General features: G+C 39.0%; 18 protein-coding genes across 34 annotated transcripts; 8 read left to right on the forward strand and 10 right to left on the reverse strand.

Annotated features, from left to right (window-relative positions):
• Positions 1-20514: 20514 nt before the first annotated feature.
• On the forward strand, positions 20515-23684 carry hmox2a (heme oxygenase 2a). Of its 3 annotated transcripts, none has more exons than XM_039694941.2 (6): positions 20515-20614; positions 20904-20985; positions 21814-21931; positions 22025-22516; positions 22609-22732; positions 22818-23684. In XM_039694941.2, exons 2-6 carry the CDS (start codon positions 20927-20929, stop codon positions 22943-22945), a joined length of 921 nt encoding a protein of 306 aa, XP_039550875.1. In that variant the 5' UTR covers positions 20515-20614; positions 20904-20926; the 3' UTR covers positions 22946-23684. The 3 variants fall into 3 exon arrangements, with proteins under 3 accessions (XP_039550875.1, XP_039550876.1, XP_039550874.1); XM_039694942.2 differs by having other exon boundaries at positions 20525-20614; positions 20901-20985; XM_039694940.2 differs by having other exon boundaries at positions 20534-20614; positions 20879-20985.
• A 704-nt stretch (positions 23685-24388) lies between these two features.
• On the reverse strand, positions 24389-30050 carry tmem186 (transmembrane protein 186). Of its 2 annotated transcripts, none has more exons than XM_039694944.2 (2): positions 29919-30050; positions 24389-25125 (listed from the first exon to the last, which is right to left on the reverse strand). In XM_039694944.2, the coding sequence occupies exon 2, from the start codon at positions 25123-25125 to the stop codon at positions 24478-24480; it is 648 nt and encodes a 215-aa protein (XP_039550878.2). In that variant the 5' UTR covers positions 29919-30050; the 3' UTR covers positions 24389-24477. The 2 variants fall into 2 exon arrangements, with proteins under 2 accessions (XP_039550878.2, XP_039550877.2); XM_039694943.2 differs by lacking the exon at positions 29919-30050 and adding an exon at positions 25387-25524.
• Positions 26057-31672, forward strand: gde1 (glycerophosphodiester phosphodiesterase 1). Its single transcript, XM_039694939.2, has 6 exons — positions 26057-26323; positions 27649-27824; positions 27919-28024; positions 28148-28240; positions 29930-30141; positions 31209-31672. Exons 1-6 carry the CDS (start codon positions 26057-26059, stop codon positions 31354-31356), a joined length of 1002 nt encoding a protein of 333 aa, XP_039550873.2. The 3' UTR covers positions 31357-31672.
• Positions 31673-32524: 852 nt separating this feature from the next.
• On the forward strand, positions 32525-36423 carry mcrip2 (MAPK regulated corepressor interacting protein 2). The gene is made up of 5 exons (XM_039694945.2): positions 32525-32997; positions 33120-33189; positions 34082-34215; positions 35583-35705; positions 36050-36423. Exons 1-5 carry the CDS (start codon positions 32943-32945, stop codon positions 36118-36120), a joined length of 453 nt encoding a protein of 150 aa, XP_039550879.1. The 5' UTR covers positions 32525-32942; the 3' UTR covers positions 36121-36423.
• slx4 (SLX4 structure-specific endonuclease subunit homolog (S. cerevisiae)) lies at positions 36222-47565 on the reverse strand. Of its 5 annotated transcripts, none has more exons than XM_089117092.1 (15): positions 47318-47564; positions 46750-47187; positions 45527-45692; positions 45186-45413; positions 43938-44170; positions 43567-43859; positions 42714-42948; positions 42554-42636; positions 42313-42459; positions 42059-42228; positions 39540-41953; positions 39292-39391; positions 38537-38812; positions 37299-37505; positions 36222-36350 (listed from the first exon to the last, which is right to left on the reverse strand). In XM_089117092.1, exons 2-15 carry the CDS (start codon positions 47162-47164, stop codon positions 36317-36319), a joined length of 5001 nt encoding a protein of 1666 aa, XP_088973218.1. In that variant the 5' UTR covers positions 47165-47187; positions 47318-47564; the 3' UTR covers positions 36222-36316. The 5 variants fall into 5 exon arrangements, with proteins under 5 accessions (XP_088973218.1, XP_088973207.1, XP_039550871.2 ...); XM_089117081.1 differs by lacking the exon at positions 36222-36350 and adding an exon at positions 36718-36776 and having other exon boundaries at positions 37100-37505; XM_039694937.2 differs by lacking the exon at positions 36222-36350 and having other exon boundaries at positions 36845-37505; positions 45527-45689; positions 47318-47565.
• Positions 47566-47800: 235 nt separating this feature from the next.
• Positions 47801-100525, reverse strand: crebbpa (CREB binding lysine acetyltransferase a). 3 transcript variants are annotated; one of them, XM_039694666.2, is made up of 31 exons: positions 99701-100525; positions 87027-87646; positions 81445-81609; positions 81119-81362; positions 76004-76117; positions 73829-74083; positions 73261-73354; positions 73012-73149; positions 72567-72684; positions 72316-72475; positions 72073-72135; positions 71860-71972; positions 70926-71105; positions 70578-70817; positions 69142-69288; positions 61048-61228; positions 60411-60529; positions 57096-57335; positions 55855-55943; positions 55114-55194; positions 54921-54977; positions 53963-54040; positions 53798-53865; positions 53207-53357; positions 52791-52937; positions 52565-52678; positions 52315-52480; positions 52037-52204; positions 51754-51915; positions 51305-51586; positions 47801-51063 (listed from the first exon to the last, which is right to left on the reverse strand). In XM_039694666.2, the coding sequence occupies exons 1-31, from the start codon at positions 99777-99779 to the stop codon at positions 48889-48891; spliced, it is 7008 nt and encodes a 2335-aa protein (XP_039550600.2). In that variant the 5' UTR covers positions 99780-100525; the 3' UTR covers positions 47801-48888. The 3 variants fall into 3 exon arrangements, with proteins under 3 accessions (XP_039550600.2, XP_039550601.2, XP_088973257.1); XM_039694667.2 differs by having other exon boundaries at positions 70578-70814; positions 99701-100524; XM_089117131.1 differs by lacking the exon at positions 70578-70817 and having other exon boundaries at positions 99701-100524.
• A 2845-nt stretch (positions 100526-103370) lies between these two features.
• Positions 103371-140019, reverse strand: adcy9a (adenylate cyclase 9a). The gene is made up of 10 exons (XM_039694695.2): positions 136504-140019; positions 116469-116617; positions 116193-116291; positions 114965-115206; positions 114768-114870; positions 111925-112133; positions 110833-110998; positions 109476-109624; positions 107999-108025; positions 103371-106563 (listed from the first exon to the last, which is right to left on the reverse strand). The coding sequence occupies exons 1-10, from the start codon at positions 138239-138241 to the stop codon at positions 105279-105281; spliced, it is 4167 nt and encodes a 1388-aa protein (XP_039550629.2). The 5' UTR covers positions 138242-140019; the 3' UTR covers positions 103371-105278.
• Positions 140020-140966: 947 nt separating this feature from the next.
• On the reverse strand, positions 140967-155522 carry srla (sarcalumenin a). Of its 2 annotated transcripts, XM_089117137.1 has the most exons (8): positions 155102-155522; positions 145532-146062; positions 144947-145462; positions 144368-144466; positions 143836-143931; positions 143625-143741; positions 143277-143510; positions 140967-142574 (listed from the first exon to the last, which is right to left on the reverse strand). In XM_089117137.1, exons 1-8 carry the CDS (start codon positions 155157-155159, stop codon positions 141769-141771), a joined length of 2457 nt encoding a protein of 818 aa, XP_088973263.1. In that variant the 5' UTR covers positions 155160-155522; the 3' UTR covers positions 140967-141768. The 2 variants fall into 2 exon arrangements, with proteins under 2 accessions (XP_088973263.1, XP_039550630.2); XM_039694696.2 differs by having other exon boundaries at positions 140975-142574; positions 144947-146065; positions 155102-155518.
• An 813-nt stretch (positions 155523-156335) lies between these two features.
• Positions 156336-175264, forward strand: glis2a (GLIS family zinc finger 2a). Its single transcript, XM_039694699.2, has 7 exons — positions 156336-156724; positions 168054-168199; positions 169511-169650; positions 170728-170898; positions 171934-172067; positions 172589-172707; positions 173674-175264. The coding sequence occupies exons 2-7, from the start codon at positions 168064-168066 to the stop codon at positions 174309-174311; spliced, it is 1338 nt and encodes a 445-aa protein (XP_039550633.2). The 5' UTR covers positions 156336-156724; positions 168054-168063; the 3' UTR covers positions 174312-175264.
• A 138-nt stretch (positions 175265-175402) lies between these two features.
• Positions 175403-183432, forward strand: b3galt10.1 (beta-1,3-galactosyltransferase 10, tandem duplicate 1). The gene is made up of 2 exons (XM_039694700.2): positions 175403-178254; positions 182150-183432. The coding sequence occupies exons 1-2, from the start codon at positions 178199-178201 to the stop codon at positions 183288-183290; spliced, it is 1197 nt and encodes a 398-aa protein (XP_039550634.2). The 5' UTR covers positions 175403-178198; the 3' UTR covers positions 183291-183432.
• Positions 183433-187292: 3860 nt separating this feature from the next.
• LOC120495192 (beta-1,3-galactosyltransferase 2) lies at positions 187293-188240 on the forward strand. Its single transcript, XM_039694624.2, has one exon. It carries the CDS (start codon positions 187293-187295, stop codon positions 188238-188240), a length of 948 nt encoding a protein of 315 aa, XP_039550558.1.
• A 2395-nt stretch (positions 188241-190635) lies between these two features.
• Positions 190636-193451, forward strand: LOC120495212 (beta-1,3-galactosyltransferase 1). 5 transcript variants are annotated; one of them, XM_089117144.1, is made up of 3 exons: positions 190770-190997; positions 191929-191996; positions 192188-193451. In XM_089117144.1, the coding sequence occupies exon 3, from the start codon at positions 192196-192198 to the stop codon at positions 193180-193182; it is 987 nt and encodes a 328-aa protein (XP_088973270.1). In that variant the 5' UTR covers positions 190770-190997; positions 191929-191996; positions 192188-192195; the 3' UTR covers positions 193183-193451. The 5 variants fall into 5 exon arrangements, with proteins under 5 accessions (XP_039550587.2, XP_088973270.1, XP_039550590.2 ...); XM_039694656.2 differs by having other exon boundaries at positions 190770-190977; XM_039694653.2 differs by lacking the exons at positions 190770-190997; positions 191929-191996 and adding an exon at positions 190636-190731.
• Positions 193452-202255: 8804 nt separating this feature from the next.
• capn2l (calpain 2, (m/II) large subunit, like) lies at positions 202256-214832 on the reverse strand. The gene is made up of 21 exons (XM_039695028.2): positions 214514-214832; positions 211506-211575; positions 210652-210770; positions 209572-209705; positions 209066-209234; positions 208851-208934; positions 208687-208772; positions 208050-208124; positions 207777-207937; positions 205531-205700; positions 205376-205387; positions 205040-205251; positions 204916-204952; positions 204768-204833; positions 204621-204678; positions 204202-204266; positions 204010-204078; positions 203834-203912; positions 203637-203750; positions 203497-203555; positions 202256-202475 (listed from the first exon to the last, which is right to left on the reverse strand). The coding sequence occupies exons 1-21, from the start codon at positions 214748-214750 to the stop codon at positions 202452-202454; spliced, it is 2100 nt and encodes a 699-aa protein (XP_039550962.2). The 5' UTR covers positions 214751-214832; the 3' UTR covers positions 202256-202451.
• Positions 214833-217292: 2460 nt separating this feature from the next.
• Positions 217293-219975, forward strand: LOC120495251 (uncharacterized). The gene is made up of 3 exons (XM_039694716.2): positions 217293-217438; positions 217562-217658; positions 218681-219975. Exons 1-3 carry the CDS (start codon positions 217354-217356, stop codon positions 218976-218978), a joined length of 480 nt encoding a protein of 159 aa, XP_039550650.2. The 5' UTR covers positions 217293-217353; the 3' UTR covers positions 218979-219975.
• Positions 219350-232700, reverse strand: xpnpep1 (X-prolyl aminopeptidase (aminopeptidase P) 1, soluble). Of its 3 annotated transcripts, none has more exons than XM_039694715.2 (20): positions 232543-232700; positions 230921-231042; positions 228716-228779; positions 227297-227401; positions 226938-227030; positions 225742-225885; positions 225532-225627; positions 225229-225310; positions 224928-225132; positions 224482-224571; positions 224344-224394; positions 224159-224217; positions 223826-223903; positions 223657-223728; positions 222657-222717; positions 222501-222570; positions 222236-222409; positions 222022-222098; positions 220994-221092; positions 219350-219652 (listed from the first exon to the last, which is right to left on the reverse strand). In XM_039694715.2, the coding sequence occupies exons 2-20, from the start codon at positions 231035-231037 to the stop codon at positions 219533-219535; spliced, it is 1857 nt and encodes a 618-aa protein (XP_039550649.2). In that variant the 5' UTR covers positions 231038-231042; positions 232543-232700; the 3' UTR covers positions 219350-219532. The 3 variants fall into 3 exon arrangements, with proteins under 3 accessions (XP_039550649.2, XP_088973284.1, XP_039550648.2); XM_089117158.1 differs by having other exon boundaries at positions 232536-232650; XM_039694714.2 differs by lacking the exon at positions 232543-232700 and adding an exon at positions 231483-231591.
• An 803-nt stretch (positions 232701-233503) lies between these two features.
• Positions 233504-245369, reverse strand: cusr (Copper-only SOD repeat protein). Its single transcript, XM_039694713.2, has 10 exons — positions 245147-245369; positions 241978-244045; positions 241339-241438; positions 238177-238254; positions 237981-238079; positions 237772-237904; positions 237565-237679; positions 236640-236764; positions 234511-234594; positions 233504-234422 (listed from the first exon to the last, which is right to left on the reverse strand). Exons 1-10 carry the CDS (start codon positions 245184-245186, stop codon positions 234331-234333), a joined length of 2934 nt encoding a protein of 977 aa, XP_039550647.2. The 5' UTR covers positions 245187-245369; the 3' UTR covers positions 233504-234330.
• Positions 245370-248047: 2678 nt separating this feature from the next.
• LOC148995823 (uncharacterized) lies at positions 248048-250285 on the reverse strand. Its single transcript, XM_089117169.1, has 5 exons — positions 250004-250285; positions 249580-249906; positions 249214-249306; positions 248904-249010; positions 248048-248733 (listed from the first exon to the last, which is right to left on the reverse strand). The coding sequence occupies exons 1-5, from the start codon at positions 250026-250028 to the stop codon at positions 248641-248643; spliced, it is 645 nt and encodes a 214-aa protein (XP_088973295.1). The 5' UTR covers positions 250029-250285; the 3' UTR covers positions 248048-248640.
• Positions 250286-252801: 2516 nt separating this feature from the next.
• On the reverse strand, positions 252802-255387 carry LOC120495322 (uncharacterized). The gene is made up of 5 exons (XM_089117165.1): positions 254926-255387; positions 254505-254828; positions 253533-253625; positions 253172-253275; positions 252802-253000 (listed from the first exon to the last, which is right to left on the reverse strand). The coding sequence occupies exons 1-5, from the start codon at positions 254948-254950 to the stop codon at positions 252962-252964; spliced, it is 585 nt and encodes a 194-aa protein (XP_088973291.1). The 5' UTR covers positions 254951-255387; the 3' UTR covers positions 252802-252961.
• Positions 255388-265117: the final 9730 nt, after the last annotated feature.

A 265117-nucleotide genomic window follows, 5' to 3' on the forward strand; every position in this document is an offset into this window, starting at 1 on the left:
ACACTGTAAAAATGAACGCGCTTTATCTAATCAAAAAAATTGGGGCAACAGATTACAAGAAATATTATTAATTCAATTTAACTAATTAGAATTGAGTAATAATTATTCATATTAATTCCTTAGTAAACCATTTTTTGATTACATTTGATTACAACTAAAATATACTTAGTACAAAATTGCACCAGGGTGAGTATAACCATATCAGATCTATACTTTGGCAAAATGGCATTCATTTGGCGTGAATGTTGATGAAAGTTGTATTTATTGTGAAAGAATTATTCAGCTGTTTCTCAACGGCATCTTATCAAGAAATGGCTCAATTTCACCCCGAATTTTGTTGGCTTGATCTGCAAATTCAAGAGAAGCTTTATGGAGCTCAATTTTTCTTTTTAATGATGCTCTGTGGGATTCATTTTGGTCGCTTGGAATGCTTTTTGTTTATTAGTACATCCTGTCATGTTCGGCCAGAAGAAGTACTCTAAAAGTTCTCTAAAGTTTACACTATTTGCATTGACTTAAATTATCTCTCAACACGCGTTTAACCTTTAACACAGAATAAAGCCATCCTTTTATGACTGCATGATTGTTCGCACCACTCTAAAAAGTAGAAATGTGTTTAAATCATCTGTTCAATAGTGTAAATGTGAGTCTTCCTAGAGCAGTTATGAGTATTCCAGATGTGAGCCGCGCTTTAAGTATTCACAAAGGACGTGTCACATTAAATTAACTGCTGGTGGTAAGTCCAGGGGCTTATTTTAATTGAGATGAAATGTCCTTTTATTATGAACAGAAAGACTTGTTTATTTTAGAGGCGAGGCGGTACTGAAAAGCCTGTTTCAGCTGAATAAATTTAACAGGGGTGCATGCAAGTTCATAGGAAATGAAAGAAATCGAACAGGGTATTTACACTCAAAATAAAATGAATATGTATATAAAATTGTGTTTTCAGCAGGATATATTGCATGGCTTACATTAAACAATAGAACAGCAATAAAACAGATGTGTTAAGGTTCACCTGTCACATATTTTTCCAGAACAATCGCCAAAACAAGCTTCAGTTCTCAATAGTGCAAAGAAACTGGTGATGACATGATGTGAAAAATAAGTTGTGCAGATATGCCAAAAAAAAAAATCAGTGCTCAAATGTGAGCATCAGTCATTTTTTACTACACTTCCAAAATCTGGCGAGCTGCCTACCTAGTACCTACTAGACAGCATTTTTCCTTTTAAGATATCATATTTCGGCCAAATTCAAATTCGAAATTTGACCAAATTCAAATTCTTCGACCAAGACAGAATTGCATGTATCCTACTCATCCAAGGCAATCCCAAAATTGCGACAAGCTTAGTGAAACAAAATCATCCAAAATGGCCGACAAGCTAAGCAAACTGTTTACTACAAATACTTGTATTCAATATACTGAAGTCTTAGTAAAAAAAAGTTACATTTACTATTTTAAAATTCTCAATATTTGTGTTTATTTATATTTTATGCATGTGAAGTGTTAGCTTAGCAACATGCTAACATCAAACTCTGCTGGAATCAATAGAGTGCATCCCATCCACTTTTTTAGCGGTGTTGGTTTATGATAGTATTTTTTCCATTCATTTCTCACTTAAGGATTTCAAAAAAAGTTTTTGGCTGTGTTCGAAATCGCCCCCTATACCCTCATTCACCATCCCCTTCATTAGTCCATTAACATAGTCCACTTGAAGGAGTGAATGAAAACGAGTGAGTGAATTCAGACACTGAATGCTGCATAGTTTGTGCTTGGTATATAATAATAATCATTTGAAACTTAGCAAACTGGCAGCTACAGTAGTAATGAAAAGAGTTATATTGTGATCTGTCATGGAAAATGTCCAAAAGTTTTAATTAAACAATTTAGCAATCAAGTAAAAATGAAAATTGGACAAAAATACAATTGTACAAACCAAAATATAACCTAAAAAAATGCATAACTTTCAAAGATTTAAGAGCGTTGGGAGACCGACTTGATTATGTCTCTGTAGTGATTCATGGGAGTGGGCGGAGCTAAAGAACTCTTGGCTCATTTGCGACTCTCTGACTGGTGGAATTCTCTGTACAGCATCATGGGTAATGTAGTTTTCCACCACAAATTCCACTGTTAAACTATTTTAAAACTAAGTTGAACTAATGAGGACTGATGGCCTCAACAGAAGCAAATACAGAAAATAACAACTTAGTAGCGCACAGTAGGGATGACTTTAAAGGTTTATAAGTTAAAAATCAATTTCCTTCATGCATGTAGATTTGCTTCCTAAATTCCTAATTAGTCACTTATTTTCCATGTTGTCTTAGAAGGTGCTGCATGTAGGCAGCAAACTTAGTTTTGTAATAATGCCGACTCAAATACAGGACTGTGGCATCCGGCTGATTCGTTTTGAAATAATGTTACACACCAATGATTGTTACATGCAAATCTTCAGCCCGCAGGGATTTGAAACGGACACCGGGAAGAGATGTACTTGAATTTCATTACAGCTCCATATGTTTTATATAAAAACCGTTCAGCCCACTACCACAACAGTGAGCTAACAAAGCACCCTTTATCTATCGAGCTCTGTTGAATGAAAATCCGTAATCATATTCAGAATAAAGGTTTGCGTAAACATTATTGATGGTTTATATTACACAGAAAAAAAAAGCAATGCTACTCCAGGTTTATAAATGTGTCCTTAAAATGAACCGGCTATAGCCGTACAGTTGAGTACGTTAGGACAGTGTGCAGAGTTATTGGGAGGATTGTTTTGCTTGCGTTGTGTTGTGGGTTAAAAGGGAGGTTCTGATTCCTGTTTGACTTGTCGAACGCCAGGCAAAATGTTTATTAGTCTAACAGTTGGAAGTCAGTCTCTCAGGGTGGGGCGCACTTGTTCAATACAGTTTATATAAATTTTGACACATATTCATTGCCACCAGCACAATGGTAGCAAACTTTCTCAAAACTTTCTTCAAACTTTTCACAAAACTTGCCACCATCATTCTTATCCCCGCCATTTTTAAATAGTTTGGCCAGAGATAGTTACTACTAATTAAATTAAATTACTACTATTATTATGGCAACTCGGAAGAATACGCCGTGGTCAAACGAGGAGGTGCAGAATTTCCTTTGTTTAGTTGCCGAAGAGAGGATCCAGCGAGAGCTTGATGGGTCAACGAGGAACGAAATGCGTCGCTATGACGACCGGGTACTATTTGTATTGGAAAACGGAGCGAAAAGCGAGCCGAGTCGAGCTGGTACTGGCAATGGAAAGTGGCATTAGGATACGCTTACGTGAAAACAACGTACTTAAAACAGAAACGTTTTTTCTTTGCATGATGACAACGTTGTCAAAACTATTCTGGATCCACGAAAACGATTAAAAACATTGTTCATGCCAGGCCAGTAGATGGCGATCACTTTGCAAAGAAACTGCACACATTTAGGCCGTGTGTCCACCAAAGCGTTTTTAGCCTGCTAAAAACGCCAGACGCTCTGCTGAAGTTTCGTTGCTATGATACAGAATATCCACAGCACAGTTTACTTGTAACTGATTTCGCAGATAATTTGTTTCATACTAAAAATGTATTTTTCATCCATTTTGTTCGGTTAGCTCTGCTGGTTGATGTCGTTGTACAGAAAGAATGTTGTGACAGTTGGTCAGTGTGGTTTAGTCCCGCCCCTTCTCCACTGTGATTGGACGGCTGGGTAAAAAGTGACAGTGATGTGCGCTGCGTTTTATCCAAAGTTGAACATTTTTCAACTCTTGGCGACCAGTAAAAACGCTGGGCGCTCGACGCTTCAGCGTGAAAAAGTGCTCAGCGCCTCGTTACGCTAATGGTGTTTAAAAAACGCGGCGCTCCCATTGAAAACAATTGAAAACATACGGCAGGCGCATGGAAAAACAAAACAAAGGCATTTGGTGGACACACGGCCAAAGACTGAATGCGTAATACACGTGCGCATGATGACACCATTCTCACAAATTCACGTTTTTGTAGTTTACGGTTTAATTTTCATATAAATCGTTTTCGAAATTATGTGTTTTCAGGCCCCCAAAACGCTTTTGTCGTGTAAATCAAGATAATCTTACTGAATTTTTTTTTTATCATTTTAAAATTGAATTGATTTTTTTATTTTATTTTTTTTTATTATTTGAAGTATTTTTCGCAGTATAAAAGATATATTAACAAAATAATTCCAGTATGTGCAGCATGTAAATCAGGTCTTAGGGCTGTAGAACACCTCTTTAAAATAATCCAGGCTTTCCTGAAGTTTAGTCTAGAGCTTACCTTTCCACTTCTTCAAATCAGAGACACCCCTGGGGCAGCCATTATGCAAACTGAAGAAAGCGACCCAAGATCCTCAACGGTCTCCCAGAAGAGCTGGTAAAGACGCCCTAGAGCACCCGAGCCGAACATCATCCGCACATGTGCGTAGAACAGATCCAGCTGGAGGAGAGTGAGAGGGTTTGGTTAAAAACACTTAGGTAGGTGTTAACATAATAAACCAGGACTTATTCTGAGAATGAATGGATAGTGATGTTGTTTAACAGACTTGCTGAAGGCCCGTGGGCTTCAAAGTCTCTACACGGCAGCTGAGTAAATATAACGTAGGAAACCAGGGGTCAAAAAAGGGGGGGGAACATGATGAAGGCATGATGAGAAAGATAGCAAATGCAAATTTGAAGTTATCTATATAAATTACTGGGAATAAAAGCATTTAGTGAGATCAAAAGAGTCTGAAAGTATAATTTATCATAACTGCAGGTAATGGGACACCAAGTTAGTGCTCTTGCTAGATCAGAAGGTGAAAATATCCAGATATGAAGTACGTCGATATTTGGATCATGATGGTTTTAAGTGCCATGCGAGACAAAAAACAGCCGTGGCACTTAAAACACAATCAGCAGTTAAAACAGAGATGATTACTGAAATAATATTTCTACATATGACCCATCACATTCCTTAAAGAACATCTGTATTTCAGTGAGAAACTCCATTTAGTCTTTTTAGCACTGCTTGAGTGAGCCAGAACAAGATCCAGAACAAATACTTTAGAGTTTTACTACGCTTCGCTAGTCACTGACTGTCAACGCTGTCAATGATGTAAATGTTGCGCTAATTTGCCAAATCCAACATAAAAGGACGCCCTGGGGTCTAAATCAAATAAACCCTCTGCAGAGAGACCCCACAGCAGATAATCTGGGCAGTCCATCCCATGATGTAAAGGATCCAAGCTAAATTATGTGCGGTTCTGGGCTATTTGATTTTATACAAATGGGAAAATAACTGAAGTGCAATCTTGCTGCAGCCCGATTAATAAAACCTCACTCGTGCTCACAAATCTTGGCCAAATTATAACAAAGTAATTTTGTAAAGTAAAGAAAACCAACATGATTACAAAGCCTTGCATCCCTGGATTGGGGTGTGGATTGGCTGTGGCTGACTGTAGCAGATTTTCCATTACAGATTTGCGAAAAACTTTTTTCGATATTTTCTAAATGTCGATAAAAAACTATTGAGAAAGGAAGGCGTTTCCATTAACCGATGTTATGCGACTAAAACGCCATTTTGTCCTCCCGCAACTCGAGCAACGGATGTTGGTTGGTAAGTTAACGTACTGTATATCGCAGTCACCGCACATGCCATTATTTTTTAATCGAATGAGACATAGGCCTGTTATCCAAGCATTAATGGCAAGGAAAGCCCCTCATGTTTGTGAGCGACAGCGTATGAGGTGTTTCTGGGTTTTTCTCCCTCATATCTGCTTCAAGTTCTTGATAAATTGGCATTTCTTTGTTGTTTACAATCACAACATGACATCATGACTTTTGCGTAAACATAGACGCCACTTTCAAGTCAAGTGACGTGTTATTTATATACATTTTGAGCTATCCGCATGTATCCGTGTGTGTCTACGCCATTAATGTCCGAGTGACTCCGCGTGTATGTACACGCCGTTAAATGTCCGAGCGAAACGAAGCAAAATGTAGATCTACATCTGGGGAGCGATATTTTTTTTCTTAGGATGGTAGCGGAAGACTCATAAATGCTATTAGCCACAGTGACGGGGTTGAAGTAGGTCATATAATTATATATACAGTAATAACGCGATTATGCGTGTTGATAACACGCCAAAAAATGGGAATACGAATTGGCGTGTCATACACATGCAATTTCGTCTGTGAATCCAGTATTCCCGTAATACTTTTGTCTTTCATGAGTTTAATGAAGAACTCATCTTCTGAGACGTCTCGTCTTCCGTCCAAACATACTGCGTCAACTTTAACCCTCAGGTGCTCTTCGGTCATAATTCTGACCGAAAAAATTAATGTTTTGAAATGTTAAAAATCACAGCTTCATCGGAATGTTACGAAACTTGGTGACTTTTGTTCCATTGGGTATGTGAACACACAAAAAAATTGAGGTCATGATTCGAGCACTTTAAGTGGTCGTAAAAAAAAGAGATACACTTCTGCTCTTCTGTCAAACATGACCGACCATAGGAAATTAATGGGAAATTGACAAAAACAACAATCTACAACTTCAAACTACAATTTGCAATCTACAAATTGGCCATGATGCAGAAAAAAAGTGCTCAACAATGAAGGGGTGACACTCTAAAACATCAAGATTGTGATATTGACACTCACCCACACTCACAAACAGACGCACACACGCACAAATAAACACACACCTATATATTTGTTACAGTTCAGTGACACAAATAGACATGCTCATTAAATATTATTTTACATAAAGTGTTATAATTGAATGAATTGCATTGTTTTTTTTGTTTGTTTTTTTGTACAAATTCAGAATAAAAAAAATGTGTATAAAATTTGCTTCCTAGCATTCTCTTTCTAACACAATGTTTAGGTTTGACTGTAATCATAATGCAAAAACTAACACTTTAAATCACTATTAAATCTAAAACTTTAAATCACTAAAAATCTAAAACTTGATAAGAAATAGTCTTTGAGATTGTTTAAATACATGTTGAAATCCACCTATAACAAAAAAAAAATAAGTAAACGTGTCCATGAACAGCTGGGGAATTCACATGCCTCTCCATAGAGAACTGCACATTTCATCTAGTGGTTACAACATGGTTCTACGCTTTCTCTCCATACTCTTACCAGATGGCGCTAATCTGCCTTCAAAAATTTTTTTTGGAAGGCCTAGTCTCTATTTTAACCTAAAATACTGCTAAAAAAAATAAAATAAAAAATGTATATATAAAAAAAGTTTGTTTTATTTTCAATGGCAAAAATGGACCATAAATATTGCATAAATATTAATAAGTAACATCAAATTGGCTCAAAATACAAAATTAAAAAGAAAAAATATAACTGAACAAAAATAAATTGCATTGGTTTTACTGGGATGGAGAAAGTTTCATTTTTAGGTGTCCGGTCACTTTTGACCGGGAAGATAACAAGTGTGACTCCGAAACGAAGGCTAGTGATTACACCGTGATTCTACGCTTTTTCTCTATACTGTAACTAGATGGTGCTAATTTTCTTCAAAAAACATTTTTTTTCTGAAGGCCAAGACTCTATATACTAAAATACTGCATTCATAATTTTTTTTTAATTATATATATTTAGAAAAATATATATACTTTTCCATGGCAAAAATAAACCATACATATTGCATAAATATTAATAAATTCAATCAAAATGTCTCAAAATACTAAATTAAAAAGAATAAATATTATAGAACAAAAATAAATTGCATTGGTTTTACTGGGATGGAGAAAGTTTCATTTTTAGGTGTCCGGTCACTTTTGACCGGGAAGATAACAAGTGTGACTCCGAAACGAAGAGCACCTGAGGGTTAAAGAATAATAATCGACATTTACATTCGCCAGGTGACCTGTAAATGAGGTGGGAAAAGATGTCCATTGCAGTTTTGCAAAATATTCATTTTCAGCGTTGAAAACCACCTCATGCGAGCTTAAAAAAGTTTTTACAACATATGCGAGTTTTTGTGAAACTTTACGGGTTTCCATTGGGCAATTTTTCAATTTGCACAATTTGAAGGGTAATGGAAACGTGGCTTGTATTCGTCGTCTGACTGTATGCATGCACGAACCGTGACCTCCATATATTGGAAAATGCAACCTTTGAGCAGCAAAATGTTTTTAGGTTCAGTCTTCACAGTCTTGAAGGCACGTTTACCAGGCCTTTAAAAGCGACTCATGCAAGCCCGTATTTGATGGCTATGACTAAAAGAATCAAGAGATGTTTACCTGCATCAGTGTTTACCGGGGAAAGTCCTCTCTCTCTCCCCAGAGACACACGGATCAGTGAGAATGGGAAAGAGGTATTCACATGGGTTTTGAGCACAATGAGGTATTGGGTGTGTGGTGTGCTAGGAGTTTGTGTGTGTACCCCCTAACGAGGCCAATGCCGCCCTCTACGGAAGCATTGGCGACTGCAGAGCAGTGACAGCAGGAGACAGGAAGAGCCACAAATACAGGAACACAGTGTACCAGAGACAGAGAGCAGACACAGGGAGTAATGAGAGAAGAATCACACAGCCACTAATAAGAGAGCGAGGGAAAGAGAGAGTGAGAGAGGGGACGGATGGACGGAGGGAGGGAGAGAGGGATGCTGTCAGATTTCTGGTAGGAACAGTATAGAGTCATGGTTTCAATTTGGCCTATACATCACATAACCCAATCCTCTCTCCCACAATCCCCTTCCTTGGATTATTGGTGAAAATAATTATTTTGAGATTTTGAGGAGGTATCTAAATTGTACGGAGCCCCCCTAGTCCCACTTTGGCAAAAAAAAATTAATTATAACTATCTTGTGGCGTCAAGATAGTAACTCGTGGCCTCAAGATACTAACTCGTGGCCTCAAGATAGTAACTCGTGGCCTCAAGATAGTAACTCGTGGCCTCAAGATAGTAACTCGTGTCCTCAAGATACTAACTCGTGTCCTCAAGATACTAACTCGTGGCCTCAAGATAGTAACTCGTGGCCTCAAGATACTAACTCGTGGCCTCAAGATACTAACTCGTGGCCTCAAGATACTAACTCGTGGCCAATCTTGAGGCCACGAGTTAGTATCTTGAGGCCACGAGTTAGTATCTTGAGGCCACGAGTTACTATCTTGAGGCCACGAGTTACTATCTTGAGGCCACGAGTTACTATCTTGAGGACACGAGTTAGTATCTTGAGGCCACGAGTTAGTATCTTGAGGCCACGAGTTACTATCTTGAGGCCACGAGTTAGTATCTTGTGGCCACAAGTTACTATCTTGAGGCCACGAGTTAGTATCTTGAGGCCACAAGATAGTGATAGTTCTTTTTTTTTTTTTTGCCAAAGTGGGACTAGGGGGGCTCCATAGTGTTGTATATAGGTACTAGAATATCAAAATCAAAATTAAAAAAAAAAAAAATTAAATTCACCCTTAAAAACATTAACTCCCTTGAATTGACCTTGAATAATATACATATAATATAACATTATAAATAATTAATTATAGTATATATAATTAAGAATTAGAACAAGACCTGTGGCTCTACTCACCAGGGTGACCCTTATTATCATTAACTAAAACTATTAAAAACATTTTCTATAATTTAAGTAAAGCTGAAATAAAATACTAATATCAAATGAAAAAAAATTTAACTGAACTAAACAAAAATGAGAAATTTGCCAAATAAAAACTAAAACGAAATACAAATAAATTCCATAATCTAAATAGTCATATTTAAATAATAATAATAATACAAATGACAAAAGCACATATTAAACTGACAAAAAAGTTTAACTAAAATGAATACTGAAAGATACAATTAAAAGCTAATTCAAAAAGTTAATACAAATAATTAGTTACATAAATAATAATAAAATACCCCACACGCCAATAAATACCAGTACGTACACAAATGCCAACATATAGCAGCGCACACCCTCGCACATGACGGCGAAATATGCGGAAATATCAGTCAGCACACAAATATGTGCATTCAAACCTGAACACACATTCGCTGCTCTTTTGAGAACCTTATTTAGCAGCAGTTGTGCATTACTGGCAACACAATCAGCGGACCACACAATGGATCTGTGTCATAATTTATGTTTGAGTCTGCAGACAGACCATCTATGAATAAACAATTGTTTCCACGGCTGTATATTGTACTAGCGGTATTTGTAGCAGGAATCCCCCAAGGTTTTGTCCTCAGTCCCATACAGTTCTTGTAATGGTCTATAACTGGACCTCTGTGGGCCGTTCCTGCATAGGGAACCCGGTTCACCTACTCCCAGAGACCTGCTATCTGAAATCAGCCGCCAAACATAACACAACAAATCAACTTATCAGCCATAAATCATGTTCACTTCAGATTACAGACTTTGAGAAACAGATTGAGGGAGTCAGGGAAAGGGGTAACAGGAACCATGTAAATTGGAAGAGAGGGATTGTCGTGTGTGTGTGTGTGTGTACATGTACAGAACAATCTGAGCCAGGCTGGGTGTATTCACTATGAACCCCCTGCCGAGACAGAGGCCTGGGATAGAGCAATACAGACATACAGCTCAAACCCTTTGTCCAGCCTTGAGAACAGAGTTGTGGTCACCATATATGTGATGATCTGCAGGCTTAAATGAATATACAAATAAACAAGATGTCAGTTATCATAAACCCACAATAATGAATTTCTAACATTATTTTTTCTGTTCTATAAAAAGTAGAAATTACAACCAGGATTGACATCAAGATTACTGCATAAATTCAGCATATACTAATATCTGTTTATAACATTAATTAAAAGTTGACATTAACAATATTTAATGCAAAAAAAACAACAGCTATTAAATATTTTTACATTAATGTATTGATTTTTTTATTAAAAATATGTGCATTTAATGCATTACTAAATATAATTAATTATTTTTTTAATTATTAAAAAAAAGGTTCATTATTTGGTAATAATACCATTATGGGATGTTTTACCCTTATATGCATAGTAGAAGTGATTTCCATGTTAGAAGACAACACACAGTATATTGCATCTCAAGCTTTAGTGGAAAATTATAGTTCTCTGTACATTAAGACTGGCATTCACATAACATCTCTGTGAGTCTTCTGAATATTCCTGTATAAATCAAACCAATGTAAGGCAGTTAATTGCCCATATAAGGGTGAATTAAGTTGAGTATATGAAATATATTTAAACCAGACCAAATAGGGCAATGTTTCTATCTTTAAGATCATTCTTCCATGAAAAAGATTGAGAGAGAAACATGCAAAAATGTACAAAATAGAAAATCATATATGGGGGGAGTTCTGCTGAGGGTTCTCAAAAATAGCCGTGTTGGATTCTTAAAGGATTATTCCCAAGTGAAAAATGGAAGGGGAAAAATGTTAACGGTTCAAAAAGGAGACTATATGAAACCCAAAAAATCAATTTAACAGACATTTGGCATGCTAAACAATAACTCCCCAAATGAAAACTGTCTATTGTCTATTGTATGGGGATTTCATAGCTTTGCTCATGTAGTGAAAATATCAGCGAACAGAACACTATTACTGGAAAAAAAACTAACTCAGAGGAAGGACTCTCAGCTTGTTATCTTCTAACATGTGTGTTATGTCTTATGTCTAACACAATATGTGTAAGACACTTAGAAAATATCAGAACTAAATAGAGCTTCGATAGAATCTCGTAAAAACATGTAAGAAAACAATCTAATTTATATATCCTTATAGATAGATGGATAGACAGATATATGAAGAAAGGGATGGATGGAAGGAAGAATGGATGGGTGGATGAAGCAAGGATGGATATGATGAAATGATAAATGGATGGATGGATAGATGGATGGAAGGATCATCCATGGAAGTAAGGATGGAAGGATAGATGGATGAAAGGGTGGATGGAAGGAAGTAAGGAAGGAATGAAGTAAGTAAGTAAGGAAGGAAGGAAGGAAGAAAGGATGGAAGGATGGATGGATGAAAGTATGGATGGAAGGAAGGATGGATGAAAGTAAGGATGGATGGATGGAAGAAAGAAAGGATGGATGGAAAGAAGGATGGAAGGATGGATGAAAGTATGAATGGATGGAAGTGAGGATGGAAGGAAGGATGGATGGAAGTAAGGATGGATGGATGGAAGAAAGAAAGGATGGATGGAAAGAAGGATGGAAGGATGGATGAAAGTATGAATGGATGGAAGTGAGGATGGAAGGATGGATGGATGGAAGTAAGGAAGGATGGAAGAAAGGATGGATGGATGATGGAAGGATGGATGGAAATAAGTATGGATGGATGGAAGTAAGGATGGAAGGAAGGAAGGATAGAAATAAGGATGGATGGAAGAAAGGATGGATGGATGGAAGAAAGGATGGATGGAAGTAAGGATGGATGGATGGATGGAAGAAAGTATGGATGGAAGAAAGAAACGATGGATGGAAGGAAGTATGGATGGATGGAAGAAACGATGGAAGGATGGAAGGAAGGAAGGAAGAAAGTATGGATGGATGAAACGATGGATGGATGGAAGTAAGGATGGAAGGAAGGATGGATTGAAGAAAGTATGGATGGAAGAAACGATGGATGGATGGAAGTAAGGATGGAAGGAAGGAAGGATGGAAATAAGGATGGATGGAAGTAAGGATGGATGGATGGAAGAAAGTATGGATGGAAGAAAGAAACGATGGATGGATGGAAGGAAGTATGGATGGATGGAAGAAACGATGGAAGGATGGAAGGAAGAAAGTAGGGATGGATTGAAGAAAGTATGGATGGATAGAAAAAACGATGGATGGATGGAAAAAATGATGGATGGATGGAAGGATGGAAGGAAGGAAGGATGGAAGGATGGATTGAAGAAAGTATGGATGGAAGAAACGATGGATGGATGGAAGTAAGGATGGAAGGAAGGAAGGATGGAAATAAGGATGGATGGGAGAAAGTATGGATGGATGGAAGAAAGGATGGATGGATGGATGGAAGTAAGGATGGATGGATGGAAGAAAGTATGGATGGAAGGATGGAAGGAAGGAAGGATGGAAATAAGGATGGGAGAAAGTATGGATGGATGGAAGAAAGGATGGAAGTAAGGATGGATGGATGGATGGATGGAAGAAAGTATGGATGGAAGGAAGGATGGATGGAAATAAGGATGGATGGATGGGAGAAAGTATGGATGGATGGATGGAAGGAAGGATGGATGGATGGATGGATGGAAGAAAGTATGGATGGAAGGAAGGATGGATGGAAATAAGGATGGATGGATGGGAGAAAGTATGGATGGATGGATGGAAGGAAGGATGGAAGTAAGGATGGATGGATGGATTAGATTACTATAATTGCAGCATATGAAACAGGTAAACACATTACGGTACAAGACAAAGCATGAATGTATAATCTCTATCCATTGTTACTATGACACCTGAAGGCCAGAGCAGATCTTCTCCGGGATGACTGTGGACAGAAACATCAGCGTGCGCAGGTGTCCTTGACAGTCCGGAGATGTTTATTTTCTTTCGCCTCATATTCTATTACTCATGGCTGATATATGTCGGCACAGCGCATCTGGTGTTCAGCAGGGCTCAGGGAAAGGCTTGTACATGAAGCCTGTCAGCAGGAGCTGTTTCTTACAGTTCATAACCCCATCCACCCTTGAGACTCATTCGTTGGCTTGCATGCGTGTCACAATGCAATCTCAGTATCTGAGGGGAAACTCTAAAAATCCTATCTAAGACCCATTTCCATGTCCCACCTGTGATTATTGGTCTTGTATATTTAAGTAAAGCAGGCAGTCAAGCCAACATAAATGTTTAGAAGCCCTTCAAATGTCCAGTACACATTATTAATGGCTTCTCAGTCGTCTGCTACACAATACATGAATGGTGTCTTGGTGTGTAAGTCTTGTAGTCACGTATTATTCATCGTTAGTCATCTATGAGCAGGAGTTTGTGTGCCCCTGGAGGCCTCCACTCCTTGCCCCGCAACCTGTGTGTGGTAATGAGGGAACGGGAGAAGTCAGAGAAAAATGCCAAGCTACAATCCCGGTACATGCCTGCCTGATGCAAACACTTTCCTTTCTTTGTTATCCAAACTGTTTTGTGCGAGCTAGAAGCGCGAGGCATGTTTCTAATTATAGTCCCGCGGGGAGACTCAGCAGGCTCCCGCCAACATGTGATTCATGGAGCAGGTGATCATCCACACACTCTTCCCTGAACGACTCGCTGGATTTACACTCAGACTCCTGCTGTGCTGAATCAATGCTGCACTACTGTAAATGATATATTACGCCCTATCACATATTTGATTTATCACATATAATCACAGATTTTTGTAAAGTCACTATTGCTAATACTCAAGCCATTTGGTAACTCATCCTGCACTATACAGACATGAATGACTGAAATCATGCGACTTGTTTGGACAGTCTCACAGACTCCTATTGAAGAAGGGACAAAAATATCTCCTATTTATAATCTTTATATTCTGCACAGTACAAGGCTCCTAAAAACAGAACGCTGGATGGAAAGATACATAGACAGACAGACAGACAGATGAAACGATAAATAGACAGACTGATAAGATGGATGGATGGAACAATAGATGGATAGAACGATAGATGATTGATTGATAAGATGGATGGATTGAACAATAGATGGATAGAAAGATAGATGATAGATTGATAAGATGGATGGATGGATGGAACAATAGATGGATAGAACGATAGATGATTGATTGATAAGATGGATGGATGGATTAAACAATAGATGAATAGAACGATAGATGATAGATTGATAAGATGGATGGATGGATTAAACAATAGATGGATAGAACGATAGATGATTGATTGATAAGATGGATGGATTGAACAATAGATGGATAGAATGATAGATGATAGATTGATAAGATGGATGGATGGAACAATAGATGGATAGAACGATAGATGATTGATTGATAAGATGGATGGATGGATTAAACAATAGATGGATAGAATGATAGATGATAGATTGATAAGATGGATGGATGGATTGAACAATAGATGGATAGAACGATAGATGATAGATTGATAAGATGGATGGATTGAACAATAGATGGATAGAAAGATAGATGATAGATTGATAAGATGGATGGGTGTGATTGAACAATAGATGGATAGAAAGATAGATGATAGATTGATAAGATGGATGGATGGATTAAACAATAGATGGATAGAACGATAGATGATTGATTGATAAGATGGATGGATGGATTAAACAATAGATGGATAGAATGATAGATGATAGATTGATAAGATGGATGGATGGATGGAACAATAGATGGATAGAACGATAGATGATAGATTGATAAGATGGATGGATTGAACAATAGATGGATAGAAAGATAGATGATAGATTAATAAGATGGATGGATGGATTGAACAATAGATGGATAGAAAGATAGATGATAGATTGATAAGATGGATGGGTGTGATTGAACAATAGATGGATAGAACGATAGATGATAGATTGGTAAGATGGATGGATGGATTGAACAATAGATGGATAGAACGATAGATGATAGATTGGTAAGATGGATGGATGGATGGATGGATTGAACAATAGATGATAGATTGGTAAGATGGATGGATGGATTGAACAATAGATGGATAGAACGATAGATGATAGATTGATAAGATGGATGGATGGATTGAACAATAGATGGATAGAACGATAGATTGATAAGATGGATGGATGGATTGAACAATAGATAGACAGGCAAGATGGATGGATGGGTGGATAGACAGGTAAGATGGATGGATGGGTGGATAGACAGGTAAGATGGATGGATGGATGGATAGGTAAGATGGATGGATGGATGGATGGATGGATAGATAGACAGGTAAGATGGATGGATGGATAGACAGGATGAATAGGTTGGATGGATGGATGGATGATAGAATGATAAGATAGATGGATGGATGGATGGATGAATAGAACAATAGATGATAGAATGATAAGATGGATGGATGGAACGATAAATGATAGAATCAAAAGATGGATGGATGGAATGATAGACAGGTAAGATGGATGGATGGAACAATAGATGGATAGAACAATAGATGATAGAATGATAAGATAGATAAATGGATGGATGGCCATGAGATCATTTCCTTATTCAGCGGACACATTAAAACTCATTAAAACTAAAACTGCAAGATAAACTAGCACACTCTAATTAATTACAGTTATGATGTATAGAGCTTACTAAAATTCTCACATTCACCCCTTGTTGAAAAAGCAGCTTGAACCATCTTAAGCTAGTTAGCAGGTCTAGTTAGCAGGTTGTAAAGTGTAAAGCTAAATAAACTGAACACCAGCTTGACCAGCAGCAGACAATCAAAACCAGCTTAAAACACCTCAAACCGTCAAAACTAGCTGAAACCACCTCAACCCCATCAAAACCAGCTCAACCCCATCAAAACCATCTTAAACCACCTCAACGCCATCAAAACCATCTTAAACCACCTCAAACCGGCATAAACCACCTAAACCCCATCAAAACCAGTTTAAACCACCTCAACCCCATCAAAACCAGCTTAAACCACCTCAAACCAGCTTAAACCACCTCAACCCCATCAAAACCAGCTTAAACCACCTCAAACAGTCAAAACCAGCTTAAACCACCTCAAACCAGTTTAAACCACCTCAACCCCATCAAAACCAGTTTAAATCACATCAGCCCCATCAAAACCAGTTTAAACCACCTCAACCCCATCCAAACCAGCTTAAACCACCTAAAACAGTCAAAACCAGCTTAAACCACCTCAAACCAGCTTAAACCACCTCAATCACCTCAGGGTGGTGATGGTGCAGTGGATAAGACCAGCCCATTCTCACTCCCAAGGCGTCACCTAACTGACGCCTTGGGAAGCATTTGGACATGCTTCAATATCTCTGACGCTTTAGGCGCCCTTTAGCGTCAGTTAGATGACGCCCTAGGATCGCGTGTACCCTACCCCCACCCCACACCTAAACCTAACCGCGTCCTCTAACAGACGCTTTCCTTTAGCGTCAGTTAGATGACGCCGTAGGATCGCGTCATGTAAGTGACGCTAAAGGGCGCCTAAAACGTCAAATATTGAAGCATGGTCAAAGGTGACGCCTTGGGGTGAGAATGCGTTGATAAGACACATGCCTCGGGTTCGAATCCACTGTGAGTCACCAATGTGTCCCTGAGCAAGACACTCAACCCCTAGCTGCTCCAGAGGCACGCAACCTCTGACATAATATGAGTGGGATTTTTGGATAAAAGCGTCAGCTAAATTAATAAATGCAATGTAAATGTAACCCCATCAAAAGCATCTTAAACCACCTCAAACGTGCTTGTTTTCCAACAATCAGCCCTTAAAATACATTCAGCCTGTTTTTCCGAGAGCAAATGCTCCACAGATTTGTCACACCCTTGTTGATCAGTTTACTTAAACTGTTCATTGGAGAAAACAAGGGGAAATCCTAACAGACAGGAAGGTTCTCCTTTTATTAAACGAGACTCAAAACTTGCAGTGCCAAAAATATTCAGGCAACAAAACAATGCGAGAGCAAAATATCTGCATGACAAATTTGAGCCTCGACGACTAACAATTGATCAGAGTGATGTCACCGCCATTATCACCGACTCAAAGGCTACTCCTGATCCGTGTACAGGATTCCAGCCCACGTGATAATCACTCTCGACTCACAAATATGCACATAAACAAAGGATCTCGCATAGTGAATATGAAATAGCACAGCGGTGAGGTCAAGGCCAAAGCAATATTGTTGATCTTGGGAAGTTCGTCCCTAATAAACACAGAGGTGGGCGGTCATCATGCGGAGAAAAAAAATAGAGAAGCACTTGAAGACATAAAAGAGCTATGAAAGTGCCAAAGGGCTTTTCAATACTCGGACGTGGGTTTGCAGAGAGGGAAAACGTTTTTGTTCCTTTGTTTACGTGGAGCGGCTTGTCTGGTGGTCCGATCTAAGGTGCGTTGTATCCTTACAGTATGTGCGGGTCATATGCCCTGTCAAACTAATGGCAGGCTGCTCCCATATTCATAAGAACACTCTGACTTTCTCCATAAATAGCGGGAAGTACTACTTCAGATCACTATAGGCTTTTGGAAAACACGACTTCCTGATTGTGTGGTGGTATAGGCCTTTGTGCTGATTAAAGATGATAAATGTGTGACACATGTGCTTCCAACATCTTATCGAATTTTAAGCATGACTGAAATTTTTATTGTTATAGAAATAATATACGGGGCTCATGCAAGAACAATCAGATCACATCCCCAAAGTGGATGCCAGGACAACTTTTAACAGCCTAAAATTACTATCCTACAATATAATAACTTTTTATAGAATATATTTATATATAACATCAATATGGGCATGTCCAAATGAATATAAATATGATACATCTCAAATATAGCCTATTTAAGGTTTAAATCGCTCGCTCAGCTCCACCTCTGTAGCCTAGCTAGTGCACGCTCAATGTGATATTTCAGGATAGGGCAGAGATAGAGATAGCATTCTCATCCCTGGCATATGTTAAATCAAAAAAGGCTTCATTTGTTGTGTGCTTATCTATATTTAATTTTATATAAGGGTCAAAATCACTATAAAGTGCCTCAGTCATCATGAACATAAAGCAAATGAAATTCGGAGGTTTTAAATCAACAAACATTTACACACATACAATGATAAATCTCTTGAATGTGTATACCATTTTCTTTGATTGGATGCATGTGATTTTGGTATGTCCCACACATTGCTCAGCTAACTAGTGAGTGTAAAAAAAAAATGTATAATACTCACCTGATTATTAGGAACACACTAGTGTGTTTGACCTTCGCCTTCAGAACTGCCTTAATTCGTGGCATTGTTTCGACAAGGTGCTGAAAGCATTCTTTAGAAATGTTGGCCCATATTGATAGGATAGCATCTTGCAGTTGATGGAAATTTGTGGGATGCACATCCAGGTCACGAAGCTCCCGTTCCACCACATCCCAAAGACGCATATTGATAATTGCGTTAATGAGAAATTGAACAGGTGTTTCTAATAATCCTTTAGGCGAGTGTATCACCTGTGCAACCTGTTCTATTCAAGTTGTTTGATAAAATAAGTCAATTTGATCATGCTATTTTCATATTAATATTAAACATATGTGCAAATATGTGTACATGATGATATTCAAGCAATGATTCTCAGGTACTTTTTTTCCTTACAGTGCTACTAATAAAAATGAAAAAAACACATCAAATTGACCTTGTCTGAATGTACTTGTGTTGACGGTGCATCACATTTCTCCTTGTTGATTTTTTTTTTTTTTTACACCCAAAGAAATAAATAGGCTAGTCGGCCTTCTTTTGACAAAAATACTGACACTCATCATGAAAGCTTTCATATTGGCTTTGTCCAAACTTGACAGGCTTGTTTAAATATCAAACATGATTGTGTTATTATGCGTGTTTGCATACATTAAAGTATACTGCATAGTAGACTTTATAAGTTATCAAGATAACTGGCTGGCACCGCAACCCAGTACGTTTACCGGGTAGGGGTGCCATTGGGGAAAAACGCTACAAAGGGGTGTCATACTTTCAAACAGTTTGGGAACCACCTACGCCATGGGCCTTTGTGAGATCTGATACGGTCAATATTGCTGACTCAAATCCAATAGTGCTTTTCCTGAACATGTCACCGCTGCTTGCTAGGACAAAACTCACCGTCATGACCAGAATATGCTTGGGCAGTTGCTTACTTACCACCCTGAATCAAAAATAACCCCACTTCCAAGTTTCAATTGGGTTTTAAAGCCAAAATATGTGTGTGGCCCTAAAGTCTACGAGGGGATCATCAACAGGCGATTGTTTTTTCACCCGTTTTTTACCGTCCGCCGCGTGATTTAGAGAGATGTAGGCTAGTTTTTACTGACATCTACTGGTGAAGGGTGAATGGCCTGGAATTTAATCTTAGGTCAAAATACAACTTTTATATATTATATTATATTATCATTGTCTGATTCCTGGTATAGACAACAATATTATAATTTATTTGATTGATCAAAATGATCATAGGTCAAAATACATGTATTATATTATATTATATTGACATTGTCAGATTTCTGATACAGACAACAATATCATTTATTTAATTTATCATTTAGCCGAAGTTTGATCCAAAAATGACATGTTGCATTCAAGCTATAGAATTTCTTCTCAGTTAATTTTTCTAAAAATAATTTTGTCTGTTCAGGCTTATATTGTAGCCTACTGAAATGTTTTTGATATCAACAAAATCTCACAATTTACAGGTTAATTTTCACTCACAACAACCTTTTGTCAAAAGCGTTCAATAAAAAAAAAAGACAAAGTGAAACAAATAGATCGAAGAGACTTATATGAACAAAGCTGTGTCATATTGCTCACTCGTTCACTCATGCACTCTTTCCGATGACACTTGTCCACTATTAAGGTAATAAGTGAACGAAAACGAGTGAGCGAATTCAGACGTCATTCTGCTTCCTGTTTGAGGCGGGATTAGTTTTGTAAACACGCATTCGATATGATGTGAACTGCAGCAGACTGTAAACAGCATTATCAGGTAAAATAACAGCTCTCCTATTGTACTTAGCTGAGAAAAAGCGTAATCCGATTTCAACGGCATCCAAATTAATGTAATAACAACAGTAATTTAGATGGATAAACTTACTTGCCGACTGTCTTACACAATTCAATGTCACGCGCATGACTAATAATGTCACAATACCAGTTGCGCAATGAAGACAAACGATAGACAGTGTTGATTATGTGCTTTATCACTATTGACAGAAGAGTATCTAAACATGTTTGCTTTTAAACGCCACAGCACATCTTCTTTGTTTATCAAGCAGACATAAATAACTGGCGCAAGTTCATGATGGCTGCAGATTCAGCAGAGAACATCCTCACTGAAAGCAATGATGATATTCTCAGGTACTCTGTTCCCTTACATTGCTATTAATAAAAAAAGCACATCAAAATTGAGCTTGAATGTACTTGTTTTGAGGTTGCATTACATTTCTCCTTGTTAAAAAAAATTGTTTTACACGTAAAGAAAATAAATAGTTGGCCATCTTTTGACAAAAATGCTGACACTAATGAAAGCTTTCATATTGGCTTTGTCCAAACTTGACAGGCTTGTTTAAAGATCAAACATGAATGTGTTATACTGCATGTTTGTATATACTAAAGTAAGTTATCAAGATTGAACTCATTTAAATCAGTTTAATGTAATTTAAGTTAAAGTGACTTAAACATCCAAGTTGTTTGTGCTTATTTTTTTTTACAGTGTACATACTGCCTACTTTAAAAAAATAACTGTAACTTTTTATATATAACGCATTAAGAAACCTATGCTAGAAATAAAGTCTTGCAATTGCGACTTTGCTGTATATCTCACAATTCTGAAAAAATAAAAAGTCAAAAGTGCGTGTTTATATCTCACAAATCTAACAAAAGTCAGAAATGTGAGATTTAAAAAAATTCTAATTCATTGTAGTCTATGGCAGAAACAAGCTTCCACATTGTTGCCCCTTGAGGTGGCAACGACATTGGTGTCACATGACCTACTAAAACTAAACAATTCATCTCCTTTAATTGGATCGATTAATTGGTATCGCAAGTTATTCATAAGTAGGCCTAGATTATTTCTACAATGCCATTCAAAACTCAAACTGGCTATTGCATGATTTTACATCCAAGCCAATAGGTGGCGGTACAGAGCATAACAGATTTTTATCTTTATAAACCTGTTTTTTTCAGCCCTGATGACCTGTCAGAAGTGTTGGCGGCCGGAACCAAGGAATCTCACGACAAAGCCGAGAACTCGCCATTTGTCAAGGACTTTCTGAGGGGCCGAATCAAACGGGAACTTTTTAAGGTGAGTCTATAGACTCTTGTAAGGTTTGATAAAAACGGCTTATCATGTTCTGACCTTCACGCTTGTGCTATTTTGTCATCTTATCAACCCCAGCTTGGCACAACCGGCCTGTACTATGTCTATTCTGCCATTGAGGAAGAGATCGAGAAGAATAAGGAGCATCCCATGTTTGCCCCACTATATTTACCTTCTGAGCTTCATCGGCGAGACGCCTTGGCCAAAGACCTGGAGTATTTCTACGGTGAAGACTGGGAGAGCAAGATCTCCTGCTCGGCGGCCACCAGGCCCTACGTAGATCGCATTCACGAGGTGGGTCGCAACGACCCGGTTCTTTTGGTTGCGCACGCTTGGACCCGCTACATGGGCGACCTATCAGGAGGGCAGATTCTTAAGAAAGTGGCTCAGCGGGCCCTCAAACTGCCCCCTACTGGTGAGGGGTTGAACTTCTACCATTTCGAGGGCATCAACAACGCCACGGCCTTCAAGAGGCTGTACCGCAGTCGGATGAACGAGCTGGAAGTGGATGCTGAGACCGAACAGAGGCTGTTAGACGAAGCCAACCTTGCTTTTAAATTTAATTTGGACGTAAGAGGATTATCAAAGACCAAGTCTGTTAGGTTATGTGATGTGCGAATACATACATGTACCTCAATCCATGTTCTTTGCTTTTCCGTCAGGTGTTCTCAGAGCTGCAGGAGATTGGGAAAGACATTAAGGAGGAAGTGCAGGACGTCGGCTTCCCTGCACATGGGGATATGGGTGGAGACATCAGTAAATGTCCCTACTATGCCGCCAAAATGGGTGAGGAAGTTGTTAATGACAACATTTTTAATTGTTAAATAAAAATGATATTTTTACTGTACTGCTTTCCTTCTTGTCTGTCTAGCGGTGAGTGGAAACACGACCTACGCATGCCAGTTTGCTAGGATGCTGCTTCGACAATCCACAGTACAGGTGATTCTGGCCACATGGGTCGCCGCTGTTGCCGGATTGGCTGCCTGGTACCTCATGTGATCACTTTTACCCGAGTCAACCAATCAGAGATGAAAATAGGAAACGGCTGGGCTTCAAAGTGAAAATGTTAATGCTGCTGATCATATAAATGTTAACCCTCAATCTATACAACATGTGTATTAAATACAATGTTTTAGTCATACTGAGAGAGGGGAAATAATGTTCTTGATCCTGTTTTCACTCTCAGTCAATAGTGTAAGCACACTTTAAAGGGCATGAGAGAAGTAAAGACATTGGAGTTGCTTAAAATGAAACAATTTATGTCAGAACTTTATCTTTTCTGTTGCACATTGTAATACACGTTCCTTGAAAATATATTCAGGTACATCCCTGTGCAGTGAATGAGTCCTAAGGACACTGTCTGGCCTGATTTCTAAGTCCATGTTTTCACAAAGAGGAGATTAGGGAGTGTTTGTCTTTACTGTGTCTCAAAACTTGACTGTGTCAAGTACAAAAAAAAAAAAAAAACTCCTACATGAACATTCTTGTACTTTAATGTATTGTCTCACCAATATAGATTTGTACACAGATACTAGAACCTCTACTGTCTTCTTAGATAGTGATGATGTATTATTGTTATTTGTGGCTGGATGGTATTATAACACTTCCCAATGTCCTCCTCAGAAAAACCCATACATGAATGTCAGTTTCCTACAATGTTAATGACAGTAACTACATCAACAAACGAGAAGTGAGATACAAATAGAAAGTGGAATTAAATGCAATTTCATTCAACTGTCTTGTTGATTTACTCTGTGTCTTTCGCTCTCGAACACAATAAACATCTGTATGGGTTATGTATTAAGCTATGAATCATAGGAACATGCATCATATATTTATTACAATCTCACCAGTCTCCAAATGTATCTAGTAGCTAGTCATGAGTTTCAAAAGTTATTTCACTCAACAGTATCCTTTATTTTAAGTATGCCTATTTATATTTAAGTATATTCAACTCTATATATAACAATTTATTTAGCAGCACCTTAAAGGAGTAGTTAACTTTAGAAAAAAAAAAAAAACTTTTGCTGATGATTTACTCACCCCCATGTCATCCAAGATGTCCATGTCTTTCTTTCTTCGGTCAAAAAGAAATTAAGGTTTTTGATGAAAACATTCCAGGATTTTTCTCCATATAATGGACTTCAATGGGAACCAAACGGTTCAAGGCCCAAAGGAGAGTTTCAGTGCAAACTGTTCAAAGGGCTTTAAACAGCCATGTATTCTTCCTACATGGCTGTTTAAGAAATGAAAAGCTACACACTCCCATCAGTTAGGGTTAGAAGAACTGCTGCCAAATATATAACCTGCTAGAAACATCATAATCACTGCAATAAAGATCCAATGACAGACTCTTCCAAAGCCAAACAGCTACTTTTAAGGCTGTGTATGTCCTCACTGCGGCACTATACTACATTTTTACATCAATTATGTAAAATAAAATCAATTTAACACACAACATCTTTATTTGTCAACTTTTCAATTGGAAAACAATATCCAGTGGTCTATGACATTAAACTAAAAAAGTAAATTCATGACAAACTCCCGAAAACCTTCTTGAATGCATTCCTGTCCACCACTCGCCCCAGTCTGGTGGAAAAGTACATAGTGTCAGAAGTGCTGTAGCGCTTTAAACAAAGGATCGGCTCTCCTGTGGTGTCCCCTGAATCTCCCAGCGTCATGACATCAGACACGGGCACGTACACGTCCCGCCTGTGACCCCAGAAGGTCAGGTGCGACACCTTTAGTATGGTCTGCGTTGAATCCAGATACATCATGCCCACCACTCTTCTGACATAATGGCTTATGGAGTACAGCATGAAGCCAGCAAACACTGATATGCCTGTGGTGTAACTCACCAGCATCCATGAGGCCTGTCCCTGCAGGTACAGGTAATACACAGCGGGCAGCAAGACCACAGTGATGCCCGTCTGCATCAGTTTGAGTCTCGAAAGAGCTCGCAGGCCTTTGATAGCCGGGAAAGCATACATTAGATTGAATTCTCTTGATGCAAGGTCAGAGCAGAATGACACAGGTTGAATCTGCAGGGTGAAGCGCATCCGTCGACCGGTGTGTGTCGGGTCCCTGCTGTAGAGCACCTGAGCTTGTGAAATGAGTTTGGCATGATGACACCGGCACCCATATAGAGGAAGACGGGAAATTAAGCGTGATGACATCATCTGAGGAAACAGTAACCATGGCAACAATTGTTTTAATTAGTAAAAAGGCTAAAATTTACTTTGGTGATTTAGCTCACTTGCTTAAAAATACTCTTAACCCGTTTATTCTGTTGATGAAATTAAAGACAATGTCATTGACAATCCTAATGCCATTAGGCTGCTAATATATGATAAAGACAAAGGAAATAAAGCGAAAAAGGCCACAATAATTCAATAAAATGTACTAATAGTGACAATTTGTGCTGTTTTGAAAGTACTTACCATGCCTTTAGCAATGCCTTTGTGAAGCTGGACATAATAGAAGCTCAGTGAAACTTCAAAATAAAGGTCGTTGAGTCAAATGCTAAACGGTTTTCAATTGTAAAATACAAAATAAAGCAACTTAAAATATTGTCTAATAGTTTTGATACGTTCACATTTTTGCGACGGTTTATGTTTCTGCCTTTAACTTATCCTTATCAACCAAAAATCATTTACGCATAGGGACTTTTATGTCTTCGTCAAGTTATTCTGTTCTATTATAGGACGTTTCGACCACGACATCGCATAGATAGTATTTTCAGGCATTCTCTGGTATTTTAAAGATCTTGCGGTCTTCATTCGTAAAGCAGGTTACCAGGTTATCGACACGCAGTGTAAAGGCATCGATTTAGGATGCCTTTGACATCAGATAACGCTCTTTATCGTGATGAGGTCAGGAGTCAGTTGGGTCACGGGAGTAATTTCAAACGTTTTTCGTGATGTCATCAATACATCATGACAGTTCTTGAACAGGTTTCTGACAGACTCAAACTGAACACTCCTTTGTCAACATTTTGATGACACTCGCAATGTGGATTTCATCTGAAAGTAACGATCGAGCAGTGTCCTATATGTATTGATTTAGTTGCAGAAACAGCGCTTGGTTTGGGTTTAGGTTCGTTTCCTCATCATGCTTCAGTTAGGAGACGGGCTCACACTCTTCTCTGTGGTCTTCGTCGTGGTTCTGCTGGGAACCAGAAGCGCCGTCTGGTCCACGGTGCTCACGGCCTCCCTCTACCTGTTTCTGGTGATGTTTCAGTTCCCGCAGGTGCCCTCCAGCCGGGCCAGACAGGTGCTGCGGCCCGGGACTAGAGCGTCGCCGAGCGGCGTGTCGGCAGTGGCGCACCGAGGCGGAGGACACGACGCTCCCGAGAACACCATCGCTGCCATACGGACGGTGGGAACAACATACGGATTGATTTCGGTTTAATGCGAATATAATTATTTTTTCTCGCGTGTCTGTATTTATTTAAATCCACCGTATGCTTATTTTTAAAGACCATTCATAAATGATATTTTACAGGTAGCGTTAGGTAAGAAAACACACCGCGAATTATTCTTTTGATTCGGATCTTGTATTGAATCGATTCAAATCGATCAAAGAGGTTCATTCATTGACAGAACACAGAAACGCTGACCATGTCCGATTCGTGATAAACCGATGAGTATTTGCAGTGCAAAAATAAAGATTTAGATACACAGTAGATTTACATTTAGCAGAGCAAGCAAACAGTAGACAGTCACATTGTTAGAAAGCTATATGAGGAAACAGAAATGCAGAGAAGATACAAAAAATAAATAAATGTATACATTATATGGGTCATTCCTTGTATTCTGTGCCTTTTGGCCATCAAAAAATGTAGAAAATCAAACTTGGTCATTGATACAGGCAGGATGTTGTAAAACATTTGAAAACGGTTTTTGGTCAAGCTCGGGTAAATAAATGTAACCATTTATTAAACAAAATAAATAAAATGGAAGACCAAAAATGTCCGCCCTATTAAGTACAAATGAACATCAGTATACATTCAAATACTTCAGTTTATGTTCACTGTATACATTATCTTAGACAGCTCGTGGTACCTTTGTCCCTTTAAAAGAATTTCATTTAATAAATTATCTGAAAATAATATAAGCAATTCATATGAATTGTACTGACTTTCATGCAAATGCATAATTTGACATTTTCCGTTTTTTTATCCATACAAATGCCTAAAACGTGCTTTTGTTTATATTTTAAAGTACCGCATTATTGATTATTCAGAAAATGTTAAATTTCACTAAATTATTAGTATGTTTTTTTGTTGATTTTACGAAATTATTGTAAACAAAAGAAGAAAACTGGTTGGACAATGGGATAACAGGGTGGACAAAATAATAACAGGGTGTCTGCACTGGATTTAGATGGGAAACAATGTGTAAAACATTGCCGAAGAGCTTTAAATACGCTCCTTCTTTTATTGGTTAACCAACTGTTAGTATTTGTTGTATATTCATTTACTGCGTTTTGACTATTATATAACTGTCTGCTTTAATGTGATTGTTTAGAGTACATAATGCATACTATGCACATGTGATAAGCATCACATGCTCCTCAACTTCAAAATCACATTTCTCGTATTAAGACGTTGTGAAAGCGTTGTGTTAACTGTGGTTTTCTCAATCTACAGATCTAAGCAGTGGCTTATTCCTCTTTCAATGACTCTGATTTCTAACTGAAAGGCAAGTGAGAATGGAGCCACGGGTGTAGAGCTGGACCTGGAGTTCACGGCGGATGGGGTTCCCATACTGATGCACGACGACACTGTGGACCGGACCACCAACGGGTCGGGACCGCTGAACAAGCTGCTCTTCTCTGAACTGCGCAAACTAGATGCAGCCGCCAAACACAGATTCAGGTTAGATGGGAAGTACGACAGACTTGTTTTTAAAGTATGAATAAGCCAGTGCAAGTTGAAGACAGCAGGTGGTATGTTTGTGTTGATTGGGCAGTGAGCGTTTCCGAGGTGAGAAGGTCCCGACGCTGCAGGAGGCTGTAGAGGAATGCATCAAGCACCAGTTGACCATTTACTTCGATGTCAAAGGTCACCCAGATGAGGTACTGTCGCAACTTGCATTGCTCTGTGAGTCCGTTATTGGTGGGACCACTCTTAGCTATCTCTTATTGATTTAATGATTCCTGAATGGTAGTGCTTTCATGTTTGTTATCTGTTGTCCATAGGCTGCTGCAGCACTAAAAGAATTATTTCGGAAGTATCCAGTGCTCTACAACACTAGTATCGTCTGCTCATTTGAGCCCAAAGTCATCTATAGGGTAATATCATTCAGTTTATTTGCATCTGATGGGACTTTTTTTTTGAAAAATTGTGGATCAGTGAGATTTTGTATGTTTTTAAAAAAAGTCTCTTCTGATCACCAAGGCTGCATTTATTTGATTTAAAAAACAAACAAACAAACAAAAAAAACAGTAATATTGTTAAATATTATTAAAATTTAAATAGCTGTTTTCTATTTGAATATAGTGAAGTGTAATTTATTCTTGTGATCAAAGCTGAATTTACAGCATCATTACTCCAGTCTTCAGTGTCACAAGATCCTTCAGAAATTATTATAATATGATTTAATTTCTCATTACTATCATTGTTGAAAACAGTTATTTACATTTTTATTTCAGGATTCTTCGATGAATAGAAAGTTCAAAAGGACAGCATTTATCTGAAATAGAAAGCTTTTGTAAATTTAAACACTACCGTTCAGAAGTTTGGGGTCAGTAAGAATTTATTTGATTTTTTTTGGGTGAAATAAATAAAATAAATCAATACTTTTATTCATCCAGGATTAATTAAATTGATCAATAGTTACAGTAAATATATATACACACACAAATATATATATATATATATATTTGGGCTGTCAAACGATTAATCACGATTATATATGTGGTTATCGCGATTATATATATATATACATAATATATGTAGGTGCACTGTGTATAATTATTTTCTATATATATATATATATATATATATAAATACACACACATGCATGTATATTTAAGAAAAAAATATTATTTATGTATAAAATATTTACATTTATATATATAATATAAATGATATATAAATCTATACACAGTATATACATGAAAATATTTTTTAAATATATACAAGCATCTGTGTGTTTATATATATATATATATATATATACTGTATATATGAAGAGTTCAGATGCAAAAGCCTCTAAATGCCATTTGAAATTTTCTTCTTTAATGATGATTTTTATCAAGCTTGTATATTTAAGTTCAGTAATTTCACTTAAATAACAATTAATAGGTAATTATCATTGCCATTTAAGTGAAATCACTGAACTTTAATATACAAGCTTGATAAAAATGATCATTCTAGAAGAAAATTTCAAATGGCACTTAGAGGCTTTTGCATCTGAACTCTTCATATATAAAATAATTATACACAGTGCACCCACATATATTATGTAAACACAAACTTTTATTTTGGATGCGATTAATCGCGATTAATCGTTTGACAGCCCTATTAAATATATATAAAAAAGAATATATATATATATATATATATATATATATATTTAAAAGAACATCATTTATTTGCTTTTTCAAATAAATGATGTTCTTTTAAACTTTCTATTCATCAAAGAATCCTGAAAAGAATTGTACACAACTGTTTTCCACATTGATAATAATCAGAACTGTTTCTTGAGCATCAAATCATCACACTAGACTGATTTCTGAAGGATCATGCGACACTGAAGACGGAAGTAATGATGCTGAAAATTCAGCTTTGATCACAGGAATAAATTACACTTTAATATAAATTCACATCACGTAATAATATTTAACAATATTAATATTTAACAACAAGAGACTTCTTTCAAAAACATTAAAAATCTCACGATCCAAAACTTTTGATCGGCAGAGTAAACTGGACAGTAACTAATACTGATTTGTATCGGCTGCTCACCTCCTTTCCAGATGCGGCAGGCGGATCCCAATGTGGTGACCGCACTGACCCATCGGCCGTGGAGTCTGAGTCGTTTGGGCGACGGGACGCCGCGGTTCTCGTCCGCGTGGAAACAGCACTGGATGTATGTGTTGGACGTGCTCCTGGACTGGGCCCATCATCACGTCCTGTGGAAACTGTGCGGAGTCTCTGCCTTCCTGGTGCAGAAGAACTTCATCTCGCCGTGAGTCATCGTCTCACTTCCAAATCTGCTCTTTAACACACCTACCACAGGTCCTAAAATAAATTGTGCATATCAGTCACAGTAAAGCAACCATGTGACCACTGAAATGACCACAGTGTGGTTGTGTTTTAATACAGACTAAAGCACTGACCATTATTCTTGACCACCGCTAAACAACCCTGACACTTTTATTCTTTTAGTCGTCTCTTAAAAGCTTCTGCTGGGACCTTCAGTGGTTGTTGGTGCTGTCAGGGATCATCTTATTGCTTATATCTATGGTTAGGGAGACATATGGCATGCTTGGTTATTAAAAAATAAAATACAAATTCCATACTTTGACCTAAGCCATGGATAGTCATTGAAATATCAAAGAGACATGTGACATCCCCTAGAAACACACTAAAGGCCCGTTCACACCAAGGATGATAACTATAAAGATATAGTTCTAAAAATCATTCTCAATATTAAAAAATAGCAAGGTAAGGTTAACGGCGCAGAGAAACGATATCGTTGGAATCACTTTCAGAATGATTTTATCCAGCTGATGATGAACAATAAAAACATTGACAGCCAATCAGAACGCGTCCTGCTGTAACGTGTCCTAAACAGAACGCTGGTGCGGACGCTAATATGTTTATCTTTAGCTATCGTTCTTGGTGTGAAGGGGTCTTAAAGGAGTAGTTCACTTTTAAAAAAAACTTTTGCTGATAATTTACTCACCCCCATGTCATCCAAGATGTCCATGTCATTCTTTCTTCAGTCGAAAAGAAATTAAGGTTTTTGATAGAAACATTCCAGGATTTTTCTCCATTTAATGCACTTCAAGGTCCAAAAGACAGTTTCAGTGCAAACTGCAAACTGTTCAAAGTACTTTAAACGATTCCAGACAACGAATAAGGGTCTTATCTAGCGAAACGAACCCCCCCAAAACAGTCAAGGACATGGGAGTAAATCTGAAAAAAAAAACTGTTTAGGAACATTCAAAGTGTATTTATTAAACAGCAGCGCCATCTACAGTATGGGAGTGTGTGTTGCGCTTCAAGACGCTCACTGTGTTGTTTCATCAGGGACTATGTGCAATACTGGGCGGCCCGAGGTGTAGAAGTGGTGAGCTGGACGGTGAACACGGCCGTGGAGCAGCAGTACCACCAGCAACTACTGAGGATCAACTACATCACCGACAGTCTCATAGAAGACTGTGATCCGCACTACTGAAACGCCACTTGTAATCATCAGGCCTTTTATAATTAACTAACCTCTGTGGTTCTTTACTCAAAATACAAAGATATGTGTCTGTATTGAATTGCGTTGATTTGGGCAGCATGCTATAGAGACTTACATTTACAGGGTAACAAAGTTTCATTGAGTGAAATTTTTAATATGGGAGATGTAAGTATTAGTGCTCGATTGTACTGTACACACCACTCAGGTGAGCCAAGTTATGACTATAGATATTAATACATCATTAATTTGATACAGTTCCCTTTTTAATGCCATTATTTATCGAAAAAGGCTTTTATTTGTGTGGAAACAGCATTTTAAAAAAATAGCTGAGTTTAATGTATGGCTTCGCTCTTAGTCATGACATTAGTTATGTGTGTGCCTTGCTATTTAGGTTTGTTCAGTATTAATAGCTAATGAACAGGTTACATTTAATCAACATTCTTCCATATGGGGGTCAATACATTTATTATAAGCAATAACAATGGTCTTAAATCTGAGGTCAGTTCTCTGGCAGCTACCAAATGTCAATCTAAAGTTGGAAACATAAATGCTAAATCAGGATAACTTGAAAGTGGCACGTTTCTCGATTTTGTCTGGTGATTATAATACAAATAAAATGAATACATTCTTAAATAAGAGTCATTTTGTCACAGACGTTGCTTTTCAAGGACTGTTGTGTAACAGTTGCATCCTCTCTTCTATTCAATCAGGTTAATGAGTGAATGGGATAACTTCATTGAGATTAACGTTATGGTTTAGGTTCGGGGCTGTTAATGTGTGTCAAGTTAAAGCCCGGCTCCCGCATGGTGCGTTAAGCGCCTCAAAGCTGCGCACATTTGCGCAAACCGCTCTCTTTATAATTACGCGCTTGTTATATTGCACATTATTCAATGTTTGAAAGCATAAAGAAACTAATGTTTAGATTTTACACAAGAAGAGTCAGTAGCTTGCATGTTTCGCACGTGGTGTGTGAAGCCCCTCGTAGCGGCGCGCATGTGCGCAGCCTTATCAAGCAGTCTTTTATCAGTTAAACGTTTGTCGGCATGATGAAACCCGTGTTTAGACTGAACACAGAGTGGCTTGATGTCCACAAGGTGAGTAGGTGAAAGGTGGTGGTGGTGGTGGTGGTGGTGGTGGGGTGGTGGGGGGGGGGGGGCGTGCCATGACGTCACGGGGGAAGGTTGCGTCCGAATTTTACAGCCGAGTCCAGACTGAACCAGAACTCAGAAAGTTTCTCCGCAGCGACACATCACACGCAGGACACTCCGCGAATTAACCAGACGCGTAATTAGGCTGATAAACGCGCTTAACCTTCATTGACCTTACGCCTGCTGCTGTGAGTGTGAGTAAATACACGGCGCTTAAATCCCGGTGCCTGCAAGCGACTGAACGACAGATTTGCGAACCGGATCGACGCTGCTTATTTCCAAGGTGGCTGCGTCAAGAGAGCTCCGTCCTGAAGGGGGATCGCGTGACGTTTCCTGGCGTGCATATAATCGTGACATTCGTGCTGACCGATCCGTAGACCTCGCGTGGATCTATCGTGCTGCAGGGGTCCTTCAGAAACCGTCTCTCACATGATGTACACAATAACCAGAGGTCCCAGCAAACTTGTTACACAACGGAGAACAGGTACAGAGCGGCATGCACAGTCTATTATATAAGCGAAATCGCCGTCAATTTAGCGCTAATATAGTAAGAATTAATCTTTGACATTACTTTAGAGACGTATTAACAGATATTATTCCTTGCAGGCCCTACGCAACAGATTGAGAGCAAAGCGAACGACCTGAAACAGAAGCAAAGCCCCTGGCTTGCATCGGAGTGAGTAATTAACTTACATTAAACGTTATATACATTAACGTCACCTGAGCTCGCGATGCTCTTCACGTGAGTTAAGTCGCTGAGAGGAAACTTAAAAATGATTTAACTGCACCTTTAGAAATGGCCTCAGCGTCCCAGTCTCGTTTATAAGGTTAACACACTTAAACTTATCCGTACGAACAACAAGCTGGCCTCAATTATAGATGAGGACGTCCTTTTTACGCCTCTGCCAAAGTCCCTTTTTTTTCTTGCGCCGTGTGACCTTGCAAGTGTAGCGCGTGCGCGCGTGGAATGACGGCGTGTTCGAAGATTGTGTCGCGATTCTATTCGTCATCATTTCTGTTGATTGTTTAATAACTAACCTTTTGTAGTTATTGTAATGCGAACACATGCTTGCCACACACCCCCTTATATTCCCACAAGGACGTTGTGCTGCCTTTTGAGGCTAAAGAGAGTCACGGCGTGTTTTACGACACACATTCGCGTTTGTCTGTCATTTGTGCGTTTGATATTTCAATATAAACGATCAATTTATTTCTGGGGTTATGCTGATATAACCAGCAACTGGGTTTCATAACGTGTAGCTAGCTGTCACTATAGAAACGACTTTGTGTAAGGAAGGAAGTATTTGGCCTTAAAGAAACAGTTCACCCCAAAATATTTTTTTGTTTTCTCACCATTATTGAAGAATGTACACGCTCTTTTCCACATAATGAAAAACATTGGGTTGGCTTTCTAAATTAATAACCTGTTCTTTTATTTAAATGTAAAGCATGAGAAATGAATCGACAGATCAATTAAATATTATGTATGATGAATGGGGTCCAAATGTAAATATTCAAGGTTATCAAAGACCCATATTAATCAATGTAATTTCCCTTTGTTTGTGTAGTTCACCAGCACCGAAAATTGTATTTCACCGGCTGAACGGAAAGCGGTACCACAGATCCACCTCTCCAAAAGCTGCCAACACTACTGAAGGATTCACCCCAGCACACGAGGACAATGTTCGATTCGTTTATGAGGGTGAGTTAATTTTCCAGAACACCAGTATTTTGGTTACCTTGATGTTTAAGACCTTGAGGAGGGCCAAGGTTGGGTAGTATTTGCCAAGACCTTAATACACTGACCAACTGGATTCAAAGCTCTACAATAAGCTGCATTTTTTTTTTTTTTTTTTGCAAATTTGTGGCTGCAAATGGCATCGAGCCTTAAAAACAATTGTGAATCACTATAATTGTTCTTTGCGAGGTAAGTTCAGCAGAGTTTGTGTGAAGAAAGAGAGTTGTTATCTTCAGGAGGAGGTTTTTTGTCTGTAGGCCAGACTCCACCTCCACAGGCTGATGCAACGGACCCTCAAGGGCAGGTTTATGCTCTTTTGTGCTGTGACAGGCTAGTCAGCTGACACTTTATACTTTCTAAAAAAACTGCTTTACAGTCAATAGAAAAGACAACCTGTTTTGGGGAGTGTAAAGGAAGTGTTTAGAGTGAATTAGTCAGTTAAACCACCTATTTTTCTACCAAGATCCCAATGAGAAAAGCACGTTTTTCTAGCTGTTGTTCTTTTGGTGGAATTCAGGGCACTGTTTTCAGAACTACCGTGAAACATGTATTCCTAAATACTATGCCCTGTAGTGAAAAGGATTTCAAAAGCCATTCAGACTGAGCGATTAATAAATCATTTAGTTTATTTTGTTAATCTTTATTTTTGTGACTTCTAAATTAGACATCACTATGGCCTGCTGGCAAGTTTTAAACTACAAAAGACCAATATAAAGATGATTAAAGATGAATTTAAATATTTTAGCATTCTATGACTGGAAAAATGTGTGCTATATATATTGATATGTGATAATATACAAATAACTTGCTGGCAAACCATGTAAATTATTTTCAAAAGAATTATTTAAATCAAATTCAAATTGGATTTTAAAATCCTTTTAGCAAACAGAAACAAATAGTATTTGTTAGGGCTGTCAAACGATTAATCGCGATTAATTGCATCCAAAATAAAAGTTTGTGTTTACATAATATAGGTGGGTGCACTGTTTAGAATTATTTTGTATATATATATATATATATATATAAATGCACACACATGCATGTATATTTAAGAAAACAATATTACTTGTATATAAAATATTTCTATTTTTATATATTATAAACCTATATACAGTATACACATGAAAATATTTCTTAAATATATACATATATATAAAATTACACAGTGCACCTACATATATTATGTAAACACAAACTTTTATTTTGGATGCAATTAATCGTTTGACAGCCCTAGTATTTGTGTATATATTTATAACTCTCCCTCTCCCTCATATTCATGATATAATATACATTATACCTGTATATAACTTCCAATATTTGTTTGATTGCAGCTTGGCAGGAGGTGGAGCAGAAGCTTGGAGAGGGATCCCAGCCGGAGAACGGGAACGGGCTGCCGGAGGATGGGAAAGGGCCAGTACAGTACGCGGAGAGAAGCCCCAATCCCGGCATGAAGAGTCAGTCAATGACTTCTGTCCTACTTACTTTCTTTAAATAGTCTCTTATTTGCTGACTTGTTCTCTCTACTCAGCCCCTTGTAGAGGCCTTCACCATCATTAGGATATATACATTCACATTATTCAAGTAAAAATAAAAAATCTGCCATTTACTCACCTTCATGTCATTCCAAACTTGCATGACTTCCTGTCAGGCACTCAAAAGGATATATTTTGAAGAATGTTCATGTTGCTTCCACACTATGAAAAGAAAAAAGTGTAAAAAGTGAATATTTTGTGTGGTGTTTTATTCATATATGGTGAAATCTCAAAGAACTTACTCTTTTTTTTTTTTTTTTTGACAGATTTTGTGCCTATTGATCTTGAGGAGTGGTGGGCCCAGCGCTTCCTGGCCAACATTGTCAACCTGTCATGACAGGTGCATGATGGGGCATGAGGAGATGGTCCTGAGGCGGAGCCTGCCTCCTGAGGAGCTCATGTGATAATGTGAGAAATTCATACGCTGTATGATTTCAGCCCTTCCTGTGGAACTGTTTGCCCAGCCGGACCCAGATTCTCTCTCGTGCACACGGAAGATGATCAGACACTTTTCTTCTGCTTGTCTTTCTTTGTTAGAATGTGAGATGTCTGTTTTTCTCCGCAGATCTTTGCAAAAAAAGTGATGTTATAAAACTAAACAAAACAAAAAAAAAAAAAGTAAAGTAACATTTTTTTTCAAGATGGTTTGGTTCTGTGTTTTTTTTTTTCTCACTGTTGGTTACAATCTGAAATCATGGGGTGAATTTTCCAAAGATATTTATGGTCCAATTTTAAATATAATTTTTTTTTTCTAATTTGTATTGTTTGCGGTTTTTATGATTTAGTACATGTGGGAATTATTTATTTTAACAATAATGAAAATGATAATTTTTGCACAAATTACATATGTAGTTTAAAAATATTTACATACTGCGAATTGAGTGCAATTAAATGTTCTTGTGTGTCATGAAAATTAGTTAAATTATGACTCACATATGCAATCTTGACCCGTTTGTTTGAAGCACATTTTGGTTAAAGGAATCTGTAAAACTGCTGAGTGAAAATTAATTATAACAGTTGAAATAAATGAAAATAAGCAATTATTGTATTAAAACATGAGACACATTAAGAAATGTATTTTAATTACATTATCCAGACATTAAATTAAATTCATTTAAAAATAATATATTCAATTCAAACATTGTAAAAAACAAAAACATCAATATGAAGCTGATAAAAAAGGCATTATTTAAATCCTTTCACTGGAAGACCATGAGTGTGTGTTAGATGTGTTTATCAGCTACTTTTTTCTTCTTTTTTTTTTGGAAAATAACATTTTACTTTAACAGTTTCCTCTGAAAATGATGTAGTTTTACCACATAATTTTAATTCAGCCCTCATGCAACTTCTCCATTGGGCTTAGCTGTTTTTTTCCTCCCTCTTCCAGCTGCACAGCCATTAGGTTTTATTTTCCCACCTCGCTTCCTGCGGGAAGAAGCATTCTGGCCTTGTTTGGCCGTACTGAAAGTGATGCACTGGGAGTCCAGGAAGTCTAGTAGCTTAGCAGCACCTAACCTGATTCCTGCTGCTTTCAAGCTGGACCGCAGCTCCGCCAGGGAGAGAGGCTGGTACTGCAGCACTCGCCCGTACAGTTTTGGGTCAGACAAGATGAACTGACGAACTGCGAGGAGTTTATCCTTCTCGCGCACAACAGCCTGAGACGCTGTGATGCCCTCGCTGTCCGAGTCATCGTCTGCGGACACACACAGCTCTGGGTTTGACCTGGATGGAAGAAAAGGGTTGAACAATATTTCTTTAGGCACTTTTCCAATGCATGGTACGGCTCAGATCGGTTTGCTTTTCCACTAAAGTTTAGTAGGTGGGTGGAATTATAGACTGATCATTATAGTTGTTCCGCCTCTACAACCGTGACATCATCGTAAATGTGACAACCAAACGCACAACACAGGAACATAGGAGCATATCGACGGAATGGTGTTCTTGATTCTTGGCATGTGGATGTTTTTTACAGTAAGACGAAGAAGTTTGGTGTCTCGTGTCGCAAATCCAGTGACGATTCGCTCTGACCAATCAGTGATCTGCAGTGTTTATACGTCACATGTGAGGTGGTACTATTTAAAGCTACACTGTTTACCTCTTTTAGTTTATTCTTAGCTAAAAACACTTAGTTCTTTCATAAATATGTGTGCTCATTAATGTACATTTACTTCGTTCAAGTAATAAACTATTCTCGTGAGTGAATAATATGCCATTGAAAATACATACGGGTAAGGGGTTCTAATGTTGGTCGCCATGTTGCCCCTCCATCTTGAAAGTACATTAGCCAAAGAGGGACATACCCGTTAATTAAAGCTTCGCCTTTCATGTTTACGTTTGAGTTAACACTCATGGACGAGGTCGAACTGGAAGCCACGTTAATCTTGGACTACATTGGCCACCGTAGGAGTTGAAACGAAATCGGAATTGAGAGGAACAGAAACTAATATGCACTGGATGGTCATATACCTTTTCACCAATAGATGGGGGTAAAAATCACACAGTGTAGCTTTAAGTGAGACGTACCATGCAGAGGAAAATCGCCATTTGTATTAATATTAATTTTGTTTATAGCAGGGACGGATTATCACACAAGATACCGAGCATGTGCCCAGGGCACTAGACCAGAGGGGAGCCAAATTCAAGCTGCGGAGGGCTTTGTCCACCCTCCCCACCTTTAGACAGGCCTGTGCCCAGGACACAACCGCGTCGTAATCCGTCTCTGGTATATAGCCGTATAGGTATAGCAGCTGTACCTCTCGGACTCCGCAGTGGAGGACGTGTTAGAGTTTTGAGAGGCTGATAAAAGCTCATCATCTTCACTTGGCGGTAGTTTCATAGGGGAGACAGCAGGGGGCGCTGTAGGTTGCTTAAAGGAGAGCGGCACAGACTGGGCGTTGCAGGCCTTCGGAGGACGTTGGGGTCCAGAGGTCTCCTCCTCAGAGTCGGAGCTCAGCAGCTGGTGGGTGTACTGATGGATCTCTTTCAGCTTCAGAACCATCTGTTTCTTGGGCAGCGGACGCACACCAAATCTAACCAAAAAACATTATGCATCTGTGTTTTTGAGCATTTTGCTTTGGCTGTGTGAGGGTAAAGTTGCACAACATCTGCATTTGATTCTCATTTGAAAGTTGAAAACCTAACGTTGATTTGTTTTCATAACGTGGCTAGCACAGTCAATCAAGAAATGGCACGTAAGAAAGGGTGTTTGTTTATACATTACAAAACAATAATCACCCTAAATAAGACCAAGTACGTGAATAAAAAAATAATGTCCATAGCTTCTGTGATGAACTCTGATGAATTAAAACACCCTGAGGGGAACTGACTAAAAACGATCCTGGGACCAGCTAGTTGAAAAGTCAATCCTAAAAGTTGATAATGTTAGTTCTAAAAATAAAAAAGTTGCATTATAATGTATTCTACTTGGTTTGATATTTTGCCAACTATTGGAATGACATGAATAATTTTTTTAAGTGTGACCGTGTCTAAATATTCTTTTTATGCTCACCTATTGAGTTTGTTTTTGAGCTCAGGTGTGTCCATATCGGAGTAGCCCGGCATGGGAGTAATGGGTACCAGCGGTCCTTTATTCCTCTCTCTGCAAGCAACTGTGCAGAAAGTTAAATTTTATTTTAAAAAGATGAATTACTTACAAGAAAAAAAATCTTACAGGGCTTTCTGAATGCAGAATTAACAGATCTGTACAGCCATGTCAGAAAACATAAGAGCCCCGGTAAAAAAAGAAAAGTGTTTTACCTGGAGTCTTAAGTTCAGCAACTCTCTTGGCAGAGGGAGCTGCCAGTCTCTGAGAAAGAGGAAGGGGAGCATTCTCTTCCTCCTCCCAATCATCCCACATGTCAGGGTCAGGTAGGCTGTGATTGAACGGACCTGGACTTGGATCAGGAGTTTTGTTATAAGCTCCAGATGCAAGAGGAGAAGTGGCGTGTAGACCTGTCTTCTGTCCCTTACCCTCGAGACTTGGTGGACTAACTGTACCTTCACTGCTATCAAGTCTTAGACTAAAGTGGGGCTTCTGGCTTGCAACCCCTCCATCCAAGCCCCATGAGTCATCAAACGCTATAGGAGGCTCACCCATGTCACAGAATGAGTTTCCTGCTATCTCCACCACTTCAACACTTTGATTGGGATGCTCTTCTCCTACTCTTCTTCCAAACTCATCCTTGTCACAGAATGATTTTCCAGCAATGTCCACCACTTCTTCAACACTTTGATTGGGATGCTCTTCACCCACTTCCATTTGCTCAATCCCTTCATCCTCTCTCAATCCTTCAGGATGATTGTCACTCAGAGAGTTTGGGGATGGACTGGAGCATCCATGCCGAAGAGAGCTACTCAGCTTCTTCTCAGGTGTTTTACTAGGGGAAGGAGAACTCAGTTGTAGAGACACTAGGCCAACTTTCCCCTCACAGTCACCAACCATAGGGGAGCCGAACGGGATCTGACGTCGTATCGAGTCTGAATGGAGAGGAGTGCTACTTGAGGGCTGCGGGACACCCTCGGTTTGTCGTCCCATGATGGTGCCAGTGTGGGAGCCATCAGAAGCCCTTGTAGAAGGGATCTGAGACAGTCCAAGAAGTCGAAGTGGTCTCTGGTCACCTGGTGAGCGATCAGTATCAGTGCTAAGACTTTCTTTAGAGCGAGTCTGATCTGATTTGAACAGTTTGGACAAGGGAACCGGCACCTCTTTAACGCAGTTGCTGCTTAAAGAAACAAAGCCAGTAGGTTTCAAACTGTCCAAGACAGAGGAAGAGGAAGAAGAGGACGATGCAGAGCAAGATTTGGGGAAGAGTTGGGTTCGGCGCATGCTAACGCAGGTCTGGGTAGAGCTACAACGTGTGGATGCTACCGGAGTGGCTGGAATCAGCCAGGAAACCTCAGCAGAGCCATCAAACACACTTTCATTTGCATCCCCAGGACTACAGTCCTCAGGTCGGTCTGACTTGGCTTCTGCATCAGTCGTCACCTGCTTGGAAGCATTTACTGGTTTTCCGGCATGGCCTTGGGATCCAGATTCTTTGAAACTATTTTCTGTGAGTTTAACTTTGCAAGCATAGCTTGTGGACGGTTCTGAGGGAGATTTGAACGGAGACAGAGGGGACAAACCACATTTATTAGAAGCTGCATTGTCACCATCCACATCCTCACCGGAATCATCTGAGAGTACAATGAGCTCAACCTCTTTGCTGTGTGACTTTGGAGGGGAAGGTGGGTGTTCTTTTCTCTGGCAGCTTGAGTTGTCTTTACTTAAAGGAGACTTGCCTTTATCTACTTTATCTTCACCCTTATGTGGATCAGGAGAAACTCCAGGCATTGGAAAGGAAGTTTCACCTGACACACCTGAGCTTAGTGGAGGGCTTATGGACAGGTCAATCACCTCACGGACACTCGAAGGGCGAAATGGGGCAGGTGTGTTTTTCTGTAGTATGCTTGATGACTTATAATGTTTTTGCTGAGAGCATGCGGCTGGCGTCAAAGACGGTTCCATGTATTCGCCTATAGACTGGGAGAATAAACGGTCGTAACTCTTGTCTAGACTGGCGTCTGGGTCTCCGTTTTCATTTGTGCCGTTATCAAATTCTGGAATCAAACCAACTCTCTCAGTCTCTGGGCTGGGCTTTTTAAGGGTTTCTGTTGGACTTGTTACCATGGCAGCCTCTGTCCCATCCACGCCTTGTTTGTCACTATGGCAACTGCCAGCAGACTTCTCTAAGAGGGATTCTGTCTCATTTTTATCAATCCCTTCGTCTTTCTTTTCATTTTCGAGGGATGCATTTGCATCCACCTCCTCTTCCTCGGTGTCTGTCGCAGTTTCCATCTTCCTTTGCGTCGCTGCAAACTCATAGATCTCGTCAAGCTCTTCCTCGTCCACCTGGTCCTCTTTCTCTCCATCTCCTCTCTCTCTCTCCTCTCCCATGTCTCCTTCCTCTCCTCCAGTCTCTTTAAAATCATCCTCTTCTTCGCTGTCCTCATGTTGCCACATTGATTGGAGGAGCTCCAAGAAGTTGCTTTCTGCCAAGTTCTGGTCTTCTTGGTCCCTGCGATGAGACTCAAGCTCATGCGCTGGAAACATTTTGGATTCTCCTCTTGGGTTTGTCTCAACGCTTCCGGAATATTCCTCACACTGTTTTTGCAGTTCAACCAAACCAAACCTAAAACACAACACAATTTGTTATCCACAATATACGTCATCTATAATCTATTTATATTCAGAAATAATTGTAATTGAACCACACCATACAGATTGTAATACTGACCTAACAGCAAGTTCCTGTACGTGAGGTAATAGTGTATGTGTCAGAGGACAGTGGGCTGTGTAAAGATACTGCAAGAGGGCCAGTACTGCCTCCCCAAACACATCGCCCAACAACACTCTCTGAGCAACAGGCATACCTTCCTCCTGAACACCAAACCCTGAGTCATGTACCTACAAACACATGGTAACAGCTCGGTTATTCATCTGCACTTCTTAATGTTAACGTTTGTGGCGTCAGTGTAGAGATGCACTAACCATGTTGGCCAGCAGGGGGCATCGCGTGTACAGCATAAACGAGTGCGTAAAGAAGACGTCTCCACTGTCCACCTGTAACTGCACATCACTGAGTTGAGGGTTGTTGACCATACTGCTCAGATCTGATGATAGCTTTGAAACGTACATCTGAAAAACACAACAACGGGCACAGAACATTTAATATTGTTCCAATCATGATAGAGCACAGTAAAAGGAAGATAAAATTGAAGGAAGTTCTTACTGAGGCTGTTTTGGGTGTCTTATTGTCATTTGTCTCTTGAACAAATCCACTTGAGGCAAGTTCATTCGTGGCGTCGTCTTTATCTAAAGAACGGGACAGTCTGAGCCGAGTGTAATAAAAAAAAAAAAGATTATTTTTGTTTCACAAATACCAGTATTACCTGGCTTATCCCCTGTGGCTGTGTACTGGGTGAGGGTCATGCCTTCCTCTGCAAGCTCCATCAGGTCCTGCAAAGCCTGGGTGTCTGGTGTACCCAAACAGGCAGTGAGAGGACAGGTAGTCCTGTGCTGTGCCGGGCTTTGATCCGAAGACTTTTCCTGGAACAAATCGGCCTCTGTGGTGACAGCTGGAGGTTTCTTGACTGGAGTTACTTCAAGAGACTTGACTTTTTCCCTCTGAAGTAGTAATATAAAGAAACTTTAAGAAACAGTATCCACAAATTCTTTAACACACAAAATATTCAGTAAGAAATAATGTAGAACATGATTTTTTTATCTATTGGGGTTTGAATGTAAAATGATAATGATGGCAAGGAATTTAACAATCACGACTGTCCCCATTTTAAATTCCTAACAAATGATATGTACTACATTTTATAATGTAGTAATGTTGGTTCATGTTTTTAATACATTATTTAAATAAATAATTTGTACAGTTAACATGTTTAAGAAATGCATTTATATACTTTTTTCATGAAACTTTTTTTTCGTTGACACTGCAAAGGGAATTTAAAGTAAATTTTCTAGTAAAAAATATTAATTAATACTCTAGCTGTCATGGAGTTATACTTTTAAAGTTTTAAACTTTTACTATTATTGTAAATTATAATTATATATATGTGTTGTACTAAAACAAATTCGAACATTTACATGTTTATAACCCAGTTTATACAGGTATATTCATGTTTCTAAAAATATGCATGTTTCAAAACATCATTTTGCTGAAAATTGTTTTTTTAATAACAAACATTTTAAAAAATAATCGAGCACAATAAAAGGGGAATCTCGTCTCACCTCTGGTGCAACCCATGGCTGTATGAAGTTGCTTAGTTCAGATGTGTAAAACTCTGAAACCGAGTCTGGTCCTCCTCCGTGAAGTGCGCTTTTGTCCCAGAGGGGCGCGTGAGGATGGAGAGGGAGTGTGGAGGGGGATAGGGTGGGTGTTGGCGGAGAGGGAGGTCTGGGACGGAGCAGGAGAGATGAAACCCGCTCCTGTCGACGATTCAGTGCTGTCTGAGGGTCCTGGATGAGGAGTAGTGGTGGGTGTACAGGAGATGCTCCCTTCCTTCTCTTTCCACGGCCCTTACCTGAAAGTGAACATGAATGATATGCAATGTTTAATAATCTACAATTTTACTGCTTTAACTGAAAAAATGTGAGTTTACCTGCACCAGGTCTCCACTGTAAGACAGGAGCCGCCGTTGCAGGAGGGTTGGAGAGCTGAGCCAGTATTTCTCTTTCCTTCAACATCTCTTGCTCCTTTTCCATTTCCTGCTGAAGTAGAGAACGGGACAGAGCCAGCGCCATGATGGTGTCCTCGTCCAACTTCTGGGCTTTCTTCCTGATTCTTTTTTTCACAGGCACACCATCCCTTCTTGTTGTGCTACCTACTTGTTGTCTGAAGAACATAGAACATGTAATTCAATATGAATTTTTACAAGATCTCCCGAGGACAATTTTTATTATTGTGGTGTGAAGGCCGGGTGGGGCCAAGAGCCGTGGGAGCGGAGCGAGGCCAGCGCAACACATCGCTCTCGGGTCCCATGGAGGAGCTCTGGATAGATAAAGGAGGAGCGACAACAACGAAGGACGAGAGAGGACCAGGCCTGGGACTAGTTTTATTATGTTATAGGCAGCAGTCGGCAGAAAGCTCACTGCCGTTCTTTTGTTTGGTTTATATTTTGTCCTTAAACTTTATGTTGATTGTTTGCCAGTTCCCACTTCCTTCCTCCCTGAGCCTGAACTTTACTACAATTATATTTATTTTGAAAAATGGTAACCCTTTTTGAAGGATGGAATATTTGTTAACATTAATTAATTTAATTAAAGCTTTTATTAATCTAAACTTAGTTATAAAGTAAAATTAATAATGAACAGTTGTTTTTTATTAACTAACATTAACAAACATTAATAAACACTATAACAAATGTAGCTTTTGCTTATTTTTAGATAATGCATTAACTAATGAGACCTTATTGTATTATTTATTGTAAAAAAAATTTTTTTGTTTTTTTTTGTTTTTTTGTATTATTGAAAAAGATAATTTAGTTTATTAATTGAATTTACTGTTTTGGTCATAAGTTTTATTTTTAAATCTAATGCGATTTTAAAATATACCATTATTTTGTCAAATTACTGCGATGTACTGTGACATATTGTGCACAATGTCATGAAAAAAAAGAAAAATTATATATATATATATACATATATACACACATACATACATATATATACATATATATAAACACGTACATAAATATTACATATATATTTACACACACACACACACACACACACACACACACACACACACATAAGAACATAATTTTTAAATAAAATCCCACATAAAGATGTGTAAAGGTAATGTAAAGGTGATTATTAAGTAAGGTTATTAAGTAAAAAAGCTGACTTACGATTGGTCGGAGGAGTTGTGGCTCACTGTCTCAGCAGCTTGTCTCCTCAGAGCCTGGAGAAGATCATTGGGCTTCACACCCATATCAGTCGAGCAACGCTTTAGGTGAACAGACCGGCTTTTTTCTGATTTAAAACTCTTTCCGCAAATGGGACATTCGGGGACCCGCGGTCTAGGGTGTGAGTGATGGGATGCAGAGGAAGTGCTGCTTTCACTGGCATCCAGACATCTGCAGAGCAGGAGATAGAGGCAGAAGACAAAGGTTAAACTCACATGCCTTTGTTTGTGAAACAGATAAGAATGATGCCACATAATCTAGTGTGTGTTGAGGTTATAATGCACCTGTTGATGTGCTGAGTGCGTAGCGGGGGACTCATGCTCGACAGATCTTTCTGACAGAGCTGGCAGAAGAACAATCCTGCCTCTTCCACATTCCCAGCAGCCCGAGCCTCGCGATCCATCTCCAGCTGAAGCTGAAGTGCCAGGGCTTCATCTCCGCTCACATCTTCTGTGGGAAACCATGCACATACACTTTTAGCAAAAATTACTTTCATTGATCATGTTAAAAAAAATGTCAAGCCATTAAAATTGTTCTGTTTTACAATTTAATTTTTTTTTTTCAGAATTATGTCAATTTTGGTATAAAATCATAAAGCGATTAGTCATGTTTTGCACCATATGCCACAATGTTTACAGTAGAAGTATGAATTTCTAGATGTTGTGGATGATTTCATTGTAAAATGTTATGAGTCTATGACTGGATCATTATTGCAGTGATTATGATGTTTCTGGCATGTTATATACTTACCTAAAGGATTATTGGGAACACCAAACTAATACTGTTTTTGACCCCCTTTCACCTTCAGAACTGCCCTATGTGGTATTCATTGATTCAACAAGGTGCTGAAAGCATGCTTTAGAAATGTTAGTCCATATTGGTAGGATATTCTCTATTGGGTTGAGATCTGGTGACTGTGGGGGCCATTTTAGTTCAGTGAACTCATTGACATGTTCAAGAAACCAATTTGAAATGGTTCGAGCTTTGTGACATGGTGCATTATCCTGCTGGAAGTAGCCATCAGAGGATGGGGACATGGTGGCCATAAAGGGATGGACATAGTCAGAAACAATGCTCAGGTAGGCCGTGGCATTTAAACGATGCCCAATTGGCACTAAGGGGGTCAAGATCTTGTATTACCAATAAAAGAGTCCATCACTCTGTAAAGTCTCCTCCAGCACATCCTAAAGACTTTTAAATAATTTAAGGTCTGGACTCAGACGTGCTCGCCTCTTTCATAATTTGAACCTGATGAATCTTGACACTGTCCTCCTGGAAAATGGCCATACATGGCCGTTTAAGAAATGAAAAGCTACACACTCCATCAGTTAGGGTTAGAACTGTTGCCAAATATTTAACATGCTAGAAACATCATAAACACTGTAATACAGATACAATTACAGACTCTTAAGAATTTGCATATTTAATTATATTAATGATGTGTCAAAATGAGTTAATGTGTTTATGAAAATTGAGAGGCTGACTCTGTAAAGATTCGACACCATACCCGTGTGCTGGATCCCGGCAGTGGTGGGACAGTTTCCCTCAGACTCTGTGGCTGTTGGTTGGTTGGCCTCAGCATGTAGGAGTCTCTCTGGATTGGCTCGCTTAAACTGTTGCATTCTGCGGATCACAGCATCTTTGACCTTCCCTGTGCCAGATACATCAGGGACAGGCTGGGAAGCATCGGCAGATACTACAGCCTGTTGAGTCTTGTTGATGTTACTCTTTATTTCAGTCTTAGCAGCATCCTTGGTCTTTTTTCTCCTCTTAGGAGGGTTTCTTCTAGAAGAGGGGGAAGATGGCTCCTCATCCTTGGCTGCTGATCTTTTCTCATCTCCAGATTCTCCTGCTCCTTTCCTCCTCACTCTTTTAAGGAGACGAGAACAGAGGTCGGTGAAGTCCTGATCCGAGTCGTCCATGATGAGCCAATCACACACATGATCTGTCACATCAGTATGCAATATTAAACATTTTAATCTATATATTGTGGATGTAATGCATGAAGCTACATCAATATTGTCCGTTTGTTTTTAAAAAAGTACAAGGAAGAGATGTGTGCAAGTCGTATTTACCTTTTTTACATTTTACTTTACCACTAACGTTAGTTCATATTGTTGAACGTACTTTTACCACGATTCATATCATAACAACTTACAGACCGTTGACAAGACGCACTCTTAATTTTATGTCTTTAATACAGATGATTGTATGTCGTCAAACGACGAATTTCTTGTAAAATGTGCTGCAGAAGTTTGTTGTTCAAAATACTGTCTAGCAAACCGCCGCATTCTACTTCCGGTGACGTGCAGTGCGCGGTGACGTAGAGGCTGCGTCGATTGCAAAACAATCATGTGATAACCATACTTACTTACGAAAAGGTGAAACTGTTAAAAAGACGGTTAAACACACTAAATATGGCAAATAACTGATTTAATTTATCACATTACAGAAAATATTCATGTATTATAGACTTATAAATCTGACAGGAATTAAATAAGGGCACGGACACAACAATCTAACGTTATATACATACAAATAACATTAAAGACACGTGGTTTTGATCTGTTGCACACAGTTTATTTAACAATATGGTATATAAGTAAGAAATAAGTTTTTCAACCAGTTTATACAATGATTCCATTCTCTCTTCCTTATATTTATAGTACTTTGCTTAATAACTTGCATGATTTACATTAATGGAAAGAGTAGAACCCCTGTTCAAGTTTGTGCGAGAGGAATGATCCATAACTGCTCCGACAAGCGCTTGATCGCCCATTCCCTCTCGCTCAGCTTAGGGGTCCCTCTCTCTCCCTCTCTTTCTAGCTCTCTTTACATTTATATATCTGTATAACAAAATCAGGACAAAAAGCAACAATTTTCTACATCTGCAAGACAGAACCTCTGGATCCAGGCCAGTGAGATGTTGTAAATGTGTACATGTCCTCGTGGATTCTGTGTTGTATTGTCTGAGCGATGCATATGTGTGTCTCTGCGTGTCTGCATACATGCGTATGCACAGTTCCTATCAATACAAACAAATAGTTCTCCTCATACAAACTTCACAATGAGGAGAGGAGGAAATGCCTCCGAATGCATGTCTGAAAAAAAATGGTACAACACTAGAATACAATCGCCAGGAAGAATGACAGACAGAGCAGAGAAACCCTGACCTAAACTCCCAAACAAATTTTACAGTCTTCCAACACAAAAAATGCTGTAAAGTTAGATAAGGTACAAAACAAAAGGTATGAATATTATAATGTTTTGTAATTTTCTTAAAATAAGAAAAGGCATGAAACCAGACCCCCCACGCACCCCCGAAACAAAACAAAAATTAATCTGGACAAACAAAGTGTTGACCACACATGGGTCTAAACTGAACAAAAAATATATTCTTTGTGATTTATATTTCTTTTAAACAATTTTCAAATCCCTCTTGAAAGGAAGAAATCAGTCTTGTTTTTAGGAAACAATAACATTCCCTTTACTTATCAACATAAATTTCTTTCTTTTTTTCCTACATTTCTTCTAACTTTTTACATGTCAGTACAAAAATTTGAGAATATTAGAGAAAAACCAACAGAGCCACAAAAAAAAAAAGAGGAACGGGGAGACTGTGGTGGGTGAAGTCTCCCATTAAACGCTACAATCCCTCCACAAATTTCTCCAGCGTGTCTCCCGTTGTGTCTCCCACCATACCTAAGTCACTGGGCAGCCCTCCGCGGTTGGGCGTGTTAAGCTGCGGGAGCATTGCACTCTGCTCAGGTGCGCCCAGGTGTACCTGCTCCATGGAGCCAGACATGGGTGTCGTCAGACCAGGGTGTGGGGACCCCGTGTGAGACGGCACATGCTGCGGTGACGGCTGTGGCTGAACATGTGGGGAAGGACTGGAATGTGGAGGAAGTTGCCGCGACGGAGGTCTGGGCGACTGTACGGGAGCCGGTGAGCACACCTGGTTACTGAGTGCATTAGCCATGGGCTGGCCGGGTAGGTGCGCACCTTGCGGCTGACCGGAAAGCAGGTGAGCTTGTGGGCTCATGGGACTTGGGTGCGCCGGTGAGCCCATTGGAGGCTTGAGGACGACCTGCTGTTGCGAAAGCTGCTGCTGTTGGAGCATGCGTTGGTGCAGGAGGTTAGGTGTGCCGTCCATTCCCATCTGGGCCATAGGTCCACCTGCTCCCTGCATGACCAACTGCTGCTGCTGCTGCATTCGGAGTTGCGTGTAGTTGGTAGCAGTCCCCTGTGCCTGCGGGAACTGGCCATGTGCCTGCGGCATCACTCCCTGCTGTTGCTGCTGCTGCTGCTGCTGTTGTTGCTGCTGCTGCTGCTGCTGTCGCAAAAGCTGACGCCGGTACATCTCCTGCAGCTGCGGGTTGTTGTTCATGAGCTGACTCTGCTGTCCAAGAGCTGCCAGGCCTTGTGGTGTGGGCTGCTGCTGCTGAGGTGCCATGCCAGGCCGAGGCACTCCCTGCATGGCAGCCATGTTGGGCATCGCTGGCTGTGCTGCATGCATGCCCTGTGGCGTTTGTTGCTGCTGCGGCTGGTTGGCGTGGTACTTCAAAGTCCTCTGTTTGATGAAGGCGGCCATGAGTTGGGGGTTCGATTTGAGGATGTTCAACACCTGCTGCTGTTGTTGGGGAGAGCTGGGTGACTTCAGGGTTGCTAGCAGCTCCTGCAAGGCATTGGAGGCGATGGCTCCGGGTCTCTGTGGGGCTTGCAGTCGCGGACCCTGTGTGGGCACCATCATGCGTGGCTGTTGCGTTTGCTGGGGCATTGTGGGTCTCTGCATTGACATGGTCTGCTGAGGGCCCTGTGCAGTCTGTTGCGGAGCAACCTGCTGCTGAGCCGCTTGCATGCCTGCTTGAGGGCCTCCAGTCCACTGTCCTTGCGACATGGGCTGCATCACCTGCTGTCCGCGTGGTCCGACCAGCTGCATGGGCTGCTGCATCAGGCCTGGCATGCGCGGCTGCTGGTGGTTCATGGGAAGGCCATTCATGGTCATGCGATAGTTCTGGTTGTGTTGAGCCTGTGCGACCATCTCTATGTGCCGTGCCATTTTGACCGCCATAGGCGGAGGCTGCTGCTGAGGAGGCTGTTGGGGCGCCGGCTGCTGTTGGGGAGGCTGCGGGAGCGGAGACGGCTGCTGGTGTAGCGGGGAGGCCTGTGGCTTGCCTTGTGAAGCCTGAGGAGGGGGATGTCCATTTCGGGGTGCATTGGGATAGGCAGGAGACATGACGCCTGCATTGGGTGTAGCTGGCTGGTTGGACAGCGGTTGCGGTGTTTGAGGGGTGTTGGGTTGCTGATGCGAGGTGGGTGTGCTGGGGGCTGTTGACGCAGGTGGTGACGGCAGGCTCTGAGGCACGGCTCGGCCCTGCATAGTGGCCATGCGTCTCCGCATCATCTGCGCCTGCTGCACTCTGTGTTGCAGCTGCTGCTGACGCAGTTTGTGCTTGATATTGAGGCAGAAGGGCACAGGGCACTTGTTCTCCTGGCAGTGCTTGGCATGATAGCAGCAGAGCGCAATGAGCTGCTTGCACACCGGACAGCCACCGTTTGTCTTGCGCTTGCAGCCCTTAGTGTGTTGCACCACACGCTTCATCTTCTGACAAGATGGCAGGGAGCAGTTGGCATTGCGACACTGGCAGGCATGCACCAGAGACTGGATGCAACGCTGGATACTCAGACGCCGACTCTCCTGAGGACTCTTGGAGGCTTCGCCACTTTGGCTGTTGCTGTCATCGTCCAGACCCAGACCCCACTTAACCATCTGGTGCTCATGGCCCTTAGTGTTGTAGCAACTAATGCACAGGTCAAAGTCCTGAGGAAAGATGAGGACACCGTGATCAAGCAAGGGATGACCGGAACATAAAAAGTCATCTCATTATAAGAAGTTAAGTAAAAGTTAAGATGTTAAGTAATGCATTAGGATTTGTTTGTACTACTAGTAGAATAGTAGCTACCCCCAAGTTTCAAATCAAAATAAAACCAATGAACGTTACCCATCCACTACTGATCATTAAGGACAGCTGTAGCATATTACAGAAGCCTATGGATCTTACCTCACAGAGAGTACAGTGCCAACGTGTCTCGACATGGTGTTTACATTCATTGCAGGTGTAGACAAAGCGGTCCTGGCCCTGGTTGTGCAATTCCACCAGCATGCACATGGTGCTCCACTTACAGCGCCGCAAAGAGCTGAACTCCCAGTGCTTATCCCGTGCTAAGGTCAAGAAGGCATCCCTTCCGTCCATCAGGTCGCAGGTCAGTGGGGGATCAGGGTCAATGATGGGTAGTAGTGAGTTGACTATGGGCCCAGAGTGCAGATGGATTACAAAAAACACCTGGGAGAACAAGTAGGAACAGGTAAGAGGTTTCTTCAAGATATTCCCAAGAAAACCACTTGGCTTCCATGCATATCAAAAGCTGACATTCAAAACAAACAATGCAAATGAATCATGCAATGCCTCAGAGAGCAGCTTAAAAGTCAGATGAAGAACATATAGTAGACCTCTTTGTGTTTCTCCAATGCGGCGTAGAGTTTCTGAGAAAGGTCATTGGCTACATTCGGCATCCCAGGTTTCTTTTTATTAGCTCTGCTCACGCTGCTTTTATTCTTATTTGTTTTCTTATTGTTCTTCTTCTTCGCATTCTTACTGTCCCCTGGCGTGCCCTGTTAGAAAGGAGGAAAATGTCAGGATGTCTAAATAGGAGTTTTAAAAACAGGAATTACTTCACATAGGCCAGAGATGTACATACTGTATATATTAAAAAAAAAGGTTTCGCTCATTCACCTCTGGAGTTTCACAAGCAGCCGTGTTTTCTTCTTTTTTCCTCTCCTCTTCCTCTTGTTCCAACTCCTTGATGCTCTCCTCCAGTACATTGGGCCAAAAATCACCCTCAAAATATGGAAGTTCGTTTGCACTCGTCAAACGGTCCTCTGTGGCTTGCTTAAAGATATCCTATCAAATACAAACACCTTTCATTTATACCATATATTGAGGTGCTCATTGGCAAATACACAATGAATTGGTTTCTATTTTACAAAAAGATCATATGGTCTCTGCTATACCTTGTAGTCGTGTAGTATCCGCTCAGCATAGGCCTTGTCCAGCATTTTGCGGTACCAGTCTTGTAGGCGCTTGGGTTTGGGGATTTTCTGGTCGGCAGGGTGACAGTGGAAGATATAGTCATCACCTTCACTAGGCGGACATGCCCAGATGTGCGCCGTAACGTATCTACAGTGGAAATGTTCAAAGTTCAGGGCATGAATGGCAACCGTAATGGTTGGACTTGAGTAAAAAGTAAATGGTGAAACCTACCCAAGCTTCTTGACATATTCCAAATAGCCAATGAGAATTTCATGATAGACTGCTGTTCTCAACATGCGAGGTCTGAAGAAGTGAATACTATCGAGGTACGATACGTATACCCGTCTAGGTAGGTGAAAAAAGACAAAGAGGGACTTTTAACTTCATTGCATGCCGAGCACTATAAGCGTTGCTTTATGCATCTGTTTTTCACTAAAGAACTTAGGTAAGAGTTTACCTGGTGTTCGGGAAAGGGCAATCAGAGCCGTACTCTTGAACATGCATGCCGAAGAAACACACGTCCACTCCGTCAATCTCCTCAAAGGCGAAAAGTGCTTTGGTTTTGTAGGGGAAGGTCTCAGACATCTCTCCTGTGTCTACAAACCTGAAGTGAAACGGAGGATTACTTTTTCAAAGAACAAATATGAACACGCCACTACAGCATCAACATTTTGATTATTGAAACGGGGGAAACTTTGATCAGGCAAATAAGTCAAACACAATATTTTTTTATTTACACAACACAGCATATACAGAGCAACCAAACCAGTTAACTGATTGGTTTTGCCATCCATACTTGCCCTCTGAAGGTTAAAACATCATATTGTGAGATTGGCTTATAGGAAAATAAAAGGTAAGCAAGATTAAATTTACCTGGCCTTCATGCCAGGTTTGATTTCTACCATCTTGTCCGAACTGGCTACTACTCGCACAAACACCTCTCCAGCTTCCGGATGGTTCTGTCGCTTCAAATACTTGTTCACACGATCCTCTATGTACGTGCCTAACCGCGTTGTCTGCAACCCTGGATCGAAAACGACATTTAGCACAAAAACAATTTAGTTTATAATGAAACCTGAAAGATTTCACCATCAAATATGTTAAATGAAAGCTTAAACATGCAAATTTGAGCTTCCATTTACCATATTTGATGTGCTTTGTGTGTGAGATGATCAATGTTTAAGGCTAAATTAAATATGTCCATCATTTAAACCAATCAGAAGACTTGAGATTAAACCACTGTCTTTATGAACTTTTTCAATCGTCCAAGTTTTGGTTGCACAGACTTTCAAAGAAGGGACCGAAATCGCTCAGGTTTCGTTAAAAATATCTTCATTTGTGCTTTAAAGATGAACGAAAGTCTTAAGGGTTTGGAACGACGTGATGGATGACAGAATATTCAGTTTTCAGGGTTGAACTATTAATTTAATTTTAATGCATCACATGAACAGACCTATTACTTACTTTTTGCTGAAAACTTGTTCTCTTTTCTCGACTTTCCGCTCTTTTTCAAACAGTTAGCACAAATGAAACTGCAGAGAGAAACGCTCATTAGTACCGATTTCCCGCATCGCGTCCAGAATCGATATTAAAGCAACACTGTTCGCTCTGAGGTGCTTTCAAACTCACCCAGAAGACCAGATGACATCATAATGCAGGACACATATCTGATGCATCTTCCGCCCACAATCTTTACATTCAACAAACCTGAGAAGAGGAAAATTGATTAATGGGGGATATAAGCTCTGTATTCTGACAGGTATCACTTTGGCAAGAAGTGTCTGAATGTGTAATCACTAACTGCAAGTGCAGTTAGTTAAGATGTAAACATCATTCGGATTCTTTTCCTCCAGTTCTTACGCATTTGCAAGCAGGCCAATGCAATTGCGCCTTTGTAGGAGGTGTGGATTTGGACAACTTTAGGATAATACTGATACTTGGAGAATGTTAGTGTTACGTTTGTGTGGTGGGAGTGTATGCCCTAAGTTGGTTACAACAGGGGGCGCCACTGAGCAGAAACAATGTGGTGTAATGAGTAGGGATGCACCGATATGAACATTTTGGCCGATACCGATAACTCTTTATATTTGAAAGCTGATAACCGATATATCGGCCGATAAATCTAAATCCAATTTTTATATAATTTTTGAGAGCCTGATAGCAAAAACAAAAGTCTCACAATTAAAATCCATCCCCTAACACAATTGTAATGTTCTCATTATAATTTAATGTAGCCGATATGACAGCTTAACTATATTTTCCTTTTTGATTCCAATCATATTTCAAGCAATTAAGATCAATCATGTTGAACAGTGCGCATCTTAAGTGTCTCAGGTGTCAAGTGTTGAAGGAAATAATTCATTATTTATCAGCTTTAATATATCAGCCAAATTTGATTATCAGGCCGATAACGATAACATAAAAATGAGCAAATATCGGTGGCCGATATATCGTGCACCCCTAGTAATGAGTCCAGTGCGGACCCATGTATGAGGCAATACAGACCATACGGCCATTCTATTAGAGCATGCGCTACTTGATTGCTGCCTCATGGAATTCTGGGAAACAAAGTTTAGCTTTTACTCACGGCTCAGGATCTAACGTGTCATTCTTCTTCCTTTCAAACTGGTGTTTAGAGATCATGCTGCATTCAAAGAAGATCAGATACAAATTGAACATTTAAAACATTCAAATATTTATTCTGAATGATTTAGATCCGTAAAATCTCTTGAATCACGCTTGAATATAAATATTAAATGAGCAGGGGAACAATCACTTACGTCTGTGGCTGAGCAGGATCATCTCCTAGCGTCACACTGTCACCCTGAATCTCGTTGAAACACTTTTCGCAGAAATGATACCTATAGTCACAATAAACATAAGTTGAGTCGTGAAGCACTTCAGGAATTACATGGAGGTGCACAAGCAATTCACACAAGAGCGAGTTTGTATGATGATTATTCCCTGAATGTCATGATATGCCTGTCGAATATAACAGTGCAAATGTAATGTGAATGCTTCCAAGCGTTAACTGGGAAACATTAATGCCAGGATGTATATAACTACGACTAAGGGATGCTAATATGAAAAAGACCAAATTCAGTGGATGCGAGTGTATAAGCTGTGTCTGTTTGGCAGTAACATGCTCTCTGCTACAGGGGGCGCAAGGGAGCCTGTTCTGATGTAGCAGGCAATTTGCAGCAAAAAGAAAAACTCATAAATGTGCCAGTGCAAATATTACAACTGCCAATAAATTAGGACTGGCTGGAGATTTCAAACTGAGTAACTGTGAAGAAAGAGAAATGGGGGAGGGGGTTGAGAGCGAGTATGCCGTCAAAAGCTTAGCCAGTGTCGTGTCAGTGTCTGACAATGCCAGTGTCTGATCTGACGAACAAAAACTAAAAACCACACTACATGACAGGGAGCACGTCTGCTTCAATTGCAACTGTCCTCTTAAATGTCTCCTAAGGCTGTTGACAACATGGATGTTCCCTCAAGGAATGGCAAGTGCATCATCTCACCTGTTCTGATAACTGTAATAAGTGCCATCTCTGGGTATCGTACACAGTTGCTTCCCATAACAGCAAAGTGTCTGAGGAGAAAACTCGTACTGTTGGAGGAAAGGAGAAAAGAGTTTAGAAAGATGGCTGGAAAATCCTGTTTTATGTCAGTTTGTGTACAGATGACCAGTAGGAGTCAGTTGAACAGCTAATACCAAAATACTGGAACAGTAGCACTGAAAATATGACAATAATTGAACCACTGTTGTATTACTATTACATGTACCACAAAACCTGAACCATAAGTATGTTGGCAAAAATAACAAATTTATACTTAGACAAAACTGCTTAATTTGTGATGTGGATAACATGCTTAACACATACATAACAAAAGTATGGCATGTCAAAAATTAAATGTGTTCGATATTCACCTAATGTTTACGTTTCCATAAATCCAAATATTTTGATATAATGATATAATGTATACTACTATACATTGTATATTTATTTCCCCATTATTACTGTGGAGAGATTGTTGAACACTCATTTTACTATATAATAACATATTTAATATAAATATATTAATACTTTTGCGGAGAGATATTGTATAACCATTTACTATGCTATTTATACACTATTTAATACACATTTCTTGCACAATTATTATTATCAATATTGTCATGCACAATTATTTTATAACCATTTATTATACAATTGTATATTTAATACACATTTATTTCCACATTAGTATTGTTATTATTATTGTGGAAAAATATTATTGAATGACAATTTATTAAATAATTCCATATTTAATATTTTATTTATTTGTGCATTCTTATTATTATTACTGCACATTATTGATATTTTATAAAAATTATTTTTGTGAAGATATTATAAAGCAACAATTTGTTAAACAATAATATATATATATATATATATATATACACACACACACAACACACTACATATTTATTAGCACATTTATAATAATTATTAATAATAGCAGAGCAATTTAACGGTACCATTTATTAAAAACATCAAGTCACCTTTTTTTATATAGCATTTTATACAATACAGATTGTTTCAAAGCAGCTTTAAAGTGATAACAGGACAATAACAGACTTGGATATGCAAACCTTCAATTCTGCTGTAAAGCAGCTCTCACAAGACAATAGTGTCATTGTTCAGTTCCTTATTCAAAAATACATTTATTTGCATATTATTATTACAGTTGTTATTATCTGTGGAATTGGTCATCTCACCTTCCTCCCGCAGCAGTAACCGAGGCCCTGCATGACCGGGTCGATCTCCTGCTCGAACACCTCAGCCAGTTTAGAGCAGTACTTGTACACGCGCGACGTCTTCCTGTTGTACAGCCACGCGTTGTTGAACATCAGCCACACGTCGTCTACGTACTGCCAGGGCTCCTGATACTGACCCGTGTCTAGTTTGCGTTTGATAGTTGACAGGTCAATGGGATTCTTCACGATATCGAAGTAGTCCTTAAGGCAGGAAACGAAACACCTTCATAATTCAGTTTTCACACTTGGGTAATTAGATATATTTTCCAGTCATTTCACAGAGATGTAAGCACGTATGCGTTTAACCCTTATGTGCTGTTGTGGCTTTTTTCAGCCACTAAGGGGTATTTTTTAGTCTTAATTTGGCCGTAACTTTTTCCTTGTTTCAGCAAATGGAATGATTTTTGGTGACAAATCTTATTTTGACACATATTTTGGGAAAATGCTTTGAAATTTTTCAAAAACTCAACAGTACACTCTGGGCAAATTCACTACCCTTTCGTTATGTTCGTGGCTGAAAAAAGCCACTACTTTAAACTGCTGTAAAAATGTATCAGATAAATATTTTTTTTCAATTTTTTTTGCATAAATCTATTAACCGACCTCAGTCCTGATCAAAACTACTAAATGTTTAAAAAAATTTCAGGATTTTAACTCTTTAATTGCCAAATTCATAAATGATGTCACTGATTTGGGAAAAAAAACACAGAAAATGACTTATTTTCAATATAAAATATGATTGTGGACTGGATTTTTTTTCACCTTTTATCACAGTCTTGGACATGTCAAAGATTAGAAACAACATTGGTTTTGATGCATTGTTAATTTTTGTGTAGCATCAGATTTTAACTTTTTCTCCCTCATTTACTGTTCGTGGCTGTTTTTGCCCCATTGACTTCCATTATAACCACATTTTTTGATTGCAAAGCCATGACACCATAAAATCATGCATTTTTGATTGTTGATGGTTTTCCCTGTTGGGAAGAGGTAAAATTTGTAATTTTTACTGTTGATAACCAGGTGGAACCATTTAACCCTTTAGACAGGCCTGTGCAAAAAAAAGCTTAGTTTCTGGCTTTTACATGCAGTTATATGGAGTATAATAGCATATTACAGTGTGTATATGTGTGTGTGTGGGTGTGCGTGAGTGTGTGAGAGAGTGTGAGAGCTCACCTTGATGCGTCTGAGAAAATAAAAATATACACTTCAGCTCTCAAAACTACATGGAGTAAACAAAAACAAAGTAAGTGTATTTATGCATCTGCTGCCTTTTGATGGTGAGAAATGCAGACTAAACAAAAACAAAGCAAGTGGATATAAACGCTTGTCATTTGATGGTGAGAAGAGCAGCAAGCAACATGAGAGAGGGCTTGACTTGTAGTGAAGTTTTAGAGATGATTATGCAGTCTGACCCCTCCAGCGAGCTGCAGGAGGTATTGTCTTCTCACTCTGACCGCAGACTCAGGACAGTCAGATCCTGGTGTGGATGTGGCACCCTCATCATCATCTCAAGCTTCCACTGAAGGCGAGGAGGATTCAGATGATCCTGGATCTGGATGGACTGGGAGAATCTTGAGAGGGACATGGTGGTTCTGAAAATCGCACGACCACTGCGATCATCCCACAGGCAACGTGTGGACTCCCCTCTGGATCTGTAGACGCTGGCCAAAATCAGTAGCCCCATGTAGGCACAGAGATCTGTGGAGTCCAGCCCAGTCCAGTTTCTCATTGTGCGGTGCCCATGGAGGTTGGTCATGCTGACAATGAGGTCAGTCGTCTCCTCCGTAAAAAACAGATTGAACACAGAATCCATGTTCTGAACCATTGCGATAGCATTGCGTGTCGGCCCTCGACTCACGCCTTTTGCAGGCTGAAGAAAGGGAATTGTCTCCGCATTGGTGGAAAACCATACTTCACCATTTCTCCCAATCCATCCAGATCCAGGATCCACAGAATACTCCTGCTTTCAGTGGAAGCTAGAGCTCCACTGAAGGCGAGGAGGATTCAGAGGATCCTGGATCTGTGGACTCCACAGATCTCTGTGCCTACATGGGGCTACTGATTTTGGCCAGCGTCTACAGATCCAGAGGGGAGTCCACACGTTGCCTGTGGGATGATCGCAGTGGTCGTGCGATTTTCAGAACCACCATGTCCCTCTCAAGATTCTCCCAGTCCATCCAGATCCAGGATCATCTGAATCCTCCTCGCCTTCAGTGGAAGCTTGAGATGATGGTGAGGGTGCCACATCCAAACCAGGATCTGACTGTCCTGAGTCTGCGGTCAGAGTGAGAAGACAATACCTCCTGCAGCTCGCTGGAGGGGTCAGACTGCATAATCATCTCTAAAACTTCACTACAAGTCAAGCCCTCTCTCATGTTGCTTGCTGCTCTTCTCACCATCAAATGACAAGCGTTTATATCCACTTGCTTTGTTTTTGTTTAGTCTGCATTTCTCACCATCAAAAGGCAGCAGATGCATAAATACACTTACTTTGTTTTTGTTTACTCCATGTAGTTTTGAGAGCTGAAGTGTATATTTTTATTTTCTCAGACGCATCAAGGTGAGCTCTCACACTCTCTCACACACTCACGCACACCCACACACACACATATACACACTGTAATATGCTATTATACTCCATATAACTGCATGTAAAAGCCAGAAACTAAGCTTTTTTTTGCACAGGCCTGTCTAAAGGGTTAAATGGTTCCACCTGGTTATCAACAGTAAAAATTACAAATTTTACCTCTTCCCAACAGGGAAAACCATCAACAATCAAAAATGCATGATTTTATGGTGTCATGGCTTTGCAATCAAAAAATGTGGTTATAATGGAAGTCAATGGGGCAAAAACAGCCACGAACAGTAAATGAGGGAGAAAAAGTTAAAATCTGATGCTACACAAAAACTAACAATGCATCAAAACCAATGTTGTTTCTAATCTTTGACATGTCCAAGACTGTGATAAAAGGTGAAAAAAAATCCAGTCCACAATCATATTTTATATTGAAAATAAGTCATTTTGTGTTTTTTTTTCCCCCAAATCAGTGGCATCATTTATGAATTTGGCAATTAAAGAGTTAAAATCCTGAATTTTTAAAAAAAATTTATTAGTTTTGATCAGGACGGAGGTCGGTTAATAGATTTATGCAAAAAAATTTGAAAAAAATATTTATCTGATACATTTTTACAGCAGTTTAAAGTAGTGGCTTTTTTCAGCCACGAACATAACGAAAGGGTAGTGAATTTGAACAATGCACAAGGGTTAAGACTCACAGGGATGCCCAGAAGTGTCGGGTCCACAGGCTGTCGGAAGGGTAGAGACTCTGGATCCTGCCTGTACAGAGACTCCAGCGTCGGCATCAATGCCTGCCGCAACTCTTCTGGCTTAAAGACTGAGAAGAAAGAGAGAGCGGGAAACACAAAAGACAGGGAAAGACAAAAGATGAATGAGGACCTATTGTACTTCTTCACATTTTCAACTTTTTTAAGTGCATAATGTAGCAGAAAGTCACTCCAGAGAGAGTTATTCTCTATATCAGTGCTCATTGTTTCCCTGAAATGCCTCCATTGTAGTCTAGAGTTTTCTTCAGGGAACGAACATGTCACAATATTATTCATTTAAATAAGTTCTGTCTAAGGCATATGCAAAATAAAGAGGCAAGGCCTGGTTGAGTTAGTTAGTGTGTTGAAACTCATTTCCCAAACACGGCCAAAGAGGCCAACCAATTAGAGAACATTGTGCTTTTCAGAAGGACATTTAAGCATGAAAACCTCTTCTAGTGGACCCCAAAAACTAAATAAAGACTTTGAAAAGGGGCATAATGTGGTATCTTTAATTAAACTAACAACAAAAAACTACAAGGACAGAGAATTGTAGAGCTCACAGAAGAGAAAAATCGAGAGTTCATACTTTTCCTGCGAGACTGGGGCGGTGAAGAGGACGTCGTGCCGTTTGTCCTGCTTTCATCCTCCTCTTTGGTCTCGGTCTTCAAGTCCATCTTCTTGTCTTCCGCCTCCATTGGCTCCTGCTTAGCCTCCAACCCCTCTTGCTCCTCCTTTTTGACCAATTGGGAGCCTGTGTCGTTCTCCGTCTAACAGAGATCAGAACAATCATCAGTGTCTGAAAGCCTATTTGTTCAGCGCTGATATTTCCTAAGTGCGCTCGCGCTCCATCACGTGAACTGCGCCTGGAAAGGAATGCGCGCGCCTAAGTTATTCGCGCCTCAGATATTTGCGCCTAAGTTATTCGCGCTCAGAGATGATGAGAGGATTCTCAGAGACCCCTTCCTTTACTTTTGTGTGCGTTTTATGAAAAACAAGTAAGTTCTGACTACTGTTGTATGTTTATACTATGCTTTGAACTTTATTTATGTTCATTCAAACTCGTTTATTCTGTGTGATTTGTGTAGTCATGAAACAGAGCGTGCTGTAATAGTTAATATGTTTTCTGTGGGTAAATAATTAGCCCATCTATACGTCGATATAGACCTCTTTGTGTTGTATATTTAGACATATAATTCCGTGTTCGGATGCAGCATTTACTGTTTATTTGATGCTACAGCGTTATAGCGATATAATGTTATATTTTGCATAGTCACTTAAAGGTGCAGTAGTACACCATAAAAGGGCATATAGTGACGTATTCTGTATTGGATTAATGTTAACTATTACTTTCATTACTATACTGTTGTGAATGATGACAATAAGCATATTATAGTATTCTTTATTTGTTTATTATTATTTCATTATTTATTTTTTCTTTCTTTCTGTTTAGACCACACACACATACAGCATACACTTGCAAACTTGTATATTGGCATCCTGGTCTGTGAAATAAAAGGATGATAAAGGATTCTCTGGCCGGAATCTTTCTGTAGTGTTCCCATCCTACAAAGAACCACTAGTCCATACTTTACATTGGTCCTTCGAGCCGGATCTAGGGTTTTCCTCGACACTATGGAGTCATCAACTGAAGTTCAGCAGCTGGAGTCATTGGATCGACCCAAGAGAGAAACCCGTCCACCTGCACATTTGGCCCAGTACGAAGTCACTCTTCTGCCCTCTCAACAGCCTGTGGTCCAAACCTCCTCTACGCCTGTAGGACAACCAGACCAGGCTCAGTCAACCAGGGCTAGGAGTTTGACAAGTTATCGGTCAGCTACACAGTCACGACGGTCCTCTCGGTTATCTTACGGACTCCATCTGTTTCGAAGTACGTCTGATATACAAGAAGCGGCTTTAGAGGAGGAGATCAAAGGATTGGAGCTAGCTGATCTGCAACAGGAAATAGAAGAAGAAAGGAAAGCTGACTTAGAAGCAGCAGCATTGGATGCACAAGCCAGAGAAGGACAGCGACTACAGGAGGAAGCACATTTGGCTAAAGAGAGAATAGCTAGAGAAATGGGGAGACGCAGGCGCTTGAAGAAACTCGAGAAGGAGGTACACATTGCCAGTCTTGTAAAGACCTACCTGACAGGGACGAACAATGAATCATTGTCTACGTCAGCTCCTGCTGTATTCTCCAAGTTACCTCTGTCATCACCATTGACTCAACAGCCACCTCTGGTGCCATCGGTTCCCATGCAGTACCCACCTGTACAGCAACCAAATCTAGCGCCAGTTCAGGTAGCATCTTCCTCCACTGTTCCTTATCAGGTATTGGCACCATCTGCTAGTCCCGTCACAAGTGCCCAAATCAGTGTTCCTGTTAGCACAGCACCGATTGCAGTACCAGTCTCTGTACTTCCATCTGCGCCCGTCTCATTTGCTCCCATTCCCTCCATGGTAACTACTCAGGAAGGTGGAGTGTTGCCGATGACAAGATCTTCTGTCACAACTAGTCTCCCGTCTCAGTACCAAGGGGCTCCAACTACCAGTACAAGTTTCATGATGGCACCACCACCTCCTACAGCTGCATCACCAGTTCAGATGGCATCACCATGGACTTACCCGGGTATGGAGACCTTGATTGCTACATCTTATGGCATTCCCAAACCGACACTTCCTTTTTTCGAGAGTGGCAAAGAAAGTGATTTTGCACTTTTGAAGATGGCGCTTGACAACTTGATGAATAGTCACCCTCATCTCAGCGAGCACTATAAATACCAAGTTCTCCTGGGCCAGCTCAAACTTCAGAGTGCTCTGCAGTTGGCCAAATCATACATGTATGACCCTGCACCGTATACAGCAGCATTGGGGGCTCTGCAAGATAAATATGGCCAGCCAAGACAATTGGTGCAAAGTGAACTTGGGGCAATCCTCAACTCCCCAGCCATTAAGTCAGGAGACGCAGATGCATTTGACTCCTTTGCCCTCTCGGTGCAGTCGCTTGTCGGTATGCTACGCACTTTAGAGGGACCGGTTGGATACGAGCTCAAGTGTGGTTCCCATGTTGACCGTCTTTTAAGCAAAATGTCTCCTTCCTACAGAGATGGATTTGTGGAATATTGTCTCGTTCGCGGCATACTGCAGCCAGGTTCAGAGCTCACCTACTCCTTGCCCGACCTCGCTGCATGGCTCCAGATGAAGGCTCAAGCCAAGCGTCTCGCCAGTCGTGCTACTTTTCTCTATAACTCTACAGGGCCTACCTTACCAAAGCGAGATCAACGTAGCCCAAAGTCCAAAGATAGAACAGCGTCAGTCTTCCTCTGCTCTGGAGAGGCAGCTGACAAGGAGACTTTTCATTCGAAATCCCAAGCTTTCAAACTCAGTCCTTATTGTCCGTTTTGCAATAATAAGGAGCACTACCTTAACTCGTGCTCGGACTTCAAGAAACTGAGTACAGCTGAGATCAAGAGGTGGATCCATGAAGGTGATAGATGTTGGAAATGCGGCCGCGGCCATAAAGCTACAGCCTGCACCCTTAAACGCCCATGTAAGCTTTGCAAAGAGAAACACCTTACAGTCCTGCATGATGTTATCCAAGAGTCATCCCATAAAGTGCTGATGGTTAGTAATCCGAAACCCATTGTCTACATTGAGCAGCCTAGAAGCCCTCAGAGAGTGTTGCTGAAGATTGTCAAAGTACTTCTGCATCATGGAGACCGCATTCTTGAGACATTTGCAGTGCTCGATGATGGATCGGAGAGAACTATTATCCTTCCACAGGCTGTAAAGCAACTACAACTCTCTCAGCATCCAGAGACACTTCATCTGAGGACAGTACAGCAAGAGGTGAAAGAGCTGAAAGGTTCTTCAGTTAGCTTTCATGTATCCCCCATCTTCAAGCCAAACAAGAAGTTTTGGATTCCACATGCTTTCACAGCAAGCAGTCTGAGCTTATCTGAACACACGTATCCAGTAGAAGCTCTCCAGAAGCGCTATGAGTATCTCAAAGGACTTCCTTTGACACTTATCCACAGAGCCCAACCTCTGCTCCTCATCGGTTCTGATATGCCTCAGCTTCTCACTCCTACCCAGCCAGTCAGAGCAGGCCCATCTGGTGGTCCTATAGCCATCTGCACGAGGCTAGGTTGGTCCTTGCAAGGTCCTTCTGACATTATGCCAGTCTCTTCTCACCAGTCTTCCTGTCTGCACATCGCCACTGAGTCTTCGCATTCTGAACTCCTCAGAAATGTGGAACGTCTTTGGCACATTGACACAGTCCCCTATGTCAGTGAGAAGACTGCAATGCGTTCCAAGCAAGACCAGCAGGCACTCATCCTCTTACAGACAGCCTCCAAACGTGTATCTGTCGATGGTACCCAGCGCTACGCTACTCCACTGTTGCGTCGTCAGCCATTTATCAAACTCTGTGCTCAGCAAGATGCCGTGATGCCAAACCTACGCAGCACTGAGCGCCGGTTGGCTAAGGACCCTGTGCGAGCAGCCTCATACTGCAAGGAGATGGATAAACTTGTTCAGTCTGGCTATGTTGCAGAAATCTTAACAGAAGAAGCAGCAAAGTCCACAGAGTCGTGGTATGTACCTCATCATATGGTGCACCACAATGGAAAGGACAGAGTGGTCTTTAACTGCTCATTTTCCTTTAATGGCCTGTCCCTGAATGACCAACTCCTGCCGGGACCAACGCTCGGTCCGACCATGATTGGAGTCCTGATGCGGTTCAGATGTCATGCTGTGGCCATCAGCGGAGATATTAAGTCGATGTTCCATCAGATCCGCTTGTTACCCAGTGACAAACCACTTCTACGATTCCTGTGGCGTGACATGCAGAGGACATCGGAACCACGCATATTCCAATGGGAGGTGTTACCATTCGGAACGACGTGTAGCCCCTGTTGTGCAGTCTTTGCTCTGCAGCAGCACGTCAGAGATCACGAGCCACCAGATTCTCCTCTCATGCACGTGATCGAGCACTCGTTCTATGTTGACAATTGCCTCCACAGTGTTAGTAAACCTGAGGATGCCAAGGTTCTAGTTGATGATCTACGAGCGCTTCTGAACAAGGGAGGTTTCGAGATCCGGCAATGGGCTAGTAACATGCCTGAAGTTGTAGCAAATCTACCTCCTGAAGCACAGTCAGCTAGTAGTGAGCTATGGCTATCCAAGGCCAGCGACAACCTCCAAGAACCCACGCTTGGACTCTGCTGGGATTGTTTGAATGATACCCTGGGTTACAAACAGCGTCAAGCTGAATGTTCAGACGCTACTCTGCGTAACGTCTACAGTGTTCTTGCCAAGCTTTACGATCCGTTGGGATACATTGTGCCATTTACGACAAGATGTAAAGTGCTTGTTCAGGACATGTGGAAGGCCAATATTGGTTGGGACGACAAGATCCAACCCGCTGACCTTCTGGAGAAATGGTCAAGTTGGGTGCAAGAAATTCCCACTTTGCAACATCTAAAGCTGCCTCGTCCATATGCACCAGCCATTGCCGATACTGCCAACGCAACCCGTCACATTCACATTTTCTGTGATGCTTCGCAGCGCGCCTATGGATCAGTAGCTTACATGCAGACGACAGATTATGATCAGCAAGTCTATGTCTCCTTCGTGTTTGCTAGATCGAGAGTTGCACCCCGTAAGCTGCTGTCTATTCCACGGCTTGAGCTCAGTGCCGCGCTTACAGGCGCACAGTTGGCTAGATTGATCGAGACAGAGCTTGCAGTACCATCTGAGCATATCACTCTTTGGTCAGACTCCACAACTGTACTGCACTGGATCAAATCAGAATCTTGCCGTTATAAAGTGTTTGTGGGAACACGCATCGCAGAAATCCAGAACCTGACCAACCCTGTTCAATGGCGGTATGTTGACACTCTAAGTAATCCAGCTGATGATATAACCCGCGGACTCACTCTGCAAGAGATGGTACAGGATCATCGCTGGAACAAAGGTCCACATTTTCTCCGTTTGTCTGAAAGGGAATGGCCCAAAATGCCCTTTTTTGAGCCAGAACTAGACACCACCGAGTTTAGAAAGTCTGCCTTCGTTGGAACTGTGTCCAGCATCTTGCCCACACCACTTCCGGATCCCAGTAAGTTCTCCAGCTGGAAAGAGCTTCTTAAGGAAACTGCTAGCTCCTTTCACGGGGCGGCTGAGGATAAAACTACAGTACCCCTTTCCGCTGCCGATTTTCTGCAAGCAGAGAAGCTAATGTTACAGAAGGTTCAAGAGGACTGCTTTGCTGAAGAATTGAGGGCTCTCAAAGCTGGACGTACTCTTCCGTCAGACAGTCGTCTTGCATCTCTGTCACCAGAATATGAAGGAGCCACGGAGCTACTCAAAGTTGGTGGCAGGTTAAGTCATGCTGAAGGACTAGACCCTGATACTATCCACCCAGTTATCCTGGACCCAAGCCATCCGGTGACAAAGCTTATCATCAAGGATTTTGATGAGTCACTACTGCACCCTGGGCCAGAACGGGTTCTTGCCGAGATCAGACGCAGGTTTTGGATTATCCGTGGTAGAGAGGCCATTCGAAAGCATCAGCATTCATGTCTGGAGTGCCGACGATGGAGAGCAAAACCTGATGTACCGAAGATGGCAGATTATCCACCAGCTCGGTTACGACTCCATAAGCCACCGTTCTATTCAACTGGAGTTGATTGCTTCGGGCCTTTCCAAGTACGGATCGGGCGCCGCACTGAAAAGAGGTGGGGCATTGTCTACAAATGCATGACAACTCGCTCGGTGCATCTGGATCTATTGGAAAGCCTCGATACAGATGCTTTCCTGCTGTCACTAAGGAGATTCATCTCTCGGCGTGGCAGACCGTTCGAACTCCTCATGGACAATGGTACCAACTTTGTCGGTGGAGAGAGAGAGTTACGTGAGGCCGTTGCTGCTATGGCACCTGAGTGGAGAGAACAACTCGCTGAACAGCAGATATCCTTCCGATTCAATCCTCCAAGTGCGCCGCACTTTGGTGGCACATGGGAGAGGGAAGTGAAGTCTATCAAGACTGCTCTTCGTGTTGTCCTCAAAGATCAGACTGTTCCTGAACCTGTCCTAATGACAATTCTAGTAGAAGTCGAGGGCATAATGAATGCGAAACCCTTAGGCTACTTGTCATCAGATGCCTCTGATCCAGATCCGGTCACGCCTAACCTCCTCTTAATGGGCCGACACGACTCATCGCTTCCTCAAGCAGTTTATGACCCCAGTGACCTCGGGAGAAGACGCTGGAGGCACAGTCAAGTCATTGCTGACCGCTTTTGGTCATCCTTCATCAGCCACTACCTACCAGGGCTACAAGAACGCAGTAAGTGGAGGAAAGACGTTAAGCCACTCTCCATCGGTGATGTTGTTTTAATTGTGGATCCCCAACTCCCTCGAGCGTCATGGCCCGTAGGACGGATTACCCAGACTCATCCAGGAGCAGATGGACGCGTACGAACGATCAGTGTTCAAGTGAAGGACCGTACTTACATTCGTCCAGTCGCCCGGATCATCCTGCTCCCAGCTTTGGAGGACGAGGATGAAGAAGAGATTAACAAATAGACTTTCTCCTATTCTTTCAACTGCCATACGGACAGTTGGGGGCGGCTTTGTCTGAAAGCCTATTTGTTCAGCGCTGATATTTCCTAAGTGCGCTCGCGCTCCATCACGTGAACTGCGCCTGGAAAGGAATGCGCGCGCCTAAGTTATTCGCGCCTCAGATATTTGCGCCTAAGTTATTCGCGCTCAGAGATGATGAGAGGATTCTCAGAGACCCCTTCCTTTACTTTTGTGTGCGTTTTATGAAAAACAAGTAAGTTCTGACTACTGTTGTATGTTTATACTATGCTTTGAACTTTATTTATGTTCATTCAAACTCGTTTATTCTGTGTGATTTGTGTAGTCATGAAACAGAGCGTGCTGTAATAGTTAATATGTTTTCTGTGGGTAAATAATTAGCCCATCTATACGTCGATATAGACCTCTTTGTGTTGTATATTTAGACATATAATTCCGTGTTCGGATGCAGCATTTACTGTTTATTTGATGCTACAGCGTTATAGCGATATAATGTTATATTTTGCATAGTCACTTAAAGGTGCAGTAGTACACCATAAAAGGGCATATAGTGACGTATTCTGTATTGGATTAATGTTAACTATTACTTTCATTACTATACTGTTGTGAATGATGACAATAAGCATATTATAGTATTCTTTATTTGTTTATTATTATTTCATTATTTATTTTTTCTTTCTTTCTGTTTAGACCACACACACATACAGCATACACTTGCAAACTTGTATATTGGCATCCTGGTCTGTGAAATAAAAGGATGATAAAGGATTCTCTGGCCGGAATCTTTCTGTAGTGTTCCCATCCTACAAAGAACCACTAGTCCATACTTTACAATCAGAATCTGACAAATCTTTCAAAAGTCTCTTATGCTCATTAAGGCTGCCTTTATTTGATTAGAAATACAGTCAAAACAGTAATATTGGGAAAAATGATAATATTACGTTTTCTATTTGAATACATATTTTAAAGTGCAACTTATTCCTGTGATTCAAAGCTGAATTTTAAGCATCATTACTCAATTATTCAGAAATCTGAATATAAAATACAATACATATTTACACTATAAAAATATAATACATACCTCCATCTTAGGCTCTGTTTTGATGCTTTTGTCACAGTCCTGATCTTCTGTTTTAGTGTCACTGGGCGGTACGTCAGGCACGGCATGCTGGGAGTGCAGCTCGGTGCTGGCTGCTGATGCTGGAGTGGGTACACGGTTTTCACCACTCTGAAAGAGAGAGTCTGATTTACTGCCTTTACAATTTTTGTTTTAAAACTGAAAAATGACCATCTCATTTTTGACAGATGACAGTTTTACTCGATAACAATAACATAACATTGTTCCAAAACCTAGTGAGCGGCCTACTGAGGTCAAAGTTTAGCCATCCCTAAAGATGGCAAAATATCACGGGCAAAAAGATCCATGTTCTATTTTGTAGTCAACACAGGCGGATGTGTGAATGACTTGAACCCGTTGCGAAATTTGCATGGGGAAATCGTTTACCATCTCGATTTCATGCTATTAAAGTGACTGGATTTCGGCCACAAAAATGTACAGAATAACTGCAAAAGTTACCGAACATTAAAGGCCGTTACACACCAAGCCGTTGGCCAATGTCAGGCCGCTGTTGAGTGTTTGTCAGTATTGCTTTTTATAATGTGTTCTGCATCGTCAGCACTAGTTAGACCACTGTCGGCAGCTTTTTGGTCAACTGAGCATGTCGAATCGGTAGCGAAGCATGTTGGTGACAGTACAGAAAGAGACAAACGGAAGTTACGAAACAAGCAAACGATGGTAGCGAGGTAAACCAGCACTGCTTTATGTCCAAGCTCTCCGATTTCTCTTCTTGAATGAGGAATGAAACGGATAACAACTACTGCCACCTGCTGGTATGGAGTTATTTCCTCTCACGCAGGCGCAGGACATATTTGGAAGTTTAGACCCCAGTCGCTTTTCCAAAACAATGCAGCAGTTGAGCTTACTGAAAAAATGTAACCAAATAGCGGTAGCAAAGCTTGATGGTTTACCGTATTGAAGATAATAAAGATAATTCACCTAAAAGTGAAAATTCTGTCATCATTTACTCTCCCTCAAGTTGCTCCAAACTGGAGCTTTTTTGTTTTGTTCTGCTGAACCCAAAAGAAGATATTTTGAAGAACGTGAGTAACCAGCCAGTTGATACAAAAAAAAAAAAACGATGCAAGTCAATGGCTACCTTAACCCTAAACCCTGGTGTAGGGTTATTATTTTAAAGTCATATTGATATATAAATTACAAATATTTGGGCCAAATCTAGCCCCCCAACAAACAAACATAGCAAACCTGGCTTCTCCAAAACATTTTAAATATCAATTTAAACTTTAAAAAACTAAAGAAAAATCACAATTAATTCATGTAACCCTAGTTTCATATGAAGTGCAATTTGTGTGGTGCCTAAACAAATTCGATGCTGCCTATGCGGGGCAGCTCACTTGGTTCCGTAACGGTCATTTGAGGACGGCTCTGGAGGGTCTCACCGGTGTTCCAGGGAGGGGCAGCTCCGCCTGGGGCTGCATGTGGGGCGGGGTGCCCTGAGCAGGGGCGGGGTTGGGTGTGGAGGCCCGACTGGGCTGCAGTGCCGCTGGCAGGTTAGTGGTGCTGGCGGTGGCGTTGGGGGGTGGTGTGGAGCGGAGTGGAGCCTGAGGGGGCGCGGGGCAGCCTAGTGACGGGCCCAAGGGCCCAAGTGCATTCAGGGGGAGGTTAGCGTTCGGCTGCTGCTGGGGAAGGAGAGATTGCACGCACACAAGCAGGGACACAACTTGTTAAGAGGGGAAAATCGCCATGCGGAAATAGATTACTTTAGGAGCGCGAGTGCATGTGCGCACCTGTGAAACGGCCGCCTGCGAGTTGGGCTGGCCCATGTTGACGTTCATGGCATTGGTGTTGGCAGGGAACTGCGGTTGAGCCATGAACGGCGTCTGGTTGGCTGTCTGCGCCACCATGTTCCCAGCGTGAGCTCCCAGCATGCCTTGCGTTGGGGGCATTCGCGTGGGAGACATATTTACCTGAAAAAAGCAAGAAATATATAAGAAATATATATATATATATATATATATATATAAAGTGGCTTTAAGTACTATGTACTTACATCGAAAAATAAGTACAATGTACTTATTTTGTTCAGGTTCTATTGTAAAGCACTTTTGCAGCTATTGAGGTGCGATACAGGTAAGGTTAGGGTCAGGTGTGGTTGTATGGGTCGGTTTAAGGGTGGGTTAAGGTGTAAGGGAAGGGTCAACTGTGTAATTACAAACGTAATTACATTTATTAATTACAGCTGTAATTACATGCAGGTACTTTCAAAATATAAGTACAATGTAAAAGCATGTATGTACACAATAAGTCCATTGTATCAAATTATTAATTTCAATGTAAGTACATAGTACTTAAAGCCACTTAATATAAAACGGGACCTATTTATATATATATATATATATATATATATATATATATATAAGATGCGTGTTCAGAAAATATAGCATATATACTATATAAATAAATATAAGAAGTATAGAATAAAGTATAAAGTTTTAAACCTAAATGAAAATTGTTAGTGTGGCTTTCTTGTAATAGCGCATTAATTTTAATACATGTCTTTTAATGTTAGTGTTATAACCTATTATTGGGTCTTATTTTACTCCTAGAGTCAATTTCTTGTTCTTGCCTCCTGTAAAACACTTGGATCTGCATTGATTTGTTTGGAAAAGTGATATATAAATAACATTTTATTGATTGATTAAACCAGAAATGAAGACCGACCGTAGGGACTTGGTTCATGTTGATCTGTTGATGGTTTATCGGAGAGGCAGCACGTGTTGCCATGGGAGCCTGAGACATCGGCACATTGGGCAATGCACTGAATGGATTCATCCCTATTGGAAAACACATCACACAAGATTGATAACGCAAAAAGTTGAGAAAACAAATGTGTTTCCCAGACATGATTTGCGGCGAGTGGAACTGGCGAAGTACCTTGAGACACCTGCATGCGATTGATGATCTGATTTGGCACATTAGGCATAGGCACGGGTCCATCTGAAGAGAGGGATGAGACAAAATGAGATCAGAAGGCTGGCAAAGTTTGTGCATTTTTAACCTCTAATTAATGTCATAAAATTTGACTAAAACAACTCCTCCCCCAAATGACAAAACAATTGAATCCAATATTTGCTGATAATACAGCATAAATGAGAGATTTCGGGTTGTATGACTCACTCTGCCGAGGGCCCATGACATTAGGCTGGTTGGACTGTTGTCCCGCTGCAGTCATAGGTGCCTGGTTAATAATCTGCTTCTGTAATCGAGACCTTCTCTTCTCCTCCAGTTCTTTCTGGATCTTATAGATCTTCTCCGCCAGAAAGTGATAGTACTCGTCCTGTGCAACACACACAGACTGCATTGTTAAAATCAACAGTCCTAAAGAATTTCACTTTACACACTTTTAGGATGAGGTTGGTTTCGCTCACCCTGCTGTTGGCAGACTCGTACATATCCCCTTCCACTTTTCGTGCGTACGCCACCAGGTTCTCCATACGGCGGTCCTTCAGGGCGGCGGGGTCTGGCGTAGGGAAGATGGCCTGCACACTAAAACACACAGAGCACTATGTTTTTTCTAAGTTTAAGTGACAAAGAACAATCCCACTGGATCAACAGGACATTGATTACATTTTAAAATATACCATAGCTGAAGTTTTCATTTTATTTTAACTTTAAGACGTCTTAAATCTGGTCACAGGAACCACAATATGGCTCAATGGGAATATTAAACTTAATCCTTCCTGAAACCTAAACTTAACAACTACCTTACTAACTATTAATAAGCAGTATTTATGAGTTTATTGAGACAAAAGTTGTAGTTAATAGTGAGAATTGACTAAATCTATATATAGTGCAAGAGCAGCTTTTACTAACAGTTTGTGTACGAGGTGGTTACGGAGGTCCTGAGTGACATGCTCGTGCCAGGCTTTCCTCACACCGGTGGCTGACAGAGGGGCCGCTGTGGGCAGGTTACCCATGCTGCCTACCGTAGTGCCGTCCGGCATCAGCTGACTGCACCAGGGGAATCAGGAGACTTAGTTAGCAAACAGATTTGAGGAAACATACATTTTTAGCAATTAAGAGCTGGAGATGTGTGTTTTGGTTGGTGTGTCCGTGTCGTACTTGTTAGAGTTAAGTGTTGACGACATGGTGCCATCTGGGAGCAGCTTAGTCTGTTCTGATGTCGGGACGCCGATTTGGTTCAACTGACCACCCCCTGGACAAACAATAAACATTTAGAAATACGAATAAATACAATTATAAAAGTAAATAAATATACATAAATTAAATTAAAATCATTTAAACAAATTTCATATATTTCAACAATATATATAAGTACTCGTTTTAATTTATTATATTCATTTATGATTTAACACAATATATGTACGCATAAATACAAGTTTATTTTTACAAGTAAAAATAACATTAAATAATATTCAATATAAATTTCTTTATATTTTTTTAACTATATATATATATATAAATACAAGTTTAATTTTATTATTTAACATATATAATAAAAACAAAATTAAATAATATTCAATATAAATTTCTTTATATTTTTTTTTACTACATAACTATATATATATATATATATATACACACACACACACACACACACACATATTAATATATATATATATGTAAAAAAATATTTATTTTCTTGACAATAAAGTAATTAAGTGTTTACCGAGCGCATTGATGGGTCTCATTTGCTGCTGGTGTGGTGTCTGTGCGGTCGGCTGCCCGGGGCCCTGCGTCTGTGCAGGGGATTGGGTCTGTGTGGGGCTCTGGTTGCTGTAGGGGAGGCCGAGGGCAGCGTATGCCCGCTTCATGGAGCTGGGGTCGATGGGCGTGGAGCTGGGTAGAGCGGGTGCCGTCTGCTGCCCCGTGCCGACTGACCCGATGGGGGATTGTAGACCAGCGTTGGGGGGACTCAGCATTGCTATAATGCAGGAAATAGAGGTTAGAAGCCTTTTGGGAAGACGACATCTGCATATTTCAAACTAGATATGCGTGAAATTTTGTGTCTGATTCTGCTTAAACATTTAGCAGTATTAGTCCATCAAAACAAAAAGCTAAAAAAAAAAAAAAACAGCCAGCCAAACAGCCATCTGGAAGAACACATTATTTGTGGGGGGAGGTAGAAAGGAAGGGGAGTGGGTCCGAGACGCCATTTGCATGAGGAAGAAATATCACTAAGCAGACTCTCCAACATGTAAATCCCGCAGCGCAAAAACAAACACTTTAGCTGCCTCGCACTCTCCGAGTCATGATGAGAGACGCTTGGAAGAGGGAGAGGCCGTTTGCTGGAGCTGTAACAGCGTGAGATTTTAATGAGTCACCGCTCAGCCAGCGGGGCGGCACGAATCTCCTCATCTTTCGAGCCCCTCCTCCTCAGCAAACACACGCGGGCACGTAAAACATGCACGCACTCACAGCTGCTGAACTACAATGATGCTTCAGAAAACATCATGAAACTGAATTTTGATCTAAACGTTTAAATGCTTGATGGACAAATATAAACAGTGATTACAACTATTTTAATGGATACTGTTTAAAGCATGACTTTTTGGATACTGTTGGAATATTGTTTAAACTAAAAAGTAGTGCACTTAATTGTAGAAGAACAGAGGTTGCGGTGAGCACAGAAAAATTCAGGAGCAGAGAATCGCTGTCCCGTGACTTTTAGTAATAAAATAGTGGCTATCCTTAAGTAATTAAACTCACAGCTTTGTTGTTAACAGAAAGAGAGAAACTCTGAACAGATGCAGGTAATTCACACACGCATCTCTCATCTCTCTCAAGAACTAATTCAAATAAATACTATAATTCATTCATTCAAATAAATGTAATCTTAAATCTCAACAGAAGTAATTATGAAATTAAATAGATATCAAGTCCTACTTGAGTGGATAAAAACAATTGCATTTATTTTAAATTTAAACTATAAAACTTTCTCATTTGATGGCAAATAACGTGTAATTAAGTGCCTAAAAAACAAGTAATTAATTTTCCACTAATTAAGTGTATTCTTTAAAGTTCACAGTGTAAAAGTACTATTTTAAAACTTTGCTAAAGAGTACTTTTCACGTGGGCATCACGGCAAGTTTATTGAGAAAACATCCAAACAGTGCAAAGCTGGAATCTACTAACTAAGAAACTCAAATATAAGGCAGTTTTGAATCTGTCATCATTGTATATTTCATCATTTATAATTCTCAATTGTCCATTTGTTATTTCTTAGACATTTATTTTTTTATAAATTAAATACAACTATAATACATAATTAGTATTATCATTTCAGATGTAACATAAATATATAAATTGGAGCCCGACCGATAAAGGATTTTGAAGGCCGATATCGATACAAATATTTTTGGGTTTTAAAATCCGATATATCGGCCGGTATTTTATTTATTTATTTATTTTAAATTGGACATGATAGTCACAAATTTTGTCATGCTTATTTGCGTTTAGAGAACTGATGGGGATGTTCTTTTAATTGTTATTCAAGCAATGTATGTATCGTGACCATCTCAACGAGTGTTGCCAACAGGAACGGTGTAGAGTGCCCTCTGGTGGACAAACTATACAACTCCAACACTCGTGACATGGTTCAAGCATGTTTCGTCCGTTTTTATTTTATTTTTGAAATATTCATTTATCGGCCATTATAACTGCCGATACCGATCATTTGAAAACTGCCTAATATCGGCCGATAATATCGGCCAGCCGATATATCGGTCTGGCTCTAATATAAATAATTATTAACATAAAAATACAGAATTATTAACTGTACATAATTATTCTATATTGTAGTGAAGTAAAGAAGAGGCGGATGTTTAACGCAGGAAAGACTCACGTTGCTGGTTGCGCTTGTCACTGGCGTTCTTCAGCGGGAGGCAGACGGGACAGTCGTGCCTCGTGCAGTTCTTCCAGTGCGAGATGATCTGCCTCGATGAAGCACAGTGAGCCACTGCAGAGACAGAGAGAGGAGAAAGCCTGAGCCAAAGTACAAATTCTGCAAAACTGAGAGCAAAAAAGGTCCTGTGGGAAAGCAGGTCTTCAAGGATCACACAGACATGATTTTAAAGCATTCAGTAGTATTTGACTGCACACACACAGAGCCGCCTCTCAAACAGCTCACGAGTAACAAACTGTGCTTTTTCATGGATTGTTGCACTTAAATGGGCATTTAGAAAAGATTGTGCATTTCTGACCATCTTGGCAAGTACTCACATAAACACAGTCGGTGATGTCTTGATGTAAACGTAAACCGTAAAAAAAAATAAAAAATGCATGTGCATCATTATATTGGATCCGTGCATTTGCTTTTAAAGTGACGCCAGCCTAATGAACCTGATGATGTGAGCCATTAATGTTATTAAAACAACAAAAGAAAGCGAGAAAAATTCATCTGTATTTAATTTACACAATTTATTTAATTTCTGTAGCATTCCTGTACCTGAATTAGGGCTGTTGGTACGAATTCCGAAATTCGAATATAATTCGAATATTATAAAAATCAATACTATTCGAATGCTAAAGTTACTATTCGAATATTGCTTTTATATATATTTAAAACCAGGTGACCAGGTGTAAACGGCCCCTTAGATCATTTTATTATTAACAATAGGAGAGCGCGGGACTAGCTTTCGCGTGGCACATTCACAAGGTCTCGTTCACTCCCTCTCTGCCATACATGCGCCGCGCGCTATGTATGTTATGCGCGGATTCCGGAAGATTTTAACTAATTTGCTGCCATCAGGGAGACGCCATCAATATGCGGGAGACTCCCGGAACTTCCGACGCAATATGGCGATCACATCACCTCAGATCTGAGCCCCTATTCATCAAGTCAACGCGCCGCAATCTATCGCAAAACAAAGTGAAAGTAAGTCGCAGACGCTTAACACTACTATCTTCATTAAAAGTAAAGAAATGTAATTATCTTACCAGGTCTGCTGCCTCTCTCCCTTGTTGCCGTCTTTGCTGATTTTGAAATTAGCCGATGATCATTAAAATGCAGCTCATATCTGTTGCTTTCGGTGACGTGCACTTCATTAAATCTGTATATAGCGAGGGAATTGAAGATCGGATTTAAATCTGTTTTGTAAAACACAATTATGTGACCAGGTGTAAATGAAATTGTTTTGATAAATCAGATACCTATCCGATCTGAGAAAACGCATGAAGTGGCCAGGTGTAAACAGCCCCTAAATGTTTATTGTAGTAATGTTAGATGTCCCTCTAGTGGGCCGAACGTGTAACAACAACCACAGGCTATAGTGGCATTGATGATCCATAGGAATGTGTAATGTCGTAAATATTAATAATAGGATAAATTAGAGCATTTAATATTCGAATATTATTCGAATAATACATAAAATAAAGAATGGAAATCGAATAGTATTATAGAGGATGATTGACAGCCCTAACCTGAATACTGTTAGCCCAGAGCCGGCTCGGCACCAGCTGACAGATGATGGCGCGTTTAAAATAGTGCGACAGCAATGAAGTAATCAACGGCACCAAGAGACGATCGAGTAGTGTCTGAAAGTGGTGTTTCTATTATGCTGGTGAACTTACTATATAGTGCTCGAGTAGTGGTTCGAGTGGAAATTTCAGACACAGTGAGAATTTCCTGTGTACTTTTATTTTATTGTATTTATTTGTGCTTCTGCTTTTTCATTTCTTCTTGTTTACTTGTCTTTTTTGTAAATTCAATTCAATTGAATTTCAAATCAAGCTTCCTTGTGCTGTGTGCAACAAAATTACCCCATTTTAAAAACACAAACACAGTCACCTAAGGGGGGAATTCCCCACGATAATCCAAAAATGAAATTCAGGCCGTTATTCTTTACGTATTTTTAAAGCAGTGCTGTAAAGTATTTAAGTAAATATAACTAGTTACTGAACTCAAGTTTCATTTCTTTTTTTAAATCATACACACAAGTTCCCAGTATAGAGACAATTATGATTTATTGCTGCTGTGATTATTTCATAACAGTGCCGATGCATCTAAAAGGAAGCGAGTTCTGCCAAGAGCCTTCAGGATGCTTTAAACACTGTCTGCAAGAACATGACGCTTTAAGAATGATCTCTATAGATGTTCATGCCTTTCGCCAGGAGTCCAAGTGAGAGAGATACGGGTGTCACCGCGGGCAGGAAACAACAGGAAATGAGCTGGCAGCGTGGAGGGTACGTTTGGCACAACGCTTGCATTTGAGTTGAAATAAAGCCCTGTGCTCCGGGTCCAACAACAACTACAGCACTAAGAGCAAAGCAGCCGGGCAGCATCGGGCTGCCGCAAGCCCTCTCCTGCTGTTTGCCAACTCCTTAATACTGCATTATACCATACAGGCATGAGTTTCTCTCTAAATGGACTGTTATATTTGAGACGGAGCAAAGCATTTGCTCTGGAAATTCCCTGGGTTTGTGAATGAAACATTACTAGTTGTGAAGCGAAAAGTGTTAGGCCAGAAATAAACGTATGCAAGCGCACAAACGTGATATTTGACGTCCTTTATTGTGGTGGTTACAAACCACAATGGGGATACTTTCGAATGTGCTATAAAATCGGATGTTATTCAAAGAGCGAGGTGTAGTGCTGCAGCTTTGTCTGACGCACACAATGCTCTAAACCCCACATCAGGACAAAAAACGTCTCATTACCGCTCTCGCTGAGACTAAACAGAGCACAGACAGCAGATTTAAAGCGCACCTCAACCCACGAAATACAGCAGACACACCTCAATTGATTCGCTCTTTCACACACACAAACTTTCTGCACGAAATCACTCTTCACTCAACACTTGTTCCAAAAACAACCCAAATTTGTTACATGTTTTAATAAATGTGTCATGTTGTATGTAAATAAATATTGTGTTACATACATGCACGAAAATAAGAAACTTATTTCAAACTCATTTTTAAATAATGAATATTGTTTCCATGCATGCAATTCTTTACATTATTAATTCTTCATTAATTTGTATAAAATACCACAGATAAAAATGTGCAACACAAGTATATTACATATAAAAATATAAATGTTTATCAAATTTATAAGTTAACCTATCAATTCCTGTTAATGAATACATTTATTACTAAAATTGATATCAATTAGCAAAATATTAACAAAATTAATAAAAAATTAATTATATTAATAAAAAAAGTAGTTAAAAGTTTGTGCACCTTTTGCAATAATTGTTATATTTTTTTTAATCTCTACATTTACCAATGGAATTGCATTTTTATTATTTATTTATTTTTCTAATTATAACTCATAATACTATAAGTACTAAATATAAATCTAAATGGACTTATTAAGGAACCAGAAGTGTTAGGAATTAGAATCTGAAAGAAATACAGTGGGTACGGAAAGTATTCAGACCCCCTTAAATTTTTCACTCTTTGTTATTTTGCAGCCATTTGCTAAAATCATTTAAGTTCGTTTTTTTCCCTCATTATTGTACACACAGCATCCCATATTGACAGAAAAACACAGAATTGTTGACATTTTTGCACATTTATTAAAAAAGAAAAACTGAAATATCACATGGTCCTAAGTCAGTCCCTCCAGAAAACCGCGATTATGCAATCGCTGAATTCAACGCAAAATCAGCCAAAGTCCGCATATTTATGCGAGGGCCGCATTTTTTCAAATATGCCGCACTTTCGCCCCATAATTTGTCGATTTCCGTGCAAAATATGCGGGGTTTGCATGATTTTATAATCCTCGCAATTTCGTTGCAAAAAAGCCACATATATCTTAGCAGAAAGTTGAAAAATGTTGCGTTTGCTTCACACAAAAGCAGCCATTTCCCCCTGTTTCCATGGGAACGTTATGAAGTGACGCAATTACGCGACGGGATAGCTCACAGCTGAAGTTATTGCAGAGGCCAGACAGACTCACGTAGGGGATTGACATCTCACAAATCGAACTCGTATAACTGTCTGTCACACGTTCTACCGTCACATCGCTACTTAATAAACAAAATAAGATGAAGGAAGTAGCATCAAACAGAAATTACCCGCACACATGGGGTGTTTGAGGCGCACACAGTTCAACAGGGAGCGCGCAGCTCTTAAAGGGGCCACACCTTATTTACACTCGTTACAGTCTGAAATAAAACAAGATGAGAAATTAAATATTCCCAGCACTTTCTATGATGTAGTATGCTTGCTTATCAAAGGAAGTAAAAAGAAATGACTCTTTACATTCAGGTAGTAGCCTGGTGAGAACAGGGTGTTGGGGGAATCACTTTTTTTCTTTTTTTCATCAAACCGCAGTTTTTGCAAGTTCCCGCAATTTTTGCAAATTCCCCGCAATTTTTGCAAGTTCCCGCAATTTTATCGCATAAAATTGCATAAATATCCCGCATATTCCATCGCATTTTTAAAGAAAACGGGCCGCGTAATCAAGGATTTTTGCCCGCAACAATCACAAAAAAACTCCGCGTTTTTCTGGAAGGACTGTTAAGTATTCAGACCCTTTGCTGACACTCATATATTTAACTTTCTTCTGATCATCCTTGAGATGGTTCGACACCTTCTTTTGAGTCCAGCTATGATTGATTATACTGATTGGACTTGATCAGGAAAGCCACACACCTGTCTACATAAGACATTACAGCTCACAGTGCATGTCAGGGTAAATGAGAATCATGAGGTCAAAGGAACTGCCTGAAGAGCTCAGAGACAGAATTGGGGCAAGGCACAGATCTGGCCAAGGTTACAAAAAAATTTCTGCCGCACTTAAAGTTCCTAAGAGCACAGTGGCCTCCATAATCCTAAAATGAAAGACGTTTGGGACGACCAGAACCCTTCCTAGAGCTGGCCGTTACCTGTCTGCTGTCTATTCTTGCCAACTTCTGTTTAGCAACTTTATAATATCGCCCTTCTGTAACACTATCAGCACAACTTTTCATGTTGAGGTCAAAAGCAGAGTGACACTCATTCAATGTGGACTCACCTTGGCAGGATTTGCCGGCCTGGCAGTGCGTCATGTGGTTGAGGACGTTCTTCATGGTCCTGCAGTGGGGCAGGGCGCAGGCTCGCACCTCTCCGTTGGCCTGCTCGCGGCGCTGGCACTTGTGGGCGTGGAGCAGCAGAACCAGCTGCTGCTGGATCAGCTTACGCTTCTCCGGGTCGGCCGTGGGGCCTGCGGACACGCTCTGACCTGCCACCATCCCCACCGACACCTGCTGCTGCTGAGGCTGCAGGCAAGAGAACCAGCATCACAGAATGAACTCTGGCCTGCAAGCTCCATCTAGTTTGGGTGCATGATGGGAAACTCACCATGTTTGGCACGCTGGTGACCGTCGCTCCTTTTAGGTCAGTTGGAAATGGGGGCAGGCTGTTGGGAAGGCCGCCTTTATTCTGAGCGTTCACGCCAGTCGTGCCCATTTGTTGCCCTCCACCCTGGTACTGACCAAACGGACTGTTGCCACCTGCCATGCCCATCTACAAACGAAAGAAAAATGGAAATATCATTCCAGATGAGTCGTCATAAGTTCCAGACACAGAGTCTCATGTCGAAAATGACCTGACCTGGTAAACAACACAAAATTTGATTTCTCTAAAGTGCGCAACTTGCAGTGCGCATCTGATCTACGGCTGTCCCACAATCACAACATTTGTGAGTAGGGTAAAATACGTACCACATACACACTGCAAACGGAGTATGTGTGTATGTATATATTTAAGAAAAATGTGTTCTTAATATATCAAATATTTATATTTATACATAATATTAATTATATATATATACATGCAAATATTTCTTAAATATATACATGCATGTGTGTGTATTTATGTATACAAAATAATTATACACACCACACACACATATATTACGTAAACACAAACTTTTATTTTGGATGCGATTAATCATTGCCCATCCCTAGTCTCCAGCATGCAGGGCTTCCCCCGTCCTCCCTCTCCCTGTGCTGATCTCCGGCAGTGTGCCGGCCGTCCACTCTCTCCTCTGTTGACATCGCTCCAGCAAACCAGATAAAAGAGGCCAGCGGAGTGGCACATGCACCAACAGCCCCTCCTCCTCTCTGCTCACTCATTCATGCACACCAACACACTTCTCACACTACTCGCTCTGCTTACTCATCCACACACTCTCTCTCTCTCTCTCTCTCCCGGAGCAGCCAGGATTCCCTTTCCCAGCAGATCTAAAGGCCCATTCACACCAAGCCTAACTATATAAATAATATCTCTAAAGATTTAATAATCATTCTATTTCTATGAGAATAGTAGAGTCCAAACCACAAATACGAAGATAACAATGAATAATATTGATGAAATCACTTTTAGAACTTTTTTTCCAGCTGATAAATGGTAAAACATTAACAGCCAATCAGAATCCATCCTGCTTGAAAGAGCTCGAGCACGTAAACTGGCAGAAAGATATACATGTAAAACAAACAAAGATATTATGCATTGGTGTGGATCCTAATATAGGCTAGTTACCGTTATATCGTTATCGGTGTGACTGTTCTTAATATGTGAAATATTTTATTGTAACTGGACACTATCATACACAAATGTTACATGCCGAGCTCGAGATTCATGTACTGGCACAGACTTCCTTAAAATGGCCCATCGTTTTCAAAATGACACTGATGTGGCCAATAACAAAAGCTGAAGTATGTTGAACTTCGTTTAAAACCATGAAAAACTACACCAGGATGAAAAAAGACGTACAACAATGCAACTGCCCTGGCTGCATGGTACACGGGAAGCACAGATGCTTCAGTAAGACGAGCAGATACGCTTGAGGTTGAGTTTGGCTTGAATCCTTATCAATCAACTGGAAACATGGTTGAAAGCAATGATACATGGTTTCACTTACAAACACTAATGGCAGAGCTCCGGTTGTTGCTTTACCATTTACACAAAATAAAATGTGTCGGAAAAGAGCCCAAAGCCACTCCAGATGAGCCTCTTGTGTGGCAAGAGCATTCAACCGTCTGTGTGACACCGAGAGGTTACAAGAGTTTCCTGATGGTACCCTGTTAAACCTCAGGCCAGAAAACACTCCCATCTGACACCACCAGCAATCAACTACGAGTTCGACAGCTTATTTTTAATTGGTTACTGCTTTTGTTTGCTCCCTGCTGTACGTGTTAATGTGTTTTGAAGGAGGCGTGGCTTTGGAGACACTCGGGGGGGGGGGGGGGGGGGCATCTATCATGGAGAGACACGTTCTATTAATCAAATTAGCATAGCATTAGCATAGAGCACGTAATGTATATGCATGACTTCCCATCAAGCACAATTCTGCCACTGCCTGTATCGCAGGCCTTAAAAGAAAATGGCAGAGTGTGGCGGATGTTGTTCAATGGAATTTGTTTACAGTAAAGAATGCACAAGAAAAATTATTTTGGTTTAATAAACTTTGTTTAAAATTTAGTTGGAGTTTATCCCTCATGAAAAGTCCTCTACCCCTCTGGAGTGATGATATTACTGCGCCGAGTCTATAGATACATATGCGCCGAGTCGAAGTGCTCCCAATCACTTGCTGTGGTATTCCACCTTACAATATAGTTATCCAGTTTACACGCTTAGAAAAGCGCAACATTTAATTTTGTCACCATTCTTGGTCAAGTTACACTACTCGTGTAACTGTATTTAAAAACGGAAAACGTGGAGGTGTTTGGTCGCTTCTCTGCTTGGATCCTAATGAATGAACTGGGCTAGTTAAGTGCTATCAAAGTGTCTCGCGATTGAGTGCACGCACTGAGACGAGAGAGGTACGTTTCAACTCGTCTCAGTTAAGGGAATAACATAGTTTAATATGAAAAACAGTGGAGTATCCCTTTAAGTGCACACACTCTTTAACGTTTAGTTTGCTGAGCTTTTCTTAAGGCCAATTTATACTTCTGCGTCGAGGGTACGCCGTAGTGTACGGCGTTGGCTTCGCACGTAGGTGACGCCGTCGTGAGCATTTATACTTCTGCGTTCAGGTATTGGTTGCTCTGCAGTACTGCTCCGAAACGCTAGGAGGCGGCGGAGGGTTTTAATGTTCCACTGTGTTTAGATTCCTCGCGGCTAGGTTACTGCAAGCAATAGCGACTGAAAGAGAGCTGATCATGTTGGAGTTGGAGCTTATTGGGGTGGAAAAACAGTTAATTTTAGTGAAATTACTAAAACTGAAAGGCAGAAATGAGAGAAGACGTCGGAGGAGATGGTACGTGTGGAAATGCGTGAGAAGGTACGTGCGGAAATGCGTAGGAGGAAATGCGATGCTACCAAGCCGACCAATCACCGATCTTGCGGTCCGCGTCGTCGCGACGTGTAGTTACATTTTTGAAGAGGTGCGCGTCAGGCAACGCGGAAGGGTACGCGCTATGGGACGCGTCTGTGCGTATGCTACGCCGTACCTACTGCGCGCACCCTACGCAGAAGTATAAATTGGCCTTTAGGCCATGTGTCCACCAAAGCATTTTTAGCCAGCTAAAAACGCTAGACGCTCTGCTGAAGACGCCGTGCATTGGGCGCTTGAGAGCGTTTTGGCAGCGCAGCGTTTTTTCCGTTGAGACGTTTCGTTGCTATGATACAGAATATCCGCAGAAGTTTGAATGTTGACAGTTGGTCGTGTGGTATTAGTCCCGCCCCTCCTCCACTGTGATTGGACAGCTGGGTAAAAAGTGACAGTGATGAGCGCTGCATTTTATCCAAAGTTGAACATTTTTCAACTCCAGCAACCAGTAAAAACGCTGGAGCATGAAAAAAAAAAAAACGCTCAGCGCCTCGGTACGCTCATAGCATTTAAAAAACGCGGCGCTCCCATTGAAAACAATTGAAAACAAACGCAAGGCGCGTGGAAAAACGCTTTGGTGGACACACGGCCTTAACGTTCTTTTTTGTTTGCTTGTTTGTTACATCAGAGTCCCGTGAGCTGGTGCACCGTCAACATATATTATATATACGGTTCCAGCCATTGATTGGGCCACAACCATTCCGGTTTCTGCTCTGGGGGACTCCAAGGACTATTTCGCTTTTTCTTTTATTTATGTATAGGAAGTACAGGGGTTGGACAATGAAAATGAAACACTGGCCAATGTTTGTTTATTTTGTGTAATGGGCATTATGTGTCTGCATATCCCCCTTTTTGTGTTAATTGATGCTGGCCACATCTGTTAACCGTTTCTGTGCGAGTTAGTGGTGTTCTGTGAGAGATCCTGTAGTCCCAAGACCTCTGTAATAGTTTGAAGCAAATACAGTGACTCATGTTTATTGTAAGTTTTTTTTTTTGTTTGTTTGTTATTTCTTTTTTCTCTCTCTTTATAAATACTTTGGTTTACCTCTGTTGGGTTAACATTTGCTTTACTTTTGTAACCTCATTCTGTGGACCCCTAAGCGTTTGCAGTAGCCTGCTGCCTCTGTTCTTTTTTCCTTTACTGGTCACATCTATCACAATGAGTTTAACAGCGTTCTGGCACGTACGCTCTCGCAACACAAGCATTTAAGCCTAGTAAAAAAAAGTGCAGGAATGAGTCATACAATGACACAGCAAAGATCAGCTTCAGATAAAGATTGATCAAGTGAACATGCTGCTGACTGGCAGACGAAACTGGACGTACAGCCTGATTTACACACTGATCAGATTCCACCAGCATACTAGAGCTCTAAAAACAGACATGAAACACATTTCACCAAACATAACTGTCATAACTTATCGCACAGTGAAACAGGGACTTGTTGGCCCCCTTTGGGATTTAAATGATTTAAACGCAGGATCCAACAATTTGCGAAAATACTTAAAATGAAAAATCAATTGTTCAAAATGCTACAAGTAAATATAGGCATCCTAACATGATAATGCACAGTATGAAAAATGCATACTGATTTTGAAATTTGCTAAAGATTATATTTAATGATTTATTAAATTACTACTGATGTTACTGTTCGAGTGTTATGCGATCTAAAAATAGGAAATGAGCAGCACAATTCAGTGTTATTATAGTAATTGACTAATTGTATGTATTATTATAGTATTTAAAAAAAATAGTTTAAGCTTTAGCAATTGTATTATGTTGTTATATTAAGTTTTTAATGCTGTATTTTAGTTATAGTAATTTCAGTACTTTAAATTTATTTCAGCAAGTTGCAAAGACAACATTTCTGATTTTCAGTTTTTATATTTTATTTCAGCATTTTTAATTAACAATACCAATTTTAGTAGTTTTAGAACTAAACAAATCAAATAAAAAGTAAATAAATAAATAAATATATCAGTCAATAACTTGAAATGGTAAAAAGCAGAATATCCATAAGAATATATATATATATATATATATATATATATATATATATATATATATATATATATAAAAAGCAGCATTTCCATCCCGAAGAGAACAAAATCATTAGTTATGGATAAACCAGAAAAAAAATAGAAATGGAAGTTGGAGTCATCACTGGGCAAACCACCACAGCTATTTTATTAAATGTACCAAATTGTGTGTGGTTTATAGTGCGTAAAAAAAACACACACACACACACACACACACACACAGTCAGACATCATGTTCTCTAGCAATTGGTAGCAGATGCTTATTTGTGTGTCAGAATGTCCTGGAATAAATTATTTAGAGACATAACCTGAGGTAAAGTTACATGATTTTTGTGGTGAACATCTAGGAAATTGTTTGAGAACTACCTCAATTTTTTATTTGCACCTTTGAAATTGTATCACATTCTTGCCAATCAGTGAGCTTATTTACCCCAAAACTTGCATAAAAATATCTGAATGGAAACCTGGCTAAGGAGATTTAAAAAAAAAAAATGTACGTGCCATCTTAACACGACTATGAACTCCAAATGAGTGAAAGTGAAACCACAGCAAAGGAAACCGGTCATCTCACCTTGTTGATGTTGCCAGCTTGCTGGGCGTTGATGCCCATCTGCTGTGCCCCCTGTGCGAGAGCCTCTGCCAGGACACTTGCCGCTCCTCCTGGTGCTGCCGCCCCCACTGCTCCTCCCGCCCCTGCAGAAGTTGGCACCTGGTACTGCATCCCTGGCGCGCCCCGACCGCGGCCCACAGACCCATTGATCACCTGACCCTGCTGAGTGCCCGCATTCTGTCCCATCATGCCGCTGTTCAGCATGGCCTGGTTAAATCCCGTGCCGAGTCCCATGCCAGCTGAGCCAGCATTATTGCCCTGCGTTCCTGGGGTACCACCTGGTTTCTGAGTTTGAGACGGGTGAGAAGGGGAGCCCTGGCCCAGGGGACTTTTTCCAAGCCCACCCAGCTGAGGTCCGATGCCCCCAGGCTGCGGACTGGATGAGTTCCTCCCAGCGCTGCTTCCCGGCCGGAGGAGCTCGGAGAGCTGCTTGTGTTTGGCAGCAGCATCGACCATGGGGCCGTGACCGCCTGTACCTGCACCACCGTTAGAGGGCATGGACATCAGCCCCAGGTCTCCGTTAGGAATCAGCTCATCTGGAAGATCGTTCTCCAGGTCATCCCAGGAAAGTGAACCCAACTCTGAAGGAAGAAAGAGAGGGAGGATGGTTGTTTATTCACTTCTTGTATCTCAATATGAAATGAATCAAGATGACGCGGCACAGACAAATACGCCCCTGTCTACGTTCTGCTGTATTTTAAAGTCGTAGACGGATTCTTCCATCATAGTTTGCGTCCCATGTGTTGTTGATTGAAATGTAGAAATGAATAATCAAATATTGTATAAATAAATATAAACTGAAATAATCGAATTAAAATACTTAATAAAGTAAATAAATAAAAGATTGTCGATTTCTACAGCTTAACGTTAGTGACTCTCCAAGATTCGTTCATTTTGATGAACGAGTTTGAACAGGAGAGTCACGAACGCGCATCAAGCCGACCATTTGAGCTTATAAAACTTAAACTTTGTTATTTATTAAATGAGCGATCGTTTCGCTAGATAAGACACTTACTCATCGTCTGAAATCGTTTAAAGCCCTTTGAACAGTTTGCAGTTTGCACTGAAAGTGACTTTTGGACCTTGAACCGTTGAAGTCCATTATATGGAGAAAAATGCTGAAATGTTTTCATCAAAAACCTTAATTTCTTTTCAACTGAAGAAAGAATGACATGGACATCTTGGATGACATGCCAAATAAATATCCCGTCTAAGCTCTATTAAATTTCATTCTAATCTAAGCTATGGTTCTGACGCCATGAAAATATTGTTTTAGAAGCTTCATATTGTGAAGGAAAACAGCAGGGGGTATCAGCCTAAATCAATACGCCTGCATGAGGCCTGATCTGCTAATAGCCCTAATAAATCCACCTCATCTGTTAAAATCTGCTAATGAACGCCTGACACCTTATACACATGGGTGTGTGTGTGATATAGCGGAACAGCTGGGAGGAAGGAGACGTTCTCCATCACCTCCGTGACTGTGCGAGACTAACACCGGCTGTTAGCATGTTTAGCAGAGTAAATGGCACCAACACATCAGGAGGGACGCTATGCCAAGAGATGATGTCACCACACTGACTCAGGTGCGAGAGCAATAAACTACTAATGATTCTCTATTTATCCCAATGAGAATAAGCCCACTTAAATAAAGTAAAATAAATGGGAGAAAATAAAATGTACATTTACTATTTGAATAAAATTGCAGGTGGTAAGCTATGGTACATACTACATCCAATGGCGTACATGACTAGTGATGTCAAATGACAATGTGCTGACTAATGCTGGGCGGTTTGACCAAAAATTGATATCACGATTTTTTTTCAGAATTAATAAGGTTTTCCGGTTTATGACGTTTGTTCAAAGCCTTTTCTACTGGTTGAGAGAGGAATTACTGCAATAAATTGACTTAGGATGGTCTATTTTATTGTCATTATTTAATATTGTAGAATAGAATAGCGCTCGGTACAACCTAAAATTGTTATTCCTTAACATTGTAATAACATTCTTATAACCAAGCAAGAAAGTTAATACAACGTCAGAAATAACGTTTTTATAATTTAATGGGAACGTTATGAAAACGATTCTTATAACCTAAAATTGTTAGCTGGGGAAGAGGAGAGATTCGCGATTGCACTGAACACGTTTTAAGTGCAGGATTCTCTGAGCGAGCCCAGAGAAAATAGACCTATTCTTACAAGAGCAGCGTGTAACGCGATATTCCACGCGTGGGCAGAGATTCGCACTCGCGCATTATATTAATTTCCTTTCGCGCTACAATAGTGCGCTCTCGACATTTGAGAGGAAAATAACGCCATAGTTCTGTAAGATCCACCTTCCCTGTAACGTTACACCAGAGCACTGCTGTTTGATTTACCCTCGCCTCATGGTCGCTGCTTAGAAGGGTCCGTCTGAAACAGTGTCGGCGGCGCAGTGTAACATTCGTTCCGAACGTTGTGTAATTAAATACATCGCTATGGCGGTATATTAAAAACACATCGTAACAAAAATATACACAGGTTTTTGGTATGAAACAGTATACCACCCAGCACTAGTTTCATAAGCCGCGTTTCCACCGCAGGAACTTTCCCCAGGGACTAGGAACTTTGGGGTGGTACTCGGTGTGTTTACACCGCAGGAACCAGGGACTAAATAAAGTTCCGGGTAAAAAATTTCCCCCCCAGAAAGTCCCTGCTGGCGAAGTGGTACTTTTTCAGAGTTCAGGAACTTTCGGGGTGGGACTTGTGCGCTGAACATGCTGATTGGTTCTTACCACGCTATTCTTTCTACCCGATGGCGCACGTTCGTCCCATCGATGTCCGCTGATAAAAAACGTCTACTTTTATATCTAGCATTACGAGCGTTCTGAATACGCTTTGGATACTCTTCTCTTTTCTTCCGTTTTGTTAATTACCTCGTTAGTAAACCAATCGCACACAAAAGCAGCAAAGCTTGAATCTCGTCCATACAAAACTCAAAACAAACGCGCAGGCTAGGAAGAGCAGTCGCACAAAGTTTAACATAATCTTCCCGCCTCGGAACGATACATTAGTACGCGGTGTAAACGCAGCAAGCAAGCGGTCTGGGGGGAAAAAAAAGTTCCTGTGAAAAAAGTTCCTGGGACAAATAGTTCCTGGTAATTGCGGTGGAAACGCGGCTATATACTATTTTTATAAAATCGTAAGCAGTATACAGTACATGCAGCATGGGGCGCTGCAAGCTAGTGAGGTCAAATGACAATGTAGCGCACTACATTTGTAATCTTCTCCGTGGCATATCGTTTCTTTTTATATAAAATTATAAGCACAATAAAGTAGATACTACACAATATGGCATACACTTGTAACCTATTCAGATAGTAGCCTATGTTTTGGCAGCCCAAAAAAAACTTGGTCAGCGTGCGAGAGGTTTTTTCCCAGAGCAACATTGTGCAGTCTATCCCCGGCTCTGATTGAGATGCAGCATGGGTAGCGCTGAGTATGCACCGGTCCAGGAGTAAACACAGACACGCACGCTGCCAGACACAGCAGGTGCTAAACACGAGGGAGGCAGGAGTAGGGATCATCCCTTTTCTTTTGCTCCCTGACGGGCAGCTGGCTGCTTAATGACCCACATCACAGAGCCTTACTCGTGCACGTGCTCACTTACACACTCGGCTGCGTAGTGCCAACGTCCCGCCCCCTACAACATTGAAGCCGTGCCAAAATGCAAAGTAACGTGTGGGTTTGAAAGCACCTTGGAGTCTAGAGTCCCAACGGGGATCTAGATTTCTCCCTCCATCATCGTGCTGAAGCCCGTTATAGTGGCTCCGGCGGTGGGCTAATAATAGCTCTCAGCACGGCAGTAGACCACAGCTGTCGTTCACAGAGTCTAAAAGATAGCGGGCTGTCTGAGCTGGGACAGGTGCGCCTCGCCTGGGGAGGATGGCAGCGGATCCACATGAACGGAGACTTTCAGCTTGGCTATCCATCTTTGGCAAACTAAATAGTCCTGATGTGAATGGTTGCGTCATGTGAAAAAATGTGTCCACAAAAATATAAAAGTAGCAAGTCTTTCAAAATTGTTCAAGCATTTTTTCTTTCAATATAGATAATGATAACAAATGGGCAACAAATCATAGTATTACAATTAAAGGGTTAGTTCATGAACATCCTGTCAATAGTATTTACTCACCCTCATATTGTTCCAACCCCGTAAGACCTTCGTTCATCTTCGGAACACGAATTAAGATATTTTTGATGAAATCTGAGAGCATACTAGTCCATAGGTTTCTTGAGAGATTGAAACTTGCCGCCCTCGAAAAGTTATTAAAGACATCGTTAAAATAGTCCAAGTGACTACAGTGGCTCAATCTTAACTTTATCAAACGACGAGAACACTTTTGTGTGCAAAAACAAGAAAAATAACGACTTTATTTCAACTATTCATTTACTTCTTTCTCTGCCTCGAGTCAGGTTACTAGTTTAATAGCGTAAGCTTCTGTTATTGTACGTCACACGCATCACACACACATGACCAGCGTGTGAGCCTACTTGTGACGTATACTGAGAAGTGAATAGTTCAAATAAAATCGTTATTTTTGTTTGTTTTTGCAAACAAAAAGTATTCTCGTCGCTTGATAAACTTAAGATTGAGCCACTGTAGTCACTTGGACTATTTTAACGATGTCTTTAATAACTTTTTGAGGCCGGCAAGTTTCAATCCCTCAAGAAGCCTATGGACTAGTATGGAGGATTGATCCAGCTCTCAGATTTCATCAAAAATATCTTTGTGTTCCGAAGATGAACGAAGGTCTTACGGGTTTGGAACATCATGAGGGTGAGTAAATACTGACAGAATTTTCATTTTTGGGTGAACTAACCCTTTAAGGGTGCTCAGATCGATCGATCGTTTTTGGACAATAATCATTTTATATAGTTTGATCTGTTGACTTCATAAAGGCTGATTGGAAGAGCAGATCAAATGACGCAAAACTCGCAAGACAATTTTTGAACCGGTCTAGGTTTCTCAAAAAGTAGGGATGCACGATATTTCGGCCACCATATCGATGTATGTTAATTTTTAATGTTATTATCAACCTGATAAGAATAATTTGGCCAATATGTTAAAGCCGATAAATAATGGATTATTTCCTTCAGCCTGTCTGTCATTCAAGCTACATAAAAATGAGAACATAACTGTGAGCAAGTGACATGGCTTTTAATGGTGAGAATTTAGTTTTTTTTTCCCCTTCATAACAATGCGCTTTCTTTTCTCCCTAAAAGCCCAAACTTAACCACCAAATCAGCCAAATAATTGACTGTTGTAAAATAAAGTGCTGCTAAACTGCAGGTCGTGCTCTATAATGAAGTTATTAAAACAGCAGTAAGCCGCAAGACCACAGGAGACTTCTTTCAAAAACATAAAACATTTTACCGACCCCAAACTTTTGAACAATAGTGTACACATGAAGTAATTCTCTCAAAGCTAAAAATAGTAAAACATACAGGGAACCTTATTATGTGGTATATTAAAAAAATGACTTAAAAAAAAAGAATGAAAAAGAAATAAGAAAAAGCGCAAGGATGACAATCAATAACCAAATGCTCTGTGGATACCAACTGAAGTAAACTTTGAATTATATCATCATAGTATAATAACCGTATTATTATAGAAATGTGTAAAATCATTATAAACTAAAGAGTAAACTCTTAAGTTGTGGTAAAAGGTGGTGCAGTAAACACTGGCACAGAGTAAAAGATTAGAGTTTTACAGAATCGATATGATGTTCAAAGGAGGATTGACTATTTTTTTTTTTAATCAATATTTTTCCCCTGCCCTATTTTATGGCCTAAGAAGAGCAGAAGAACAAAGTGTGAATCAGGATTTGAAGATCTAAGGAATATATCCCTATAATTCCTTTTCAGGTTCAGGAGTGTTTGCACACAAGAGACTGCGAGCATGTGCCGGATCTGAGCCGCAGACGGGTTCAAGTTTCACAAGGCTGTTTGGACCAGACCTGCTGCTGATAGACAGCAGTGGAGCTGAAGGAGACACGCAAGGAGATGGTGGAAGGTTAACACAGGGCTGGTTTGGTCACATGGCGTACCACTAAACATTTTTATTGGGCTGAAACGCATCTTGTAAAAAGTGTCACGTTTCCTCCGTTCATCCCAGTTCACAAACACTGCATTCTGTCTAAATCACTGCTTTGGTCTGAACCATTGCTTTTCACTAACAAAGTTTACTTCTACATTTGAATGTGAATTTTGTCATTGTTATGCATCACAAAGCTTATAGATAACTAATTTATAGTTAGGCTAGCTAGGATATTCATACACTAAAAGCCAAAAAACTTGTTCGAAACTTGAAAGTTGTGTAGTGTATTCAAGCCTTCAGGGCCATGCAGAAAATGTGAATGGAATTGAGGAACCCAGTTATAAAAAGAGAATTTACTGATGGGAAATCCAATTTGATATAAATAAATCTAAAATAGGTCTGTACAGTTAAATTCAAACTGCGATATGGATTAGTGTAATAAAATTGTAATATGGATTGTTTTAATATAGCCTAAAGTTGCAACAAAAAAAAATCCCCATCTAACTCACCCTTTTCTAAGAACACGTATTATATTAAAAAATATTATAGCTAAAAAAAAGCCACCGTGACATATACCTAATAAGACAGCTAATAATTACCAAGTTGTGCACACTGAACCGTACAGTAGAGAAACTCTATTTGTGATGAATTACAGATCAGTTCTCTTGCTAAATTAAGCTCTATAGCAGTTAAATGACTTGAACCAATAAAACGATTAACTAGCGCTGCACCACTAATCACTGAATAATCAGGATTATGATGAAGTAATGTATTCTGCTCCTTTACCACCATTTGTCTTCTATTTACAATGTATATTTTGCAGCTGTTGATCATACCCAAACACAGCAATCAAAACAACCATTAACCCAGGTACATCAAGAACTCTGGCCACATTCTTTGGCCTGCACAGTGTCTTAAAGCATGTTACGGCACTCATTGGACACCTCTGGTGTGCATTACCCAAGCGCTCTAATACCCCTTTTCCACCAAAGAAGTTGGTTCAGAGTTTGGTTCAGAGTTTGGTTCAGAGTTTGGTTCAGAGTTTGGTTCAGAGTTTGGTTCAGAGCTTGGTTCAGAGCTTGGTTCAGAGCTTGGTTCAGAGCTGGGTTCAGAGCTGGGTTCAGAGCTGGGTTCAGTGCTGGGTTCAGCGCTGGGTTCAGAGTTTGGTTCAGAGCTGGGTTCAGAGCTGGGTTCAGAGCTGGGTTCAGAGCTGGGTTCAGAGCTGGGTTCAGAGCTGGGTTCAGAGCTGGGTTCAGAGCTGGGTTCAGAGCTGGGTTCAGAGTTTGGTTCAGAGCTGGGTTCAGAGCTGGGTTCAGAGCTGGGTTCAACTTGTAACCCCTTCTCAGAACTTGTTTGTTTTCCACTGGCTAGAGAGCCCAGCGAATGACGTTGTTACGTCACTGTGCACGTCACCATACGTCTTAGCTTTCCCTGAAACGCTTGTGACAAATTTAGGCACAACAATTACATTGGTACTACATCGTCTTTCTGCAAATGTTTCTCCTGGCTTTGCGATCCAATATTTGGGTCAGACTGTCTTTCTACTAGCACTGTGTTTCAGCAATGGTGGTTACAACCTTTCCCGTCGTGTTGTTGGTCACCCCGCCCCAGCCCCCAACGTAAGGGTGACGTGGTAAAAGAACTGTTCTCTGGTTCTAGTCCAGCAAAGAGTTGGTGCTGCTTAGGAACCAATTTTCCTAGCCGAGAACCGGTTTAGGCTGTTGAAATGCAAAGAACTGGTTCGTGAGTAGGCACCAGCTCCTAAACTGGCTCTCAAAATGCTTAGGTGGAAAAGGGCAAGGGGTATAATACCCCATTCGAAGCCAGAGCCAAAGTTTCAAATCGGTTCTTTGTTTTTCCACCACCAAAGCACCAGCTCCGAACCAGTAGAAGTGGTTCTTAAGCAGCACCAAATCATTGCTGGTCTAGAAGTAAGAACCACTTACGTCAGTGTTACCGTGACCAACAAGAGGAACAGTAACTTGTGACCGCCATTTTTTAAATAATGATGGCTCTCTAGCCTGTGGAAAGGCAAACCGGTTCTTTGAAAGCTAATCAGTTGAACCAACTCTGAACCAGCACTAGCTCTAGCTCTGAACCAGCACCTGTTTCTTGTTGGTGGAAAAGAGAAGGCGTGTGTGCAAGGGAGGGAGCTTATAATCTGACGACTAACTAACTAACCAACAATGTGCAGAAGTCTAAGTCCAAGCTGACTGTTGTGTGTCCTGTTGGGAGTTGTTAGGGCTGTTGCTCTTTAAGCTGATTTCTCTCTAAGCCTAGTTGACTAACCAAATCTTAAGGAAACCCTTTAGAATAAGGCTGGTTTCAGGTTCACCATACCAAGACAGGTCATGTTTCTTAGGAGGACATTTACATAAGACAAGCTTTTGCATTAAACAAAAAAAGCTAGACAGAGTGCAACAAAATGCCGGGACTTCGAGATGAAAACGGCACAAGACATGACATAACCCTAATATATTCACAGCTTAGTTGTCTGCATATTAAAATGTAATAAGAAATGTTCAATCCCTCCATGATTTTAAATGACATTTCAGTTTTGCAGCCAAAAATGATTGAATTTTGTGGCATTTCTAAAAAAATGTGATGAAGTAAAAATCCACTAAAAAAAATTAGCCAATATACAAGTTTAGCATGTGACGGTAAGAGTAGTAACCTAGTGTTGTCAAAAGTACTGACTTCGGTACCAAGGCTGAATCCCAATTCACCCCTTGGCCCTACCCCTTGTTTTCGAGTGTACCCCTTGGCCCTTAAAACGGAGTTACAAGGGCCAAGGGGTTGAAATATTCCCCTACGAAATGGAACAACCCTTCATGAACCCAATACGTCATCAGTCGTCAGCGATAGCTCTGCCGTTACAGAGTTTGTACAGGATTTCTCCATGACAACTGACAATCAGCGCAGCTGCTCTTAACTTTGAATAAACATGATGATTATAACATTCCTTCCTCGAAATGTATGTCTTTTCTGATCGGAACGGTAATTTATTATACCATTTCTTAATTTAAACGACTATAGTGTTATTATACAAGAGTAGATAAAGTGCGTGGTGGAATCATCTGGCGTCTAAATTTAAATGTTTAACCGTTTGCGATCCATCTCGCCGGTGATTTCCGATGCATTGCGTGAACTTTTCTCTTAGCCCTCCGTTTGGAGTGAGCCTCTGAAAAATCTCGTTTCGAGGGCTATGTAGCCCTACCCCTTCACCCTACCCCTCGATCTCAAGAAGAATTGGGTCACCCTACCCCTAGACGTGCAAGCGCAAAACAGAGGGGTAGGGCTAAGGGGTAGGGCCAAGGGGTGAATTGGGATTGAGCCCAAGTCTGAACTTAAATAAAAAAATGTGACGCTTTGAGCGCTGTTGAGTTGAAATTGTAAATGATTGGCCATTATGTTCATGCGCACATCGGATATATCTGTGATTGGCTACAATGATTAATGCAAAGGAGCATTTGAGAGCACGCGGAAGTGTTTGAAAGTGTATGCGCTCGTCATTGATGTATATATACAACATGTTTTTGAAGCACTGATCATTGTAGCCCAATCACAGACAATCAGAGGTGTTTACGATTCCGCTAAAAGAGTCACATTTTTTAAATTTCAGTACAGACTTGATACCAAAGTCGGTACTTTTTGACAACACTATAGTACCTGTAAATAATTTTTGCAGAAACAAGAAAAATGTAAGGTGCCGCAAACAATGTGCCTGTTGTATGAATTTACATTCATTCTTGCGATCACAAAATTGCTAAATTCAGGAGGCACTGACTGTTTTTTAACATTCGAGCCATTCCACCTTTGGGCAAAAAAAAAAAAAAGTTTATTTCAAATCCGTGTGCCTCAGTAGCAACATTTACACGCGCTTAAATAATTAGTCGGTAATCAGATTTGAAATGGCCACATGTGAACATCTCAATCTATCCAATCCAATTGAAACTTCGATTTGAGTGTGGTGGTATAGACTTGACATAATCCGATCAATAAGAAAAAACGAAGCATATATGCTTGAATCTTCTCAATCGAATTCAAAAATACCTCACAGAAGTTATGCACATCAACAGAGCCCTTTTGGTTGCACATATCTGTTAACATACGTTTGACTTCTTGCGAACATGTATTCATGTCTGAAATTTACACAAAACATTTTTAGCTTTCCTTCTAGGTATGTCATCAAAGCAAAAATAGCAAATTTACTCTCAGTAGCTTCGATGGCTTTCAGAATATGAAATCAGATTGGGTTCATTTTTTAGACTAATGAAAACGAGTGCATGTAAACAGGAGTACCGGCACGGTTAGCACTGCTAAATAGCAAATGCAACAGGACCATCTTGGACTGCTGGTGGAAAAAACACTTATTGAAAAAAAAAAGGCAAACTCCAACCTTCAAAATCATCAGCTCATTAAATATAGTCTGAATGCAAGTAGGCAAAATGGATGCTGAAGCGTGTAATGGTCCAACAGAAGCCAGAGAAACAAGTCACTACAGGTGGAACAAGACTCCTCGGTTATTAAACCGAGAGCTCAAGTTCACATACAAATACCCTAGCTCCCTGCAGACAGATCATCAGACACATTACATGCTGATTAGGATAAATTACGGGATGTTGAACTTTATGCAACCTGTATGCGCTAACCGACACAGCCTTTAACACATTTGAGCGCTAGTCATTGCACGGCACGCATGATGCAAATCTATTGCATGCATCCATTTGTGGTTAATGACAGCTGAGGTAATGCGTCATAAAACACTTGGGTTTGTACAAAAGTAACGGAGAAACAGAACATGATGTAGAACATGATGTTCTAACTGGGCAATAACACAAACCCAAAACTGGTTAATTAATCTATCAATACAAGTATATCAACTATTAAGACCAATAGTGTGATCCCATGTGTCTGAACATGACAACTTGAGAATTAGTAATCATCACATTCAACAAAGCAGCCGAACCTGGCTGCTGAACTTCAGACAATTTTACTTTCTTACAAGAGTGCTAGTTTGGCTTTTCGCCAGTTTATTTTTGCTTGGTTATGTGATCTCAACATAGCGCCACTCATCATATACAGATTACAGAACAAAAATTAAGTTACCTGATTGCCTTAAAATTGAGTTCTTTGAAATTAAAAATGAGTTAATACAATGAAAGAGATTGGTTTGATAAATAGAAACACAAAATGTGTTGTCTGAACTGCATTATCTAAATTTATTTGACAAAAGAAAAATAATTTTTCACAGCGTAGTTTTGAAAACGTGCCAAATGTGTAAAGCACAAATGTATTGGGTGCACCTATGACCACATAATAAAACTTTCACTTTCAGAAACTGTCCCGGGACAGTCTCATGGCATTATCCCTTTTCTTCATTCAGAACCAACAGGAACTCTTTCCATGTGCCGATCTGAAAGAAGACTTTCATAAGAATGAAAGTCAGAAGAATGGATGTGATGATTTTCACAGCCAGACTGATGCAATACATAACAAAAGTGACAAGATGGACAACTTGATGATAAGTTGGACTTTCCTATGCACAGAAATTTGATTGGAAACTACTACTTTACCTCATGTCGACCAAGTTTAAACTTCAGTCCCTAAACATTATTAGCAAAGCAACTATATTCACGCTATGCTAGTTGTATTAGTTACTAGAATTCAAGCACTACAATGGTGAAAACTAAAATGGTCATTATTTATTCACCCTCTTGAATCTCAAAACTCAGGGGATTAACCTCCATTGTATGGAATTGTATTCTCCTTTAGTGTCATACGAGTTTTGAAGTGTTCCCAGCTAACATGAACATTTCTCAAGAGATTAGCAAAAGGTCTGGCCATGTTCTCTCAAAATTACGAGCAAACAACCTTCCAGTAACACTAACGTTCAAAGTTATCTGGTCTTTAATAAGGTTTTCCTGAAATGTTTTAGTTGGACGTTACCTTACTTCTTGCAACTAAATGTTCAGGGAACATTCAAAAGTAGCCTTCCCATGTTGGCAAAATTATAAAATGTAAAGTTCGGATAACCAAGTAAAAAGCTCGTAAAACGTTAAATAAACGCTTCCCAAAAGCAATCATGAGCTTAAGTTTGTTTGTGGAGACCATTGCCACGAGTGTTCAATGTGGTTTTGGGAAACGCAGACCTGGATTGTTTTAACTTCAGAGAACATAAGGTTTTTAAAGCGTAACGAGAACTTCACAAAAACGTTCTTGGAGCATATTTTGGTTACACTTTATTTTAAGGTGTCACTGTTTCGTTGTAATTATATATTTAACGTTACAGAGTACATGGACTGATTGTTAGCTGCATGTAATTATGCATAATTTACTGTTAGCACTATGGTAACGTGTAACGAGTAAGTGTTGGCCGTATGTTTGTTAGCTGAGCGAGTAACGTTGTACGAAGATGATGACAGAAACTTGTGCCTGGTTCAGTGAAGTGTTGACAGCTGCGTTACACACATGGCGCGTGAAAAGGTGTATGGTAGTGCTTCATAAGTGTGTGTGAGAAGAGTTTGGGATCAGGCCTGCTGCTGCTGGACTGTTACCTGGTGCGTCTGGAGCAGGTGCTGTCAGCTTCGCTCGCTTTGCGCTTGAAGGACCAACATCGAGCACATTTTCAGCCATCGCGATTAAGAAATGCTTCTGGCCGAATGTTGTGGGGGGGAAATGCAAAGTGAAATGCCCCTTCGTCGGAATAACAGATGTTACCTTACTTTTGCAAGACGTGGGGAGTGTGGAGCGGCTCGGCGGAGGATTTTCTCAAAAAAGCAGCAACAGCGCCCCGCGTCGCCACCACCATTCACCCCATGATAATCCAACACCCAACACCCACATTATCATCGTTATATTGCCGAGAGAAAACGCCTCCTTTCCGCCAATTCAACGTAAAATCCCAAATAAAATATCCACAGGAATCCTCGCACACGAGCGTCGTTAGTTTTGCAACGGAATGCGATCCATTTTCTGACATCAATTTTTTTCGTGCAAAAACATTCTGGCTCCGTGTAGAAATGCACGGTTGCATGAAAATGAGATATTTGTGCAAAATAGTCCCCTCGGCGCTGTCTGTCCTCCAAAAGCGTCCGGTAAACAATCCCCGCTCCGAGAGAAATACAGACGCAAGCGTCGCTCTGAAGGGGAAATCAGATATGCGAGGGTTTCGTGGCCGACGAACGCCGATTAAATCCAGGATTTTTCGCCAAAAATTCCTTCGCGGCGATATAAAGGTGTCATTTTCCACTGAACGGTGTCGTCAAACCTCGGTTTGGATCCTCCGTGTTCAAAAATAAAAATTAGTGCTCTATCGAAATCCTGATTCCGAGCCGCGACAAGATGGCGGCTGTTGATTCCTTCGATACAAAAAGTTTTTTTTTTCTTTTTCCAGATAGACGGAGCCGAGGGGGAGGGGGAGCGAGCGCAATCACGCCCTACGTCAAACCTGCTGTGAGCGCGCAAAGCGGCCGCTGGAGGCAGCAGACGACAACAAATGAGTATCTGCGGCTAATAACTGTTAATTTCGTCAATAATCTTGTAGACAAAGTCATTTTTGGGATAATAATTTGAGATAAATTAATAGTTTTAAATTCAGCCGATATTAGGTCTCTAGTTGTTTCCAGTAAAAAAACTCAAACGGCACTTGTACTAAAATCCAAATATATGTGTTTAACAAGAATAAATGATTGTGTTTGTCTTGTAGGCCTACTTAATATTTTTGTGTTTCATATCTGACCCACATAAATAGTACACATGCCACTTCTGATACCAAAAGTGCCAATTTTAAAAATCTTCATAATAGTTAATAGTGACGTGAATTTAAAGATAGGCCTATAAGAGATAGACCACCATATTTAATTTTTGACATGAATGAAAATGGGGCTGAGAGATAGAAATACAATGCGTTCAATGGATTTGTAATGTAGTTGTACAACATGTCAACTCTTCAGCTGACAAAACTTTCCAAATAAACTTTTTACTTTCAGTAAATTCCACAAAGCAGTTTTGAAAGACACATGATCTAGCACCTTTATACAGTACGTATCATTATAATTTTTATCAATGCCTCAATTTCGTCAATGTAAAACTCAAATTTATTCACCAGTGACACTATATTAAGTTTTACAGATATTCTGCTTATTCACTTTTCCCCCCCAGCTGGCCCACGCATAAAACAGACACACGGCATTTCCGATATCTTTTCATTGTTTCTCTACTCTCGAAATCTGGCACATGCACATATAGCATCAATTTTGAAAAATAAAAATCAAATAATACAATACATGATATGTACATACAAAGTGAGTGCACTGTGCAAATGTATACAGATTATGCTTTTTGCCTGAATATAATGGCTAATAAATCAATACCTGCTGTGTCTCATGTGCATAAAAACAAATGATTGAAGAACATGTGCTGCTTGGAAAAAAAAAAAAAATCTTACCCACAATGCACAGATCTGTCTTGCAGCGTCTGCCCACACTATTACAATTCTTTGGTATACACATATTCCCACAAAAGCCACAAATAATTATTACACAGTTAATAAAAGCCAGTGAAATCATATTTAAGGGCACATTTTTTAGATTAGATTTGCACTCTGTCACTTAACCAATCAACATTTGTTACATTTCCATACAAAAAAAAAAAAAAATGAAGCAGTGAATGCCATGTGACGATGTTAATATGGCAAAATAATAAAACCTACAAGGATGCAGGCAGTGGTGAGAAACACATAAAACAAATTTAACATCACACTTTTTCCATTTTAGCTCATCCAAAATATCATAAAACTAGTAGAATTAAATCTGAGGCACTTTTTAGAGTTCAGGCCTTGAGGACTGAAATAGGTGCTTGTTACGTTAGGTGGGACTGGTCATAAAGACCCGTCCCCTCCCTGCTTTAAGTGGCTCCCTTTCATAAATATGCCCTTTTGATATTAGGCTCTATGGCTGCACCGATTCATGCACAGCCTCAATAAATATGAATGCATTTAATACAAAACCACATACATTATGCACAAGTATAATTCAATACTGTCAGCACTGGGGCTTCTTTAGCCAATGGAGTGATACAATAACTCAAAGGTGGAAAGCAGTGCACCATAAAACAATAAACAGCAAAAACAAATCCCTTTTCCATCCCGAAAAGTTCAATTTAAAGATACACAGTGTACATTGAAAAAAAAAATGGTTGGAATTATAATTCACATCAAAGAGGAAATAATATGATACAATAACAATATTGCAGGTGTTCTGAAAGCTGATATTTTGACACTGAAGCAACCTGGTATTAGAATTTAGGCGAGGGTTGGGGGTATTCAACAAAAAGGCACTGGTTTTTATTCATATTTTGAGAACAAATTAGTGATTTCTCTGTAAACAAAACAATGAGCAAATTCTTTCCTCAACCTCAGAGGCCAGCTTATTCATTATACATGATGGCAGAGGATACCGATCCAACAGGACTTGTGGCTTATCTTGCTTTGCGCCATTGACTAATGTAAGACGCATTGCAAGATATACTGCAGATAATTCTCTAGTGTTCTGAATGCATCGGGGACAAAAATCAGGTAAAGAAAGGAATCAGGTGTGTTTAAAAAAAAAAAAAAAAAAAAACGCCCTAAACTGCTGTCTAAACCCAATGGAAGCTTGTTTCCGCCATAGAATAAAAAATATAAAAGGTAACTGCGACTTTTTAATCTCATAATTCTGATTTTTTTTCTCTCCCAATTGCGAGTTTACTTCTCGCAATTCTGACTTTATTTCTCAAAATTGTGAGATGGAAAGTTAGAATTGCGAAATATAAAGTCACAATTGCGAGATATTAAGTCAACATTGCGTGATATAAAGTCGCAATTGTGAGATTTAAAGTCAGAATTGACAGATATAAAGTCACAATTGCGTGATATAAAGTCACAATTGCGTGATATAAAGTCACAATTGCGAGATATCAAGTCAGAATTGCGTGATATAAAGTCGCAAATGCGTGTTATAAAGTCAGACTTGCGAGTTGTAAAGTCAGAATTTTGAGATGAATTGCTAGATATAAAGTCGCAATTGCATGTTATAAAGTCAGAAATGCAAGATATAAAGTCAGAATTGTGAGATTTAAACTATTCTGAGGGGGAAAAAGTTTGGCCTGATAAGTCGCAATTGCGAGTTTATCTCACAATTCTGAGAAAAGATCAGAATATGTTGTGTCAGAATTTCGACATATAAACTCGCAATTGTGTGTTTATAAAGTCAGAATTGCGATATAAAGTCAGAATTGAGAGATGTAAACTCGCAATTGTGAGAAAAAGTCAGAATCATGAGATAAAAAGTCGCACTTCTTTTTTTCTCAGAATTGCGAGAAATACCTCTTTATACTTCGCAATTCTGACTTTATACCTCGCAATTCTGACTTTATATCTCGCAATTCTGACTTTATATCTCGCAATTCTGACTTTATATCACCCAATTCTGACTTTATATCTCGCAATTCTGACTTTCTATTTCGCAATTTTAACTTTGTCTCGCAATTCTGACTTTATATCTCGCAATTCTGACTTTATTTCTCGCAATTCTGACTATATATCTCGCAATTCTGACTTTACTGTATACCTCACAATTGTGACTTTATATCTCGCAATTCTGACTTTATATCTCGCAATTGTGAGATAAAAAGTCGCAATTATTATTATTATTATTATTATTCAGTGGCGGAAACAAGCTTCCATAAAACCCAAGAGAATCGACACCAAAAAATAAAATGAACAAAATCTGGCTATATCATACATTTACTTCTACTTTCTTAGAAGATTTGATTTATACCAAAACAGCAGCTCAAGCTGCTCGCCGACTATGGCAACACAACAACCATTTTCCTCAAGGCCATGGGGTGAACAGGTCTCATGAGTGCACGGTAATCAATAAGAACGATGGCTATACCAACTCGGGCTCTGATATGAAAAAGTTTGAGGCACTGAATGAAATGAATTAAAATGCACTGACTGATAATTCAGCTACAAAACCTGTTCAACTGAATACTTCATTGAAGGCCTCATTGGAAGGAGTTCACTGGAAATATTTAGGGGAAAACAGTGCCACTCGTTGTGCTGTATATTAAGTGCCGTGCTTGAAAAATCTATTTATTAATTTAGTTTTGAATCCTGTCGGAAATTCCCTTCCATGCCATAATTGTGCTAAGGAATAAGGACCTGTCAGGCAATGAGAAATTATTAGGCCAACATTTTTGTACATGTTTACAACGAACATTACACTCTGTATTACTGAATGCATTACAAATCACCAGCCCTTGTGTCCTCTAATGAAGCGGAGAGATCGCACAGCATGGTTTCAGCCATCTTTCTTGATTGCTTTTCAAACAAATAAGGCTGATTGTGCCGTTTTTCTCATTTCATGAGTTTAGGGTGTTATTGTGCGTGAGACACTTTTACCTTCTATTGATAAAAGCTACATTATATGCTGCCAGATATATTAGATATTAATATGGGCATTGTGGACAAAAGTGCCAGAAGCCCATCTCCATCTATCCACCCTCGTCTTCCTTGGTTTTCTTTTAATGTGATGTAGGTGACTGCCCATGAGTAGTGAAACTAATACGCTGCATATTCATTATAATAACCATAATGTATTCGCCTGTAATCCTGTCCTAATTAGCAACTGGCACTTTGATTATTTTGAAAAAAAAAACAAAAAACACTGAAATTAAGGGAAATAATTAATACGGCATAAGAGGTGTAGTAATATATTACATTTTTACGTTGCGAAAAACAGCACTGTCCATATCTTTTCGAAAAACCATGCTGATATATTTGTTCAAATATCTCTGAGTTGTTCATTTGACTGATCTTATTCGGTTTACATACTGTGAAGGCACTTTATAAACAAACAAAAAAAATAATCATTTGCGAACATCAGAAATATTAAATCAATTTTCCCCTCTGTGCTACACTGTGATCCACACAGCAGATGCTTAACGCACCCGTTTTTCTATATCAGACACATATGCCCTATACAAGCTGCTAACTCCAACAGTTGTGGTTGGAAAAGCCCCGTCAAGGAAGTAGAGCCTCGATATCAACAGCCGATTGGCTCTTAAGGAAGGACCGCTGCTCAGCCGAAATCACTCCACTGCCCTGAGCTTTGTATGCTCATCTACTTCATCATCCTCTCCTTGTAAAGGTGTCTCTGGTCTGGCCAATGGTGCGTACAGTTGTGCTATTGATGGAGTTTGTGTACCACTTAGCGATGGTGGTTGATAAGGACTCTCGTAATCCTTTTCTTTGAGCTCAGGGACGGGAAAAGTGTCCTTAGTGTCTTGGTGCAACTCCTCTGTAATCTGAGACGGGCCTAATACACGGCCCTGAGGCACACCGTGGCCACTGATACAGGCAACATCAGGGGAAGTGGATACAGGGTTTAGTGGTGCGACAGATGTTGTATTGGAAAGTGTTTTGGGCTCTAAATGCCCAATGACACTGTCCATCTGGGATTGTTCCAGGCTTTGTGTGGACCCCGATCTGCCCTCGTTCAATTGGGGATACAGGTAAGTCCTCATCTGCCCTTTCCCTTTTACGTTTACAGTGCCGCGATAGTCAAAGGTATAGTTCATTCTGCTGAGCACACAGTGGCTCTCTTCGCTGACCTGTATGCGGCACTCCACTCCTGTGCTGTCCATGCGGCTAGCGATGTTGACCGTGTCGCCCCATATGTCGTAAAGCAGCTTGGTAGTGCCAATGACGCCGGCAGTCAGGGGCCCGTGGTTGAAGCCAATTCGCAGCTTGAACTTGAAACCCAACATGTTCTTGTTAAAATCGTCCACCACGCGCATCATTTCGAGAGCGAAGTCAAAGAGGGCACGCAGGTGAGCGTGCGGGTGCACCTGCTCCTGGCACTGCTGCGCATTTAATCCAGATGCTGCCATGTAGGTCGCACCAATGGTTTTAATCTTCTCTACATTGGAGAAGGCAGGCTTGCGCAAGAGCTCGTCAAAGTCCCCAATGAGTTCGTTAAGCACTCGGTAGCACTCTTTCCCTCCCTCGTAGCTCTCTTCGTAGAACTCGCTAAAGTTGACGATACTTGCGAAGATGACCCCGACGATGTCGTGATTTTTAGAGTAACTCTGGTTCACCTTGAGCTGCTCGGAAACATGCATGGGGATGATGTTACGCAGCAGCCAGTCCGCTTGATCTCGCATGGTCTGAATCTTGATGCGATGCTTGTCGGCTTCCACGTTACCGTGGTAATGTAGGCGGTAGCTGACCTCGAATTCCCGGTTGAGGAACCAAACCAGCAGCAGCAGAAGGAAGAAGGAGAGCACGGTCTCGAGGACGAGCAGGTCGAGAGCTGTGGGCGCAGAGTCCAACTCACCTGTGTGATCTGCTAAGACACTCTGGTTACTCGTGTTCCTGGAAAAGAAACATTTACTTTTTAAATAGAAAAAGATCAATAAGAATTATGAAAACTGGATGAATTTCCAATTCATGTCAACTTTGAGGTTAATGGGGCCTTTTTAGTTCTAGTTTGAGTTATATTAAACGTACAGTATGCGATTTTTGGCCACCAGGGGTCACTTATTTAAAATAATAACAAAAGACGTACTTTGATGACGTCGGGAAAGAGCGTGGGCTCACGGGAGTTGTTGTCGCCGTCAATGACAACCAGCTCAGCTCATGGGATGACCTCATTGTTTCATAAAATATACGGATATACGACATCTCTCTGTAGATTTAACTTGTCGAGAAGCTTTAAATGCAAGCCCAATGTTTACCTGTGTCATGCTTCTCCTGTCCCAAACCCTTCTTGGGTCATATTTTTCACCCGTACGTTTGAGCTTTACTGAGCTGGCTGTAGCAGCAGAACATGCAGGCAAAGCGTAATCGTGGTCCATAACTATAATACAGACGAATATAAATATTTAGATTACGCTCCTTCAATGAATGACCTATTTTAGAACATTTTTCATATATAGGGCGCACCGGATTATAAAGCACATAAGATACTGCAGTCAAACGTTTGACTGGGTTTGGGTTAGGCATCCACTATGTGCTAAAGCCTAAAGGGAATGTAGCGAGTGCGCGGCGCCGGAGGTGAAGCGTTTACTTAGTAAGCATGATCGCGCTGAAGCGGGCACGTACAGTCGCAGCCTGACTCATATGAGTATTCAATGTGCGCGGCTCGCTAACTGCAACAGTTGTCTGTTTTGAATGATACGACGCGGTTACTATGAACGGGGAGCGCTTTATGCGCGAGCAGCACCGGGGACAGTGTCTGTTAAGAGTGAGCGCTTGTGAGCGGGCACATGATTTGCACACATAAAAATACGTACTACTTTTTTTTCTTCGTCATTTTATTGGCGGTAGTCCAGTGTTCCCCTTTGTGTTTGGCGGTTTTGCCGGGTTCCGCGGGAAGTTACAGAAAATAGAGGAGTCAAAGGTTATATGACGCCATAGACGGGCGACGAAACGGAAATAAAGAAACTTCCCGTGTCTTTGAATTAAACTATAAATTTCTCCGTATTTGAAAGTTGGTGGAAACTGTCGGGATAAATGTAAGTACACATCTAATAGAAATATATAACATAGATACAGTTATTTTTGCTATTTTTAAAGCAGTAAAATACATATTGTGGCTTTAATAAATTAATGTGATTAAAATTACTTCCAGCCGATGTAGCGTTTCAGCATTTATTTTTTTACAGGTGAGTGCATCATAATTGAGTATTATATCAACACACATTCATATATATATATATATATATATATATATAAACAAATCATGATCTCCCACAAATGTCAGCTCAAATCAGAGTCAGCACAAGGAAGCAGTAACAGAAACACTCACCAAAACACTGGAACAGTGTCAGTGGCCCTGCAAAAAGAAAACAGTTATAAATCAGACTTCTCTACAGTAACTGTCTTTCTAGTAGCTATCAAGTCTGTTAGCGAGCTAGCTGCATAACTATGGACTAGGATTAACATCAAGGTGAAGGTAGTTAAATTGTGTAAAGAAGACAAGGGTTTTTTTAGATAATCGAGCGGAAATAATTCCTCGGTAAATAATCTAGATCTAATCATAGATATCACAAACCTCACACACTTTTGTTGTTGTTAACATAATACGACAACTCCGTTTACACCACCACTGGCGAAAGCGTCATGTGCCCAGAAGCAATTCATTTTACAATGAATTTCAGCAGTTAAGGCCAATTTATACTTTTGCGTCGAGGGTACGCCGTAGTGTACGTCGTTGGCTACGCACGTAGGCGACGCCTTTGTGAGCATTTATACTTCTGCGTTCAGGTCTTGGTTGCTCTGCAGTACTGCTCCGAAACGCTAGTTGGCGGCGGAGAGTTTTAATGTTCCACTGTTTAGATTCCTCGAGTTGCGGCTAGGTTACTACAAGCCTGAAAGAGAGCGGATCATGTTGGAGTTGGAGCTTATCGAGGTGGAAAAACAGTTAATTTTAGTGAAATTACTAAAACTGAAAGGCAGAAATGAAAGACTGTGTCGGAGGAGATGGTACGTGCGGAAATGTGTAGGAGGAAATGCGATGCTATCAAGCCGACCAATCACCGATCTTGCGGTCCGCGTCGTCGCGACGTGTAGTTACATTTTTGAGGAGGTGCGCGTCAGGTGACGACGAAGGGTACGTGGTATGGGACGCGTCTCTGCGTATGCTACGCCGTACCTACTGCGCGCACCCTACGAAGAAGTATAAATTGCCCTTTAGCCACATAACAAAAAAAGCTGACTCGCCGAACCAGCAGGTGGCGTTAATCGACGAAACTAAAGGTTAACTTAAAGACGCGATTAATTAAATGATCCTACACCCATTGTATTCAAACAAATGTTGAAATTACCTTGAGTGATGGAATGATCACTGCACAGACGTGTAACGTTATACTGTGAAGGCTATCTCATCTGGTTAGTACAACCAATCGCACAACAACTATCTGGAGTGTCATTTACACCTCGCAACACCAACGTTTGTATAAAAACTGGCGACGCCCAGGTGAGATCCTTAAATAGTTTACTGGGTTTCGTTGCTGGAGAACAGCGTTCCTGCCCACCAGCCAGTACTTGTGACGTCACATGCAATCATAGACCATAGGGAAAACACCCATACCGTTAAACATTTTACAGACATACCCATGTTGTTTTGGGTGGTATTGGGAATATTTCTTCAGTATCGGTGGTCATGTACCATCATAAACTGTATATGTTTGTTTTGTTGACTCTCATAACTATGTTCTAAAGCTATAATAGTTGTATGTATTGGTAAAAAGTTGAAGTGGTAACAAAAGCTGAGGATGTCTGACCTGGGGCTGGTGGTGGCGCTGTAGAGCAGGATAAGTAAAGACAAACCGGCAACAGTGGCCAAAACAGAGCGCATCCAGAAACTGAGCTGGCAGAAGTTACAGTACTGGATAATAGCAATAATGAGAGCACAGCACAGGAACATGGTCACCTATAGAACCAGAACAGGAAAGAGTGCAAGTTTAAACAGTGAACCAATCACATACACACATATTTACAAACAAGGGCTGTGGGATCATCTGTGAACTTGAACCCGTTATGAACTTTTCAGCATACAGTCTGTTCCAATATAAAAGCCTCAACACACGTTACAGCTTGATCCTGTATAGGAACAATGTTCTCAACATCCTCAAAGCTTAAAAACTCTTCCTTTAATTACCCAAGGGATACACTTTGATCAAACAGGCTTCAAGAAACTGGGGAAAACTAATGGTAATGTTTACTTTGATTTCCATACAACTTTTTGAAGAATAAAAACTCTGCAAGTGATCTAGGGATGTCAGAACTACCAATTAGATACCAAAATAAAAAAAAAAATTAATAGTAGAGGCCCCTTAATAAATTCCAATGTAACAATAAGGTCTAATTTGGTAACTTAATTTGTTAAAATAATAAATAACATGAGCTAACCCCGAGCAATTTAATTGTTACTATATTTAGTCATCTTTGTTAATGTTAGTTAATACAAATACAGGTGTTCATTGTTTGTTCATGGGACTTCAGTGCATTAACTAACTTTAACAAACACGTTTAGATTTTAATCGTGTATTAGTAAATTATGAAATTAACATTAAGATTAATAAATTCTGTAGAAGTATTGTTTATTGTTAGCTTATGTTAACTATAGTTAACTAATGAAACCTTATTGTAAAGTGTCCCCGTTTCATTCCTATTTATGATATTCTAAATCAATTCAGTTTGTTTAAAAGAAGGCTAGAGAACATTAACTTCAAGTTGAGATCTGAAAAAGCAGGAGTTTATATTACATTGTTTTAATTTGTTAAATGATTTCATTCACTTCTGACCTTTTGTGACTTCTGAGTCTGTATTATATGATCACAAAAACAGCGAAAACTATTAAATATTACCATTTAAAATAACTGTTTCCTATGTGAATATATTTTAAAATGTAATTTATCCCTGTGATGCAAAGCTCCAGTCTTTCCCGTCACATGATCCTTCAGAAATCAGTCTATTCTGCTGATTTGCTGCTCAAGAAACATTTCTGATGGAAATGTATGTTGAAATATAATAAAAAGTGTGATCGTTTTTTCCAGGATACAGGATAAATAGAAAGTTGAAAGGAACAGCATTTATTACAAATATAAAACAGAGTAGGAGGGATGTTGAGGACGTCACCTGGATGGGCAGCTCCAGACTGCAAGCCCAAGTCAGGTGGGAGAAGACAGACACGGCGGGAAGTGAAACGAGCACAGCCCCGATCACATGACGTGGGATCCAGCCAGAGACCAGCTTCAACAGAGAGCGGGTACAGTTCTGCACATCATCCAGGCAAAAGATCATGCTGCCAGACAGGGATAGAAAGTTACACTGATATTAAAATTATGACCGATAAAATATACATTGTTTTCAATTTATGTCTGATAACCGAAAAAAGACCAATATTGCAGTTCCACACCATTTTGTCTAAAAAAATTCAAAATTATACTCTAAAAACTAAAACGGCTCCAAATGAATTTAGGCATCACAACATAATAATGTCCAGTATGAAAAATGGATATTGATTTTTAAATTACATTTCACCCAAATGATTTCACACATGATGGAGGCCTACATATGACACGTGGAGAAAAAAAAAAAAAAAAAAAAAAAAAATATATATATATATATATATATATATATATAAAAAATATGTATGTATATATATATATATATATATATATATATATATATACATACATACATATACATACATACATACATACATATATATATATATATATATATTGAGGCCATGAATAAGCATTTGTTCCCCTTTAAAAAAATAAATAAAATCATGGCCACATTGTAATAATTCATTCCCTTGTTTTGTATAAAGTGGCCATAATTTAGTAAAACGAGGGAATGAGTTCTTAATTTGTGGCTACAATATAATATTTTATATTGTATATATTTATATTTTTATATTTAAATAATAAACACAAATGGTGTATTTATAAATTATTTACATTATCAGTTTATTTATAATAAATTATAACTTAAAAGTTAGTCAATTTTTAAAAACACAAATACTTTAAGCGAGTATAGGAAATTTAAATGTAAAAACAAGGGAAATGAGCATTAATTAAATCAACCAATTACCATTTGTATGATGTGTAAACAAACATGTGTTGTCATATGATTTCTGTATGATTATTTTCATAATCTGTATGGGCTTTATGGATTCGACCCCTTTTTCTATGTGTTGTTTTACAATTCAGTCCAACTTACCGAACGGACAAAATGAGAGAAACCAGTTCCAACAGAGCGGCAGTGATGGCCAGTCCGAGCGTGGTTGCCAGGGGTGTTTTCATGAAAACAAGGGGATACAGGAAGCAGGCGATGGTGAGGGCGAGAAAAACGGCACAAGACAGCAAAACATCAAGCAGAGAGCTGAAGACTGGACTCGCAAACGTCTGCACCGGCACGTGATTCACCACCTGGTGGAAACGCAGAGCACAAGACGTTCATATTTGGACACTGATTTGATGAGATTGCAGTACTCTGAATAACCAGAAGAGGTCTATGCATGACTGTTTTAAGATCCACATGTTTCTTTGCTAGGTGAATACCATCATTGAGACACTATTATAACTTTTATTAATATTTGAACATACCCCTTGTTGAGTTAGTTAGTAGTGTGTTTAGACTCACGGTTATGGTAAGGGGTGTGAGATTTCCCAAACACGCCAGAACCAGCCAACCAATCCCAACACACGGTGATCAATCAGGACACATTGTGCTTTTCGGAAGGTGGGGCGGAACTAAATTGAGGTGTGTTGCCAGGACAACAATGAAACTCGCTGATCAACTACTATAGTATGAATGTATTGGAGAAACCAACTAACTAGTCACAATGGTTTCCTAAAACTGTAGTAACATGGTCGCACTTGTCATTTGAACCACAAATCACACACAGGTCAAAGGCTCTTCACAACCTTATTGCAATCACTAAGCTAAGTGGTATATATGCATTAATATTTCATCTGTGGAAGGCATAGGACCATAAAATGTTCGTCAAATTATTGCATTTGGTCCGAATGCAACGGTTCGCCATCCTATCTGCCAGTCAACATAAGTATTTCTAGACTCTATTCTAGACATCACTCGTCATCAGCGTGTTTCATGCTATTCAGAGTAGAGCCCGACCGATAAATGATTTTGAAGGCAGATACCGATGGTTTTAAAATACGATATTCCGATATATCGGCCGATATTTTTTTGTTTGTTTGTTTGTTTGTTTCAGAAACGCGCAACAAAACATTAACAGATTTCCCTAACATTAGTTATTTGTAAGTTTTAACAAAAACAATATGATAATGCATTTTAAAAAGAACCTTGTTTCTTTTATTGTCACAACAGAACAGACGGATGATAGCGGCATTAGCTTGCTTTATGGTTAGCTAGTCTATGATGAGCCATAATTTAGCAATGGATTGTCATACTGCAAATTGTAAAACATACATTTTCAATATAACAGGCCAAGGAGAGATGGTACGTTTCATTACTATAACTGTCACGCGCTATTAAAGAAATACTTCAGTCACATTGTCAAAAGTTAAAAGGACAGTCAACTACACTGTAACAATCGTAACGTAAATATTACCAGCTAATTCCGCTTCACTCTCGGCTTATTTAACTGCAGCAAAACTGGACATGATAAGTCACAAATTTTGTCATGCTTATTTGAGTTAAAAGAACTGATGGGGATGATCGTTTAATTGCTATTCAAGCAATGTATGTATCGTGACCAACTCAACGAGTGTTGCCAACAGGGACAGTGTAGAGTGCCCTCTGGTGGACAGACTATACAACTCCAACACTCATAACATGGTTCAAGCGTGTTTCGTTCGTTTTTTATTTTATTTTTTAAATATTCATTTATCGGCCATTATAACTGCCGATACCGATAGTTTGGAAAATGCCTAATATCGGCTGATAATATCGGCCTGCCGATATATCGGTCTGGCGTCAGACGTCAGTCACTGAGACCAAAACAGCAGCCGCCTTTCACAGTTCCTCCTGAACCAAAACAACCAGCTGATGCTGCGTTTACGTTATACCTGGAGTGGTTCGTGACTTAACGCATTTCAATGGCAACACTATCAACGGTGAAATGAATCTGCAGCAGTCAGGTGGTAACCCAGACAGCAAACTGACATTGAATCAACGTGGAAACGACGTCTCTCATGACATCGAAACAACGACGATCTGGTATTGTTTCGCTCATCGAATTAACGTTGAACCAACGTCAGACGCGGCATTCTTCAAAGCTAAATGAAAATCGAAAATTGGTTTGCTTTCATAACGTTGAAACAACGTTGATTTCAAGTTGATTTTCCGTTAGTTTTGAAAGAATGACGCGTCTGACGTTGGTTCAACGTTAATTCGATGAGCGAAACAATGTCAGATCAACGTTGTTTCGATGTCATGTTTCCACGTTGATTCAATGTCAGTTTGCTATCTGGGACAGGTCAGAGCTCTTTAAGTTATGTTCATTTTTATCATAATGTTACGCATGTGCTTTGAGACATGAGGTATTTTAACGAAAGAGTAGCTTTGCAGACTGCTGTACGTGTTCATGCGTTTTTAAGAAGGCTTTATTTGCACATTGGCTTTGGAGACGCTCTGAAGGGAGGGCCATTTTAATGCTTTCAAAGCTAACATGCTATTGCTAGCTGTTCCGAAAATTGCCTTTAAGTCCACATGTCATTTTAACAAGAAGCTTGTAATCACAGCTTGACGACATAAGTTTGCGATGCTGTTCGTTGGAACAATGGTTTCAGGAAACGCCCATGTTGGTAACAACGGAACTTGTGACCATAGTTGGCTAACGATGCTTTTGGGAAACACAGCGCGGAGCATTACTGACAGACTGGGAAAAGAGGTGCTGCAACAATGTCAAATATGTGAAAATAATGTTCTGTGTGTATAATGTTATTATGTTAATAATGTTAACGTGAAAACCTATACTAGCAGACCCCCAAAACAAGACTTCGTAAAAGGGCATAATCGGTTCTCCTCAGTATATTTTATTTGAGGTTTTAGTTAACTATAATAACCCTGGCATGTACCTCTTCGTGGTAGCTGGTGCGGTACGCTGACTCCAGAGGTTTTTCCAAGAAGTTCAAACTCAGCTTGTTGATGGGTGGCTTGAAGAAGTAATCCTTCATCAGACTGAAACAAACATAATATTGGAGAGAACAAGAACGAACAGAAATTAAACACTGAATTCCAAAAGTACGGTTCAAACGAATCTTCTCTCGCTCACCTGTCTTCCTTTATCACTTCCACAAACTGTGCGTCACTTTTCTCCCGAAAGTTTTTGGAGCGCAGCGGGAGGATCGCCGAGTGGTCCTTGCTGCCGCCTCCTTCTGCGGTCAGACTCCCAGCCCAGCTCCTGTCCTTCTCCTGCAGTTTGTCGCACAGAGACGATTGGCTGACTCCCACACGCTCCTCGCACAGAGGACTCAACAGCCCGTTCAGGGTTTTAGGGCTACGGCCTGCAGGAAACTGTGCAAAAGAAACACAGCTCAAGAGTCGACCGGTTCTAAAAGATTTGTTCGTTCAGGAATTTGACTCCACTGGTCATAAGGTAGGTTCATCAAAATGAATCAGTTCAAAAGAGCCATTCATCGGGAATCAGTTCTACAGCAGATCACTAAAAAGAATCAGTTCAAAAGTGCCATTCATCCAAGAATTTGGACTGGATTGATGTTCAGATCAATAAAAAGAACTTGCTCAAATGAGACATACGACCACACTGGCCACTGATTCATTAGGAACCAGTTTGAAATACCTTTTTTGAAATACCGTTTTAATTCCTCAAAAAAGATCCATTTGTCAGGAATTGGTTCTAATGCAGATCACTAAAAAGCAGCAGATGAAAATATTAACTAAAAGGAACCAGTTCGAAAGACTTGTTAGGGAATTTGATGGCAATGTTCGGGCTGTAGGTTTTTGATTCATTAAAAGAACTGCTTCAAAAAAGCCAGTCATCAAGGAATTGGTTCTAATGCAAAAGAATCAGTTCAAAAGAGTCATACATTTGGGAATCGGACTACATCGGCCACATTTGTATGTTTTTGATTTACTAAAAAGTAGCAGTCTGAAAGATTCATTTGTTCAGGAATCAGTCTGCACTAGCAGAGCTGTAGATTTTTGACAAATCAAAAAGAACCATTTGTCCAGGAATCAATTCTAACGTTGACTAAATGATTGAACTTTAGTAGTGTGTATAGAAAGGAGCAGCGCTTTGGCCACGTCATGTCAAAATGATGCCTTGGGACTGAAAGGTACATAGTACCTCTCAGCTTAGGTGTAATACTCCTAATTATAAACAACTAACATTAATTATTTACTCTGATTGGCATTTCTGCTTATGAAGACCTGCTGAAATTGAGTACATTGAGTTCTTGCAACAAGGTGTGTTCTTCCATTGTGCAATTTACTGAGGTTTTGTTTATTGGTTTTCCTACCGGTTTCGTTTCATTTCATACCTTACTGCTGTTGCCTCTATGTTCATCCTGGCAGCCATTTCGAGTTGCCTCATCAACTAACAGATTGTCAACGGCATCTACAGAGATGCTACACACAGGCTGTGGAGGGAAAGAGACAAACAACAAAAAGAAAAAGGATATTTCACTTAAAATTGTCCTGAAAAACGGTTTAAAATGGAATGAGGTTGAGTAAATAATGACAGATTTATTAAAACTATTCCTTTAATATCATTTGTGTAATTAAAACAGCATTTCTGTGCATGTTAAGGGACGTACCTTGCTGTGTGAGAGGGGTTCTGTGAGATCTGGAGTGTGCGTGTTTGAGGACGGACTTAATATTTCGCCATAGTCCCGGCCCAAACCGTGCTGGAAACAGGCACACTGAGAGCCCATCTTCCGGCCCGAGATCAAATACGTCTTTAAACCTACAAACAAAAGAAAAATGCATTGAAATCCCTCATGTCAATTTCCTTTACGTATTTCCCAAGAAAGTTTTTCACAAATCTATAAGCAGATTCGTTATTCCTTACAATCTCACATGATGTCATTAAATGAAGCAATTCAGTAGTTAAATATCGTAAAGCATCTAGCTTTAGGCTACTCGATCTGTAATTAGATCACATTTCAGCAAATCTACTTTTCCTATGAGGGCAAACAAGGTCTGATCCCCGCTGATACTACGCAGACACACGTCAAGCGCTTGAAAGCACCTGAGCACGTTTGTTTCAGCACTGGTGTTTACATTAAACAACACTAAGCACGAGGATGAGCGCTTCTGTTGTACCAACACTCACACACACTTCAGTGTCCGGAGGAGAAGCTCTGTTGTACCAATACAGGAAAAAGCAAACAGAGCGAGATTACAGCAGGGCAGTATCAGCCTGTTCAAACAGAAGGCTTACGAGCTAACCGTGTTACACTCATGTATAATCTCCTAAAACACACACGGGCTAAGTGTCAGCGCTAACACTGCTGCAGGGAACTGTCTGGGCATATTTGTACGTAAACTACATATAGCCTCCAGGGACTTTTTCTCCAAACCTCAGCCGAGCTCCTCAAGCAGCGAAAGAGACACGTCTGAGAATAAACAGGTCTGTACTCTCCATAACTTACCCGAGCGTCCAGACTAACAACCCATCATAAAGTTCAGCTCTTCTGTTTTCCATACAGTAGCACAACCAATACTCTACACCATTATGTGATGTTCGTGGAATTGTGATTACCATTATTGTGCATTTGAAAGGCAAGTCAAATGTTGCCAGCCAAAAAAAGTATATTTTAAACATTTACGTTAAGAGCAATAACTAAATAATGCTCATAATATAAACTTTATTTTTAACATAATTATTTTATATAAAAAAGATCTTATTTATATATAAATATGTGGCTGTCAAATGATTAATCGCGATTAATCACGTCGATTAATCACATTGATTAAGACATTAATTGATGCGATTAATCGCGATTAATCGTTTGACAGCCACATATGATCGAATAATCGCGATTAATCACCTCGATTAATCGTGATTAATATATATTAATCACGGTTAATGATGTGATTAATCGCGATTAATCGTTTTTAACGTATTTAGTAGTATAATTTTCTGTTTTATTTAAATTTTGGCTTGGTTTCATTAAAAAACGATTAACTATATTAATAAAGGGTATGCGCGTGATGTCACCGTCGGGCGGAGTGCCTGCAGTTACTCACAGCGAGTGGCAAAAAGACTGAGCGGCTGTATTTGTTTTTAGCGTGAATGCCGCAAAAAACAAACACCACATATAAAGTGGGAAAGAGCTTTGCGACTGACTGTACAACTAGATTTGACAAAAAAAAATCGGAGGTATATATTTTACAGACTGCTATAGAAAGAGGAGCAAATGGATCGCTGCAGTTCACAGAAACAACTGGACTCGTCAGCGAAAGGTGAATTTGCAGTTATCATTTTGTGTCAATATGCTGAATTTAGGTGTAAAACCATACCCATATATTTTGTATTGTTATATATATTAACAACTCATCAATTATAAATTTTTTATTGCATATTCTGCATTATTGGATGTTTTTTAATAAACACTGACCAAAAAAAAAACTATAAAGTTTTAGGGCTGAACGATAAGATGATATAGGCTATATAACACTGATATAAGTCATCACCTGGATTTAGACCTACCTATATTGCTTTAGGTCTATATTGCTTTTATTTCCCCGGTGTCTAAATCAGGCAAGCATAAATGTCAGGCAACACGATTCCTGGCTCCATGGATCTTTAGTAAGTTGTAAGGAACACTATATTGAGTCCAACATTTAGTTTAAATTGATAAAATGCGACTAAATTTCCGCCGTCTCCCCTATTAAATCCAGTCACGAAGCAGATCTTTTGCCACTCAGTCATGCTGAGGGGGGTTGTTCCGGCGGGAAAGTGACGTCAATGCATTCCCTCTGACAGTTCATGACAAAGGAGTCGATCAGGGTTTTGATCCTGTATTAAAAATATTTTGAAGGCTACTAGGGGTGTACTATACGCTCATGTCACGATTCGATATCACAATACTGAACTCATACAATATTATTGTGATACTCTAAGACAGCCTATTGTAAAAGGTTAGCAAAAAAAAAGTAATGTTGCGCTGTTAACCCAATATACAGGACAATGGTGACACCAGAATAAGAAATTTCATTATTCTGAAGCTGAAGAGAATTAATTTAGACGGATATGCTTGCACTAGACATATTTAAAATAATCAGTTGAAAATGAAAACATTTTTTACATAATGCGTTACTTCGTTGTTTTTAAATCAGGTCACTTGACTTTTTACATTGTTCGATGTAATACAAGTTAAAGGATAAGTTAATATTACAAAGAGTTTAATTGCATTTATTTTGGATTAATTTTGTACTGTGGATGACACTGTCCATCTGCCACCACTGAAGACCATTTTTGACCCAGGAAAAACCCTGTGAGATGCAACTTTAGGATGTGGCAAGTTTTCCTTCTCAAAAGCATGTACTTTCCCATCACGAGTCGAGCACATAGCAAAAGTATGCAAACTGATATACAGCCACTGTTTCATGCTCAGCCACAACGAGCCACAAACACAGGCTCACTTCCAAACAAACTTGGTGCCAAAGTACATACAGATCTGTACACATAAAATTGACAGTTGTTCAAACACAATGGGGCCGCAGAGGCCACATCAATGAGCCATTCACGAACATCAAGCCCCTTTTAGCCTCTTTGTGCCCAGAGACACAGATTAATGCAGACCTGAGCCACGATTCAGAACAGAGCTAATGAGCTTCTGGGTCAGAACCTGTCTGAGCTGGATGGCCATATGGGCCTGGTTCCTCCCAAGAGATCTGGACTCAAGGAAGTCATAAATAGTCCTTTAACCTCTCAAACATGGGAACTGAAAAGCAGGCTGGGATCAGGGGATATTCTTGCTATACACACAACCCCGGAGGCACTGCCTTCTTCCAGGGAACTGCTATAAAATAATTCAACATGGCTGGGAATCCCAGCCTGGGATTAAACCACAAGGTTCCCCGGACTAGAATTTCCACTGATTTACATTAGCATATGCAACCACAGACATACCGACACGTGCAAACATTCAGTTCATTAGTAATAGACCCCTTTTGCGCCGACGTCACAGTTGCGTCACGGCGCTAGCTGGAGGCAAAACAAAATGAAAACTGGGGGCAGCCAATACAAACAAGCAAAGATTCGGCTACATAATAAGGAGCTTATTGTTACTATTATTAAATGTCATCTTGTTGTGTTGTTTGGTGCAAGAATTGATGAAAAATGAATATGCTGTATCTGGAATTTTAATTTCTAGAAAATTATTGTTTATATAGTTTATATTGTTGACGTCTCGGCGCTGGCTCGTCAGAACTGCGGATCGTACAGACAAGTCTTGTACAGGACCATATAGTTATAGGCATCTAAAGATTTATATGCCCTCAGTTTCTATGTACAAGTTAGGTGTAGAAGTCAGGCCACTCAACCGAGGTGACGTACCGTTAAACCCGTCAGATCATCCATGCATTGAGTGAGTGTGTAGGCGGCTACAGGTCGGCCAATCTGGTTCCGTCCATTAAAAATAACTTTTGGAAAAAACAATCGCGGTCCTGGACACTGAGTGACCTTACACATCAAGATAAAATTGCCTTTTCTCCAGTCATTGTTAAAAAAATAAGCTAACAGTACTTGCTAACTAGCGTTAGTGAAGCGGCCAGAGGGATCGTTCTGCCTCCACCTAAGCTCCGCCCACAAAAAACCGTCACTATGTTTACCAAATGAAAAGGGGTCCATCCATACTGCAGGAACAAAGTGGCACCTTCCTGTCATTGCTGCCCCTTGATGATAGTATGCCCATTATATTTTGCCAACTCATTTTTAGCACATCAATTTAAGGCCCCGTCCACACACTACTGCGTTTTCGTTTAAAAACAGAGAATTAAAACGAATACGATCTCCGTCCACACCAGCGTTTTATCTGTGTATTAGAATTGATCTCCGTCCACATTAAAGGACAACTCTTGGTCTAATAACACATTGGTACCTAGTCAACCGTTCTCTGAGATTTGTTTTCATGACAATCTAACGTAAAGAGTTTTATCTCTAAAAACTGTTTAGCGTATACGCTAGTACTGGGGGCATTTACTAAGTAAAAAGAAATTGCTAGAAATCCCTACATGCAAAACTAAGCATTGAGAACTTTGTAAGTGTACAGACCGTTTAATAAGAAGATACTTTATAAAGACAGTCCACTTCGTGTATAAAGACAGGAGCCATCTTGCAAAACAGCCTCGATAAGTCGAACCACATACAGTTCAGAAGTTCACTGAACTTCATACAGTTCAGCTCACTGGGCAAGTCATTCGTGGTTCAATTTATCGAGACTGTTTTCCAAAGATGGCTTCTGCCTGTGTACACAAAGTGAACTGTCTTTATAAAGTATCTTCTTATTAAACGTTCTGTACACTTACAAAGTTCTCAATGCTTCGTTTTGCATGTACAGACCCTCATTATGTTACTGTGCGAGTGTGGGGCTATTTTGAGCCTTGTTAGTGGTATTAACTAGCGATTTCCTTTTACTTAGTAAATGCCCCCATTACTACCGTTATACGCTAAACGTTTTTAGAGATGAAGCTCTTTACATTCGATTATCTTGAAAATAAATCTCAGAGAACGGTTGACTAGGTACCGATGTGTTATTAGACCAAATAAAAAGGTTCATTTTGCACCGAAGTTCTCCTTTAAAACAACTGAAAACGCGGATCACGTGACCATTCACCAACACTGGGCATGCGCGTGCCGGTGTAAACAGGAAACGGATTGACTATTCCTCATGTGATGGGTGGCTGACGAATCAAGGAAGGATACGTCATGACTGATGACACCCAATCATAGAGCCATTTTGTCTCGTCTTCACTAAAACGCCCTCCGGAGATTCAAAACGCAAAACGGAGCTGCAGCGTTTCTAAACTTCTCCGTTTTAGGTCTTCGTTTTTTTCCGTTTTAGTCTGGAGCAAAAGGTCTCCGTTTTTTTTTTAAATGAAAACGCAGTAATGTGGACGGGGCCTAAGTGTGTGTTGCTATATTTTTACAGTATGCCTGGTTAGGACACACTGTGAGGTTTTATTTTTTTAGAAGTCATTTACAGATAGAAATCAGAAATATACAGTAGCACAAACAGCATATTAGTCGGTAAGACGGTGACTACTGAAAAACATTAGTGGAATTCAGTGGGAAAAAGCAAGCAGAACTAAAAGCAGGTGCTTCGCCTCAGAGTTGCAATACGCCATTTCCTCTCGAGCAGTATCTAATGCTTCAGGCATTTACAAGAGAAACTGTTTATTATAGGTGCAGTTGGGAACCTTATAAAGTAGCATCACAACTGACAGAAGTATCACAAGAAAACACAAGAAAACGCACGTTATACCAAGCAGAACTGACACATTGATTCCTGGCATGACTTAAAAAGATTTCATTAGTAGTCAAACGATGAACAAAAACGAAAGATAAAATAAGATTTTAAATATTAATATAAAAGATCTGATAAAAGCAGGTCATTGCACATCTACAGCTCATTTATCTGTTGGTGGTCACTGATCATCGGAGGATGGACCACCTACATGTAAGAGAGATGGAGAGAGCGAATTATCTCCTGATGGACTTTATTGATTGCCATTAACAGAGTGAAGACTTCACCCAGCATGCCTCAGCAAAGCTCTGCTTGGGATTTTGTATCAAAACAAAAAGATTTAAAAGGGAAAATGTCTGTTAATTTCTAATGATATAATTATCGGCCGATAGGATAATTAGGCCGATATAATAAAGCAGATAAATAACGGATGATTTCCTTCAGCTGCACACTGTTCGCCATGAATTGAATTGCTAGAAATATGATTGGAATCACTTCGAAAAGTGCAACATGTGCAGAGCAAGTCCATTATATAAGCAATATAAAATTATATAAAATATAAGTTTTCTTATCATTCAAATTTGGTTGGGTGGCTAATAACACATTTTTCTGTGGTGTGACAAATTTAGAACACATACTTAATTTTGACTTTACAGGGACTTTAATTTCAAAGTGAACTATCCCTTTACTTTTTTTTTCGACTGAGGAAAGAAAGACATGGACATCTTGGATGACATGGGGTTGAGTAAATTATCAGCAAAAGTTTTTTTTTTTTTAAAGTGAACTACTCCTTTAAATACTACTCGTATTACGTAATACTACTCGTATTACGTGACGTTACAAACGCGCCTCAGAGAATATAGCAAGGCTAGCATTTGTCCTTAGAAAAGTTACATTTTTGGAATAAGTTTTGAAATAACCGATCGTTTCGCATCATAAGACCCTTATTCATCGTCTGGTGTCGTTTAAAGACATTTGAAGCTGCATCTGAAACTGTTATTAACACTATCTTTTGGACCTTGAACCATCCGGTTCCCATTGAAGTGCATTATATGGAGAAAAATCCTGGAATGTTTTCAACAAAAACCTAAATTTCTTTTCGACTAAGGAAAGAAAGACATGGACATCTTGGATGACATGGGGGTGAGTAAATTATCAGCAAAAGTTTTTTTCAAAAGTGAACTAATCCTTTAACTCTGAAAATGTATTACTACATGAGTTTCATGTTTCACTGCAAGTGCACTTTTCTGACTTCTAAGCTGATTCAATCACGGTTTCACCATCACACTCTCTTTATATTTGGCGTGTTTTTCTGTGTAAAGAAAACCACAGATAAGCCTAGTCTTGTCAGGGCAGGATGCCCACAGTAGGTCAGGTGAAAGAGAGATTGAGAGACTGCCTCTTCACATGGACTGACTGTGACATTCCTCATGAGCATCCAAAGTCTCCAGAGTCAGTCCCTTCATATTACTCCATTCATTGCAGAAGTGAAGGAATGAAGGACGAACAGGAACCCTCCAGAAGATTAAACTTACCAGGTCAAAGTAATACAATTGCCTAATCGGTTCAGTCTCTAGGATATTTTGGTACCCAGTTATGAGGATTTCCAGGCAAGTCAGATTGCCCAAAAATACGTTAGGGGTGATGGATTTGCTCCAATCCCTAAGCTTTAAGTAGAAGCATATAGTTTGCCCATGGAAGCACCCTTTCAAATGTCACAGATTATTGTGCGGTTTTCCTACAATGCTTCAGAGCATCTTAGTGTGAGATCTGTAGTGGTAACAGATCGCAGCAAGCTTGCCCTGCATTCACTTCCTGTCACATGACCTTTGACCCAAGCAACTGTTGTCTTTGCCCTGCTGGGTCACGTGCCCTGCAACTCCAGAGAGGACAACTTTATGCGTCTAGTGCCTTGGTTTATCCCAACACATATCTTTTGGCTGACAAAAGGATCCAGTGGAAATTTAACACAGGTAATTAGCGTGATGCAAGAACGACCTGTCCCCGAGTGTCAAAGTGTCTCTTCCTCTGAAAGATGGCAGTAACTTACTCCCACTCTCTCTCTCTCTCTCTCATCTCCTGGCTAACCACAACTTTCCACTTGCTCTGGAAACCTTTGTAGTGCAGACAGCAAAGATGAAAAACAATGCATGAGGTGATAAAGAGCTCAAGTGCAGTGTGAATGAATTCAATGAATTTTAAGGTTTTTGGGGGTGCAATCGGTTCAGTTGCGGTTCATCTTGCAAGATCTGGTCACGTCACATTTTAAGCTGAATGGAAAGATGTTGTCGGGTCTAGGCCAGATGTTTTCACGCCGCTTCCTGTTTGCTTATCTTTGGCTTTCTCTTTATGAATGTGTCTCAGTCTTTTCCAATAGCCTCGTTCTTTCTTCTTTCTGACTTCCTGTCTCCAGCTCTCTTTTCACATGCGTGTCTGCCGTGAACTGTGTCCTTGCTGTTCTGCTGATAATTTTGTTTCCATTTCTCTTGCTTTCTCGGAGATGGGCGGGGAATGAAGAGATGAGTCGAAGAGGACCGAGAGAAAAAGAGTGTCTACTGTGTGGTTTCTGACGACGACACCATATTAGGATACAGTGATGAGCCCGTGGACATGCACAACTCTCTCACCCCTCGACTTGCTCGCGACGCTCTCAATTCAATTTAAAGCTTTGTGTGAATGAGAAAAAAATATTTTTTTTTTATTACCAAATAAATTACAAAAGACAAAACTGAAAAAGTACAGAAAATTTAAAGCATTAATTTAGTGTGATTAATTACAAATAAAACATGTATGTCAATTCTGTAATAAAGAAGTTTACGGAAAATTATTGTTATAAAATTATTATACCAAACCAATCGTTTTTACTTGCAGAGGTGAACGTGTCTGCATCAATGCATAAATACAAAAACTTTTTTTTTTTTATGTAATCGGCCCATCATATAGGGCTGATTGATTATAAACACGATTATTTCAGTCAAACATCTTGATTATTTAACATGATTATTGGTGGGAGATATAATAAGTCATAATTCATGATATGAGCAATTTTAGATAGTGAAATTTCACAATTACCAATACTTCATCGAAAACTAATCCTAGGTTAAAGTAACACCAGGTAACTTTTCAACCTTCATAATATATTTCCAAGTCTCTTGTGATGGTACATTGACTTACAATAGGTTGAATGACACATCTGCCATAGCCTGACGGGGTCTGTAGCGTTTTTAATCGTACTTTTAAACTTCGGCTTTCGGGGAGTAACCGGCGAACAAAGAGAACTACAAAATTCGACTGCTTTGCGGCATATACGTCACTTCCACCACCACAATTCTTAAAATCGGACGTGCGAGCCAAATGTTATAGTAATGGCCGAAGCAGCACAGAAAAACAAGAAAGCAAAGGTTTTATTAGAGCAAAGCAAACAGAGAAAAAGAGAAAGTGATCGTGTTTAAGGCAGAACGAGGATCAACATTGGGCCAGCGTTTTCTCGCTGGCGTGAGCTGAAGAAGGAGGAGGGGTATCCCGATGCGGACTTGGCTGTCATGCTTTTGGACTAGTAAGTATATTGCTTGCATACTATCTCTTTCTTTTTTTGTCTGCCTGACTATGTTACGGAAGCTATCTTATCCTCCGTTTATCTTCATGAATCAAGTAATGATAGTAGAGTAGCGAATTATCAATCTGGTAGCTAGTTTTGATGGTTAGCCATCACATTAAATGCCATCCAGTGCATTTAATTATAACTGCGAGTTAGTGCTAAGGATTTATCAAGGACTCACTGCATTTACGGCCCGGAATGCAACGTAGTAAAATTTGAATAGTATTTTATTTTTCGAATAAAAATTACAGATCGAATATTCGAAAATTCGTGCACACCCCTAGAGTGCAGAGACCAGTCTATGGCAGAGATGCTCTGCGTGAGTGGTATTTACGACAGTAACATTAAATACAACTACTCCACAGCGACTCTAGGGGTCGCTGTTTGACAAAAACGGAATTCCTGCATAGTGTGCCTTTAAATCAACTAAATGTACTTAGTTATGGTTAGGGGTTATTTACTTGTAATTATGCATAATTTACTGTTATTACTATAGTAAGCTCATGTATTGTAGTCACATGTAACTACATCAGCATAAAACAAAGTGTTACCCTGTTTAATATTAAGTATGTCCCGTAGTTCACCAAGTAGACTGCATTTTACAACACTCACTTACTTGAAGTTTGGCTCAGGGAGGAATGAAAGCACACCACTGTGAAGGAAAGGATGGTGCGCTGGGAGGAATGCGACAAAACCAGATATCAATTTCGATTAAATAGCACAATTGTATATTGTAAATAAAGTACTTTATAATATATTAATTAAAAAAAGCAACGTATTCTCTTTGGAAGCAGAGCACTCGCGACTGATGTTTGCAGATACCCGACTTCTTGAAAGCGATAAATTTGGGAAAATTCTTTTTTTTTATAGAAAAGAACATAGATAAATGAGACAAAGTGAGAGACGTCCATGATGCCACAAAAAATCTCAAATCGTTACTCTCATCGACTGACAATGTTGTGTGTTACACTCCAGTCAGACCACGCAGAAAATTATATAGAAATATCTGTCTTATACATTTAGGGTTGGGTATCGTTTGAATTTGAACGATTTTGATTCCGATTGCGATTCCTTGTTTCGATTCCGGTTCCTAACGATTCTCGATTAAGAGGCAGGGTCAAAAAAGTTAAGCTAACCTTGCAAACCAACGTCCTTTGTGAAGGAAATAATCCTTTCTGAAGGAAATACTCCTTCTGTAAAAATACTCCTTTTGTCACAAATTTTGCATTTTGCCGAGATTTCGTTATTTTTAGAAAAGTGAAGCCACACTTTGGATCGCCGACGTAAGCTACTCATGTTCGACTCGCGCGGTTATGCCAACACTTCCGGTAGACGCTTCTTCGTTGGTGTTGTTCAGCGGTTTCTTCTTCCGCTCGGCGGACTGTGAATATCGAAACTAGGAATCGGAATTTTAACTTTTGAACGATTCCGGGAAAAACGAAAAGTTAGTCTCGGTTCCAATCGATACTCGATTCTCGATACCCAACCCTATATATGAACTATGAACTATTAAATGTTTTTTTTTCTTTTGTATGTATACGTTTTTATGGGGTCAAATATTTGTCTTACTCTCTACCTCCATTCCAAACTCTGTTGTTGCTTACAGGCCAGGGAATGCACAGGGAGTCTCTCTCTCTCTCTTCTCCATCTCACTCCATCACGCTCTCTATTCCTCTCTGGTCTTGAGCACACAGGATGACGCACAGGGTGAGTGAGCTGCGTCATACTGACACACATGAACCTACAGCAATGTCCCTCAGTCGAACAGTGACCAAGATGGATGAGATGCATACTTTTATCTTAGTTTCTCTCCCTCGGACAAGCACACAAAAGGTATAACGGATTGCTGAATACATTAAACCACATCCTGTCCCAAGGGCACATTATAATCCGATGGCATGATTGAGCATTCTGCCTGTGTCTCACTTTCACTCTCACACTGATAAACAACCCAAGAAGACACTCGGTAGACTAGAGTTGGAACTGCAACACCGATGATTCACATCATCTCTCACCCCTTGTGTGTTCGCTGATTAAATATTTAGGCAAATTTGAACAGGCTCCGTTTAACACGTTTTATTTAAATGAGTAAATCCTAGGACTGGGTTGGACATATTGATTCCCTGGTTTTAATTTGAATTAACCGATATAGATTCGAAATTGCAAGCAAGACCAATCTATTAAGGTAAGTTTACTCAACGAGGTACTAAAAACGGAAGTTTTTCCTTTGTGTTTTTTGCATACAGACGACAAGGTTGTCCGATCTACAAAAGTGACAAAAAAAGCTGTATTATTCATGACACTGACAATTACTGTTGAAAACACAGTGTACAGTGTCAATACAGTGCAACGGTCCACAAAATCTTTATTATTATTGTAACAGACTTTGTTAGATTATACATGACAGAATCCAACAAAGTCTGTTACTACGGTATAATACCGGTAATGATGTACTGGTGCTCGTTGTATGTGTGTATGCAATATTTTTTCGCCCTCTCCCTCTGGGCTTGCCGTATATAGGAATGGTTCAATTGCTGCACAAAACATATCATAAATAATCATGCAAACATATTTTTATCTTGTCCCTTTTTCTCCTCCTCATTTTCTTCGTTCTATTTTCGGCACCAGAGGGACGCATCCTTTTTTTGTGCCATGACTTAACATTACCGCGAGTCCACGACTATGCACAGTTGCGCACGAATTGTCTATGCACACGCGAGGTGTCTAGATTATGCGCATGACTTAAATGCGGGCAGACACAGCAGCAGTTGTAGGGAGGTATATTGATCATGAAATCAGAATTTTCTTGTCTTTAATTATTCATTCATTCATAGTAATTCATTCATTTATATCACTTGTTTAATTCATCATTTCGACTCAATTGGGGGGCCCCCTGGTGGCCATGGGGCCCTAAGCAGCCGCTTAGTTCGCTTATGCCTCGGCCCGGCCCAGGCGCCAGGTTAATAAGAGGATATCATTTAGTGGAGAAGACGGGTAATAAGATTTACATCTAATAGATATGTCCAATGTTTGTAGAAATAAATAATGGAAAGAGATATCGTTTTGTGTCTTTTAAGAGTCGATATCGAATCTTCCACGTTTTAAAGTCCCCCGTAGTCAATCATTGTATCCCTTAAAACTCATCTTTGATACCCAAAATGAGATTTAAACTTTTTTTTCCTTGAAAAAAAAAATTCACGCCTTAAAAAAGCTTTAATGTAACTCAACCAAGCGGCAACATTCTAATCTGAAAAATGAAGCCTACCCGGAAGTGTGAAAAACTGCAATACATCTAAAATCCGCTAGAGGGAGGTCCCAAAGGGGAGCAAATATCCATAGACGGCATGTTAAAATGTCCGTTTTCACAGCATAAATTCATGCTTTTACAGGTTGGTCCCATGGAGTTTTATTGTATTTTTGGATAGGTTCAGAGTGCCTGACAACTGTGAGGGAGGTGAATTTTTTTCAAACTCATTACTTTAGATTGTATTTAGATTTAAAATATATGACAAATAAGGGCAGTTAACTTTGATTGACAGCTGATAACGGGCTGCGCCGAGTGGAGTTTGACGTCTACGACACAACACATCATACCACCTCTGTATCCTTTCTGAACATTTGTATTTTGTATTTCCCAAGATTTTTCAAGATGGCGCCGCCCATACCCCCGCATAAACAGCCTCAAAACTGTCCTTCAGAAAGTCTATGGGTGACGTCACAGACGCTTTGTCCATATTTTTTTACAGTCTATGAACTCATTTAGTATAAGTGGTTCTATGAATACGCAAATTAGCCCTGCCTCCACTCACTCACACCAGCTCAGAGATCCACTTGTTGACGATCACCTGTTGTTGATATGATTGGTTACTACAAGATAGTTTGTGACCTCAGAAACACCAGCGATTCCAAACCACATGTTTGAGACTCGCGGTCACCAGATCGAGACTTAAAAAAAAATATATATATAATTGCCCAGCAAAATCAACTGCATCTTTGCTTTTAAAAAACTACACACACAGCTTCATATGTGACCGCTGGGAATCTGACATACCAGATCTGACGCGACAGTCCCGTCTATGTGGGCAGGTGTGTTGACGTGCGGACATGCAATGCATGTCATGCAACTTGAAGGTCACAGTGCATGTGTGAATTGAGCTCTGAGTCAACCTTTTGAAGTAGAAAACATGTAGCCTAATGCACACGTTACAAAAATAACACACACAAATGCATTTATTTTTATCCATAAAAAAACAACATACCTCTAACATAGACATAAAAAACCTCTCACAGTGCATGCTCTGTAATGCACACTCACACACACACACACACAACACGACTGACCTCTGGCTACAGGAAGGTGTCTTATCAAAGTAATTCCCTGACCTGTTCACAAGCACGCCAAGGCCGAAGCCTGGCAAACACACAAAACCAACCAGCTGTGTCAACACACACACGCACAGTGGTGTGGTGATGTAAAAGCTGAGTGTTAAGAGAAAGAGGGAGAAAAGGAAAGAAAAAAACTAAAACCTCTGGAGCTTAAATATGCCAGCAGTTTCAGAGCATGAGTTAGGGAACATGCCGAGGCACGTTTCTCCAGAAAAAGAGGAAGATTTTTTAGATTAGTCAAGAACAGGTCATGACATCACCTGGCAAGACTGTTACTCCGAACCAGCTCAAGGCACAGAGGAATCTCAAAACATGCTAAAAATATTTACACCCATGTGTTTTAGGTGAATACTCTCCAAGCCAATACTCTCATTTTGACATGATTGTTTAGACAGGCAAAGCCTAAAGCAGATTTTGCTTGTCTAGTTGCAGTCTGTTTCGGACTAGTTTAAACCTGATGAATCTGCGCCGACAAACAGGAGAAACACGATATAGTCACTGGGTTTCCCGTAGTAACCAACTTCACCATGGTATTGTGGCAGAAATGTGGGAATTGTATTATATTATTATGAATTTATATGTTTTAAAAGTATGATGTAATATAATTTTAAGCTGCCGCATTTGTATTTAATACTAAATGTATTCAGACTTCTGTTTTTCATATTAATAACATAGAAACAATATAGCTCAATTTTACCATGGTAGTGAGGTGCTTTATGCACGGTTCGACCTATGGTTATCATGATCTGAATGTATGATGCTACAGATGACCTATGGTTAATTTTAATAAAAGTTGAGTTACAATATTTGTACAAGTTACTGTTTTTGTTAATGAACATAAATCATTCCAACTCAAGCTACTGCTATACTGTCGAATCAAGTTATTGTCAAATGTGCATTTCTAAGAGACAAAACATGTAATGTTCATTTTGGGTAACACTTTACTTGAAGGGGTGTGTGTAAGACTAACATGACACCTTCATAATCATGACATGACATATGTTATGAATATGAAGGAATTAAGCTTATGTATGTTTATGACAACTGTCATTAAAGCTCCAATATGTAGCTTTTTTGGCCACAAGAGGGTGCAGTTTCCAACAATAACAAAGGCGTATGTTTATGACGCAGTGATGAGCTGAATGATGGGACTTGCCGTCAAGCTGATGGATCTAATAATGTTTATGGATTAGTGAAAACACTCATGTTTTTTAACATTACAGTGGTATGAAGCAGGTCGCGATTGCTAATAAGAGACATATCACACGCGAGTCCCGTGGATATAAAAAAATAAGGAAATTTCAGTCAAGTCAGTTTATTAGACGAATTAAACTTGTGAGGGAAACGCAGCGCTGTTCCACTTGGTATAACATTACACTATCACACTAAACGGCATTTAAATGTGTGTTGAAAGTCATAATGTTATTCTACTTGTTAGTTTGTTTGTTATACGAAACTAGCAGCTAGATCAACATTAGAATAACATACTGACCATATTCTCATGTTCATTTCATCATGTCAAGCTAACGTTATAACATTGATTTGTTTTATGCACATTTGCTCACCTGTGTCTAATAAAGCTGTAAAATCGTGACTCGTGAAGTTGTCAAGTCCAAGTTAGTCACGGACGCTAGCTCTCTGTCGAGTGGAAGTCAGTCTCGGCATCTCAAAAACACCACGCTTATATTGATCCTCATTTTAGTTCTCCTTGTTTGTCCCAAAGTCTGCTTGCCATGGTCTATGTTTGAACCAAACAAGAACTGGGTGCCGCTAAACGTTACTCACTACGCAGTTGTCCATGTCTGTCGCCATGGTTACGTCATGGCTATGGCAGTACGAGCGGAAACGAGGATAGCGCGGATATTGCTTCATTGACAGGCGCCATTTTTTTTCCAGGACGGCCACTTATTTAAAATTGGAATTTCTCTGAAATAAAAGAACTTTGGAGATTTTTGGGATATTACAAGTACACAACTGCAGGAAATTTATCACACTGTGCAAGTGATTTTGGGGTATTTTATTACAAATTTCTTACATATTGGACCTTTAAGTGTCATTCGCATTTTTAATGCAAATATGACATTGTTTGAGATGTCTTTGTTATGACACCTGGACATAAACCAATACATCATAACCTGTCAGTGTCTTTGGCATGACAACTTAAGATTACTAAGACAACACAACCTGTCATAAACATAACTAATTATCAAACTTAAGAAACCACCTAGCTTTAACATTACATTAAACTGTCAGGTGGTTGGTTTTGACATTAGCTGACATGAAGCCATTGTAACTTTTTAATGACAAATTCAATTAGTACCACTGTAGCGGGTCACGAAAAATATTCATGAGTCATGACACAGTTATAATGGCCTCATGACTGCCAATGTCAAAGCCAAGTCAACCACATGACAGTTTAACTTAATTTAATGTCAATGTAATGTAATGTCAGAAAGAAAGAAATTACGTGTAAAAAAATGTGTGGGCTAGCTAAATGTTGTCACGTTCTGATAATAAGAGAGTAGTTTAAAACCACAATTAAAGGTCTGGTTTCTACAACTTTCACTGAAAATTCTGCCTTGAAACTTGAAAGAAATAAAGATTTGACATTTATCGTAATAATTATCGATATCAAATGATATTATATTTTTTATTGTGATCATTTTTGGGGCCATAACGCCAAGCTCTGCTAATACATAATTCAGTGTGAAGTGCAAAAAAAAAAAAAGGTTTGCAGACATCACATTGAGAATCCATTTGCCGAATTAAACATGCAATGTAATGAGGTCATGAATTTAGAGTTAGAGCCATAATTGTGTGGGCTGGGCAGTGCATAAATGGTGTGATTGCACTTTAGTCACGGCTCAAGGTCCTTTCACGGTCCAATTGCCTTTTCTCTTCTCCCACGGTTCCCAGCCTGTCCAATTAGGCGAAAAAGCCCCAAAACAAGCTTAAAAAAATGGTGTGCCGTATATAGCAAGCTAGTTTTCCCTTCCAAACATTTCCTATATATAGAACAAACTCATTTTGGGATAGATGAACCAGTTAACTTCCTCACTTCTTCAGTGACTTGCAATTCACATTAAAAAAGTCTTTTACATCACATAAATCAAAACCAAGAAAATAGATGTCTAAAGAAAGAAAAAGCCTCACACAGCTGTGTGTATTTGTACCCGCATTGCAAACACTCGTCTTGTGGCTGAAGTTCCTCGACAGACTGGACAAACCTGTCCAGCTTGACCAGACTCATGACCTTGGAATGAGAGAACGATTGTGTTCAATGGACAGACTCCTGCTCAAGCTCTGTGCCCTTCATGTATATACTGAGAGTATATGTATATGACACAAATATGACTGTTTACGCATGTCTATACGACATATGGAGGAAGGGAATTTCTTTCCCAAATAAAGAGCTTGTCTATATCTCCTGGCACGACTGTGTCCATGCGTGTGAACAGGGTTGGGCTCCTTATCTGCAAGAACACACTCCGATCTGCTCCAACTAAACAACTTGCTTTGGGTCTATGGCTGGCTCACATTGCTTTACAAAAATATACAATATTTAAAATGGTCATTTAATTTGTATATTTAGATTCTTTTTTTAATCAGAGGAACCAAGTAAAATGCTGTCAATTATCTAAAGGAACACTAAATATAACCAATATAAACACGAACATTTACACTTGTTTCAACCCAAATTTGGGTCAAATATGGACCAACCCAAATGTTGGGTTAAAAATGTCATTTAAAATTAACCCAACTTCAACTTTCACTTTCAGCTGTAATTTTTTTTTACATTTTTAACCCAAATTTGCATATTACCCTCAAAACGTATATTACACTTACTATGGATCTGGTGACCAGGGCTGGATCACGGCCCCGCAAGGCCCCAGGAGCCATTTTTGGAGTCGTCCTCTGGCCGCCGCCACAGGACAATTTGGTAGGCTAACAATAGACTTAACGTTAAAACATTTTTAAATAAATAAATAACATAGCAGTCTAGGCCTGGGTCCCAGTGGTCAGTGTGTGATCAGGGACTGCAAAGGTGAAACAGGCAGGAGGAAATAAACACATATAATTGGTTTCTAATTAGACTCCGTGTGCTGCAGTGATAATTCACAGGTCTGTTTGTTTCACAGTGAGGGAGCACAGCAGTGGAACGGATTATGGCCAAACTGAGCACATGCAAATATGAAAGTACACCTGTACACAAACCCAAACTTACTCTACAGTTCAAAAGCTGGGGTCAGTTTATATATATATTTTTTTTATAATAATAGCGTTTTGCATCAACAAAACAACAAAGTTATTCATTTGCGATGACATTTGACAAGCATGAAAGTACAATGGTAATAATAATATTGTAATTATTCATTTAATTGTAACTATTATCGGTATAATGGCTATCTTAACCCCAGAATGAACCATTATAAATACACTGTAAAAAAAAAATATTTTCATGATTTGTAATCACATTCACAACAGTTTTTCTTTTGTCAAATCAACTTGGATAATTGATGTAGTTCAGATAACATAATATTTTGCGTTTCTGATGATTAACTAAATTTTTCCATTTCAATGAACTTAAAATTTTAAGGCAACCAGGTTACTTTTTTTTAAGTTAAACCAACAATATTTTTTTTACCGTGTATAGTTTTACAGCTTGTGTCCAGTCGGTCTGAAAGCAGAACACACAAGGTGTACAGCAGGGTCAGACCGCAGCCAGGTAACGTCCAGATTAAACACTGCAAATAGAATCGCTCACGGCGAGACAGACAGTGACGCATCCGTCACACAGCTGGGCTATAGCGTGTGTCGCTGTTCGCACCCATCCGCCCACTGGTATCAGACGGTCACATGGGGTGACATGATTGGCACCAAGGCAGAGGGCCATTTGCGAGACCACCCAGTCTACAAACGTCAGCTTCACTACTTTGAGCTTGAGATGAGTTCAACAAGTGTGCTAATTGTTGAATGACTTTTAGGAACCCGGACCCCCAATTACCAATGCCCAATGGACATTGGTAATTCATCAACAAGGAGCGGATCTAAAGATGCTGGTGAAATACAGGAGAGGAAGATTGCGTTTACAGAGTTGGTATACTGTCATGATTTAGAGGATGTCTGAAGGGTGTAGCTGATCAAGGAGGAGGATCAGGGTTCAGATTAAGGACACGGGTAGAGGCCGAGAGGAGGACCAGGGCAAAGAAAAAAAATAGAGACCTCTGCTTGTATCTGACACTACGACTTTAAATCAACAGCTCTGCTGGATGCAGGCATTTATACAGACATTGATGTTATTGAGAAAGCAGAACCGTGAATGGAAGCGTGACTGTTACAAAGGGAGACCACAATGAAAAGAGCTACAACAGCGATACAATAGAGCTACAGATGAACAACGAGCCTTGACAGCGAGTCTGCAATTAAGATACAAAAGAGATTATGAGGGTGCAATAAATGTGAAAAATATCTGCGGCCAAGATTAGCTTTTTGCCACACCTGGCCGTGACCAGAGAATGAAAAACGAGGAGGAATATTACCAACTGTAGTTTGAATGATTTTTACATTTATTTATTTTTTTATAAAAAGTACTTTATTATAATAAACAAAATATATTTTACAATTTAATCATTTTTACCAACCAACTGGTTTTAATTATGCTCTAAATGCTGATATTTTTTTTAGTATCTGTCACTAGGTGAGTTCATTTTGGACTGTTATGGGAGCCCTTTATACAGGGTCAGACTGAAGAAAAAGTCTGAAACAATAATCGTTTTACACAGTTTCACGTCAGTTAAGTAACTAAAGAGATTAAACGAGGGTGCAATAAAACTAGAGAAGAGTTGCAGCCCTTTGTACAGAGTCCTGAGAGGACAAGACTACAAGGTGCACAATAAAAGATGATCATCTTTATCTTCATCAAAGCAAAGCTGCGAAACAGCAGTCAATAAAAAAAGTAGGGAACGACACAAATATAAAACAGCTTAGCAACACACAATGAGTGCTCAATTGGAGTGCAAAGTCTGACATTGCAAATCTGTGTTTAAAAAAATCAATTTAAACCTAAAAAATTAATAGATTTAGAAAAAATGCAATAAATATTTGGGATATTTAAGTAAATGTGAATATGTTTTGGTTTTGAACTGAAGCACACAAGATGTTCACAGGATCATTCTCAAATCACACTGGATAACACGATCATTGGGGTTTGTACAATCTCATGGAGCTCATGAAGCTGTAGTGCAAGACATTCTAAAATTCATGTTCATTCTCAATTAATTTTCACACTCAAAGAAAATGCAAATCAGAAGCCTCTTCACTAGACTTTTGCACCCAAGTGTATACATAAAAAAAAAAAAAACACTTCTAGATAAAATGACTCTTGAGTTTTACCTTTCAGCTGATCAGCAACACTGTGCCCGGCACGCTCCATCACTCGTCCATCCTCCCTCTCATAACAGTCATGCAGAAAACTTGCTGTGACCTCCGACAAGTGTACCTTTCCCGCCACGCCCAGCTGCTCCATAAGATTGGCCAAGTTGACGTCGTTGGACCAGACGTCAAACTTAAAGCGCTTTATTCCCAGAATGCCACAGAGCACGGTGCCAGTGTGAACGCCAACACGCATGTCCACGGTCTCTGACGTCTCCTGGCAGAACTGCTCGATGGCCTGGATCATCCCTAGCCCCATTTCCACACAGCAGCATGCGTGTTCGAGGACCGGCTCAGGGCAGCCCGCCACACAATAGTAGCAATCTCCTAGAGTGCTGATCTTCTCGCAGCGGGTCAACTCACAAAGACGGTCGAAGCGGCCGAAGAGGTCGTTCAGCAGTCCTACCAGTGCATGGGCGGACTTGTTGGCACTCATTTTGGTGAATCCCACAATGTCAGCGAAGAGGATGCTGACTGGCTCCATGCGCTTCATGTTGAAGGGCCTGAAAATGATTTGGCCACGAGGAATGGAATTCTTCTTACGCTTGTTGTTTTTGGGGCTGGACGAGGTCGCGGCGGCGGCAGTGCCGACGGAGCACGTCCCTGCACTGTATCGTTTCCCTGAGCTCTCGCCCTCCTCGTCTCCCTGTTTCATCAGCTCGTCCGCCACCAGCCGAGGCATCACAGAATGGATCATCCGCTCCTTCAGCGCCTTCTCAACCTCCAGATCCTTCCCGTGCATGATCGCCTGACCCACCTTGAGAAAGGTACTCCGAGAGCGCACTTCGGACATGATGAATATGTGGATGCCAATGACGTGCGCGCACAGGTGCAGCAGGACTTTACCTGGGCCGAGCCAGCTTAGATTTTGCCAGTCTGAGCTTTCCACCTCTGATACATAATCACCATCCAACTGAGCAAGCTGCAGCCAACCTAAAGCCTCATAGAGGACAGAATACAGCAGGCCTAGAAGCACCGACGCATACAGGGGCAAATGCAACACACTGTACAGCAAAAGCAGCACCTCCATACAGAGTGAAAATGTCCCAACTGGTGATATACAAGGAGCATTTTGAAAAGCAGGTAGTAGTGAATGATTGCCTGCTTTCTGGCCATCAAAAAGAGCAAAGAGAGCGGTTTGCGTCTGGGGCGCCAGGGTGATGCCAAACATGATCACTGTAAGGAGGAAGGAGGCATGGTTGTAGAATCGTGCATACGGCCTTGTGAACGTAAACCAGAGGAGGAGAAGGCAAAGCACAAGAAACCCTGCCGTGGGTATCAGGAAGGTTGTGGGGTCACACCTGGTGCTATTGATCCCGAAGTAAATCCCCCACAGCAGCGCAGCGGTGGCCAGGTAAAACAGGACGTAGCGGAATCTTCTCTGCATCTGCGGGAAGCAACGTTCCCTGCATGCCTCCTCTAGAATGGAGGAGTCAAACTTGGGGTCCCAGCACTGCGCGGCAGACCTCTCGAACAGCTGCGGGACTCTCCTCGGCCTGCTCAGGTGAGTCCTGGGAACAACTGAGCTGCAGCTTGACGAGATGCTGTATTTGCAGGGTTTGGAGGAGCCCATGTTGTCTTGGTCTGGACCCACCTGTTGATCCCGGCTGTCGTTTATCTGCACAGTAACAGCTCCCCCTTCACTATCACACCTAACTTCGGTCTCGTGTAGTGGCTGGTGCTGCTCTGGCAATGCCATGACAATGAGACAACAATTAACTTTTAATTATCACTTATCACCTACTGCTGACATTACAGAGGAAGTGGCATTTTGATATGAAAAACACTGTTTTGTTTTTGAAAAGAGTACAGCCAGAACGAAATTCCAAGTGCATTCACTATGAAGATGGACCGTCTTGGACTCTTGAGCAGTTCCTTATCCGATTACGTCAGCACTCGAATTCCATTATATTCTATGGCTCAGGGGCACGTGAACGCGCATGTGTGCACTTTTGCTCCGAGAGACTGACGCACTGTCATCCGCTCAGCCTCCTTTTTTGAGCACATCGTTTTAAATTTGCATTCAATACAACTAGAGCAGGTAAGTATGGCTTAAAATATAGGAGGTTGTTTCACATAGGGTGTTCTGAAACGGTTTTTAATTATGTTTGTAATCCAGTTAACACTGTCCCTCAAACAACCTCTCCAATGTTCGACAATGTTTGAATTTACTTTCCATTTCCAAATGACATGCAAATGTAAAGCAAGTTTGTATTTCATTTTTCTAAATTTTACACATTTCTTGTACTTGTTTCGGTCAAATGTCAGTTAACTTCGTTGCAAATTCAAAACTTAACGTTGCTATTTGTCGAAAGTATTGTTAAAAGGCGCCATTTTCTGAGAGAAAACTTTTTTTAAATGCACCGCTTTTATCCTTTTTAGTGTCAAAACACACAAAAATGATTTAGAAATATCTAACAGCGTACTCCCTTATGTTCTGACATCACGAAGAAGCAAGAATCGTCCAATATATCCCCTAAACGGAGGTGGGGAAGACGCCTTATAAGACATTAAAGCTGCCCGTCTTTTCCCGTCAAAACTCGGCGCATATCCCGTTACTGCACCACTTCTGCCCCTGTCGAGGGTCAGAAGACGGCCTATCCCCATGGAGGAGCCCCGTCCTTTCCTGAACACACACTCCGGATGTCAACCGTTATTATTCCAGCTTTCAAAGCGCATTAAAACGCTTCCAAGCTCAAACTGACGTCGTGACAATTCCAAATGACATCAGCCGTTCGCGCTAGGGTGCAACGCGGCTGTGCATATCTGCCAACTCCAGAAGACGAATAACACTTATGATTTCAACTTCCAAGAGGAAGAAAATACTGATGACATCGAGGCACTCAGACAAGTCAAAGGGAGCTGAAGTTAAGTTTATCCTCGTTTGTGTGTAATCCCTTTTAACCAGTTACTTGGAGGTAATCTCAATTAGTTTCAATGCAAAGTGTTCAAAATTAAGACGAAAGTTTTGTTTTTTGTTTTTTTGTTCCCCCCCAGGCCTCAAGTCGTTTGATCGGGCTGGCAGTTCAACACTCGTGGACTTCAGAAGAAGAATGAGATCACACTCCATTGCTTAAAATCCCACGCCAATTCTCCAACATTATCCGCCTCTTTAATCCCCACTTTGTCTGTTTATCATTCCTCCAAAACTCAGTTCAAGTCCGTTTTTCGTAGACAAGCTCATGCCAGGCGAGCGCACCGCAGCTGTGTCGCGTTGCGTCCTCTTCCGTTCGCTCTCGGTTCTCCTCCCTGTCTGTCTGCACGAGCCTGTTGAAGGGAACGGCTGGTGTCGTGAGAGCCGAACGGCTTCAGGTAGGAGTTGAACACCGCTGGTTGGCGCTTACCCGGGCGCTGCGTTCACCAGCAACACCACCATGTTCTGGGCACACTCGGAAAAGATGGTTGTGGGCGTGCGGCGGGGTGGACAACTTAACTACAGTGTTGAAATGTTGAAATATAGGGGAGGGGGCAAGTTACAGGGGAGCGCGCACGCTGGGCTCTTTTAACGGCGGCGCGCACGCACGAGAACTCTTCTCTGAAGTTCTCTGGGCAGGGTGCCCATGTGATGTCATAAAAAACAGGTACGTTGAGTAGAGTCACGACACTATCTTGAACCTGAGTTGACCTGTTTCAAGTGATAATTGTCACTGTGGTAAATAAGTTAGTATGAGTAAAGTATGGAGTCAAAACCATGACACAGATTTGCAAAAGAATAAAGTATTGTAAAAGAAAATAAAGTTTTGCCAAACAAAAATAAATGAGCAAAACAAAAGTATTCATATACTTTGTTTTATCCTTTGCAATTCTTTATTTTTGTTTGCAAAATAAATCAATAATATATGATCATTTATTTTACTGTATCCAATCTTTACAATCCTTTTTATGACTTTTTAAGATTTGCATTACTTTTCTAGGCCTCTAAATCACTTTTTATTTTTGTCCACATATTTCCAGTTTTAATAACTGGGTAACATACCTGAGATTCTGGGTGTGTTTTAACCTATCAGTAACAAGCAAGTGGTAATCGTCCCTCACTCGCCGTGTCAGACATTCATCATGTCCAGTTTTTGAGACATGCTGTGTTGTGTCGGATGGGAAAGTTTATGACACAAGAGTGTGTTAAGAAATATGACCAACACAAGGCTGTGGACTCGCCTTCCATGTACAGCTTTTATTTCTTGGTGGCCACTTTTGGTCTCTTACTATTGAAGATTGTTAAACAAATAAGAGAAGAACTAGCAACACAGTATTTAGTGCAAATCTCAATTAAAAACTCTTATCAATTGTATACTCAGGCTACAGCATTCACAATTCTAACCCATGTAGGAGTCATAAATACTTGCTTTCATGTGTATAAATGTTTTACACAAATTACCTTCTTGAAATTTTATAATTCTATATAGATAGATGCATAGATTGCCGCTATCAAAACAGATAAGACTGATCATTTACATAAACAGTACTTCATGTTAAACCAGAGGTTATTGCACTGAACTGTGATCAGTATTTTTATTGCAGTCAGTTTTATGATGTGCTACGCCATCTAGTGGACATCTTGGATTCTCGTACGTTCTACATGTTAAAGTGAAAAATCGTTATCATTTGTCTCACAATTCATCCATTTATTTAGGTATTTTATTCACGTAAATATCCAGTTTATTTTCTATATTGTGTAAATCAATAGCCACAAACAAATGTTAATGTCACCACAGTATTAACATGCAGTAGGTAATATGAGTGAACTCAACGTGAAATTCTCATCTCATTTACCAACAACTCACTAAATTGCACTAAGGAAAACGATCAGTATGTACAAGTGGAACAGAAGTACTAATGAAGTCAAGATAAACTTTCTACCACATATAGCATATTCACATGACATTCAAACAAGAAATAAATAACATTATGACATGTTATATTCTGAACATAGTATAAATAAGTAAAGTTTTGCAAACCGATTGAAATCAGAGCAAGGAAGAAACAGAATAACCGAGAGAAGACACTGATTCCCTTCGTTCAGATCTGTTTTATACAGACTGGTAAAAGTATCTGTTTAACTTGGCTTCCCATTGACGTGAATCTCACAAATGTTATGTCACTCACTTTTACGCTCTCCCTTCCTTGCTTTATTTATAACCTCATTCAACATTCATTCAACGCTTTGGTGCCCTCAGACTTGACTGATTGTGCCTCAGGTAGAAAATAAACCCTCACTCCGTTCTTCTTTTACTGTCTTCGCCAACGGTTTTGGGGTTTCTCCTTGGCTTCTGCAGCTGCCTCTTCCTTGGCTTCCCTTTTCTCTGCCAAACTGCTGAGCAAAGCCGGCAGGTCATCTGTGATGGCCTTATCGATCTTGTCCAGCAGGCATCCTCCTGTCCAGCTACAGTATGAGGAGAGGACCTTAAAGCCACCGGGAGGATTCACTCCAAAGAAGTCCCGGTACGCTTCCGGTTCTGGCAAGTCGAACTTGCTCACATTGGTCTTGGCCAGAATGGACTTGAAGATGTAAAATTTGTCAGGGTCACTGACGATATCATGGAAAACCTCATGTGGGTCACTAAACCAGCCCAACTTCTCATGATACGTCTGCAAGTAGCGGTCGACCAGGAGGGCGTGGATGCGCACGCGGATGCCGTGCTGGCGGATGAAGGCGATTTTGTTTTCCAGGCGGTTCTCGATGACCTGATTTAGGTCCTCCAGCAAGGAGATCTCCTCGCGTTTAAAAAGGTCTCTATTGGTGTCAGGATTGTAGTCCTGTGGCCAGAAGGAGCTCACATAGACGCGCGGGGGTTCAGTCACATTAATCAGGGGGGCCATGCTCCAGAAGAGGGCGCCGTATACACGCATCAAGTCCTGGGTTGTCAGACTGTCGGCCTTGTTGAGGATGATGCGGATCTGCGACTCGCGTCCCTTCATCTGTCTGAACAGCATTTCCAGTTCTAATCCTACATCCAGTTTGGTTGGGTCAAACACCAGGAAGATGAGGTCGGCGCGGTCGATAAACCACTGGCACACTTCGCTATAGGGGTACCCTATAGGACAACACAAATTGTAAATGTCTCCAAATGCAGAATGTTACTTTTATCTTAGAATCTGATTCCTATTCAGAAATGGTTCTTTTGAGAGAAAAAACGCACACAGATCCTGAGGGAATACCGCACTAAAATACTCTGTAAAGTGAAACGATGACGCCATCGAAACGCCACCAGTGAAAACTAAAACTAGGGCCTGGTTTCACAGACAGGGCTTAGATAAAGACATTATGCCTTAGTTAAATTAAGACATTTAAATAGCTTTTATTAACATGCCTTAGAAAAAAACATTACTGGTGTGCATCAAAACAATGGCACTGATATATTTTAAGATATGCCAGTGCAAGTTGCTTTCAGTTGAACCTGCTCACACATGCATTTAAGACTAGGGCTAGGCTCAAGCCATAACAAAACCAGCCCAATTTAGCCTGGGTTTCCCCTTGCTGCCTTGCCGCAGCACGATTTTTATTCACGCCTCTTTTCCCAAGCATGTTTTCCTTAGAAGTACTAAAATAATTATTGAAACCATTAAGGAACAGAAATGGTTAATCTTAACGACTACCATCCCTGCTTCAAATAAGCCACAGCGTTTCGCAATTTTCAATTCGGATTAAGAGGTGGGTCTGAATATCCTCTTTCAAATATTAGACTCTTTGTATTTTTATATCTTTATATTTGTCTCTGTCAATGCAGTCTTCTCACCTCTCTCTTGTTGTTTGCGGTTCTCAATGATTCCAGGTGTGTCCACAAATGTGACGCGCTCCAGGAGTTTGTGCGGCATCTCGATTCCCACCAGCTTTTCCAGAAACCCCTGACCAAACTTCTCCAGTGGCGAGAAAGAGCGGGAACTGTCCGCAGCCATTACAATGCCCTCAATGTTGCGAACCTTCTCCCCGTGCATTAGGACAGTGTATTCTGAGGTTGTGGGCTCAGCCCCTGAGAAAGCAAAAGAGCGAGATGGAGATGTTGAACTAGTATTCTCTTATGTAATAGCTCATTTAATGTGGTTCTTTCATTGAACATTCATCCATTTAATGACTGATGTGTTACCAGTGTAAAGCTGTTGTGAAGAGTCATGGAGACCCAGAAGATAATTGATCATGGAAGACTTGCCAACGCTCCAGGGACCAAGGAACAGGACCATGGGCTTAGAGGTGATCTCGGCATCTGATCAGTGTGAAGAAAACAGACCGTTTAACTGAGGCGAGGGCTTCATTTTGACACTTTTTGTGGTTTAAAATGTTGTAAAACATCCATTCACCTGATACTTCATGCTGCCTGAGTTCATTGTATTTGTAGGCATTCTCCAAGGGTTTAATGGCAGTGTTGTAGACATGCTGCAGCTTCTTCAGAGCGTCTATGAGAGGTAGAGTTGATGAAATGATTACAAAACAAATAATTATAAGCAGAATGAACTTGTTTATAATTTGATCATTTTCTGGGGACTGATTTTGGTTTGCATTATAGACATTCCTACGTATAAACATTGCAATAAAGAGTCAAGATTTTTTTCACTGTAAAAAATATATATATTGTTGGCTTAGTTACCTGGTTGCCATTTACAGTGCACATTGGGGGAAGTTCAATAAATTCTTGAAGCGGTAATATTTCTGAGCAAACAATTTATGATTATAACTTATGATATTGCACACTATGAGCTCACACAAAATTGTTTTAGTCAAGCTAAGATGTAACTGGTTAATGGAGACATAACTGGCCTGATATGGTAAATACTGAACAGCCCAGGATGTAATACTTTATTTTATCATTTTTATTTTCATTATATGACTCACCGACATATTCCCGTGAAGGTTCAGCTGTTGCAAGACGCAGCGTCTCTTCAATATGAGATCGATCTCTTGCGGCAGAACCTGAGGGGGTTGTTTCCTTCACTGCCAGAGAAAAAATAGCCAGAATAAATCCTGAATCTCATGTCATCAAAATTTTGGGTAGCCAAACCATTGATGGCCATTGACTTCTACAGTGTGGGGGATAAATACTATGGAAGTCAATGGGGCCCATCAATTGTTTGGTTACAGAGTACAGACATTCTTCGAAATACCTTCAAAAGAAGAGAAATTCTTACAGGTTTGGAACAACATGAGGGTGAGTAAATGATTTTTTGGGTGAACCGTCCCTTTAAGGAATCAGCTGTGGAATCAACAGGACTTTGTCACAGTTTAAATTCACACCTGAAGTAAACGAGATCTCTGAGCAAGAAGCTGCGTCTGTATTTACACTAGAATCACAATCACAGGAAACAATGTATTGACTATTATTCATCTTAGTTGACAAGAATAACCTGGCTCCAAAAACAGAATACAACTGTTATTTTCATGTTAACATTAAATGTTGACTGAACTATACTGTACCTTCGGCAGATGCTTTAGATGCTGGTATGTCATCTGACAATTCTTCCACCGTTACTTCTTCAGCCGTTGCAGGAACTTCTTCTTCTACAAGCTTCTCCGTTGCCTCTTTGGCCAATTCAAGAACCTCCTCAACAACATCTGCTGCAAGTTCCTCAATCTCTTGTTCAACCTCAGGAACTACTTCTTCCTCTGTTACAGTTTTCTCTTCTATGTCCTCTTCCTCTGCTACATCTTCTGATATTTTTTCCACTTGCTCCAATAGCTCTTCAGTCTGAGAAAGTTCCTCTTCCTCAACTGCCTCCTCTTCAATCTGAAGACCCTCCTCTACCTCAACTATCTCTTCTTCAGTCTTTGCCTCTTCCTCGCCTGCCTCCTCTTCAGTCTGAAGACCCTCATCTACCTCAACTATCTCTTCTTCAGTCTGTTCCTCTTCCTCACCTGCCTCCTCTTCAGTCTGAAGCCCCTCCTCTAACTCAACTACCTCTTCTTCAGTCTGAGAAAGTTCCTCTTCATCACCTGCCTCCTCTTCAATCTGAAGACCCTCTACCTCAACTATCTCTTCTTCAGTCTGTTCCTCTTCGTCACCTGCCTCGTCTTCAATCTGAAGACCCTCCTCTACCTCAACTACCTCTTCTTCAGTCTGAGAAAGTTCCTCTTCTTCACCTGCCTCTTCCTCTTCAACAGATTCCTCAACAACCATTTGTGCCTCTAAATCACTGTCTACCTCCTCCTCCTCCTCCTCCCTCACGTCATGTGCCTCCTCAAGAACTTCCCCCTCGACCACTTCATTGGATGGCTCTAACTCAAATTCTGCCTCCTCTTCATGTGCTTCCTCCTCAGATATCTCTTCAGAAGAGGCCTCATCTTGACTCAACTCATCAGATCTCTCTTCTGAAACTGCCTCATCCTCTTCATCCTCGTTAGAGCTGACATCTTCTGCCTCAGTGTCAATATGAGCACCCGTGCCACAGGGTTGGCAGACAGGTCTGTTTGGTGCAGGAGTGTCATTGGAGGAGCTTTGACTGATATCCTCTGTGCCATCACAGCAGTTGAACAGCTCGCCTTCAGACTTCAGCTGAAGCGGCAATAGTGGCTCATTCTCAGACCCCACTGCATCTGCTAAGGAAAACAATCAAATAAACCAATACAACTCAGCACATTCCCACATTAATACACTCACCCAAAGGACTATTAGGAACACCTGTTCTATTTCTCATTAATGCAATTATCTTATCAACCAATCACATGGCAGTTGCTTCAATGCATTTAGGGGTGTGGTCCTGGTCAAGACAATCTCCTGAACTCCAAACTGAATCTTGGAATAGGAAAGAAAGGTGATTTAAGCAATTTTGAGTGTGAGGTCATAAAATATATTATATTTAACACATTTCTTGGCATTCAAAGTGCTTGGAAGGGGGAATCTCCCCAACTACCACAAATGTCCAGCATCCACCTGGATGATGACAGCAGCCATATTGTGCCAGAATGTACACCACACCAGCTTATTGGTGGAGAGTATATATATATATATGGGGATGATTAGGAGGCCATGATGATGGACAGATCCCAAGGGACAAGAGTCAGGACCTCGGTTTAACGTCTCATCCGAAGGACCGTGCTCTTTGACAGTATAATGTCCCCATCACTATACTGGGGATTTAGGACCCACACAAGCCCCTTTTCCACCAAAGCATTTTGAGAGCCGGTTCGGAGCCGGTGCCTGCACGCGAACCAGTTCTTTGTGTTTCGACAGCCAAAGAACCGGTTCTCGGCCAGGAGAACTGGTTCCAAAGCGGCACCAATTATTTGCTGGACTAGAACCGTTCTTTTACCACGTCATGCTTACATCGGGGGCTGGGGCGGGTTTAGATGTGTTCTAAACATCTTTTCTGACCATAATGAATTGCAGAAACACGATGGAGTCCGCCTTTGTAATTGTTCTGCTTGAAGTTAACGCAAGCGTTTCTATTTTTGTAAAAAAAAAAAAAAAAAAAAAAGACAAGACAGGGGTACATAACTTATCAGAAAAGATTACATATCAAACGAAAAGATTAAAAGACTTACATATTTCAATTGTTTTTAAAGCTTTCTTGGCACACGAGTTAGAGATAATCCGAAAGTAATGTTGTATTCGCAAGCGTTTCTAGCTAAGACGTATGGCGACAGACATAACGACGTCGTTCCCTGGGCGCTCTAGTCAGTGAAAAAACAAACTAGTTGAACCAACTCCGAACCAACATTGAACCAGCACCAGTTTCGAACCAGTTCTTTTTTGGTGGAAAAGGGGTAACAGACCACAGGGTGAGCGCCTCCTACTGGCCTCACTAACACCACTTCCAGCCGCAACATGTTTTCCCCGGACATCTCCTGGTACTGACCAGGTTCAACCATGTTTAGCTTCAGTGGGCAACCATGTTGAGCTACGGGGTGATCTGTCTGCTGGCATAGTAAAGTTCTTCAGCAACAAGTCGCATCATGATATTTCAGACTGAAACATTTTTAAATGTTGCTGCTTTAGCTTAATTTCTGGTCTCAGTGAAGTGTAAACTGATTTTTTGAGTATTTTTGGTTGCCGAACTATTGATGCATCACCAGTACAAGTTGCATCTCTGCCCTCCTCATTACATCACTTCTCCTGAAGAGAAGTATCTGACATACAGTATAACATTAGCATTTAGCATTCTGTGTTTAAGACCACACTTTCTACAATGTCACTGTAAACAAAACACCGTGGTTACTGTCCTAAATCATGTGGGGGGAAAAAACTACATCTGAAAATGTAGCTGTAATACCATGGTGTATGAACAACATAACTTGGCTGCTTTGGTGCTAATATGCAAGTCTGTGTTGATGACCCATGTCTGTGATTCATGCAGCGATGAATGTGCTCGATGAGAGCTAAATGCTTTTCATGTGAATCACATCCTGAAATAGGAAGCAGAGCTGGCAGGAAAAGAGAACGCCAAGTCTTTTCTCTTCATGTGGCTCATTAGAGCAAGGTTTATTTTTCATACTGTCCTCCGGATCTGATAAGGGTGTTAGCATGACGACTTTGTACCAAGATTTCCACCTCTAGGTTTAATGTCAAATGCTTCCACTGAAACGTACAGCTCTGCTTTCATGCAAACAATCATCAAATTGTAAATATCGGTGCATTCATTTGTGGATTAATTTTGTTTTCTGGAATAATTTTTCAGTGGCCTTCAATGCAATTCACAGAGATTTGTTATGTACTATATTAAATGCCTACTTTAGGACTGCATTTGAGTATTAAAGTGTAAAAAATGCATATTTAAAGGACAAATTAGAGTCTATAGAAGCTTAATGTGTTCCGTCAGGCGTTTCCTAGAACCTTTTGAGTTCTTTAAAACTCAGTCAAGAACCATATGGCTTCTCTATAGGAGTCTATGTCTATATCTTAAAAGACAAACCCCAAATTCATCTGTGGGCCCAGTTTCACAGACAGGACTTAGATTAGGCCAAGATTAGGACTTACTTCTAATAGGACATTTTATAATGGGCCCTAAAACATTATTGACGTGCATCTTGAGACAACACTGGCTCTGGCTTATGTTACTAGTATGTCAGTGCAAGTTGCTTTCAGTTAAACCAGCTCAAAAATGCATTTTAATCTGAGACTAGAGTGAAACTGGGGGAAAGTGTCTTCCATACGCTTCAGCAAAATTTCAAAATCATGCTGACAGCAGAGGGCACCAGATTGGCTATAGTTAGTTCAGATAAACATGTTCCACCTTTGGCATTTGACCACTTGCTTGTAAAAATTATCTCTTGACAGGCTTGTGTGTTCCTTAGAAGTCTCTAATTGTAATATGGCTAAGTGTGATATGTTTTGCACACTTAACTTGCTCACAGACCCAGGAGAGCTTTAGGCCATATAGTCAAAAGTGTACAGTAAGTTTTAACAAAACCATGAGTGCGCTAAAACATTTGAAGGCCTAATTGGCCATGTTATGTCGTAAGAGTTACTCTTTACTGCTATTACCAGTCTAAGATTACGTTTACATCATCGCAACAACGATATAATGTGAAAGAGTACTTATAAGTAAATAGATGAATGATAATGACCTCATAATGAGGTGTTTATTTAAATGTCACTGAAATTGACAGAAATGCTATTGTCATGAATATTCAAAAATAAGTGCAGCTCTATCATGAATTACCCCAACATGAAACCAAGTTTTATATATAGCCTATATATTTGAATATATATATATATATATATATGTACACAAGATCATCTGCATTTTTGACCTGCTCCTCTGACCTGCAAGTTGTAAGTGACAGAGAGCAGCCCATCCCCCTTTGACAGTTCTGAGGTGAGGACAGGAATGGACAGGTGCTCGCTCCCAAGTCCCAGGTCTTCACCATGACACAAATAGCCTGCCCGCTGAGAAAGAGTTTCTCTGTTATTCTCTGCTAAAATGATATTGAGGTTCAGCTTGTATATGTAAATTCCTTTTTTGGTACCATTGACTTCCTTCTGCCAATCTACTCTATTCTACTCTACAAGTACACAGTGATGGTCGTGTCTACAGGAGTGATTTTTCAAAGACAGCTGTGGTCACTGGGCAAAATCCAATGCAATCATGTGAGACACTTCTGGAAGGTCATTTTGAACTCTCCAGTAATGACTAAAGTCATTGTAGTCTTTTGAGTTTTTTGTAAGGTGATGACTCAAGTGTTAAAGGACTTACTGGTCATTTGGATCAGTTTTCTCAAGTGCTCCCAAAACCATCTGAAGGTATTACGATTCAAAACCTTACAAAAACCTCAAAAGTTTACAATGGCTTCAGTCATTAGTAGAGAATTATCATGTTTTTCACTTTGAATACTGATCCATATAATTAGCAGTTCCTTCTAAAGTATTTGGTAATAATTGAGTCATTACCACTGATCTTTACTTTAGAATCAATTAAAGCGCATTACTCTCACTAATTATGAAACTAGTTCTTAGGGAACAATATTGATTATTAATAGTGCTAATTGGCATTCAACTGAGCGCTATTACTTACTATTTCGTTAATCAGAGTTTCTTGTTAGTGTTTTAAACTAAAGGTACAATATGTAATATTTTTGTAATAATATATTGAAAAAGCACTTGCACAGTGTGATTGATATGGGCTATTTCATGCAGTTGTGTACTTACATTATCCCAAAAGTTCCCAAGGATTTGTAAATCCAGAGAAATTCCAGTTTTAAATAATGGCTCATCCCTTGTCATTGTCACTAATGAGGCATCTAATGTATATACCTATAAAACAGTATCTCGCACGCCACTGTTTTGTCGTTCAGTCAAAAAACGTCAACCGGTTTTGGGAAAAACAGAGAAATAAAACAAGTATCAATATCGACGTGGCGTTTTTGAGATGTCGAGTTTTGCCACAAACTTGGACTTGACAGAGACACCGCTCTCGCATGTGTTTTAATAGACGGCTAATATATAATAATAATAATAATATATATAATTTATTGTTTACATACCGGTATATTGCACTTTGTTTTTACTTCAGTGACTCTTTTTAACAGGTGACCACATCTATGTCAGTGAAATTATGAGATTATGACTGGTGTTGATTATTGTAAGTGTTTGTTGCCTTTTTGGAGTCCTTTATCTAATGGGCCTACCCTTTTCTCCATCCTCTCTGGGCCAGCATCCACTAACCTGGCCTTTTTAGAGAGCTTTCCTCTCGGGGCGAATGAGAGGATGCTTAATTGCTTTTTATCTGACATCTTTGAAAGACAGATGCAATGATCAATGCATCCATGGCAAGGATATAATTATAAAATATGACATGATTTTAAAAGTGAACTATAACACCGATTATGCAATACACATTACACATACAATTATTTTATTTAATGCTAATAAAATGATTAAGCCTATTTGGAGAGATAAATGTTTATAATGTGGAAATATGTCAGCTATCGTGTGATAAGGAAAATATGATTAGGCCTAGACTACTTGTTCTGAGCAGGTGTTGGCTGTAAAACTGTTGGCTAAGTTATAGACACCCATGCTAATTATCTGGGAATCATTCTCTAACATCAGTCAAGTTGTCATTGTTTGTGTCAAAGAAGTTGTGAATTTGTTGTAACATTAAAACAGAAGATCACGACTTACTCTGGTCAAAGTGATGCTCGAAGCTATAGTGGTTTCCTCTGCGGGTAAACGATACTTTCGGAAGATGTTGAAACAGAATCACGTGAACAATTCCAGGATATGCTTTTTTGTCATTGGTTGTTGCGTTAAATCTTACCCAGATACAATAGTGCTTATTTCTGATTGGATATTGAGAAGCCCCTTTCTTTTTTGTGATTGGGCAGGCTCGGCTAAGAACTCGACGGAGATGTGCTTGATTCCTGCCGGTTCCAAAGTGAGAGCGGCGTGGCCAGATAAATTTTGGGCGCTGCAGGCATTTTAAATATATTATAAATATTATAATTATTTTTTCCACGTTAGAAATACAATGTGTGGCGGTAGTGCATGACAAAAGACCGAAATGAGTGACTGTCACTCTCTATGCGAGACACTTGAGAGCCCTAAAATATTGTGATCAAACGTAATGAATCTAATTAATTACCTCATACATGAACATGATTTGAGAATTTCATACATCTCAGGGTCGTGAAAATGACATTTGCCATCGTTCCACCTTCCTTCATAGCGCCATCAAGCTTTGCCTTTTTTATTGTTTTGAAAATGCGATCTCTGGCGGCTAAAACCTACACATTGCACCTTTAATGCTCGAACAGTATTCTAAGGTTATGCTTACACGGAAACGATTCTGAAGAGAAAACGCAAAAGTGGCATTGCGTTATCACTTTTTATTCTGCGTTTAGACGAACGCTATGGGTGGGAAGTCCGCGTGCATATGGTGAAGCAAAAGTGTGTGAAATTCGATGTAGTATGCACTCCAGGCGGCTAGGTGGCGATGTGAAGCACTGCAACCTTCACTGTCTAGCATACCTTTTTACCCGGGAACGCGACGGTGGAGGGTTTTTAAGATTTCCACTCTGAAGGGTTTAAGCCCCAAAAACGCCATCGCCGTGTAAACGTAAGGCACATCCGATAAAATATTTTTACGTTTTCACCCGCGATCGTTCACGTGTAAACAGGGCCTAAAGTGTTACTGATAATTCACATGGCATTTTGTCTGTTTGGTTCAACCTGGAATCATTTGTATGAGGTGACAATTTTATATAAATTCACATGATGTGATTTGTACGCAAGTATTAGCCTGGCTAAAGACAAACCACGTCTCATTGACATTGAGACGTGGTCTGGGAACCACACATTCATTTTCTCGTATTTGAGGCGTGGTTTACGAATGCCCAGAGCAGTTTATTGGGTGCAATGTCTAATGTGTATCAGTGTCTATCTATTTAGTGCTACGAATGTATGTAGCTCTTAGCCATTCGTTTCAATTATACCAGATGACATACGTAGAGCGAAAGAAATTAAACGAGGAAGAAGACGATGGGTCAGAGATTTATTTGCGCTCTAAACTACTTGGAACAATATCTAAGGCTGCATCAAAAGGTAACTTCGCGTCTGCTGCCATGTTTGATCCATAGGTATAAACAAACTGCTTTGGTGTGTCGTATAAACATTGTCATCGTCTTGCTGCTCCCTCCCTGTTCTGTGATTGGTCCCCTTGCTAAGGCGAAAATTTGGTCCAAGGTCTATAGACTGCCTAGCAGCGTGAATAAAATTGCGCTGTGCAAAGGCAGTATGGGGAAACCCAGGCTACATAGATATAAGATTTATAGGAAAAAACTATGATTAAAGGTCCACACCTAACGAATTTAGCCACCTGTTCGCCAAAACTTGCCAACTTGGCAATTTGCCGTAAGAGTGTATTGATTTGGTTTCAATTTGCATTGATCTGATTTGATTTTATTTGTATACTGCATGTGTGGCTGTGTTTTCAAATACCTTAAGTGTGTACGGCTTACTGATTGTATGTGTATTGTGTAGCAACATTGTTTGGTCTGGTTTGCGAGTATCGTCTGCGTATGCTTGGCTGCTGTGAGTGGACTGTACAGGGAAAACCCCAGGTACTAAAACAGGCCCCATACAGTAGGCAGGACAGAGGCTTTAAGTCCTGTTAACATAATGGTTGCCCCTACAAGGCCTGCAAGACAGAAATAAAATCTGATTGAGACAGTACCGTTGTGACCGCAGCTGTGGACTGGAAGTGTAAATGCGGGTAGAAAGTACAAGGGGGGCGTGTAAGTGGAGCTGTGAAGCATGACCACGAAAACGCCCGAGGAAGAGTGTCTGATTTCATAGTGCAGTAGGCCTTTCCACCTGACCGTACAGACACAGAAAGAGAACAAGAACAATGCAAGGACAGACAAGGATAATACTTAATAGCAAGCCGGAGGAAGCTACAGTCCCAAACAGTAATGGCTTTCTTGCACTACTTAGAAACTAGAAAGTCACAAACTGTTTCTCTTACAGTTGATTGCAATTTTGAATAGAATCACGAATTCTATAGGAGTTTTAGGATCCATGATATATCGACCAGTGGCCACCATATCGGTAGATACCGATATGATAATAGAATCATGAATTCTATGGTAGTTTTTGAGAACAAGACATTTATATTTACTAGGGATCCACGATATATCGGCCAGTGGCCACCATATCGGTATCAACTGATACATATCGTTATCAGCCCAATATGAAAATTTGGCCGATATTAGACCCGATAAATAACATAGGATGGTTTTGAATAGCTTGAAATTTGATTGGAATCACTTAAAAAAAAGCATCATTATAATTGTGTTTTTGGGACATGGATTTTAATGGGGATACTTTTGTTTTTGTAATCAGGCTCTCAAAAAAATATAAAAAATTGTATTTATGTAACCCCTACACCCGGGTCCCACTCACCCGGGTCTCCGGCATGAGAGTCAGGCGCTCTAACAAGGAGGCTAAAGACTGCAGCCTCTGGCGTCTGTCGCTAGAGCGCCTATTGAGATCAGGGGAGTGAGGTTTACTCGCACAGCAACTACTAGCTGGCTTCCGTTACACTCACCCCCCTAAACCTCACTCTCATCCGGGTCACGGCACCAATGTAACCCCTACACCCGGGTCCCACTCACCCGGGTCTCCGGCATGAGAATCAGGCGCTCTAACAAGGAGGCTAAAGACTGCAGCCTCTAGTGTCTGTCGCTAGAGCGCCTATTGAGATCAGGGGAGTGAGGTTTACTCGCACAGCAACTACTAGCTGGCCTCCGTTACATTTAGATATATCGGCCAATATATCAGTTATCGGTTTTCAAATATAAAGAATTATCGGCCAAAATGATTATATCGGTCTATTCCTAATATTTATATCTGTAAGAATAAAATAAGATTTAGTTTTGTTACTGCAGACTACCTTTGTGCCAATAGCATCTCTGATATACCCGAGATGACAATGGCCCCGTTTACACCTGGTATTAAGATGCGTTTTGGTCGATCGGATAGTCGACTACCTTCCAGAGGTAGCCAAAATGCATCCGATCGGATTGCTTTCGTAGTGTAAACGCTCATGAGGTTCAATACTTTCAGTCACACAAGACCGTCTCCGCCTACTGACCTAAAGCGTAAACGTTATGGAAAGCGCTCTAGCCAGACGAGATTTAAACTTTACAGGCTGGTTTGGTTTGAAGACCAAACAAGTACCAAGCACAATGTTCTCTCTCCATTCCTGATATTAATGGATAGTATAGTAGCCTACAGTATTTATGGATACTAAAATGTTAAGGTCTAAATGTAACCAAAATGAAAAAGAGGAGTATGATTCAGAATAATTTACAATACGTTGATTTACACTCAACAATTGAACTGCTTTCATTTACTTTAACCACATATTCAAGTTCATAAATTCTGCTACCAAGAAACCCCACATTTCCATTCCGTAAAAAATACTTCACCATATACATTAGCTATATGAATATGCAACCGATGCAGCTCTCATCTTCGCCAAGGGCAAGCAATCCGATCTAGGATTTCAGATTATAGTATTATGCTAAAGCTGAGGCCAGTTTGTCCTAGACAAAAAGCCAGTCACTCTTAACATAGAAGTCAACTAGTTCAGCAGCCTGTCTGTGTTCAAATTTCATTTTTTTTAAGCTTCTTACCTGCAGTGGTGAGGACCAGTAGAGACAGCAGGCAGCAGAAGGGGAGGAAAAGCCTCATTTTGACTGCCAGGACTGTTCAGTTCCCTTCTCAGTCTATATATACCCCTGGAGAGACGCAAGAGGGCCTGCTGAGGGTCTGGGGGTGGGGCGGCGCTCATGGACATTGAAGCCTTTGCACAAGCGTCAGCAAGGGAGCAGCTGCCTTCTCCAATCAGATGGCCTTTAACCTTTGCCTACTTTTTGGTTAAGGGGACTAATGTGGAGTTGTAAAGGAAGATTCACTTATTCGCTCGGAGGGACCGAATCCAGTGACTGGTCACTTAAACAAACCATTTTGGTGCATTTATATTGAGATCGTACTAAACAAAAAGGAATGAAACGGAAGTTGTGATATTTTGACATATGTCCGAGTGAAACGACAAAAAAGACTTGATTTTGATAATGGGGAATTGATTGGATTGCTGTGATATCATGAGTACTACAAGTGACATGCATTGCCTAGCCCTTGCGCCAATAAACACATCATCAGAGAAGTCACTGCAAGAGTTCAAGGGTACATGAATTTAGTGTACAAATTAATCATTTATAGTTTCTTCAGTATTCCACAAGAAAAAAAACAACAACTGAATTGTCCATTTTGATTTCATGGGGACTTTAATTCTAGACAGTAAGTGACCACCTGATGGCACTTCTATTGACTCGGGTCCTAGAGGGCCACTGTCCTGCAGAGTTCTCAACCAGCTAATCAATATCTTTAGGATTACTAGAAGGGTTTTATGGGGGAGCTAACAGGACAGTGGCCCTTCAGGACCGAGTTAGTCCATCCCTGGTCTTGACTGGACACTTAGGCTAAAAGTGCCAGTATTACCATAATACACAGCTACAACATGGTATTTGTAGCCTACTTTATAGCATTCATTCTATTCATTATTGTATGCATGTAGTAAAATACTTTTTGTTGTGATAATTTTTTCACAGAAACAAAGAGATTAAAGCACAAATCCAACGAGACCTATTTCACAAATGAATGGCTTTAAATTAGCCTAATCAACATGGAAACCTTTTTTTTTTTTTTTTTTTTTCGGAGTCACACAGCAGGGCGGGATGAAGCGAGAATACAGTAGCCTTGCCTAATCTACGAGAGAGAGAGAGAGAGAGAGAGAGAGAGAGAGAGAGAGAGAGAGAGAGAGAGAGCGAGAGAGAGAGAGAGAGACCACATCTGGAGGAAAAGAATCAACATTTCATGTCCTCCACCCTCTGTCTTATTCTCCTCCCTCTCCCTTCGTCTCTTTTTCAGATTGAGGAAGAAGCTGGGAGACAGTAGACAGGCGTCGTAAGCAAGCGATGCTCCTTTGAAATGTATTTATTTAGGAACGATTTATCGTAACTTGACATAGTATTTCCCGACAATTGTATATGCTCTTACCTTTAACGAACAGTTTACGTCTTTCAGCCTAAACAATTTCGTATTGTGCTTGAGTTAGAAATGGTCAACTGGATCCAGGAGTGTTTTTGATGAAGACATCTGGCGATTTAATCTAAGCGTTAAACGGACCGCGCGCGCTCTTGAAGTCGTCTCAGCGGGTCACGTATTTCGGAATCCGACGGAACGTCATTATTGAGGTAAACCCGCCGGGCATGTCGCGTGCATCGGGACAGACACAAAATGTATCGCCACACCTCGAGAAAAACATTAGGGTTTTGTGTGCGTTTGTGTTATTTTGCTCAAGTTTTATCCAGACAGTCTGCCTATTAGACAATGAAGCTAAAATGGGTTTGTAAAACAGACTCCGTCATAAACAGAGACCACCTGATGTTATATAACTTATGAAAATGATCATGTCAGGGTAGCTACAGGTGTGAATGGAGGACACCTGAGGTGGGTGGGTGTCTATTTGTGAGCCAGATGCTGTATCACCACTTTGTACGGCTTTCCAGAATTTCCACAATCAAATATTTTTATATAATGTATTTTTTCCCCTCAGTCTCCTAAAGATATTCTAGCTGTGCTAGTTTCCCATTTCCCATACTCTGGTCTCTTTCTTTGCACATGTTAAAATATTTCAATGTTTTTTATTCGTTAGGTGTGTGAAAAGTTGGCTAATTCACAGTCAGCAGTCCATTGTGAAATAAATCCCCTAAACATCTTACAAGACACATTTTTGTTGCATTCATGTTTATTTTAATTTTATGTTATAGGGTAAACAAATATCCTATCCTGCCTTATTGCCATATCTTGCAGCTAATCAGAAGAAATTTTCTTAACCAGTTCACGCTATGCTAGTAGGATAAGTTAACTATTTGAACGACATTTTTGTGTTTACGAAAAACACACATTACCTGTTTAACTGTCAGTGAGTGCGACACTTGGCGTCCTTTTATACTGCGTTTTTCCCATTCACATTAGTAATCATCATAAATTATAAAACAAAATTCATCCTGTGAAACCCTTTTTGAAATTGGAAGTTGCATTAACGGTACCTTTTAGCGGGCTCAATTTTTCTGATATCAACTTCAAATTTGGAACACAACTTGGTTAGACATGGCCTTATGTGTCCATATATTTTAGATTCCAAATTATTAAGTAAAAAATATATTTTATAAAATAAATATGATGTTTAGCTAGGCTACGTACATTTTGAACGTAATCTTTATTTACATTTTTCACTTTTTGAAGTGCTTTCACTTTATTCATGAACTACAGCAATTTAAGTGAAAGCTTTACACTGTAAGTTGATGTGTTGATTTCCACATTTTAATAAGCCTCTGGTCCTAGATGGATCCTAGTGCTTTTTAGGTTGGGTATCAGTGATCTCTGAGCCAGTTTGTTTTGGCTTCCATGGCTAAAATACGCTGGCTACCCGAGTTTCTAAATACTTTTGGGTAAATTGGCAGTGGGCGGGATTCTATATATCATGTCTAATTTTCGCAAGCTGTGTTTACTAGAGTTTTGAATATATTGCTAGTTTATATGGCGTCTACCGTTGCATTATTAGGTATTAACTTTTACATATATCGCAGATATGAAATATTCAAGATTGGAAGCCATCAAATGTGCGTCATAAGAATCAGTTATTGAAAAACCCATACTGATGACGGCCAATCCGAATATGTGGGTGTTTGCCGAGTCCAGCTCAGTGTCTATGGTGGTTATGGCAGTACTTTGGGAAGTTCTCGGTTCAACGCCAAGCCCAGTCCTGATGCAACAAACTGCAACATTAACAGAGAGTCTGAGGAATGGAATGAGAGACAGATTGTGTCTGAATGTGTGTGGCTGGGGAGTATGTGCATGAATGTTTCAGTGGGTCGTGAGACATTGTTCACTGTGATTTTTTCCACGGATGCGTTCGCAATACTTCTGTTTTGACTTATAATGTGGTTTTTTCACTTGCATTGAGGTTCACTGGGTTCAGCGGAGAGAACGGGTGAGGAAAGCAGAAAGGAGAGATGAAACCGCACATTCTTGTCTTGTGAAACGCCAACCACCAATGGCTGCTTCTGAAATTCTTTGTCTCCAGTAGTTCCTCATGACATTGTCCTAAACTGTACCTACACAAGAACGCTTTGTACAGAGCAAAATATGTTCATTTCCAAAAGAAACACTGAGAATTCATTCCTGAGCTCCCTCCCTCCCTTTTCTCTTCATCAACCCTTATGTCTCATTCTATTCTATCAATCTCTCTCCCCCCTTTGGCTTGAGTTTGAGGTTGGACAGAGTTCCTGGAGGCCTTTACGAATCATGAGCAATTCAAGGGGAGGAGGAAAGGCATGGAAAATCAGAGCGCGCAAGAGAAAGAGAGAAATATGAGAGCGCGAGAGGAGAGAAAATTATGTCTGAAGGATTTCGAATTGCACTTAATCCACAGCGTCCATCTGATTCTCTGCCGCGTCGTTCTCTGCGCCGCGTCGCTGGAGAAACTGCGCACGATTGCCGCGCACGATTGCCGCGCTCAGCCCGCAGCTGCTTCTTGTTATTGTTTATGAGCTTGGCTCTCTCTTTGCATTTCTAATGTACACTTAAAAGCGCAGTGGAAACAAATTGAGTGAATCTGCTGTGGCCAGAGGAATGTGTGTGTTTGTGTGTGTGTCTGGATGACAGACTATACGGAGAGAGAGAGAGAGAGAAGGAATGGGGATTTTAGAGGAGGGGAGGTTATGTTGACCTTGTCCTGTTGCCAGATGCAGGGGGTGGAGAGTGAAGAAGGAGTGATGAAGAAAAAGAGAGAGAGGGAGCGATTTGGTGCTCATTGCCTTCTGTAGGATGTTGTTGTTTCTTCCTCATCAGTAATTCATTATTTAGCAGTGTTTTGCTCTCCACCCTCATCCTGTTATGGATGAATGGCAGAGAGTGTTTTTTAATCACGGGTCTTCAGCATAATCAGCTCAATCTGTGTCTTCCGCTACACTTTAAACTATTATATGATCAATGAGTTATGACAACATATGTTTTTACATTGTTTTAACTCATTAAAATAAGTTAAGTTATACAAGATTCAACACATTTCTTTAAAGTCAGTTTAATGTAATTTAAGTTGAAATGACTTAAACATCCAAGTTGATTGAACTTAATTTAAAGGAGTAGTTCTCTTTTAAAAAAAAAAACTTTTGCTGATAATTTACTCTCCCCCATGTCATCCAAGATGTCCATGTCTTTCTTTCTTCAGTCGAAAAGAGATTAAGGTTTTTGATGAAAACATTCCAGGATTTTTCTCCATATAATGGACTTCAATGGGAACCAAACGGTTCAAGGTCCAAATGAGAGTTTCAGTGCAGCTTCAAAGGGCTTTAAATGACACCAGATGATGAATAAGGGTCTTATCTAGGACCCTTCGAGTCATGACTCGAAAAAAGATTAGTTCATTTTGATGAACGAGTTCGAACAGGAGAGTCACGAACGTGCATCACAGAATAGAGCAAGGCAAGCAATTGTGCTTATAAAATTTAAACTTTTTCATTTATTTTTGAAATGAGCGATCGTTTCGCTTGATAAGACCCTTATTCATCGTCTGGTGTCGTTTAAAGCCCTTTGAAGCTGCACTGAAACTCTCATTTGGACCTTGAACCGTTTGGTTCCCATTGAAGTCCATTATATGGAGAAAATCCTGGAATGTTTTCATCAAAAACCTTAATTTCTTTTCGACTGAAGAAAGAAAGACATGGACATCTTGGATGACATGGGGGTGAGTAAATTATCAGCAAAAGTTTTTTTAAGTACTCCTTTAAGGAAGCAACTTTTTTTTTTTTTTTTACAGTTGCGCTCATAATATCAAGCTATGTACATCAATATAAACAGTATTATCGCATAATTATGTGTAGTTTATAAAAATACGTTGATATATCGCACAAACTAGAGCCTAATAAATATACATTGTATTTGGGGCACTAGCATGCTTTTTTTCTGTCTCTCTTCCTCATGACTCTGAGATTGCAAGCTAAATAATGGGATTGCATCACTGAGATTTGTAAGGAGGGAGTGAAAAAGAGAAGTCGGAAAGGAATGATCACCCACTGCTTTTCAGTGCAAGTCAACCAAAGAAGTGAAAGGGCCAGAATTGCAGACACTTTCAAATGTGAAGGAATGAGAATCAGAACAAGATAGAGAGACCTTGACTGCCTGAGATTACAACCATAAACGTTTAAAGCTAGAAACGTAATACATTTCTAAGTGGTATTTCACGACAAATTTAAACGGATAAATAACAATATAAATAAATCTCTAGAATTTATACGCATCTTTGCGTTGCCATCAAGTGTGTTTTATGCGATATCCCAAAATGTGCATCGAAACAGGGCCGTTGAAAGGCACTGGCAGCTTCTCGTTTTTAAAACCTGTTGAATGTTACCAGCAGGTCGACGTTCAGAAATGGGTGCAGTATTTGTGTGGTGTATACTGTAGGTCTCAGTGTTAGTGTGTATCTAAAGCTCAGAAAGTAAGGGTGGAGCTCGAGGAAGAAGTTGAAAACAAACCCCCATGCCAGCGACTGAGAGCGAGCGAGGGAGGAGACTAGGGGAAGTGTTCAGCACTCGAAGCTTTTGCAATACTGTGTAATATCACAGCGAGAAATAGCAAATCAGAGGAATTAGGGGAAGAAAGCATGCAGAAGTACATGAAAACCAGAAGTGTTTGCATTAAGATGGACATTTCAACAGTTTCAAAAGGCAAATTTGGGCAATGATGGATGTGGGGGTGTTTTAAAGGTGCTGTATTTCCTCATTCCTGTGCAAGTGAAGAAAGTAGTTATATGGTTAGATGAATATTTATGTAATGCACATCAAGGCAGGAGAGAGTCATTCAGCGGGTCTGAAATAAACAATAGAAAGACCCATTTTCACTTCACACATAAATTGTTAAAACATTTTATAATAATAAAAAAATGCCTTGAGATGCACAATAAAAATTGTATTTGTATTGGCCAGTATTGGATATTTTTTTGCTTTTTTTCCCCCTTGTGATGTCAAAATTAATATTTTAATATCCACTCACCTAAAGGATTATTAGGGACACCTGTTCAATTTCTCATTAATACAATTTTCTAATCAACCAATCACATGGCAGTTGCTTCAGTGCATTTAGGGGTGTGGTCCTGGTCAAGACAATCTCCTGAACTCCAAACTGAATGTCAGAATGGGAAAGAAAGGTGATTTAAGCAATTTTGAGCGTGGCATGGTCGTTGGTGTGAGTATTTCACAATCTGCTCAGTTACTGGGATTTTCACGCACAACCATTTCTAGGGTTTACAAAGAATGGTGTGAAAAGGGAAAAACATCCAGTATGCGGCAGTCCTGTGGGCGAAAATGTCTTGTTGATGCTAGAGGTCAGAGGAGAATGGGCCGACTGATTCAAGCTGATAGAAGAGCAACTTTGACTGAAATAACCACTCGTTACAACCGAGGTATGCAGCAAAGCATTTGTGAAGCCACAACACGCACAACCTTGAGGCGGATGGGCTAAAACAGCAGAAGACCCCACCGGGTACCACTCATCTCCACTACAAATAGGAAAAAGAGGCTACAATTTGCAAGAGATCACCAAAATTGGACAGTTGAAGACTGGAAAAATGGTGCCTGGTCTGATGAGTCTCAATTTCTCTTGAGACATTCAGGTGGTAGAGTCAGAGTTTGGCGTAAACAGAATGAGAACATGGATCCATCATGTCTTGTTACCACTGTGCAGGCTGGTGGTGGTGGTGTAATGGTGTGGGGGATGTTTTGTTGGCCAACTTTAGGCCCCTTAGTGCCAATTGGGCATCGTTTAAATGCCACGGCCCACCTGAGCATTGTTTCTGACCATGTCCATCCCTTTATGGCCACCATGTCCCCATCCTCTGATGGCTACTTCCAGCAGGATAATGCACCATGTCACAAAGCTCGGATCATTTCAAATTGGTTTCTTGAACATGACAATGAGTTCACTGTACTAAAATGGCCCCCACAGTCACCAGAACTCAACCCAATAGAGCATCTTTGGGATGTGGTGGAACGGGAGCTTTGTATCCTGGATGTGAATCCCACAAATCTCCATCAACTGCAAGATGCTATCCTATTAATATGGGCCAACATTTCTAAAAACAAAGTATTAGTATGGTGTTCCTAATAATCCTTTAGGCCTGACATGGTGCTCTGGTCCCGTTCGCTCAAGAAGGCCTTCATTATTGAGCTCACAGTACCCTGGGAGGACTCAGTAGATGAGGCTTATGAGCGGAAACATCTGCGCTATGCTGAGCTAGCTGCCGAAGCACGGCGTCATGGATGGAACACAGAAATCCGACCAGTGGAGGTGGGCTGCAGAGGCTTTGTGGCAACATCTACAATCAGACTGCTTAGAGACCTGGGAATTAAGGGCCAGAGTCAGCGTTCGGCAATCAGAGCTGTATCGGAGGCGGCAGAAGTCAGCAGTCAGTGGCTCTGGATAAAGAGAAAAGACCCCAACTGGGCCCCGAAGTGAGAGGGTCAGGAGGTATGCGGTCAACAATGCTTGACTCAGGGAGGAGGACGCCCCTGCCAAGCATAGTCCAATGGGATGTTGCCTGTCAACAACAAGGCAACTCCCATGTCTAATTGGGAATGGGACGCAAGCGCAGGTTTGATCACCCTGTCGCTGGCCGCCTTTGGAGAGGGTGTATAGTGTGAAAGGCCGAAACACCCTATGAACCAAAGGTACACTACTGACGATGCGATCCCCAAATTTATGAGGCTCACTGTTCATGAACTCTTGGGAGTGCTTGCACAAAGGTTAGGAACATCTTATCTTGTGTTCTTGGAATCTGAATTTCTGGACCTGTCCAGTGACTACTGAGAAAGATCAGTTGACAACAGGGGAAAGTCCTTGTGGCAGCACGGAGAGACGGCTGACAGGAGGGAATAGACCCCTTTGGGACAGTCATGGGTTAGCTTCCCATTTCTGTAGTTTCTCATGCTTCGCAGTATGTTGGAAACACCCGCCTTAGCTACAAAAAGGCAACATATGAGAATACCCCTAGAGTCTGCGAGAGCGGGGGCGGAAGAAGACTCATTGACTGATACCATGGTAACGACTGGACTGGAAACGACTACGAGTAATGAGAGCACAGCACAAGAGAACACCACAGCAACTGTCACAAGTTCCGCTGCAACAGCTGGCCACAAGGAGATGCAGGTATGTGTCTGCGGGTGGAGGAAAGTTACATCATACCATGGGTTGAGGATCCACCAGGGGAAGAAGGGGTGTTTGGGTATAGAGAGACAGAGGCCTCGCATTGATCACTTTCTGCGAAAGCGACCAAATCAGTCGAGTGAAGCACAGCAACTGGACGCAAACCATAGTTTGCAGTGCATCAGTACCGCTGTCATGGAAGATGTAAACCCAAGCACCGAAGTAACAACTGAGGTGGAACCAACAACAGGAGTGGAAATCACCCATCCCCCCAGACCTGTAGTCGAGAGGAGACTACTAGGGCACAGACCGTGTGTGAAGTGGCCTGGTGCCAGTGACAAGAAGCTGTGGGAAACAGTGAATACTGACCTTACCTTGACCCTCGAGAAACTTCGAGGCACAGTGGAGAAGAAGTTAGAGAGCATGGGCAACATCATTTATGAGTACGGGGTAGAAAGCTTTGGAGTGCAAGAGGCAAAAGGCAGGAGGAAGGTCCCAACCCCACCAGTTTCCAGGAGGCAACAAGAAATCAAGCGCCTCGTTCAAGAAAGGAGACAGCTTAAAAAACAGTGGAAGAAGGCCTCGGAAGTAGAAAAGGAGGGCATAGAGGCACTTCAGGCTGACATCAAAACCCAGTTGGCGTCTCTCCGTAGAGCAGAGAACCTACGGAAACGCAGAAGGAAGAAAGAGCAAACTAGAACCCGTTTCTATAAAGATCCCTTCAAGTTCCTTAAAAGTCTCTTCACAGAGGAAAAAAGTGGAGCTCTAAAAACAACAAAGAAAGATCTAGAGGAGTACCTGAGAACAACAAACTTTGACTCAAAGCGACATGAGCATCTGGCCATCCCATCAGATATTCCACCCATTGAACCCCCAGAATATCATATTGAGACCAGTCCTCCGACATGGAAAGAGGTGGAAAACATAGTTCGACGGGCAAGAACAGCATCAGCCCCGGGGCCAAATGGAGTCCCGTACAAAGTGTATAGGAACGCACCAGACGTCCTGAGGTTCCTCTGGAGACTTATGAGAACAGCTTGGCAAAAGAAGAAAATACCCAAAGTGTGGCGCAGGGCAGGCGGGGTCCTGATCCCTAAGGAGAAGGATGCAGAGACTATCAGCCAATTCCGCCCAATCTCCTTACTGAATGTCGAGGGTAAAATCTTCTTTAAGGTCATTGCTCAGAGGATGGCCGAGTTCCTTCAAAAGAATGCGTATGTCGATACATCTGTACAGAAGGCAGGAATATCAGGGTTCTCTGGCTGCTTGGAACATTCCAGCATGATCTGGCACCAGATTCAGATGGCCAAAGTGGAGAAAAGGGACCTCCATGTAGTCTTCTTAGACCTCGCCAATGCATTTGGCTCTGTGCCCCATGAACTACTGTGGTCTGCCTTCAGATTTTTCCACATACCGGACACCATCACAACCCTGGTGAGGTCGTACTTCCAGGATCTGCAGTTCTGCTTCACCACCTCAGAGTTCACCACCTCATGGCAGACCCTGAATGTAGGTATAATGGCAGGGTGTACCATTTCTCCATTGGCATTTATAATGGCAATGGAGGTGATCATCAGAGCCTCAAGATGGGTTGTTGGTGGACAGCGAGTCAACTCTGGTTACCGCCTCCCTCCACTCAGAGCCTACATGGATGACATTACAACATTGACCACAACTGTTCCATGCACCAGGAGACTGCTCAGAAAGCTCGAGGAGAACATCAGCTGGGCCCGTATGAAGATTAAACCATCCAAGTCACGCAGCATCTCAATTGTGAAGGGAAAACTCTCTAAACTGAAATTCTTCATCGGGCATGATCAAATCCCAACAGTGTCTGAGCAGCCAGTAAAAAGCCTTGGAAGGTGGTATGATGCAAGCCTGAAGGACAAAGACCAGGTGCAACAACTGCGCAAAGACATCAGTAGTAGCCTACAGGCCATCGACAACACCCAGCTACCTGGGAAGTTAAAGGCCTGGTGTCTGCAGTTTGGTCTCCTACCCCGGGTGTTGTGGCCCCTAGTAGTGTATGAGGTTCCAATCTCAACAGTGGAGAAGATGGAAAGAGGAGTCACAGGATATCTAAAGAAGTGGCTCGGAGTTCCACGATGCCTTACCACCATAGGCCTCTATGGAGATGGTGTCCTCAAGCTGCCCCTCACCAGTCTAACAGAGGAATTCAAGTGTGCAAAAACCAGGCTTCAGATGACGCTGAATGAATCTCGAGACCTAGTGGTGAGCAACAACGCACCGACCTTGGCAACCGGGCGCAAGTGGAGGCCAGGAAAAGCAGTCCAGGAGGCAACAGCAGCCCTTAAACATGCTGACATATTGGGTCATGTTCAGCATGGGAGAGGAGGCCTTGGGCTAACTAGCCATGCTGTTTGGAGTAAGGCCACTGCACCAGAGCGGTGGAAGATGGTAGTGCAGGAAGTACGCCAGCAGGAGGAGGCTGCAAGGTGGGCAAAGGCAGTCTCTCTTGCCAAACAGGGACAGTGGACTCGATGGGATAGTGTGGAGAAGAGGAAGGTCAGCTGGAAGGATCTGTGGGCTATGGAAGCGAGGCGATTGAGTTTTTCCATCAGAGCAACATATGACGTCCTTCCAACACCAGTTAATCTTCACCAATGGTATGGTGAAGATCCGGAGTGTGCCCTCTGTTCCATGCCAGCCAACCTCAGGCACATTCTCACAGGGTGTAAAACAAGCCTCACCCAAGGACGCTACACTTGGCGTCACAACCAAGTTCTAAAAACCCTTGCGTCCGCCCTGGAGAACAAGCGAGCTGCCACCAACTCCCTACCACCCCCAGCAGCATCACACCCCTTACGGATGACTTTTGTCCGTGAAGGGGCAAAACCACCAAAGAGCAGCTCTACACCTTTAGATCGAGACCAGCTGCGCTTGGCCCGCGACTGGAAAATGCTAGCTGACATTGGTCGGCAACTTGTGTTTCCTCCAGAGATCGCAACCACCACCCTAAGACCTGACATGGTGCTCTGGTCCCGTTCGCTCAAGAAGGCCTTCATTATTGAGCTCACAGTACCCTGGGAGGACTCAGTAGATGAGGCTAATGAGCGGAAACATCTGCGCTATGCTGAGCTAGCTGCCGAAGCACGGCGTCATGGATGGAACACAGAAATCCGACCAGTGGAGGTGGGCTGCAGAGGCTTTGTGGCAACATCTACAATCAGACTGCTTAGAGACCTGGGAATTAAGGGCCAAAGTCAGCGTTCGGCAATCAGAGCTGTATCGGAGGCGGCAGAAGTCAGCAGTCAGTGGCTCTGGATAAAGAGAAAAGACCCCAACTGGGCCCCGAAGTGAGAGGGTCAGGAGGTATGCGGTCAACAATGCTTGACTCAGGGAGGAGGACGCCCCTGCCAAGCATAGTCCAATGGGATGTTGCCTGTCAACAACAAGGCAACTCCCATGTCTAATTGGGAATGGGACGCAAGCGCAGGTTTGATCACCCTGTCGCTGGCCGCCTTTGGAGAGGGTGTATAGTGTGAAAGGCCGAAACACCCTATGAACCAAAGGTACACTACTGACGATGCGATCCCCAAATTTATGAGGCTCACTGTTCATGAACTCTTGGGAGTGCTTGCACAAAGGTTAGGAACATCTTATCTTGTGTTCTTGGAATCATAGGTGAGTGTGTGTGTATATATATATATATATATATATATATATACATAAAAGAGTGATTTAAATTTTATTTATTTATTTTTCATTTAATTTACACAAAATAATACAGAATTCTAATATCGACCATGTCATGAAAATAATTATCAGCCAGCATTTTAAAATCAGAACATTCCTAATTTACAACTGCTCTAAGACTATTGATTATTATTGAATTTTTTAACTAGTGGTCTTCGACTTTTGGACCCTCTTGTCCAAACACACACATAATCCATGGATGTGGAGCCAGAGGCCCACTCTTCATCAACTTTTCCTCTGCATCACAGAAAGAGACCGAGAAAGGGGGAAAAAAATGAAGGAAAGCGAAGAACTCAGATCTATATATCTCTGTAATGCGTTCTGCATGTTTTGACTGCAGTGTGGCTGCTGGTGTGATGAACTGCTCGTGTGTGTGTGTGTGTGTGTGTGACCCGTCTGGCAGAAAGAAATGTAAATGACTTACAGTTGCTGAAGTGGAGCTGCACGTGTGTGGGAGTGTGTCTGCGTGTGTGTGTGTGTGTGTGTGTGAGAGAGAGAGGGTATTTCCTTCTAAAAATCAAACTGAGAAATCACTGCTGACTCACAGTGTAGGTGCCACTGCGATGTCAATAACATTATAATAATATGGTTTGATTTTCTCAGGATCGAAGCCATGCTGTCGCTAGACGAGCCCCTGGACTTGAAGATTCTCTCTGGCCCCGACAGGACGCTCAGAACGTCCATCTGTGCCCCGCTGCACTTTGCTCGTGCCCGAATATCCCGGCCACAACACAAGTCCACAAGCCCTGGTTAGTCAGTCACAAAAACCGCTACATAACAAAACTATATAGAGGGGTGTGAATTTTTGTGTAGAGTAGACAGAGAATTGATTTGGTTCACAATTCACAGGTTTTTAATTCCATTCAAGAACTATTTTTGCTAATTCAAAACTATTCGATTCTAGACGATTCAGGGTGGGGACAAAGATCTACATTGTTAGATCATGTTAGTTCTTAATGATGCTAAATCTCTTTCCTATTAAACATTGGGATACTGTATGTAGAAATTCACGTATGCCAAGACTTTATAAGTATTGTTAGTTCATGTTAAAGGGATCGTTCACCCTAAAATGAAAATTACTCGCCCTCAAACCCGTAAGACTTTCATTCATCCTCGAAACAAAAATTAAGATATTTTAATAGTATCTGAGAGATTTCTGTCCCTCCATTGACAGTCCATGCAACTGCCATTTTGTTAAACTGAAAAATATTGTAAAAACTAATCCATATATGAATTGAGCGGTTTAGTCCAAAGAGACTCGATTGCTTTATATGATGAACGTATTGAATTTAGACTTTTATCCACAACAAAGGCCCTGTTGGTGGCTGGCTCGACTGTTTGAGCTGATTAATAAAGCATTGGTGATTTGAATTTTACTTCTTGGTCCTCTGTTGCAGAAAATCATGGGAGTTTATTAGGGGTGTAATGGTTCTAATTACTCGCGGTTCGGTTTTTATTAATGTTTTAGGGTCACGGTTTCGGTACGGTTCGTATATGCTATGTTCAGAGTTAAAAAGGACTACTGTAAAATAAAGACAATATTACAAATAATCTAACTACAATCAACAGCACAAATATATACAATAGAGCAAAGACACAAATAAATGAAACATTGCTTTTCAGGTTATTTAGGAATCTAATAGTAGTTTTCAATACAGAAATTGAATAAAGTAATCAAATGTAAAACAACATGATTGCATATACGTAATCTTCACTGTATCAATTAAAGAAAGATGAGTCATTATTAAAGGATTTGTTCACCTCAAAATGAACATTTTCTGATTATTTGCTCACCTCAGTGCCATTAAAATGTTCATGTTTTTCTTTCCTCAGTGGAAAAGAAATTACGTTTTTTTTTTAGGAAAACATTTGAATGGACTTCAACGGCAACCAAATCGTTGAAGTCCAAATCAATGCAGTTTCAAAGGGCTTTGGGCTCTGCACTATCCCAGCTGAGGAATAAAGTCTTATCTAGCGAAATGATCAGTCATTTTCTTAAAAAAAAAAAAAAGAAGTATATTCTCTTCAAACAAACTAACCTCATCTCTTCTTCTCTCCAGATACAGCTGATAAAGACATGTCCGACTCTTCATCGTGCACAGCTGTGGATCTGAGTCTGTCTCCATCTTCTTCTCCCTCACCACCCTCTCCCATAGACAGCGGCGCCAGCTGGAGCCCCACAGCGCCTCTGCTGGCCTCAGTGAGTAACTCTCCCACAGCTTTTTTTGTTCTGGAACAAAATTGCTAAGTGAAAAATACACGACTCTAAAGCCTATATGCATGTTACTGTTTTTACCAGGGTCCAAAATGAACCTTTTTTTTGTCTCAAATTACTAGTAAATTAATAAAACTAATTTGTAAAACTATAAACCCAGATAGCAAACTGACATTGAATCAACGTGGAAATGACATCGAAACAACGTTGATCTGACATTGTTTTGATCATCGAATTAACGTTGAACCAACGACAGACGTGTCATTCTTTCAAAACGAATGGAAAATCAACTTAAAATCAACGTTGTTTCAACGTTATGAAAGCAAACCAATTTTCGATTTTCATTTAGTTTTGAAAGAATGACGCGTCTGACGTTGGTTCAACATTAATTCGATGAGCAAAACAATGCCAGATCAACGTTGTTTCGATGTCATGAGATACGTCATTTCCACGTTGATTTAATGTCAGTTTGCTGTCTGGGAACTCACAATTGGGAGAAATAAACTCGCAATTTGGACTTTTTTTTCTCAGAAATGCATCTTTATCTCACAACTTTGACTTTATGACACAGCAATTGGAAGCTATAAAGTCAGAATTGCGAGAAAAAGTTTCGCAATTGCAAGTTTATATCTCGCAGTTCTGACTTTATAACATGCAATCGCAAAAGCGACTTTATATCACGCAATTCTGACTTTATCTTGCAGTTCTGAGAAATAAAGTCAGAATTGGGAGATGTAAACTCGCAAATATGAGATAAAAAAAAAATCGCAATTATATTTTTAAATGTTTTTTTTTTCTTCTCTGTGGTGGAAACAGCTTCCATAATTCTAATGATTAAAATCACTAAAAACTACGTTCTGCTGGAAGAATGACTGCCTTATGCACAGTCCCATAATTCAATTCACCTACACACTAATTCATTTCAGTCCAGTCTCACACAGTGTCCTGATCTGAACATGTTCGGACTTGTTCGAGCATGAGGTGGTCTCCTACTCCTGAACCATGATGAGTCGGGCATGATTCATAAATGAATTACTGACACATATGCTCTTCTACTCACAGGAATCCGAAAGTACCACGTATCACGAGGACAGCGCCTCTCCTCCTCCAGGTTTCCAGTTCTTTCTGCCCATTGGTGCAGAGAGTGCCCTGCGCCTGCCCTCCTCGATGCTGATTGGTCGGCACTCCCCTGAGCCCTCTAGTGACGAGCAGCTGGCCTGCCGCTGGCTGAAGGTGAGTGACAGAGAGCCTGTTTTACTGTTTTGATCCATGATCATGAGGTCGATGACTAAATGAATGTCATACATGCCATAATCGGTTTCCAAGAGAAACACATTAACAAGGACAGCGCAAACGTATTATAAAACATGAAATAATGGACATGAGTGAATGGACGTAGGTGATAAAATGCCCAAAAAATCCAATAGACTTAAGGGCCATTCACAGCAAGAACAATAACTATAACAATTATAAGATTTTAAGCTGTACTTGCATGACTGAAATAGTTTCAAAGATGGCCGCCGAGTGAAACGACTTACCTTAAAGGGATACTCCACGATTTTTCATATTAAACTATGTTATTCCCTTAACTGAGACGAGTTGACACATACCTCTCTCGCAATCGCGAGACACTTTAATAGCACTTAACTAGCTCAGTTCATTCATTAGGATCCAAGCAGAGAAGCGACCAAACACCTCTACGTTTTCCCTATTTAAATACAGTTACACGGGTAGTGTAACTCGACCAAGAATGGTGACACAAAAACGTTGCGTTTTTCTAAGCAGAGTTATCTAAAGTGGATAACTGTAACGTATGGCGGAAAACCACAGCAAGTGCTTGGGAGCACTTCGACTCGGTGCAGTAATATCATTACATTTCTGCCATACGTTACAGTTATCCACTTTACACGCTTAGAAAAGCACAACGTTTTATTTGGCATTTTGTGAGAGAGGGAATAACATAGCTTTAATATTAAAAAACGGTGGTGTATCCCTTTAAAGGGATTTTGAAAACCACCCACAACATCCTAGCATTGTTGATGCTAATTTTGTATTGTACATTTCAAAGTAGAATAACTGTTTTTAGCTTTGTTTTTCTGAGAAACATATGTGAACTTAGCATGTTTCCCAATTCTCTGCAAACATATTATGGTGTTTTTGTGCTTTAGTACAGTAAAACAAATATGACATACAGCACCTTGAAATATTAAAAGCGCTATTCACATGCTCCTCATCTTCCGCTCTGCGCTCTCTGTCTTTACTCTGTAGTGCCATCTGCTGTTCGAGAGCCTGCAGGATCTGGTGGACCATGTGAATGACTCGCATGTGAAACCGGAGAAGAATTCAGGATACTGCTGCCACTGGGAGGGCTGCGCGCGCAAGGGAAGAGGCTTTAATGCCAGGTCAGACAACATACACACATTCATGGGATTTAAGCATTATTTCTAAGCAAAATCAGGTGACATTTATGCTTAAAACAAGAAAAATAAAATAGGTCAGAAAAAAAGAACTCAAGATATATTCAATGTATTAGTTTTTCATAATAATTTTTAAGAATAAGAATATATATACACTCACACACACTGAAAAAAATAATATGATTTATCTAATCAATAAAATTGTGGCAACATATTACAAGCAATATTATTAATTAAATTGTACTAATTAGAATTAATTGGAATATTAATTTGATTAACTATTACTCAATTCTAATTTGTTCAATTTAATAAATAATATTGCTTGTAATCTGTTGCCACAATTTTATTGATTAGATAAAACGTATTCATTTTTACAGTGCATAATCATTCTTTAAAAAAATAATTCATGATTATGAAATTAATTCTAAAACCATCACTCCGAGATATGTTTGCTCTTTGACTGTGTGCAGCACAGCACTAATCCAGTATCCATTTGTTCAACGCAGGTACAAGATGCTGATTCATATTCGGACTCATACCAATGAGAAACCGCATCACTGTCCTACCTGCCACAAGAGCTTTTCCCGCCTGGAAAACCTGAAAATACACACACGCTCACACACAGGTGAGAACCACACATTTGCAATAAAAACCAGTATGGTGTACCAATATGGTACACATCCGATTTTTATATATATATATATATATATATATATATATATATATATAAAACCATTAGTTCAATTTAAATAAGGGGTTCTAAAAGACTGAAATTCCAGTAGTGGATAGCAATATTTAAAAATGTACATATTATTATATTAAACAAATAAAGCAATGGCATGTAGCCTAAACATATTTCTTAAAGGGATAGTTCAGCCAAAAGTGAAAATTAGCCCATGATCTTAATCACCCTGAAGTCATCATAAATGACTGATGTTTTTCAGGTATCTAACAGCAGCATCAAGTATTCAAGAAACCATTCAGATATTGAAATTATAATACAAAAGCAACCAATGGTAAATAATAGTACTTTAATTTAATAATTATTCTTATTAATAATAATAATAATAGTAATTCAAAATATTTAATAATTAATAGCAATTAAATCAATAATTATTGTATAAATAGTGTTTTTAAAAATATATTTATTTATTTAAATGATTTTATTTTACAAAAAAAATAAAATGGTATCTTTAACATATCTTTATATTCGTACATCTATTTTATTTTATAAAAAAAGTTTACTTTTTTATATTTGTAAATCTATATGGTTACAATTATGTTTAATATTTATATTGATTATGCTATCAGACAATATTTTGAACAGTTGCACCAATATTCTAATCAGCGCTCCGAGTACCAATTTGAGTCTGTAGAATTAATTGTAGAATTAGATTTGTATTATGTTTTTAATACCAGAATACCAGTACTTTTGACACCCCCAAAAAACCTCTAACATTCAGACACATCACCATTTCCCCCACACAAAATGACAGGTCCCTACAGGCCTGTGCCGTCTGGTTGTCCCTGATGGACCCTGCATTCCTCCAGTGCAAGCCATTGATTATCTCTTGCTCTTCTGCCCTCTCAGGAGAGAAGCCGTACATCTGTCCGTACGAAGGCTGCAACAAGCGCTACTCGAACTCCAGCGACCGCTTCAAACACACGCGCACGCACTACGTGGACAAGCCCTACTGCTGTAAAATGGTGGGATGTCTGAAGCGCTACACCGACCCCAGTTCCCTCCGCAAACACATCAAGGCACACGGCCACGCTGTAGTGCAGGAACGCGCCACCTCTCCCAGAATCAACAGGCTGGAATCGGATGGGGCATCATCGGTTGACGGCCGACGTATGGATCGATCTTACCCAGGGGCGGCTCATTTCATCTTGCCAGGTGCGGCGACAACCTTATTTGGGGCTCAGGCCTTTACCGGGCACCTTGGCGGTCACCCCTTGGATCTGTCTAGACTCGGCCCGCTTTTAGGAGCCGGGCCGGTGCTGTACCCCAGCTCCGGTGCTCTTGGGCTTGGGAAGGTGCCTATCTTACACCCCTTATTGTTGCCACCATTCGGACTCAGTGGGCATCAGTTTGAAAGAGGGGTTGAGGAAGAGGAGGATGCTGATGATGATGAAGATGAAGGCAGGATGGGAGCAGGACTGGGTCCTCACTCATGGGTCGTGATCCCTCCGGGAATGCTGTTCTTGAAACAGGTGGCGACCACGTAAAGAGAGTCATATCGCCTTGTTCACACTGCACACAACTCTGATTTGGATTTCACACCTGATCAAACTGAACGGAAGCAGATCCGATTAAAAACTCGAATGAGGCTTAAATGGAAATATAATCTAACCATTGGGAGTTCAGATTTTGAATTGTTCACGAATGTGATGTGAATCCGGTTTGTTTCTTTTCTGTTCACACTATAAAACAAAACTGGTTTGTGTCTAATACACCAAAAATGCTTTTTTTGCTTCTGAACAAGGCCTTACGGGCTGTTTACACTAAGGACAATAACTAAAAATGTTTTAATAATTGTTCTTACTCGGAGAACATCGCAGTCCACACCACAACTATAACGATAACGACACAGAGGAACGATCTTCGGAATCACTTTCAGAACGATTTTTTTCCAGGTAATAAATGATAAAAACATTGACAGCCAATCAGAATCCATCCTGCTTTAAAGGGATAGTTCATCCAAAAATGAAAATTAAGTCGTTAATTACTCTCCCCCATGCTGTACCAACCCCGCATTTTGATTAAATTTGAGAGCTGGATCACTGCTACATAGGCTGCCTAAAGCCTAGTTCACACTATGTGATTTTAAGCCCGATTTAAGCCCGATTTGCAAATCGTTGAGTCGCCGACAAGTCAGGGTGTTATCGCGTGCAAATCGCGGGCGATTAGCGGACGATTAACGCTCGCCAATCCGATAGTGTGAAAGAGCCAACAACGCATCAAAGACAGCTCGCAGACAGGTCACCGAGCTCAGAAAAATATCTAGCATGCTAGATATCTCGAGCAGTCGCGCGACTCAATCTCAGTGATGTCATGAGTACAGCCAATCATAGCAACGCATGGGTTGAGGACACCAGGTAAATCTTACTTTTTCTTTTTTGCATTTTTTTTTCTCAGAGCAGATCGTCGAGCAAACAGTGTGCAGCACTAGTTTCTGTCTGACGTCAAGTCAAGTCAAGTCACATTTATTTATATAGCGCTTTTCACAATACAGATTGTATCAAAGCAGCTTCACAGTGATAACATGTAAGTAGCACAACACAGATCAACAACATTGCTAAACACTAAATTGCTAAAACACTAAAAACGTCCATATTCGCGTGTTGTGTTCTTCTCTGCAGTTTCGCGTCATTTCTGGTTCGTTTTATTGCGTGGTTTTTCGTGACAAAACATGGTTTCTAGACCAGATAGAATCGTGTTGTTGTCAACTCGTTATTTGTTTGATTATTTTCAGGATTTAGACCGTACTATAGTACTGAAACAGCTCTCATTGAGTCACAAATGATATGCTCTTATCATCCGATCGTGGTTGTATCTCTGTGTAGTGCGTTGTTAACTCGTGTAGTGAGTTACCTCCTGTTGTGGATCAATCACGTTGTGTTGTGTGGTGTGAACAGCTAAACAACTTGAACACTCATGATTTCACTGAGAGCAAGTCATTTAGTGTGAACTGCACAGTTCAGCCCGACATTTTAAAATCATGTAGTGTGAACTAGGCTTAAGGGATTGAAACTTGACGGCCCAGAAAGTCAATGAAGAAAATGTTTAAATATTCCATGTGACTACAGTGGCTCAAGTATAAGTTTATCAAGCGACGAGAATACTTTTTGTGCGAAAAAACTAACAAAAATAACGACTTTATTCGACTATTTCAAGAGAGAGAACGCCGATCTCCTTCAACTCGCGCATGCATCGTGCAAATCTCTTGAAGTCTCGTCTCAGGCCAACAAGGAAGAAAAGGAATAGTCGAATAAAGTCATTATTGTTGTTTTTTCGCACAAAAAGTAGTCTCGTCGCTTGATAAACTTATATTTGAGCCACTGTAGTCACATTTTCCTCAATGACTTTCTGGGCCGTCAAGTTTTAATCCCTTAGGCAGCCTATGTGGTAGTGATCCACCTCTCAAATTTAATCAAAAATATCTTCATTTGTGTTCCGAAGACGAACGAAGGCCTTACGGGTTTGGTACACTAGGGGGGTGAGTAATTAATAACTTAATTTTCATTTTTGGCTGAACTAACCCTTTAAAGAGCTAGAGCGTTTAAAGCTACAGACAACAAAACACTTAGAATAAACAATGTTGTATACTGTTGGTGTGGACTCAAATATAGTTATCGTTAAAATGATCTTCATAGTACACGGAAGTTTGACACTTCAGTCAATCTCGCACACACACTATTTGGATTAGTCATTAAAGTGCTGTCTTTTAGGAGAATCATAAGTTTACATATGGAGTGATTAAATACACGTTATTATGTGGCAACATTCAAATATTGATTTTTCAGTACTTCCTGACAGTAATATTCATGAACCAAATGTGCATATTATGTCATCAAAGACGTCAGAATGTACTTAATGTGATGTCTGACGAGAAATGCCTTGTGGGCGGAGCTTCCTAATTCACAATTATGCTGCTTTGACTCGCAGTGGCCAAACAAAGTGAACAGGATGTGAATATGAAAAGCATACGAATATGACACACTTCTTTACAACACCTGCTGTGAGGTAACAAAGCAATTTGTACTAAACCATTCGCTTTTTTTCCACAACTAGGACAACGAGTAGGCCGGATATGTTCAAGTAAGAATAAACATTACATGAAAACGTAAAACCCTTAAGTCGTTTAAGTGAATTTAGATATTAGCATTACAATGTACAGCATGAAAAATAAACATTCCTCACTCATTCTTACTTTTAAAAGTGTAAAATGTGATACCTTTTAAAAAGATTCATTTTATTGATTCCAATAAAATAAAAATCTCGCATAACCGACACGCTCCCTATTGTTGTGTGTCTCAAACCAACTAGTTAAAACAAATCAGGAGTGCGTCTTGTTCACAAATTTTGATACCAAAAAATGAGCCAATTCGGGACATATACGAAAAGTGACTTTTGAATCATTTTGTCAAGCAAAATTTGCGATTGCTATAAATAGTCATCAGCTTGTATTTTTCATTATTAGCCATTTAATGGTGCAACTGTGTTTACGTTTTGTACATTTTCGAAGACGAGACATTGACTGTGTCAAAACTGTGTCATATGATGACATGAGTCCACTTGGACTCCACTATTTTTTATCCATTATTACGTTCTGTGGCTAGCGGATTGCTAAACCTTTATGCATGGCTGACCTTTCTCACTTAAACGGCACCATATGTAATGACGATGTATCGCTCTGATTTGATATCCGCCATGCACAACGGATAAATGCTAAGACTATGGCCTGTCACGGCCAGCGCGGATGTTTTAATGAAATGTATTTGCACAGGATATTTTATTGAACATATTTTTACCAGTACCAAGTGCCTTCTATTATAAGGTCGTTATTGACGAAATACAATGTATTAAATACATTTGGATGTATATTGTGAGTGTATTTTACCAGATTTAGTTCAATCGTAAATGTTTTCTTGACGTTGAGGCGAATGTCTCATGAAGTCTTTGCGTACAACAGGACGTCTGTCAATGTGACTGGAATGAGATTTTGAAATCGAGGACTATGACGTATAAGTCTAATAAAGAGTGCAATAACCGAAATGTGTACAGTGTTGTTTTATCTACAGGGGATTAAAGGCTTTGTCATTTATTGTCACAAGGATAAATGTTTTGTTAGTTTAATGGGAGGTTTATACATATAATTAGCCGAAGTATATTTTGCGTCATTTGTATTACAACCGAAAAGGAAGTGCTTTGCATTAACTACATATGGTAAATTTGGGGTCTGTATAACCATAAAACAATGGCCCACTTGCCCAACCCCCTTCCTCAGTGAACACCTGTATAAAGTAGGAGGGGCTAAGGCAACCTATAATTCAAAGGCAGCTTTAACTCAGGTTGTCAGCTCAATGGGCCATTGACTTCCTTGAATCCAGATATGCACACACAACAAGACATGGAGGTGAAACTCCTCAAAGGATATGGCTGGAAGAGGTGAGCTCTTTCATTTGTCTTTCGTGTCTATTAAATTAATATTGTGGTCATCTAGTATTTTAATAATGCACTGGTTTGGTAATTTTGTAAACTGCAACTGCATGGATTTGACAAATAATAATTTTTTTTTTAGAAAATTAATTTCGAAATTTAGAAACATTTGAATCTGGGTGGGAAATACCTGTTTACCATGTTAACCATGTTAGTCTGTTTACCATGGTAACTGACTCTGAGTATAAGTTACCTCTCTTTCAGAAACGGGCTTGACTTACTCCGCTTTTTCGGGTTTGATATACCCCCCTTTCTGAAACGGAAAACCCAGAGTTTCCCTCATTTCAGGGTTAACATACTCAGAGTTTTCACTTAACCTCCTTTCTGAAACAGGCCCCTGGTGATGAATAAACGTCTTATCAAGCAAAGGGATCGCTCATTTAATAAATAAATAACAAAGTTTAATTTTTGTAAGCTCAAATGGTCGCCTTGCTCTGTTCTGTGATGCACATTCGTGACTCTCCTGGTCGAACTCGTTCATCAAAATGAACAAATATTTTCCTGAGTCAACTCGTTCATTTCGTTCGTTGAATGAACCAAATGAAACGAAAAAAGATTCGTTAATTTTGATAAACGAGTTCGAACAGGAGAGTCACGAACGCGCATCACAGAACAGAGCAAGGCGACCATTTGAGCTTATAAAACTTAAACTTTGTTTTTTTTTTTGTTTTTTTAAATGAGAGATCGCTTCGCTTTATAAGACCCTTATTCATCGTCTAGAATCGTTTAAAGCCCTTTGAACAGTTTGCACTGAAACTGTCTTTTGGAACTTGAACCGTTTGGTTACCAGCAAAGCGCATTTTATGGAGAAAAATCCTGGAATGTTTTCATCAAAAACCTTAATTTCTTTTCGACTGAAGAAAGAAAGACATGAATATCTTGGATGACATGGGGGTGAGTAAATTATCAGCACAAGTTTTTTTTTAAAGTGAACTACTCCTTCAAGCAGAAGCTGAACTACTCCTTGCTGTTGCATCACTGTAGTTTGCTTCGTCCAAATATCTTAGCCAAGTCTAACTAAGGGAACTTTACATTGTGTTTATATACATTTCAAGGGGGAGAGATGACAGAGGTGGAGACCCTCTAAAGCAAAGCAAATGTAAATGAGGTATACAGGTTTTTGAACCTGCTCAGCATGAGACCCGAGAACAGGACGGTGCAGGACTCCTCGCACTGAGACGGGACATTCAGGAATATCCCACTGGGAACCCCTACCGTTTGTAGAGATTTTCAGGTCTTATCATTTACAAACTTCCCCAATATAAAATACTATTGTACTGGAAATCTAAATTAAACATTTAGATAAATTTGTAATCCTACAGTTCCATAGATAGTTTGTACCCCAAAGAACATTTCAGTTGTGTTCTTGAAAGAACCATTTTATCCCCTTTAGTGTGAAGAACACAATCATGTAAAGAACCGTTTTCCACTCTAAATAACCATTTGTGCAATAGAAAAGGTCCATAAATGTTAAAGGGTCTTCATGAAACTATTTATGCCAATAAAGAACCTTCATAGAGTGTGGCGACGCTACATCACAGAGATCACATTACTGAAATTGAGGCAAACAGGTCTATTGTTTATTGTCAATATCGTGACAGCTTGGATAGAACACAGCAAACATGTTGGCACAACCCAACCTTCTAACAACATTTTAACAACATGGCCAAAAGGTTGCTATAATTACATTGTGGTGAAGGTTGTTTCAGCGTTGTTACAATGTTGACATTGAGCCAAAGTTTCAAGGCTTAAGGATGTGCCTGGGGTGTCTCGACAACCAGTGGATGACATGTGTGTTCGCCACTGCCCTGAAGCGCGAACTCGCTTTTTAAATTTGGTGATTTACAGCATGCAATTTGTAGCATTTTCTATAGAATCCTAAATATTATTAATATTTCTGTTCAAAAGATTTAGATTTTTTTTTATTCAGTCACACAGACATCAAGATCCAGCCTGTGAATCCCAACAATGGTGACGATAATAAACCAGGTTGCAGTGCATTCTGGGTGCCCCCCAATCAAAACTCATTCATGGCTCCCATCATGCATTGCAGTATGAATAAATTGTGATCTGAACTGTCCTTTGCCTAATTAAATATTTGATTTGTCACCATTGTTAAGATTCATACAGTCATGCTTGATGTCTGTTTGTGCCCACCCAATTTGTTTTATTATTTTATCAGAACAAGTTTTAAGAAATCCTTTGGAATATATTGAAAATTCTGGCTGTTATGCTGTAGAATCACTGTGATGCTGCAATCGACAATATAAATATAAGTCGGAGATTGAGCTCTAAATTAGTTTTGTGATTCAAGTAAAATTATGATTGTCAAAACACAACCAACAACTTCAGATCAACTTTTCTCTTTGTTCATATGGCAGTTATAACTTAGTTACAACAGTCAAACAAAATCTAAAGTTAGAAATGTAAGGTCAAGAGCCCAACTAAAGCACACACTTATCACCATAATGGTGACTTAAAAATAGTGATTTTCTCCTTCAGTGATTATGCTTAACATCAGGTAATAATTCAATAATTCAATAACTTCGATAATTACTCAATTAATCACTTAATTATCTCATTAACTTTTATCACTGGAGTGTTTGCTGTGTTCCTTTTAGGAGAACATTCTGGGACCAAAATAAAACTACCGGCTGAAAACATTATTCGAACTTGGTAATGTTCCCAGAACGTTTTTAGAACAAACATTTCTAGCTGGGAGAGGCAAAGGTTTCACGCGTGTTCCGTATTTCCATTTTATCTTATGTCTTAACTTGTTTCATCTGACTCCATAAAATGAAAAAGGTTTATTAACCATATCTGTGCATCATTAAATACACGTTAATGTTTGACTATTTCAGCTGTAATGAAAATAAAGTCAAAGTCTGTTAGAATAATCAAATTTAACTATTTATTATGTCCGGTAAATGTATTGTTACAATTACATAATCAATAGAAAGATAATCAATGAACAAAGAAGAACATCTTTTACCCAACCTTGTGTGGCTACATGAGCTGAGAGTCGCGATACCCTCAACCTCACGGGATCATCTGAATACAGACAACAGCCCCGAACTCTTGTTGCATTTTCCTTACATAGCCAGATCTTATTTGATATGTTATGTAAACCATCAGTTTACAGTGGACAGTTATTGTTCTGTTAGTATTCTTTAACCAGTTTTTCCAGTCTTACAGTTTACCTCAGATAAATAAGATATGTAATTAATCAAACACAACCTACACTTCCTTGTCTAATGTGACATTTATTTGTTCTGTCTAACTGAAGGGACAGAACCTCATTCATGGAGACTGCGATCGTGTGTAAATTATAGTAGAGTAGGCCTATTGGTGTAGGCTATGCTAACGTTAGCTATATTTCTTTTTAGTATTCATCCTTTAATTCTTATCTTTAGGAAAAGTGTTGAACATATTCTGGTCAGGCACATATTTTAACCTTATGACAAAAGTAATAAGCCATAATGAAGCCAAAATGACTTTAAAAACTTTTGGTGATAATTTACTCACCCCCATGTCATCCAAGATATCCATGTCCTTCTTTCTTCAGTCGAAAAGAAATTAAGGTTTTTGATGAAAACATTCCAGGATTTTTCTCCATATAATGGACTTCATTGGGAAACAAACGGTTCAAGGTCCAAATGAGAGTTTCAGTGCAGCTTCAAAGGGCTTTAAACGACACCAGACGATGAATAAGGGTCTTATTTAGCTAAACGATCGGCCATTTAAAAAATAAATACAAAAGTTTAAGTGGTAAATAATAAGCCTAAATGATATCAAGGGAATGTACTTCATTTAATAACTTTTCTGTTTTTTTTGCCTCTCTTAGATGCAGTTTGGCTCAGGATAAAGGTCCACTCAGGTGCCACATTAAAAAAGGATTCATTCTGTTGCTCACATTGACATTCTTATTGTCTGCCATTGTTTACTTCTCTGATTTCACTCTCAAGACCACTGCACCTTCTCCTGGGACCTTGTATAAAAACGTGGTAAATCAGATACATTCCTTTTACATGTCTATTGAGTTCCCTTCTGGCCGTGATAATCAAGCAATATTTTTAGCATCTACGCCCACACCCAAAACTCATCAACAAGTCCAGCAAAGAGCTACACAAATTTATACGCAAACCACAGACATTTCAGTCCATTATCATATAGCTCATCCAAGCAACTATCATTACATTCTGGATGAACCTGATAAATGTCAGCAGACTCCGTTCCTGGTCTTGATGGTTCCCGTGGCGCCCCATCAGGTAGAAGCTCGAAACGCCATCCGGAGCACGTGGGGGAATGAGAGCACAGTCCAGGGAAAAGCAGTGATGACTCTCTTCTTGGTGGGTTTGACTGGAGGATCCGACTCTGAAAAAGCTCAACAGCAGCTGGAGGAAGAGAGCCGACAACACCGAGACTTACTGCAGAGCAACTTTGTGGACTCGTACTTCAACCTGACCATAAAGACGATGGTGATCATGGACTGGTTGGCCACTCGTTGCCCTCAAGCCAATTTCAGTATGAAGGTCGATTCTGACATGTACTTAAACCTGGAAAACTTGATGACTCTTCTATTGGCACCCAACACACCCCGACAGAACTACATCACTGGAATGGTAATGTGGAACCGGCCTGTCATCAGAAACAAAAACTCAAAATGGTACGTGTCAGAGGAGTCGTACCCCGAACCAATTTACCCCACTTACCTGCTGGGAATGGGATATGTTTTCTCCAATGACCTGCCAGAAAAAATAGTTGAGGCTTCCAAGGAAATAAAGGCCTTCAACATTGAAGATGCATATGTGGGCGCTTGTGTGAAACATTTGGGTATTAAACCCTCATCCCCCCCAGACCCTTCACAATTCAGAGCCTATCTGGGACAATATAAACGAGAGGATTTTCTCAGGGTCATTGCAACAATCCTGGGATCCCCGCAGCAGCTAATAGACATCTGGAAGGACGTAAAGAGAGCCACATAGAGGGATCAAATTTGAGTGTTTAATGGTTGCCTGAAATTGATTAACATAAATTTACGCAAGACTGTGATGATGCACAAATGTTTGGGGAAAAATGCATAATTTTTTTCAGGATATTTTTTGTAACATTTTTTTTGGCAGACAATCAAAGAACTCAAATTTTTTTAAAAAGATTAATTGTATGTGAAGGTCATTAAGTAAATAGTTATTGATAAATGTATATTTTAACTTATTTTGTCTTAGATTATTTCTTTCTAAATTGTCTAATATGTATAATAAATAGTATATATAATATTTTTAAAGTGTATGAATATGTATCTCTCTCTCTCTGTTCGTGTGCATGTGCATTTCTTGAAAGAGTTATAATTGAAATTAAGTTAAAGACGAGAATCTTTTATATGTTGTATATAAAATAATAATAAACTTTGTCATGGCATTAAGGTACAAAATTGTGTTTAATGTTCATACTTGTAACAGAGGATGTCATTCCTATTTTAAATTTAGATTTATTAAAGTAAATAAAATACTTTTTGTAAAAATGTTGTAAAATGTTTGTGGTCTCTGTGAAAGTCTCCACTAAAATTTTAAAGATTGACAATCAGTGTTAAGGCGAGCAAGCATACAATGTGCAATTTCAACAAGGTTACCAACTCACACTGTACGAGTAGATCGCATGTGATGTAAAGGAACCGACGACACCGGCTCGGGCACAGGAGCCGACGACACCGGCGCGGGCACAGGAACCGATGACAACGGCTCGGGCACAGGAGCAGGAACCAATGACACCGGCTCGGGCACAGGAGCCGATGACACCGGCTCGGGAACAGGAACCGACGACACCGGCTCGGGCACAGGAACCGACGACACCGGCTCGGGCACAGGAACCGACGACACCGGCTCTTTCACAGTAACAAAGTCAAGCTCCCATTAAGGAGGAACACCGAGGAGGGCCTCAACATGAAGACTCACCAAGCGAGAGGATACAACGATAACAATGTCCTATACAGAACAGCGTCAATGTGGATGCCTCGCCCACTGCGAGATAGCTAGCCAGCGTCTCTTCGATCAGAGGTACTGAACCCATATTCCCGCATTCCTGTCACATCAGCATAATTCGCTTGAGTGTGATGGATGCAAGCTTAATATGGCTTTCCCCAAGATACCCCCGCCTCAGTGTGAAGATCTTGGAGAAAGGGAAGACTCAAATGAACTGGTCAGTTGTGTCCCGACAGGAAACGCTCATCAAGGTGGCAACGAAGTACCTCACGCTTCTCGCATTTCCGCATCACGGGGCATTACTTCGAGTAACTCGTCATATGCGGACCAGGCAGGCTAAGAGCGCTCGGAAGCATCCTTGATCTCATCAGCCTCGTCCTGCTCGTCATGGCTCGAAGCCAGGAGCACGCTCGCTCTCCTCAGCCGAAGATGAATGACAAATATTCATACCTTTCTCAAGTTTGTTTGGGAATTTCTAAGTTAAAGACCCAAGGATCAGATTTGATTAATTAAGACCAGGAGTTAGATGTGCAGTCAATTGACGGCAATTGAAGAAATTTCTTACTGAAGATAGTTTGTAGTTTCATTAAGCAGGAGTCAGCTTTATGACTTACAAAGAGTTCATAGGCTGCTCCTCTTACAGTTACAAAGATCAAAGCAATTATACTCTTCCCCAAGGTCTAAGCTACATTCTTACTTCAGGTTGAAAGATTCTGATTGGTTAAGAAATAGATACATACAGTATAGTAAATTTCCACACATGGACTGATAGGCAGTAGCACATCTCCATAGTCTATACGGCTGCCACCAGGACCCTGAGTTCGGTACGAGTGTCCCTCCAGGGTCACAAGACTGTGTCTAGGTGCCAGCATGACGAAGAAAACTAGTCAGTCAGTATCCTATCCAATGATGCCACTTATTCCTTAACCTGTAACCAAGAATACTAACACACAGACACACGCACACTATAGATAGCTAAGCAAAATCTCACAAGCCTAGAGAAGACATTCAACTCATTTAATATTTATAAGAAAAAAATATTGATTAACACCTTGATTAATCACTCATTAGTTATCAATGTAGCAGCAGTGGATTCCAGAATCCACTCCCTTCAAGTTCATCCACAAGCTCCATCTGCGAGCACCATGACTTCAGTTTCCCACTCACCTTTACCGAAGCAGGTCCTGAACCGCGAGGCACAGATGGCTGTCCCGATTTCCTAGAGAAAAGATACAGACGAGAGCAATGCAAGCCCATGCAAATGACGCACATACATCGTGTGTGTCATCGGGTGTCAGAAAACGCTGACTCGGATGCACACACTGCCTGAAAAACTTAGCGCCAGATGCCAGTGCTAGCCATAATCCCCTTGTAGACACACGTTCAAACAAACAGGTATCCTGAATACAAGAAAGAGGATGATGCATTTCACAGGTGCTCTTTTACACTTTCGGTCGGTCACAACGGTGATGATGTCATAGGCTTCCACCTGCCAATGTCAAGTTCATTGTCATTTTTAGACTCATGCTTCAGACACCAGTCATGCCAGAGACATTCCCCTGAACGACCTCCCTTTCGGAAAGGAGCGAAAAAATTTTCAATATTGCGACATGACATCTTTCTTTATCACCGATTGCAAAAATGATGTAGCCTGGCATGCCAGACCTACATCAAGATGTTAGGTCTGGAAACTCATAATTGACAGGGCTCAATCCGAGGGGCGGGATACACGATTGTCTCTCAGCACGCAATTGGATAGCACTCAGAGCAACAGAGAAGTTTCCCCTGCCTGTTTCTGAGTGTTTGGATTAAAAAACATTTTCCTGGATTTCTCCATTATTGGGCGCTTCTTTGATATAGCCACCTGTGACAATCAGCTTATGTTTCATATTCAGGACTTGATTGTTGTTTCTTTCAATACTTTACAACTCAAATGTTGACATGGTCATTTTGTAACCTTCGTCTTGTGCTTTGCATGTCATGCAAATGTATTGGTAAGGTGAGGCAGCAGCTTCCAGAGTATCATGATGCCTTAGATCATCAAAACATTTAGACATTAAAAGACACTGTATTTAGAAGCATCTCAAATATCAGGAACTATTTTAAGTTACAGTTGGCATCAGAAAAACAATGGAAAACACTTTTCGACAGAGGAGAATGATTGAGAGCTGAGTAGTAACAGGATTCTTTTAGTAGCAAAATGATTCTAGATCTTCGCAAACTCACTGTTACACCTTGACAGCCTCACCAGGTGGTTTTTAAAGGATACAATAGGTCAGGAAAAAGAACAAGAGGAGGAGCAAACCGGATACAGAGACTCTGAGGAGACATGTATCGCTGTTACTCTCAAGACAAGATAAGGTACTGTATGTGCGAACACTTTTTTGATTTTGATTGACAACAGATTTGATTTTGGCTTTAAGCATCCGAATTTGCATCAGGGAAATTTAATATGATTTTGTTGAAGAGCCTTTGAGCATTTAAGCGCAAAAGAACCACAGTGTCTTTGCATTTTATCAACTGTGCAACAATGACACTAAAAAAAAATCTTTACATTTAAAGGGATAGTTCACCTAAAATAGGATAGATACACCTAAAAACAGTCTGTCGTCACATTCTCATCCTTTGTCTGAATTATTCCTTTAAGGTTTAAATTCAAATTTATGGAGGCGCTAAAGGGACATGGTGGTGGAAAAATTATGAGATGAGAGGAAAAAATATATTTCTATGCTTTTGTATTCGCTCACAAAACTTTTGCATTCCCCTGAGAAACTATGCATTCACTCGCAAAACATTTATGTTCCCTTTCAAAACCTTTGTGTTCCTCTAAAAAACCTTTACGTTTCCTCACAAAACGTTTGTATTCTGCTGAGAACCTTCGCATTGAAAAGCATTGACAAATAATTTTTCCTCCAATTTGTTGGGACGAATTGAACAAATCGGAAATTCAGGCTAGAAATCAAACACATTTTTAAACAAAAACTGTATTTTCTTTTCAGCCTCGTTCAGATGTTCTGTAAGAGTTGGCTACTGGTTTGTCTCCTCATCCTACTTAATGTTGTTTTGCTGTATTTCACGGCTTCTACCCTCGAAAGAAGAAAGGGGCAGAAGGTGGCGAAACAAATCGGGAACTACCATGTTGCTCAAAATTACAGATTTATCCTCGACCAGCCAGAGAAGTGTGAACAACAGAAGCCCTTTGTGGTGGTTATCGTTCCCGTGGCTCCAGAGAACTTCGAGGCCCGTAAAGCCATCAGGATAACGTGGGGAAGCGAGAAGCTCGTCCAGGACAGAGTGGTGCTGGTTCTGTTTCTTCTGGGCTCGCGAAGTGGTAACGAAACACTGCAGGAGCAACTCCAGAATGAGAGCCAGCAGTACCAAGACCTTCTGCAGAGCAACTTCCAGGATTCCTACAGGAATCTGACCATTAAAACCATGGTGATGATGGAATGGCTCAGCAAAAAGTGTCAACAGGCGTTCTATGCGGCGAAAGTGGACGCCGACGTGCTCCTCAACATGAACAACCTGATACAAATGCTTGTGAGTCTGAAAAAACTACAACATAACTACATTACCGGCCTAGTATTGTCTGGCAACAGTGTCTTGAGAGATCCATCCAACAAGTTTTATGTTCCTCACGATGTATATCCTAAATCCAGATATCCTCCATATCCTCTGGGAATGTGTTATATCTTTTCTATGGACTTGCCGGAGAAGATCCTACAAGTCTCGAGGCATATTAGACCTATTTTTATTGAGGACGCATATCTGGGCATGTGCTTGAAGCATTTGGGAATTACTCCTAAGAAACCACCAAATATCAGGAAGTTTGTGGTCAAACCACCGCCTCAATTCAATCGCTGTTACTATTCTGGACTGATAGCAATACTTACAGACAGCCCGACACAGCTGATTTCCTATTGGATGGATATCCACTCATCCAGCAAACCTTGCTGAGATGCAAAATTTCTGTAGCTAAAGGTTCAGTTTAATTCATTTTACAAAAGTAACCTGTTTGTTTTACCTGATAGCTGTGTGTATCTCTCTCTCTCTCTCTCTCTCTAATAAAGTGGCTGGTGAGAGTTTACACTGATACAACATTTTTTCTCCACTAAAATCCAAGATTTCACACCAAGAACGATAACCACAACATTACCAATAACCATCAGATTTTAAACATCATTCTAAGAGGTCAAAGTCCAAATGAATCTGCAGTGGTCAGGTGGTACAAGTCGGAGTTCTCCGAGAATTCAGAGTGTGCGAGTTGAAACTACAGGTTCTACCGAGGACGTGGATGTTTTTCACAAGTTGGAATCTCTTATTTCAGTAATTATGGCATGGTGTGAACATAGGCTACATAGCAATCCTGAAGATTGATTATCTTGTTCAAGTATGTTTGATAAGGGTTGGAGCTATAATATGCAGGAAAGTGAACCCTGAGAACCCCTGCCAAAGAGTTTTATTTCTATCTCTTTCAAAGACATTTTGACACTGCTGATGTCATTTCCTTTCTCTTTTCTAAAATAAATTTTCATAAATTACAAGTCTTTATGTGTCTTTAGCTAGAATATAGCAAAGGGACCAGGAAGTTTGGGTGTTCATATGTCTCCCATGAACTAGAAACATGAAATCAAGTTAAGAGAAATGGAAAAAAGTTCCTTCAACTGCACAAGAAGACACTAGTACTAAACTCTACCGAAGGCACGGGATTTTGGGAAGACAGCCTGTTAAATGATGCTAAGAATAGCTACATTTAAGTGGCACAATGCAAAGACTCAGAAATCAACACGGGTGCCATTTTACTGTAAGACTCTACTAGTAAGGTTTCAACACAAAACCTTCAAAGTAAGAGCTGTACACACTGTGCCACTTTCAGCTCGACCAGCTGCCAAAGAGACAGACCAAAATGAGAAAGCAGGGCTGCCGATTTCTCACGCTGAAGTGTCAAGCCTGAAAGATGAGTTTATCTACAGGTCTATCTGTTGAGGCACCCGCGATCAACTAGTTTTACCACAGATTAGTTCAAATATCCTCTTATCTAGAGCGAGTGTGCATGCGAGACAGATGTTGAGCTCCTAACCACGCACGACGGCAGAGAGGTAAGCGAGAGACAACCCGCCCCGCCTCCTGCCAGAGAAGTCTGTCAACCCAAGCTAAATCAAAAATTGGCAGCTCTGAGAAAGACAGACAATTTCTGAAGAACTTAATTCTGTTACGAAGATGAACGAAAGAGTTACAGGGTTGGAACAACAGTAGTAGTTAGAGTAATTACTGACAGAATTTAAATTTTTGCCTGAACGAACACTTCTAATCACCAGTAACTGGCCCTGCACTGGGTCTAAATAGGTTTTAGTATAGGTACATATAATAAAATGATGTACTTAATGGCGAACAAAATAAAATACCTCACAATAAAAATATCACAGAGATTATGAACAGTTAAAAATTTTAAAGTGTAATATTGTTTTCAGTTAATCTTTGAATTGACAAGTTATAACAGATTGAAAAGAACTTTCAATTCTATGATAACTTTACCATTATCATGTGGTGTAAAATACACCACAAACAAACAAAAATTATCATAAAAGTACAGTAAAATGAATTTGTTTTCTTTTACCCTCATCCTTCCGTCCTGTTGTCCACTCCAGTCTAGTAGGTGGCAGTAATGCAACTTTAAGTTGGTTTGCCAACCGCCAATAAAAAAAAAAATAAACAAAGAAGAAGGTGGGTGGGAGGTGACGGTACTGGGTGCGGCCAGGGAAGGTGTGAGGACACACCTGTTGTTTTGTTCACAAAACAAATGTGATGGGAAGTTCAATTCTTTTCCGCGAACCGGTTCTTTCGGACAGTCCGATTCAAACAACCGGTTCACCAGCCTTTTATACGTCCTCACGTAATGACTTCAATCATGCCGGCGGATACAATTATTCAAATGAAGGCATTTGTAATCATAACTTCAGGTCAATAATAATGATCATCATAATCATCTTGGATAAGTTACATACGTGAACACTGCAGGCTATGTCCAAACGCGGATGTCTTTAAATACATAAGTGTATAAACTGGTCTTCATGAATTAGATTTTATTTGTTATTAAATAAACTCTAATTTGACCGAATTCGGACCCTCATTTAAGTACTTGTTTCACCCGTGCGCTCATGTATCAGCACAGCATGCAGTTCAAGTGAAAGTTCGGTTCAGTTTAAAGTTATGTGCCATCACGCTTGCTCAGTATCTCCAGCTCATCTCCACGTGTCCGAAAGAAACAGTTCTCGGTTCTGTTCTGGTGATGCGAGAACCGGCTGTACCTGTGCGTTCGGTGGTACGCGCATGCTCAGTATCAGCGCTCGTGCTCATCTCAGCTCAACGTCTCAGTTCAGTGATCCCTTGGAGTTACTAGAGTATGTAGCGGCGGTACTGGTTTATTTCGAGTCTGAGGGACTGTCAGGTATGTCTGAAAAAAACTGAGAAACTTTAATAACTTGTGGATCAGCGCTGGACCAGCGCTGACTCGAGGCACAAACGATTCAGTCCGATTTACTATTCTGCTTAGAACGAGTCACTAAAAAGAACCGGTTCAAAAGAACGATTCGTTCACGAACTGGACTTGAAGAATCGACGGGGACACTTAACCATAGACACAGACATTACACTTGAGCGGTTCGTCAGGTGTTACTGCAGGAAACCGCGGAATGTAAGCAAATTCCTCATTTCGTAAGTTTAATTTACATTACAGTTTTTTTTTTTTGGTTTTTGCCGTACTTTACAGTGCGTATTAGTAAGGAAACTATGGACTGTATCGCGAGAAATGTATTTAAGGGGAATGGCGATGTCTTTCCTTTTTTTTTGCGGGAATTGTAGGTCATAATTTTAGTCAAAATACGAAAAAAATGCAAATGTTCTCTTAAAATTATCTTATAGTAAGACTTGCCTACTGATACAATTTCAGAAACCAGGAAATCGAGGGTCGACTCGGGGCCAGCAATTAGGGAATATGTCTAAAAAGATAAATGAAGATAGGCCTATTTGAAAGTATCGACTTTTTGTGTGCTGTATTTGTTCTTCTAAATGCATTTATTTGTAAAACATCAAAACAATATTTAAAAGAACTAGGTGTTCCACTTTGACAATTAGTTTATTGCATGAAATGCTTGGGAAATTGTGTTTTCAGGCTCATATGAACAAGTTTTTTTATTTAAAAATGAGAAACCTGTATGTTGTATACAGACCTTAGGGCATTAGGAATGAAAGCAAGGGTGTGAGGGATAGACTTGCCGTGTTTTCAATGGCACCAGCTGTAAAAAGCTCCTACACTCTCAGAAAAAAAAGGTACAAAAGCTGTCACTGGGGCGGTACCTTTTCTTTTCCACAGCTAATATTGTCTGGAGGTTTTTTGCCTTCTGAAATTTCTTTGAAATATATTTTTGCAGTGTTTCGTCAGCAGAATCCAAAAACGCATTAAATAACAGTACAACCCACTGAAGAGATCTATCCCCCACAGCCTCGCTTTCATTCCTGTTAAAAATGGCTCTGCTGTGAATAAGGTCAATATGTTGTCAAAGGTAGGTATTGGATTTCAGCCAACATCTCAAATGTAGGAGTCATTTTACTGTTAAACACCTGACAGTTTCATGTCCATCTTCAGATAAAGATAAAAGTTTGTCATCGTGACAAGGGTGTGACCCCTTGCAGACCTCATGACTGTGTGAAAAGGTACTTTCCCAAAACGTAATGGCATTCAAAAATAAATAAAAAAATGTAATGTGTACTCGCATAGGTGCTTCATGCAAAAAATGTATTTCTTTTTACTTGATGGTTACGCTATTTCCAAGTCATTAAATGTAACTTTTCTTTCATTAAATGTAAAAGTTGTCATTGACATGTCTCTTTTTGTACTCTTTCAGTTTCAAAGATGTCCTCAAAGAAGAGGTCTCTTTGTGTCCTGGTTTCAGGAATATCTATACTGGCGTCTTTAGTTTATTTAGCTTATATCCCTTTGACAAAAACGTGGTTGCAAAGGATAGAGGAACCAACCCAGGAACCTTTTCAGGAAGAAGTGGGCCCTTACCATGTTGCTTACCCCAGAAACTACGAATTCATCATTGACCAGCCAGATATATGTGAACAACAAAAACCCTACGTGGTGACAATTGTCCCCGTGCGTCCTGGAGACTTTGATGCACGCAACGGCATCAGGAAGACGTGGGGTGCACAAAAGGTTTTTGGGGACAAAGTGGTGCTGGTTCTGTTTATTATAGGCTTACACAGTGGAGACGGTGGAGAGGTGTTGCAGGAGCAACTCCGGAATGAGAGCCAACAATACAAAGACCTTCTGCAGGGCAACTTCCAGGATTCCTACAGGAATCTGACCATTAAAACTATGATGATGATGGAATGGCTCAGCAAAAAGTGTCAACAGGCATCCTACGCAGTGAAAGTGGACGCAGACGTGCTCCTCAACATGAACAACCTGATAAAAATGCTTGAGAGTCTGAACGCAGTTCAACAAAACTATATGACTGGGTTAGTGTGGCATGACAGCCCTGTTTTACGAGATCCATCCAACAGGTTTTTTCTCCCCTACGATGTGTACTCCAGGGACATATATCCTCCATATCCTCTGGGCATGATTTACATCATTTCTTTGGACCTCCCACAAAAGATTCTTCAGAAATCTAAGGAAATTAAGCCCATATATATCGAGGATGCATATCTTGGATTGTGTATGGAGAGTTTAGGTATCGTCCCCACCAACCCGCCAAACATGGAACTGTTTGTGGTGAATCTAGTGCAGTACAATCGCTGTTACTATTCTGGACTAATAGCAATACTTACAGAAAACACAAATCAGATGACTTCCTATTGGACGGATATTAATTCATCCAGCCAACCATGCTGAGGTGGAAATATCCCAACTAATAGAACACATTATATTTCCGACAGTAAGGAAAAAATGTTACATTGGTATACTGGTTCACATGTGTGTTAGTGTTTTATTTGTTTCTTTTAAGTGAAACCATATGCATCATGAACATACCCTCAGGACCAATTAAACAAGTGTTACATGTAAAAACGTGTTTCTTTTGTATTATCTAATACTTGTTTATTTACTCTGATTACTATTTTGTTTGAGAATTGATATAAAAAATGCAGATATTACTTTTAATAATCCAATACTTGAATTTTTTTGTTGTTCTCCTTATTCTTTTGTATTGCTGTATTGTATTGGTTTGTATTGCTGTGATAAAATCATATTTACATAAAGTAAAAAAGAAATGCACAGTTGCGATAATATTTTCTGAAATCTGAAACAGCTTGTCGAAAGGAGAACAAATGTAGGGAGTACAAATGTTCTGGCAGTAAGCATAATCAGATAAGAGATGACAAGGGGAAGTTATTTTATATCTAGAATATGAGGGCACATTACTAAAAAAATAAATTGCACAGATAAATAATTTATCATAAACTGCAATATTCCATAAACAAATTATACATTTGTGTCACGGTGACTTCCAATATGAAGTGTTAACTAGAATGATATTATAGTGTTTTTCTGAATAGCCTGCTAATTTAAATATCCTTCAAGTCATTGGTCATTTAAAGGGATAGTTCACCCAAAAATGAAAACTCTGTAAGTATTTACTCACCCTCATATTGTTCCAACCCCGTAAGACCTTCGTTCATCTTCGGAACATGAATTAGGATATTTTTGGTGAAATCTGAGAGCTGGATCACTCCTCCATACTAGTCCATAGGCTTCTTGAGGGATTGAAACTTGCCGGCCTCGAAAAGTTATTAAAGACATCGTTAAAATAATCCAAGTGACTACAGTGGCTCAACCTTAACTTTATCAAACGACAAGAATACTTTTTGTGCGCAAAAATAAACATAAATAACGTCTTTATTTCAACTATTCACTTCATTCTTTTTGAGCGTCTAGTCAGTTAAACTAGTGTAATTGTGTAAAAGAGCTCACTATTGGCCGACGTTGGTCATGTGTGTGATGCGTGTGACGTACAACAACATTTACGCAATTACACTAGTTTATTTATGTTTGTTTTCGAGCACAAAAAGTGTTCCCGTCTTTTGATAAAGTTAAGATTGAGCCACTGTAGTCACTTGGACTATTTTAATGATACAGTATCTTTAATAACTTTTTGAGTCTGTTAAATTTCAATCCCTCAAGAAGCCTATGGACTTGTATGGAGGAGTGATCCAGCTCTCAGATTTCATCAAAAATATCTTAATTTGTGTTCCGAAGATGAACAATGATTATTTTTGAGTGAACTATCCCTTTAAACCTACATGGACACTCCCACAGCATTTATATTACCATACTTTCATTCACCTAGAACTGTAGCTGACTCTGAAGAACAACTTTACAGTTCACACATACTAAACATTTTCACAAAATAATTAAACTTTTTAAAATACGATCTTCAAGATGTTTTAAACTAGCTAAATTACTTTATTGTTAACTGATGAAGAAAGTAAATAATTGCAAACATGAATGAAACTATCTGGACTATTTGATTCTGGTTTGTATGCTAGTTTATAGTTAATTCAATTATTAAAGAGAATCAGTCAAAGATTAATGAGAATTAATGAGAACAAGAATTTGGCCTGACAGTGGAAAAGAAAAGATTAAACATCAAGAATTTCCTCTTTGTGAGAGCATGCAGCTACAAAGCGAACATGACTAGTCTTGCATGAAAAACCTGTTCCAGGCCCAAATACAATAACAATCATGACTACTCTGCCTCTTACTCTCAACATGATGACAGGAGAGAGTAAATTGCCTTAGGCTTCATTTTTGACGAAATATGTTGTTGTAAATTTAAAAGTAATGCAAATTACTTTACGAGTTACTTGGGAAATAGTAATCTGATTACGTAACTCAGGTTACTTACTAATAACATGTTATTCTTACAATGACAGTCAAATATTCATGTCATTGATTCTCCCTACTTATTCAATTTTCCTTTCTAAAAAATGCCTACTGCTTCAGAAGGTCTTCCAGGTTTGTGCAATCACACACAGACCATGCGTCATGTTAGTCATGTGACTAACAGAAACCTGAGAACAACACAGCATTTCATCACAGAAACCATTTTGCATTGGTAACACTTTAGTTTAGGGTCCAATTCTTACTATTAGCTAGTTGCTTATTATTATGCATTGTCTGTTTATTAGTTAAAACACATTGGGTCTCATTCATGAAACATTCGTAAATATACGAGTAAATATGAGCGTGATTCGCGCGTAAAGAGACCTAGTCCCAGACGTGAGAAGAAAATGGTTCGACATTAAGCTTGACAGCAAAAAACGAATTAGTTCAATTCGGAAAAATCGTATTCAAACTGGAGAAGGACCGCCATCGATAACCAGATCTGCACTCTCATAATAAAAGTAAAAACCGTATGAAATTACTGTATAAAATATTTTTTTCAAAATGCTGTTTAAATATGTACCTGATTAAGGTGAATTAAAATGCAGCCTTAATGAGCAAAACGTTCGGATGTTAAACGCACTATTTACGCGTGGCTGGGAGCAGGTCTAGATTTCTTGCGTACCAACTAACATTTGGAAAATACGAACATTTTAATGAATCCGAAAATTTACGCCAGAACCACTTTACACCCAGACATTCGTTCTGCTCCTGTTTCATGAATGAGACCCATAAATTCTTTATTCTGCATGACTAATCTTCTACATCATTAATATTCTACAAGGTATTGGAGTAAGGTATTGATTAATAATGTAGAATCTACATTATTAATCCTAGCCAATAACTAAACTTAACAATACCATACTATTATTAATAAGCAGTATTTAACAGTTAATTGAGGCAAAGTGTCATGTTGTCGAGAGGCCTGTGAGAAGTATAGGAAGACTCAGTACAGTGGAATGGTTTTTCAAAATGCCAGTGGTGGTTTATTTTATAAGCCTCAGCTCACAAGGTGCAGCCCACATGAAGTGCTAAAACAAAAAGAAAAAATGTTGCGAGCAGCAAAAACTGGCACTAAACAATGCTTAGTGGCACATCCACCAAATCATCAGCATGTCTCACCTCAAACATGCAGTTTGCACAGCATACACAGAATGCAACCTCCTCAAACCAGATTTAACAATGGTTTAAATATACAAGTTTCCCACCAAAGACTAGTGGCACGAACCATTGTCACGGGGTGGAACCTTTCCCCTTAACCCTCGCTAAATTTCACAACAAATCATTGTCACACAAATACAACTAATATTCATGAACTCATTTCTACATGCAATAATCATAATACAAACATGCATAACATACAATGACAAACTCAAACATTTAACATCTCACAGCACTCATGTCTCCCTCCATCTTGAAACATGGTACGTTCTGGCTATGCACACTACCAGAACCCACCTCCAAAACACTGGCTCAGACAGGTAAGATCTAACCTGTGCTATAATATGCAAATGTATAAAATAAAGAAATAGTTTAAAACAAACAATGACTCTGTTATCATTTAAAACATTTACACATTAAACACTTAATGTTGGAATTGTCCATCCATCAAAATAGCACCAGGCTGGCACACTAGTGATGATGTCATTGACCTGGTTCGTCATCACACAAAGGTTTCTTACGACTTCCCTTTTTTGTCTAGGGGTAAAATAGGGAACCACGAACAAAAAGTGGAGAGACTTTGAGGATCTCCAGCTCTCCAGTCCCAGATTCACCAAATAACCAAACAAGTTCACTTTGAATTGGCAGGTCTGCCTTTTATTTCTCAGGACACGCACCAATCAGTGCACGGACAACACTCACAGGTTAATGAGCACGGGTGGTAGCCCTAGAGACACGTTTCGGCAGTAGATGAGGCATCATTTTAGATTGCTTGACGGTCTCAGCGTACTCATCAGATAACGACTCCACGCAACACTGGAAAGGCCCGTAGGGCTTACCGGCGCATCCAGGAACTGCTTTTTGTCAGTATCGCGCATCCCTGATAGTGCCAGTCACAGATGGCAATGCAGGGCCACGAGACTGCCCATATTGCGGGCGATTCCCTGAGCGACCTTTTTAGACACCACCAAATCGAGATTTGCCCCCATTGCCCCCATTGCCCCCATTCCTGAGCAACTCAGGTTCCAGGCTTCCCTCATCCAGGGACCCTAGGAGTCGCGTCTGGAAAACCTGCAGAATTGCCATCGTCTGGAAGGCAGATGCCGCATGTCCAGCTCTAGTGAAGGCTTTCTCAGAGATATGGGCAGTAGTGCGACATGGCTTAGAAGGCGGTTGGGCAGTCTTCCAGCCGGGAGAAGACGCAGTGGCATCCTCGATGGGAGGCAATCGAGTGTAGCCCAATTTCTCTGCCCCTTCCACTGTAGTCAGCAGCTGGGTACCTTGTGCAAGGGCTCGGGCTAAGTAAGGGGAGTGCCATGATCTGGAGAGCTCCTCGTGGACATCCGAGAAAAAGGGGGCTGGTCTCCGCAGGGCTTCAGGTTGACGGCCCGCACTGAGGAAGTAACTATACATCCATCTCTTCGACGGCAGCTCCTAGGGTGCTCCACTCCAGCTCCTTATCCACTGCCTCTGTGAGAATGGCCATAAGCTCCGCATCCAAAGAGGTGGGGGCGCCTTTAGACAGAGACCATGCTCCTGTGTCGGAAGCACTGGTGGACATGGCGTCGTCATCGTCGTATCCAAACAAGATAATTTCCAGCGATTCTTTAGGAGGGCAGTTACAGGCCTCAGAGTAAGTCACGGGCTCTGCCAGGTGAGGATGGCGTGGGCATTGGGCAGACAGAATCCACGGATGGAGATCTCTACCGTCTCCTGATCCATGGCTTGATGGGAGCAGACTGGGGAGAGGCAGGAGACACAAGGCCGTTGTTACGTGTAACTGCCAGCCTTGCACACAGGATCTTGATGGGAAGCTCCTCACAGGCGGGACATCCTGATCCCCCGAGTGCCACCTCCGCATGGTCCCGACCCAGGCACAGCACACAAAGTTTGTGTGCATCCGGGAATTCGATGGGTCCACCACATATGCGACAAAGAGACATAATATAATCCACTGGAACGCACGAGAGGAAATAAAAACTCCTTAATATACTCTGCTCTGAATACGTACATAAAGAATGAAACAGACTCAAGTGAAGAAAAAAGATTCTGAGGTTTTTTGGCACCCGCTGTCACCTATATTGAGGAGTGTTAGCCAATCAGGTGATGGCGGGACCGCCATTGGCTATTGCAGGAAAAAGAGTTTTTCAATCGGACTTCATAATTTGAGCAAAATGGATTTCCCCATAGGCTACGTAATTTCGAGAGACCGACTCGAAAAGGGAACTGAGCTGGAGAATCCGGTTTAGTTGGTCTGGCGCACCTATTCAACACTTGGCTTTTGGTTCAAGTTCAAGTTCAAAGTTGTGGTCCATGCATTCCAGAAATTCTGCCCTGGCAGAGTGTCCTGTAGTCTTTGTGTAATGCTTCTATGTTTGTCTTGCGCTTTAGGGCGATTAGAGAGCAGACTGCTCTGTATGCTTTCGAATTAATATTGCTGCACTTTGATGCCACGCACCGATTGGTTTGCACAGAGCCGCTTCAAGTCGAACACAATACTTGTAGTTCTCGTTTGCCTCACCTGTTCCTTTTGTCCTTTCCCCCCAATTCATTGTGCTCTACACCCTTTACCCACTTGTCTTTGTCAGTTCGTTTTGTGCCACGTGTAGTCAGTTTTTAAACTGTGTCTTAAAGCTTAAAAATGCTGTATTGACACTTTCCAAGGTAAGAAGGGCCCAAGGTACCTTTGAATGATGTTCGCTTCACTTCCTGTGTCCTCCATCTGATAGATTTTTGAAGGACAGTAGATGTATCCTTCACTGCCTTTGATATCCCACAATCCTGTGCTTTCCATTCCGTGACAGTTGAGCTAAAAAATAAAAAAATGGATCAGAAAGTTGGTGGTCAAGTTTGTGTGTAAAATGTACGATTTTGACCAACATTTTCCACTTCTGATGTCTTTTCTAGTGAGAAATATCACTGTTATGAATTATTAGCTTAGTTTTCACCAAAGCTCACTCTATTTTGCTGTTGATCAGTAACACTGCCACAAAAGTCTGTCCGAAATCAGTTTTGTGAGGAACCTTTGTGCGCAAACGACAAGTAAGACAAGTTTTCGAATGCACCCAAAGACGTGTTACAGTTTCTTGTGTATCCTTGTCAAAGATTTGCTTGTTTCTTTTCTGATTAAGTTGCTTATTCAAGACTTCGACTTTAGTTTTTTTCGTTCGTTATTTTCTTTCTTTACCAATCTTTATCAGCCTTTTATTTTATTTTTATTTATTTGAAAAGGGACAATGTACACTAATCAACATTCACAACAAATGTAAGTGCAGCCGAGTTAGCCACAGGCTAGTTTTCATCGGCAGTCCCCTTGCCAGATGTTACTAGGCATCCTAAGATAATAAATAATAACAATGCAATTCCATGCGAAGCAGTAAATGAAAAGACAGACTGACTGAATGCTGTTTTTTTAAGTGGGATTATACAGTCTCTCCTAGCTGCAGCTCTTGTAACTCTGTTTGTATTTGATTTAAAATTGATAAGGCCAAATAAAGGGGGAGGAGCTAAGCAGTGCATGATCTTATAAACTAAGCAGACATTTCTGTATTTTATTAGGTTATCCCAACTAAGCAATTTATACTTCTGTAGGATATGGCAATGGTGATGACGAAATGGCTTTTTTTAATCTAGAATTTTAAGTGATTGTTTGTATAATGACTTTAATTGGTTTTAAGGCTGTAGAGTGTGCGTTGGACCAACTTATCAAACAGTAGTTTATGTGGGAGAGAATTAATGAGTGGAAGTATACCTTAGCTGCCTCAGTTATAAACTTTACTTTACTGAACTTTACTTTATTACTTTATTAGCCTTGGCCCTTGTGTATATCCCTTTTATTTTAGTTTTGTATGTAGTTATTTGCTTTTAGTTTTAATGTATCTTTTGTTCTTATCTTGTCTTTTTGTTACTTGATTCTTTATCTTTTATCAGCTCTTTATTATTTTGTGCGTTCTCTTGCTGCCTCTCCCCACTGTGTTGTCCTTGTTGTGATCTTGAATATTGCAGGTAAGAAAGACACATAGGCTTTTGTTTACTATAGAGAATGACATATTTTCCGCATCACTCCCTTATTAACCGGTAAGAACTTACTTATCTCCAGGGAAACCATCCGAGAATACTGGAAAGACCGTATTTTCTGTTGATACACCCATCTTATGCCATAACTAAAAGCCTGGCAAGTCATCACTCATCACTTATCTACAAGATGTACAAGTCTTGTCTTGTTGTGTTCTTCCTTGTGTTCACCTGGGATTTGTCCTGAGACTTCCCACTGGATTTCTTTACCTGGCAGCTATGGTATCTGTGATCAAATATCAGTTCTCTGGTTCATTATGTTCTTGTCTGGGCTTATCTGCAACTGTTTGTATTGTGTTGCCAAGTCCTCTCCAATTCTTAATTTCTTTTCCACTAGGGACTGGTTCCAGCTGGTTATCCTTCACTTCAGTTGTTGGGTTTTGTTTCACGCCCCACCTACTTGTGTCCTGTCTGCTGTATTGTTAATAAAATCTACTCACATTTGGTTCATCTCTCACTCAGATCCTGATAGTTTAATATGTTGCATGGTGGTGTTTTTGCGATTGGACAACTGAGGAAAAGTTTAGGTTCTCAAGTATTGCTTACTTTTCTGTCCCTGCAGGGTTTCTCAAACTGGGTCCTGGAGGGCCGCTGTCCTGCAGAGTTCAGCTCCAACCCTGATCAAACACACTTACCTGTGACTTTCTTGTGATCCTGAAGACCTTGATTAGCTTGCTCAGGTGTGTTTGATCAGGGTTGGAGCTAAACTCTGCAGGACAGCGCCCCTCCAGGACCGAGTTTGAGAAACCCTTCTCTAGCCTATTCCAGCTCCACTCTTAGCCCTTATGTTAATCCACCCCTGTGTATGTTACTGTCTGCAGGAAAGACGAGAATTACCTTATTGTGAAAGTCTTGAAAGACCTGTCATGACGACACTGCATTGCCAGTATGTGGACACACCACAACCAATGCTTGTTTATATTTCATTTCAAACCCACTGGTCACACCTGTGGTGTTTACTGCAGTGGCGTAGGTTTGATTTTGAAATTGGTGGGCACAGGGACATCAATGTATAAATATATTTAATTATAAGTTTATAAGTAAGTTTTGATCGAAATTATTGCTAGGGATATATCAGTGTCACTGGATATTGGTTGTGACATCGCTATTCTATGCCCCTTGTTCACTGGAGCTCTGAATCATTTAAACATTACCCACTATTATTTTAGCTGTCATATTAGCTACTGCACTACATAGTTTAATATTCAGTAAAGCTGCTCTCGCTCGAGTGATCGTTGCTTGAACTCGACAGATCCCACAGCTTCTGCAAAAACGGGTAAAAACATTTTTTTTTTCTGTGTATCAGATCTCCTCTGCTGCCCTCTGCAGGTCATTCGTGACAGAGGAAAATATATTTGTGTATTAAGGGGACCACACACATACGTGTGTGTGTGTGTGTGTGTGTTTGTATACATGTATACATGTATGTATGTGTATTTTGATAGGTGAACCACACACATTTTGTCTTGTATGTCACGATGTGTACCTTATTTCTCTCCGATATGAAACTTGGAAAAACACTAGAGAGTCTTGTTTCTCAGTTTTTTTTTTTCCATGATTTATGATTACATTTTTAAAAACAAAACAGAAACATAAAACGGTTGTTTGTATCTAACATAGTTTTGTCATATATCATCATAGTATTTTTCTTCTATCATAGTATTCTTTATAGTATTTAAATCCTTCTGAACTGTCCAACAAAACAAGCAATAACTAACAAGCTGAACCACCATAATATGATTTCTAATAACTGGAACAACCGCAGGAACCCATTTTTTACTCTAAGAAGATGGTGATCAGTTTGAAGCAGGCCTGAGTCTGGAGAACTGTCTGTAGCATGACGTTGTGTTTCACATTCTGACGCAAATAGCGACATCAGTTTTTCTTTGTCCCTTCTGTCTCTTGGTATTTCAAGAGGATGTCAATGTTAGCATGACGCATAAGAAAGTCAGATCTCCCAGCGGTCCAGAATCTGCACATTTTCCTCAAAGCATGGCAAAATTCAGCCACTAGAAGGAGACAAAAGACATTTCTAGAGTCAATTGAATGGGAGCGATATATTTAGAAAAGCATACCATAATTCACTAACTGTTGCTGCAGTATAAATTATACACTGCTGCCTTACATTTTTAAGTACAACCTACTTGGATGTTTAAGTCATTTCAACTTAAATTACATTAAACTGACTTAAAAAAAAATAATCGTGTATAACTTGTATGAAATTTCTTATTTTGATGACTTAACAGTGTGTTATGACAACAAATGTAAAAACATTTGTTGTCATAACATATTGATCTGATCATATATGTGTATATATATATATATATATTTTAAATTAAACGATAACTATAACAATAAGTATATTAGCGTCCACACCAGCGCTGCAGATTTGTCGTCTTTCTCTTTAAATGCTTGAGTGGATTCTGATTGGCTGTCAATGTTTCTATCGTTCATTCTCTGTGCGTTATCGTTATAATAGTGGCTATTCTTTTATAATTCGAATGATTTGAAGAACTACACCTTTATTGCTATAGTTATCATCCTTGGTGTGAACGGGCCTTTGGAAGAAGGTTCTACCTTAAAGAGTTCTGCCAGGCGCTTCATGTATAGAACATTTTAAGGTCCCAACCATGGGATCATTTCATGGATTAATTTCAATTATTTAATTAAATATTAGTTATTTTTTTATTTCAATGAAATTTAATGAACTAAACAACTCATAAACATGAATTAAAGCTAGAAAAAAATGAAACATTTCCACTTTTATGGAACCTTTTTTGGCATAAAGGGTTCTTAAAAACTGTGTCAAGAACCCTTAGAACCTTCCTTTCTAAGAGTGTAGAGATGTGAATTAGACTTACAGTCATAAAGGAATAAAACAATAGTATTTTTTGGCTCATCATTTGGTGAAAATGGAAATTCACCAAGATGATAACAGAGCAAAAATGTTTTTCTTCATATTCATTCTTCATGATTCTAGATCATTCTAGAAGTTTCACTGCGTATCGCATGACTAACAAAGACACCAACCTCCATCATGTTCAGCTCTACTGTGCCATTCTTGTCCTTGTCCAGCTTTTTAAATATTTCTGCAAATGAGAATTAGGATATAAATGCTCAATTTACATATCAGTCTTTATTTTAAAGTGCGCTCTTTATCAGACACTCACTGAACATGCATTCGAGACGCATAATACAGCCCACAAAGTTGTCAAAGTCGATGGTGAGATTGTCGCTGTAGCGCGCCACCAGGATCTGGTGTAGAGGGTTGCTCAGAGAGAAGCCTGTACAAAAAAAAAAACACCATTAAATGATAACGGAATTGCCATGTTTGGCTTAACTGTACCTTTAAGATAAAAGATCTGACCTGCTTTCTCTACGGCTTCTCTCATCTCAGAAGAGCTCATTGTGCCTGACTTGTCCACGTCAATTTTACAGTAAATGTCCTACAGAAGACAAACACAGGCGGATCACAATCTTACAACATTTTATAACTATCTGAATTGTACAACAAATTAAAATGATAGAAGCAGAAAAACATACCAGGTACATTTCAATTTTAGTCCAGAGAATTTTAAATTCAATCAAGCCCAGTTTTCCACTGCCGTCTTTCTGAGACATCGATAAAGGAAAGAATAGACTAGAAATACATCAACCAAACGTTCTCCGCGTAATTTCTAATTATTTTAGTAAAACTGGTCCATCAAATCTTGAGCATTTTTTTTAAAAGGATACATCCAGTAAGTTGACCATGTTGCGGCAAGTGTCCAAACTAAATCCATCAGTTTTAATGTCTTTGCCTTAAAAAAAAATTACATTTGGTCAATAATAATAATAATAATAATATATATATATATATATATATATATATATAATTCTTATTCTACAATATATATATAATTCTTATTCTACAATAAATAAATGAATAATATATATATATATATATATATATATATATATATTTACTGTATTAATATATATATTATACTGTATATATATATATATATATATACTGTATTAATTAATTAATTAATTAATTAATTTATATATTGCATATTGTTTATTCTATTTTTAAAATAAATCAGAATTAATATTAATTAATTGTATTTCTATATAAATACATGATTTACTATATATATATTTTAAAAGCTTACGTTTAGTTATCACTTTGTTCAGGATATTTTGCAGCTCAAATGGTGAGATTTCAGCGTCCTTGAGGAAGGGAAAATGATTGGATATGGTTTAGAAAAATGTATTTGAACCAAAATATCATAATTAAATCATTATCCTGTAATACTCACGGCCCCAGCAAGCTGTCCAAACAGATTCTTGAACCGGCTGTCGATATCACCCTCGTTCACATCAATCTGCACGAGAAAAATTGAATGAATGCATGTTTGTGCCACAATACAGTTTTATATTCATTCTGAACATGGTGCAAAAACGTACGTCTGGAACCTTGCACTCCACAGGGTCATCAAGCTCTCTAAAAAACAAACACATTTCAGTGAGGAGACTTTCGTTAGGACTCGTCATCTTATCGTGGGCCACAATTCATGAGCCAGGAACTCACTGGAACTCTGCCTGTTTTTCGGAGAAGACGCGCACGCAGAAGTCTCCATCTTTGTTGGGCTCAAAGGTGGACGGGACGATGAGATACTCGCCGGGGGGCAGACAGAAACGAGAGCACACCTCCCGCAAGTTGATGAAGGTCTCCGAACGGGCCGCCGAGGCATGTCGCACGAAGAAGTTACGATCCAGGTGGACGTTCCTCTTCCCGACAAACTACAACAGAGTGTTTCAAGAAATTTGATTTTTGTTCATTTTTGGGGCGTACTGTCTCTTTAAGAGGAACTGATGAAGTACTGTATTTCTGGTCATTTTGTGCTTCAGTGTGTGCAGTCCATACCTCTTGAGGAACCTGTGGACAATGATAAGAGAGATATAGTTATTTATGATACATTTATGTTTGTGAATCAGTTTTGGGCCAGAATAAGCTGGATCCGACTTTAAGAAGACAGTCAGAAGTCTGGCTGTGTGTGTAGACAGCGTTATGCTGCTCACCTCGTAGATGGCGAAGCCGATGGTGTGCATGTCCTCTCCGACCTTTCTCATTTTGCGACGGTTCTTCTGGATCAGACCAACAACGAAGCTGCATCCCGCCTCATTATCAGCCGGGTCGTCATCCTCCTCATCCAGCTTGATCAAGAACTGAGGGTTCATAAAGAACGAGTCTGCCAGGAACAAAACGAGGTCAAAAACATGGCTTCTGTTGGAATGAATGCTACTTTAACATATTAAACAAAAATATGCTTTTTGTTTAGTATTATTGTTTTACCTTTTATCGTTGTTTTTGTTTAATATTCTTTTGTATTTACTTTTTTGCTGTTTTTATTGAGTATCCTTTTGTTTTGTTGATTTTGTTTTTGTATTCTTTTTTATTTTATTTTTTTTGCTGTCGTTTTTGTTGAATATTCTTTTTTTTGTTTCTTTTTTTTGCTATTTTTTGCAGTTGTTTTAGATGAAAATCTGTTGATGTTTTTTGTTTCATAATCTTGTAAAATAATCAATTTTTTTCTTTTCGTTTTTGTATGTTGTTTGAGTAGAATAACCTTTCGTTGTTGTTTTTTGCTGTTGTTTTTGTTTCATATACTTTTGTTTTCCTATTTTTTTAGTTTTACTATACTTTTTTTATACTTTTTTGTTGCTGTTTTTGTTTAGTATCTTTTTTGTTGTTTTTGCTGGTTTGGTTTGTTATTCTTGTTTTCTTTTTATTTGTTTTTGTTTCTTTTTTTAGTTTTACAATTGTTTTCTAGTTGACTACATTTGTTTAGTATCTTTTTGTTTTTTGCTGTTGTTTTTGTTTGTTATTTTTTGTTTTCATATTTTTTGTTTTTCGTTTAGCTTTCATTTAGTTTTTTTGCTGTTTTAGTTGAGTATACATTTGTTTTGTTTTCTGCTGTTTTTGTTAAGTATCGTTTTGTTTTGTTTTGTTATTTTTTGTTTTAATATTTTTTTATTTTTTGTTTAGTTTTTATTTTTATTTTTTTAATTTTTTTAGTTGAGTATACATTTGTTTTGTTTTCTGCTGTTTTTGTTAAGTATCTTTTTGTTTTTGGTTTGTTATTCTTGTTTTCTTTTTATTTGTTTTTGTTTCTTTTTTTAGTTTTACTGTTGTTTTGTTGCTGTTTTTGTTTAGTATCTTTTTGTTTTTTGCTGTTGCTTTTGTTTGTTATTTTTTGTTTTCATAGTTTAGTTTTATTTTTTTTAATTTTTTTGCTGTTTTAGTTGAGTAAACATTTGTTTTGTTTTCTGCTGTTTTTGTTAAGTATTGTTTTGTTTTGTTTTGTTATTTTTTGTTTTCATATTTTTTGTTTTTTGTTTAGTTTTTATTTTGTTTTTTTCTTTTTTAGTTGAGTATACATTTGTTTTGTTTTCTGCTGTTTTTGTTAAGTATCATTTTGTTTTGGTTTGTTATTTTTTGTTTTCAAATTATTTGTTTTTTTGTTTAGTTTTTATTTAGTTTTTTTTGCTGTTTTAGTTGAGTATACATTTGTTTTGTTTTCTGCTGTTTTTGTTAAGTATCATTTTGTTTTAGTTTGTTATTTTTTGTTTTCATATTATTTGTTTTTTGTTTTGTTTTTATTTAGTTTTTTTGCTGTTTTATTTGAGTAAACTTTTGTTTTTTGCTCTTTTTGTTAAGTATCTTTTTGTTTTTGGTTTGTTATTCTTGTTTTCTTTTTATCTGTTTTTGTTTCTTTTTTTTGTTTTACTGTTGTTTTGTTGCTGTTTTTGTTTGTTATTTTTTATTTTCATAGTTTAGTTTTATTTATTTTTTTTGCTGTTTTAGTTGAGTAAACATTTGTTTTGTTTTCTGCTGTTTTTGTTAAGTATCATTTTGTTTTGTTATTTTTTGTTTTCATATTCTTTGTTTTTTGTTTAGTTTTTATTTAGTTTTTTTTTGCTGTTTTAGTTGAGTTTACTTTAGTTTTGTTTTTTGCTCTTTTTGTTAAGTATCTTTTTGTTGTTTTTGCTGGTTTAGTTTGTCATTCTTGTTTCTTTTTAGTTGATTTTGTTTAGATTTTTTAAAAGTTTTTGTGCTGTTGTGTTTTTTAATATTATTTTGTTTCCTTTTTGTTGTTTTTTGCAGTTGTTTTTTATATTCTTTTGTTTTCTTTTTTGTTGATTTTGTTTAGTATTATTTTGATTGGCTTTTTGTTGTTTTTAGTATTGTTTTTTTTTTTGTATTCTTGTAAAAAGATTCGATATAATATAATGTAATATATGAGGCAGTAGATTGAGTTGATTACTTGGGAAGTTCCTGCAGCCTCCAGCAGTAGATCCACTCCTCCAGTTGCCATCAAACTTAGACAGCGCCCACTTATTGACGCTGTCATCTGACAGAGCATCAGGGGTCAGATTACAGATCTCCACCCGCGAGTAAAGACGCAGGAAATCAGAGTACGACATCCTGAGTATGACAATGAAGAGATATATTTTGTCAATGATCTAAGACAACACAACAGGAAAAAATGCTAAATAAAATTTTAGAAAAATGAATAAATAAAACATTTGCAGGTTACCAGAACTCTCCATCTTCTGCTTTGCAGTTCAGTTTCTCACGGTCACTGTCACTGACCTGACGCCATTCTGTCGACCTAAAGACCAATCACATGACCGTTAATGAATTTGCAGGTCATTAAAACAGATAAATGATTAAATCCAGCTTGCTATTTTCAATGCATCTCTTTAATACTTTTGTGGAAACCATGATACGGTTTTTTCAGAATTTTTTCATGAATAGAAAGAGCAAAAGTGCAGCATTTATTTTAATATTACTATCAATTGTGATCAATTTAATGCATCCTTGCTTATTAAAAATATTCATTTGAATGAGTCAAGTGTACATAGGTCAAGTATTTTATAGTCTGTTGATTTAGCGGTGAAACGAGGAAGAGCGTGACAAGGAGGATGCGAGTCACTGAACCTGTTCTTCAACACCCGAGGGCACAAGGGCTTAATCATAGTTCCCATAGCAACTCAGGTCTCTCCCATAGTAAACATGTCCGACAGGAGTCATGGCTGGGTGCGGTTCCTTTCCGCAACACCACCTGCATTACCTCTTCTCCTCAAACGGATTCCAGAATTATAGCTTTATGTGCTAATCAATCTCCAGACATGTCACATTGTGAGTTTTGAAGCCAACCCCGGTTTACACACCCATCACTCCAGGATCCGGTCCACTCCACCTGACCCCAGGGGTTCCTGATCCGGACTAGTTTGGTTAAATTGCCACTGTACTCCACCTGCGCAGACACCGAGCAAAATTTAATCTATGCAAACCAATGACACAGAAATGCTTAAAAATCCTCCTCAGCACCGACCTCTTCGGCACCAGTAAGTGAGTAGGCGTGTCCTTTGACCAGTTTCTGACTTGTAATCGCCTCTGAATCTGCACTGTCTGTAATCTAAAGCAAGCGGAAACAAAACAGAACCAGTTACTCGTGACTCAGTGAATTATGTTCACTGACAGTTAACAGATCTGGTTACAAACTGCTCATAATTGCAAGGTTATATACATACAAATGAAGTTTCTCACATCAATTGAGCAGCCCAGCAGTGAGCCCCAGCTCAAAGCCTTCTGGATGGTTTTGAAGAGATTTGGACTTGCTTTCGCCAATTCGTGGACCTCAGCGATGCCTCCGGTGAAATCCTCAAATCCCTCTGTGGTGGTGCCACCAGAGAGAGCTTCATAGCTGCCGTTCAGCCTGAGGACAAGGAAGACGTTTTTCCGCTTTTACTTCTGAGGAAGTCCACTCCATTTAGTCATGCTATAATACTCTTAAAAACGTAGTTTTCAAAATAACTTTTCAGTGCCAAGTTCTCAAAACAAACATTTTTCTTAGGCCGTGTTTGCACCTGGTGTTAAGGTGTCTTGTGTGACGGTTCGAAACACATTCGATCACATGAGCGTTTACACTACGAAAGCAATCCAGTCTAATGCGTTTTCACTTCATATGTTTACCACCTGTATTTAGCGCTGTCTACTTGTGATCGCATCTAAATAGCAGGTGTAAACAATACTTTTAATATACAAATCCTCACTTTGCATAGGCCTTTTCCAACAGAGCGCTCCAAAACTCATTTCCCTCGGCGGAGTGGACGAACAGCAACTCTCCATTTCTTGCAGGCAGTCGGTCATCGATGACCACGTCCACCCATTCACCGTACTGCCAGAACTGAAGAGACATGGACATATGTGAACGGGGGAACATTTGACAAACGTCTTCATGGGAAGTGAGAAATGTGTAGCTTAATAGCGTTTACTTTAAGATCGGAGACAATTTCTCATAAATAACAACAATATTAATACTGAGTGTGGAAATAAATCAATTAATAAGAACATAAATAATGTATATTATGTTAATAGTACGCCATGTTCAGGATATCAGTTAGCAGACACTTAAAGGGACAGTTCACTTTGACATTAATTTTTGGTATGTTTTATCTTACCTCAAGGGCATCCAAGATGTAGGTGTCTTTGTTTCCACAGTATTTTCAATTTTGATATTTTTAGGTCAAACCGTTCTTGTCTGTCAGTCATATAATGGAGGTCTATGGTCACCACCTCAAAGAGCATGCACAGAAAAGTCCAAATTAACATGATTTAATGACTCGTAAATGCAAAAGCGGTTTGTGTGAGAAAACGAACCGTTTTTATATTGTTTTTACCTCTTGTAACCACATCTGATCTGAGGGTGCAGGAACTTTATGGTTGTGATTACAAGAGGTAAAAACAATATAAAAACGGTTCGTTTTCTCACACAAACCGCTCGTTTCGTGTCTTAGGCCATCAATGTGTACTTACATTTACGAGTCATTAAATCATGTTTAATTTGGACTTCTCTGTGCATGCTCTTTGAGGTGGTGACCATAGACCTCCATTATATGAGACAAGACAAGAACGGTTTGACCTAAAAATATCAAAATTGAAACTACTGCGGAAACAAAGACACCTACATCTTGGATGCCCTTGAGGTAAGATAAAACACACCAAAAATTAATTTCAAAGTGGACTATCCCTTTAAACATTCAAATAATCCGTATTCGTACTGCCCATAAAAAAGTAAAATCAGTCGTAATATTTTTGGTTTGTTGGCTTTTATGTTACGAAAGGCTGTTAACCTGGAAATGAAATATTCCAGCGTAGTCTCCGTCAAAACTCTGACCGGACGGGACGACGCGGCCGAAGACGTCCTGGTTCAGGGTAAGAGAAGCGATGGCAGCTAGAAGCCAACAGTCCCCTGGAAAACCAGATATCATGTTGTGTTCAAAACTACAAACTCACTATTGTAAGCAAAACTTCAACAGTGACATGCTGCGATATCATTGGTGAAGCGTAAATTGTCATCGACCTAAGCTTTTTGATGTTTTCCAATGCTTCGGGACAACACCCATCCTATTGTTCCTGCTCCTACACACTTTGCAAACTCATTTGCATTCTTTATAGACAGTATGTGGCATATACTCAGCAAATGCAGCATGATTGTGATTCTTATCAGAGGTTCAGATAGAGTGGAAAACTTTAGGGACATGTTTGTGTGAAACCCGTGGCGTTTGAAAAGTGTTTGGGTAATATCGAATAAAGCAGGTCTGACAGGGTGTGTTTATGTGTTTGTTTGTGATTTAGAGTTGCAACCAAGACAAAAAGGTTTCGGCCTTTTCCGTATTCTACAATAGAAACTCTTTCCATTCTCATTTTCTCATTATTTTCATTTCAGAATAGTTCTTTAAGATATGTAATTAATATAATTCCCAGATATTAGAAAATAGACAATGTAATAATTAAAAAAATGGATCATATTGAAATAGTGTGTTACAAATCTGATGACCAACTCACTCAACCAGCAACAAAATGCCTTTGTGTCTTCTGATGGCCGTTCTATATGGGGCAGTTCTGTACATGATCTTTTGTTATCAACATTTCTAAAGTTTCAGCAGATCAACAATAGGCTAATATTACAGGTACATGGACTCACCCAAAGCACCCTGGCAGATATCCGTTCTGGTCGCTCCTCCACTAATAAACGTTGGGTTGGACGTCAGTTGCTGGATGACAAAACATGCATTCCAAAAATATGAATCACAGGTTTACCTTAACAAGAGATGAGTTAATTGCTGAATCAACAAGATCACATGGCTCATCCATACAATAGGAAACAAAATAGGGCCAAGAAGGTAATGGGGTTGAAAACGTTGCTTACGTAACATGCAAGTCAGAAGGAGCTAGATATTTTGTGGTTATATGTAAAAATGTACAATTTAAAGGAGTAGTTCACTTTTCAAAAAACTTTTGCTGATAATTTACTCACCCCCATGTCATCCAAGATGTCCATGTCTTTCTTTCTTCAGTCGAAAAGAAATTAAGGTTTCTGATGAAAACATTCCAGGATTTTTCTCCATATAATGCACTTCATTGGGAACCAAACGGTTCAAGGTCTAAATGAGAGTTTCAGTGGAAATTGCAAACTGTTCAAAGGGCTTTAAACGATTCCAGACGATGAATAAGGGTCTTATCAAGAGAAACGAATCGCTCATTTAATAAATAAATAAATAACAAAGTTTAAGTTTTATAAGCTCAAATGCTCGCCGTGCACGTTTGTGACTCTCCTGTTCGAACTCGTTCATCAAAATGAACGAATCTTTTTCTGAGTCAAACGAATTGACTCGGAAAAAGATTCGTTCATTTTAATGAACGACAGTGTTGTAGTACTCGAGACTCGGACTCGTCTCGGACTCGGTCTCGAGACCATATTTTAATGGTCTTGGTCTTGTCATGGACTCGTGTGCATTTGGACTCGGAATTGACTCGTAATCGAACATTTTTTTTTTAGGACTCGGACTTATTCCCGAGTCCACTCGGGTTCAATTAAAAATATTTTTCATGATTATTAATGTATGTTAATAAAGTATTTCTTTAAATTGATTGACACGCCCAGTGATTGGTGATTTTCTAGTGCGCAACTGCGCATGACAAATTGTAATAAAATTACTTTTAACACCACCTACTATGTGGCCTTTTGACCCTAAACAGATCATATTTTTTTCAGTAAATTCAGTAAAAAAAAAAAAAAAAGGGATTTCTCTAAAAAGTAAATTAAAAGTAAATAAAAGACTCGAGTGAGGTGGTCTCGACTACAACACTGATGAACGAGTTCGAACAGGAGAGTCACGAACGTGCATCACAGTACAGAGCGCTTTGTTATTTATTTTTTACAGGAGCGATCGTTTCGCTTGATAAGACCCTTATTCATCGTCTAGAATCGTTTAAAGCCCTTTGAACAGTTTGCAGTTTGTACTGAAACTGTCTTTTGGACCTTTAACCGTTTGGTTCCCATTGAAGTCCATTATATGGAGAAAAATCCTGGAATGTTTTCATCAAAAACCTTAATTTCTTTTCGACTGAAGAAAGAAAGAAGCGGACATCTTGGATGACATGGGGGTGAATAAATTATCAGCAAAAGTTTTTTTAAAAGTGAAATACTCCTTTGAGGAATTTGATCTTTCCGCCATTGGAAGCATTCAAATGAAATTTAAGTTTCTTTTTTTTTTTACAACAGGAGGGAAATGGGGTTGCAAAATTAGCTTAAATAAAACAAATTAGATTATTTTGCCCTCCTAGCAAATGTTGTTTCTTCTTAGGTGTTATGATTTTAATGAATGTTACATGTTCTATAAGGGGGCAAGTCATAACAGGGTTGAAAATGTTGGATATAGCCAAAAATGAGCTTTTTCATTCGTAAATTGTTTGCATTTTAATTATTACAAATTTGTTACGATTTTCTTTACATAACACTGAATTTCAGTCCAACAGTTTGTCAAAATTATTATATTTTTGTATGATTTTAAATGATGAATACTAGGCTATCAAGACCTCTGATGGACAAGTTACTTTAATATAATAGCAGATAGTATATAATCCTAATAAATGTAATAGTTTTTACAACAAAAATGTGGGAGTTTTCTTAAGTAGCCCATATGGACACAAAAGTGTATTTGTGAAAAGTGACAAGTACATCTTGTGTTCTTCAATAGCCACAGCGCTCAAGAAATCTCAAAGGTTTTCTAATGATGTATACCCTACAGTATAAGCAATAATAAGTAATAAGTGACATGTGAAGCCCAAGGATGGTTACCCATTCTCGAAGTTAGTGCATACACACAACCAGAGCAGTGGACAGCCATTTTGGTGAGGCACCCAGGGAGCGATTGGGGGTTAGGTGCCTTTCTCAAAGTCATTTCCTACCAGTATTGAGAATCAAACCCGCAGTCAGACTCTCGAACCATTAGGCCACGATATTTATTCTAAAAATGTTTTGAATGCAGCTATACCTGGGGAAAAAAGCTGGACACCATTCTTGAACACAACAATAACCATCCATTATCCCAGCTGTAAGGATCATATTTACTCTAATTGACTCTAAAAGGTCTTCTGGCAACCAGTATTGCATAACACGGCTCACAAAGCAGCGCATGCAGCATTTAAAATGATAATGCACTTTGGGGAGCATATGTTCATATCATTTCCTGGTCTGTCTGGCACTGAAGCCGTTTGGTTCAGACTAACAATCAATGGCTTTACATGGTCAATCGTGAAGACTTTTTGTTCTATCATGGCCGCCTGGATGGTTTTTGAAAACACATTCATCTTTCAGTTCAATGATCTGACTGAATTACTATTGACAAGTGAAACTTGTTCTTCCTGTTCATAGTGCCTCAAAAAACAAATGATGGTGAACACACCCAGATATACAGGGAGCTCCGGAGTAATTACAGAACACTGAACGAGATGAGCAAGGTGATGCCCACTTTTAGCCTAAAGCAAAACTGTAAGAGTTGGTTACTCTTGGAGAAGAATGTTTAGTATGTGTTACAATAGCCTACTTCAAACATGCAAATATGTCCATGATATATTGAAACATGGCTACAAAAGGTTCATTAAAAAAAAATAAAATAAATAGCTATAAAAGGTCTGTGTTACACCTACCTTTGGTCTCATCCACTCAACCCCGCGCACTTTAGAGGAGTTTGGTCCCAGTTCCTTGAACCCGAGCGCAGATGTATTGGCTTCAAACATGTCATCCTGAAATAAGCGTCCGCTCTCCAGACACACGCGCTTGAGCGCCTCGTAGTCCTGGTTGAGGAACTTGAACGCTTGGGCGTTGGTACCGAAGCCCGCTGCCCGAGCCCTGTTTTGCTGGAGCTTCGCCGCAATTCCTGACATCTCTGCTCGTCGTCCGTCACAACAAACAGTGAAAACACACGCACACCTCAGCTCATACAACGCGTTAAATGGAGAGGGAGTGGCCAAGGGCGTTACTTTCGTCAATAGGGAACAAGTGTGCAAAAACTTGGAAAATTATATTATTGAAAAAAAAACCCACTTAATAGTACTTTTACAGTCCCGTTCCCCATGTACACAGCAGACAGTGACTGTAATAACTACACTAACCCTGAACCTGGACCTACATAGGCTAATGTATTATCCTCCCCTTTTCATTGATTAACACATAGGCTATGTCAAACATGGCTACCAAAGCAAGGAAAATGCAAAACAAATGTTGTATCAATAACAGAATCAAAGATAGGCTATCCCACATAAAATACTAGCCCATATATGATTTTTTTTTATCCCGTTATGATAAAAAAACAAAAAAACAAAAAACATTTCACTTGGGATTTTTGTGTATTGGAATAAAAGACAATTTTGCGTGTTTTATATTTATTCAAGATTTTAGAAGATATTTAGAAACCTGTATTTGTAGAAAACTTGGGTGCATGTTTTTTTTTTTTTTTTCAGAAATTTGAAAGACAAAACGAAAATCTACATTATGCAATTATGTCTATTTTATTAGGGAAAATTGCAAAAGAAGAAGTGGGCTTTGCAAACCAAAAATCTTTTATAAATTAGGCTATATTTAAAATGAATAGGCTACATAAATATTTCGCAACACACTTTAAAAAAGTGCACATTCCACACACTTTTAATCAGTTTCAGACTCTAAAAGACTTCACATGACACATCTTTACAAAATATTCAAATATCGTTCAAAAAAATATGCTACTGTGTTGGCAGTGGTTAAAGTGGGATTTGCCATGTGGGGGAACCCTCAAATTTTGTGTAGGTGCATAGCAATACTTTTTGGGTGTTGCTGTGGCACCAAGAAGCCTGTCATTTATTTACTTGATATTTTAATGGTTTTATTTTGGCCCTACACTGATTTAATGACAATACTATGTTAAAATTATTTAGGGGCCTCCCCCAAGAAAATTTTGATTTCTCTGACCAAATTATGTGCAATTTAAGACTTTTGAAGGCCAAAAAAGGGATAGCTAATAAATAGCTTTAAAACCATGTCAGTGGGCATTCGATTATTTTGTCAATAGCCTGCTCTCTTCTCATTTACATCTTTTTTTCCTCAGTCTCCTTATCCTGCCCTATTTCTTCCCCTCCTGAACTTTGACTGATAGTCTTTCATTTTCGTCTGTGTCAGTGAAGTAAATAGGCTTAACTGATAATTATATGTTTTATGAATCATTAGGCTATCTTAAACAAGTTAATTTACTCAAGGCAGTATTGCTTCTAAGCTTTGGAATTTAAAAAAAATAATTTTAAATTATAGGCTACAAATTATAGGCTGTTTAACGCTGGTGGAATTGGCAGATGTTCCCTCATCATGCGCTGTGCAAACGCGTCAAAGCATTCTCAGGTATAAATATGCAGCATTAAATGCACGCAGGACTGTTTCTGGGGCCTCATTTAATAACAAGGTCAAGGTCAAGGTCAAAGTTATTGTCAATTTCGTCACATATAGGCTAGGTACCAGACATAAAAAATAAATCGAAATTGCGTTTCTCAGTAATCATCCCACGGTGAAATATAGGATAAACAACATTTTTTTTAACCGTTGCGTACGCACAAAGACCAGGCGTGGACCAACGCTACTTCCGTCGTATAAATTGTTCTTTACAAAAACAAACTTGACGGGAAAATGGGCGCATGCACGTTTTGCTTCTGCAAACTCTGACCCATGCGTACGGCCGTTTTGGAGACGGAGCAGTTGGCGTTTTAGACAGAAAATCTAAAGAAAATTATACATAAACAGAAAGTTAAATATAATTTCACTCACCAAACCAATCACTTGAAGCAAATATCCATCCCTTCTTAAATGTCCGCGCCAGCGAGCGCATTGGGCTGTTTGTGAAACTGACGCATAGGAAATGTTAATCTTGTAAATAGAATGTCCAGTAGGACTGTCTGACTAATAATAGAAACCAAAACTATTCCAGAAAATAAATTTGAAGGCAAATCAATGTGCGGTGCATTGTAAACAATGTGGGAAACGTGTGAGCATCATGGGATTATTTCCCAGCATTCTCATGTCGAGTGCCAGAGTTAATTGCGTATTTTTGTTCGTAAAGTCCCAGATGAAATGAAGCATGAACGCTAATGAATATAGGCTTTGTGTTTATTATCTGTTCACACTGCAACAGGCACCGCCGCTAAAAGGAGATTTATAGCCTATACGTTATGAAAAATTCCCATTTTATTTTACGACTTTCCAAATGAATTTTGTCCTCTTTCTTTGGATTGTGCACAAAATAACTGTCAGTGTTTTGCTGTGGTTTCTGGGATGTGACCTGGATCTTTAAGGACCTCAAACTGGTTGAATTAATTTAGGGGGCCACTGTGGGGTGACGAGGTTGTGCTGTTTCCATGGAACCAAATCCACTTGAGTCACATGGCTTCATACTAATGAATATTCTGACCACCCCTTTCCAGACCATACAGTTTGTTGGTCACTTTTGGCTTATGCTATCAGCAACATGAGCCTTACGGGGATCACTCTGTCTCTTAACGGGACGGCCTCATTGGAACCAGACGAGACAGAAACACAAGCCACTCTCTATGGTGAGTAAGTTTTAAAAATGTGCTTTATCGTTCTGTCTCAAAATATGTGCTGAATGTTCTTTAAAAGTCTATAATGCTTAATTTTTTATCCATGAAAACAATCGTCTCTTTTTCCTCACACAGAAGTCAAAGTGTTCAACATCATGCTTTCTGCAATAGCTCTGTGCATCCTGACAGTGACAGGAATCATCACCTGTATCTCATATCAAAGACACAGACGGTGAGTAAACAGACTTGAGAAATAGGCCCAAAATTATTTGGACACTTAAACCACACTTAAGAAATAATGTAATGTCCTTGCATTAAATCAAATCTCAGAATTTGGCAGAACAATTGACAAGGAAAATATGCCTCGGAAAATATATTTTTCATATAAAAATTGAAAATAGTATTTTTGTGAATTATTCATAACAATAAACGTAAAATTCTATAGCTTTTTTATTTTTATTTTTTTACTTAAGCAGTAATCTACCACTTCTTTAAAAAACCCCAAAACAAACGTAAGTCTGCACAAAAGCATTCAAGAATTATGACAGTTTTAAGTTGGAAATTTCATTTTCAGGTCTATATAACAAATATATAAATAAATACTATACTTACAACTGCATAAATATAATTTAGTACCATAAAATCCCCTAAAAATACAAAATATTTAATAAAAAAAAACATTATCAAACCACCATTTGCCATTATGGCAACTTCATTGAAATTAAAAATATATTTATTTGTAAGGGTTAAAACTAAAAGTTTGTCTTTTTACCATCACACACGCTTTCCAAAGCATCGAAATATTGCTTTTCTTCTCACTTTTGAAAATATTTTTTTAAGTCAAATCAAAGTTGTACTGTAGCCTATATTAAATATAATTTATTTAAACGCTTTTACGTTTGTTTGCAGAAGTTGCGTTTCCCAGAGAAACATTTTTCATCCAAGCTCATTTCCATCACAAAGGTTTTGTGATTGACACTATTTCTCAATGGATGCGAATTAATTGAAATATTAACACTGAATAAAACACTGAAAAAAAAACAACTTTTTTTTGCGAGTAAATCCATAGTCTCTAAAGCAATTTTCAACGTTTCCAAAGCAAGAGAGCTCAAAAGCATTTCAATTTAGTTTCTCCTCCCATCTTACTTTCCCCTTCATCATCAATGGTTCCTTAACTGCTGTGTTATTTGGTCAATATCTTCTTATTGGATCTTAAATTGTGTCTAAAAGCTGTCATGCTACATTGTGTCACAGGAAGCATAAGAGGGCACGCATCTATGAGAGCGCCGTGGCCTGCGAGGTTCCCGAAGAGCCAGTGGGTGTTACTTGTGTGAAGAAAACCCATAGTTTCCGTAACCCGCTCACCCTTTTCAGACGACAGGAGGGGCCGAAGGACAACTCACGGATCCACTACATCTACACCAACCCTCTGCCGGTGGGACACGAGGAGGACAGGATCCCCCCTCACACTCCACTCACGCTGCAGGACTACGCCAGCGACCCCAAGAGCGGCATCACCCTAGTCCCGCCCATTTTTTACATGCAGCTGTAGATAGTCCTGGAGAGTTAGTATTTACCGTCATGTCATCCAACACCCATATCATGTACTTTCTAATGTGGAACACAAAAAGAGACGTTTAGCAGAATGTTCACGCTGCTCTTTTTCTTACAATGAAAGTGAATGACTAAAAAAAAAAAAATCATGACTTCTACGCTATATTCTAGCTTAATTACATCTGTTCCTCACACAAAATTAAAGTATGGATTTAGATATGGTTAATATATGAGGTTATATATATATATATATTCCAAATATAATTTTGAATTTCAGAGAAAGTCATACAGGTTTGTAAAAACATTAGCTTAAGTAAATCATTTTTTGGATCAATTATTCCTCTGGATGAGCAAAAGTAAAAGGCAGTGTCTTTTTCCACACAGTTTTTAATTAGCGAATAAAACAGCTGAAAGTGTGCTTTACAAAAGATGCAGAAAGTGAAATATATCCACCAGAAAAGCAGAGAGAAGCGAAGACTGAAAGAGAACAACAGGAAAAAAAAAAAAAAAAAAAAAAATCACTGGCGACCGTTACAACTGTCAACAACATTTTTAGACAATCGGCTGTGTTTCCCGGATCAGCCAATCCAGAGCCTCCTTCCAGCCTTGCCGCTCAAGCTCTGCTCCAATCGTCTCCAGGCATTTCCTGTGGTAGTCGTTCACCCAATCACGCTGCAGGATGACAAGTATGTATTACTACAGCAATCCACGCTTTAACAAAAACATTGTCATAGAGGTTTCAAGGATTCATGCATACAAATGTTGTGAATTATCACAATATAGCTGTCTCAAGCATAAGCCCTGAATGTATACTTTGGTTTTCGCAAGTTTTCATGCGAAATAGCGCCGACACTGGACAAGAATGAAACTTTCTGGTGCGCTCTAATGTGTCGGGCACGTTATCAGTCGCTTTGGGCTTAAGGCATCTCTAATCATTTTCTTTTCAGTTGTTGTTTTTTGACTTTATTTTTGAAATAAACACTTATAAAAATGTTTGCAAGACTTTTTCATAGTTATCGTACAAACTAACAAACTAACCACTAATAATACATAAATAAATAAAAAAACTTTACATAAAGTAGTCGGCCATTATTCTCGGTCGGTTCTATTATTCATCCGTCTCAGAGATCCGAATCGGACGACAGACGTTGCCTAGCAACACGCCCCCTTTCCTCGGATTTCACGTCACGGACGTCGGACAACCGTGAGGACACCGAGCAAGAATTCAGTTTCGGAATTCAAGATGGCTGCGCCCTGTGACTTGTAAGAATGAATTGTTTTCATTGTTTTTGAACCGCTTTGGTATTTTAAATGACGATTATAATCACTCGTATTACTGCGTCTCCTGTAGGTATGGGAATCGGTTGTTGTGAGTGCAATTAGTAACGTTGCTAGCGCTGCTAACAGAAGATTAACATGAAAAACATTAAATAAAGTGAATATTATTAGTTCAATGGCTGCGTTTTGATGAAGGTGTAGTCATAATATTTTTTATTTTTTTAATGTAAGTGCCTGGTACTCGGCCAGTCCCAGATAGCAAACTGACATTGAATCAACGTGGAAATATGACATCGAAACAACGTTGATCTGACATTGTTTTGCTCATCGAATTAACGTTGAACCAACGTCAGACGCGTCATTCTTTCAAAACTAACGGAAAATCAACTTGAAATCAACGCGTTGTTTCAACGTTATGAAAGCAAAACAATTTTCGATTTTCATTTAGCTTTGAAGAATGTCGCGTCTGACGTTCGTTCAACGTTAATTCGATGAGCAAAATCAACGTTGTTTCAATGTCATGAGAGACGTTGTTTCCACGTTGATTCAATGTCAGTTTGCTATCTGGGGTGCTACCATTATAACAGCTTTCCGGGTGGCGTCCATTTTTTTTCTCCGACTCGGACACGCAAAACATAATAGAACGCTTGAAGTATGGACGTGACGTCAAATCCGAGGTCCGAGTCAGTTCGTTGGCTATAATAGAACGCACCAGTAGTATCGGTCTGCTCTCACCTCTTTCTGCGTGAGCATGTCTGTGTTGATCATCTTCAGCTGGATGGGGACCAGGGTGAGGGGTTCAAAGGTCAGACTGCCTCTGTTCCTGTAGTTATACTGAAAAAAAAATGATGTTGAAAGCTGAAATAAAAGCTCTCAAACGCAAATTAAATAGTTTTTGGTTTAGTTTGTTATGCTTTGGACTCAATACTGACACCTATTGGTGTGAAGGACTGAAAAAAGGAAGATAAAAGCAGAGCCCGTCTAACGGAGAGCCTTGGCACTTCCTATTAGCCCCGTTGTGTATCATCTTGGTTGCAGTTCCATTAGAATTCCACTGGAGGTGATCGCGGGCGAGAGCAGAATGAATGGGAGTCTATGGGGCTAAACGGCTAAAATTGTCTCTTTCACCTGCTTGCCGTTAAATTAACATAGATTTTATTGTTTATTCCACAAGTTCAATATAGATTTTAGGCCAAAAGTCGAATGAACGAGTACTTATGTCCTTTCGATGTCTTGCAGGTTAGGCCGTTGTTGGCCGGAAAACGCTAGCATTCTGCTATTGTGTGACGTCATCACATTTTTAAACTGATTTTTAGAACAGATAAGTGAACTGAGTGTATTTTCTTTGCACTCCCTTTTGAATGCAACTTTCAAATTACTTGACAAAAAATTACATTCTGAGAAAAGTGGATTTCTGGGGATGAAACCCCATTGACTCCCATTCATTCTGCACTCGACCGCGAGCGCCCCCGCATGGACAGAGACGTGTTACTGCAGCCAGTCCAGAAACCGGAAGTAACCAGCCAGTGCCAATTCTCTTCAATTAGACATTCTCTGATAAAAGCTGAAATGTCATTTTTAATTTTAATTTGTGCTGTTACATCTTAGACTCAATACTGACACCTATTGGTGTGGAGGAAGCATCACGTAAATGTGACAAATATTTTTTAAATGTACCTTTGAAACGAGATGTATCAGAAAATGTATGTTTATTCTCAGCATAAATATGAATTGATTATGGAGTGGTTTGATGCAGTAGTTACTCTGGTTTTTGCGGGAACGACCAGGACAACGTTTTCCAGCCGAATGCCAAACGAGCCATCTTCGTAGTACCCAGGCTCTGGAATTAAACATGCACAAGACTCAAATATATTGAACCAACTTTACCATAAACTTAAACCACATCTGAGGCAGAGTTGCAATAATGTTGCCTTATAAAAAACTTAAGTACAAAATTAAGTAAGTGTGTTTCTGTACCATCGCTGACAATCATTCCGGCCTCCAGAGGTTCATCTGCAAAGGTTTTATAGCTGATGCCACATGGACCCTCGTGCACGTTAAGAAAACATCCGACGCCGTGGCCGGTACCATGAAGATAGTCCAACCCAGAGTCCCAGAGAGCAGCACGAGCAAACGAGTCCAACAGGTGACCTGTAGAAAACAGCACATAACCTCACTCTTCACAGCTTTCGAGCACTTCAAACTGCTCCAAAACAAACCAAACCTCAAGTTGCGGACGCACCTTTTGTACCATTGGGAAAAACTGCAGCGCTGACGGCGATGTGTCCCTTTAGCACGTATGTAAAGCATTCCTGTAGAGATCACATTTTCGGTACTGTTAGTATCTTTTCAGACTATTAGTTTGATCTTGAAGGAAATTAAAAAAAACATGTTTTACCTTCTCATAATCAGATGGAGTCCCAAAATGCACCGTACGAGTCACATCTGTAGTTCCATCTCTGGATTTCAAAGATAAAAATGTTCATTTATCTATACACAGTGGTATGAATAAGTTTTGGCACCCATGCTAAAGTTGCCTAAAAAGAGGAATAAAAAATCATCTTTTGGAGTCAGGAAAACTCCAACCTTTAAGGACACAAATTTTCTTTGTGAATGAATAATGTATCATAAATAAATAAATGTTTTTCCTTAAAATACAGGGTGCATAAGTCAGGGCACCCCTATGTTAAATTCCCATAGAGTCAGGCAGATTTTTATTTTTAAAATTATTTCATGGATCCAGGATAATATGCATCCTGATAAAGTTCCCTTGGCCTTTGGAATTAAAATATCCCCACATCATCACACACCATTCACCACACCTAGAGATTGGCATGGGGTACTTTCCATAAGATCATCTTTCAATGCAAATCAAACCAGCTATTAGGCTAACTGAAGTAAAACCATGCCAATCTCTAGGTGTGGTGAATGGTGTGTGATGATGTGGGGATATTTTAATTCCAAAGGCCAAGGGAACTTTATCAGGATGCATATTATCCTGGATCCATGAAATAACTGGCTTTTAAAAATTAAAAATCTGCCCGACTCTATGGGAATTTAACATAGGGGTGCCCTGACTTATGCACCCTGTATTTTAAGGAAAAACAGTTATTTATTTATGATACATTATTCATTCACAAAGAAAATTTGTGTCCTTAAAGGTTGGAGTTTTCCTCATTTTTCTAACTAAGGCATTAAGATCAATATCCAAAAGATGATTTTTTTATTCCTCTTTTTAGGGAACTTTAGCATGGGTGCCAAAACTTATTCATACCACTGTATATATATATATATATATATATATATATATATATATATATATATATATATATATAAACAAATGTTTAAATAAATAAAAAATAAATGAAGCGCTAATTCTGCCGTGTTTGCAAACTTACTTGTACTGAGCGCCGGAGTCAATAAGATACACTTCATTAAGAGAAAGAGTTCTGTTGGTTTCAGGGAGAGGGCTAAACAACAGATTAGAAAGAGACAGTTTAATAATAAATAAATTTAAAAAAAAACTTTAAATGCATGGTTAAATACTCAATCACAACAGCATCCCACCTGTAATGTATTATGGCCCCATTTGGACCGACACTAGAGATGGTTGGAAAACTCAGCCCAACAAAGTCTTTCTGTTGACTAGATAGACAAAAAAAAAAAGATTTTCAATTGAAAGCAAATTTTCTTGCGGCTTCAGTGTCTGCAGTTCCCAAGATCACCAGACGGTGGTGCCACAATCTCATATAATAGAAAAACAACAAGTAATCTAGCTTTTTAAATGTACTGCCAATGATGGCATCAGTATTATGATACTGTTTTTATTTAAGTCAATTTGTGTGGGAAAATTAACTATTAGGTTATTTTTAAAAGTCAAATGCATCATGTTTGAATCACCTGCGAAATTCTTCTGCTTTATCCGCTGCTGATATCTCTGTAACCGTACCTTTGGGAATCTATATAAATGACAAATACTCTTATATTTTCAACCAATTCAACCAATAAGGAAACTTTACTAGGAAAACAAAGTCTTCGCGAATAAATTTAGCGGATAAAATTACAGAAATTGTACACAACTATACCTCTTTCTCTAGCCAGGCAAAAAGTTGGCACAATGCCACAGCGTCTTTGATCTGGGATAACAAAAAATATATATATTGTGATTAATTAGGCAAAAACAGTTGACGATTTCTGGAATATCTCTAGCCATGTTGACTTACATGTGCCATTTTCATGCCTTGGATCTCTGTGGGGTTCTTGACGGCTTTTGCCAGACATAAGGGTGTGTATGGGATTGCAGCTCTGTGGGCCTGGACAATTAAAATTGTAATCAATTACACATTAATATTTATTCATATCCAACTACTTTAGATAAAAAAAATTAAATATCTAGACTTCTTTTCCATATTAATATTTCCAAGTTTTGAGCACAGCAACCTGGTCAAATTGCAACCATAAAAAGGCATAAAACAGCATTAAAAATATAACATATTTTGTAATATGACAGTGGGTTACTTCCTATCCAAAAGGATAAGACATTTACTGTGAATATAGGGAATTTATCCTCCAAATAGGACCCTTTTGTATGCGGCGTCCCACAGGGGACAATTTTGGGACCGCTTTAATTTCCCCTCGAGTTGAATTTTTCGAAAGCATCTTAACCCACCTTAGGTATGACTTGTGTAAGAGCGCAGCTGGCTTTGTCGCAAATCCACATCTTATCTTTGGGCGCCAGCATCGCACAAACCGCCTGCAGCTCCGTGAACACGGACTCGTACGGAAAGCACTGTACGGTCAGATCCGGTTTGCCGTCCAGTTCCAGGTGCTGCCGGACCTCAGCGTCCAACAAACGCTTGGTGTCTACAAACAATCTAACATAACACATGTGGACCAGATGACAGCAATGAGCATGTTTTTGAAACGGAAATTTGCAGTATAAAGTGAAGAATCAGGAATGCAAGTTTTACTTTATGCTGCTAATGCCGATGATGGCGTAGGCGAAGAACACGGGGTTGTACTCGATATCTGACCCGCGCAGGTTAAAAAGCCCTGGAGAGAGAAAGTGAGATTTCATGTTTTGAATCCTTCAGTAATCAAGTCATTTTTAGAGGTTTTACTATATTTGTGAAAACATTCTGTGCCTCATGCAATCAAGTCTATAATTAACATCAACCGAAGCTAATCTGACTCAAGAGCTCTCCTAATAGGAAAGTGGAGAGGAGAACGAGTGCTGGGTCGTGATCTGACCACTGATGTACGCTGATACGTACACGCAATCTCGTCTAGAGCCGTGACCACAAACCAGGAAATCTTCCTTTCTGCCATTTTTCCTCTCAGAGCTGTAATTTTATCTTGCCAGGTTAGGCCTACAAGGGGAAACGACAACATAAAAATGTCTCAATGTTCAGCAGCACAAATTTCTGACTGGTTATGATCAAATGTATATAGTGTGTAATTATTCTCCATTGAGAAGTGCTGACCGGTGTATTTGAGCCCCAGGGCGATGAGTTTGGTGCTGGGCCGAGCCGGCCGATCCTCCCAGATGGCGTCAATGAGATTTTCCTGCACCGCAACTAAAGAGTGACCCGCACTGCTCAGAGCCTTAGACATGTTCTTCCACTGGTCTGAAAAAACACAATCACAGACGGCTGATGCACCACATGACGTTTAACAATGCAACCACAGTAAAAGTAAAGTAAAATTAAGTTTGTTTCTTTGTTTGTTTATAGTTTAACACCATGCCGGCTATATTCATGGGCGAAAGAGATTTTTTTAATTTTCTTTTTTTTAAAAAGAAAATTTTAATTTTTGTATCTTAGATACAAATTCTAAAACTAGATCTGGCCATTTAAAATCTTTCCATAAGAGTAAAATTAAAAAAAAATATATTCTAAAAATATTTTGAAAAATATTCTAACAGTTCAATCTGTCACAGTTTCACAATAATAAAAAAGTCTAACAGTTTAATCTATCACAGCCCGTCAAAATATGCTTCAGTGATAATGAATAAGTAAAACTAAGTAAATACAATGAAATATACAATTGAAAACTAAAACTCTTTTTTGAATTCACTCAGTTAAAAGCAACAAACATTTAAAAAATAGTTGTAAATGATTTTAAAAAGTACTTTAAAAAGTTAAATATGAATACAATGAAGTTTAAAAAGTAAAATCAAATTTAGATAAAAAGATCACTATGTTGCATGACACCCCTAAAATATGAATATCTGTATGGATAACCATGCAGAAGCGTTATGCCTATTTAAACAATTAATCATAATTTTCATTATTTATTGAATTATTAAAATGATTTCAAATTCAAAATATTAAAACAATTATTTAAATAAAATATTCCAGAATATATATATATATATATATATATATATATATATATATATATACACTCTAATATGAATGAAAATATCTGTATGGATAACTATTTATTTTTTAATAGTCCAACTAATATACACAAGCATCAAGCCATTTAAAAATGAATAAATTATATATATATATATATAGTTAAAATACAATGATTCATATAAATTAACTTTATATATTTGTACCCAAATAATGTTCTCCTAAAAGAAAAAGTAGCATGATACCCCTACTAAAATGGATGAAAATATTTGTGTGCATAACTATATTTATATTCAAAGGTATTATTGTCGAATCCTCACCAGCTGCAATGATCCAAGGATCAACTCCCACTCTGGAGTTTTCTGGGAGAACGCTGATGAGCCAGTCCTCCTGGGACAGTGTTTCCTTCAGTCCTGACCAAACAAAAATACAATCATATTCAAATGGCTCTTTTGAACAACGGTGTATATAGACTAATCGAAATAAACCTCAAGATTGATCTGTGAAGTAGGTGGAATATGGCTCAATATTAAAGCCAAGAAAATATTCTAATGAATGTATTTTAATGGCTTATGAGAAGCGGCACCTTGGCCAACATGCTTCCAATAGCAGCGATCTGATAACACATACAATGACCTTGCAACTGCATATCATAAAATTAAGCAAACATGCACTGTACCCATTTTCATCAGAGTCCAGTTATTGTCCATCTGTTGGCTGGCCTGCAGGAAGTAGCGCCCGTCGGTCCATAAAGCTGCATGCTGTTCTGTGACTATAGCAGTCCCTGAAATAACATTCATGAATATAGCACTTAACTAAAGCCTGCAAACATGCGCTTTTTTGTTTATTATAAATTTAGGCAAAAATCAGAAGAACTTGTTATTATCAAAAAGGGGAAAAAAGAAAAAAAAGAAAAGATTTGTACATTTTTTAAAGTTTTTGTTCAATTATTTTGAGATTTGTAATTATTATTATTCAATTAAAATAATAATAATTATGATTATAATTGTAATTTAAATATGATTAACTAATAACAATTAGATTTACACTTAATAAACAATAAAAAATTAAATACTAAAATTATAATACTAACATATATATATATATATATATATATATATCCCAGGTGAAAAAGACGTATTTAGACAATACAAGACAATTAAATTTATTAAAAATGTACTTAAATATGTTTTTAGTACAATACAAATATAATGTAAAGCATTTTTAATACACTTAATTGTATGTCTTTTTCACCTGAGTGTGTGTGTGTATATATATATATATATATATAATTATTTATAATTATTGTTGTTATTAAAATTTTACATTTTAAACAGATGACTGTTATTCTTATTCAATTATAACTTTTTTGTTACTTTATTATAATTATCATAATTATTATTAGAAATATTAATTACAATCATTGTAATACTGTATAATATATAATAGTTATTATTAAATTATACTGTATATAACAATATTTGATATATAATAATATTATATCAAACTAATTAAAAAATAGATTACATTATTACTAAATTAATACTTTAATAATTTATTAATTTAAATTATTAATTTATTGTTGTTGATTTATATTAATTATATTAGTTATTATTATTATTATTATTATTATTAAACTTTTAATTTAAATGTAATTATAATTAAATTATTACTTTTAAATTATGTACGATTATAATTGTTATTAGTAGTATATGAGGGATGTTGGGTTATGCTTCATGCCACTCCTGAATGAGTCTGTTCCACACATTGACCACCGCAGTCAAAGCTAAATTTGGTCACACACTCTCTCAGTAATAAAATATGAACCTCATATCCTCGTTTTACTTCCCCATTCTTTGGGTGAATGAGATTGAGGTGGGGTGAACGGCACTTCTTGTAGTTGCAATGTCGATAATTGTGTGTGTTTATCTGGGATTACATGTCTGACTGATGTATCTCTGTTTATGCAAGTAATCTATATCTTGTAATAAACATAATTGTTCCAATATGATGTAAATCTCCACGGTGACCCAGTTAAAGGGGTATTGTGATGTTGCAATCCTCTAGATTCCAAAATTCAATAAACTTAGAGCAACACCTGCAGAGCCGTTGAATCCGCAGATGAATTCCCGACGGCAGTCACAGGGAGCGATGTATTCACTCTGCGGGATGGACAGATGCGGCGGGGGAAAGAGAGAGACGGAGGGAAAAAGTGAGATCATCTCTGTCAGCAATCAGTCCTAATTACAGCTAATTTAACCATCCAGCCGAATGAAAGAAAACACTCAGCAGGAGGACACACACACACACAATCAGAGGAGAGAGGAGGGGGTGAGGAAAGCCCATTCACAAAATAGAAATCAAACGACTCAACATGACTGAGACACTATACACACACATTGAATGTTTAGAATGCAGCATTTTTATACATCACATGCAGTATGCTTGTACATTTAGAATTCACTGGTTGTCCATTTAAATCACAGGTTGAATGTTTATAAGGTGTAATGTTCAAAAAAGTCACATGCCGTATGTTTATAAATCTCAGGTTGAATGTTTTTAAGCTGGGATGTTTATAAATCACATGCAGTACAGTTATAAAGTACAGACAGACTTCATGTTTATTAATCAAAGACTGATGGAGCGTCCAAAATTGCGTACTTGTGCGCTATTCTATGCCATTTGTACATGTAGTATAAATAGTGTGATAAGTGCGTTCACACTGAGATTATAAACCGCATTCTGTATTTTTATATATCACAGTCTGTCTATTTAGAATTCATTGGTTGAATATTTAAATAACAGGTTGAATGTTTAAGTTGGAATCAAATGATTTTTGTTTTGTTTTTTTAACAAAAATTTCAGGCTGTTTGTTTACAAATCACAGGTTGAATATTTATTAGGCTGATTTTTGTGAATCCCAGGCAGTTTGTCATTAATCAAAGACTGTGTGTTTATAAATCACAGTCTGTACATTTGTAAATCAAAGGTATGTTTATAAATCAAAAACGCTATGTTTATAAATCACGATCTGTATATTTGTAAATCACAGTCTGCATGTTTTTAAATCACAGGTATGTTTATAAATCACATTATGCATATTTGTAAATCACAGGTATGTTTATAAATCACAGTCTATATATTTGTAAATCAGAGACTATATTTGTAAATCAAAGATATGTTTATAAATCAAAAACGCTATGATTATAAATCACAATCTGTATATTTGTAAATCACAGGTATGTTTATAAATCAAAAACTGTATGTTTATAAATCACATTATGCATATTTGTAAATAACTGGGATGCTTCTAAATCAGTCTGTATGTTTATAAATCAGTCTATATATTTGTAAATCACAGACTATATTTGTAAATTAAAGATATGTTTATAAATCAAAAACTGTATGTTTATAAATCACAATCTGTATATTTGTAAATCACGGGTATGTTTGAAAATCACAGACTGTATATTTGTAAATCACAGGTATTTTTACAAATCAAAAACTGTATGTTTATAAATCACATTATGCATATTTGTAAATCACTGGGATGTTTATAAATCACAGTCTGTTTATAAATCAGTCTATATATTTGTAAATCACAGACTATATTTGTAAATCAAAGACATGTTTATAAATCAAAAACTGTATGTTTATAAATCACATTATGCATATTTGTAAATCACTGGGATGTTTATAAATCACAGTCTGTTTATAAATCAGTCTATATATTTGTAAATCACAGACTATATTTGTAAATCAAAGATATGTTTATGAATCAAAAACTGTATGTTTATAAATCACATTATGCATATTTGTAAATCACTGGGATGTTTATAAATCATAGTCTGTTTATAAATCAGTCTATATATTTGTAAATCACAGACTATATTTGTAAATCAAAGATATGTTTATGAATCAAAAACTGTATGTTTATAAATCACAGTCTGTATATTTGTAAACCACAATCTGTATATTTGTAAATCACAGGTACGTTTATAAATCACAGTTTTTTTATATTTGTAAATCACAGGTACGTTTATAAATCACAGTTTTTTTATATTTGTAAATCACAGGTATGTTTATAAATCAGTTTGTATATTTGAATATCACAGGTATGTTTATAAATCAGTTTGTATATTTGTAAATCACAGGTATGTTTATAAATCACAGGCTGTGTGTTTATAAATCATAGGTTGAATGTTTATAAGGTGGAGAGTTTATAAATCACAGACTGTGTGTTTATAAATCACAGGTTTTGCATTAGTGGAGCACAGCTGGTGTGTTTGTAGAGCAGGTTCACCTGATGTGCGTCTCCTGACGGGATGATGTAAGCCTGGATGGGCTCTGCGATGCACTTGCCGTTCCTCATTGCCTGCCGGAGCTGCCGGAGCAACTCCACCGTGATCTTTGGGGACATAGCGTCTGTTCAGAGAGAAAAGAGAGAAAAAGATCAGTAGCAAAATTTACACAATGATGAATACAATGTAAAAAAAAAACAATCAGTAATTTGCCAATGTAATATTTTAGGCGAAATTGAATTCTAATACACATGAACTTTTCACTTTCAGGCCTATGCTAATCAACTATACTTTCAGTTCGAATGATCCCTGTTTGAAATCAAAATTTATATGCAAACTAAACAATTAATTTAGTAAATCTGTTTGTGAATTTTTCAACTTTGATATAAGATTGTAATAAATTAAAACCACTGCTAGACTACTTTTTAATACTTCAGTGACATCAGATCAATTTCCAAGTCTATCGAAATGAAATCAACAAGTTATTATAGTGTCGACAGAAGTTAAAAGGTTTCAGGCTGTACAAGAGTGCGTATAACTGTAAAAAAGGCTTTTGTGAATTACCTGTAGCCATTTTCCCTCTGTGAACCTGAGGTCTTACTGTTAACGTGGAGCTCAAAGTTGGAAAGATCTGAGATTGTTAACCTTTACCTTGCACAGACTGTCTCTCAGGTGGCACAGTGTGTCCATCCCATAGTTAAAGATTTACTGTCAACGTCTTATTATTTTGTCATTACGCAACCATTTACTGACAGCGAAATTGAAGAGCTTTATTGGACTTTTGCAAAAGACTAACACTAAAAACATTGTTTTTCAAAGATAAAAGATTCTGTCATTGTTATCAATGAATGTAGGATTCAAATGAGTGAATAACTAAATATTCAGATTTTCTATGAGAGACTATTATTGTAATTCATTATGATTTTACAGTATATAAAACAGTTACTTTAATGCTTCTTTGCAAGGCTTCCAGGAAACTGAAGTCACAGATATTTTAAATATATTACAGTTTATTTTTGTGGATACATATTTTAGCCGTGCTCTATTCATTCACAAATAACATGCGCTTTTTGTCAAAAAGCTACATCACCGAGAGGTAACTGTTCCATCATCCAATCACTGCAAAGGAATTATCATATCGACAGCTGATTGGGTGAGCGGGCTCCACAGTTCAACAATATAAACAATATACAGTCAATTTACGAGTATTCATCTATTCTAGACGAAATATTTGCAGCGTACGAGGACTTAACAATGTATTAGTAAACTTAGATTAAACCAAAACAATAGTAAGAATTTATTTGTATAATATTTTATCCGTGGTAGGTGTGGCAGTACCGTACTGTTAATCCAAACACAATTTGTTCGATTACAGAAATATGACTAGTCTGCAAACATATTTGGGTTTATTTATTTCGCACGCACATTGATACATTTTTTCTATCTTATCAAATGAGCGATTGTGTGGTGCGCGCAGACGCTTCCTCGATTATCAAAACACACGCATGTTATGCAAGCGACAACAATAACACTCGTCTAGGTCTCACGCTGCTCAAGCCACTGGCGCTTTCTGAACATGCAGCACATATAGTGAATGACTGACATCAAACTATTTACCATTTACCTTGGAGAAGCGAGTCCTGAAATGTAAACTATTGGTAAAACTCTGCTGTTCCTTGTGTTAGTGTGTGAAGGAAGCTGCCATTGCAGTGATGACGTGTGTGGGCACGTGACATGCTGCCTCTTCCAGTCACATTGCGGGCGGCGCACATGGGAATCTCCTACTTCTAGTCTTTGATTTGTGATTCACAGAAGTCTAGTGGGCATGTATTGCCATGAAGACCAAATGAAAACTTAAGTCAAGTTAAACTATATTATATATGGAGTTGATAGAAACAGCCTCTGACTACAGCATTCATTTGTTAGTCAAAAGACTGAATAAAAATAACATTGCATGAGTTCTAATTTATTGACAAATGTCTCTGTGAAAGCATAGGGGCCAAAAAGGATGACTTCTGTCTGTGCATCATTTAGCTGAAGAAAGAACAACATCCATATTCAACATTCCTCAAGCAGTCAAACAGACACTGTTAACTAGAACAACCGTGGAATGTAACGGAAATTACCAACGAGCATCGTCTGGACAACAATGAAATGAGATGTTTTATTTTGTAAAAATTGCATATAAAGGGAGGAGCATGTATAGAGACAATAAAACTGGACCCAGAATTGAGCCCTGTGGTACCCCACAAGACCGGTGCACGAGATAAAGAAACATCTCCTATTTATATTGTGTTTTTAAAAGAAGTATCTGAAGCTCACAGTGGCTATGGGCCTATTTATTTAATCAGTACAGTAAAAACTGTAATATTGTGCAATATTATTCTTAAAACAATTCTAATTGAATATGTAATTTCTTCCTGTGATCAAAGCCGAAAAGTCACATCCTTCATTTTATGCAGATTTGCTGCTCAATACACGTTTCTTATTAATATCAATGTTGGAAATTGTTGTGCAGCTTAATATTTTTGTGAAAACAATGATAGTTTTTTCCAGGATCCTTTAATGTAGAAACTTCTGAAGAATAGCATTTATTTGAAATACATTTTATTTAAACAATGTAAAAGTCGTTCCTGTCACTTTTGACTAACTTGTTGAAAAGTATTTTTATTATTATTCAAACTTACACCCCCACCCCCAACATTTGAATGGTAGCTTTATATATTTGTAATTATCTTAGTAAGTCACCTGATATCCACAAAACCACATACGCGCGCACACACACACAGGCTCAAATAACAAATAATAGCCTAGTCATGTTGCATGAAAACCAGGGCTGTGTTGTTTTCAAGCGGATTGCATCATAAAACATACACAACAGAAATCTGAGTTACATGGGAATAAAGGATCGTAATGTATTAAGTTAGGCTTATGAGGAATTTACAATGAATTTACAAAAAATGTACAGCAAGTTCAAAAAGTTTGTGAAACATGATCATATAAACTTCTTAAATTAATATTGGTGTGTAAAATGCACATGATAAAATGAGATATGTTCTTTAACAGAAATATTTAATTAAGTATTGAATTTATGTGTGTTTATTGGATTGTACAGTTGTTAACAACATGCCGATTGTTCAGCAGATGAAACGTTTTTCAAAAATAAATAAATAAATTCAGTAGACAAAACCCAGTGTCCATGAATCCACATGTACCAGATGTGGCCCGGATCTGGGCCGACACTATGTTGCTGTCTGTGTTTTTTCGACTGAACGTTTATTTATTTATTTTTATTTAAAGACGTTTCGAAATGCTGTTAAACCACAATTTGACGGCTTCTTAACAATGGGGTGAACCGGTCCTGGTTTATTAAAGCATTGAAGTAAAAGCAGTGAGATCATTGAGAGTCCATCTAGTGCATCAGTAACCCGAGCAGAAAGACTGCAGCCGTTATGACGGACAATAACATCCTGCAGGGGACCAGCATCAGTCCTGCATTTCCACCTTAAAAAGGAAGATATAGCAGGTTTAAAAGGGTAATAAAAAAAAATTACATGATGTAAATGTTGATAAACACAGAGTTCAGGCTTACTTGAAGAGCACATCTTTGTTTCTTTGAACGCACCCATCTTGTCACTGGTCTTAACTGAGTTCAGCTTCTGCTGGTTCACTACACCTGGAAAACAGATTGTTACAACATCATTCTTTCTGGACAACAGTAAAATGAGATGTTATATTTTTTTCTAAAAATTGAATTTAAAGGGAGGAGCATGTATAGTAAAAATAAAACTGGACCCAAAATTGAGCCCTGTGGTACACCATAAGACCGGTTTTCTTATGAGGTCTCTATCTTTCTGTCTATTTAATTTTTGGTCATTTATAATTATTCCCCCCACAGTTTCAACCTAGTTTGTTCAGTTTTATGACCTACGTTGATTTTTTCTAATTTAAAGGCAAGACAGCTTGTGAATAAAAAAGGAACTAATAGATATCATCATACTTCACCAGTTGATTACAAGTATGTTTTTGTATAAGAAGATATGTTTAAATAATTAAATATGCACTTATTTGCATAAATTCCCAGAACATAAATCTGAACATTGGATAAAGCCAGGTTAAAAATTCTTGTTTTTGTTTTTTTTTGACACATCAAGACTCACCAAAATGTCAAGAGTTTTTACAGAAGGGATTTTTGATATATATTCGTATCACTCCATAAATCAGAAAATACCGTCAACAGCCAGAAATAATTTGTTTGCACTAGGAATAAATATTGTATAAAATTAAGCAAATGTTATATGAACAAACCCCTCAGTAAAAACCTTCGTAATATAGATAGAAATAAAACTGTAAAGTTTGGTGTATTGAATGTGGATGAGAAGAAAAATTATTTTGATAAAACAGTCTTTTAAAATACACGTTGGCCTATTGCAACTGAAATCTACAGATGCAAACAGATAGAAGTGCAATAAAATCAACCCTTAATATGTACCAAAAATCTCAAAACTGACCAGTGCATGAAAAACAATGTTTTGCCAGTAGTGTTTTAAAGTTTTTGACCAGTCAGCTTAAAATATGACAACGATCTTTTCAACTATGCCCTATTGAGAACTACAACACTAATAAGTATGCAACCACATAGCAACCCCCCACAGTTTCTTTAGTTTCTATCATGTCTTCTGTTGTCCTTGCATGCCTGTGGTATAGACCTCTGTCATATACCGCTCTCCTGTTTCACCATGTCTCTATGCTCCACCAGCTCATCAGATTACAGAGCAATTTTCCTTTTTTTGTGTCTTTTGAATGGACTGGATTGTTCATTGTTTTGATAGAAAAACCATAAGTCAGTTCAGCAGAGGACAGCAATCACTTCTTCAATAATATATGAAGAGACACCCCCAGACCCTCAAAAGATCTAACACAAGTTTGGCGCTTTTCTGTCAGCTCTTCTCCTTGACTATATGATTATTATTATGGTAACACTTTACAATACGGGTGCACTAAAATGCATTAATTCATACTTAACAAATGCACAGGTAATCACGAGTTAATGTATAACTCATGAAGAACTAAACCATTAATTAATGATTACTGCATGAGCAACTAATAAAGAGACTATATGATTAATAGATTAAGTAATACATGAATTGCTATTGTGTTATTGTGTATTAATTCCTTAATAACATATTTTATTAACTAATAGTGTAAATTAATGTGTTAATTATCACAATTAGTTAAAGCTATGCACTCCAACTTCCAGGTGTCTGCTTTAATTAATCATTAGCTAAAGATATGCAAAGGTATCATTATGTTATGACTTTACTTGTTGGGGCACGTCATTATTAACTAGTCATTTAGTAATTGTAGTAATTTGCACATGAATTTGCACTAACAATGAAGTAATTCATCATGTATTAATGCATATTAGTGTACCTGTCATGTTATCTGGAAGTTGAAATACAAGGTTTTGGCTCATTTACATATTAATTAACACTATTAGTTAAAAAATTAGTTATTATGGAATTAATCCACAATTACATATTTAATTATTAACAATTAATGTATGAACTAATACAGACTCTTATATTGTTAGCATTATTAATATATCATTAACCACATGAGATATTTTTAATCGTTAGTCTATGAAAACATGCGTAAGATCTCACTGTTTTTTTAGCATGTCATGAAGCTGAGGTAAAAACTTCATATTCTTTTGTGTACCTGACACCAGATAATGAACCTCGTGGCATTTCCCATCAGACCTTTGTGAAGAAGAACCAGGTAAGATGGAAACTCTGGATATGTGGAGGTTTAGCACATCTGCCACTCTCTTACGGAAATCATACCTGCACACAACAGTCAACGTGGCATAATAAAACGTATTGCTGGTGATTTTTTTTCTCTTTTTTGGAAATTGATATTCTAATGAATGAATTTCGATTATTTGTATGAGATATAATGGAACCAAATATCAATATCATCACAACACATACTAAAAACTTTTATAAAAAGGTGACATCATGTGTTAAAGAAAGCCAGGAGTCATTGTGTAATGTCAAGAGTCATTGTCATCTGTAAATAAGTGAATTTTAATAAACATTTCCCATCCATGACATTTTTTGATTGTTGACTTAGTTTTGTGGTTTCTATTTTTACACACAGAAATGAACAGATTTTCTAAGTTTTGTTATTCCTTGTTGATATTTAGTTTTTCTCTGTGAAATTTCCAGTAAAAAATGCTGGGTTGTTTCAACCCAAAGTTGGCTCAAAATACGGACAAACCCAAATGTGGAGTTAAAAATGTAATTAAAAAATGTACTGCTGAAAATGAAAGTTGAAGTTGGGTTAAAATTTTAAATGACATTGTTAACCTAACATTTGGGTTTGTCTATATTTGACCCAAATTTCGGTTGAAACAACCCAGCATTTTTTAGTACAGTTATTGATATATAAACAGCAATTTATATCATGATTCATATGACATGGGCCATGATATGACAAATTCAAGTGGTTGTTTGATACAGTGAAACATTTTACAGAACTTTTACCTAATCTAGTCCTTAAAACTCTATTTTTAGCAGTCAGGTTAATACAGTTACTATTTTGAACGGATAAATTGCAAGTTGCTTCTGTATTTTGAACGCACCTGCTAAAGGACGCCATGTAGGGAAACATCTGCATGGCAGAAGGGGATTTTGGGTGAATATCTGCACAAGTAGTTGTGTTGCTATTGAGTCTGAGAACTAGTGACCTCTGGAGAACTGGGGGTAAAACATTAGGCAGAATTTAATTCTAACACATGACGATACAATGTGTATGTAATGCAAGTGTGAAAGTTATTAATATTTGCTACCTGTGAAGTCTCCAGCCAGACGCAACAGAATGTCATTGTACAGTTGTCTCTTGGTGAGACTTATAGATCCATGTCTGCCCGTCAGATCTCCAACCAAACAGGCCAGAGCCCTCATCTGAGAACAGTTGTTCATCTGAGAGACAATTATTTCTGTCTTAATTATTTTGCACGATATATTCATGAGAAATTAGGCCTTCATCTTCTCTCACATTTGTAATGTTGAATGGATTAAACATTTCGTCTTCCCCCGGACATGAACCATTAGACCCCACCGGCGCATTTGCAATGTACCAGGAAGCCTCAGCAAACTAAATAACAATAATAAAGTTTGTTACATTCAATTAAATTACATTTTATTCCAACAGGAAACACGACTAATAAAAAAACGGATAAAATCAAACTTACTTTTAATGGTTGTGATGCCTGTATATCCACCTCTAACATAACGTCACCATAGCTGCCATCTGGAAAGGTTTGTTGGTTCTAAATAAAAGTACAGTGTATCACTTAGCATTTATATATTAAAATTAATATCTAATTTAAAAAAAAAACATAGACTATATAAATATGTATATACATATATTGTTTTGAATTATTATAAATATATATTTGTAAAAAAATTCACATTATAAGACATGTAATGATTGCTGTATAGGCAATATTTTTTGAGAAAAAACATGAAATTGTATTATTATATTATGTATTGTATTATGCATCCTAATGCGCTGGAAAACAACAATAAATATCCTGGGGTATTTATTTTATTTTATACTGCAGCCCATTAAATGGGTTAATAAAGTTAATCTGTTGCTTTGTTCGACCACTTTGAATTCAATAATAATGAAGAACTTGGAAAAATCAAGTAGATCTAACAAATTACTCGACAGGTGAAATGGATGGAAGCATTTTTTTAATTTTTCTTTTACGACAAATGCTTCACTGCACCAGAGGCTCTTGACAAAATGTGTTATACATATAAAATTATAATTTTTTGTTGTTGTAAATCATGTGAATCGTTCTTCCGCACACAACACCAAGACCACAAGACAGCTGCAGGTCTGTTGTGTGGCATGTGACAGATCCATCTGCCTGTGAGAGATGAGATGAGCGTTATACCGTCCCAGCAGGACAAGAGCTGTAACCCCTGCACAACCACAGCCTCACCCAGTTACCCCGCACCACCCCTTCCTCCTCCATCCAGCATTATTAGCAGTGTCATCTTTTTGTGGCAGATTTAAAGTGACGGTAGATTTCAAGCAACTTTATGGTGAGAGAGAGAAAGATAAGGAAGATACTTATTTTTTCCAGTTCCCTCAAATTTAGTTACAATGGAAACAGTGGAAGCCATTTAAAATAGACTATTTTGTAGCAACACCTTAGATCCTGGCAAGCCACCCAGAAAACCCTACCATCATGACGATTGAGTTTTGAACAGGCAAACAGCTATACGAATCTACTTGTCAGAGATGGGACCAAGTCACACATGTGCAAGTCTCAAGTAAGTCTCAAGTCTTAACCGTCAAGTCTCAAGTAAGTCCCAAGTATTTTTTTGGGGGGCAAGTCAAGTCAAGTCACAGGCTATGTCAAGTCAAGTCAAGTCAAGTCACAGGCTATGTCAAGTCAAGTCAAGTCAAGTCTTGTAGTAGGTTAAGTCAAGTGCAAGTCAAGTCACCTTATTATTGTAATTTTACAGGCAGAATCTGATCTTAATAAAGTGAAAAGACAAGATAAGTATTTGCCAGTAAATTACAATAATTTGGATTTGCATTGTAAATACTCATGTTCAGTAAAATACATAATGGAATCAAACTAAATTTTAACTTCATAAAATTATTTATTTTTCACTTCTGCCAACAGTGTTTGAAATGTTTTAAATTTTCAGCAATTTGAAATGTTTTAAATGTATCAGCAATGGCGGGGTAACATCACTTCTGTTGATGTTCAAACAAAACAGAGAGCTAGCTGGCTACTCCCTCCCATGCAATTGAAACTCTTCTAAACGTGCATCTATGGGTATCAGTTTGGTTTGAAATGGACAGAGGCGCATTCAGAAGTGTATTTGGGTACAATGACGCATTCATTTACTAGCTTACTGATTTAAAGAAATAAAAATGTATACAAAAATGAGATGATGTCCTGACTTGTTTTATGAAAAAAGCCTTAAGTTTTCAAAAAGCATTAGACATTACTCACTTACTCCCAGTAATTACTCCCAGTCAAGTTTGATAAAAATAAATGTTTAGTATATTTTTATTATTAAAATGCATTTAAGAAAATATATTAATATAAACCTGATTTATTGTTGACTGGTGTGTGTGTTTAAAATTTGTTTTCAGAATAAAATGGAACTGTTCAAGCAAATTGTAGAAATCCTCCCTCCGGAACGTTATAGGCAGTAAAACATGTTATGGGTAGATTATGTGGTAATGCATCTCCGAAATGGGACATAATTTAACCCAGATATTTTTTCACAAGACAGAACACATGTCATAAAGCCCATTACAAGTCTTAACTCATTTTTGACCAAATGTGTAGTTACTGCGCTTTGCCTTTGTAGGGCAGTATTGCTATGGGGTTCCTACAGGAAAACTGAACTCCCTGAGCTTCTTCCTGTATTCGCGAAGTTGACTGTGTGTATAAAATAACTTCTTATTAAACTGTATGGACACTCTGACAAAGTTCTCAATGCTTCGTTTTGAATGTAGGGACCCTTATTATGTTAGTGTGGGGCTATTTTGAGCCTTGTGGTAATAACAAGCGTTTTTTATTTACCATTAATCTATGCCCTATTCTACCGTTATACTAGCGTTATAGGCTAAACTGTTTTTATAGATTAAACTATTTACATTCGGCAATCATGAAAACAAATCTCAGATAACGGTTGACTAGGTAACAATGTGTAATTTTGCGCCGGTGTTCTCCTTTAACTTACATTAGCTAGCTAACTACGAACGAGCTAACAAGATAACATTAACAAATTGACAAGCACTTACTGGGCAGAATGGCTCTTCAAATGACGGACGAAATTGGAGGTTGTCGTCTGGCTGTCTGCGATCTTAACGTTGCATGTCTTGCAAAGCGCTATTCTTTTGCCATCTTGTTTTGAGAAATTCTTTAAATCGAAAGCAACGACCCTCGGTATCCCTCCGGCTGACATGTTGATGTGATCTGATGTAAGTGGGCGTGGTGTGCGTAAGGTACTACGAGAGGGCATGATTGATGATCTCGTGATCCAGTCATGACAGCGCTATTCTCAGCCTGCGCTCCAGCTGGATCAACTTTATTTTTTTTACATAATTTATATATTTTATATTTAAACTGAAAACATGATGTGATTAACACTCAAGTCATTCAAGTCATCGTGTCTCAAGTCAAGTCAAGTCCCGAGTCTTTAACTTCCAAGTCCGAGTCAAGTCTCAAGTATTTTATTTTTTGTCAAGTCAAGTCACAAGTCATAAAAATAGCGACTCGAGTCGACTCGAGTCCAAGTCACCAAGTCACAAGTCCCCATGTCTGCTACTTGTCTATATCTAAAAACACCTATCTAATATTTGCCATTGTTTTTACCATCTTCACTGTCCCAGTTACAGCCCCACTGAACATGGCCTCAGCAATCACTCCATTTCCATCTGGGGCGTCCTCTGCTGAGATATCTGCACACCTCATTCTGTAAACAGGAAATAAATAAACCATTTAAAGTTATCCATGTTCGAGTAAATTGCACAGTGTCATTCCCACATTCCTACAGTACTAGCGAGTCAAAGAAATCTGGTGTAGTACATGTATAAATAAACATTATGACTGATGTGTGTAGAGGAATGAGCTGTGTGAATCTTCCCACGCATGCTTTTCATGACAGGATGGCGATTAGACTCTAAATAGCTTTGCAGGTCTTTTCCCGGAATACTCAGTTTTTCCAGTTGGGACCAAAAAAATGTTAAAAGTTGACCGTCTCACTGCTGCCTCAATGTGGCAAATGTGCCAGACTTTGACATAAACATAATGAGGAACCGAGACAAAATGCAGAAATGGGGATTGTATCACAACCTGCACCTGCAGTTGTTTTCCTATATGTGGTTCTGCTTCTAAATAGCTGAAGAAGAAGCAAACTTATCCCTTGTATCTATTTTAAAGTTCAAAATGTTGTGAAAGGCCAAATGCCAGATGACTGTTTTAAGGTTGAATGATTCATAAAAGAAAACTAACCTTGAGCCGTTGTTATAATGTATGACCAGGGACCGGCCAATGATGCTATTCGGACCTGAAAGGGGCATATTACCATCCATGTACTGGTTCTCAAATTTGTTCAGACCCGTCAGGTCTCCAAACTTCCCACTGATGTCTCCAATCTCATACTGGTCAACCGTGCCAATCCCTGGAGCTGGAGATGAGGTTGCGTTCACAGAAAACGGGTTGAAGTGCCCCATGATGTTACTGTCGGAGCAGGGCTCCTTTACACTCTTGATTGGAAGAATATGGACATGGTAGCCACCCGCTCTAGCGTTAAGCCCGGTGAAGGAAATATTTAGGATTGTTGGCCCTTGAGGAGAGGCTTGGGAGAATCGGACTTGACCCTCAGAAGATTCAGGCCCGAACCAAGAACTTGAGCGACCCGAAGGAAAGCGGAACAAGGTGAGGTTTGCGCAAGCGATCCGTGGAGCAGTTTGGTTTGGACCATGTACCACCAAGGAACGACCAATCATTCCAGACACCCAAGAGGTTGTGTCAGTAAAAAAGTTCTTGGTAGCCACAGTCCCCATCTCAGACTGTAGGTCCAGAGTCTTTTGCTTGCCAGCAATATCCCCAACTTCACAGGCAAAAGGGCTGTCGGGACCACAGTTAACAGTGTATGCACTCACGTTTGTGTCTACGTTGAATGGGTTCCAGTGTCCTCCAGTGGACAGACACCGTGTTGCGTGACTGTCAGTCTCTGAGCTGATGGGATAGTTGTGGACGTGCCAGTTGTGATTTAGAGTAGAAGGTGCAGAGAGTTGAGCGTAAGATAAGTCCATGAACACGGAGACATCAGAATATGGCTCACTGCTGAGCTGGGTGAACAGGACCGTCCCAACAACCGGTCCACGAAAGGCCGCCTTGGCGACAGTCACTTCACCGGGGTAGCCTATACTTGCACAGGCAAATCTGATCGTATTGGGCAAGTGTATCACGACAGATCGACCCACAATGCTATTCCGCCCAAACAGAGGTAGGTTCCAGTCCGTTAAAGTGGCTTGAAAGTTACTCAAATTCTCCAGAGAACCATGCCTGGAACTCAGATCTCCGACCTCAAAGCGATCATGCGTGGACCCTCTTGGTGGCGGATACGCTGGTGCCTGAACATTCACATTGAAGGGGTTCCAGTGACCCCCAACGTTGTTGTTGCTGCAGCTGCTATCCGAGGGAGATCTCATCTGGGGTAGTGGAAACTGATGAACGTGGTACGGCCCAACTCTTTTATCCAGGTTTGTCAGGTTAACAGTGATGGTGGTGAGATCGAATGGAGACTGTTGATGGAAGGTGAAGTAGCCTTTAATCCCTTGCATGTTCAGGACAGCACTGACAACCTTCGGTTCAACTCTTCGGATCTCTGCACACGCATAGCTTGAGGTCAAGTCGAGAACAGCGAAGCGGACAGCGGAGCTGAGAGCGGAGATTTCCAACCGAGACTTCACAGGTTCTAGAGGTGATCCCACACTCAGAAAGCCCAGCTTTGTTAGACTCTTGGGATCCAGACTAGCAAGAAGCGTAGTGCAGCTGGTGGTAGAGCTTTGTGACACTAAAATTGTAACATTTGTAAAAGTCCTGGTTTGATTGACAGTTCTTAGGTCCGAGAGAACCCTTGCCCCTGTTTCTCCTGTCACTTGCCGGATGAAGACGTTCCCACCCACGGGACTGAAAAACCGTGCCTGCCACGTTCTGACCTGGGACTCCGACATGAGTCCGGCACAAATCCTTGTCCCGTCACATGTCTCCACCAGCACTGAGAGGGCTTCCAGACTAAGGTGCTGTTCAAATAGAGCGGACACAGGCTGTGATGCCTGGGGTGACTCTACAGAAAAGGTGAAAACACTGTCTCCTATGTGTAACTTTTGACAGGGCGAAGCAAAATGGCCGTACATAACAGGGAACTTAGTAAGGGAGATATTGAATGATTGACACGTTCCGGTTCCTGTGAGATTAACAGTGGACGTCAGCTCCGCAGAGTCAAAGTTGATCCAACCAGTGATCCCCATCATGTTGAATTCAGCCCGATACCGCACACAAGAGGCACGACCTAAACAGAGTCAAAGGAACAATCAAAATTTCAGGAAGTCTCAAAACCAGTTATGACTTGATCACATGCAGATACTGTACATCAAACAGATCAGTCAGATTCAAGTGTAAGATCAGACATGTTACTCATCTTACTCATGTCAACACCTCATCCTTTATACCAGAGGTTTTCAGCCCTCTCCTGGGGACTGCAGAGTTAAATTCCAACCATACTCAAACACACCAGAACCAGGTAATCAAGCTCTTCGGGATCACTTGAAAACCACAGGCAGTTGTGTTGAAGCAGCTTGGAAATAACCTTTGCAGGACAGTGGGTCCCCAGGAGCAGGGTTGAAGACCCCTGTGTTATACTTTTGTTAGACACGAATAATACTGATTAAAGGACATTATTATTAGCTTAGGATGTGCTCAGGTGACAGGTGGGTTCAGGTGACACATTTCTAAGAGATTCTCTAAGACAAACTCTGGGAGTGTCCTGTCGAATTCTGGGAATCGTGTGGTTTAACACATAAATAAATGATGTCACAGTCGAGCTGAGTCATAGTGAACAACAGTGATCCATACAAAAGTTTTTAGCAATGCAAAAGTCCCATTCATCAAAAATGTCAAAGACATTAAAGCATGATTTTACTTTTCCACCACTTTCCCCCGTGTAATAGGTGCAAAGGTAAAAAAACAGAACAAGGATACAGTTTAACTAATTTCATTTTTAAAAAGAGGGCTTTGAAATTAACAATACTTTTAAATGCAGTAAAAACTTTGCATGTACATTCTCTCACATTTCATCAAACTTGAAGTTTGTTTATAGTGTGTGTTACGCGTTTAGCATTACGTTATACCTTGTATCACAAACAAACAGAGATCACACAAGGTCACTGAATAATTTAACAATTGTTAAACAACTGTCACATGCTAATACACTAACTAAGAATATAATATCTAACAGTTACACAATATAATGCAAATCATTAACTTTTCCCTTGACTTTGCAACAATTTCCCAAAAACTCAAAGTTGAGAGACCACGCACTTTGAACATGCAGTGTTGGTTTTGCAAATCCCAATATTTTTGGGTAAAGAAAAAAAGAAGAGTTGGCACTTACCCCACAGGATGAATAGGATCAACGCTCTTGGCAGCAACATGTTACCAGCTGTTGTTTATGTGCGAGTTTGCAAGCAAGAGGTAGAAAGTGTTCTAGGCAGTTGTGTGAGTGATTTCACAAGGGAAGCCCGTCTGCGTATGTCTATAACCTCCTGTACTAGAGTAGTCTATCCTGATGTGTGCATGTGTGTGTATGTGTGTAGCCCGATTGAATGAGACTGTGGCTTGTCTCTATCATCTCCAGGGAGGGCAGGAGAGGGAGTGGCTTCTCAACATCCTGCGGTCATGCTTTTCTTGACATAGACACAACAACTGATACAAAGCATCACTTAAAACCATGGAAATATTGAAGGTTTTCCCCAAATTAAGGTTTATGGAAGTGTGTTCACACTTAGGAAAAATAAATCTCAACATTTTTGGTTTTAGACATAGATTAAGGAGCAAATTTAGCATTTAAAACCCATGATCATTGGTATTTTTTTCTACTGTTCTTTTTCTTTCTGTTTAATTTTTCCTCAATGTGGCCAATACAACATATTTTCCTGATAAATATAGGAGCTGTGGGATTTATTTTTGGCTTGAGCTGCTCTAAGATGCTCTTGAGGTTCTTCAACTGGTGCTATTTTTGATAATGACTGTTGAGGCCTCAATGAGGAAATGTGATGTAGATAAGAGTCTGTTCAAAGACTCATTTTTGCTATGGAAAGATTCACAGTACTATGGCTACTTATAGCTGGTGTATACAATAAATATAGTGACTAAACAAGCGGACCACAAATAGAGAAACTGCTGCTAATCTTTTGTTCCCTAATGGTCATATCTCCATTTTCACTTCATTAGAATGATAGCAGCCATTCTGCTCATAGTTTAACAGGTGGGTGTCTTTCAGTTCGTGAGTCATTTCAATAAGTTTCATATCAGGTTAGTATGATAATGTAATAAAAAGACATGTACAAGTATACAAAACACATACAGACACTAAAGTGTATGTTTTATAAAAAAAATATGTTATAAAAATAACATATTCAATATGTTATATTACATATATGTTATAAAAACATCCAAAAACCTTCCCTTATAGACCCCCATTTAAAATATCTCAAGATTAATGCACATAGAATCATATATTTCCACTGTTTTCTGTATAGTGATGATCGACTCTGCAGACTGATCTCATGAAGTAGCGTGTGTATGACACGCCAATTCGTATTTCCATTTTTGGCGTGCTATCAAGACGCATAATCGCCTTTCAGCGGGTTTATGAACGCCATTGACTTAACGTTATATAAATATATGACCTACCTCAACCCCGTCCCTACCGTCACTGGGGTTAATGGCATTTATGACTGTTCCCTTACCATACTAGGTAAAAAAAAGATATGACTTACCTCAAACCCGTCCCTAAACCTAACCGTCACTGGGGTGAATGGCATTTATGACTGGAGATTTGACTGCGTGTACAGACACGCGGAATGACGCGGGCGTTAATGGCGTAGACATACGCATACACGCGGATAGCTCAAAATGCGTAGAGATGACACGCCACCTGACTCGAAAGTGGCGTATATGTTTACGCAAAAGGTCATGTTGGACTCTGAATGACTGAATGACCTGCTGAGAGAAGCAGAGAAACTCTCAATGATACAAATTGAAAAGCCATACCAGCAAATGTTCAAAAAAAAAAAAAAAAATCACATGAACTAGTTACAGAAGCGGTACGATCTATAATGAAAAGCAACGGCATAATTGTTCTTATATGCCAACGCGTTCTCATCCCAAAGCGCCATATAGGACGCTTTTGCAAAAGTGTAAATATCCAACGCACATGGCACCCTTTAACGTCTAATGAGACGCTTCGGTTATGGTTAAGTTTAGGTAAGGTGTAGGGTAAGGGTTAGACCACTAGGGGGCGCCTTCTGCCCAAATATATCTGCGTCTCATTTCACGTTAAAGGGTGCCATGTGCGTTGGATATTTACGCTTTTGCAAAAGCGTCCTATATGGCGCTTTGGGATGAGAACGGGCTCTATATGCACATCTACAATGTTCATCTATCACAAAATAAGTGTAATGAGATTGAGTTCAGCTCGGACTTCACAAAGACTGCAGTGTGAATGTTTATTACATGATTTCTTTTCACTTTTTATTTGGCCATAGTGGGCCTATTTATGGCCATGTAAAAGTGTTGCATGGCTATGAGAAAGGGCCATGTACTTTCTCTCTCTCTCTCAGTTGCTCATGATTCAGTAGCTTCTCTTCGTGTGATATGTTGCAGGCCCCTGGCCTAGGTTCATGTGAAACTGCTTTGAAATATGCAGACTAACTGCAGTCTTATTTAATAGAAACTTTCAACCTCAAATGTGCTTTTCATGTTATAACAGTTGTCTAATGCTCTGGATATTAATTGATAAAAATATTTAGACAAAGAGCCATCTAAACCCCAGCGGACGTACTGCAGCGCTGTTGTTTCCACTTGAGGTTTAGACAACTGTGAGAACTGAGATACATGAATATATAAAGGTATTGGGAAAACACTGCGCTCAGTAAACAAGCTCCATTTTAGACAGAGCTGAGAGACTCTGTTTGTCATTGGTTGTGACCAAACCAGTGGAACATATTTCTAGTTTCGGTTCAGCACTTCAGTTGAGTTTAACCGCATTGTTCAGCCTTTGAAACCATTTATATAACAAGTATATATGATGATAAAAAAAAAATAAATAAAGAAGGATGATAAAACTTGCATTATGTTTTTTTTAATACTCTTTTCCATAACCGATATTCACATTACATTCCGCCGGAAGACAAAATAATAATTGGATTTACACTAATGATCCGGTGGACTTTGCAAAAAACAAGATATCAATACAGTAATTTTGCTAATATTGCCTATATATATATATATATATATATATATATTAATAGAATTCTATTTTATTATAGAATAAAATATAGTAAACAATTTTAACAATTATACTGAAAGTAAAAAAGTTACCAATGTATAAAAACCAATACATGCAAAAGTGTGCAGTGTTCATTCATGTCACAAGACTTGAGAATGTGACGCTTTCATCCTGTTTTTGTCATTTTATCTAATATATAATGCAAAATATTAAAGAGAGAGAGAAACCCAGATAAATAAATAATCAGGAATGTGACTGCAATTATCTCTCAGAAAAGATGAAGTAATAAAAACATTTTCTTGCCGCTACATTTGAACAATTTTTATTATTTAAGTAAATATTTCAGTATTATTATATAATAATTGTAATACTATTTTAAATATTGCATTCTCCAAATATTAAATTTTAAATTCTTTAAATATTAAATTGCATTCTTTAAATATTAAATCTCACCCGAATGAATATGAACATGTTTGAGTAAACAACAAAGAACAATAGATTTCCATACACACACTATTTTAAGTTGTAAAACAGCAGCAGCAATAACAAAAACTCGCATTTTTAGTTTGTGACATAGATCAGTCATACGTGTGTGTTCATGACTTCGGCAGGTTCAGAGTTGCATATGTGCTGTTGATTTGGCTGGAGCATATATTTCTACGCTTCTTGGAAATATCCACCTCAGCGTACTGAAAGAGCAATGAGGGAAACAGTAGTTCAGTGGGAGTTGTTGCTGAACCAAAATTAATTTCAAAATCTAAACAATATGTTTGTTGAAATACAATAAGTCAGCAAGATTCTCAATAATGATCAAGGCAGAAATAAATTTGAGTTCAAATGATGGTTTGCAATATTTCACCTGTATCTCCTGATGCTCTTCGATAACTCGCGTCTGCTGTAGATCAGAGTTGAGTTGTGATCGTTCTGCAGACCTTCTGTTTCCAATAACAAAAACCTTTAATAGTGCTAAAAATAAAACAGCAAAATTAGATTCAGAATCAGATATAAAGTCATATTTCAGTACACAAAACTGCCAAACAATTCTAAACAAACAACTTTCACACAGTAACTAAATTATCACCTGTCAGTGGAGAGGAGAATCATATTGATATTTTTTTACAAATTACATGATTATATTTAATTTTCTAAACTAAAGAAGAGTCACTCACCGATCAGCACAATGAGCAGAAGCCCGTTCATCAGTCCAGATATGATGATAATAATCTGACTTTGTGTCTGATTCTGATCAATAAACTCCACCGCTGTATGATTGTGACACTCAGTTATTTAAGTTAATTTTGAAAAGAAAGTGTTCATAATTACAGTAACAGTCTGGAGCACAACGACTGCAGTTTTAAACATCTGAATATATCTAGCTTATAATATATTCAAATGTGTGTAATGACCAATGAAAATTAATAATTATGTTGTTCATGTGTAAAAAAAACTGAAGTAGTGAATAAATCAATAATCAAAAGTCAATCACGGCACTAACTAATCATCATTATGATCAATAGAGGAGTAAATGAACTCACCGGTGAAGGTCAGTCTGGTGCCGTTGCTGAATTTTGGAGGAGTGTGTGTGTTCATACAGTAATAAACTCCTAATTCATCAGCGGTCACATTATAAATAAACAGATGGTGTTTAAATTGCAGTGAATATTTCTTTCTGAGTGTTTTATTAAAGTAATAAGGTTCTGACGTGAATGGTGTTAACCATAGAATCACTTTTGGAGGATCTGGTGTTTTCAGTAAAATCCAATAAACCTCATTTTCATCAAGATCACAGTTTATGGTCACATTTGATCCCAGATCAGTGATGAGTTGATCTGAGACTGCAGTTTGAAAACAGATGAACACACCTGTAAGATAGAAAATACAATAGCATTATAATTAAGATAACTGTATACCTATAATGAAACAATTAATGACAAAGCAAATAAATTCACTCAAACTCACAGAGCTGAAGCTGAATGATCTTCATGTTGTCGAGATGAAAACACTTCAGAATGATTCTGCTTCCCTCTACACAACATTAAGATGAATCTACTGCAGCTCTGAAGAAAACACAGGAAGACAAAAAACCGTCCACATCGAGCGACTACAACACCTACTCTGACCACAACACCTAAAGCTCATTATCACTTCTCACAAATATTTTGTGCTTTAATAACCACTGGTTTCATAAGACCAATTCGATATTGTTAATCATATTAAAGTGACATGTTTGTGTTTGATTAAACTGAGTGACCGGTCTAGACATACAGACAACCTTAAAGGGTTAGTTCACCCAAAAATGAAAATTCTGTCAGTATTTACTCACCCTCATCTTGTTCCAACCCCGTAAGACCTTCGTTCATCTTCGGAACACAAATTAAGATATTTAAGATATTAAGATCGCTCCTGTATACTAGTCCATAGGCTTCTTGAGGGAATGACACTTGCTGTCCTCGAAAAGTCATTAAAGACATCGTTAAAATAGTCCAAGTGACTACAGTGGCTCAATCTTAAAGGAGAACTCCGGCGCAAAATGAACCTTTGGTCTAATTACACATTGTTACCTATTCAACCGTTATCTGAGATTTGTTTTCATGATTGCTGAATGTAAATAGTTTTATCTCTAAAAACAGTTTAGCCTAAAACGCTAGTATAACGCTAGTATATAGGGCATAGAGTAATGACAAATAAAAATCGCTTGTTATTACCACTAACAAGGCTCAAAATAGCCGCACACAAACACGACAGCATAATAAGGGTTGTGTATTTAATTGGTGAGTTTGTATAATGAGTTTGGTAATTAATGAAGTATATAAATAGGGAGCTGAACTCGTTTCCAAACATAACCATGGCGTGTCCTTTCATAAATGAGGTGTTGGATGAGGGAACTATCTTGAGCTATAGCTATAGAGGGAGGCTATAGTAAACTGTAATACATTTTTGAAAGTAAGGCATACAAAAGAAAAGTGAGTGATGTAGTCAGCGAGTCATTGTAGTAAACAAGTAATCTGTAAAACATTTAAGTTTAAAAACTAAACTCAGCTCAGCTCTGACTTCACAAAGACTGCAGTGTGAATGTTCATTTCATGATTTCTTTTCACCTTTTATTTGGCCATATGTGGGCCTATATACGGCTATGTAAAAGTGTTGCACGGCTATGAGAAAGGGCCACCTCAAAATGTACTCTCTCTCTATCTGTTGCTCATGATTCAGTAGCTTCTCTTCATATGATATGTTGCAGGCCCCTGGCCTAGATTCATGTGAAACTGCTTTGAAATATGCAGACTAACTGCAGTCTTATTTAATACAAACTTTCAATTTCAAATGTGCTTTTCATGTTACAACACAGTTGTCTAATGCTCTGGATATTAATTGATCTAGATATTCAGACAAAGAGCCATCTAAACCCCAGCGGACGTACTGCAGCGCTGTTGTTTCCACTTGAGGTTTAGACAACTGTGAGAACTGAGATACATGAATATATAAAGGTATTGGGAAAACACTGCGCTCAGTAAACAAGCTCCATTTTAGACATTAACATTGTTTTTTGTCATTGGCGACATTGACGTTTGTCATTGGTTGTGACCAAACCAGTGGAACATATTTCTAGTTTCGGTTCAGCACTTCAGTTGAGTTTAACCGCATTGTTCAGCCTTTGAAACCATTTATATAACAAGTATATATGATGATAAAAAAAAAATAAATAAAGAAGGATGATAAAACTTGCATTATGTTTTTTTTAATACTCTTTCCCATAACCGATAATCACATTATATTCCGCCGGAAGACAAAATAATAATTGGATTTACACTAATGATCCGGTGGATTTTCCGCCACTGAATGAATTCTGGAAAGTCAGAATTGTGAGATATAGAGTCAGAATTGCGAGTTATAAAGTCAGAATTGTGAGTTATAAAGTCAGAATTGCGAGTTATAAAGTCAGAACTGCTAGATATAAAGTCGCAATTGCGTGTTATAAATTTAGAATTGCATGATATAAAGTCAGAATTGTGAGATTTAAACTATTCTGAGGGGGAAAAAAGTTAGTCTTTTTTTCCCCCTTAGAATTGGCCTAATAAGTCGCAATTGCGAGTTTATATCTCACAATTCTGAGAAAAGATGTCAGAATTTCGACATATAAACTCGCAATTATGTGTTATAAAGTCAGAATTACGAGATGTAAACTCACAATTGTGAGAAAAAAAGTCACACTTCTGTCTTTTTTTCTCAGAATTGCGACTTTATATCACACAATTCTGACTTTATATCTCGCAATTCTGACTTTATAACTCGCAATTGCCACTTTATATCACGCAATTCTGAGAAATAAAGTCAGAATTTTGAGAAAAAAAGTCAGAATTGTAAGATAAAAAGTCACAATTCTTTATTATATTTTTTATTCAATGGCGGAAACAAGCTTCCATAGATTTTGCAAGCTCTTGGTAGTTTAAAAAAACAAGATATCAATACACTAATTTGATAATATTGCCTATATATATATATATATATATATATATATATATATATATATATATATATATATAATTATAGAATAAAATATAGTAAACAATTTTAACAATTAAACTGAAAATAAAAAAGTTACCAATGTACAAAAACCAATAGATGCAAAAGTGTGCAGTGTTCATTCATGTCAGAGGAAGTAATAAAAACATTATCTTGTCGCTACATTTGAACGATTTTTATTATTCAAGTAAATATTTTAGTAATGTTAATCATAATAATTGTAATTATAATCTAAAGATTGCAAGAAATCTCACCCAAATGAACATGAACATTTTTGAGTAAACAACAAAGAACAATAGATTTCCAAAGTATCACTTTTAATTATTAATAGAATTAATACACACACTATTTTAAGTAGTAAAACAGCAGCAGCAAATTTTAGTCATACGTGTGTGTTCATGACTTCGGCATGTTTAGAGCTGCATATTCAGCGTACTGAAAGAGCAATGAGGGAAACAGTAGTTCAGTGGGAGTTGTTGCTGAACCAAAATTAATTTCAAACTCTAAACAATAAGTTTGTTGAAATACAATAAGTCAGCAAGAATTCTCAATAATGATCAAGGCACAAATAAATTTGAGTTCAAATGATGGTTTGCAATATTTCACCTGTAACTGGTCCTGATGCTCTTCGATAACTCGCGTCTGCTGTAGATCAGAGTTGTGATCGTTCTGCAGACCTTCTGTTTCCAACAAAAAAACCTTTAATACTCCTAAAAATAAAACATCAAAATCAGATTCAATATTTACCAAAGGTTGTATTATTCTTTCTTAAAATATAAAGTCATATTTCAGTACACAAAACTGCCAAACAAACTGCTCAATAGTCAAAATAAACAATTCTAAACAAAAAACTTTCACACAGTAACTAAATTGCCACCTGTCAGTTGAGAGGAGAATCATATTGATATTTTTTTTTACAAATTACATGATTATATTTAATTTTCTAAACTAAAGAAGAGTCACTCACCGATCAGCACAATGAGCAGAAGCCCGTTCATCAGTCCAGATATGATGATAATAATCTGACATTGTGTCTGATTCTGATTAATAAACTCCACCGCTGTATGATTGTGACATTCAGTTATTTGAGTTGATTTTGAAAAGAAAGTGTTCATAATTATAACAGTCCGGAGCACAACGACTGCAGTTTTAAACATCTGAATATATCTAGCTTATAATATATTCAAATGTGTGTAATGACCAGTGTTGGGTAAGTTACTCTAAAAAAGTAATTAATTACTAGTTACTAATTACCTCTTCAACAGTGTAATTAGATTACTGTACTAATTACTCTCTCTAAAAAGTATTTAATTACTTTTAATTACTAATTACTTTCAAAATCCCATATCAATCTCAACCAGCTGAATAATACAAGGATAGACATGAATCTGTTTTAATTCTTTCAAATAACTACTATAAAGTTGCATGAATTATCCTTAAACTGACCACGGTGGTGCGGTTACATTATAAAAACATACTTTTTAGCATCAGACAATACATTTTGACGTTAAACCCACTATTGTTATATGTCTGATCTCATGACATTTCACACTTTTTTCATACATATTTTACAATAATTCATACGAATTTGTACGAGTGCGGTTGTAATATTTAAACACCTCATGAAATGCATACGAATTGCTGTGAGATCGGATTGATCTATACACAGCATTTACCTCAATTACATCAGAAGTAACTGTAATTAAATTACAGATAAATGAAGAGTAATCCCTTACTTTACATTTTCAAGGGAAAAGTAATTAAATTACAGTAACTAATTACTTAGTAATTAGTTACACCCAACACTGGTAATGACCAATGAAAATTAATAATTATTTTGTTCATGTGTAAAAAAAAAAAACTGAAGTAGTGAATAAATAAGTCAATCATGGCACTAACTAATCATCATTATGATCAATAGAGGAGTAAATGAACTCACCGTTGAAGGTCAGTCTGGTGCCGTTGCTGAATTTTGGAGGAGTGTGTGTGTTCATACAGTAATAAACTCCTAATTCATCAGCGGTCACATTATTAATAACCAGACGGTGCTTAAATTGCAGAGAATATTTCTTTCTGAGTGTTTTATTAAAGTAATAAGGTTCTGACGTGGATGGTGTTAACCATAGAATCACTTTTGGAGGATCTGGTGTTTTCAGTAAAATCCAATAAACCTCATTTTCATCAAGATCACAGTTTATGGTCACATTTGATCCCAGATCAGTGAGTTGATCTGAGACTGCAGTTTGAAAACAGATGAACACACCTGTAAGATAGAAAATACAATAGCATTATAATTAAGATAACTGTATCCCCATAATGAAACAACTAATGACAAAGCAAATAAATTCATATAAACTCACAGAGCTGAAGCTGAATGATCTTCATGTTGTCGAGATGAAAACACTTCAGAATGATTCTGCTTCCCTCTACACAACATTAAGATGAATCTACTGCAGCTCTGAAGAAAACACAGGAAGACAAAAAACCGTCCACATCGAGCGACTACAACACCTACTCTGACCACAACACCTAATGCTCATTATCACTTCTCACAATTATTTTGTGCTTTAATAACCACTGGTTTCATAAGACCAATTCGATATTGTTAATCATATTAAAGTGACATGTTTGTGTTTGATTAAACTGAGTGACCGCAGAGAAACTTCGACGTCCGGGTGGTGTTCCCCGGGTTTCCACTAGAGTTCTCTTCCCCTTTCTGTCATTCCCCCAAATCCCTGCCTCCACCTATTATTGTTCATTGAACTCAGCTGTTCCCCTTCATCAATGACTACGTTTACATGCAATTTTCGGGTTAAGGTCACTATTCGGGTTTCTGAAACATTAGGAATAACCCGTTTACATGCGTGAGCAGAGAGTTTCTCCTGTACATGGAATTGCAATTTCCCGATGTAACCGGCGACGCACGGTTAGCGTCTAGACGTACAGACAACCTTAAAGGGTTAGTTCACCCAAAAATGAAAATTCTGTCAGTATTTACTCACCCTCATCTTGTTCCAACCCAGTAAGACCTTCGTTCATCTTCAGAACACAAATTAAGATATTTAAGATATTAAGATCGCTCCTGCATACTAGTCCATAGGCTTCTTGAGGGAATGACACTTGCTGTCCTCGAAAAGTCATTAAAGAAATCGTTAAAACAGTCCAAGTGACTACAGTGGCTCAATCTTAAAGGAGAACTCCGGCGCAAAATGAACCTTTGGTCTAATTACACATTGTTACCTATTCAACCGTTATCTGAGATTTGTTTTCATGATTGCTGAATGTAAATAGTTTTATCTCTAAAAACAGTTTAGCCTAAAACGCTAGTATAACGCTAGTATATAGGGCATAGAGTAATGACAAATAAAAATCGCTTGTTATTACCACTAACAAGGCTCAAAATAGCCGCACACAAACACGACAGCATAATAAGGGTTGTGTATTTAATTGGTGAGTTTGTATAATGAGTTTGGTAATTAATGAAGTATATAAATAGGGAGCTGAACTCGTTTCCAAACATAACCATGGCGTGTCCTTTCATAAATGAGGTGTTGGATGAGGGAGCTATCTTGAGCTATAGCTATAGAGGGAGGCTATAGTAAACTGTAATATATTTTTGAAAGTAAGGCATACAAAAGAAAAGTGAGTGACTGTAGTCAGCGAGTCATTGTAGTAAACAAGTAATCTGTAAAACATTTAAGTTTAAAAACTAAACTCAGCTCAGCTCTGACTTCACAAAGACTGCAGTGTGAATGTTCATTTCATGATTTCTTTTCACTTTTTATTTGGCCACATATGTGGGCCTATATACGGCTATGTAAAAGTGTTGCACGGCTATGAGAAAGGGCCACCTCAAAATGTACTCTCTCTCTATCTGTTGCTCATGATTCAGTAGCTTCTCTTCGTGTGATATGTTGCAGGCCCCTGGCCTAGATTCATGTGAAACTGCTTTGAAATATGCAGACTAATTGCAGTCTTATTTAACCCTTTCATGCATGAATTATGATAACCTCAGTCAGGATTTTTTTTTCCTTTGTGTTTTTATTGCCCTTAGGGCATGAAAAACAAGATTTGATTTGATTTTTTTTTTAAACAAATTTTTCAAAGAGATTTTCAGATGTCCACTTGAGTGGACAGCATGCATTTACAGTTTAAACTGAAGAGATACTGTATTAAACATAATACAATAATCAAACAGATAAATTATGTGTATTTAACAAACTAATCAATTCAATTACATCAAATCATGTGAAAACTATAAAATATATGAAAAAATGTATATAAATCCGAAATATTGCAAAGGCAATTGACCTGCATACAAGTTGCACTTCGTGTATCTTGGATATCAGAACATGATAATGTGATTCCATCAGAAATGTCTACAGCCTGTCAATGTACAACTGTGGAAACACTCAGATGCTCGCTCCAGTGTGCCAGAGTACGTCAATTTACCCTTATTAGCTGATAATTCTGATTATGTTAGAGATGGACACATTTCTAGCATAGCCCCTCTTCTGAGAAAACCTAGTGATACATTTTTTTAAATCTCATCTGAAATGAGCAGTGTTGGGCCAGGCATAACGCATTCAGATTATTTGGTTGATGTTACAAGTAAAGTAATGTGTTAGAAGTAACATGCATTACATAATCAGATTTGTTTTAATGTTTCGAGTAAAGTAATGTATTACAAGTAATATGCATTACCTACTCAGATTACTTTTTGATCTTACAATTAATTACAAGTAATGTGCATTACGTAATCAGATTACATTTTGTTGTTCCGAATAAAGAAACGCATTACAAGTAACATGCATTACATAATCAGATTACTTTTTGATCTAACAAGTAATGCACTACAAGTAACATGCATTATTTAATCAGATTACTTTTTGATCTAACAATGCATTACAAGTAACATGCATTACATAATCAGATTAATTTTGATCTAACAAGTAATGCATTACAAGTAACATGCATTGTGTAATCAGATTACTTTTTGATGTTACGAGTAAAGGTAAACAGATATTTTTTGATCTAAGAAGTAATGCATTATGTAATTAGATTACTTTTTGATGAAATGAGTAAAGTAATGCATTACAAGTCACAAATTATTTAATTACAGAGCTTTTTTAGACGTCAATGAAAATTACATTCTAATAATACAACTACATTTATTTACAGTCAAAAAAAGTTACTGAAGACTAAGTATTTTCAAAAACAATATTCACAGTATAAGTATAAATTGTAGCTAAAATATAGCCATTGATGCATGAGGTCCACTATAGTGGACGGGTGATTTATCAGATTTTTCTCCCAATCTAAAATCAAAACTTGGAAAATTTTACTGTGATATGACTCATTAGATACTGCTTGATGCTGCAATATTTTTTTTTTACCTACAAGAGTGTCCTAGGATAGAAGGAATGGGTGGATATTCCGGAGCACCTTGGCATGTCTGACTGGCCATTGGCCATCTTGGTTTTGAGGGGGAAAAAATCAAAACTCAATGGCTTATAACTTTGTTGCAATGCATAGGATGATGCACCAGGGTCCACTGAAGAGATTGATGTGCAACTTTCCCATCAAAACCCTTGCAAATTCAAGAAAATGCTTTTTAAATAGCTGTCCACTGTAGTGACCACTATGCATGAAAGGGTTAATAGAAACTTTCAATTTCAAATGTGCTTTTCATGTTACAACACAGTTGTCTAATGCTCTGGATATTAATTGATCTAGATATTCAGACAAAGAGCCATCTAAACCCCAGCGGACGTACCGCAGCGCTGTTGTTTCCATTTGAGGTTTAGAGAACTGTGAGAACTGAGATACATGAATATATAAAGGTATTGGGAAAACACTGCGCTCAGTAAACAAGCTCCATTTTAGACATTGACATTGTTTTTTGTCATTGGCGACATTGACGTTTGTCATTGGTTGTGACCAAACCAGTGGAACATATTTCTGGTTTCGGTTCAGCACTTCAGTTGAGTTTAACCGCATTGTTTAGCCTTTGAAACCATTTATATAACAAGTATATATGATGATAAAAATAAAAAATAAAGAAGGATGATAAAACTTGCATTGTTTTTTTTAATACTCTTTCCCATAACCGATAATCACATTATATTCCACAAGACAAAATAATAATTGGATTTACACTAATGATCCGGTGGATTTTTATGGAAGCTTGTTTCCGCCACTGAATGAAAAATATAAAAGGTTATTGCGACTTTTTATCTCACAATTCTGACTTTTTTTGTGAGTTTACTTCTCGCAATTCTGACTTTATTTCTCAGAATTGCGAGATGGAAAGTCAGAATTGTGAGATATAGAGTCAGAATTGTGTGATATAAAGTCGCAATTGTGAGATATAAAGTCAGAATTGCGAGATATAAAGTCAGAACTGCGAGATATAAAGTCAGAATTGTGAGTTATAAAGTCAGAATTGCGAGTTATAAAGTCAGAACTGCTAGATATAAAGTCGCAATTGCATGTTATAAAGTCAGAATTGTGAGATTTAAACTATTGTAACGGTTACCAGCTGGAGTGCCCTCTTGAGCCACCAGAGGGCACTCCAGATAAGACTATGTTTCACACAAACTACATTTCCCAGAACTCACTGCCCGGACTCATCATCACTGATCACATTCACCTGTACCTCATTCACTGATTGCATTCACCTGTGTCTCATCCTGTTAGTGTGTCTATATATACCTTGTGTTCACGTTCAGTGTTTGCGAAGTCTTGTTTAAGTGTTACACTGCATTTCTGAGCGTTTTCCGTGTTTGTTTTCTGGGTTTTGACGTTGGATTGTTCTTGGATTTTGATTACTGCTGCCTGCCCTGACCTCTGCCTGTTTCCCGGATTCCCACTGTGTATTCTCCATTGTCCTGTCTGCTAATTCTCGACCCTGCCTGTACGACTAATCTTAAATAAAGCTGCATTTGGATCTACATCTCCCAGTCTCGGAGCAGTTCGTAACAACTATTCTGAGGGGGAAAAAAGTTAGTCTTTTTTTTCCCCTTAGAATTGGCCTAATAAGTCGCAATTGCGAGTTTATATCTCACAATTCTGAGAAAAGATGTCAGAATTTCGACATATAAACTCGCAATTATGTGTTATAAAGTCAGAATTGCGAGATTTAAACTCGCAATTGTGAGAAAAAAAGTCACACTTCTGTCTTTTTTTCTCAGAATTGCGACTTTATATCACACAATTCTGACTTTATATCTCGCAATTCTGACTTTATAACTCGCAATTGCGACTTTATATCACGCAATTCTGAGAAATAAAGTCAGAATTGTGAGATATAAACTCGCAATTGTGAGAAAAAAAGTCAGAATTGTAAGATAAAAAGTCACAATTCTTTATTATATTTTTTATTCAATGGCGGAAACAAGCTTCCATAGATTTTGCAAGCTCTTGGTAGTTTAAAAAAACAAGATATCAATACACTAATTTGATAATATTGCCTTTATATATATATATATATATATATATATATATATATATATATATATATATATATAATTATAGAATAAAATATAGTAAACAATTTTAACAATTAAACTGAAAATAAAAAAGTTACCAATGTACAAAAACCAATACATGCAAAAGTGTGCAGTGTTCATTCATGTCAGAGGAAGTAATAAAAACATTTTCTTGTCGCTACATTTGAACGATTTTTATTATTCAAGTAAATATTTCAGTAATGTTAATCATAATAATTGTAATTATAATCTAAAGATTGCAAGAAATCTCACCCAAATGAACATGAACATTTTTGAGTAAACAACAAAGAACAATAGATTTCCAAAGTATCACTTTTAATTATTAATAGAATTAATACACACACTATTTTAAGTAGTAAAACAGCAGCAGCAAATTTTAGCTTGTGACATAGATCAGTCATACGTGTGTGTTCATGACTTCGGCATGTTTAGAGCTGCATATTCAGCGTACTGAAAGAGCAATGAGGGAAACAGTACTTCAGTGGGAGTTGTTGCTGAACCAAAATTAATTTCAAAATCTAAACAATAAGTTTGTTGAAATACAAGTCAGCAAGAATTCTCAATAATGATCAAGGCAGAAATAAATTTGAGTTCAAATGATGGTTTGCAATATTTCACCTGTAACTGGTCCTGATGCTCTTCGATAACTCGCGTCTGCTGTAGATCAGAGTTGTGATCGTTCTGCAGACCTTCTGTTTCCAATAACAAAAACCTTTAATACTCCTAAAAATAAAACATCAAAATCAGATTCAATATTTACCAAAGGTTGTATTATTCTTTCTTAAAATATAAAGTCATATTTCAGTACACAAAACTGCCAAACAAACTGCTCAATAGTCAAAATAAACAATTCTAAACAAAAAACTTTCACACAGTAACTAAATTATCACCTGTCAGTTGAGAGGAGAATCATATTGATATTTTTTACAAATTACATGATTATATTTAATTTTCTAAACTAAAGAAGAGTCACTCACCGATCAGCACAATGAGCAGAAGCCCGTTCATCAGTCCAGATATGATGATAATAATCTGACACTGTTTCTGATCAATAAACTCCACCGCTGTATGATTGTGACACTCAGTTATTTAAGTTGATTTTGAAAAGTAAGTGTTCATGATTACAGTAAAAGTCTGGAGCACAACGACTGCAGTTTTAAACATCTGAATATATCTAGCTTATAATATATTCAAATGTGTGTAATGACCAATGAAAATTAATAATAATGTTATTCATGTGTAAAAAATCTTCATGTGTAAAAAATTATGATCAATAGAGGAGTGAATGAACTCACCGGTGAAGGTCAGTCTGGTGCTGTTGCTGAGTTTTGGAGGAGTGTGTGTGTTCATACAGTAATAAACTCCTAATTCATCAGCGGTCACATTATTAATAAACAGATGGTGTTTAAATTGCAGTGAATATTTCTTGCCGAATTCTTTATTAAAGTAATAAGGTTCTGACGTGGTTGACATTGACCATAGAATCACTTTTGGAGGATCTGGTGTTTTCAGTAAAATCCAATAAACCTCATTTTCATCAAGATCACAGTTTATGGTCACATTTGATCCCAGATCAGTGATGAGTTGATCTGAGATTGCAGTTTGAAAACAGATGAACACACCTGTAAGATAGAAAATACAATAGCATTATAATTAAGATAACTGTATACCTATAATGAAACAATTAATGACAAAGCAAATAAATTCATTTAAACTCACAGAGCTGAAGCTGAATGATCTTCATGATGTCGAGATGAAAACACTTCAGAATGATTCTGTTTCCCTCTACACAACATTAAGATGAATCTACTGCAGCTCTGAAGAAAACACAGGAAGACGAAAAACCGTCCACATCGAGCGGAGGAAGTCAAAAACTCTGACCACAACATCTAATGCTCATTATCACTTCTCACAAATATTTTGTGCTTAACTAACCGCTGGTTTCATAAGACCAATTCGATATTGTTAATCATATTAAAGTGACATGTTTGTGTTTGATTAAACTGAGTGACCGCAGAGAAACTTCGACGTCCGGGTGGTGTTCCCCGGGTTTCCACTAGAGTTCTCTTCCCCTTTCTGTCATTCCCCCAAATCCCTGTCACCACCTAATATTGTTCATTGAACTCAGCTGTTCCCCTTCATCAATTTTCGGGTTAAGGTACTATTCGGGTTTCTGAAACATTAGGAATAACCCGTTTACATGCGTGAGCAGAGAGAGTTTCTCCTGTATACATGGAATTGCAATTTCCCGATGTAACCGGCGACGCACGGTTAGCGTCTAGACGTACAGACAACCTTAAAGGGTTAGTTCACCCAAAAATGAAAATTCTGTCAGTATTTACTCACCCTCATGTTGTTCCAACCCAGTAAGACCTTCGTTCATCTTCAGAACACAAATTAAGATATTTAAGATATTAAGATCGCTCCTGTATACTAGTCCATAGGCTTCTTGAGGGAATGACAATTGCTGTCCTCGAAAAGTCATTAAAGACATCGTTAAAATAGTCCAAGTGACTACAGTGGCTCAATCTTAACTTTATCAAACGACGAGAATACTTTTTGTGCGCAAAAACAAACAAAAATAACGACTTTATTTCAACTATTCACTTCCTTCTCCATGGGCCTGTAGTCAGTTAACGTAGTGTGATAGCGTAGAGCTACGTCACACGTAGGCTCACTATTGGCCGACGCTGGTCATGTGTGTGTGATGCGTGTGACGTACAATAACAGAAGCTTACGCTATTAAACTAGTAACCTGACTCGAGGCAGAGGGAGAAATAAACGAATAGTTGAAATAAAGTCGTTATTTTTGTAGTTTTTTGCGCACAAAAAGTATTCTCGTCGTTTGATAAACTTAAGATTGAGCCCCTGTAGTCACTTGGACTATTTTAACGATGTCTTTAATAACTTTTCGAGGACAGCAATTGTCATTCCGTCAAGAAGCCTATGGACTTGTATGGAGGAGTGATCCAGCTCTCAGATTTCATCAAAAATATCTTAATTTGTGTTTCGAAGATGAACGAAGGTCTTACGGGGTTGGAACAACATGAGGGTGAGTAAATACTGACAGAATTTTGCAGCTAAGATCTTTAACATTTAAGTGACTTGAAATATGAGCATAAGACGGTAATCAATCAATGAATATAATGAATTTAATAAAGGCAGAACTACTTATGCTGTTGCTAACGTTACAGGAATACCAACCCGATCTCACGACCAAGTCGTACGAATTCGACGAATGATTAAAAAGTAGCTAATTCGTAACAATTCATACGACCTCACTCGTACGAATTAATACGATTTTGCTAAATCGTACATATTTTACCAATTGGCCAAATCGTATGAATTCGCACGAATGACTTACCCCTTACCCCGCCCCTAAACCTAACCATCACATGGGTTTAGACAAATTGTACGAATTAGTACGAGTGAGGTCGTACGAATTAGTACGAATTAGCCACTTTTTAATCATGCGTCGAATTCGTACGAATTGGTCGTGAGATAGTGTTGCGAATACTTGTATTTACAGACAATAACACAAACGACAAAAACAAAGCGAGGAGTTTTCAAAGTGAAAGAGTGTGTGTGAGAGAGAGAGAGAGAGAGAGAGAGAGAGAGAGAGAGAAGTTCGGCAAATTCACCTTGACAGTGTAAACCTTCTGAATTAACAACACGGAAAACAGAATCTTAAATGCTTTAAGAAAGATACTTGCAAAGGTATTTTGGTTCTCTTTGTTTTGCTGCGTTGCTTGAACGGCTTTTCGTGGTTTGCTGTGTGTGTGCTTTTTTTTGACAAATTGTTTCAGGTTTCATTGGTTCTTTCAAGTTGTTTTGAGCTGTTAAATTTTTTCTATTGGCATCCCATTATTCTTATACATAATGCAAACCAGAAAAGGATCCTGAAACACTGAAACAGGAACATTGTTTTAATTTTTTTTAATGTATTTATGATTACATAAATCATGTTTATGTTAATATATGAACTGCTCATCATTCACTGATTCTTGATATCACATCATTTTATTTCTTTTTTTCTGTGTCCATACAAAACAGATAAATGTGTTGCTCATGGTTGAGATTTGACAGAACACAACTACAATAAAACACACAAATGAGTAGTGTCATTTGTTTAATAAATATATATACAGTCTTTAAGACTTGTATGCACCTTTACTTAATCACATTTGAAAAGCTTTTTGAGACCAGTTACTATTGAAGCGTTACAGCAGTTTCCCCACATCAAACACAAAGTGTAACTCATGTTAAAAACACATCAATGTGAAAATACACGACAGGCATGTCCTTGTGTTTTTAATGATGTGAACAAAAAAAATTAAGTCTCGTAATGTTAACAACCATATTTTTATTCACAAATAGTGAATATAACAGGAAATTCCTGGCTCAAATGCAAATCTTCTTCCGGGTTTTATGAAAACAATGCAAATATTTAAGACATGCATATCCTGCTTAATTAAAGTCACAAATGTGCTCTTGTATGCAGCAGGCTACAATATTGTAGACAAATAATATTTGAAGACAAATATTGTGTACATTGTAATAATGTGGAATAATAAGTGTATTAAGCAAAACAAATATGTGTGTGCTTGATAAAAACAAGCAATTTCATTCCACAAACCTACAAATGAAAAGTCAAATTCATGAAGAAAAAAAAACAGGCTGTATGTGTAAAAACCCTGAAAAGGGGAATAGTTTTAAGATAGTTGGATGAAAAATGCACAGACACAATCTTTCCTCAGGTCAATAATGACTCAATATCAACAAATGCAACGTCAGTACAGTTACATACACAAAATAATATTACATTTTTATATATACAATTCTAACCATTATCTCTTATCAGTAATAATGTCTGAAGCATTTGACACTTTCACTACCGGTTAAATACGGCAAATGCAATACAAAACACCATTATACTAATAACATGCATACACGACCCTTTACTTTACATACTACTCAGTATCTTTTATAATCGTGTTCACCACAAGCTACGATCAGTATCACGGCATAACTGACATTACTA

This window comes from Pimephales promelas, chromosome 2 (genome assembly GCF_988280905.1).
Source record: "Pimephales promelas chromosome 2, fPimPro1.hap1.1, whole genome shotgun sequence".
Classification (NCBI taxonomy): Eukaryota; Metazoa; Chordata; class Actinopteri; order Cypriniformes; family Leuciscidae; genus Pimephales; species Pimephales promelas.

Coding starts and splice junctions, on each gene's coding strand:
- hmox2a (XM_039694941.2), top strand. CDS start 20,927: ATGATGGCTGCAGATTCAGCAGAGAACATCCTCACTGAAAGCAATGAT. Junction 20,986..21,813: donor AGCAATGATGATATTCTCAG/GTACTCTGTTCC, acceptor TGTTTTTTTCAG/CCCTGATGACCTGTCAGAAG. Junction 21,932..22,024: donor TCAAACGGGAACTTTTTAAG/GTGAGTCTATAG, acceptor TATCAACCCCAG/CTTGGCACAACCGGCCTGTA.
- gde1 (XM_039694939.2), top strand. CDS start 26,057: ATGCTTCAGTTAGGAGACGGGCTCACACTCTTCTCTGTGGTCTTCGTC. Junction 26,324..27,648: donor CCATCGCTGCCATACGGACG/GTGGGAACAACA, acceptor TCTAACTGAAAG/GCAAGTGAGAATGGAGCCAC. Junction 28,241..29,929: donor AGCCCAAAGTCATCTATAGG/GTAATATCATTC, acceptor CCTCCTTTCCAG/ATGCGGCAGGCGGATCCCAA.
- mcrip2 (XM_039694945.2), top strand. CDS start 32,943: ATGATGTACACAATAACCAGAGGTCCCAGCAAACTTGTTACACAACGG. Junction 33,190..34,081: donor AGCCCCTGGCTTGCATCGGA/GTGAGTAATTAA, acceptor TTGTTTGTGTAG/TTCACCAGCACCGAAAATTG. Junction 35,706..36,049: donor CCCCAATCCCGGCATGAAGA/GTCAGTCAATGA, acceptor TTTTTTTGACAG/ATTTTGTGCCTATTGATCTT.
- slx4 (XM_089117081.1), bottom strand. CDS start 47,164: ATGGACGACTCGGATCAGGACTTCACCGACCTCTGTTCTCGTCTCCTT. Junction 45,414..45,526: donor CGCACTCAGCACATCAACAG/GTGCATTATAAC, acceptor CCTGCTCTGCAG/ATGTCTGGATGCCAGTGAAA. Junction 39,392..39,539: donor TGCTGAACTTAAGACTCCAG/GTAAAACACTTT, acceptor CTTTCTGCACAG/TTGCTTGCAGAGAGAGGAAT.
- crebbpa (XM_039694666.2), bottom strand. CDS start 99,779: ATGGCTGAAAATGTGCTCGATGTTGGTCCTTCAAGCGCAAAGCGAGCG. Junction 70,818..70,925: donor CGCAGGCGGCCGTTTCACAG/GTGCGCACATGC, acceptor CTCCTTCCCCAG/CAGCAGCCGAACGCTAACCT. Junction 57,336..60,410: donor CGACACTTCTGGGCATCCCT/GTGAGTCTTAAC, acceptor TCCTGCCTTAAG/GACTACTTCGATATCGTGAA.
- adcy9a (XM_039694695.2), bottom strand. CDS start 138,241: ATGGCATTGCCAGAGCAGCACCAGCCACTACACGAGACCGAAGTTAGG. Junction 116,292..116,468: donor AACCCCTCTCACACAGCAAG/GTACGTCCCTTA, acceptor TTCCCTCCACAG/CCTGTGTGTAGCATCTCTGT. Junction 114,871..114,964: donor GAAGTGATAAAGGAAGACAG/GTGAGCGAGAGA, acceptor TGTTTGTTTCAG/TCTGATGAAGGATTACTTCT.
- srla (XM_039694696.2), bottom strand. CDS start 155,159: ATGAGGCTTTTCCTCCCCTTCTGCTGCCTGCTGTCTCTACTGGTCCTC. Junction 144,467..144,946: donor ATCTAAAGCATCTGCCGAAG/GTACAGTATAGT, acceptor TTTCTCTGGCAG/TGAAGGAAACAACCCCCTCA. Junction 143,932..144,367: donor ACCTTCACGGGAATATGTCG/GTGAGTCATATA, acceptor TACCTCTCATAG/ACGCTCTGAAGAAGCTGCAG.
- glis2a (XM_039694699.2), top strand. CDS start 168,064: ATGCTGTCGCTAGACGAGCCCCTGGACTTGAAGATTCTCTCTGGCCCC. Junction 169,651..170,727: donor CAGCGCCTCTGCTGGCCTCA/GTGAGTAACTCT, acceptor TTCTACTCACAG/GAATCCGAAAGTACCACGTA. Junction 170,899..171,933: donor TGGCCTGCCGCTGGCTGAAG/GTGAGTGACAGA, acceptor TTTACTCTGTAG/TGCCATCTGCTGTTCGAGAG.
- b3galt10.1 (XM_039694700.2), top strand. CDS start 178,199: ATGCACACACAACAAGACATGGAGGTGAAACTCCTCAAAGGATATGGC. Junction 178,255..182,149: donor AAAGGATATGGCTGGAAGAG/GTGAGCTCTTTC, acceptor TGCCTCTCTTAG/ATGCAGTTTGGCTCAGGATA.
- LOC120495192 (XM_039694624.2), top strand. CDS start 187,293: ATGTTCTGTAAGAGTTGGCTACTGGTTTGTCTCCTCATCCTACTTAAT.
- LOC120495212 (XM_039694653.2), top strand. CDS start 192,196: ATGTCCTCAAAGAAGAGGTCTCTTTGTGTCCTGGTTTCAGGAATATCT.
- capn2l (XM_039695028.2), bottom strand. CDS start 214,750: ATGTCAGGAATTGCGGCGAAGCTCCAGCAAAACAGGGCTCGGGCAGCG. Junction 204,834..204,915: donor TGGAGTGCAAGGTTCCAGAC/GTACGTTTTTGC, acceptor TTTCTCGTGCAG/ATTGATGTGAACGAGGGTGA. Junction 204,079..204,201: donor ACATGGTCAACTTACTGGAT/GTATCCTTTTAA, acceptor TCGATGTCTCAG/AAAGACGGCAGTGGAAAACT.
- LOC120495251 (XM_039694716.2), top strand. CDS start 217,354: ATGAGCCTTACGGGGATCACTCTGTCTCTTAACGGGACGGCCTCATTG. Junction 217,439..217,561: donor AACACAAGCCACTCTCTATG/GTGAGTAAGTTT, acceptor TTCCTCACACAG/AAGTCAAAGTGTTCAACATC. Junction 217,659..218,680: donor TCATATCAAAGACACAGACG/GTGAGTAAACAG, acceptor ATTGTGTCACAG/GAAGCATAAGAGGGCACGCA.
- xpnpep1 (XM_039694714.2), bottom strand. Junction 227,402..228,715: donor CGGATTCAACGGCTCTGCAG/GTGTTGCTCTAA, acceptor ATGTTATTTCAG/GGACTGCTATAGTCACAGAA. Junction 224,572..224,927: donor TTACACAAGTCATACCTAAG/GTGGGTTAAGAT, acceptor TTAATTGTCCAG/GCCCACAGAGCTGCAATCCC.
- cusr (XM_039694713.2), bottom strand. CDS start 245,186: ATGTTGCTGCCAAGAGCGTTGATCCTATTCATCCTGTGGG. Junction 237,905..237,980: donor ATCCATTCAACATTACAAAT/GTGAGAGAAGAT, acceptor ATTGTCTCTCAG/ATGAACAACTGTTCTCAGAT. Junction 237,680..237,771: donor TCTGGCTGGAGACTTCACAG/GTAGCAAATATT, acceptor TTTTACCCCCAG/TTCTCCAGAGGTCACTAGTT.
- LOC148995823 (XM_089117169.1), bottom strand. CDS start 250,028: ATGAAGATCATTCAGCTTCAGCTCT. Junction 249,907..250,003: donor GATCATTCAGCTTCAGCTCT/GTGAGTTTGAGT, acceptor TCTATCTTACAG/GTGTGTTCATCTGTTTTCAA. Junction 249,307..249,579: donor CACCAGACTGACCTTCACCG/GTGAGTTCATTT, acceptor ACAATCATACAG/CGGTGGAGTTTATTGATCAG.
- LOC120495322 (XM_089117165.1), bottom strand. CDS start 254,950: ATGAAGATCATTCAGCTTCAGCTCT. Junction 253,276..253,532: donor TCTGCTCATTGTGCTGATCG/GTGAGTGACTCT, acceptor TTTTATTTTTAG/GAGTATTAAAGGTTTTTTTG. Junction 253,001..253,171: donor AGCATCAGGACCAGTTACAG/GTGAAATATTGC, acceptor TTGCTCTTTCAG/TACGCTGAATATGCAGCTCT.